General features: G+C 43.5%; 2 protein-coding genes and 1 non-coding gene across 6 annotated transcripts; 2 read left to right on the top strand and 1 right to left on the bottom strand.

Moving 5' to 3' along the window:
* Window positions 1-26,332: 26,332 nt before the first annotated feature.
* Window positions 26,333-84,455, bottom strand: LOC117350936 (programmed cell death 1 ligand 1-like). Of its 3 annotated transcripts, none has more exons than XM_033925694.1 (10): window positions 84,329-84,455; window positions 61,011-61,079; window positions 52,886-53,248; window positions 46,241-46,513; window positions 42,935-43,054; window positions 33,862-34,011; window positions 33,685-33,732; window positions 31,363-31,425; window positions 29,262-29,315; window positions 26,333-26,746 (listed from the first exon to the last, which is right to left on the bottom strand). In XM_033925694.1, the coding sequence occupies exons 1-10, from the start codon at window positions 84,444-84,446 to the stop codon at window positions 26,724-26,726; spliced, it is 1,281 nt and encodes a 426-aa protein (XP_033781585.1). In that variant the 5' UTR covers window positions 84,447-84,455; the 3' UTR covers window positions 26,333-26,723. The 3 variants fall into 3 exon arrangements, with proteins under 3 accessions (XP_033781585.1, XP_033781588.1, XP_033781587.1); XM_033925697.1 differs by lacking the exon at window positions 84,329-84,455 and adding an exon at window positions 80,011-80,130; XM_033925696.1 differs by lacking the exon at window positions 42,935-43,054.
* A 39,632-nt stretch (window positions 84,456-124,087) lies between these two features.
* On the top strand, window positions 124,088-124,169 carry TRNAL-CAA. Its single transcript has one exon. It is a non-coding gene; the product is annotated as a tRNA-Leu (tRNA).
* A 17,069-nt stretch (window positions 124,170-141,238) lies between these two features.
* PLGRKT (plasminogen receptor with a C-terminal lysine) lies at window positions 141,239-262,585 on the top strand. Of its 2 annotated transcripts, none has more exons than XM_033925663.1 (5): window positions 141,239-141,464; window positions 158,148-158,234; window positions 248,569-248,699; window positions 260,508-260,617; window positions 262,148-262,571. In XM_033925663.1, exons 2-5 carry the CDS (start codon window positions 158,154-158,156, stop codon window positions 262,267-262,269), a joined length of 444 nt encoding a protein of 147 aa, XP_033781554.1. In that variant the 5' UTR covers window positions 141,239-141,464; window positions 158,148-158,153; the 3' UTR covers window positions 262,270-262,571. The 2 variants fall into 2 exon arrangements, with proteins under 2 accessions (XP_033781554.1, XP_033781547.1); XM_033925656.1 differs by lacking the exon at window positions 141,239-141,464 and adding an exon at window positions 141,484-141,974 and having other exon boundaries at window positions 262,148-262,585.
* Window positions 262,586-288,358: the final 25,773 nt, after the last annotated feature.

Below are 288,358 nucleotides of genomic sequence, written 5' to 3'. Positions count from 1 at the left end.
GAGCTCAGAACGGTTTACATGAATTTATTCAGGTACTCAAGCATTTTTCTCCACCTGTCCCGGTGGGCTCCCAATCATGGGGCATGTACCTGGGGCAATGGGGGGATTAAATGACTTGCCCAGGGTCACAAGGAGCAGCGTGTGTTTGAACCCACAACTCCAGGGTGCTGAGAACATTTCAGCACCCCCTCGTAATTAGATTAGACAACTTCCTGATCAAAATTGTGGGATCACCAGATGAGTGACAGACAAGCGAAGCTGGGTTTAAATCCCAGTGTGGCTTCTTGTGATTTTGGGCAAGTCTCTTAACCCTCCATTCCTTAGTGCAAACTTAGGGCCCTTTTACAAAACTGCGGGTACCGATGCTGCCGCAGTAAATGCACCAAAGCCCATTCAATTCCTATGGGCTTCGGTATATTTACCACAGCTGCATGAAAGAGCCCAAAGGCTGGTCTCGATGGGTGACCTTAACAATGGGCTGGATGGCCCGAGTTGGTCGCCCATGGGGAGGTAGTAAGGTTAGGGATAGCAGGAAGTGCGAGAAGAAACTCAGCTTCCTGCTGTGGAGACTAAAAGGGATTGAACGAAAAGGGGTGCAGGGTATGATGGGAGGGGGTATAAGGACGCATGCCTCCGAGGCACAGGGTTCTCCCCTGTTCCTTGGAGACAACTTTTTAAAGTTTGTACCTGTTGCTTTGGTGTTCCTGCGTTGGTTTCAGTGTCCCTCTGTGGGTTTGTGGGATTAAATGTACCAAAGCCCATTCAGTTCCTATGGGCTTCGGTATATTTACCGCAGCTGCATTACTACCATGGCTTTGTAAAAGGGGCCCTTAGATTGTCAGCCTTCCGGGGACAGAAAAATATTTACTGTATCTGAATCTAACTTATCTGGCACTACAGCCAACTACAAGGCATAAGCTAAATCCAAAATTCCTTTCCCCAAAAGAAAGAAAAGTGAGGCTTTACCTTTATCTGGTTATAAGGTAAGATCTGAGCCACCAAGTTATCTTAATGCCATGGCCTGGTTTGAAACCAGATTCAAAGTTATGCAGAATTAACTTCTTTTTTTTTTAACCCTGCAATTTTGCTGAGCTTTCATTTCCTATGAAATCTGAGCTGAATTCTAAGGAATCAAGACCATGCCCAAAGATTGCAGCTGTACTGAAGAGGCAAGTTCCTTATTAGTACAAAGACAATGTAATTCACCTTATACATCAATTTCTCTTTCTAAGAACATAAGAGTTGCCATACTGGAACAGTGGCCAATCTGGGTCACAAGTACCTGGCAAGAAAGATCCTAAGAGTAAAACAGATTTTATGCTGCTTATTCTAGAAATAAGCAGGAAAGGATTAATTCTTCGAGGACCCTCTAGGCACACAAGTACACTGGGCCCCCTAGCCCTGTCTTTCCCCCTTTATTTTCCTGTTTTCTTATTTATTTCCATTTGTATTTCTTTTTTTTATCTTTTACTAGCTGATGCCCCAGCGTTGCACGGGTATTTAATTATAGCAATAACACTGTAAATGGATTCAAATAAAGATACTTTATAGTGGTGAATGAAATTATTTTTTAAAAGCTTTATAAAAAGTACAATATTCAAATTATAATGTGAAATATTTGACAAAATGAATACAATACAACTAACACAAAACTTGATTATAAACAACATTTTTAGTTTCACCTCCAGGAGCAAGAACATATAAATTCTTGGGTGAACCCACCCTTGAGCAAGCAACATAGAGTTGTCCATGGGAAAAACAGGGGGATCTTAAATCCACTCCACAGTATGTAATAGTCTGTCCCTGTGATTTGTTGATTGTGATAGAGAATGCAAGTCTCACTGGAATTTGCAATCTCTTAAACTGAAAAGGAAGATATGTTGGAATAAGTGGCATCCAAAAGTTTCAGTATTGATTTAAACAACTCAATATGTGGAAACTCAGGTTGAAAAGAAACTCCATGCAGTTTTTTCCCGGTTCAGAATGGAACCTGTGTTCCTAGTTCAGCATATGTGAGTACTCATGTAATGTAATAACATTATGAACTGGGGTGCATGAAGGAAACAGTTACAAACACAGTTAGAACATACAAACTCTATATATATATAGTGTCCGTGGTAAAATAGAAACGATGTCCCTAGTGGTTATAGTGTCATAGAAAGTGTTTTATAGTTGGAATTACTGTGAGAATGGCAGCTTTTAACATCCTTTCCATTGACATGAATGGGTGAAATCTCATTTTCTGTTTGTAGCTCCACCCACGTGTGCAGGTGGGCCGCGAGACCCCCAGAACATATCACCCCAGGTAGTGAGGGATCTGCATACCAAGTTTCGTTCAATTCGGTCAAGCCGTATTTGAAGTACTGTGAGAATGGCAGCTTTTTACAATTTTACCATTGACATGAATGGGTGAAATCTGATGTTCTGTTTGTAGCTCCGCCCAGGTGTGCAGGAGGGCCGCGAGACCCCCAGAACAATATCACCCCAGGTAGTTGGAATTACTGTGAGAATGGCAGCTTTTTACATTTTTTCCATTGACATGAATGGGAGAAATCTGATTTTCTGTTTGTAGCTCCGCCCACGTGTGCAGGTGGGCCACGAGACCCCCAGAACATATCATCCCAGGTAGTGAGGGATCAGCATACCAAGTTTCGTTCAAATCGGTCAAGCCGTTTTTGAATTACTGTGAGAATGGCAGCTTTTTACATTTTTTCCATTGACATGAATGGGTGAAATCAGATTTTCTGTTTGTAGCTCCGCCCACGTGTGCAGGTGGGCCACGAGACCCCCAGAACATATCACCCCAGGTAGTGAGGGATCTGCATACCAAGTTTCGTTCAAATCGGTCAAGCCGTTTTTGAATTACTGTGAGAATGGCAGCTTTTTACATTTTTTCCATTGACATGAATGGGTGAAATCTGATGTTCTGTTTGTAGCTCCGCCCAGGTGTGCAGGAGGGCCGCGAGACCCCCAGAACATATCACCCCAGGTAGTTGGAATTACTGTGAGAATGGCAGCTTTTTACATTTTTTCCATTGACATGAATGGGTGATATCAGATTTTCTGTTTGTAGCTCCGCCCACGTGTGCAGGTGGGCCTAGAGACCCCCAGAACATATCACCCCAGGTAGTGAGGGATCTGCATACCAAGTTTCGTTCAAATCGGTCAAGCCGTTTTTGAATTACAGTGAGAATGGCAGCTTTTTACATTTTTTCCATTGACATGAATGGGTGAAATCTGATTTTCTGTTTATAGCTCCGCCCACGTGTGCAGTTGGGCCGCGAGACCCCCAGAACATATCACCCCAGGTAGTGAGGGATCTGCATACCAAGTTTCGTTCAAATCGGTCAAGCCGTTTTTGCGTGATCGCGGCACATACATACATACACACATACATACCTCCGATTTTATATATATAGATTTTAAAATTTAAAAACCCCCCAAAGATTACCATACCAGTGCCAGTGTACAGTTCTAGTTCTATTTTTTTGGACTAATACATTTTATAATTAGCTTTCAGAGGTCAAAACCTCTTTCCTCAGGTCAGTATAGTATACAGTATCCTGTCCTGACCTGAAGGAGAATTTGGTCTCTGAAAGTTAATTAAAAATGTATTAAAATTAGTCCAATAAAACGATCACCGTATTTCCATTTTCTATTTATAAACATTTATCAACACAGCTACAATACTACTTTATCCTAAAGCAAAAAAAATTTAAAAATATAAATTTTTTCTACCTTTGTCGTCTTGATTTTCATATAGGCTCTCTATCAATTATGTATTTGAATTATGTATATCAATTATGTATTTGAATTATGTATTTGGGTATTCCCATTTGCACTAGCGTTCTCCATAGTTTATTGTAATCCACACAGTCAAAAGCTTTGCTGTAGTCGATGAAGCATGACGCTGACAGCACAAGTTCTCCCCACTTCCATCTGCCCCCTTCTCTCTCTCTCTTCTCCCCACTTCCATCATCTGCTTCCTTCTTCCGACTTCCATCATCTGCCCCCTGCTTTCTCCACCCCAGGCAATTCCATCGCGTTATCCTGCCCCCTTCCTCCCATCCAGCATATGCCCCTCACCTCATCACCGCTGCTGCTGCTGCTTTCCCATATGTGCAAGATGCTGACGGCACACGTTCTCCCCACTTCCATCATCTGCCCCCTTCTCCAGTCCCCACTTCCATTATCTGCCGGGACAGGGCACAGGGCAGGTCTAATGGCAGGCCGGGACAGGGCACAGGACAGGCAGGCAGGCAGGGCCCCCCCATACCTTTTTTTAAATTGTAAACAATTTTTATTGACTAAAAAAAAGGCGGAACCATAAGAAAACAACAAAATATAAAAGACAGCAAACAGTGGCAGGAAATCCTCTAAAACAAGACATAACAATACAAAGTCATGTGTCATTTATATCCACCCACTTACCCCAGGAATCCCAGAAATCCCTACTACTCCCCCCAGTTAACCCCCCCCCCTTTGTTTCCCTTCCAAGCACGGAGGGGGTTGCATGGGTGTCTCTATAGCGCACAGGAGTCCAAGGACCCCCTGAGCACAGAAAGCCCAAGGAAGGACCAGACAAGCCAGTCCTACGAAAAAGGAAAAGAATCATGCTCCCCGCAGGGTCTGGACTCTGATGACCCTAGGGCACACATCAGTTCTGGTCATCCCTGTCAAAAGACAAGCCCCTCCCCCCATCCCCCTAGAGCAGATAGATACGAATATCTAGAACAAACTAAGGTACACTCAGCAATTAAGCAAGGGTGTTGAGGATAAGACTGCCCCTCGTACCTTTTTTTAAACTCCTTCCGTTCCTTTTTTTAAAATTCCGGCAGAGCCCCTCCGTACCTTTTTTAAACTCCTCCCGATCTCTTCCAGCAGTGGCAGAGTGGCGCACAAGGCAGGCGCGCACTTGCCTGGTCCTGAGCCCCTCCCTGAATGGCTTCCATAAGTTCTTGCAGGACTTGCCAGTGTCAGGGAAGGCCTGCCAGAATTTTAAAAAGGTACGGTATCTGTTGTTTGCCCTCCTTCAGCAGGCCCCCCTGACAAGTTCAGGCCCTAGGCATGTACCTACTGGGCCTACCCGTTAATCCGGCCCTGGAAATAAACAGATTATCTCAAGTCTGTTTTAAGAATAATTTATGGGCTTTTCTTTTAGGAAATTATCCAAACTTTTAAAAATCCCTGCTAAGCTAACTGGCTTCCAGCTTTATTTTATTTAAATTCAATCATTCTTAGTGCTGGTGCAATTTACAAAATTTACTTAGCATTCCATCAACCTTTCAGTTTGAAATAGCAATCAAAGCACAAGAGGAATAATCCTTTAAAGAAGGTGCTGACATTTAGATGGCCCAACCAAGAAGAGAATGATGTGGATATGGTTCAATCAATGATCTGAAACAATGTCAAAATAAAGAATTTTGTTTCTGCAAATTGGAACTTAACAAAATAAGATAACACTCTTTTCAGTGGCAAAATAACACTCAGAATTTAGGCAGTTAGTTGGTTGGACTCAGAACTTTTCAGCTCCCTCTCATAGGTGGGCATTTACATGGGTAGCATCTGGGTGAAGCGTGGGAGAGACTCACTTTTATATAAGTAGCCCTGGCATCGTGCACCGCCATGTGGCTGGGTGCTTGCACCAGGCTCCCCAAAAAATACCCCTATGAATGTGTAGCAAACATAAGCCTATGTAGGGAGGAAAGACCTTTAGAGACCTTGTTTGTCAGAAACCAGTGGTTTGAAATAATTGACTTACTCAGGTCGAGTCTCTATCATTGGTCAAAAACTTCCCACAGTGTATATTATTAGTGAAAATTTTTGAAAATGTTTTTAAAGAACTTTTAAAGTACTTATAGAAAATTAAATAAACGAGTTGTAGATGAGAAGCGCCATCTTCAAATTGTAGAACTTAAAGGCACTTATCTGAACTCATAAAAATATGCCACATTAAATTGTCAGCACTGCTCTTCATGCCCTACGGGGCCTATGTTTCACACTATGGCTGAGGCTTCAGCAGGGGCTGAGTGCCAAAAAACCTTGAAACAGAGAACATTAGTGTGACACCCAAGCACAGTACCGGGTAAAGCTTTGGATTCTCGCCCAGAAATAGCTAAAAAGAAAAAAAAAAAAAAAAATTTAAATTGAATCAGGTTGGGCAGACTGGATGGACCATTCGGGTCTTTATCTGCCGTCATCTACTATGTAAAATGCAAGTTTAAAGTAATATGTGGCTTGTTTGCGTATATGTTAAACACATTGGAAAAATTAAACTGATAACAGTTGGCCTAGCTACGACCTCAGAAGAACGGGACTTGGGAGTAATCATCAGTGCAGACATGAAGGCTGCCAAACAAGTAGAGAAGGCCTCATCCGAGGCAAGGCGGATGATGGGATGTATCAATAGAAGCTTCGTCAGCCGTAAACCTGAAGTCATAATGCCACTGTACAGAACCATGGTGAGACCTCATCTGGAGTACTGTGTGCAATTCTGGAGGCCACATTACCGTAAAGATGTACTTCGAGCTGAGTCAGTCCAGCGAATGGCCACTAGGATGGTCTCCGGACTCAAGGGTCTCTCATACGAGGAAAGACTGGGCAAGTTGCAGCTCTACTCTCTAGAGGAGTGCAGGGAGAGGGGTGACATGATTGAGACATTTAAGTACATCACAGGTCGTGTCGAGGTGGAAAACGACATATTCTTTCCTAAGGGACCCTCAGTCACAAGGGGGCACCCGCTCAAACTCAGAGGAGGGAGATTTGGCGGTGACACCAGGAAGTATTTCTTTACAGAAAGGGTGGTGGATCACTGGAACAAACTACCGGTGCAAGTGATCAAGGCCACTAGCGTGCTCGACTTTAAGAATAAATGGGACATCCACGTGGGATCTCTACGTGGGTCAAGCAGCACTCTGACTTAATGGGGTGGGACAGTAGAGTGGGCAGACTTGATGGGCTATAGCCCTTTTCTGCTGTCATCTTTCTATGTTTCTAACAGACTGGAATGTACTGATTAGTTTCCTATTTGAATGTGAAAAGAAGCATTTCTTCACTAAAAGATATAGCATGACACGGCTTAGTAATGAGGGCAAGAAACCAAAACAAAACTGCAGAAAAATGTACAAGGTGCAGGAATTTATTCAATAAAAGTCATAAAAACATAGACAACATAGATAAAAATAATTGTATCCAAAAACTGGTCCTTGTTCTTGTGTGTACTGAATCCGTGGAGGGGCATAATAAAAACAAACAAACGTTTAAGTCCCCTTTTGGCCTAGGCCCTAAACGCTGAAAGTAGAAGCAGGGAAAATGTCCATTCTCAAAAATAACATCCAAAATGAGGTTTTTTTTGAGAATGGCCTACCTCTACATTCAGCTGTTTAAACGCCCAGACCACCACTACGTCTACACTTACAACACATTACAACCAAAAAACAGCCTAAGTCCCAAACGCCCAAAACCAGACCTTTTACTGGATTCTGTAACCGGTATCTATCAAAAAGGATACTGGTTACAGAATGTGCATCCTCCCAGCAACGATCTCGGCAGGAGAGATGGCTCATCTCCCTTGTCTCTATGGCGATCGCCTGAACTGCCGCAAACTGTGGCACCTCAGGGTGAAGATCGCGGCAGGAGAGATGAGGCATCTCCCCTGCCATGATCCTCACCCGAAGTGCCATGGTTCGCAACAGTTCAAGTGATCACTATCGCGGCAGGAGAGATAGCCAATCTCTCCTGCCGAGATGCGAACCCCCTACTAAAATACGGACAGGAGAGAGCCCAACCCCTCCTACTCCAGCGACCTCCCCCCATCGGATACGAGCAAGAGGGAGCCCAACCCCTCCTGTCCCAGTTATGCCCCCACTCCCCCAATCGGATATGGGAAAAAGGGAGCCCAACCCCTCCTGCCTCTGCAATCCCCCCAATTGGATATGGACAGGAGGGAGCCCAACCCCTCCTACCCCTGCAACCCACCACCCCCTGAACCGATACAGGCAGGAGGGAGCCCAACCCCTCCTGACATGATGAAACCCCCACGACTGCCCCCGAACCCTGATCGGCCCCCCTGAATCCCGTGACCCCCCCGAACCTATGACCCCATGACACCCCACACCCCGACACTCCCCCTTACCTAAAATCAGTTGGAAGGATGGATGGGTCCCAAGCCCATCCGCCTGGCAGGCCTGCCATCCACCGAATGGCAGGCATTAGAGCCTGATTGGGCCAGGCACCTACGACCCCACTCACAGGAGGGGCCTTAGGTGCCTGGGCCAACTGAAATTGGCCCAGTTGCCAACCACCGTATCCGATCAGGGGGGTGGGGGGGTGTAGGGGGCAGGAGGGGATGGGCTCCCTCCTGCCCGGATCGATTTGAGGGGGTGGGGGAGAGGTACATCGGGGGCAGGAGGGGTTGAGCTCCCTCCTGCCCGGATTGGATCGGGTTGGGAGGGTGTCGCATCTCAGCAGGAGAGATTGGAGGAACTTTGGGGGGAGATGAGGCATCTCTCCTGCCGCGATCATTTCGGTGGGGGGTGGGCAGGTTGCCAGGGCCGCTGCGCTGATCGTGGCAGCTGCGATCAGCTCAGTGGCTCCTTTTTAGCACTTATACCTATTTTGACTTGGTCTAAGTCAAAACGTATAAGTGCTGACTAGGCAACATGTTTAATCTTTTGGTTATACCTGCTGTACGACTAAGTCTAGGTCGGCCTACCTCCCACCCATCTCCCGCCTTTTCCCCTCCTCTAAAAACGCCTCTTTTTGCTCTAGGCGTTTAGATATGTCTAAAACCAGCTTTGATTATTGGTACTTGGATGATCTGGTTTTTTGATCGTCCAAGTACCAATTTAGGCCACTTTTTAGACCTTTTTTTTTTTTTTATTATGAGCCCTTAGTGTTTCTCAGTGCAGCGCCTCAGAAAGAAGTTCTTCGCGCCTGTTTCATTTGAGAATTTTTTTTGTTTTATCCAATTGGCTTTTTGATACTCCACGTACTATAATATCCGAGACCCCTGAGGAAGAAGTCCGGTACACACGAGAACAAGGACCGGTTTTTGGACACATTTATTTTTATCTCTGTTATCTATGTTTTATGACTTTTATTGTATAAATTCCTGGACCTTGTACATTTTTCTGCAGTTTTCGTTGTTTTTTTTTTTTTTTTTGCTTTGCCTTAGTAATGAGGGCTCCAGTCAATTCTTTCATTCAAGCCTCCAGGATGTAACGATTTTAGATGAAAAATCCAAACTGAGTCCCTTTTTCTTAGAGCTAGATCCCAGTCACCCTCCCGTGGATTCTTCTCGAAGGTAGCTACAATAAAACAGTGCAGGTCATTGAAATTCTGATTCATAGTTGTGCAATGTTGAACAAGCGGTTTTTAAATGTTGTTTCTCTTAGGGCTCCTTTTACTCCTTTTACAGGGTTCGGTGCTGGGGCCAATCCTGTTCAATATGTATGTAAGTGACATTGCTGAAGGGTTAGAAGGAAAAGTGTGCCTTTTTGCAGATGATACCAAGATTTGTAACAGAGTAGACACCGAAGAGGGAGTGGAAAATATGAAAAAGGATCTGCAAAAGTTAGAGGAATGGTCTAATGCCTGGCAACTAAAATTCAATGCAAAGAAATGCAGAGTAATGCATTTGGGGATTAATAATAGGAAGGAACCGTATATGCTGGGAGGAGAGAAGCTGATATGCACGGACGGGGAGAGGGACCTTGGGGTGATAGTGTCCGAAGATCTAAAGGCGAAAAAACAGTGTGACAAGCAGTGGCGTACCTAGGGGGGGGGGGGGGGGGGCGGGCCGCCCCGGGTACCAGCCCTAAGGGGGTGTTCCCGGCCTTGCCGTTCAGTCCCCCGCCACCCCCGAAGGACCGCTCGCCCCCCTGGCCTCCCCGCACCACCTATGAACAGCCGCAGCAGGATCGCGAAGTCAGCGTCAGCATCCCTGCGCTGCTTCCTACGACGCGATCCCGCCCCTCCTCTGACGTCAGAGGAGGGGCGGGACCGTGGCGCAGGAAGCAGCAGGGATCGCTGATGCTGACTTCGCGATCCTGCTGCGGCTGTTCATAGGTGGTGCGGGGAGGCCAGGGGGGCGAGCGGTCCTTCGGGGGTGGCGGGGGACTGAACGGCAAGGCCGGGAACACCCCCTTAGGGCTGGTACCCGACGCTGACTTCGCGATCCTGCTGCGGCTGTTCATAGGTGGTGCGGGGAGGCCAGGGGGGCGAGCGGTCCTTCGGGGGTGGCGGGGGACTGAACGGCAAGGCCGGGAACACCCCCTTAGGGCTGGTACCCGACGCTGACTTCGCGATCCTGCTGCGGCTGTTCATAGGTGGTGCGGGGAGGCCAGGGGGGCGAGCGGTCCTTCGGGGTGGGTCGGGGCATCAGGCCTTCAGGGTGGGGCGGGCGGGCAGGCAAGCAGGCTTTCAAGGGGGAGGGGGGTGACAGGCAGGCAGGCAGGCCTTCAAGGGGGGACAGGCCTTCGGGGGGGGGTGCAGACATTCAAGGGGTGCAGGCCTTCAAGGGGGGCAGGCAGGCCTTCAGGGGGGTGCAGACCTTCGGGGGGGGGTGTAGGCCTTTGGGGGGGTGCAGACCTTCAAGGGGGTGCAGGCCTTCAAGGGGGGAAAGGCAGGCAGGCCTTCAAGGGGGGGGCCAGGCCTACAAGGGGGGGGGGACAGGCCTACAAGGGGGGGGGCAGGCCTACAAGGGGGGGGACAGGCCTTCAAGGGGGGGTGCAGGCCTTCAAGGGGGGGTGCAGGCCTTCAAGGGGGGTGCAGGCCTTCAAGGGGGGGTGCAGGCCTTCAAGGGGGGTGCAGGCCTTCAAGGGGGAGACAGGCCTTCAAGGGGGGGAAAGGCAGGCAGGCAGGCCTTAAAGGGGGGACAGACCTTCGGGGGAGGGGGGTCCTGGTGTAAAAGTACACAGAGGGAGAGAGGGAAGGGGGGGTTCAAAGATACATGCATATGCCAGACTTTGGGGGTTAGAAATAATGGGTCTAAAAACAGAGGAGTGGGAGAGAGATGGTGCATAATGGGATTTAGGGAGGGAAGGAACAGAAAGGGAGAGAACTTGGAAACAGGGGATGGTGTGGAGGGGGGATAGAGATACTGGATAGGAGGATAGTTGGGAACAGAAAGGGAGAGATGGTGGATCCTGGGGTGGTGGGGAGTTGAGAAAAGGTGAATCTGTGGATGGAGACAAAAAAAAGGAAAGATGCCAGATCTCCGGGAGAGGGAAGGGAAACGGAAGGGGAGAACAGAGATGGCAGACGGATGGTTAGCACGGAGAAAGGAGACCCTGGCAAGCAAGACAACAAGAGCCTGGGACCAACAAGATTTGAATATTGATCAGAGAACAAAAGGTAGAAAAAATAATTTTATTTTCTGTTTTGTGATTACAATATGTTAGATTTGAAAAGTGTACATGAGACAGCTTGAAATGGGAACTTTTCTATTTTTGTGAATGGCAAGGCTGAGTTCAGTTAAAATATATGCTTTATAAGAAAATATAATAATGTGTTTTATAAAGTTTATAAGCATTGCTGGCATACTCGGTGAGGTGTTCCTAGTGTTGGTGGTGGTGGTAGCATGTCAGTGTGTTGAGAGGAAGAGGTAGTCTGGGAAATTCTGCTGAGCAAACTCTGGGCCCATTTCCACCCCCAGTTAGTCCACTCCACTCAACTGGTTCACACACTGAGTGGGTCTTTGGGTGTTATTTCTGGGTAGTTGTTTTAGAATCTCTTCCAGTGGTTTGTCAGTATCTCCTTCTGGTCCAAGGAAGGAAACTTTGTCAACCTTAGCATTGACCTTCAGAATATGTTTGTAACAGCGCTGCTTGTGTGGCATTAGGCTATGTAGTGATCGAAAGAAAAAAACAGACCTTTGCACATTTTTGCACTATATGGTGGGTGTATGAGGAGATTCATTTCCTGCACAGTTAAGTCCATTTTTTCTACTGAATAATAGTATAGGTACAATGAAAGTAAATAGCAAAAATGTTTGAGTAGATAATTAAGGAAATCTTTTTCATATTGCTTGCTTATGGACTGGGAAAAAAAGACTGTTCAAGCAAATGTCTCCAGAACTGCTTTAATGGAAAAATGTGATTTTTTTTTTTTTAAGTACTTTGTGAAATTTATTGTTGTTGTGAAATTTATTGTTATACTTTGTTTAAACTTAAAAAGCGGTGTCATTAACAGTGAATCTAATCGAAAAATCGATTCAACAGGGTGAATCGGATCGAATGAAATATTTTTCTCTGAATCGGGCAGCACTATTGGCTACCATGAGAATGGGCTACTGGGCATGATGGACCATTGGTGTGACCCAGTTAGGCTATTCTTATGTTATGTTCTCATCTGTAGGGGCCTTTGTTTTCACTTCTTATTTTAATGTATTTTTTTCCTGGGAACTTATCAGTGTTTTTTTATAATGGGAACAAAAATGGAAGAGAATTAATGTGTGTGGAATGGGGGGGGGGTAACTAATTTCTTCAGCTAAATAATTCAATCCACTTCAAACAGACATAGGAGAACTCACGCACCATTCACACACCCTCCAACCAAAAACGTCAAAAGAAAAAAACTGTTCGACAACCTCCTAGCCATTCGAGCTGCAACACTTGACCCCCAACTCTACAACCTATTGACCTCGACCACAAACTACAAAACCTTAAAAAAAGAAATAAAAACCCTTCTATTAAAAAAACACATAAAACCAAACTAACATAATCAGAACTGTCCCAAGCATCACCTGCAACTACTCCATATGTACTTCTGATGTCATGACAATTCAGACATAATTTATGTTATGTTATGTTTGGAATAATGGTTACATAAATGAGGTTCAATAAAAGAAAATTTTCTGTGGGAGCATTTGTTGGAACTTCTGTTATCCTGATTTCTTCTATCTGTGGGCTTTCTTTAGCTAACCTACTTATCTGGGGCTTTCCACTTCTGCAGCTGCCCTTTTCACGGTCCACTTTGCGCTTGCACTCTCTGGGGAGGGGGGGTTGGGTCTGGGCTTGGTGGGGTAGGTGTGTCTGGTAGTTTTGTCTGGGTGGTGGCTGGGTGTTTCTTGGGTGCTTGTTGTGCGGATTGGTGTGTCTGGTGAGCGGTCTGGGTGTTGTTGCTTGTGGGGGGTTTTTTCATTATAAAATATGGCTGAGGGTCTAGTCCGGCTTATTATTCTTGTGGGTTCTGGGGTGGGATTTGTTTGCTTGCCCCAAGTTTTGGCCTTTTGTTGTGTATTGCTATGCCTCTCATTGGCAATTTTCTCTTGGGAGAGGCTTGTTCATGCTTGTTGTTGCTGTTACTCTCATTCTGTGTTCTTTTTGATAATGTATAAGTTTCTGTACAGACAATGGTTGCTTGTCTGGACCTTTTGCCATTCTCAATAAAAATACTTTGGAAAAAAAAAAAAAAGAAAAAAAGAAAATTTTCACTGCCTGTTTCTATTCTGACCATTTATTCCATTTCATGGTTATTGCAAAAAAAAAAAAAAAAAAAATTTTACATGAGGGGGGGGGGGGGGGGTGTCAAAAAATGATGGGCCCCGGGTGCCACATACCCTAGGTACGCCACTGGTGACAAGGCAGTGGCTGCTGCCAGAAGGATGCTGGGCTGTATAAAGAGAGGCGTAGTCAGTAGAAGAAAGAAGGTGTTGATGCCCCTGTACAGGTCATTGGTAAGGCCTCACTTGGAGTATTGTGTTCAGTTTTGGAGACCGTATCTGGCGAAAGACGTAAGAAGACTTGAGGCGGTCCAGAGGAGGGCGACGAAAATGATAGGAGGCTTGCGCCAGAAGACGTATGAGGAGAGACTGGAAGCCCTGAATATGTATACCCTAGAGGAAAGGAGAGACAGGGGAGATATGATTCAGACATTCAAATACTTAAAGGGTATTAACGTAGAACAAAATCTTTTCCAGAGAAAGGAAAATGGTAAAACCAGAGGACATAATTTGAGGTTGAGGGGTGGTAGATTCAGGGGCAATGTTAGGAAATTCTACTTTACGGAGAGGGTAGTGGATGCCTGGAATGCGCTCCCGAGAGAGGTGGTGGAGAGTAAAACTGTGACTGAGTTCAAAGAAGCGTGGGATGAACACAGAGGATCTAGAATCAGAAAATAATTTTAAATATTGAACTAGGCCAGTTACGGGGCAAACTTGCACGGTCTGTGTCTGTGTATGGCCGTTTGGAGGAGGATGGGCAGGGGAGGGCTTCAATGGCTGGGAGGGTGTAGATGGGCTGGAGTAAGTCTTAACAGAGATTTCGGCAGTTGGAACCCAAGCACAGTACCGGGTAAAGCTTTGGATTCTTGCCCAGAAATAGCTAAGAAGAAAAAATTAAAAATTTAAATTGAATCAGGTTGGGCAGACTGGATGGACCATTCGGGTCTTTATCTGCCGTCATCTACTATGTTACTATGTTACTAAAGTGCACTAGCGTTTCTAGCGCACGGAGGATATTACCGCATGCTATGCGGCTAAAACTAACGCCAGCTCAATGCTGGCATTAGCGTCTAGCGCGCGCAGCAATGTAGCATGCGCTTTTCTGCGCACTAATGCCCTAACGCAGCTTCGTAAAATGTTTGACTTATGTTCTAACGTACGAGTTCTAAATTGTCTGATGGTCATACCTACATATTGTAGATTGCATGGATATCTGGCTGCAATGCCTCCATTGAACTGGCGTTAGTTTTTCCACATAGCGCGGGGAGGGGGGGGGCAGCACGTGCTAAATATGCTACCGCAGCTTAGTAAAAGGAGTCCTATGTGGTCGGTTTTACAGGTGCTCAAATGTTTGAGCACATGTTTTTTTGTCTGTATGTGGAACCTCAATCTCCTTGAATTATAGTGTAATGGCACAAAAAGAATACAAGCCACATCTGAAATGGCCTAAAGTGAGTAGCTGACTTGAGCTTTTAAATTCTTTCCTCTTGAGAATGCAAATCTCAGTTGAACATCTTTTTTCTTTTTTAAATCTTTATTGATTTTCAAACTTTGACAGTGCAATGCAATTAATTGAACATAAAATACTGTATAAAACGCACTATTAACTACACAAGTAATACATAAAACAATCATTTTCTCCCATCCTCTTCCCAATTATTAATACAATAAGACATATGATGTGCTTACAATATTATAATTAAGTAATTTAAATCCTCAAAATATAATTCCCTCTCCCCACCCACCCACCCTGGATGTGTACGGAGGAAATCTAAGAAAAGGAAAGATACATGACCCTTATTGCGAGGTAACAATTTCTTTATTCATTTTAAAAACAAACACAAAGTGCATTATGATATACAAACATTTGGTACAATGAAACAGCACTTATATCTGACAAGTAATCATATAAGTACATTTCACCCCCCTTCTCTCCCTCCCACCCTCCCCAGATGTGTGCGAAACTCTTTTAAAAATTAAAGGCTTATATTAGTGGTCAGTGTTTACAAAATTCCCTAGTGGGTCCCAAGTCTCCTTAAATTTTTCATAATGCCCCAATTGTTCCGAATTCATTTGCTCATATCGATAAAATAGGCACAGGGTTTCCCACCAAAAAATATAATTCAGTCTATCCCAGTTTTAACTAATCAACTGTATAGCAATCCCCGTCATAACAAGAAATAATCTGTTTTTGCTTGCGTTAACTGGACATTTGTGTTGTAATATAGTTCCAAACAAAATAATGTCATATGACAGTGGGATAGAAGTATCTAATATCCTATTGATTGTACCCCATATAGACTTCCAAAGGTTGAGTATCAAGAAGACAATGCCAGCATCTATCAGCATCAGTTGAACATCTTGAAATGCAGGTAAAGTTTGAACTATATGTCCCATCTTTTCCTAATAATGTCAGCTGCATTTGAACTCTGTGTTGAATGCTTTAAAATACAAAGAAAACAGAGAAGGAGACCATAAGATATTGAATATAAGATATTGAAAACTGCTCAGCACGGCAGATATAGAACATAAGAACATAAGAAGTGCCTTCACCGAATCAGACCTTAGGTCCATCTAATCCGGCGACCCGCACACGCGGAGGCTAAGCTAAGTGTTCCCTGATGAAGACCCTGTTTCCCCGTATCCCTCAATGTGATTTGCAAGAAGGTGTGCATCCAACTTGCCCCTGAATCCCAGAATGGTGGTCTCCGTCACAACCTCTTCCGGGAGAGCATTCCAAGCGTCCACCACTCGTTGTGTGAAACAGAACTTCCTGGGTCTGTTGCCCTTCAATTCCAGTCCATGACCTCTTGTCCGAGTCACTTTTGACAACATGAATATACTCTTAACTGGTTGTTTTACTTGCCTTGAGAGGTGATTTGTCTGCTCAACTTAAGCATTTTCAATTATAATGTGAGAAGTGGAAATGAAACATTGTGCTCCATCATTAGCTAACCTTTTTTGTTGACACATTCCTGACCGGCAATGCTTGTATAATGCTAACGTACTGTAAATTACAGCTCAGCGTCCTTCCTACAATAGCTATGCCTGAAAAATGCCTCTCCCTCCAGTCAGCTTTATAGCCTCAGTACATACAATAAATGCTAGTAGGAAGTCACTGGAAAGTACCTGGAAAACCTAGGGCTCCTTTTACGAAGATGCGCTAAGCGTTTTAATGCACACACCGGATTAGCGCGCGCTAGCTGAAAATCTACCGCCTGCTCAAAAGGAGGCGGTAGCGGCTAGCGTGCGCTATTCCTCGCGTTAAGGCCCTAGCATGGCTTTGTAAAAGGAGCCCTTAATGGCCACACTACGGTGGTTCATAGTCAGTGGCGCGCAAGACGTCAGCGCACTGACAATCCAGCGCCGACAATTTGGCGCAAGACAGAAGCGCGCGGGGGAAAAAGTCATTTTTAAAGAGCTCCGACGGGGGATTTGGGATGGCAAACCCCCTCCCCCACTTTATTGGTTAGTGTTCGCGTTGCTGTTGGAGGGGGGTTCGGGGGTTTGGAAACCTCCATTATAGCGAAAACAGAACTTTTTCTGATTTTTTTCAGGAAAAGTTCCGTTTTCTCTATAATGGGGGGGTTTCACCCCCCCACACCCCCTCACAACAGCAGCGTGAACACTAACCAATAAAGTGGGGGGGTTGCCATCCCAAACCCCCAGTCGGAGCTCTTTAAAAATTATTTTTTCCCCCGCGCGCTTCTGTCTTGCGCCAAATTGTCGGCGCGCTGGCGTCTGGTGCGTGATTATCCCGTCACCCACTACGGTAGTTAAATGCTGTATTCTCTTGCCACACATTTTGACTTGTTCCTGGGGTTATTTGGGGCGCTGATTCAGAAAATTGCATTGGATAGACCGCAACAGCTCTAGTTTCTTAGATATGGCTGAATTTATTATTATTTTTTTTTTGACCACTATTTAAAAGATCTCTTCTGCAGATGGCATACCAAGCTTTCTTTTTGGAATGGGAAATTTATGTATTTAAATTACCCACATTTGATTTGTGTATAATGACCGTCTTTTCACAACTATTCATTACTTCGTTTCCTATAATGCACACTGGCATAAAAATGTAAAGCTCAAATGACAAAATCGCCTTTGTTCTGGTGCCGAACATAATGACACTGTTGCGTCATTATGTTCGGCACCAGTTGGCAATAGCTGAAATATACAAGATATGATATTCTTTTTTTGAGTTTGGCAAAATCTATTTGAGTGGCAGCTTTTTTTGAACATCATCATTCGTGATTCTTAAGACTCCTGAGGCAGGCCTGTTGGCCGAAACATGTACATGTCGAGTCATTGAATCATTGAATCGTTAAATGCACTATCGTGACATTGGAGGAATAAAGATCTTCACATTACCAGATGAGTTGGACGACACTTCTTTAGTGCACATCATTCTGATCTGGACAATTCCATTTTGTTTCTGTAGACTATATAAATTTGTATTTCAAAGGTTTCTTAACTAGATCTGTTTAAAACAGTTGCACATAGATTTAAAGGCAAATGGGTTTTCCAACAATCCAAATCCCACCCCTTTGTATAAACAATGTCAATCATATTCTCATAACATCAACAATATTTACCGAAGTCAATTACAACTGCTCCCACCTTAGGCAACTCTACTAGCTCCCATCACCATAGTAACCCCCACCCCCCCGGTGGTGGGGATGGGGAGTACAGACATGACCAAACAGAAGTTCATAGACAACCCCGCGAAAGACAAAGGCGCGCGCCGAAGAAAATTACAGTTTTTAGGGGCTCCGACGGGGGGTTTTGTTGGGGAGCCCCCCAGTTTACAGGGAAAAAGTGAAGTTTTCAGTAAAATGTGGGGGGTTACAACTCCCCAACGCCCCCACAATGTGGCGCGATCTCTAATGGTTCATAGACAACCCCGCCATTTTCTGCGTTAATGTCTCGGCCTGCAGCAGGAGAAGCAAAGCAAATGATGATCTTCTATGAAGAAATTCCCAGCAAAGAGAGAGCACATATTTAGATAAATCTCATGATATTCATAGAAAATAAACACTGAAGAACTACAATAGAACACAGTATGTTCCAAAAATAATGAGGTCAATATTCAAAGCAATTTAAGTGGGCAATAGCTTTCTCCTAGCCTCTTAAATCACGCTCGGTGGGCCAGCCACTGATATTCAGCGACACTTAATTGATCCGTTCAGCTGAATATCAGCAGTAACTGGCCATGTCAAATTCAAGCAGGAGAAAGGCAGTCCAGGGACAGGGTTGAGGAAGAGCCGGCACTGAAACCTGGGCTAGGCATTAGTAAAGGAGGGGGAAAATGTTTGAACAGAAAATCTTGTCCCTAGCCGAGGGTTCCATTGTAAAGATCAACACTGCTGTTTTACATAGAGGAAAGAATGACGCTGGTTGTAAAATGAGGTGAAATTTTAGATTAATACAGTTTTATGGCTTTGCAAGCTTGCCCTTTTCAAAGCATGCAACGAAATCTAAACTGCAAGAAAAACTGTGTTTTATTGCGGTTTATGTGTTAAATAAGGTTATCATTTTGTTTGTATTGCTAACAGACTAGTGAGTCAATGTGAGCCACTTCCTGCTGGGCATTTGCTATGGAATTACAGGAAAGTACTGAGGGGAAACTTAGTGTCCACAATAAGGAGTGTTTTAATAGGAAAATTAGTAATTAATTAGAACCACCCACTTCTGAGGAAATGTTAAATTCTCTGAGTAAGTTTTGTAGTTCCAAGTTTCAAGTTTAATTCGTTTTAATATACCGACAATCGATGTGCACCTGGCCGGTTTACAATGCTAAAAATGAAAGGTTAAAATAAATTTTTGTAGGGGGGGGGGGAAATGTGAACATTAAATAGACAAATTACAGATACGAACATGAACTTGAGGGTAAAGGGGGAGGGGAAGTTAATAATTACATCATTATAAACAAATTAATTAAAGGGAAGAGGGGGGGAGGATAAAACACCAGGAATGGGGATCGCTTCTTAAAAGCGGTTCGTGTTTATTTTGCAGACTGTTGGAAAGGAAATATTTAGACGCTATGGTATGCATCAGTTTTCTCAGACTCAGCATGCTCACTTAAAATAAGTACAGTGGTACCTCGGTTTACGAGTGCACCAGTTTGCGAGTGTTTTGCAAGACGAGCAAAACATTCGCAAAATCGGCACCTCGGAAACCGAGCGTGGCTCGATTTACGAGCGCCCCACCACGATCCGGCACCTTCCCCCCCACAATCCGGCACCCACCCCTGCGATCCGGGACCCCCCCCACTGCAATTGGGCACTCCCCTGCCGCGATTGGGCACCCCCCTCCCCCCCACCGCTTCTTACCGTCTTCTGGGCCTGGGCACCGGCACCGGCATGTCCTGTGGTTTGGTGCCGGTGCCTGAAGATCTGCCTCCTCTTCTTGCTGGGCCTTGAGCATCTGCGCATGCTCAAGGCCTGCGAGTTCACGTTCTCTCTGACATGAACTCGCAGGCCTTGAGCACGTGCAGATGCTCAAGGCCCAGCAAGAAGAGGAGGAGGCAGATCTTCAGACACCGGCACCAACACACAGGACATGCCGGTGCTGGTGCCCAGGCCCAGATAACGGTAAGAAGCGGCGGGGGGTGCCCAATAGCGGCGGGGGTGGGTGGGGGGTGCACGATTGCGGCGGGGGGGGGGTGCTGAATCACGGGGGTGGGGGTTGGATGCCAGATCGCAGGAGTGGCCTTCAGGGGGAGCAATGCCGGATCGTTTTGGGGGGGTTGGGGAACGTATCAAAGCGAGTTTCCATTATTTCCTATGGGGAAACTCGCTTTGATAAACGAGCATTTTGGATTATGAGCATGCTCCTGGAACAGATTATGCTCGTAATCCAAGGTACCACTGTGTTGTTTTGAAAACTCTTTGGTTGGACTTAAATTGTTATCAAATGTGACCTGCTGACGAGTTAAAAGGTACCAGAAGTGGAGTATGAGTAGCATTATCAGATGTTCGGGAAAATCCGGACTTGTCCTCTTTTTAGAGGACGGTCTAGGAGCCCAGAGGGATTTCCAAAATCCGGCAGTTTGTCCGGGTTTTGGAAGTCCCGAGCTCAGGCCCACTTCTGGAGGGCCTCTGCATATGCGCAGACTTAGACACAATGTTATCATGCGAATGTGTGCATGATGCAATCGCAGATGCCCTCCAGATGCAGCCATGAGCTCGGGGAGGTTCATGTGGGGGCGGGGCTGGGGGGGTTGAACAGGGCAGGGCTGGGCCAGGCCTCCTCTTTTTTTAAAGAGGAAATCTGGCAACCTTAAGTAAACAAGTAAAATCTGCTTTGTTTTAAGATTGTAATTTTTTTAAATCTTTTACTCTGTTTTTACCTCATTATATGTATATGCTTCGCTGACTGTTCAGTTCTTGTGATGTAAACCGCCTAGAACTCATGGGTAATGGCAATATAGAAGAATAAATTTATTATTATTATTATTATTTTTACCAAGCTAGAGCAGTGTATCGCAAACTATGTGTCATAGCGAGTTTCCGGGTGTGCCATGAGACGCCGGCGAGGAGGAGAGGCACCAGTGCCGGATGATTGCCGTCAGGACATGCGTCTCACGGCGAGAGGCATGTCCTATAGGCAGTCAGCCGGCCCCTTTTCTCTTTGCTAGTGTCTCTCTCCTTCTCCGTACCTCTCCTGCTCCAGCATCTCCCACTTGCGGCTCAGAGCCCTGTCTGGAGGGCCTTTGCGCATGCGCATGTGATGATGTCATGAGGGGAGGAGCATAAGGATGCTGAGTAAAAAAGTTAGCAGGACACTGAACTAGAGAGGGTTATCAACTGCATAATCCTGCCAGATTTCAGCCTCAGGTATGGATTAATTCTGTCTTTCAAAAATGAGACACGCATACCAATAAAAAAAGTGATGTATTAAGTTAAAATGTGGATACTTTTTGATGCACTTGATGTAAGTTATTAAATTGAATAAAGAATTAAAAATAAAAAAAAAAAGTAATTAACCCCAGAAAACACAAACCCCTCTGTAAGGACCTGTAGAACATGAAAAACATCAAAGTTGTGAAAAAAATTGCATAGTTCCATTCTTCTGACTCTATAATACAGAAAAACTTTTGAAAATGAAAGTTACACCTCCAAACTTTTATAACCTTTATCTCTGTTATTTGTAACCCCACTTTTGATACCTTGTCGGTAAGCAGGTCACAACTGTTCTTCATATTTCAAAATTGTTAACAGCTTGGTGTTGATGGAAGAGATGAAAATATTTAACTGCCACACGAGGGGATGCAATGCAGAAAGATTTTTGCAGTTTCACTTTAAGGTATCGCTCACAGGAAAGTTGTATAATGAGGTGTGTGATTGTATGGAAGATCCTGTAATCTGGACATGCTCGTCAACATCAGGTGTTCAGTGCTCTGACAGATGCCGCAAACATTTTATGATCCCTCAAAACATTTTCTAATTGAAGTAGCTGCATGATGTGCTACCTAGAGAATGACACGGGGGACAAATTTTTCTCCGTCCCAGCGGGAACTCGTTTTCCTGTGCCACCCCCATGAGTTTTTTTCCTGTCCTTCAAGCTCCATCCTCATCTGCACACGCCTCAAACACTTTAAAATCATAAGTGTTCGAGGCTTGAGCGGTTAATGCAGAGCATATGGAAATGGGACAGGGACAGAGACAGGGACAAAACTCACGAGTACGGGACGGGGAATTCGAGTTCTTGCAGGGACAGGGACAAATTTGTCCCCGTGTCATTCTCTATACCTACCTTCTGATTCTCCCTATATTTTAAAATACAGTACTATCTTCAGGAGTTACCTTTGTAAAATATTTTAGGGACCTACATGGAATAGAGGAGTAGCCTAGTGGTTAGAGCTTCCTCAGCACCCCAAGGTTATTATAGGTTTGATCCCAGTGCCATTTCCTGCTTGTGCTCTTTATTTGACCCACCTAGCAGTAGTACTGTGAGACTATCCCTAGGGGGCCAACAGTGCTTGAGCACCTGAATAAATTCATGTAAACGTTCTGAGCTCTCCTGAGAGAACGGTATAGAGCAGGGATCTCAAAGTCCCTCCTCGAGGGCCACAATCCAGTCGGGTTTTCAGGATTACCCCAATGAATATGCATTGAAAACAGTCCATGCACATAGATCTCATGCATATTCATTGGGGAAATCCTGAAAACCCGACTGGATTGTGGCCCTCAAGGAGGGACTTTGAGACCCCTGGTATAGAGAAATGAATAAATAAATAAATTTTGACCCAAGTGCCAGACAGGACAGGAGTGAAAGGAGATTGTTCCTGCTTGGAGTTCCTAGACACTATGGAAACCGCCCTGCTAGGTCCCGGGGCTTCGAGGGTGGTAGGAGAGATGCCTTTGGGGAATGGAGGCTTGACTAGGGGTAGCTGCACACCAGTACACTTAAGAAGGCTTTCAGGAGCAACTGGCTATGTGTTAGGGCCCACTGCTCTGGGGAGGAAATATAATGCTAACTCAAGTTCAACACAAGCTACATGAGTTGATTTGCATAACAATAAAATGTAATGAAGTTGATCATGTCTGTAAAGTCTGAATTTTGAGCCACGAGTCAGAAGAAGATTTCAGGATGATTTTCTAAACAGAAGAACGCGTGGTCTGCTCTTGGAGCATGAGTTTGAAACTCAAATCAGGTACCAGCACAGGGGAATGCCCAGGGAGGAAATAACCAAAGAGCAATGTTTCCCAAACAGCATGCCTTCAGACCTGATGCCACAGAAAAAAAGTCACCACTTCCTGAAGCTCAGGTCCAGAACAGCACATGGATTCTGCTCTCAACACGTTACAGTAGGAAGAAACTCCAGCAGTGACTCTTAAATATATAGGAGCTCCTTTCTGCATGAGCATGTGTGTAATCATCACCTATGTTCCTCTCTTTCAGAACCAATAAGATAGAGAATTCACAACATTCTCTTGGCCAATCACAGCGTTTAAAAGTTACGGTTTATTTTGTGCTGTACAACTCATAACTGGCTTATGGCCATTTATACACTTAACTGAAGGAGTCTTGAAGGTTTGTGGGTCCTGACTCGTTTCGCCAGACCAGCTTCCTCAGAGAACCCACTTCTGTGTGACTGGAATGACTAAAACGGTCCACTGGTTTATCTACAAAATGAAACGCGCAATAAGTCTCCTTAAATCCTGGATTTATCATTGGCAGACGACATCCCCGCATGGCCCTGATCGAGAGGTGGAGTGGTGGGCATTTCTTCGTTGAGTTTTGTGACATCATGTCCCGCTGGGTGAATAAGAATAGGGGTGTGGAAATAGGAAGTAGTATGAAGAACGTGAGGTACTCTCCAAGTGTGCTGTGAGTTGTGAGGGATACAGTTGGGGAAAGCATTATTTAAGGAGACATTGCATGTTTCGCTTTGTAGATAAACCAGTGGACCGTTTTGGTCATTCCAGTCATGCAGAAGTGGGATCTCTGAGGAAGCTGGTCTGGCGAAATGTGTCAGGACCCACAAGCCTTCAAGACTCCTTCAGTTAAGTGTATAAATGGTTATAAGTCAGTTATGAGTTGTACTGCACAGAGTTGAGCATATCAGTAGCACAAAAGACACCGTAACTTTTAAATGATGTAATTGACCAAGAGAGGCACATTTAGGGGCTAGTCCTTGGTTGTGAATTCTCTACCTTATTGGTTCTGAGCATTTATTGGCCCAGTTACATCATAATAGCCATATTTTGATCTACCCGAAGAGACAAATTTATCCCAGTTGACAATTTGGGGGCAAAAGCAGCTTTGGTCATTGTGAACAAGTGTTTTTGCTTTTAGGTCAGCAATGAGTATATGTTTTGATATGAGGACCACATTTGGGGGCTGTGACTGTAAAGGGAGGCCAAGGACTCCTGGCAGAGATCTAAGGAGCTAGAGGGAGGGGACATGCCTCGAGGTTTGAAAAGCAGAGAGGTTAAATTCAGCTCCCTCATCCGTACAGACTCTTATCTATCTTTCAGGCAGATCCAGAACACTCTCCACTTTCTCGCCATCCTAAAGGACAAACCTCACTATTCTCCCCTCAAAACAGGCCTCAGCACTTTCAGCCCCCTCTCCTCCAAAACAGCTGGCCCTAACTTCCTCTCCGACGGCAGAATTGACGTTGGGGAGAGGAAGGCTGATCGGCCCGGTAGATTGCCAAGGCAAAGTGAGTCTATTACAGAGCCCGGGATGGGCTCCGCGATCGACTCACTTTGCCTTGGCGATCTACCGGTCGATCGCGATCAACCTATTGGGCACCCCTGTTTTAGACAATATTATTATTTTAGAATTCAGTTTAAGTGTTTATGTATTGTTTTTAAGACTTTACATGGTATCTTTGCTCCTCTTGTTCCTCTACTATGGAATGTTTATAGATTTTCATATGCGAGAGGCATTCATCAATTTAAACTTTCTCTTCCTTCTAGGAAAGGAATTCAAGGAGTTAAGAATTTTAGCAGCTCTCTGGCGTTTAAATTTCCCCAATTATGGAATGAACTTCCCCTAATTTTGAGGTGTCCCAGTTCCTTCCAACTCTTCCGTAAACTTCTAAAAACTTTTTTATTCGCTAAACATTTTGAAAACTAACTCTCTTGTATTTCAGTTTACTTTATTTTTTTTACTTTATTGTTAACTGCGTCAAGCTTCCTTTGGTTGAAGACCTGGTATATAAGGTTATGTTTTAGTTTAGTTTAAGACTTAGCCAAAAGGAAAGATTTATAAACTATAATGAGTTTTACCTCATGCAAAACTGTCATTTCTTTAATAAGACATTAACTATTTTTTCTGAGGCCCTCCAAGTACCAACAAATCCAAAATGTGGCCCTGCAAAGGGTTTGAGTTTGAGACCACTGCACTATAATGATTGCTTCTGCTTCCAGTCTGTGAAGAAGCCCACATCCACACCTGCTGCTGCTTCTGTCACCCATGGTAACTGCCATCCCCACATCCAATGCTGATCCTTGTTCTACATAGCTATTGTATTCTGCTCACATGGATTAAACTGTAGTAGCATGACCTTTTCTATGTATATCCCATGGACCGCTTGTAATGATCTCACAGACTACCAGAGGTTCACAGGTAGGGAACCCCTGTGCTCGCATATCAAGAATGGATGACAGAATTGACTTGAAGAGTGGCTGATCTACTACAAGTATTGAAGCTTGTATGGCTGACAACTAAGATATAGGCATAGCTAGAGCACCATAGACAGAAGCAACCAGATGAACTGGTTGGGCCTACTGGTATTATGATGAATAACTGCAGTGCTACAGCTCCTTACAACCAGTTTCCTCCTGCTCTTTCAGGCTACCAGCTCAATCGGAACTAGGGATGTAGCATTCGCTCAAACTTTCCTAGGGATTTTTTCCTCTATATTATATCCTGCCTCAAACTTCTTTTGTTCAGTCATTGCAACAATAGTCCTTGAATGGGAACCAGGCATCAAGGCTTCTTCTGCAATTATGGGTCTGTAATATGGCCATTAGGCGTCACCATCCTATGACGACTGACTGCATCTCTTCAGGCACTGTGAATTCTGCCTGTCCCGCATCCCCAGTCCAGGCCTCCTAGACACAGAAAGACCTAAGCTGGGCATTGACTTACCCAATGCCACCATTTTTATTTAGGAACAAACAAATTATTATAAAAATAAATAAATAAGAATACTTATCACACAACTCTTTAATAGAAAAATAATGTATCTTTTTAATTTAATTAAATATCCACTTTCATATATTTCATTTTCATTTTGATCTTCAGGATACATTTTCAACAGTGGCTTGCCAGCAGGCCACTTAACTTGCCTATTGGAGTATTTTGGTGCATAGAGCAAGATTTCTTATTTAATTACAGATCAGAATAGCAGACGTCAAAAGGCGGGTGCATAAAAATATCAAGGCAGCTTTTTCTTTTTTTTTTCGTGACTTCTTTTCCATTTTTATAGAATTCTCCACTGGATAAGCCGGCTCATGTGTGTGTGCCGGTGTCTCCATAATGAGCATGTTTAAAGATTAGTCTCTGTAACAGACAACAAATGGTTTCTCTCTGGTGAATTGAGTCCAGGAGGTGTGATGGATGACGGCTGATGCAGATACATTTTTACACCTGCTTTCCAGCAGTGACAAGAATCTGTGCAATGTGCCTTGCTGCGATCAGTGGACGTACAGATGCATCGAGCCATTTCTTCAACTTGTAAGTGGGACTGCAGTACAGCTGTTAATCTACAATCCTTAGCTCTTCAGGGGTCATATAGTGCATTCTTACACCACCTCTCTTACATCTCCTTTACAGCCATTTCTGGAAAGATGACAAAAAATGTCAAACACGAGCAAAAATGAAACATACAGAAAACATGAAGATCAATATGTTGTTTTAACATGTTCCACCATTCCTGTATATTTACTATTTCTTTTACCATTTTTGGTCTACTTTCTGAAGGCAAACAAGCAAATGTTATCAGCATTACTTTACTCATCTTGCTTTGCTCCTAAAATTTGGAATTCCTTCCTATTAGAAATTAGGAGTGAAAATAGTTACCCAACCTTTAGAGAAAAGACCAAGGTCTTTTGAACAAATGTATGACTGACCAATAGATTTGGTATTATACATTGTCAGAAAACAGAGATCAGATAACTTACCTGATCTGGGGAGAAGAACTGTTATTAAGGGCTCCTTTTATTTAGATTCACTAGCGTTTTTAGCGCACGCACAAGATTAGCGCACGCTATAGCGTGTGCTAGCCGAAAAATTACTTAAATGCTTAAAAGGAGGTGGTAGCGGCTAGCGTGCGTGGCATTTTAGCACGTGCTATTCTGTGAGTTAAGGCACCTTTGTAAAAGGAGCCCTAAATCATGGTATCAGTTCTATCTCATTGATATGACTTTCAGGCAATTTGTTTTATTTTATTAAAACTTTTATGTTGACTATGATTTGCTATGCCAAAAAATGGCCCCAAAATGGAGGTCTCGTCTTATACTTGGGTCATCGCCCACCCACCCCCTCCCGGACTTGTTGCATGCCTCTGCTGACCTGCTGTATAACCTGGTAGGCCCAGACAAGAGGAATCCCTCCCTTCTCCTGTCCCAACTGACTTTAACAATTCTTTTTTGTACCTCCCTCCTGCCACCCCCTGCAAATCTTTGTCAGATTTTTAAATCCCTAGTGGTTCAGTGGTGTATTGGGCAGGAGCGAGTTTTCCACGCTCCTAACCTGCGCTGAGCCCCTTCCTCCTTGAATGGCTGCCTGAGTTCTTGCGGCCCAGCAGTGTACTGGGCAGAAATTAGCTTTTTGCGCTCCTGCCTGGCCCTGAGCCGCTCCCTGAATGGCTGTTGCCTGCCCTGGCCTACCATTGGACCAAAAGCAATAAACAAAAAATGTCTGACCCAGTGGTCCAAAATTACAGCACTAAAGAACGGTCAATCCCACTTAACAGTTGAAGGGTCATTCAGTACTTATCATATCACATAAGCCACTCTTGTTCATAGGGAAAAAAGCCTCAGAGCTAGAAGCAATATGCACAGTGTATCACTTTAGCGTATTTCAATCACTTTTTCGCTCCTTAATACAGTCATCGGCAAAAACCCTCTCATATTGATTTTTTTTTTTCTTTTACTCTTTTAAACTTTTTTTATAGTTTTTTTCAAGTCTTTGTATATTGTTGCAGCAAGAGAAATTGGGCATCTTTCCTGCAGGTGAACATTGGGGGAGGGTGCAGGGGATCGCGGCAGGAGAGCTTGGGCATCTCTCTTGCAGGTGATCATTGCGGGAGGGTTCGGGGAATTGCAGCAAGAGAGATTGGGCATCTCTCCTGCTGGGAAACATTGGGGAGGGTTCGGAGGATTGCGGCAGGAGAGATTGGGCATCTGTCTTGCCGGGGAATATTTGGGGGGATCGTGGTGGCTTCAGGCAGGAAGGACTGAGCATCCATCCTGCCACGATCGTTGCTGGGGGGGGGGGGGGAGGACGGTTCCACGATTCTTTAACCAGCGCTTATGACAGACGTCGGTTAGAGAATAGTGTTTTAGGCGAGGGACTGGTCCCTCTTACGCCTATAAGGTCTTGTTTTGGGCGTTTGGGACTTGAGGGATTTTTTTTTTTTTTGAGAATAGGGCTTAAAGGTAGACGTAGTGGCAGTCTGGGCGATTAAACTCCTGAATATACAGGTGGGCCATTCTCGACAAAAACCACATTTTGGATGTTTTTTCGAGAATGGACATTTCCCTGCTGCCTACTTTGTGCGCTTAGGGCCTTAAGCCAAAAGGGGATTTAGACATTGTTTTTGATTATGCCCCTCCAGAAGGCAACTTAGTGGGCATGAAGAATTTCCTTTCCTCTCCTGCTCTCCCTCCCCCCCCTATCAAAATTAAAAATTGAGTACCTAGCTGTTAGCCTGTCAGCTGAAGATATCCTCAGGCCAGTTAACCTCTGGACTGTCAGAAAACTACAGCAATCAGTGGGAGCTCTCACAGCCGCTGATGGTAGCATCCTGCACATGCTCAGTTCATATGCATAAACAGTCTGTGTGAGAACTGAGCATGCATGGGGTGCTGACGTCAGTGGCTGAGAGCGCTGCCACTGACTGCTGCAGTATTCTGCCTGCTCAGAAATTCAATGGTTTCTTCAGCTGGTAGGGCATTTTTTTAAATTCATTGTCACCCTGAAATATCTTTGCTTCTGATATGCATAATTTCCATGTGCTGGTGGATGATTTTCAAACCCATTGTGGACCACAGACAATCAGGTGAGAATAACTCTCCTACCAAGGTTTTACTATGGCTTCAGTACTCACATAATTTACTTGTCTTTTACTCACCCTGTTCACAGTGCACATCAGCCTCAACATCATTCATAGTTGTTATTGGAAGGTCTGCAATATGAGACAAAAAAAGAGAAATGACTCTGACCAACAGAGTACAAAACAAAGAAACCTTCATGCACCTGAGATTATGACTAGCACACTTCAAAACGAGGTAACCAACAGGAAATCAAACCACTCAAAGCTGGATGCGCAAAGCTCTTGGCAATCCGGCAACAAAAGCTAGGTTGGCAGCGATTTCCTTTTGCTGTGCTATGCTCAGCACAATAGTATGTTAATTGTGCAGAGTAGCCTGGTAAAAGAGTGGAGGAACTGTGCCTGGTGCCTGCTCAGACGAGCAAAGCATTAGGCACAGATCTAACCCCTCCCCATCCCTCCTGTCACAACTGCTCCTGCCGCAGCTGCTTTTCCCTGCCTGCTCGTTTGATCGAGACTCCAGTACCTTGATCAGATGAGCAGGCAGGGGAGAGCAGGGAGCTTGCTGCTCAAAGCCTCAGAAAGCTTCTTCTTTGTTTAAATCTCAGCTTGAAATAAAACAAACCCTAGGCTGTACTGAGCAGGGCTGCTGGCTCTGTTTAAGACTTTTTTTAAAGCTGCTGTTATGCATATATTGTGTGAGTATGTGTCCTGCGTCTATGTTAGGCACAGGACATACACTCATATAACACATGCACAATAGCTACCAGTCTATTAATAATGAGCTCCTTGTAATGCTACCACAATCAAAAGAAGCTCCATAGAACTCTTTTGAGCATAGGAAGTCTCTACAATTGAAAGGAGACTCTGGAACGAGGGGACATAGGATGAAGGTGATTCAGAAGTAACCTCAGAAAATACTTTTTCATAGAAAGGATGGTGAATGCTTCGAACAGCCTCCTGGTGGAGGAGATAAAAAGTGTATCTGAATTCAAGAAAGCTTGGGACAAGTATGTTGGATCTCTAAGGGAGAGGAGGGGATAGTAGATGGCAAGGATGGGCAGACTGCATCAGCCACATGGTCTTTATCTGCCTTCATTTTTCTATTTGGGTTTCTACTAGGTACTTGTGACCTGGATTGGCCACTGTGGAAACAGGATACTGGGCTAGATGGACCATTGGTCTGACCCAGTATGGCTATTCTTATGTCCTAGTGTAATTTTTTGGTTCAGGGGATCCTGGTTGAATTTAACGAGGGCAGTTGGATGCTTTGGAACTAGACTCCTGACTTTCATAACTATTGACTGAATCCACTCATGCTGTATGATAGCTCCTAATGTTTTTGTATCTATATTGTTTTTTGTTTCTGCGTTGGAGAGGAGGCAGAAGAGGATTTACATGACATACCCTTTGCATCTGTTTTCACTTGCTCCTGTATTTCAGAAATTTAATGTGGAGCCATACACCTCTTTCCCAGAACTATGCTGTGTAGACTGCTAGTGAGTTTACTATCGCAAAATATTATGCAAAATATCTGTCCCATAAAAAAAAAGAAAAAAAATCCCCCACTACCACTGACGGCCCTCCCCAATGACACTCATGTGCCCCCTCCCCCGACAATTATGGCAACCCACTCAAACCTCAAAAAAGATGGCCACGAAGGCCCTCTCCCCTCCACCCCAAAGAAAAAGGCAGGAGGGATGCTCACTCCCTCGTGCCTGCAAATACCCTCCCTTCCCCCAAAAAAAAAAACCAGCAGGAGGGATGCCTACTCACTCCTGCCCGCAAATACCTCTCTCCCTCCCCCCAAAGAAAAAGGCACTGGAGGCCCCCACCCACTCGCCCTGACCCGACCCCGCATTGCTGAAGTTGGGAGCAGGAGGTACTGAAAACACCTCCTACTCCGGCTCCTCACCGGTGACACTGGGCCTTAGGCCGCACCCCAGTGCATCATGTGATGCACGGGGAAGGGCCTAAGGCCCTGATTGGCTCAGGCACCTCGGGCTCCTCCCTGAGGCACCTCGGGCTCCTCCCTTAGGAAGGAGCCTAAGGAAGTCCCTGATTGTCCAAAACAATGGCCAATCAGGGACTTCCATAGGCTCCTGCCTAAGGAAGTCCCTGATTGTCTCAGGCTCTCTCACACTTGGAAAAATGATATTTGCTTGTCACACTGTGTACTCACATGCTCTGTTTTCTTCAGAAGGAATGTGTATTATCTCAGTGGTTTCTGTAACATCCATTGATACTGAAAGAATAAAAGTGGTGTTTTTACTCTTAGACTAAAAGAAAAACCTTCTTCCTCCCTCCCACCCCAACTTTTCTTTGAAATTGCTATAAAAATCCTGCTCTTTTCACATCTATGCCAGACACAAGAGTTGTGAGGAAAAGATGTCAACCATATAGCAGTGGCAAATCAAAAGCAAACTATTTTGTCAGCAGCATAGACTCGACACTGACAGTGTTTTGGCAATTCTGCCTTTGTCAAATCCCCTGGCAGCAGTGCATTCAACATTATCGTGTGCACTGCTGCTAGGGGATTTTCTTCCTTCAAAACCGCCGAATGTGAATTGCAAACTAAGGAACGACACATATTTATTTTGGCGAGAGACTCTTGACAAATTGCCGAAACACTGTCAGTGTCGAGTCTATGCTGCTGACAAAATTTAATTTGCTTTGGATTTCCCACTACTGTACGGCCGATATCTTTTCCTCTAGCGTCTGGATTGTTCTCTCTGTCGTAGAGGCCTCTCTGGCTTTTCTCTCCAGTCTTTTCACATCTACACCAGGTAGTCAGAAAACGTATTGATTGTTTAATGTCGGCACAGTGAGGGGTGTTGTCAACACATCACAAAAATAAAAATTAAGACATGCGGGAAGGTAGAGAGGAGGGGGTGGGGGGGCAGAATGCCACCTCCCTGGGAGCTTCCTACCCTTGCTACGCCACTGCACATAAGTGCTAATTTTCTCTACATTTGCATGCACAAGGGACACAAAACCATGGGCTCCTAGTTGTAGAATTACCCTTTGAAAGGGTACAAGGTAGCAGTCGCGGAGCAGACGTATGGTCTCATTTGTACACAGTAATTTATCAGGGCAGATTGAATCCTTTGTATGCTGTGGTAACTTTGGGCTAGATGCACTAAAGTCAGCGATTGTCACTAAACCTGTTTTCACAGCTTTAACAACATTTGCTTTTACTGACCTGATACACAAAACGGCCCACCATGTGTTTTTCCTCTCGAGAGCCCATTTTCTGATCCAGCCATGCAAATTAACTAAAACCCCATGCAAAGTAGATAAGCGATTGATGCTCTAACATCGTTTGGCTATTCCCAAAAAAAGGGTTATAGCAATCAGAAAAACCGACTGGTCTGCCTGTTTTATTTTTCTCATTTTTTCCAATGGCACAGATATTTTGCATGTTATATATGCAAAATGGATGCCAACTCTCTCCTGCCACCCAGATATTCCCCAAACCCCCACCCCTACTACCTGAACCCCCCCATACTTTTGCGGTTCCTAGTCCTGCCCATCGAAAATGAGAGACCTATCCCTCTCCGGTGCACTGTGAGATGCACCGGGAGGAGTCTAAGGCCCTGAATGGCTCAGATATCTAAGGCCCCTCCCAAGGGCCATAGGCATCTGAGCCAATTAGGGCCTTAGGCTCCTCCTTCTGTATCCCATATGATGCATAGGGCAGAAATCTGATTTGCTCAAATGGCAGACCTTAGGCCAATCAGGGCCTTAGGCTCCTTCCCATGCATCACATGGTACAATGGAGAGGGGAAGGCATGTCATTTTTGATGGGCATGACTCAGAGCGGAAGGAACCATGCTTCCCTCCAGTTCCCAATGTTTAAGGGAGCAGCAGGTGGCAGGAGAGAATGGGCATCCCTCCTGCCTTTTTTGGGGCGAGGAAGGGGGGAGGGTAAGGGATGGTTGGAGAGGGTCAGTGGCATGGGGGGTCCAGGACCAGGTGGGGGCATGGTGCGGGGTATTCAGCTAGGCAGGAGGGAGTAGGCATCCCTCCTACCATTTTCGCTGCCATGGGGAGAGGGGGCGTCATGGTGCAGTTGGTGGGAGGTCAGGGAGGGCCATCAGCATGGGGGGCTTTTTTCTTTTTTTTTAATGGGGCAGATTGTGCATGTGTAACACAAGCACAACATCTGTGCTATTAAGAAAAAAAGAAGCCCTAACACTGAGCGATTGATCTGTCAGATTTGCACCTCCGTGGAAATCATTTGCATGCAGACTTGGTAGTGCATCGCTCGCTCGTCCAGAATTGGCCAACAGCAATCTAGTCGGTATCTATAGTGCATCTAGGCCTTTTATTGAACTAACATATAAGCCATCCATAGGAAATAATGCACATGACCACAGGACCCTTCTTCAGAACGACTCTTCAATGTCAGCCTAGCAGAAGTAATCCCATGGCAGGTTTAAAGCCCAGTCATCTGAAGCCGTTTCCCCAAAAGCATACACAGCTCAGCATGTGCAGTACTTACATGGCATTTTCAGTTCTCTCTTTAAAGGTATCTTAATGCGATATTCACCTGCAAAAGGGAATATAAAGGTTGTGAGTAGTGTCTTCTTCAAAATGTTTCCACAAATAAGAGCACATGCACCCCACTCAACTCTGCATTCTCTTTCTGACTCTGTTACCAGTGTATGACGGTACATACTTGTAATCCTCTTGTCTGTGCTGTGGGAGAAGTGTAGGCAGAAGTTCTGTATAGATTTCCAGATGTGGCTTGAAGTATTTCTCCTGCACACAAAGCAGCCCAGGCTATTTTTTCCGTCTTTACAAAATGTGGCATGTTTTCTACAGTGCCCTATTTAAAAGCAAACACAAAAACAATGTCACTGTTTCCAAAGAGACAAATGACAGGAATGCATCTTTTCAGATCTTAACAAAATCTTGTATATCTGTGAACTGCCCTGATACTGTTCAAGGAAGAAAAAAACCAAAAGGAATTGACCCCAAAATATCCACAAAGAAGAAAATCCAGAGAAAACCAAAAAAACTCTGTGGAATGACGATGTTCCTAAATGGACTTTATTTGAAAGAGTCAAAGTTCCAAAGGTACACTGAAATCATCCACATAAAAGCCTTATAAGGACCTAGTCCGCTAGGGATACAGGACCCAACACGGCCCGCATTTCGACAAAAAGTCTTCTTCAAGGAAGGACACTATATTGAATAAAATAAACCATACTGACTTTTCGTGATCTCTAGAAGCTTCAGAGGATTAAAAAAGAACAAATACGTATTAGAACTTCAACTATTAACTGTTGGATTACATTTACAACGTTGGTTGCCTAACACCACTTTCCTTTCATTCTCTTTATAGCTTTCTATGTTGCTTAAGGTGAATTACATAATTTTTCATTGATACAATGGGAAGACAATGGTTAATTGGAGGAGTTCTGCCTCTAAAGCCGTGTCCCACAAACTTTGTTGAGCTGTGGCACACTAAACGTAGCGGCTGTGATTTGAGGCATCCGGAAGTGCGTGGACGTCGCTATGATGACATCATGCACATGTGTGACATCATCACGCTAATGTCCACGCATGCGCGAAGGCCCTCCAGACGGGCCCTGAGCTGCCAGTGGGGGGGGGGGGGGGGGAGAGGGTGCCAGCAGGGAAGAGGGCCAGAGAGAAGGAGAGGTGCTGGCGCAGACTGATTGCCTTCAGGACATGCCTCTCACCGCAATTCTCTTGTGATTTAACAACTATGAGCAAAGAAACCAAACCAAACCAAATGAAAAAATGTTTCTGGACATACCACTAGAAAGTACAAAGATGAGCACACAGGATCCTTGATTGTGAAGATGTAACAGAAAAACAAGAAAAAAATGGCTCAGGTAAAACCAGACTGGTTGATATTCAGCCAGCAGAAGTCAGCATTATGTCTGAAGTCAGCTGTATTCCCAAATATTCAATGCCCATGTTTGGGCACTAGCATTGAATATCCTGAAAACGCTTAAAGCAGTTACATGCAATATTCAGCCATTAACTGCATAAGATGAACTGTATAAAGATAGGACTGCTTTTTATGTGGTCCAGGTTATGTAGTTATCTTCTGCAATTATGGGCTGAATATCGGCACTTAACTACATAAATGCCAACTCTGCCCTTGGAATGCCCACAAGTTAGCCAGTTTTGGCTTAGGCGCTAACTGCAGATATTCAGTGGCAATAACAGGTTAAGTGCCATTCATGGTTGGCCCTGGACAAGTGTTGTAACAGCCAAGAGTCTCTCTGGGCCATATCAATTACTTTGAATATTGAGCGGAATATGCCCTAGCCAGTTTGCCCATCCATACCACCTACTATCACTTCTTTTCCCTTAGTGCTCCCATGTGCTTCTCCTAAGTTTTCCTGAATCCAAATACAGTCTTCATCTCCATTACCTCCACCAGGAGACCATTTCATGAATTTACCACCCTTCCTGTAAAGAGGTATTTCCTTAGATTACTCTTAAATCTGTTCCCTTTTACCTTCAGCTGGTGCCTCCTCATACTAAAGCTTCTTTTCAATTGAAAGAGACTCAGCTCCTATACATTTATGACATGGAGGTAGTTAAACATCTCTATAATGTCTCCCCTCTCTTGCCTTTCTTCCAAAGTCTTTAAGTTTGTCCCCAAATGCTTTATACAGATGTAGATGATATGGGGGAGATACTAGTGCCAGAAATGGTATTCACTAATGATGAGCCAGAGGAACTGAAACAAATCTCTGTAACAGTGGAAGATGTAATGGGTCAATTTGACAAACTGAACAGTAGCAAATCACCTGGACTGGATGGTATAAATCCATGAGTGCTGATAGAAGTGAAAATGAACTTGCAGAGCTATTGTTAGTAATTTTTAGTTTATCTTTAAAATCCATCATGGTATTAAAAGACTGGAAGGTGGCCAATATAACGCCAATTGTTAAAAAGAGTTCCAGAGGTGATATGGGAAATTATAGACTGGTGAGTCTGACATCAGTGCTAGGCACAATGGTAGAGACTATTATAAGGAACAAAATGACAGAACATATACATATGACGATCTCAGTCAGTGCTATGGCATTGATAAACCATTCATAATACCACACACATCTCTCAATGCCTCTCTCACTTCTTAATTACTTTAATCAAACTATCAGGGCTTCAGACATGCTATTTATCTGCACCATCCTGATCCACATAGCAGTTTTTATCCTAAAAACTGCTATGTGGATCGGGATGGTGCAGATAAATTTGTGAAGGGGGGACTTTTTCTTGAAGCAGCCTGTTGGCGAAACATGTCGATATGACAGGTCCCTTGCCCGATGTGATAAGATAAACAAGACAAGAAAAGAATATATTAAGATAAGTTTTAATCAGTTTTTTAAAAATGAATAAGTTATTGACATTAAGCACTTTAAAAAGATAAAATAAAGCACTTTAAAATATATATAAAAAAAACTTAAAAAACTTGGAAACATGGGCTAATGAAGAAGCCATAGTCAGTGAGAAGAATTTGGCAACCAAGTAAACACAAAAACTGTGTGGTGACCAAATGGCATGTCTGAAGCCCTGATAGTTTGATTAAAGTAATTAAGAAGTGAGAGAGGCATTGAGAATATATACATGAGCATGGATTAATGAGAGAAAGCCGACGTGGATTTAGTCAAGGTAAATCTTGCTTCACAATCTACTACATTTCTTTGTAGGGGTGAATAAACATGTGGATAAAAGTGATCCAGTCAATATTGCATATTTTATAGCCCATCCTCCCCAACAAGCTCAGAAAGGGTAGCAAGGTTGACATTCATAAAGAATAGACAAACAAATTATGAATTTACATTTTTACAATAATGTTAGATATACAGAGTTAAGTTTAGCATACAATATGGTTATTTACATCTTGGATTTTCAAAAAGGCATTGACAAAGTACCTCATGAAAGACTTCTGAGGAAATTAGAAAGTCATTGGATAGGAGGTAATGTCCTATTATGGATTAAGAAGTGGTTGAAAGATAGAAAACAGAGAATAGGTTTAATTGGTTAATATTCTCAATGGAGCAGGGTAAATAGTGGGGTTCCCCAGTGGTCTGTGCTGGGACCACTGCTTTTTATCATATTTATCAAAGATCTAGACATGAGAATAACTACTGATAATTAAATTTGCTGATGACACGAAGTTGTTCAAAGATGTTAAGACATGAAAGGATTGTGAAAAATTGCAAGAGAACCTTTTGAGACTGGGAGACTGGGCATCAAAATGGCAGTATAGCATGATATGATTAATTTTATAGGGCATCTGAATCTAAGAATTATAGCTTAATATTGTACAAATTATTTCTCAAGCTGACCTCTGAAAGGCTCTAGCCATCTATCTTCATATAATTGCAAGCGTGAAACAAAGAAGTTAAGTACCCATTTTCAGTGAATACAAAAGCCAGACAGAACTTTACTCTGCAAGATATTAACAATAATAGAAGGTGCAGTAGTGTGAAACCGAACTCTATTCTCCAAACTATTAACAGAAATCAGAAGCTGGGATTTAACAAAAGAGATGACAAACTGCATGAAACTCCCAGACAATGACTCTCTTAATCTTGTCAGTATCTGGTCAGCAGGAAACAAAGAACCAGTTTGAATATAATTCCTGACTTGCAATTGAACCTGACTTTCAGCTCCTGTGGTCCATAAAATGGGGAGATTTACCTAAGCTCCTCCTCTTTGGATCACTGGTGCACACCTGCCCACCTTGCTGGACTTCTCATCTGCACCCAAGACTCCATGTTCCACTTCCAACCATTCTGCAAATAAACTTTTCTTCCACAAAGGACATCATCTCCTCTGCAAACAACAGACATCCTTCATCCTTCTAACCAGAAGCAACAATAAGAAGAAACAATACCGCTTGGGCCTTTACCAGAGTAAGTTACTTCCTCCAAGCATTATTAATAAGTCATAACAATATTTTATCTTGCGACACATTTCCCTTGTTTATAGATCCCTAAATTGTAACTAAAATTACTGCCCTCCTTGCATAATCTCGTAAATAAACTTGTACTACCACAATAAGAATCTAAATATTAATATTAAATCTTAATGTTCTAAATATATTGCCCTGAAATATTACACAGAGCTAAGTAGGCAGTGCCTTCTCCAAATTAACACCTATTTATATTATATATTTTCTTGTTATAGCAGATGATGTTTGATATGAGCAAGTGCAAAGTGATGCATATGAGAAAGAGGAACCTGAACTATAGCTGCATGATGCAGTTTCACATTAGGAGTCACTGCCCAGTAAAAGGGTCTAGGTATCATCATTGAGGATAAGGATACATTAAAACCCTTAGCCCAATGTACAGCAGCAGCTAAGCAAGCAAATAGAATGTTAGGAATGATCAGAAAATGAATTCAAAGATGAAAATGTTATAATACCCTTGTATAGCTCTATGGTATGGCTGCACCTCAAATACTGTGTGCAATTCTGGTTGCTATATCTCAAAAAAAAAAAATAGCAGAATTAGAAAATGTACAGAGAAAGGCGACAAAAATGATAAAAGGAATGGGATGACTTACCTATGAGGAATGGCTAAAGTGGCTAGGGTCCTTCAGTTTGGAAAAGATAAGGCTCAGGGGAGATATGATAGAGATCTTTAAAATATTGAGTATAGTGGAGAAGGTTGATGTGAGCCGTTTGTTTGCTCTTTTCAAAAATACTAGGACTAAGGGGCATGTATTGAAACTACTAAGTAGTAGATTTAAAACAAACCGGAGAAAATATTTCTTCACTCAATGTGTAATTAAACTCTGGAATGCATTGCTGGAGAATATGGTGAAATCAGTTAGCTTAGCAGGGTTTAAAAAAGGTTTGGATAAATTCCTTTTTAAAAAAAATAATCCATAAGCCATTATTGAAATGGCTTGAGGGAAATCTTCTACTTATTCCTAGAATAAGCAGCATAAAATATTTTTTACTTCTTGGGATCTTACTGGGTACTTGTGACCTGGACTGGTCACTGTTGGAAACAGAATACTGGGCTTGATGGACCTTCAGTTTGTACCAGTATGGCAATTCTTATATTCTTTAGCAACTGCCCTCTGGACTGACACCATCCTGTTTATATCTTTCTGAAGGTGTGGTCTCCAAAATTGTATACAATATTCTAAGTGAGGTCTCACCAGAGATTTGTACATGAACATTATCACCTCCTTTCTCCTGCTGACCATTCTTCTTCCCATTCACCCAAGCATCCTGTTGGCTATTAAGAACATAAGAATTGCAATACTGGTACAAGCCCAACATCGTGTTTCCAACAGTGGCCAACCCAGGTACCAAGTACTTAGCTAGATCCCAAGTAGCAAAACAGATTCTATGCTGCTTATCCTAGGAATAATTTAGAAACATAGAAACAAATTATTCCTAGGATTTCCCCATGCCATCTCAATAATGGCCTATGGACTTCCCTTTTAGGAATTTATCCAAACCTTTTTTAAATCACGATAAGCTAACTGCCATCAACTGTTCTTTGTTTGACCACCTTAAGATTATCAGATACAATCTCCACCAAGTCCCACTATTCTTTTGTGCACAATACTTCACCCCTTATATTGTACATCTTCCTTGGATTTAGCTTTAAATTTCAGCTGTTAAATTCTAGACTAGGGGTAGGCAATTCCGGTCCTTGAGAGCCACAAGCAGGTCAGGTTTTCAGGATATCCACAATGAATACGTACGAGATGGATTTGCATGCACTGCCTCCTTGAGATACAAATCTAGCTCATGCATATTTATTGTAGATATCTTGAAAACCTGACATGCCCGTGGCTCTCGAGGACCGGAATTGCCTACCCCTGTTCCAGACCATTTTTCATTTTTTGCTAGATCCCTCTCCATGTCTTTGCTGCTGCAAGGAGATCTAGTCTATGGTTCTACACAGGCAAGCTCAGTTTAAGCAGACTAGACTGGCCTCGCGGTGCTTTATCTTTTCTGTCATATGCTAAGTTTCAATGAGTTCTTGGAATAATGAATCCAAAGTGGTTAAACCTCGTATAAATGTAGAAGTTGTGCTCCATTCTCTTCGTTGTACAACCATAAAGATCAATAAGCCCAGACAGACGCCAGAGGGTGGTGGTAAATGGAAGTCGCTCGAAGGAAGAAAGGTGAGTAGTGGAGTCCCTCAGGGATCAGTGCTAGGGCCAATCCTGTTCAATATGTTTGTGAGTGACATTGCTGAAGGGATAGAAGGAAAAGTGTGCCTTTTTGCAGATGATACCAAGATTTGTAACAGAGTAGACACCGAAGAGGGAGTGGAAAATATGAAAAAGGATCTGCAAAAGTTAGAGGAATGGTCTAATGCCTGGCAACTAAAATTCAATGCAAAGAAATGCAGAGTAATGCATTTGGGGATTAATAATAGGAAGGAACCGTATATGCTGGGAGGAGAGAAGCTGATATGCATGGACGGGGAGAGGGACCTTGGGGTGATAGTGTCCGAAGATCTAAAGGTGAAAAAACAGTGTGACAAGGCAGTGGCTGCTGCCAGAAGGATGCTGGGCTGTATAAAGAGAGGTGTAGTCAGTAGAAGGAAGAAAGTGTTGATGCCCCTGTACAGGTCATTGGTAAGGCCCCACTTGGAGTATTGTGTTCAGTTTTGGAGACCGTATCTGGCGAAGGACGTAAGAAGACTTGAGGCGGTCCAGAGGAGGGCGACGAAAATGATAGGAGGCTTGCGCCAGAAGACGTATGAGGAGAGACTGGAAGCCCTGAATATGTATACCCTAGAGGAAAGGAGAGACAGGGGAGATATGATTCAGACGGTCAAATACTTGAAGGGTATTAACATAGAACAAAATCTTTTTCAGAGAAAGGAAAATGGTAAAACCAGGAGACATAATTTGAGGTTGAGGGGTGGTAGATTCAAAGGCAATGTTAGGAAATTCTACTTTACGGAGAGGGTGGTGGATGCCTGGAATGCGCTCCCGAGAGAGGTGGTGGAGAGTAAAACTGTGACTGAGTTCAAAGAAGCGTGGGATGAACACAAAGGATCTAGAATCAGAAAATAAGATTAAATATTGAACTAAGGCCAGTACTGGGCAGACTTGCACAGTCTGTGTCTGTATATGGCCGTTTGGTGGAGGATGGGCTGGGGAGGGCTTCAATGGCTGGGAGGGTATAGATGGGCTAGAGCAGGGGTGCCCAACACGTCGATCGCGATCGACCAGTAGCTCAGGAAGGCAACGCGAGTCGATCGCGGAGCCCATCCCGGGCTCCGTGATAGACTCGTGTTGCCGTCCTGATCTACCGAGCCGATCAGCCTTCCTCTCCAGTGTTCTCTCTAGGTCATCTTCTGCTGCCGCCGCCGCTGCTGAACATTAAAAAAAAAAACCGGCTTGGAGATTTCAGCCCGTAGCGAACTTATGCTCCGTGGCTCTAACGTGTGCGTGCCGGCTTCCCTTCTCTTCTCTCCGAAACCGGAAGTTATGTCCGGGGGGGGGGAGAAGGGAAGCCGGCACGCACATGTTGAGAGCCCTGAAGCAAGCATTCGCTATGGGCTAAGGCGGGAGACAGGTTAATGAAGCATTTCCTGTTCTTGCTGCCGGGTCCTGCCTACTTTCTGTTTCCGCGAAGGCAGGACCCGGCAGCATTTCCCCCAATAGGTCGATCGCGATCTTGGGCCAATCAGCCTTCCTCTCCCCGACGGCAGAATTGACGTCGGGGAGAGGAATGCTGGTCGGCCGAAGCAGGGAGAGCTTGGGGTGGCGTCGGCTTTCGGGCCTGTTATTGGTGGCGGTTTGGGTCCTGGTCCCCGATGGCAGTGGCTTGGGGGAGGGCAGGGAGAAAGAAAGAAAAAGGGCAGGCAGGGAGACAGAAGGAAAGAAGAGAAACAGAAAAAAAAAGAAAGGGAGGCAGAGAGAAAGAAAGGGCAGGGAGAGAGGAAGGAAAAGTTGGGGGAGGGAACAAGGTCTGGAGGAGAGGAAGCATACAGGCTAAAAGAAGGGAAGAAAGATTGGATGCACAGTCAGAAGAAGAAAGTGCAACCAGAGACTCATGAAATCACCAGACAAGGTAGGAAAAATGATTTTATTTTAAATTTAGTGATCAAAATGTGTCTGAATTTATATCTGCTGTCTATATTTTACACTAAGGTCCCCTTTTACTAAACCGCAATAGAGTTTTTTTGCGCAGGGAGCCTATGAGCGTCGAGAGCAGTGCTGGGCATTCAGCGCAGCTCCCTGCACTCTAAAAACTGCTATCGTGGTTTAGTAAAAAGGGAGGGGGGGTTATTTGTCTATTTTTGTATGGTTGTTACTGAGGTGATAGTGCATAGAGTCATCTGCTTTGAAAAACCCTGGAATAGGAATGATAATTAACATTTTCTATGCGTACAGTGTGCGTTGTGTTTTTTTAAAATTTTATTGTTGGTAGATCATTTTGACTTGGTCATTTTAAAAGTAGTTCGCAAGCCCAAAAAGTGTGGGCACCCCTGGGCTAGAGTAAGTCTTAACAGAGATTTCGGCATTTGGAACCCAAGCACAGTACAGGGTAAAGCTTTGGATTTTTGCCCAGAAATAGCTAAGAAGAAAAAATTAAAAATGTAAATTGAATCAGGTTGGGCAAACTGGATGGACCATTCGGGTCTTTATCTGCCGTCATCTACTATGTTACTATGCATTTTCTAGGGAAACAGAAGTGTGTGTGAATGGTGCTTGTGGCCTGTGAAGGATTTTTATTTATGAACGTAAAAGAAAAGCTCATACTTTACCATTTCTTTGTATCCATATGAGAAGTGCCACGAAAAGTACAATAAGAACACATCCCGCTAGGATTGTTCCATAATAGGCTTTCTGCTCCGAGATTCCAGAAGGTATCAATTTGTCTTTGTCTAAAGATAAAAAAAAAAACCTTGTGTAGAAAGCTTGCTTGTTTCTTCATGCTGTGGTTTTCACACAAGTAGCAGTTGACTAGAGGTGATTGAGATACCAGCTACAGGGCTGAAAACCTCATGTGACAGCTGTTCTAATCAGGGCATGTTAACTTAGTCTTCTGAACAGCCGCAGCAGAACTCACATTAACAGAGCAGAGGGAATTTTTAGATTGGAGGTGGGGACATGGTTGGGTTGGGAGAACATTAGTTTTAAAATAACCTGGCAGTGCCACTCTGGTTTCCCCTTTATTTAGACAGACTAGCAATTAACACTCCATAGGGGCTGGCAAATTTCATTGGAAGGGTCAGATTTTGTGACCACAGAATTGTGGGAAACCAGGACTCCTGACTGTGTCTTTCATTGACCAGAGTTTTTCTGTACTGTTTCACTCCATTTTTATGATGAAAGCTGAAAGGATTTTGTCATATTTGAAAAACTAAAAGGGCGATTCTGTAACTGGAGGCAGGATGCACAGAGCTCCAGCAACCCAGTTGAACAGTGGTGGACCTGGGATATGTGACACCCGGGGCAGATCATTTTTTAACACCACCACCCCCTATAAAAATTTATTTATTTATTTATTTTTCTATCCTGTCCTTCCCAGAGAGCTCAGAATGGATTACAGTTTAACGCTCACTATGTTACAACCTCTCCAACTCCACGCTGCTTTTCCTCTCTCTGTTAGATCATAGTTCAGACTCACTGTCTAACACCAGCTCTGGCAGGATACACATTTCAAATCTGACATATTGTAATCACAAAATAGAAAATAAAATTATTTTTCTACTTTTTATTGTCTGGTCATCTTATTATTCAAATCATGTTAGTCTCAGACTTTGGTTTCTGTTTGTTTTCTGTTAACTCGCTCACCAGGGTCTCCTGCCCATTTATTCTTTCTCTGTGCTCACCATACATCTTCCATCTCTGTACCTTCCCTTTTATTGCCATGTCCAACATTTCTGTTTCTTTCTTTCCCACTGTCTACCATCTCACTTTCTCTCTCCCTGCCTTGTGCCCTGGGTCAAACTTCTTTATTCCCATCCATGCAGCATCTCTCCCTTCCTCCCTCCATTATCATGTACAATATTTCTTTCTCTCTCCCCAAGCATCATCTCTCCCTGCCCTCCACCCTATGTCCAATATCTCCCCCTCTCTCTTCTCTATGCATGTCTCCCTCCCTTCCACCATAAGCAGGATTTCTCCCTCTCACCCCTTTCTACCTCAGTGTTGCACTCCCTTTCTCTCCTCCAGCCCATATCCAACAATTTTTCTCTCCCTCCTGTGCAGCAGCTTTCTATCCCTCCCTCCTATCCCCCTGTGTAGTAGTTTTCCTTCCATCCCTCCCTCCCATCCCCCTTTGCAGCACCTCTGGACCCCACCACCCCCCTCACCCCATCCCATTGTTAGATTTTTTTTGCAGCCTGCTCCACCAGGGCTTCTTTCTGCTGCATCATCAGTGATATCATCAGTGATGTGGCAGAGGGAAGGTCTCAATGGGCTGTAAGAAGCCTGTTCAGAGTGTTCTCTCATTGTCGGCAGCCTTAACTCACTGCTCTGCTGGCATCGTGCCTTCTCCTGCTGCGCTGAAGTTCCCGGACCATGACACCAACACCAAAGCCAAGAAGAGGAGGGGGTGGAGAGGAGGAGGGGTGCTGTGCCCTTAGCAAAATTATATCCATGGCAGACTGCCCCTCGCCCCTCCCCCCTTACTACACCACAGATAAAGGTGATATTGAAAACCATGGGACGAGATCAGAGCACCAAGAGAATAAATATACCGGTAAATGGTGAAAAGAAGAAGGCCCAAGACACAGCGCTGAGGTACACCGACTGATAGTGGGCTAGCAGTGTAGGAGGAGCCACCAGAGAATACATGATGAGAGAGATAAGAAGAAAAAAAAGAAGACGAGAGAGATAAGATGAGACGAGATAAGAAGATAACAAAGAAGAAAGAGAGTCCTGAAATCCCAAGTGAGGATAGCATATCAAGGAGCAGGTGATGATCAACAGTGCCAAAGGCAGCAGAGAGATTGAGAAGGATGAGGATAGAATAGAGGCCTTTGGATCCAGCCAGAAGCAGGTCATTGGAGACTTTAGCAAGGGCAGTTTCCATAGAATACAGTGGGTGAACGCTTGATTAAGTGGGTCAAGAACAGCTTGAGATGAAAGAAAGTCACGACAACAGCACGTTCAAGTATCTTGCATAGGAAAGGGAGGAGGGAAATGGCACGATAGTTGGATGGAAAGATAGGGTCCAATGGAGGTTTTTTGAGGAGTGATGTAACTACGGCATGTTTGAAGGCATCAGGAACAGTTGCAGTGGAAGGTGAAAAATTGAGGATATGAAAGAAGGGATGACAGTAGGAAAGATAGTACTGAATAGATGGGTGGGAATCAGATCAGAGGAACAAGTAGTGAGTTTGAAGGAGGAAAGAAAATGTGCAGCTTCGTCTTCAGTAATTTCAGAAAAGGAAGAAAAAGTGTCAGGGGTTGAATGAAGGATGACAGAATGAACAGGAGGAAAGTGAGGTTAGAGGTGACCTGGTTGTGAACCTTGTTGTGGACGTACTCAGCAATAGTATGGGGAGAAAATGAAAGGGTGAGGAGAAGGCACTTTGAATAGAGTTTTAAGTGTGGCAAAGAGATGGCAAGGGTTGGAGCCAAGGCCCACAGGCCTCCCCCAGGCCTACCTTTTAGAATACCTGATGGTCTAGAATTTCTAGAGCAGGAGTAACCTCTAATTGATCCTGCTTCTGCTGGCACTAGTTTCAAAATAGGGGCTCTTGGGGGGTATTTCTGAGTTGGTGTATTTAAAGGGAAAGCATTCTTAATTTTTGAAAGACTCTGGCTTCTTTAAGATAATGGACAGAAATGCCAACAGTGTAGGCTGCCTGCCTCAAGGTGTTTTGTTTTGGGTTTTTTTAAACATGTGTCCCGATTTTGCTGGTTAGATAGCGGTAGGACGCCTACCACCCCCTACAATCGGAACACCGTTTACAGAATTTGCCCCTAAGTGTATAGCCCTCGATGAAGGCTACCCCAACTTTGTTGGTTGGGCTGAGAACTTTTCAGCGGCCCCTCGTATCACTTTGTCGGATCAACTTCCTCTTGTATAACCTTTCTTGCAGGTTAAAAAGATGTACCTGAGAAGCTGAAACTCTCCGATGTATTTTCTTGGAGTTCTTTGTTCCAAAATATACAACGATAGGTGGTGTTTACTGTTGTGTTGACTCTCAGCACAGTTATCACGTCGTACAGTTGCTCCGCATTAATCCTGTAGCTGGTGCTGGCCTTGTCACTAAGGTCCTGCCTTTCATTTTGCCACAAGATCTCAGGTTTAGGGTAGCCCTTTGACTGGCATATTAACTCTCTTTCTTCCTGCCCCGAGACTGATGTGTTTATTTTTCTAAATGGGACTGGAACAAAAGAACAAAGAAACCTAACTTTTGTATTTATCAATTGCTACAAAATCCAATTATAATGTGACATTAAGTTGGACCTGCAATCAGTGGCATAGCAACATAGTAACATAGTAGCATAGTAGATGACGGCAGATAAAGACCCGAATGGTCCATCCAGTCTGCCCAACCTGATTCAATTAAAATTTTTTTTTTTTTTCTTCTTAGCTATTTCTGGGCAAGAATCCAAAGCTTTACCCTGTACTGTGCTTGGGTTCCAACTGCCGAAATCTCTGTTAAGACTTACTCCAGCCCATATACACCCTCCCAGCCATTGAAGCCCTCCCCAGCCCATCCTCTACAAAACGGCCATACACAGACACAGACCGTGCAAGTCTGCCCAGTACTGGCCTAGTTCAATATTTAATATTAGTTTCTGATTCTAAATCTTCTGTGTTCATCCCACGCTTCTTTGAACTCAAGGGTGAGAGGCGTCCGGGGAGGTCGCACCCCTTCCCCGCCCCCTCCTGCCGCACAGTCACACCCCTTCCCCCATATCTTTATAACATTCCCGGCGCGAGCAGCAACCCCCAACCTGCTGCTTGCGCTCTTCCTCCGACTTCACTTCCTAGGCATGGGTCCAGGAAGTGAAGTCAGAGGAAGAGCTGACGCTGGCACAAGCAGCAGGTTAGGGTTGCTGCTAGTGCTGGGAACATTAAAGAGGTATGGGGGGAAGGGAAGGGGCACAGTAGTGGGAGGGGGGAAGGAGCGGGGGGGGGCAAGAGAGGAGGATGGGTGCCAGCGCCCCCACCAAGACAGCACTCGGGGTGAACCGCCACCCCCCCTTACTATGCCACTCTGCAATTTTCTCTCTTATTTTGACCCGATAGCATCGTGCAGCTACTAACACAATTGGAATCTAATAATAATAAGCTTTATTCTTGTATACCGCCCAACCATGAGTTCCAGGTGGTTAACAATTAAGAAGGACTGTACAATCAGTGAAGCATACATGTAAACAGGTCAAGAGAATAATCATAAAACAAATTTATCAAACGAATAGGTTTTCAGTAACTTGCTAAAGGCATGATATGATTGCGTTTGAGAAATCATATGACTTAAACAGGAATTCATTTTTCCTAACTGGAAAGCGAAAGTCCTATCTAAGAATCTTCTATAGTGACAAGCTTTTGTAGCTGGGAACATTGTGAGTATTTTTATTCGACTTATATACTTTAAATTGGGAGGATATGTATCCTGGAGCCAGACCAAAAAGAGCTTTAAAGCAAGTGCAGCTAAATTAAACTGCATCAAAAGGTCTTCATTTAGAGCTAACTGTGAATTCCAGCCTGCCAACCTCCTATCACCACAATTTTTAGTATAGTACACTCCGCTTATGTGCATGTCAGATATGGGCATACTCTGTCTATCTGCATTACAGTCTCAATTTTCTATCATTGATTTTGTCTGTGTATTCAGTTTTCTATTCTATGTCAAACGAAGAAAACTATATGAGAACCTACTGGCCACTAGAGCAGCAAAACTGGACAGACAACTCACCAATCTGCTGTCTTCGACCACAGACTACAAAACCTTCAAAAGAAACAAAAACTCTACTCTTCAAAAAATACATAAAACCTATATAAAACACAACCAGGTCCGTCCCAAGCTTCACCTACAATTACTATCTACTCCTTAGCAAATCAAAAATGTTTAAACTACTCCTAATATATTTCCTAATATCATGACAATTCTTAGGTAATCCGCCTTATGTTTTTCTTAATATAATGACAGAACCTAGATAGTGAGCCCACTAGGGACAGAAAAAAGTACCTGCGTATAGAGTACTGTATGTAAACCACTTTGACTGTATCCACAGAAAGGTGGTATATCAAGTCCATGGCCCTTGTAAGCTGTCTGTATATTATGGGATATGATATACCATCTTTCTGGTGGTTGTAATTAAAGTGGTTTACACAGGTACTTATTTTGTACCTGGGGCAGTGTAGGGTTAAGTGACTTGCCCAGAATCACATAGAGCTGCAATAGGAATTGGACCCAGTTTCCCAGGGTCTCAGACCACTGCAGAAACCATAAACCTACTCCTCCACTCCAATGTTCAGCCCATACTGGCCCAATGAGCAGAAACTAGGTCGGAAAATCAAATTTTGTTGCAGCATACAGTATAGTCACTAGACCACCGGGTTGACCTAATGGGTTTTTATATTCTGGTAGAAGGACAGACAGAATGTGGTTATTAAAACTGCCTTATCAAAAGATAGTAGGGTAAAATGTACACTTTACATATATAGGGTTACCAGATGTCCGGATTTCTCCGAACATGTCCTCCTTTTGAGGACATGTCCGGGGATCCAGACAGCTTTTCAAAACCTGGCACTTTGTCTGGCAGGGAGGAAGTCCGCACATATGCGGCCATCATGTGCTGATGTCACCATGTAGCGTCCATGCATGCGCGGACTTCCTCCCTGCCCGACAAGAGCAGGCAGCGGGGGAGGGGGGGCGGGCGGAGCTAGGGCATGCTTGGGTCGAGATAAGGGCAGGGATGGGCATAACTAGGCGGGCCTGGGGATGAAGGCGACTTTAGGGATGGGTACACAACTCATTTTAGTGGCCATCTACTGCTAAAATGTGCAAAGTCTTCCAAATCCTTCCTTAATGACATTATCAGTTTAAGGATCCTCTGATCAATAGCTATAAAATTCACTGAGAGAATGAATCAAGAAGGATGAAATGTGTTAAAATAAAACTCCAATGTATTTGATCATCCCTGAGTGCACAAATATATGCAATAATGGGTCTATGAAAATAATGAGGCTGAAAGTCCTTAAAAGCAAAATAATGTTGCGGACAAGGTACCCTTAGCTGGTGCATAAACCACACTCCAATTCTCCCATAACTTCTTTCTTGGTCCACAAAAGGTTAATAGGTAAAGGTAATTAGGTAAAAAGGTAATTAAAAAGGTAATTAGGTAAAAAGGTAATTAGGTGAAGGTAATTAGGTAAAATTCTCATTTATTGGACTCTCTGATAACGTATAAGTATATACAAAAGAAGGGATAAGAAAACAATAATATAAATAGTTCATAAGAAGAAAATGAGTTACCAAAATAATGAAAAAGACTTGATCTCCAATGTGTAGTCCACTTATCTCTACTTCAGACTCACGCATCATTGCAGACTGGCCTCCCATATGGTGCCTTTATCCTTTCCAGTAGCCTCTCTGCTTTTAGTTTTTTGGGGACAATGGTTAAGAACAACATATCAACCTACTTGTCCGACACCTCTACCTGGATGTCTTGCCACCATCTAAAATTACTTAAACCTCCAAAAAGAAGGACTCGTAAGTACTCAAACTTAGCTCAAAGGCATGTAACTCTGAAGAGAGGGAGGTAACCCTCTCTTGGAAAAAGAGTTGTGTATCCAATCATAGCATAGTGGTTTGTAAAAACGAGTCCAACTAATGAGAGTGGATATAAATTGTAAACTGTATCAGCACTTAATTGGAGTAACTCACAAAATTTTCAACCGTGCAATAGTAATGATTGCATTCAGGATATGCTAAAAATTTTTACTTAGCTTGTATGCACAAAGTACAACTTTCCAGGGTCCCGACGCGGCCCCGTTTCGGCGTCTGCTTCAGGAGACCCCGCCAACCGAAAGTGGATGTTATCAAAAAAAATCACACTGAGTGAAGTGCTTTAGCTGTGCTCTGAAATGCAATACAAAAAAGAATGTAACAAACACTAGAAACAGACACTGAAACTCAAAAGTATACTGTAACTGTGCAAGCTAGAAAGATGTTAACAGCTAGCAAAAGGCAGGAGACACAAAATGGCTGCATACCGATCAAAAATTGAAAAGGTTCTATGCAACAGAGAACGCCGGCACCCGCTCTGACTTTAATACTGAGGGGGAGGAGGACGCTCGTGCGTGAACGTGATGACATCATTCATTCATAAAACAGAAACAATGTAAACTGATATCACAGATGGGAAATGAAAAAACCGAAAAAAATCACAGAAATGCTACCCATTCAATATCGTTGTTGAGACCATTAGGATGAAGTGAATGCAAATTAAAAATCCATTTTTGTTCTCCTCCACAACATGCGAGCAATATCACCACCTCTAGGGCTAATTACACAATCAAGCACTGTGAATGTAAGATCTTCCAGGGAGTGGTTGGCTTGTTGCCAATGCTGGACCAGGGGGGCTTCCTGAACCCCTGTCCGGATACGACTTAAATGCTCCCCAATACGTAGTTTCAAAGTACGGGTAGTGCACCCTACATAAACAAGGTGGCATGGGCATGAGATGGCATATACTACATGATGGGAGTTGCAGTTCGTATTGTACTGTGTGTACTTCAAATAAGGTGTAAGTAACATCTGTTGAATGGGCACACTATATTGACATACCTTACAGCAGCCACATGGAGAGTGTTGCCCCTGTGGAATATGTTGAGGACGACAGCTTACAAACTGAGAATGGGTAAGTTTTTGCTTGAGATTCAAGGGTTTAGAAAAAGCAAACCTGGGGACATCAGAGAAAGCTTCATGATATTGCATGATGGGCCAATGCTGTTTGATGATTTTTTTGATTTGGAAATTGTGTGATACCATATTCTATCCATGCTTTCCAAATCAAAAAAATCATCAAACAGCATTGGCCCATCATGCAATATCATGAAGCTTTCTCTGATGTCCCCAGGTTTGCTTTTTCTAAACCCTTGAATCTCAAGCAAAAACTTACCCATTCTCAGTTTGTAAGCTGTCGTCCTCAACATATTCCACAGGGGCAACACTCTCCATGTGGCTGCTGTAAGGTATGTCAATATAGTGTGCCCATTCAACAGATGTTACTTACACCTTATTTGAAGTACACACAGTACAATACGAACTGCAACTCCCATCATGTAGTATATGCCATCTCATGCCCATGCCACCTTGTTTATGTAGGGTGCACTACCCGTACTTTGAAACTACGTATTGGGGAGCATTTAAGTCGTATCCGGACAGGGGTTCAGGAAGCCCCCCTGGTCCAGCATTGGCAACAAGCCAACCACTCCCTGGAAGATCTTACATTCACAGTGCTTGATTGTGTAATTAGCCCTAGAGGTGGTGATATTGCTCGCATGTTGTGGAGGAGAACAAAAATGGATTTTTAATTTGCATTCACTTCATCCTAATGGTCTCAACAACGATATTGAATGGGTAGCATTTCTGTGATTTTTTTCGGTTTTTTCATTTCCCATCTGTGATATCAGTTTACATTGTTTCTGTTTTATGAATGAATGATGTCATCACGTTCACGCACGAGCGTCCTCCTCCCCCTCAGTATTAAAGTCAGAGCGGGTGCCGGCGTTCTCTGTTGCATAGAACCTTTTCAATTTTTGATCGGTATGCAGCCATTTTGTGTCTCCTGCCTTTTGCTAGCTGTTAACATCTTTCTAGCTTGCACAGTTACAGTATACTTTTGAGTTTCAGTGTCTGTTTCTAGTGTTTGTTACATTCTTTTTTGTATTGCATTTCAGAGCACAGCTAAAGCACTTCACTCAGTGTGATTTTTTTGATAACATCCACTTTCGGTTGGCGGGGTCTCCTGAAGCAGACGCCGAAACGGGGCCGCGTCGGGACCCTGGAAAGTTGTACTTTGTGCATACAAGCTAAGTAAAAATTTTTAGCATATCCTGAATGCAATCATTACTATTGCACGGTTGAAAATTTTGTGAGTTACTCCAATTAAGTGCTGATACAGTTTACAATTTATATCCACTCTCATTAGTTGGACTCGTTTTTACAAACCACTATGCTATGATTGGATACACAACTCTTTTTCCAAGAGAGGGTTACCTCCCTCTCTTCAGAGTTACATGCCTCTGAGCTAAGTTTGAGTACTTACGAGTCCTTCTTTTTGGAGGTTTAATTAACTTGAGTCAGTCTCTTCAATTGCAATCCAGCTATTTTTCTGACTCTTATTGTTACATAGTCCCTGGTTATTGGAACCATCTAAAATTAAACATGGCCAAGACTGAGCTTCTTATCCTTCCACCTAAACCCATCTCTCCTCTTTCCCCCACAATTCAAATTTGTGATTAATGAACTTTCCCGCCAAAATTCAGATTCAAGACCAATGGACTTTCTTGCCTCGATCGCCTCAATCTCCAGCCAATCAGGTTGGAGGACCCACTATATATAAAGATAAACTGCAGACCTCACAGCACACCCTGAAGAAAGCCACAGCATAATATGGCGAGACCCGGACAATTGCAACAATCAATCATTCTTGCTCGCCTGGATTTTGACCAAAAAAAAAAAAGAATCACATTTTTACAAAATATGTATTTCATTAATCCCATCCCAATCGCCTACCTTTCACTTGCAGAGTGGTTTGCTTGTGGTCCGCTCCTCCGTAGATAATAAGACAGCGATAGGTTCCTGCGTCTGTGAGCTTCACGTTGCTGATCTGGAGCACAGCTTGTCCCTTGTACAGTTTGTCCGTCAGCAGTGTTGCTCTTCCTCTGTAGCTGACATCTTGCAGGGTGAGGTTCTCCTTCCCACCGTCCAGTGTGTATATTTCTTTCACAATCATTTGTGAGGAAGACATTTGATGCCAATAGACCTTTAAGTCTTTCATCCTTAAGCTGTCAGCCTCTGGAAACGTGCAGGTCATGTTCACCGTGCTGCCATACTCCGCAACATAAACAAGTTTGGCAATCTCTACTGTGAATAATGCTGAAAAATAAATCCAACGTCTAAATTAATGAAATCCTCACATTCAACAAGATCAGTTATAGCTTATTAATGTCATTTTCTCAACATAGCTTCAACTGAGGACTTTTATCAATGGAGACCACTCCCTATCAACATTCGATGTACGACCACAGAGCATGGTCTTGGGCAGAAGAAAGGAAGTCATCAAGAGGAAGAATCCTAATACAGAAGAAAGCATACTTGACTTTGTGAGAGGAATCTACAGCCCTAATGAAGATGTCAACTATTTGCCAAATAAATCATTCAGAGATTTACAGGTTGTTGGCCTGATTGTGATTGCTTGGCGGGAAACACCCATCCACCTACCCTCTTGTCCTCTCTTCCCCGGGACCAGCATCTCCTTTCTTTCTCTCTTGTCCTCCCCTCTACCATTCAGAGTCTACCCTCCTTCTCTTCCCCCTTCCATCCAGCTTCTGCTCTCCTTCTCCGCTTCCATCCAGTCTCTGTTCCCCCCCCAATCCAGCATCTGCCTCCTCTCTGTTCCCTCCTACCACCCTGACATTGCTGCTTTTGCTTCTCTAGATAAGCGGCAGCAGAGGCAAATGAAGCTACACTCACTGCGAGGCCACACTTTCCATTGGTGTTGCCTCAGAACAGGAAGTGACATCCAAGGGGCAGGTCTAGCAACCATGTTTATGGAGATTCTGGCCCAGCGGTGAGTGTAGCTTCTTTTGCTGCCACTGCTGCTCATCTAGAGAGGCAACAGCAGCAGTATTTTGACTGAAATTTAAAAATATATGTTTAATGTTTTCCTTTGATTCTATTGATTATAAGTTTACAAAAGGCCTTAGATAACATATAATACTGCAAAACATGACAGGGTGGGGTCAAAACTTGCAGAGATGGTGTGAAGATGGGGGACAGACTTTGTCCCCGTATCATTCTCTAAATCGTTACAGCGTGCACTGCAAATGGTAAATTTGGATTTCAGCAAAGCTCCGATACCGTAGCACAGGAAGTTCATAAATAAATTGAGCAGTGGAAAAAAAAAAAAAAAAAGATGATTAGTGAAGTGTCTCAGGAGCTGGTTTTGGGTTTCTGCTGCCCTTCCAGTAGCACCACAGACAACATAGGGCCCTGCATGAAACATATAACGCTATAAAAATGAAACTTTCTACACAAAATCCCACTCAATTTAACTGAATAACACTGTACATCCTCTTCGACATCTAGCATAGATGCATCAGATAAGTAAGCACCACACTCACTCAACCACAGACATTTCTTCATAGGTCATATGCAAATGACAGTAGTGCAGAGAATAGGTGCAGCTTACTCTGGATGTGATAAGATACTGAAAAATGTAAACAGAGTGAGAAATGCAAAAGACAAGACAGGACATTCAGTGAGACCCAAAAGAAGTGGTTTTATAATGTTTTTCTATGTGGAAAACCTGTCTTAGCCATGGAAAACAGCTTTTATAAAACTGTGCACTTGTATAAATTTGTGATTCTGAGCCCACTGGAACAGGTAGGTAAAATGCTTGAGTACATGTATGTAAACCGCAGTGAATGTGTACAAAAAGGCAGTATACAAGTACCTACATAGAAATAGACGGCAGATAAGGGCCAAGGCCCATCCAGTCTGCCCACCCTAATGACCCTCCCCTACCTTTACCTTGTGAATAGATCCCACGTGTCGATCCCATTTGGCCTTAAAATCAGGCACGCAGCTGGCCTCAATCACCTGAAGTGGAAGACTATTCCAGCGATCAACTACCCTTTCAGTAAAAAAGAACTTCCTGGTGTCACCTCGCAGTTTCCCGCCTCTGATTTTCCACGGATGCCCTCTTGTTGCCGTGGGACCCTTGAAAAAGAAGATATCTTCCTCTGTCTTGACGCGGCCCATGAGATATTTGAACGTCTCGATCATGTCTCCCCTCTCTCTGCGCTCCTCGAGTGAGTATAGCTGTAATTTTTCTACCGTTCCTCGTACGGGAGATCCTTGAGTCCCGAGACCATCCGAGTGGCCATTCTCTGGACCGACTCCATCCTCAGCACGTCCTTGCGATAATGCGGCCTCCAAAATTGCACACAGTATTCCAGGTAGGGCCTCACCATGGATCTATACAATGGCATAATGACCTCTGGCTTACGGCTGACAAAACCCCTGCGTATGCAACCCATGATTTGTCTTGCCTTAGATGAAGCTTTCTCCGCTTGATTGGCAGCCTTCATGTCCTCACTGACGATCACCCCTAAGTCTCGCTCTGCTACCATTCTTGTTAGGATCTCACCATTAAGGGTGTAAGTCCTGCATGGATTTTGGCTACCCAAGTGCATAACTTTGCATTTTTTGGCATTGAAACTGAGTTGCCAGGTCCTAGACCAGCGCTCCAGTAGGAGTAGATCGTGCATCATGTTGTCGGGCATTGAGTTTTTGTCCATTGTGCTTTTGCCCACTACATTGCTTAGCTTGGCGTCATCGGCGAATAATGTTATTTTACCTCGGAGCCCTTCTGTCAAGTCACTTATGAAGATATTGAACAGGATCGGGCCCAAGACCGAGCCCTGGGGCACTCCACTGATCACCTCCGTCATTTCAGAGGGGGTGCCGTTTACCATTACCCTTTGAAGCCTACCTCCAAGCCAGTTCCCAACCCATTTTGTCAATGTCTCGCCCAATCCTATAGAACTCATTTTACTTAGCAACCTGCGGTGTGGTACACTATCGAATGCTTTGCTAAAGTCCAGGTATACGATGTCCAGGGACTCCCCAACATCTAGCTTCCTCGTCACCCAGTCAAAGAAGCTGATCAGGTTGGATTGGCAGGATCTCCCCTTAGTAAATCCATGTTGATGGGGATCCCGCAGGTTCTCCTCATCAAGGATTGTGTCTAATTGGTGTTTGATTAAGGTTTCCATTAGTTTGCTCAATACTGATGTGAGACTCACCGGTCTATAGTTTGCTGCCTCAATTTTTGAGCCTTTCTTGTGAAGTGGAATGACGTTAGCCGTCCTCCAGTCCAATGGGATGCTGCCTGTACTAAGGAAGAGGTTGAAGAGCACGGACAGCGGTTCCGCCAAGACATCACTCAACTCCCTGAGCACCCTGGGGTGTAGGTTGTCAGGCCCCATAGCCTTGTTAACCTTGAGCCTTGACAGTTCATCGTAGACACTGCTGGGTGTAAACTTGAAATTACTAAATGGGTCAGCTGAGTTAACCCTTGTCTGTAGCTGAGGGCCTTGCCCCAGCGCTTCTCGGGTGAAGACTGAGCAGAAATATTAATTTAATAGTTGTGCCTTTTCTGAGTCTTTTTCCACATATTCTCCGTCTCTCATCCTCTTATAAGAACGTATGCCACGAAAAATACACATACTCTTATGCACCCTGTCCAGTGGGCTTAGTTTCCACAGAACAGGAGTAGACTTGCAGTGTACACAACTCCATCTCCATGCATATGGATGTGCATGGATCTGCATATTATCGAGGTTGATTCTGGATGCTTACTCTACTGTATATAGGCAAAGAGGTGCCAGTGTTGCCTTTATAATCAGAGTTAAACTGAGAGCCCTGTGAGAAGCTAAATAGCTTGAAACATGATCGTGTCAGCAGTGTATAGCATAGTTGATCTAATCAGGCATTTAAGATCAAGAGATAAAGTGAAATTTTGAATTATCTATTTTTTAAGCTTTATAGTTGAATTTGCAAAAAAAACAAACAAACAACTAACTAAAAATAAGGGGACCTACGATTATACTGATTAAACCCTTGGACAGTTAAAGGTTTTTCTACCTGTGTGTGATGGCCTACCTTTTCAAAACTTTTTTCTAGTAAAAAGATTTTTTTTTTGTAGTTGCAATTTGGCTATTGGATGTTTTTTGTTTTTCCCTCCCCCCTCTTTTACAAAACCATGATAGGCTTTTTTATCACTCTCCATGGCGGTATTAGCTCCGACGCTCATCCTTTGGGTGTCAGAGCTAATGTCGCCATGGCCAGCGATAAAAAAAAAAAACCTAACACGGCTTTGTAAAAAAGGGGGGTGTTGAATTTTGCTACACCTATTTTTGGACTATTTTGATTTGCCTTTACAATATAAAATAAATACACTTTTCACATATTTATAGGTGCCCTATTATAATATTATCCACAAAATCTAGTCCACTCATCTCGGTTCCTTGATTATATATACTAGAGAAGCATATAGAGTGTGCATTTGGATTGTTCGCTTGCCTTCAACATCGGTCTTTAAATTAGGATTAGATTAGATCAGGGGTGTCCAATGTCGGTCCTCGAGGGCCGCAGTCCAGTCGGGTTTTCAGGATTTCCCCAATGACTATGCATTGAAAGCAGTGCATGCAAATAGATCTCATGCATAGTCATTGGGGAAATCCTGAAAACCCGACTGGACTGCGGCCCTCGAGGACCGACATTGGACACCCCTGGATTAGATTAAAAATTTCATGCACGCTAAAATGATTTAGGGGGATTCATGAAAGAGCGCTAAGCACATTAGCATGAGTTGAGTCTCTTTCATTTGAAAGGAAACTCTGCAATGAGAGGGCGTAGGATGAAGTTAAGAGGTGAGAGGCTCTGGAGTAGTCTGAGGAAATACTTTTTTACAGAAAGGGTGGTAGACGTGTGGAACAGTCTCCCAGAAGTGGTGGTGGTGGTGGTGCAGCAGAGACTGGGTCTGATTTCAAGAAAGCCTGGGATAGTCACATGGGATCTCTTAGAGAGAGGAAGAGATAATGGTTACTGTGGAGGGTCCATTTGGCCTTTATCTGCCATCATGTTTCTATGGGCTCCTTTTACTAAGCTGCGCTAGTGGTTTTAGCGTGCGCTGCATTGTTGCGCAAGCTAGACGCTAGCGCCACCATTGAACTGGCGTTAGTTTTTACGTGTTGCGCGGGGAGGCGGCGCGCACTAAAAACGCTAGCACACCCATAGAATATATTGGGCATCTTTAACGGTTAGCACACATTAACGTATTTAACACCCTTTCATGAATCCCTCCCTCAAGGGCTCATTTTTAAAAAAAAATAAAAATGTACAAAGAGTGCAATAAAGAGGTAGATGGATGTTTTCTCGCCAAACCCTTCTAATTCGCTATTTTTGAAATCTGTTTTCTAGAAGGATTTCTATGCTGTTCATCTGCAGTTTGTCTCAAGGGGGCATGTTGGAGGCACGGTGTAGGCAGGACTAGGGTGGACTTATTACCTGGACATTGTTCTACCAAAACTGAACATTTTAGAATACGTCCAGGGCACAATTTGGACGTTTTGTGGCTACACCTGTTTATATATGTGGAAAAGGTGTCCAAATTGACCAGATGAGCACTGGAGGGATGAAGGTATGATTCCCCCCCCCTCCAAATATGCGAATGAAACAGTACATACCTCCCTGTATGACAGCTCCAGATGTTATGGGAAGTTCTATTAGAGTAGCAAGCAGGTGGTCAATACAATGGACTACCAAGAAGGGGGCCCAGGCAAGGGTTACCAGATTTTCAGGAACAAAAAGCCGGACCTGTGACCCCTCCCCCAGGCCCGCCCCATTCTGCCTGAGTCATGCCCCATTCCTCCCCAGCCCCTCCCCCCCCGCCCCACCCCCTCAACTTGGTCATTTGTTGGGAAGGCATCTATGATGATATTGCACTTATGCACGTGACATCACCGTGTTGCATCCAAGCATGCACAGATGACGTCCCAACATCGCTGCTCGCTGGAAGCTTTTCAAAACCCGGGCAAAGTGCCCATTTTCAAAACCTGGGCAAAGTGCCCATTTTACCACGTTGTTTTCCACATCACTCTCTACATGTGATATATTGGACATCTCGGGCCATAGAGGAAGGAGTGCTTCTCCGAAACACGGACCATGTAGGGTCCGCATTCCATGTATATGAGAGTTATTTTCAAAAGATTACAAAATTTATATGGTTTTTAATAAAGATTCCTGTCCTTTTACATTTCCATCTGCAGTTTCTTTTTTGCTTTTGGTGTTCGTTTTTCACTGCAGATTTGTTGGATTTTGCTTTGCTTTGCTTTTGGAGTGTGTTAGCCCACCAAAATCCACCCAAAACCTACTGTATCTACATAAAGGTATAAGGCCTATTATTGTGGTGTACAGTTGGGTCCAGTAGGTTTTGGGTGGGTTTTGGAGGGTTCAATACACAATATAAAGGGGTTATGGTTAGCTGGGACCTTTTCCTGGGATCTTTAATGTGAACTTCACTGAAGTGACCCTTATGATGCCCCACTGCTCTGCTGGGATGTCAGTGTGGCCAGTCTACTACAAAGACTGGCACTTCCTACATCCCAATGACTTACATTGTGCATTTTTCATTTGGATGTGTGTGTGGTTTTTTCTAAATGGTTCAAAAAGACAGACATAGCCATTTTCAAAAAAAATAAGATAGTTATTTGGCAATTTTAAAAATGGACATGTTTGGTACTGGATTTCTGTGCGTTTTCCAGAAAACATCCAAATTTGGATTTAGATATCATGTTGAAAATGGCCTTCCACGTGTGTTTTAACCTTTAAATGAACATGCTTCTCAAAAAATGTTTACTAATACATTAGCACAACAATTTCCCCAAAAGAAAAAAATCAGGTACTTAAAAGACACAATAATATAAGCAGGGTATGCCCTAGAGCAGGGGTATCAAAGTCCCTCCTAGAGGGCCGAAATCCAGTCGGGTTTTCAGGATTTCCCCAATGAATATGCATGAGATCTATTTGCATGCACTGCTTTCATTGTATGCTAATCGATCTCATGCATATTCATTGGGGAAATCCTGAAAACCCGACTGGATTGCAGCCCACGAGGACCGACTTTGACACCCCTGCCCTAGAGCATCACAGGCAATATGGTTCCCTAGCCTCCACACTTAAAAGCAGAATGAGTATAAATTTATAGATTAAGGAGCACCCTCAGCAAGAGTTTGAAAGCTCTTAAGAGCAGCTCAACAGAGCCGCTCTGATGCTTAAAAAATCAGAGCTAGCAAACACAGAGCAGACAATGCTACTCCTGCCAGCCGCACACCATCATTTAGGGCAGGGGTAGGGAACTCCGGTCCTTGAGAGCCGTATTCCAGTCGGGTTTTCAGGATTTCCCCAATAAATATGCATTGAAAGCAGTGCATGCAAATAGATCTCATGCATATTCATTGGGGAAATCATGAAAACCCGACTGGAATACGGCTCTCGAGGACCGGAGTTCCCTACCCTTGATTTAGGGGCTCCTGTGTGCTTAATAAGTACAATTTCAGTGCAAACATGTGCCCAATAAATAATTAAATATGTGAGACACCAATAAGATGGCAGAGAATCAATTGTCCTGTAATGCCCCGAATGCCTGAGCCCGCTGACCCAAGAACAGAATATGTAAATCACAATCACTTGTCCCTCCAGGTACTTAGCTGAATATGCAATCGCATAGTACCGAAGGTAGCCCAAGTCCTTTTGAGTTCAAGGCACAAGTTAAAGTACAGTCCTATTTCACCACGGCTCAACCCAGGGCCGAGCAGGAAAAACGCAGCTGTGGATCAGAGTAAATCCAGGCAGGCAAGGCAAAAGGCTTATATTATTGTGTCTTAATAACACATTAACACATGTTTAAAAATATCCAAAAATTGGAAAAGAAGTTTGAAAATGGTCCAAAAATAAACCATCCTTGGCTAGTAGATGCAGATGAAGTTTCAAATTTCAAGTTTATTCATTCCTTGTTATACTGCCCATCAAGTGCCTTCTGAGCTGTGAACAATCACTACTAGGTACTTGCCTTGTATCGAACACCAGTAGGAGAGAAATGCGAGGATAAGAACAGTCTTCTCCATTTTCCCATTGGAACCTAAAACAATGTAAATATATGATTTCCTGGATGTATTCCGATATTATCTCCACACATCACTTTTTTTTTTTTTTTTGTAATCTTTATTCATTTTTAAAACTCACAATACGTGTAACATATAATACAGTCATTTTATACTTTAACATCACTTAATATATCATCAAATTCTAACTCGCATCAAATATCCCCCCTCCCTTATACCTAACAATTATTCCTAAGCAAAGAAATCATAAAATATTCCCACCCCACCCTGGACATATATGAACAAAAGGGACAAAATTAATTCTATGCAGTAATTTCAATCTTTACAGTATCTTGTTAATGGCTCCTAAATAACCTGAAATTTCTTAAAATTTCTCTGCTGCATGGCAATTACCTTTTCCATTTTAAATATGCGACACAAAGAGTTCCACCAAAAACTATAATTCAGCCTATCCCAATTTTTCCAATTATTCATAATCTGTAGTATGGCAACCCCTGTCATAATGAGTAGAAGCTTATTATTATTAGAGGATATTTGGCTTTTAGCCCTCATTGACATGCCAAACAATACGGTGTCATAGGACATCACATTTTTTTGACAATCTAGAGCCCGATAATCATCTGGCGGCGTTGCCACCGGTGGCGTTAAGCATTGAATATCCAGTTTTATTTTTGGCCACAGTAACTTATCTGGTTATGCCAATTTTCAGCGCTAACTGCTTAAGTGCTTAGCAGATAAAGATAGGTCTGATATTTATGCGGCCTATTTTAGCTACTAAACATAGCTGGCTTGGTGCTGGCTATGCTGCATGATATAGCTGGTTAGTGACTAGTCACTAACTGAATATTCAGGGGACAATAGCCGCTTATTTCTTGCTGAATATCCGTGGTTAGGTGCCCATTGTGCTATTTAACAGGCTAGGAGTTATTCCTGGCTGGTTAAATAGTTTTGAATATCAGGGGGCTAGTGTCTAAGGTTACCATATTTCGGGCCGCAAAACAACAGACACATGGCCCCACCCAGTTCCACTTCCAGCCCCGCCCCCCCACAAGCCTCCTCTCTTCTTCCCCACTGAACTCCAGCTTTCATCTGGAAGGCCTGGAGCATGAGCAGATGTCTGTGATGTCATCTGCGCATGCTCAAGTCCATCTAACCAGGGGTGTCAAAGTCCCTCCTCGAGGGCCGGAATCCAGTCGGGTTTTCTGGATTTCCCCAATGAATATGCATTGAAAGCAGTGCATGCAAATAGATCTCATGCAGATTCATTGGGGAAATCCTGAAAACCCGACTGGATTCTGGCCCTCGAGGACCGACTTTGACACCTGTGATCTAAACAGTCCTCTAAAAAGAGGACATGTCTGGATTTTCCCGGATGTCTGGTAACCATATTCAGACTGTGGGAGACAGTGTGATCCTAGAAATTAAATGCTGGGCTGTACCTGGCAACCAGCATTAAATTTCCTTTTTTTGGGGCTACTAAAGACATAGCCGGTTAAGCCAGCTAAGTTGTAGTGGCCAAAGACAGACCTGCTATTTATGTGGTTCTATCTGGTCACTCAACATAGTCTATCAACCAATTAATACTGGCGCTAACTGGCTGTGTTGCACGATATAGCCGGTGACTGGGCTAGCTGTTGAGTGTTAACCCTTTCAGGACCATAAGGATCGTAGGCCAATTTTTGTGGTTTTGACGACATTTTTATGGTAAAAAGGGCTTGCAGATGCCAAAAAAATCGATTTTTTTTTGTGAAATATCATTATTTTTATTTTAAAAAATCACACTTCTGGCTTATGGACAGTGTGGCAAGTGAATCTTCTCGTCAATCTAGCAACGACGCTAATGAATGAATGTCGGAACCAGTTTGTTTACATAAAGGCAGTATCATATGGAATCCGTACATATCAAATTTAGAACTGTAGACTATCCCAATCAAAATTTATAGGATTTTAAAGTTATGGGACAAATATGTCCCTTGGTCCTGAAAGGGTTAATATTCAGTGGCCATCTTGCACTGAATATTAGCACTTAACTGGCTGAATGCTATTTAACTGGCCTAGAGCTGTTCCTGGCAAATAAAATAGGGTTGAATATCAGGTGACAAGTGTACAACTTAAAAAAAAATCTGTAGCTTTTTAAATTGTTAGTTATCTGAATTTATCTAACACTGGTTGGGGGGGGAGAGATTTGCCTCTCGCAGCAAGGTGTTTATTCTCTTACCTCACTTTCCCATGGTGGCAACTGTTTCATCTGCATATAAGGCATCATGTAATATAGTGTTTCTCAACTCAGTCCTGGAGTACCCCTTTGCCAGTCAAGTTTTCAGAATATCCACAATGAATACCCAAGAAAGAAATTTGCATATAATGAAGGCAGTGTATGCAAATCAAGTTTATGCATATTCATTATGGATATCCTGAAAACCTGATTGGCAAGGGGGTACTCCAGGACCGAGTTGAGAAACACCAGCCCGAGACCCTCAGCACCTCTGCATTGCTTAAGGCTGGCCAGGTTCCATCCTCTCCAAACAGGAAGTTCAGAGGAAACAGAAGCTGACGAGCCTTGAGCATGTGCAGGAGATCTCTTTGCAGATTAGAGAGTTGTCACCCTTGGGGAGCAAGGTAAGGGAATAAATTGCTTGTGGTACCAGCAGAGCAGAAGGAAAGGAGAGAGATACTGAAGACTGGGAGGAGGGGAGAAAATGAGAGAGAGATGCTGGATATCATAGAGGGGAGAAAGGGAGGTAGAGAAGGAGAGAAAAGCTGGAGATGATAGGGGAATTGAGATGAAGGGAAGGGCAAAAATGCTGAAGACTATGGGAGTGTGTGGTGCAGTGGTTAGAGCTACAGCCCCAGCACCCTGGGTTCAAATCCCGCACTGCTCCTTGTGACCCTGGGCAAGTCAGTTAATCCCCCAGTGCCCCAGGTACATTAGATAGAGTGTGAGACCGCCGGGACAGATAGGAAAAAATGCTTGAGTACCTCAGTAATTTGTAATCCACATAGAATTGTAGGATATGTGGAATATATATTTATATATACCACATATTCTACAATTCTATGTGGATTACAAATTATTTATATATGTGGAATATATATATTTATATATATTCCACATATCCTACAATTCTATGTGGATTACAAATTATTCAGGTACTCCAGCATTTTTTCCAATCTGTCCCGGCGGGCTCACACTCTATCTAATGTACCTGGGGCACTGGGAGATTAACTGACTTGCCCAGGGTCACAAGGAGCAGTGGGGATTTGAACCCAGGGTGCTGTAGCTCTAACCACTGCACCACACATTCCTGTATATAGGAAGGAGAGAAATACTGGAGATAATGGGGCTTGAGAGGGAGGGAGGCAGAGAACTGCTGGACACTAAGGGGGGGAGGAAGGAGAAAACTTCTGGACACCATAGTTGGGGGCTGAGAGGGAGGGAGGGAGGGATGAACAGAAATTCTGCTTTCCATTGGGGGGGGGGGGGTCTATGAGATGCTAGAGAAGGGTTGGAGTAGAGCTAGGAGCAGGGTTGGGGCAGAGCTTGGGCACCCCCGAGCTTCACTGCCTCTGAAAGTTAGATTATTTTATATTAATGCTACATGGTAACCAGTAATTTGCAAGTCAACAACAGCACATGCAGCCACTCCTAGCTCAGAGGTCTATACTGTGTGCTGGTAGTGATAAATTACTATTTACACACAGGTATAATCTTGTCTTCTGTGTTACCAGATCAAAATTCTTCTGAGAAGAAATAAATCTAAGCAAACAGAAAGAATAGTCTCTGGGTACTGCTGACTGCAAATGATATGAACAGTACAGATGTAGGAGTTCAACAAAGAATGGAAATTTCTCTGTAGGCGTACGCAGTGTGAAAAATTAGTCATACCTGAACTTTTAAGGTGCAAAGAAATACATGTTTATTACATGGGACTGTGCTTTCCATAACTCTCTGGCTATATAAAAAGAGCCTTACCTGTATTTTGCTTGGGTCCTGTCCCCCTCCCCCGCACTCTACCACTTACTTAGAATATTCTGATGAGAATCACTTATCAAACTGAGAACATTCAGGAGATACCACTAAAGAGCGGATGGAAGAGGGAGACTTGAGATCCCGCAATAATTTCATGCCTACTCCTCTAGTGCCCATGCTGAGATCTGAAAGCCGTATGTTGTTAGATAAGGGAATACAGTGGTGCCTCGCATAACGAACGCCTCGCACAACGAACGCTGCACACAACGAACTTCATGTCTTGATTCACACAACGAACTTCGTTTCACACAACGAACTTCACACAACGAACTTCGTTTCACACAACGAACTTCGTTTCACACAACGAACTTCGTTTCACACAACGAAGTCGCCCGAGCTGCCAATGTATTGCATCCTTCCGCGCAGGCACTGCAGGCAGTCGTTAGTCACTGCGCTTAACTGCCCTCTCTCACTGTATACAGTCGTCCTTTTAAGATAAACTCAATATTTTTTATATATCATGGCTTCTAAAAAAAGCAGGAAGGTGATTTCTGTTGAAATGAAACGGGAAATAATTAGAAGGAGTGAATGTGGGGTAAAACAGTGTGACCTCGTCAAAGAGTTTGGCCTCAGCAAGACCACCATTTTCACCATTTTGACAAATTTATCTTTTTTTATGTCATCTTAGCATATTTTATGCTGCAGAACGAATTATTTTTTTTAACATGTATTGTTATGGGAAAACGCGTTTCACATAACGAACTTTTCGCATAACAAACTTGCTCCTGGAACGAATTAAGTTCGTTGTGTGAGGCACCACTGTATGTGAAAAGATACAAAGTCCTCCTATTCCGTGACAGGTTCAGTTACTTCAGCGGTCTCAAACTCAAACCCTTTGCAGGGCCACATTTTGGATTTGTAAGTACGTGGAGGGCCGCAGAAAAAATAGTTAATGTCTTATTAAAGAAATGACAACTTTGCATGAAGTAAAACTCGTTATAGTTTATAAATCTTTCCTTAATTGCTTCTGATAATTTCAGCTATACACAGCTGAAAGCAGTGCAACATGCAGAAAATGAAGTTTAGATAGTTTTTCACTTTCTACATGTTGCACTGCTTTCAGCTGTGCAACATGTAGAAATTATCAGACGCAATGAAATTGCGCTGTGAAATTATCAGACGCAATTAAGGAACGATTTATAAACTATAACGAGTTTTACCTCATGCAAAATTGAGATTTAGATTCTAATCTAAAGTATCAACTGCAAGAGGCAAGATTTTGGTGTAGTCCTCTAGGCTTTTTTGTAGAGGGGAGAATCAATATCTCTGGAAAACCGATGCCTTAAGTGTCTAGTGGTCGCGTCCGCAACTGCCTTCATCTCTCACCTCCTCCAGCACCGGACGCAACCGCCATCTTATATCAAGCAGTCACTGCCAGGAGAGGTGCCGAATTTTGCGAGAGTTCACAAAATTACGTACACACGCACAAGCTGCACTGCCTCCAATGGTTGCCTTACGTTCTGGAACGTTGCTCACCTCATGCAAGTGCTTTCCTGCGTCTATACATGATTGTCCTCTCCACTCCACCTCACAATCACGTACAGATGCAGGAAAGCGCTTGCGTGAGGTTACAACAATGAGGCGGGCAACGTTCCAGAACAATGGTAACATACCGAGGGTCTCAAAATAGTACCTGGCGGGCCGCGAGTTTGTGAACACGTAGTTATGTGGAATGCTATGCCTGGGAATTTACGTTTATGTGACAATGTTTTGAGATTTAGGAAATTGTTAAAAACCTATTTTTTCATCTAGGCATTCTTTTGAACAGAAGATCTATAAACTTGGAGAGTTTTCTGTACTACCGGTATTATTACAGCTTATGGGTGATATAAATGATGTTTTATTAGTTTTAATGTTGCTTGTTTAAAGAGATTATGAATGTTTTATTTTTACGCCACCTAGGTTTTAAGCGGATAATAAATACAGTATTCTAAATAAATAAATGGCTCTGCTCTTTTGTATACTTACTTTACAAATATGCGCTTTGAAAGATTCATGAATATTTACAGAATACGCATATCACTGAAATTCCTTGTCAAATTTTCACTTTTTTTTTCCTGTTTAACAAATTTTGGCCATTTTTTTTTCTTGATTCCTGTTTCTGATGTGAGGTTCCCAGTACCCAGGTGGAAACGTTATTCAAATGGTTTTGCAGGCGTTGTATTTTTCAGTGACAAGACTAAGAAAAAAAGCTCCCACTGCAGCAAAACCATATTAATAAAGATACTCACAACCGGTGCTTGCAGTGTTTGGGACCTGGCCATTAACCCTTTCAATGTAATTTATTTCTTTTATTTGTTTGCTTCTTAGTGCCTCTATCAAACAGAAAACCTGAAATGATGTAGAATAAAAATACAATAATACACATTACATAATAATCTCTAGAACCCCCAACCACCCATTCCCCAATGCCAACACCTCAAGCTCCATTATACATTCTCAAAACTCACACAACTAAACTTGTCTCAAAACCCACAAATTAGAGCTTAAAACCAGGACTGCAAGGCACTTGCCAGTTAGGGATGGGACATTTCATATAAGGGTTCTTCAAAATGTTTCCGCACCTTCGTATGAGTATTTTTGTGGAAAATGGTTAGGGCGGGAAAAGTGGCGAGAGGGTGTGACGCAGAATGATGTGAGAAAATGTATCGCAAACCAGGGTGATTATGTGGAGTTGCACAACAGTCTAGACACAGGTGTCAAAGTCGGTCCTCGAGGGCCGGAATCCAGTCGGGTTTTCAGGATTTCCCCAATGAATATGCATGAGATCTATGTGCATGCACTGCTTTCAATGCATATTCATTGGGGAAATCCTGAAAACCCGACTGGATTACGGCCCTCGAGGAGGGACTTTGACACCCCTAGCACATGAGAATCGCAGTTTCTTAAACACAACCGGCAGGCCTCTCTGTCCTCATGACGGTCCTGTTCTTCAATTCATAAAGCATTCAGTTCAACACAAGACTGTGTTTCGCCACCTGGCGGATTCAGGAGCTGTATCTGCAAGGCTCACCAACATCACAACTTCACCTATAATACAAAATAATTCACATACATTCCCTTTCATTCATACTAAAACCTCACCAAAATCTTTAGGATCATCATGAGGACAGAGAGGCCTGCTGGTGGTGTTTAAGAAACTGTGATTTTCATGTGCTAGACTGTTGTGCAACTCTTAGTTTGAAGCCTCTGACTAGATGATCATGGACTAATGAACTAACTAAAATCTAGTTTTGGATAAAAGTAATCACAATGACTGTAGTATGTGTGTGAAAGTTGGGAAGTGAGTGTGAGTTGATGGGGATTAGGTTCACTGACTAAATTATTCTATTTATTAATAAATTAAGTTTTGGTAAGTTGTAAAAGTACTGTAATGAAATGAACTGTGGGAGATAAGATTAAAATTGAATTGATTAAGATAATACTTATTTGTATTAAATATTTAATAGTTGGTTTTAAGAAGTCGAGTTATCCAATAGTCAGCTATTTAACTAACTAAAAAAAAACCCCCAAGCTTAGGCTTTGGGTTTTTAGATTCGGTATCAAAACGGCTGCGATAGAAGACCGTCGCTTTTTAACGCGGGTTTTTGAAAATCCTAGCCCTAGAGTCTTCTGCCCTCCCTACTGTCCTATTCCGTGTCTTTAACATGCTCCATTGTGAAGTCTTTATCTATTCATACTATCCTATATCCTCAGTCATTCATGCTCATGTACCATCCATTGTTACTTTTTGCTCCTGAAACGATCCCACCAGTCTTTGAGCAACAGCTCATACGGCACAACTGGAACCACAAAATATAGGAGAGTCTTGAAGGGTATGAAGCAACCAAGCTGATCTTGAGCTGCTGAGGATGGCGAGAAATGTGACAGAACTGAAGGATTGCAGAACAGCAGTGCCTTAAGTAGCATGGAGAGGGCAGGATAGTTGTCCTGTGAAAGGCCAGCAGTTGGTGTAGAGCAGTGTTCTCAAACTCAAACCCTTTGCAGGGCCACCTTATGCATTTGTAGGTACTTGGAGGGCCTCAGAAAAAAAAAGTTAATGTCTTATTAAAGAAACAACAATTTTGCATGAGGTAAAACTCTCTATAGTTTATACATCTTTCCTTTTTGGCTAAGTCTTAATAATAATATTGTCATTTATAACTAAAGAGACATATGATCAAGAAACTTTTATTTTACTTGTGATTATGATAAACATACCGAGGGTCTCAAAAGAGTACCTGGCGGGCCGCAAGTTTGAGGCCACTGGTGTAGAGAGTATATGCAGATTCCTGTTATCTTTTTCTTTGTTGCAGATCATGAACAAACTGAATGGCTTTGGAACGGACCCTTAAGTGACTGACTGGGCTCAGAAGCTCCTTGAGTGGGAGGTGACAAAGGGTTTTGGAAGTGGCATTCTTATTCACAACATGAAAAGAAGCTTTACCACTGGTGGGCCATAGAGATTGGTCCCTGGTCCATTTCTTTTTACCATTTTTGTAAGCGATACTGCAGAATGCTTTTGGGAAAGAAATCATTCTAGAACATCCGTGTTCACAATTTTTTTTTTTTTTTTTTTTAAATCTCTTGCACTATGTAGAACAACATGAGGCCATATGGTGGTTTTATTTCATTCACTGGTAATTCCCTTATTCCAAACATGTATCATAGTGCTGGAAGGGCCCCTGACAGAAATTACTAGATGGTATTCTTTAAACTTGCACCCTCTGCATTTACTACTATGTGCTATAACATGCTGGTGAGAAAAACGTGAAGTGAGTTGTTATTTCCCCCACTATAGAGGAAAGTTTGGGGCTGGTAGAATCACTAACATCACTGTCAAACCCTGGAAAGTCTGTACGATTTGAAAGGCTGATATAACAGTAGCTGGGCACAGGGTGTGGGAGGGAGGAATTTCTGTGGGTTGTGATTATAACCACAGAAAATTACAAAAAAAGAAAAAAGGTTCAGCGCTATATGGTTTTTTTTTTTCTGCCCTCTTAATTTTGAAGTCTAACAAGATATGGCTTTTGTAGTATATTGCGTTTCTTTGCTTTTTATGCTTGCTTCATTTTCTTTTCCTTTTTTTCTGTATTGAGCCATTTTGTTTTCCTGAAACAAGATTTCTTGTAAAATTGTCTTATTTCAGTTTTAATTTAAAAAAAAAAGGCATGGGACAAGGTAAACATTCATTTCAGGGGTCTAACCTAGTTGAGGTTGCAAAAGTAAAAGACTAAGGCCCTGTTTTACTAAGGTGCGCTATCCATCGATTTAGTGCGCGCTAAACACTAACGCGTGCATGTTAGTCAATGGATGTGTTAGCATTTAGTGCGTGCTAATTCGATTAGCGCGCGATAATTGGTTAGCACACCTTAGTAAAAGAGGGGGTAAATGATAAGTTTTCATCAGCCCAAGCAAAAGCATAACCAGGTTGAGCAGTTAATAGGACCCAAGCAGTTTTTGGGTGGGGCCTCCCAGACTCATTATTTAAAATTGTACTTCCCTTCTTACAGACCTCCATTCTTTTCTCCTTTTCCCACCAGAACCCTTATTAGACCCCCCTGGTTTAAGAATCCTATCTCTAACCCATCCTTTCCCCTTAGTCTCTCTCTCCCTCATCTTAAGGATCTATCCCAGACATGGGCAACTCCAGTCCTCGAGGGCCGGAATCTAATCAGGTTTTCAGAATTTCCCCAATGAATATGCATGCGATCTATTTGCGTGCATTGCTTTCAATGCATATTCATGGGGGGAAATCCTGAAAACCCGATTGGATTCCGGCCCTCGAGGACCGGAGTTGCCCACCCCTGCTCTAGCCTCTGCTGCTCCAGGATCCAGCTCTTGCTGTTCCACAGCCCAACCTCATGGTCCCTTGGTCCATGATTAATGTGACCGTACGTCCCGTTTTGAATGGGACCATCCCGTTTTTAGGTAGCCTGTCCCGTTGTCCCAAGCACAGCTTTGAGACGCCGAAATGTCTCATTTTCAGGGACCCGCTGAAGTACTGTAGTGAATACAGCCCCCACTGTACCTTTTTTTAAATCCCGACGGCTGCCTCCTGTCCTGATGTCTTCCGGCAGCGGCAGAGCGGCGCGTCTGCCTGGTCCTGCGCCGCTCACTGAATGGCTTCCGTCAGTTCTCGCGAATCCCGTGATAACTGACGGCAGCCGCTGTTGCTGCCGGAAAACATCAGGACAGGAGGCAGCTGCTGGGATTAAAAAAAGGTACCGGGGGGGGGGAGAGGGTCCGGGGTCTTGTCCCGTTTTGAGGAAAAAAAATTAATGGTCAGGTTACCCATGCTACACATTGCTGTAGCCCCAATCTGTCCTCTTAAAGGCTCAAGGGCTGACAACTATTCTTACATTTCTGGAGGAAAAGTCCATAGTCTGCTATTGAAATAGATACAGGGGGAGTCACTGTTTGCCCTGGAATCAGTAGCGTGGAATGTTGTTACTATTTAGGTTTCTGCCAGGTACTTGTGACCTGGATTGGCTACTGTGAAAACAGGATACTGGATTAGATGAGCCATTGATCTAACCCAGTATGGCTATTCTTATGTTTTTATGTTCTGACCTGCAAAGCCCTGTACCTGACAGATTCAAGATCAGAGGGGATGGACAGCCCACCGCAGGATGCCCAAACCCTTCATACAGTAGATGGCATCTGCACCCACTGCATTAAAACAAACTAGGCATGTTCATTATCATTTTGTTTCAGCATACACACTAGGGCTGCCCGATTCGCGATTCAAATCAATTCACTGATTCACTTCGGTGAATCGATTTGTTTTTGTAAAAAAAAATCGAACTCACCGATTCATCAGCCCCCTTGCTAGAGACCCGTTCAGGCTTTCCCTCTGCCACCGGAATCCTTCCATCTAATGTAACTTCCGGTTTTGCGAAACCGGAAGTTACATTCAGAAGCAAGGACTCCGGTGGCAGAGGGAAAGCCGAGTGGACCTCTGCGTGCAGAACAGCGGCAAGAAGGTGATTTTTAATTGGCTGGCTGGCAGCAGAAGCCCGTGCCTCATCTTCCCGCATGCACGCTCATGCTTCTCCCGGAGCCGGGCAAACGCCCCCCCGATCCGCCACTTGCATGCACCACTCTTGCTGCTGCTGCTCAGTGGCGTGCACCTGCTCTCCTGGGTCCTGCCAGTGGCTGGCCTTTCATCGGCCACATGACGGCCAGAGCCCCGTGCCCCTGTGAGCGCCGGGTGATGTGGTGGTGCACGGGGGCTCCCGAGGAGCTGTGCAAGCGCATTGGAAGTGCTGAAGTGCGGAGACGCTTCTCACTCGGCTTTTGCAAGGCCGTGTTTTCTGCAGTTCACTGGAAAAATGTTTGTCCGTTGTGCGAAACGCCCGGAGCTCTTGGTAGGTGCCACAATGCACGAGTGTTGCTCTCTGCCAGCCAAATTCTGGGCTTCTGTGTTGGGAGTCAGAGATGGGGGAAGATGGACTTAGAGTTGGTGGACTGGAGAATGAGAGATGGGGAGAAGATGGAGGGGGAAGATGGATGGTGGAGGGGGGAGATGGACTTGGGGGAGAAGGAAGATGGGGAGGGAGAGGGGAAATGGGGGGAGGGATAGAAGAAATAATAGATCTAAAAACAGGATAGGGAGAGAGATGGTGGACAATAGGATTTAGGGAGGGAAGGAACAGAAAGAGAGAGAAGTTGGACACAAGGGATGGTAAGGGGGGGGGGTAGAGATACTGGATAGGAGGGTAGTTGGGAAGAGAAAGGGAGAGCTGGTGGAACCTGGGGTGGTGGGGAAGGAGGGAGAGATGCTGGACGAAAGGGGAGTTGAGAAAAGGTGGATCTGGGGAAGGACACGAAAAAAAGGAAAGATGCCAGACCTCCGGGGGAGGGAAGGGAAACAGAAGGGGAGGACAGAGAAGATAGATGGTTAGCATGAAGAAAGAAGGAGACCTTGGCAAGAGAGTTATCAGAAGACAACCAGAGTCTGGGACCAACAAGATCTGAATAATGACCAGACAACAAAAGGTAGAAAAAAGTAATTTTATTTTCTATTTTGTGATTACAATATGTCAGATTTGAAATGTGTATCCTGCCAGAGGTGGTGTTAGACCGCGAACGTGAGCTAAGATTTAACAGAGAGAGGAAAAGTCTTTTTTGTTTGTTTATTTTGTTTACACCACAGCGCCAGTGTGGTTAGGAGAGGGCAAAGGGGGTAAAGAAGCTATAAAAGGGGTGAAGAGGCTATAAAATAAACCCACCAAGAAAATCGAATCGAATAATCGATTAAATAGGCTGAATTGAATCGAACCGAAATATTTTTTCCTGAATTGGGCAGCACTAATACACACTACACAGTGTGCACTAACATGAAATAGCACATGCTAAAACGAAAGAAAAAAAAAATGAGGAAAAGGAAACCAAATGAATCAACCTGAAAATTTCCCCCTCGCACCTCAAAAATTTTCCTCTGATTTTCACAGTGCAGGAAAAGAAATTGTGGCATCCCACACTTACCTGAGCCACGACAAGCTTGAGAATCTTTTCAGATGTCTCAAATAATCAACACTAAACGAGTTGTAAAGAACTGCAGAGAACCTCATAAAACTAGGCGAGGAGGCAATAAAGTGGCAGATGAGTTTCACCAAAGAGAATTGCAAATGGAAAAGGTATGCACACGGATGAAAATGATGCAGACCTTTCATCCGCAATAGGAGGCCCAGCTGGGGCTTTGCCACTCGAAAGCGAGATCTGGGGTTCTCTATGGATAATTCTCAAGCCACAACAGTCCGATAAAGAGCAGAGGTCAGAAAGATAAATGAAATAACAATTACTGATAATAAAAATAAAACAGAAACAAAAAAGAAATGGAACTAAAGTGATATATATATGCACACGTGCATGTACACATACACACACACACACACGTTTACCCCCTCCCTCCCGCCTCTTTTTATAATACCGCAAAAGTGGTTTTTAGCACAGCAGACTGAATTCTCTGCATTGCTCCCGATGGTCACAGAGCTCCTATGAGCGTTGGGAGCAGCACAGAGCATTCAGCGGCCAGCCTCTGCTAAAACCGCTTTTGCAGTGTGTAAAAGGGGGGATTATAGTTTAATAGATATACTTGTAGATACAGTAACCCCTCCGAATCTGTGGTTTCAGTACCCACGGATTTGATTATTCGCGATTTTTGTTTTTTAAACAAAACTCTGCATTAGACCTTCCCCAGACCTTACCTGGTGGTCTAGCGGTGACACGGGGCAGGATCAATCGTCCTACGCTCCTGCCCCGTGCAGAGCCGTCATCAAAATGGCTGCTGTGAGTTCCCATTGTAGTCTCGAGACACAGGAGGGAGGCGGGGTGGGTCAGAGCCGGCCCTAAAAATTATCTGCGATTTTTCAATATTTGCGGGCCCACTTTGCCCCTAACCCCCGCAAATATTTAGGGTCTGCTGTATCTATATATATATATATCAGGGATCTCAAAGTCCCTCCTTGAGGGCCGCAATCCAGTCAGGTTTTCAGGATTTCCCCAATGAATATGCATTGAAAGCAGCGCATGCACATAGATCTCATGCATATTCATTAGAGAAATCCTGAAAACCCAACTGGATTGCGACCCTCGAAGAGGGACTTTGAGACCCCTGATATATATATATCATCAATAAATAAAGAGAGAGAGAAAGCATTCCAATGAAGGAATCCAAAAATACTAGGACTAGGGGGCATTCAATGAAACTACTAAGTAGTAGATTTAAAACAAACCGGAGAAAATATTTCTTCATACAACGTATAGTTAAGCTCTGGATTTCATTGCCGGCGAATGTGGTGACATCGGTTAGCTTAGTGGGGTTTAAAAAAGGCTTGGATAATTTCCTAAAAGAGAAGTTCAAAGGCCATTATTGAAATGGTTTGGGGAAGTCTATTGCTTATTCCTAGGACAAGCAGCATAGAATCTGTTTTGCTACTTAGGATCTAGCTAGGGTTGGCCACTTTTGGAAACAGGATACTGGGCTTGATGGACCTTTAGTCTATCTTCTTATGTTCTCAAGGGCTAGATGGAAGAAGAGAGGTGACAAACAACTACCTCCTTCCCCCACCTTCTTTTCCCTCAGTACTTGTCATCTCTTGCTCATACCTGACCTGAAGAAGGTTCTGCCTTGGAATGCTTGTCAAAAATGTTTTAAGTTAAAGATTACCTTATTCTCCTTTCTTTTTTTTCTGTTTTATTTCTGGGGGGGGGGTTCTGTTTTATTTCTGTTATCTTTAAAATGGGCTAACACGGCAATCACATTAGTTTAAGAATTATTGAGGCAGGCTTTGTGAACAAAACAGAAAAGATCATCACTCCCTGTCAGAAATTTATTGTTGTGCCACACCTTAAATATTGGGGAAGATTATGTAAATGGCAACTTACGTGCTGAGATGATGTGCACCAACCGGAAAATTCTATGTAGTCTGTCTAAACGTAGGCACCTAACTTGTTTAATAGACTCAATCGGCACCAATAATTGACAATTAGCACCTTGTAATTGACGTAAATTGCGTTTAATTGGATGTTAGGCGCCTAGCACACTTTGAGGCAGGCGCCTAGTCCAAGGCGCCTATGACAAAGTAGACATGGTTAGGGGCAGACTGTAGGCGTGTTTTGCATGTAGGTGCCTGTTTTGGACACAGGCACTGTTGTGCACCAAACTTAGATGTATGCATTTATGCCAAGAAAACCCTGGCATAAATAGGGTACGCCTAAAATTAGGATGTCTAGCGATGCCTAAGGCCACTTAAGGGGCACTATGTATGATTCTGTAAAGTGCACCTAACTTTTAGGGAATCGCACTTAGTGCCACACTAGTTGGCACCTAAGTTTTAGGCGCATATATAGAGGGATTATCATTACATTACATTGCATTTCTAGACTGCAAAACCGCTCACACTGATGCGGTTAAGACCAAGAAACATAGAGCATATTGGACTCCGGTTAGATTACAGAAATTAGATAGATGGCACTGCCATCTTGAACCTGGGACATTGGATCATTTATATTATTGTCCCTTGATACTTCAATTTTGGAGATCCATTTGGGATCAGGTGAACAAAGTACTGGTAAACCCAGTGGCACTAACATATGACACTGTGCTATTTGGCACTATGATGAGAGCTAAAAGCCAAATATCATCTCACAATAATAAACTTCTCTTTATTATGACAGGGGTTGCCATATAGCTTATTTTAAGGAATTGGAAAAACTGGGATAGATTGAACTATACCTTTTGGTGGGAGTCTCTCTGTCACGTTTTTAAAATGGAACGTATTATGGCTATACAACAGGGACATTACAAAAAGTTTCTGAAGATTTGGGAGCCATTGACAAAGTTTTGCAAAGAGTGATTGCTGATTATGGCCTTTGGTCATACACGTCCAGGGTGGGCTGGAACATATTTTTAATTTCTTAATTTGAGTGTGCTTTTTGAATATAATTATGGGGGAGGGGGTGATATATCTATTTGTCATAGATTACAATTTTAATTGTATTTAAGTGCTTTTATAGTGTAATATGATTGTATTATATGTTGCACTTACTTATGGCTTCAAAATGAATAAAGATATTGAAAAAAAAAGACCAAGAAACTGTACAACAGTGATCTTCAAAATAACCATTGTAATAATTAGTTTCCTAAAAATCTTAGAGTAGATTTTAACAATTTTCTAAAGTGCATATATGAACATGACAAAGAAAACAAATTCCAAATAATACCTATTTTTGATTACTGTAATTCTCTTTACTTGGGTTTGCCTAAGTATAAGATTCAAGCGTTACAGTTGGCGCAAAACGCTGCCGCATGCGTGATTGTGGGCGCTTCAAAGTTCAATTACGTTACACCCATTTTGCAGGATCTTTATTGGTTGCCTATTGCCTCTCGAATTGAGTTCAGAACTGTATGTTTGATTTTTCAAGTTGTTGAACGACATTTGCAGATGTACCGTCTCGAGCACTACGTTCTGAAAATAAGATTTGTTTAGAGCTTCCATCTATAAAACATATAAAGCTAGTTAGCATCTGTCACTCTACGATTACTGTGCAGGGAGTAATATTGTGGAACGCATTGCCTGTGGAAATAAGAATGTTTCTAGTTTACTTCAATTCAGGAAAATGGTTAAAACTATTCCCTCTCCTTTACTAATGCGTAGCGTGGGTTTTAGCGCCCAAAGCGGTGGAAACTGCTCTGACGCTCATAGGATTCCTATGAGCATCGGAGCAGTTACTGCCGCTGCCAGCTAAAAACCCACGCTATGTGTTAATAAAGGAGGGGGTTATGTTATTTAAGAAATGTTTCTCTTGAGTGACTGAGTTTGGATATATGTCATTTATATGATTCAGTTTTGGATATGATGAGTTTGGATGCTAATTGTAAAATTACACAAGGCAACAAAAACAAAAATCATAGGTTGCATACGCAGGAGTTTCGTCAGCCGTAAGCCTGAAGTCATTGTGCCATTGTATAGATCCATGGTGAGGCCCCACCTGGCATACTGTGTGCAATTCTGGAGGCCGCATTACCGCAAGGATGTGCTGAGACTGGAGTCTGTCCAGAGAATGGCCACCCGGATGGTCTCGGGACTCCAGGATCTCCCGTATGAGGAACGGCTGGATAAGTTGCAGCTGTACTCACTCGAGGAACGCAGAGAGAGGGGTGACATGATCGAGACATTCAAGCATCTCACGGGCCGCATCGAGGTGGAAGAAGATATCTTCTTTTTCAAGGGTCCCACGGCAACAAGGGGGCATCCGTGGAAAATCAGGGGCGGGAAACTGCACGGGGACACCAGGAAATTCTTTTTCACTGAAAGGGTGGTTGATCGCTGGAATAGTCTTCCACTTCAGGTGATTGAGGCCAGCAGCATGCCTGATTTTAAGGCCAAATGATCTATTCACAGAGAAAGGTAGGGGAGGGTCATTGGGGTGGGCAGACTAGATGGGCAATGGCCCTTATCTACCGTCTATTTCTATGTTTAATCATCTGACAACACAGCACATTTTTCTAAATCAGTTTTTCATGCTGATTTCAGATCTGTTATTATTTTTTTTCAGTCACGTAAACTTTTAAAGTTATGACTAATGTTAGTTTATAGTGTTTTAGCATATAGGGTTTTAAGAATTACAGCATCAACTTAAAGAAATGTAGTATCTTTGGTCTGAAGTCAAATATGCACACAGCATAGCATAATTATACTGGACTGTGTCACTTAGCAACCAATATTTCTTCAAAAATACTTAGAGTATGATTTCTTTTTGTGAGTTGTGTCTGGATTGTCATCCAACAAGTCAGCCATCATACTCTCGTTCCAGAAACCTTGGTAGTGACGCTCCATTAACTGAATGTCCTGGTGAAAATGTTCTCCTTGCTTGTCTCTCATCATACCAAGATTTTCTGGAAAAAAGTCAAGATGTGAGTGCAAAAAGTGCATTTTTAATGACATGCGACAGTCAAGTTTCTGATATGAGTCAAGGAGATTCTGAACTCCTTCCTTGTATGAAGGAGTTTAAGTTTATTAGGTTTTTATATACCGCCTATCAAGGTTATCTAAGTGGTTTTACAATCAGGTACTCAAGCATTTTCCCTATCTGTCCCGGTGGGCTCACAATCTATGGGGCTATGGAGGACTGAGTGACTTGCCCGGGGTCACAAGGAGCAGTGCGGGGTTTGAACCCACAACCCCAGGGTGCTAAGGCTTTAGCTCCAACCGCAGTGCTACAGATACCAGAAAGTTTTCCACTAAGCACCTGAATGCCTCCCAAGCTTCGAGCTCAGCTACTGAGAGTGATTGCTTAAAATCTTCATCCTGCATAACGGACTTGATCTGTGGGCCTATATCCCTTCCTTCAGTTTTGCAGTGCTGATTTTGGGAAATTTCTCAACAAGATATTGAAAACCTGGCGAGTTTGCTTTACTCATGTCCTTCATCAACCCCAGCTTGGTATGAAGAGGTGGAAGAAATATTTTATGAGGATCCACTAATGGAATAAGTTTCACACTGCTTTTCCCTGGGCTATAGGTATCCCTCAGCTGCCAGACATGCTTGACATAATGTTCAGCTATAGATCTGCTACCCCAGAAGCACAGGAAACAGAAGTAAAGGTTTGAGAGACACTGCGATACAACGTGGAAAATGGGGTCCAAACTTTTATACTGCGTTGTGAGTCCATGTTATATCGGGTCTATAGTACAAGGGGGTTCCCAGTGTGAGCAGCAACCCCAGCCTGCTGCTTGCACCAGCGTCGGCTCTTCCTCTGACATCACTTCCTGGGCGCAGGTCAAGGAAGTGATGTCAGAGGAAGAGCCGACACTGGCACGAGCAGCAGGTTGAGGTTGCTGCTCGCACCATGAATGTTAAAGAGGTCAAGGGAAGGGAAGTGCGCGTGGTAGTGGGGGGGGGGGAGGACAGGTGCCAGCACCCCAACGAAGATGGTATCCGGGGTGGACTACCCCCTCCTTACTATGCCACTGCACCTAGCAACGATACAGAGGAGGCAGAAAAGAAGATTGAGGGATATAGATTACAGATCAACTTCAGAACAGAGACAGAATCAAAAAGTGTGGTCTCTTCAGCTTGGATACGGGAGACAAGGCAGAAGTAAAGGAAATCATGAAAGGAAGATAAATAAATAACCATCATTCAGTGTCTTATAATACATGAACGATGATTACCGAAAGAAATAGTCAGGCAGAAAATAAAAACAAGGAAATGCCCCTTTGCTTAAAAAAATAGCTGACTTACGCAATTTGGTGACACTATGGTAAAAGTAAAATAAAAACAAGGAAATGCCCCTTTGCTTAAAAAAATAGCTGACTTACGCAATTTGGTGACACTATAGTAAAAGTAAACAGTTAAGTTTCGAAAGGAATTTGACATATTTAATAAAGACAGACAGAGGCTATTTGCAATAAAAGTGAGGGATCTTACCCCAGATTCATCACATCCTCACACTTTGATTGCTGGATGAACAATGCTTTTTTTTCTTATAACGTTTCCTCCTAATGCCTGCTGCTTGCCACGGAATACTAAGCTCCGAGGACTGTGTTGAGTTACAGTGAGTTAGCTAATATTCTGGTTCTGCAGTACAGCACTCAGTTAAAAGTCTTAGCAGAGTCCTGTGACAAACCTTGGCACACCCTCTGCATTTTCACATCAAATCGCAAAACAAATGCTGGCAAATTGACATCTTGAGGTTTTAAGGGTCATGTTATAACAGGGTGCCTAAGTCGTGGGCAAAAAGGTACCTATTTTGGTCCTATAAATAAAGACAACTAGGCATCTATGAGGTCCATTTACTAAGATACATTAACCACGTCACCTTCCTCAGGGGACTATAAGGAGCTTGTAATGCATGCTAATATCGCATAGTAGCGCTCCAAAATTTGGATCCTAGTCAGGACCACAATTATAAGGACTTGTGTCTGAATTTTGGATATACCACCAATAAAGCATATGTAACTGAAGGTTGGTTTTGACATCTCCTGTGTCCCTTCTACTCTCCTGAAGCCAGAACTCCTTTTTAATGAACTTGGCAGACAGCAAATCGTCTGTGAGCCACTGATGGCAACACCCCTGTATCCTTAGTTCAGTGGCATACCAAGGGCGGGGCAGACCTCCCCGGATGCACGCCCTAGGGGAGTGCACAGCCGTCCGGGTCCGGAACCTCCTGCGATCTGCACTTCAGCGTGGCTGCCGGTCCATCTCCGTGGCCAAGAAGCTGGCAGGAGTGGCGAACGTGTCCTTTAAGGAACACCCTCCCAATCTGGCTCTATCCCGCTCCCTTCATGACGCCACTAGACAGTGTTCTCAGCCATTGGTTGACCTTGCCTGGGCGCTGCGACCCAGGCAAGGTTGACCAATGGCTAAGAACGCTGTCCGGTGGCATCACAAAGGGAGCGGGATAGAGTCAGATAGGGAGGGTGTTCCTTAAAGGACGCTTTTACCGCTCCTGCCAGCTTCTTAGCCTTTTTCGAACCATAGCAGTAGCATACCAAGGGCGGGGAGGCGGGGTCATAAAAATGATGGGTCCCGGGTGTCACATACCCTAGGTACGCCTCTGGCTTAGTTATCAGTGGCTCTAAGATGCTGCCACCAACTACAGAGCCTGGATTACTGTAATTCTCCTTATAGCGGAGCCTCTAACAAATTGTTTACCAGATTGCAAATATTTCAAAACATCTCAGCTAGACTAATTTCTTTTGGCGAAAAGGTATGAAAAACAACTCTGTTATTGAGACTTCATTGGCTGCCGATAAGATCTCAGATTAAATTTAAGATAGAATGCTTAGTCTTTAAATCACTTTTTTTTAATTTCGATCAATTAACAAAATATTTAAATGTTCCAGCAAAATTTGTCACTGAGAAATTCATATTGTCTGAAGCTGAATTATCCTTCTGTTAACTTCTTCGAGGTTACTTTTAACTCCTAATCCAACTCACTTGTAAAGCACCCATGCCTGCCTGAGAAACCACCTAACCCCCCTATTTGTCTTGTTTGTCCATTGACTAGATTGCAAACTCTACTCAGCAGGTCTGTCTCTTGAATGTTTTTATTTTATTTAAAAGTTTCAAATTAAATACAAAGCATAAACTTTGAAAGAAAAAACAGAATATAATACTCCCAAGTTTTCCCAATGGATATTGAGATTATACAATGGAAAAATGAAAATATAATACACAACACAGTTCTCAAACTGACTGGGGGGGAGGCAAAGATACTAATCCTCCAGGGAAAGGAGACTAAAACAAAGAAATACTATAAACTATTGAAATTGAGCAAATCCTTTTAACATTCTAACTGACTTGATCTTTACACCATTTTCCCCAAGGCTGCAAATGAAATCCCCTTTCGATCTAGGACGAAACGAAGCTGAACTGGATCATAAAATATATATCTAACATCCTGATAGGAAATAAAACATTTACATGGGAATCTCAACTGAAATAAAGCACATAAAGAGAGGACTTTATCCCGCTAACCTAGAAATTCCTTTCTCCTAGCTTGAATCCACTTAGAAACATCCGGGAAAATTTATATTCTTTCACCTAAATAGGAAATTTGCTTCAAGATATAGTACAACTTTAGAACTGTCTCTTTATCTTGGTGAAAGACGAAGGTAACCAAGAATGTTGCATAACCAGTGAACTCAATATTTAGGGCTCCTTTTACTAAGCTGGGTTAGGGCATTAACGCACGGAATGGCGTGTACTGAATTGCTGCGCGCGCTAGACCTTAACACCAGCATTGAGCTGGCGTTAGTTCTAGCCACGTAGCGCGCGGTGTAGCACATGGTAATATCCTGCGTGCGCTAAAAACGCTAGCGCACCTTAGTAAAAGGAGCCCTTAATGGTTCCAGTAAAGCTGTTACATGTTGCTCTTCTCCAACTTCATTCTTATCTTTAAAAGTCCTTTTCAGAAAATATAATTTTTGTACTGGAGGAAACTTGGACTCGGGAACTTTCAATATAGTAATCAGGAAATTCTTAAAAATTCCCCTCGGAGACATAAATTTAGGAAATGGAAAATTCAGAAATCTTGAATTCAAGCTCCTATTTTGATTTTCTAAGTTCTCAGTTTTCCTTAGAGTCTCTTGAATGTTTTAATGTAGAGCACTGCAAAGTCTAGGGGTGTAAAGTACGTGTGGATTTAGCAGTTAGGAGGGTAGTATGAGACAAAGGTCCTGATCATTGTCTTACTAGGGTAAACACTGCTACTCAGGAAGAAAAGTAACAGAAACAAGTCAAAGATTTTAAAGCTACGTCTTCCACTTGTTGCATCCTCAAGGAGTATATAAGAACATAAGAGTCATCTTATTGGGTCAGACCAAGGATCTCAAAGTCCCTCCTTGAGGGCCGCAATCCAGTCGGGTTTTCAGGATTTCCCCAATGAATATGCACTGAAAGCAGTGCATGCGCATAGATCTCATGCATATTCATTGGAGAAATCCTAAAAACCCGACTGGATTGCGGCCCTCAAGGAGGGACTTTGAGACTCATGGGTCAGACCAAGGGCCATTAACTCTTTTACCTCTTTCTCTGATACCAGGCTTAAACTATACTCTGATTGAAAAGGGCAAATGTTTGCAACAACATCTTTTTAACAGGGAGTAACTGTTGATTGCATATCTCACTGAATTGCTGTAGTCAGGGTTCCTGGCTGTTGGCAGTTTATTTCCTGGATCACATAATGGGCAAAATCAATCCCTCAAAAGATCATAAGGACTGAAAGGAAAACAATCTTGTGACCAGCCACTAATCAACTTCCCTTCTGCCTTTAGTCATGAACAATGACATATCTTGCAATTTTCTATTGCTCTCGTTGGATGTATTTCGATATTTTTTTATTTTTCTGAAAAGAGTGGCTGTCATCAGCAAAAGTTAATAAATAAGGTACATTGGAAAAGGGATGGAGTACTGCAGGGCTGCCCAAGTCCGGTCCTCGAGATCTACTGGCAGGCCTGGTTTTCAGGATATCCACAATGAACATGCATGAGAGAGATTTGCAAACCAAGAAGGCAGTGCAGGCAAATCTCTCTCATGCATATTCATTGTGGATATCCTGAAAACCTGGCCTGCCAGTAGATTTCGAGGACCGGACTTGGGCAGCCCTGGAGTACTGTATCTCAACTTAATAGGGATCTAGAGCTGATATGGAAACGACAATATTATAGCACCACCCTAGCCAGCTATCACGGTCATATTATTAAAGATACACATTTGGACGTGTTAATTTCCATCTTTCCCATCCCCAGTACCAAGCTCCTATTAGGGCCTTCAATTCAGTGTTCAGGGTGAATAGTGCTTTCATTGCACTAGACCAGGAGTAGGCAATTCCGGTCCTCGAGAGCCAGAGCCAGGTCAGTTTTCAGGATATCCACAATAAATATGCATGAGATAGATTTACATCTCAAGGAGGCAGTGCATGCAAATCCATCTCATACATATTCATTGTGGATATCCTGAAAACCTGGCTCCGGCTCTCCAGGACCGGAATTGCCTACCCCTGCACTAGACGGCAGAGATCCTGGGGTAGAAACCTCAGTTTGGAGAACAGGAGCGGGTTAGTTACAGGTGCAACTCAAGAAACCTCGGCATCTCTCTCTTTGTTTTTCCCTACATCCTTGTCTCATCCGATCGATCCCGGATTTGTTGGCCGGATCCTCTCCTTTTAGGGAGAAAAAAAAAAAAAAATAACACCCGGATCGCGCGCGCCGTCCCCTTGTTCCAACGTGACCCTGGTACCTACCCACAAGGCGATCGCAGCAGCCGCACGTAGCAGTCTCCGAATCAGCCAGGCTGGGGCGCAGAGCGGCGGAGGCAGAGGACAGGGCGAGAACCCGGCGACGACTTCCTGACGGCCTCATTCCTGCTAAATAAAAAGACCCCGCCTTCCCCCCTCCCCCCTCCCATCACGGAAATGCCACCCCTTCCCCGAAGCCTGGGAACTTCGAATGATGCTGTTCACCTCGGGGGAAACCCTTCCCGCCCCCCCCCCTCCCCATCAGCTGCTGCGATCGGAAGCAAGAAAGCGCTTTCCTGTCAACGTTGGACGCGAAATTGAGCCGACTGATCTTGCACAACCACGTGGGGGAGGGGGAGAACCCTTGCTGACATCTAATCCGTGACCTCCCCCCGACCTCTGCACGTACACGATTAAGTGATTTGGAGAAAGAGAGGGGGAAGAGGCAAGAAGAGGAGTGGTATTGGTCAGGAGAAGAGAGGCAGTTTTCACCTTCCACCCACCAAAGGAGGGCTGTCAGCACTGCAGGAGAGGAAAGCTGTCCCTGAACAATGATCCCTTGCCTTCTTCTAACAAATACCACAGTTTATTGTTTTCACTAAACCCATGGTATATTTTTTTTATTTATTTTAAAAATTTATATACCGTTTAAAACTAAACGGTTTACATAATTTACATACACAGTATTTAAAATGAACACGTGATAAAAAGAAATACATAATAAAATAATCATCAGAGAAATACCATAATCTAATATAATAAAACGGTAAGTCGCGCATGCGCACCTCCTATGCGTGCGTCCGTTTTCCGTGAGCTGTAGCTAGGAAGTGCGCATGCGCGGCTTACGGTCTGGCCTTCCCTGCTCTCCACCTGCGGAGCGGCGGCTGACGGCCGCTAGCACCCCCTGCCCTCTCCGTCGCCTGGCTCCCTTGCTGGGGTTTTTCGCGGTGGCGGCTCCTCTTGTGTCCGGCCCTGTGTTAAAAGGAGCTGCTTTGAAATTGGAGTCCTGCCGCCACCGTAACATGTTCCCTCTGCCGCGGTCCCATATGTCAGAGAAGGGGCGGGACCAAGGCAGAGGGGAAAGTGCTACGGCAGTGGCAGGCCTCCCATTTCGACGCGGATCCTTTTAACATTGGTGGAGCTGCACTGCACCTGATGGAGGGAGGGAAGGAAAGGTGGTTGTGCGCTGTTGAGCCCCTCTTTGCCCTCAGACCCTCTCCTAACTCACTATCTGCACATTGTGGATGCTCGCTCCTGTCTCAGACCACTGGGGAGAGGTGCCTGTCTTCAGCTGCCGGGATGGAGGGAGGGAAGAAGAAAGAAGGAGCCCTGACAAGCGAGTTATCAAAAGCCAACCATAGCCTGGGACCCCTACATGATATGAATAATGACAAGACAACAAAAGGTAAGAAAAATAATTTTATTTTCTGTTTTGTGATTACAATATGTCAGATTTGAAATGTGTCTTGAGGGGGAGGGGCTGCCGCTGCGAAGGGCTTTGGTGGGGGAGCCAGCCAGACCGCGAGTGTGGGGCCGTTGTAAGTGCGGATTGGTCAAGGAGCCGCCCACAAACAGCTTTGCTCTGGGGGGAAGACAGAAGGGGCCATGGAGAGACAGGGAGAGGGTTAGGGGGGAGGAGTGTGCTGGGGGGAGACAGAAGGGGCCATGGAGAGATAGGGAAAGGGGGCTGCTTTGGGGGGAGGGGTGCTGGGGACAGACAGCTTTGCTCTGGGGGGGAAGACAGAAGAGGGCCATGGAGAGACATTGGGGGGAGGTGGGTGCTGGGGCAGACAGCTTTGCTCGGGGGGGAGGGGGAGACAGAAGGATACAGACAGCGGCCAAGGAGAGAGAGAGAAAGAAACACAGACAGACAGACACATCTATTCTAGCACCCGTTAATGTAACGGGCTTAAAGACTAGTGTGGATAATAAAGGTCATGGATAGTTCATCAATGTTACCAAAAATACTACCAAAAAAAAAAAGAGGTATCTACGAATAGTTGCGTCTTTAGTAATTTTCGAGACCTACCCTTTTCACAGCAATTTTGTATCTGATCCACCAAGGAGTTCCATAACTTAACTCCTGCACAGCAGAAAGTCATTTTACCGGTCTCAACAAGACTTGGATTCACAGGCGTCTTCAGTAAAGCTAAATTCTCAGAACGCAAAGATCTTTTTGGTGTATAACTGAGTATGTTAACTTAAAACATGAAAACTGTGTGCTGCTAACATCTTATCTGGGAAACGTTGACACGAAATATGGAGAAGTACAGCACACAGAAAGGGATCAAAATACAGGGAAAAAAAGTCAACAACACCCACAAAAGAGTGTACACGCCAATAGAATGATTCTTTATTTACTAAAAAGACCCAACATTGCTAGTGTTTCGACTCTTGGCCTGCATCAGGGGTCTCTTAAGTTGTCTGTCATACAAATTCTTTACAAGAGTAGTTCCCATTTGGTGGGTGGGGGGAGAGAGGGAGAGAAATTGGTTGGCTATGTATATTTGAAAGTTAAATGTGTTTATATTGACTTATATATGATATATTTATGTATTGCACTATTGAAGATAGGAAAATCAATAAAGATTTTTAAAAAAGAGTAGTCCCAATGTTAAATTAGACAGTTTACCACAATCTACAGTCAACAAACGCTTTTGTGGGTATTACTAAATAAGGAGATACAGTAATGCCACTAATTTGCAGTTGTGTGTATAACTGCACTTATGGGTCCATCACGCTCAGAACTTCAGGAGAATAGGGAGTGGAACAGAGCTGAAACATAGCTTCACAATTTTCAACACTAACAGTATTAGTGATGAGCATTCGGAATTTATTTTATCCCAGGAGAAGCAGGCAGCATATTCTCATATGTGAGTGACATCATGCCATGGAGAGTCTTAAAGTGCATTGTCACTTTAAAAAACTTCAGTCTTAAGACCACCCACACCGAATATGAGCGAGTGCCTTCCCTCCTGATGCCGGCTCCTGGCTCCTTCTGTTTCTAGTTTTCTAGGGAATGGAGAAGTTGTCTCAACAGGTAGTCTATTATGTAAGTGCATTTTTATTTTTTAATGTGTATATTTTAGACATCAATTTTTGTGCCTTCCTGTTACTTTAGATATATATTTCATTTTTCTTTCATTCAGAAATAAAATTTTAAATAAAATTTCTCTTCAGACCATTTTTAGGCTACAGGTGTCATCTGATTTTCGGCATGTCTACCCGACCTCCCAAGACTTTTTTGTCCTTCAATCTCATGTAGGAGGTTTTTCTGTCCATGTGCAAGGCTTTTAGCGACTTGAAGAGGTGTGCTTGATGTAACAGGGCCATTTCAGGCAGGGATCCACAAAAATAGTGTATCCAGTGCCTTGGTCCCAACCTCCATGATATTCTTGCACACTCCGCTCTTATTTACAAAAGAGGTCGCTTAAAGCCAGAAAATTCCAGTTCAAAAAGCTTTTTGGTTTATCTTCAAAAATTATGCCTGGAGAGTCTGGCAATAATGTGCCTCATAAACGTGCATCATCGACCCCTAACATCAACATGTATCATGTAAGTGCAACATCAATGCCTAGCACAGCTTCTTCGACATCAACTTCAGGGGAGACCAATAAGAAGGCTAAGAAGCATAAACATATCTCCCCCTCCAGGTAAACATCACCATCTTCACAAGCGTCATTGCCAATGATGTGCACTAAACGTTAGTGAACCCATGGCCAGATCGCTAACTATAACATTGGTGTCACCTTTGAAGTGCACCTTAGTACCAAAGTCACCAGTGCTTTGACATCCAACGCAACAAGTGCCTAATGTACCGACAATGGTTCCGGCACCATCTCTGCAGGAACAGCTTCGTATGCTGTTGCAGAAAGAGCTAGCTGGGTTAATGCAAGCACATCATAAGAAAATCCCTGCTACTAGGCCCCCAGCCTTAATTCAGTCCAAGCAGTGCCCATGAAGTCCAGCACGGCATAGATCTTAGACTCCTCAAAGACAAGCATCTATGTCCAAGCATGTATCGTCATCGAAAGAGCCTATCGCATTCTCAATGATCTTCCCGATGCTCCGCTCAATGCCCATCCAGGCATTCACAAAAACAGTCTTCTCAGCGCTCACCTAGATGCTCTATATTGTGATAACCTCAACATCCAACTAGATGCCTCGACATCCAGCTAGATGTTTCCCTCGATCAGGGCAGGATTAACCAATAGGCCCAGTAGGCACATGCATAGGGCCCGAAATGGTCAGAGGGGCCCGATGAAAGAGGGCATCAACATTGTTTTTTTCCAAATGGCGATGGGCCCCTCCAGCATCGATCGGCAATGCGGGCCCCCCCCCCCCCCCCCGATTGGCAACGTGCCCTCCCCCCCCCAGTCGACGGAAAGTAAGACAAGCAAGCAACGCGGGTAAGAAAGGCAATGGGAACTGTAATTGTGCAAGCGGTGCTGCATGCCCAAAGCTTCCCTCTGATGCAGCTTCCTGTTTCCGCCTGGGCGCATGGCGGGGTGGGGCGGGGCAGGGGGCCCAGTGTACTTTTGTGCCTAGGGGCCCTCGACGAATTAATCCTGCCCTGCCCTCAATGTCGACGTTCTCAATCTTCAAGGCCTGGAGCGCAAGACTATGACTCAGATTTATCTTTCCATCCTACTGACTATTATTCAGAGCTCTCGGTGGATGAGTCTAATGAAATACCTTCAGATACCTCTCATGAAAATTGAAGGTCACCCCCGGAAAATCTGTCTTTTACAAAGTTCAACAGACAAATAGGGCAAGCATTACCTTCGCTAAATATGAACACTCTATGAACTTACGGAATATTTCTACTTCTGTGTAAACAACTTGGCACTTCCTGGCCTTGCAACACACAAACTGACGTTAACATTATTAATGTTATCAGATGTACACTGCTATATTCTCTAATTCGTTGTACGAGATATACACTGCTATACTCTTTAATTAGCTGTTCGTAAAGTTTCACTTGATTGTATTTACAGTTTCTTTTATTGTAAACCGCCTAGAAGTCGCAAGATTGTTGGCGGTATATAAGAATAAAGTTATTATTATTATTATTAAGATGGAGTCTAACTCAAAATCTGATGCAGAACTCAGAGTGGCACTTGATTACCAACAGTGCCCTGCAAATGCCATAAAGGTTCCTCGCCATAAGCTACTTATTTAAACACTGGGAAGCTCTGCTTAATGTCGTAGTAGCTCCACACAAACTGGGCTTTCTAAACCAAATTCAGTCAAGCTCTGACTTTGACAAACCACAGCTGCAGCATCAATCTGTGGTCATAAAGTCCGCTTTAAAGAAGCAAACACTTCCAGACCTTATGCCAGTACTCCACCTGGGAGAGAAGAAAGAACTCCAGATAAGTTTGAATGCAGAGTGTTCCAAAGCTCTATGCTGGCAAACATAATTTTAAACTACAATTTCCACATGACACTTTATATGAAATCTCATCCAGAAATTGTCAGATTATGACCGATACATAACCATTGGAATACAGTAACTCTCTTCTTACCAGCATTTAATAAATGATCTCCTAGAAACCAGGAAGTACATGATCTGTTCTACATTTGATGCCTTTGATATTACCTCTCAAACATCTGCAGTTTCAATCGCTATGCGTAGCCAAGCATGGCTACAAATTCACCAATTAGAAGCCAACTTCCCCCCAACCCTGTTGATTTTGCCAGGTTCATGGTAGTTGTCAATAACCCTCTTCTCAGAGGCATCATCCTGGCAGCAGAGTCCCACATGTGAGAATAAGCTGCCTGCTTGTCTTGGGATAAAGCAAAGTTACATACCTGTAACAGGTGTTATCCAGGGACAGCAGGCAGATATTCTCACAACCCTCCCACCTCCTCTAGTTGGCTTCCTAGCTTTGTTACTGAAGGAGCTGCAAGCCAGCGTCAGGCGGGAAAGCACTCACGCATGTGCTGTATCAGTGGTCTTAAGACTTTGAGGTTTTTAAAGTGACAGTGCACTTTTAGAGCTCCATGGAGGATGTCTCCAACAGGTGAGAATATCTGCCTGCTGTCCCTTATAACATCCATTTCGGTGACGGGACAATCGCGGGCCAGACACCAGCGCGCTGACAATCGAGCGCAGACAATTCGGCGCAAGACACCAGCACGCCACGGGAAACTTAGTTTTAAAGAGCTCTGACAGAGGGTGTGAGTGGGGAAACCCCCACACACACACTTTACTGCATACTGTTCACGCTGCCACTGGGGGAGGGGCTGTGGGGGAGTGCAACCCCCACATTATAGAGAAAACGGAACTTTTCCTGAAAAAAATCGGAAAAAGTTCCGTTTTCTCTATAATGGAGAGTTCCAAACCCCCAAACAGCAGCTCAAACACTATGCAGTAAAGTATGTGGGGGGGGGGTTCCCCACTCACACCTTGCTTTGGAGCTCTTTAAAACTAAGTTTTCCCGCGGCACGCTGGTGTCTTGCACTGAATTGTCTGCCCTCCATTGTCGGCGCGCTGGTGTCTCGCGCGCGACTGACTTTGAACCTCTGTTTCAGGTAATAATAATTATTATTATTTATTTGTATACACCGCCAAACCTTCAGTTCGAGGTGGTTTAGAATAAGAAAAAGCTGGTCATAAAGCGAATTACAATAATAGTCAAAAGGTTTCTCAGAAAAATACAGTTTACAATTAATTCAAAATCAGATTCAAAATTAATTTATCTCAAAGGAAGTTCAAAATAAGAAGAACTAAGAACATAATAAATAAGGATCATACTCACATATTTCTTACTAAATAAGTACAGTTAAGTCAGAAATATTTCAAACAAATAAGTTTTCGAAATAAATAATAAGATTGAATTTGAAGGATAGGAGCATTCCAATAAGTATTCATTGTACCAGCCTGAAATGCCAAGTTTTCCCCCCAAATCTCTTATTATAGCATGCTTTTGCTGAAGGAAACAAAGCCCAGCAGGATCTTGGTATATTCTTGTTAGAATTATAGAATTCAAAGTGGGAAGAGAGGTAGGTTGGAGAGAATCCAAATAAAACTTTAAAACAGATACAACCAAATTTGAACAGAACTCTAGCCTCAAATGGTAACCAGTGAAGCTTTAGATAATAAGGGCTTACGTGATCATGTTTTTTAAGGCTAAAAATCAGGTGAACTGTTGTATTATTCTGAGGGGTCCTTTTATCAAGCTGTGGTAGGGGTTTAACGCTTGTAATACCGTGCGTTAAACCACCTGCCGCGCTAGCCGCTAACGCCTGCATTGAGCAGGCATTAGTTTTTTAACCGGCCGCGGGGGTTAGCATGTGATGAAATGTCCGACGCGCTAACCCTGCTAGCGCGGCTTGATAAAAGGACCCTTTAGTCTACTAAGGGTCTTTTTGAAAGATGATAACACGTAATTGGAAGAACTATGATCGACTTAACTTTCCTTTCTGGTGGGCAAATATGAAAAAATGAATGCTGAAATTTTGGGGCATAGTAATGTATTTAACTTGATGTGGGGCCCATTTGGCATCTTTTATTGCTTCTATATAGTTGTCATTTCTCTTTTATTTTTGTCTGATTTCCTTACACATCCAGGGTGGGAATGGGGTATTATTTTAAATAAGAATGGGTTATTGGAAGAATAATTGCATTTTTATTATTGATTAAATAAAGGGGTGTGGGGAAATACAGTGGTACCTTGGATTACGAGCATAATCCGTTCCAGGAGTATGCTCGTAATCCAAAATGCTCGTTTATCAAAGTGAGTTTCCCCATAGGAATTAATGGAAACTCGCTTTGTTGCGTCCCCCCCCCCACGAGAACCTGCATTGCTCCCCCCCGAAAGCCCCCCCTGCGATCCAGCACCCCGCACCCCCCATGATTCGGCACCCCCCGCCACGATCCGGCACCCCCCGACGCGATTGGGCATCCCCCGCCACGATCCGGCATCCCCCAACGCGATTGGGCACACACCCCCACGATCCGGCACCCCCTCGCCACGATCCGGCACCCCCCGATGCGATTGGGCACCCCCACGCCGCTTCTTACCCTCATCTGGGCACCGGCACCGACACTGGCTTGTCCTGTGCTTGGTGCCGGTGCCCGAAGATCGGCCTCCTCTTCTGCTGGGCCTTGAGCATCTGCGGCGGGGGGGGGGGGTGCCCAATCGCGGCAGGAGGGTGCCGGATCGCATTGGGGGGGTGCCGGATCGCAGGGGGAGGGTGCCGGATCGCGGGGGGGAGGGTGCCGGATTGCGGGGGGGGGGGCGCTCGTAAATTGAGCCTTGCTCAGTTTCTGATGCATCGATTTTGCAAATGTTTTGCTCGTCTTGCAAAACACTCGCAAACCGGTGCACTCGTAAACCGAGGTACCACTGTACAGTGGTACCTTGGATTACGAGCATAATCCGTTCCAGGAGCATGCTCGTAATCCAAAATGCTCGTATATCAAAACAAGTTTCCCCATAGAAACGTGAACTCTCATGCCTTGAGCATGCGCACATGCTCAAGGCCCAGCACAGGAAGCAGATTTTCGGGCACCGGCACCAACGCACAGGACATGCTGGTGCCGGTGCCGATGCGGGGGCTACACTGGAAGTAAGAAGAGGGTTCGGGTTGGGGGATCTCAGGTTGCGGCGGGGGGGTGCCCGATGGCGGCGGGGGGTGCCGGATCGCGGGGGGGGGGGCGCTCGTACAGCGAGGCAAGCTCGGTTTACGAGGCACTAAGTTTGCGAATGTTTTGCTCGTCTTGCAAAACACTCGCAAACCGGTGCACTTGTAAACCGAGGTACCACTGTATTACTTTCAATTATTTGTAAGTTCAGATTCATATGTAATGCACTGTTACTACTTGAAAATCAATAAAGATTTATTATTAAAAAAAACAAAAAACCTTGTATGTTATGTTATTAAAAAATAAGGGACTTTTTGTAAGAACCCAGGTAAACAATATTACAGTAGCCCAATGTAGACAAAATTGATGACTGAACCAGAATCCTAAAAGACGTTAAGTCAATGTATTTTTTGATGGTACGTAGCGTCCATAAAATTGAAAAACATTTTTTAACCAGGAGGTCAGTATGAACATTAAATGATAACGAACGATCTAGCGTAACACCTAATATTCTTATCGTGGTAGCTTTTCAGTAAGGAGGAGGAATGCGCCTGGCTCATGTGAACAAGAGCTGAGCAGTAAGCAACGCTGTTGTGTGCATGCTAAGCTAGACTGGGGAGAAGGGAGCCGTAAAGAGGACAGGTCACTTCTTTTAAGATGGCTTTGGAAAGCTCCTCTTAGATTAGTGTTTCATGGTACCAAGGGACCCTGGCTTTTGAAAGAAACCTTTCCATTCACTCTTCACTTCCTTTAGTCCATTTCCTTACCTTGTTGCTAAACTCCTCCACAACGCCACCTAGGGCCAGACAGAAGCGTTTAATGCAGTGGTTGCAAATTCGCGGCCCACATGCGGCCCGCCAGGTACTATTTTGAGGCCCTTGGTATGTTTATCATCATCACAAAAGTAAAATAAAAGTTTCTTGATCATATGTCTCTTTAGCTATAATATTATTATTAAGACTTAGCTAAAAGGAAAGATTTATAAACTATAAAAAGTTTTACCTCATGCAAAATTGTCATCTATAATAATAAAACGCTCCGCGCACATGCGCACTCTCGCGGCGTGTTCCCTGACCCCTGATCTTGTGCCGGCAAGAGTGCGCATGCTCGTGTACTACATCATCACAGCCTCCCTGCTCTCGACTTCGCGCCGCTGCAGTAATGGCGACTCGCCTTCGTGCCGGAGCCGGCAAAGAAGAGCTCTCCCCAATCAGAAAAGCTACAGCACAGATCGGGAGGGAGGCTGCGGCAGCCTTCCTACGCCATTACAGGGACCTGGATTTCGTCAACAGTAGGCGCCAGCGCGCTGTTTGCTGGGAACTAAAGAGTCCTCCCCTGCGACGCAGAACTAAAATGTAAATAAAATGACGTGCTGGGTGAACATTTTTTGCTCCAGGCAAAAATAGTTTAAATCTGGCGAACAGGAGATTTCTTTTGGTTGCTGTAAAGTTTTAATCACAGAAGGAAAACCTTGCAACGTGATTTTTGCATATATGTCCCCAAGGGAATGATTTATGTTTCTCATTTTCATGCAGTTCATTTCTGCAATGGCGGTGACTCCTCTCTCGAGCCGCACCTGCGTCGGAGAAGGCTTCCAATGCAGGCGGGGATCGAGAGAGAAGCCGCCACCGTGGCTTTGAACTTAAAAAATAAACTTCACAAAAGAACCAGGGCTGCCGCCATTATAGCAAGATCTGAGCCTCCTTCCTCTGCTGCGGAATCTGACATATTAGAGCCTCCATGGCCTATACAAATTGTACAATTCCCCGCTGTTCCAACCCTTGCACTTACAAATAGAGCAGTGTTTGAGCCTGTCAAAGCTCATTGGAGCAGAGAGCTCATGCTCAACTGTAACCATGGGACTCTACCCTAGGGCAAGCAGCATACTATAATCAAAACTCCAACAAAGTCACACCCAGTCAGGAAGGGGATAGAGATGGGGTTGCAAAAGAAAGTCTGCAGACTGAATCTATCCCCCCCCCCTAATATACTCCAGCAGACCCTGCAAATATTCAAGGCTGCCGGTCTGTACAGCGGGAGCAGAAGAGAGAGAGATGGCCTTGGGGAAGGACGGAGGGGACAGGAAAGGGAAAGATGGCAAAAGAGGTGCAACAGGGACAGAGAGGGTGTGAAAGGGGGAAAGGGAGAGATGGAAATGGTAGGACCACTGCTGCTTTGGGGCACTGAGGGAGGAGAGGTTGGTACGTCAGGACCGCTGCTGCCGCCTCGGGTAAGTAATGGGGGTCCAGGAGGCCAGATGGAGGGCCATGGGTAGGGTCAGGGTATAGGTGAGGCTATTCTAGCACCCGTTACTGTAACAAATGTAACGGGCTAAAACACTAGTTTAATAAGACATTAACTATTTTTTCTGAGGCCCTCCAAGTACCTACAAATCCAAAATGAGACCACTGTTTTATATGTATGTGTTTTGGGGATGGGGGTTATAGTACAAATTCTTGATTATATGAGGTTCTATACAGGATTAGAACACCATGCACACTGAGACCAAAGATTATGAACTGTTCTTTTTCGGTTATCATGGTGCATGAAAGGTACAGTACTGTGATAACTGAAGAATGGTGGTGCCAGCACAAAATTTGGAGATTTTGCACCTTTATGCCTTGTGAAACAAGGTTTGCAAGGTGTTGGGTTTGTGGAAGACGTATTCACGGAGTAGCATGTAGGTGAATTTTTGGCATTTATGTATACATGTATGCACATCCATTACATGCATAATCGGTGCATAGATGCTCACACCCACTATAAAATTACCCATTGCATACAACTCATGTAACTGTGCATTAACCTGCATTAACCAGTTAACACACACTAATTCAACTTAAGCACATGGGAGGGGATTCAATAAATGGCACTGAAAAAATTCAGCACTAAAACCCAGATTCTCTAAACAGCACCATGGTCAGCAGTTGCCTTACAAGCAGCAGACAATCACGTGTCAATCATGCAACAGTGCAGTTTAGAGAATCGAGCCTACGGCAAAGGTAGGTGCCAGAAATGTAGGCCAAGGTTTTCAAAGCCTACATTTCCATAAGAACATGAGAATAGCCTTACTGGGTCAGAACAATGGTCCATCAGGCCCAGTAGCCCATTCTCAAGGTGGCCAATCCAGGTCACTAGTACCTGGCTAAAACACAAGGAGTACCAATATTCCATGCTACTGATCCAGGGCAAGCAGTGGCTTCCCCCATGTCTTTCTCAATAACAGACTATGGACTTTCCTCCAGGAACTTGTCCAACCTTGTCTTAAAACCAGCTATGCTATCCGCTCTTACCACATCCTCTGATAACGCGTTCCAGAGCTTAACTATTCTATGAGTGAAAAAAATTTCCTCCTATTGGTTTTAAAAGTATATCCTTGTAACTTCATCGAGTGTCCCCTAGTCTTTGTAATTCCAGCGCCTACCTTTGATGTGAATCATGTCTCCGAAGATACGATTCCAGCACTGTTTATTTAGGCACCGGTAGGCACCTTGAAACTTTATTTAAGTAACGTTTGAAATGGCATTTCCCTCTTAACTTAGGCATCTAAGTTAAGGCGCCATTTATAGAATTTCTCGCTAAGTGCTATTCTCTATAGTAGGGGTGTCAAAGTCCTTCCTCGAGGGCCGCAATCCAGTTGGGTTTTCAGGATTTCTCCAATGAATATGCATGAGATCTATTTGCATGCACTGCTTTCATTGTATGCTAATAGATCTCATGCATATTCATTGGTGAAATCCTGAAAACCCAACTGGACTGCGGCCCTCGAGGAAGAACTTTGACACCCCTGCTCTTTAGGGTGTGCAGCTTGTATGAAATATTGCTCAGCATGGATTCCTGCTGAAACCTGGTGTAAATGCCAACACCCAAGCAGTGACATAGTAATGGAGGGGGCAGGGGGTACTGACTTGGTGGGGGCACCGGCATCTCTCTGCCCCCCATGCCATGTTCACACCATCCCTTTCCCGCCCCGCCCCATACCTCTTTAAATCTTTGCCAGCGTGAGCAACTACTCTAGCCTGCTGCTCGCACCTGCCTGGCTCCCTCTGAAATCACTTCTGGGTCATAGGGCCAGGAAGTGACATCAGAGGGAAAGCCATTGCTAGAGTGAGCAGCAGGCTGGAAAAGATGTTCACACTGGCAAAGATTCAAAGAGGTACGGGAGTGGAAAGGGAGTGCATGAGTGTGGCATGAGGGTGCAGAAGAAGCAGGGGAGGCAGAGAGGAAGGAGCAGTGGGCAGGGCAGGATTAATGAATAGGCCCAGTAGGCATGTGCCTAGGGCCTGAAATGGTCAGGGGGGGGCCCTCTGAAGGAGAACACTGAAAATTTTTTTTTTTAAACGGCGATGGGCCTCCACCCAGCATCGAACAGCAACACCGGGACCCCCCATCGATTGGCAACACCGGGCTCCCCCCTCAATCGTCAACATCGGACCCCTCCTCGATTGGCAACATCGGACCCCTCCTCGATTGGCAACAGGGCCTGCAACTGCTCTCTCTCTCTCCTGCCGATGCTGAAGCCTGTAAACAATTTTAACACATGCCGCAGGGCTCTAACAGTACCCATGACGCTGCCAGATTCCCTCCTCCTCATCCTCCATAAATGAAATGGGAAATTACATCATGAGGGGGAGGAAGGAGAAGGGAAGCCATCAGCAGCACATGCACTGTTTGAGCTCCGCAGCGTGCTTTAAATTTGTTTACAGGCTTCGGCAGTGGCGGGAGAGCGAGCGAGCACAGAGCAGTAAATGAGTTGAAGTCAGCAGGCCTGGGGAGGGGAAGATGCTAGATGGAACAGCAATCAGGAAGAACAAGAAATGCGGTATGTTGGAGCAGGGGATGAGAGGGAGGGAAAGAAGGGGAAATGTTGGACAAGGGCAGGAGGGGTGCTGGATCATAGAGGTTGGTGTGGAAGGACCGGGGAGCAGAGAGGAGGGTGCGGAGGAGGGGGGTGCCACCATCTACTCTCGCTATGCCACTGAACAGAAGTACTGTATGCAGATTTATCTCATGTATATTAATTGTGTGTATCCTTATGGGTAAAGGAAGAACAAGGATTACCCTGAGCAGTTGCCAGGGCAGAACAGAATTCCCAGTGGAGGGAATTCTACTGGTATTAGACTGGACAGGAGAATCCAGGGCACACATGAAAGACTGGAAGATTTTCCCTAAAGAACTATTTTTGCCACCTTGTATTCATTGAGGAGCCCAGTAGAGTGGGACTGCAGCCAAGCAGGAGGGTAAGAGTTAACTCAGACAAGTTATGGGAAGAGAAGTATCCTCTAATGTCCCCTGAAGAGAGGAGCGAACAGGTGTGCTGTAGTGTACAGTACCATGTAAAGAGAATTCCTAACAGAAAGAAGAATGCTTTTAACTAAACATCTTGAACAAAAATAAATACGGTTGAAATTTACTTTGAGGAAGATACTTATACCAAAGGCTTGCAAGCGGTTGCTCTGAGTTTGTCCAGTAAAATAGAGTTAAATTACACGCAGTGGCGTGCCTAGCATATGTGGCACCCGGGGCTCATCATTTTTTGACACCCCCCACCCCCATCTGTATGAAAAACATGATTTTTAGTAACAATCTACACGTCACACAAGAGTGTACCTAGGAAAAGGCAGCATCTTACATACTGCAGTGAGCAGTACGTCAATAAACCCATTGTAAAACTAAACAAGCCAGACTAGAACAGGTCAATCCTAACAGAAAACCATGTCTTTCGAACACAGAAAACACCTTCATCTAGTATGTAATCACAAACTAACCCCTTCCCCTTTTACAAAAATGTAGTGTGGTTTTTAGCCATGGTGGTAACAGCTCAGATGCCAATGCTAAAAAACGCTCTACAGTTTTGTAAATGGGGAGATAGAATAAAAATACTTAGACAAAGATTTGGACTCTGCATACAATGCAACACCACAGAAACAGCAATGCATCTCCCCTCAAGCAAAAAAAAAAATAATAAATAGAATTTTTTTCTACCTTGTCTTCTCTGGTTTCTGCTTTCCTCATCTTCTTGTCATTCTCTTCCTTTTATCCACTGTCTACCTTCTCTCTGCCCCTTCTATATGGCATCTTTTCTCCTTCTATTCACCTTCCAGAAACTTTATGCCTCCCCCTTCCATCTCTCCCACACCCCCATGGGCTGGCATTTCACTCTCTCCTCTCCCTTCCCCCCCTTCCATCAGCATCTGCCCCCTTTCTCACCCTTCACCACACTTCCATACCACCCTGACCCCCTTTCTTACCCTCCACACCCTTCCATACCACCCTGACCCCCTTTCTCACCCTTCACCATGCTTTCATACCACCCTGACCCCCTTTCTCACCCTCCACACCCTTGCATACCAACCTGACCCCCTTTATCTCCTTCCATCACCCTACTATGCTTCTTTCTCTCTCCATCGAAATCAGCAAGGTCTCGCGATGACGACTACTGCTGCCTCTGCTCCGGAAGAGGTAAGTGACATCGTAGGGGGGCTGGGACGGCAGAGGCAAGGTCCCACGATGACTGCAGCTGCCGGTCCATCCCCCTCCGATGTCATTTATCTCTTCCGAAGCAGCGGCAGCAGTAATTGTCATCACGGGACCTTTGTGCACTTCAGCCTGACTGCCGTATTTATGCTCTGGAATAAATACGGCAGCCGTGCTGAGGTGCCGTTTTCACCAGCGCAGGAGCTTCCGGACCCGGCAGGCTGTGCACCCCCTTGGAGCGTGCACCCGGGGCGGACCGTCCCTCCCTTGATACGCCACTGATTACACGCATTAATGTAACGGGAAGTGTGTACATTGGTTGGATTTATTTACACGAATCTCCTCTCACAGAAATGAACCAACCAGGAAGTGAGCAGTAGTGCTGCCTGACTCTGGAAAAAAATTTAAATTCGATTCAGCCTATTGAATCGATTTTTCGATTCGATTTTCCTGCCCATTTGGGTGTTGTTTTTTCAAACATCCTGGTGGGTTTATTTTATAGCCTCTTCACCCCTTTTATAGCCTTTTCACCCCCTTTGCCTTCTCCTAACCACATTAGCGCTGTGGTGTAAACAAACAGAAAATACTTTTCCTCTATCTGTTAAATCCTAGCTCACATTTGCGGTCTAACACCAGCTCTGGCAGGATACACATTTCAAATCTGACGTATTGTAATCACAAAACAGAAAATAAAATTATTTTTTCTAACTTTTGTTGTCTGGTCATTATTCAAATCTTGTTGGTCCCAAGCTCTGGTTGTCTTCTGATAACTTGCTTGCCAGGGTCTCCTTCTTTCTTCTTTTTCCATGCTAACCATCCATCTGCCATCTCTGTCCTTCCCTTCCATTTCCCTTCCATCCCCCAGAGGGCTGGCATCTTTCCTTTTCTCAACTACCCTTTCATGCAGCATCTCTCCCTCCTTCCCCACCACTCCAGGGTCCACCATCTCTCCCTTTCTTTTCCCAACTTCCCTCCTATCCAGCATCTCTATCCCCCTCCATACCATCCCTTGTGTCCAACTTCTCTCCCTTTCTGTTCCTTCCCTCCCTAAATCCCATTGTCCATCATCTCCCTCCCTCTCCTCTATTTTTAGACCCATCCCTCGACTACAAGACTTTTAGAAAAGAAATAAAGGCCATACTCTTCAAGAAAACTCTGAAAAAAGAAATAATACCGCAAGTCTCAAACTCCACCTCTCACTAAAGCCAACTACCCCAAACAAATAACCTTACCCATTTGTAACTCCTTTTGAAAATGACCAATTTTTTTTTTGTAAGTTCTTATTGTAATACATCTTGGATAATTCTTTTGTAATCCGCCTTGAACTGCAAGGTAATGGTGGAATAGAAATCCCTAATGTAATGTAATGTAATTATTTCTTTCCCTCAAAGTCCGGCATATGCATGTCTCTTTGAACCCCCCTTCCCTCCCTCCTTCCTTGTACTTCTACACCAAGGCCCCCTCCCCTGAAGGTCTGTCCCCCCCTGTAGGTCTGTCCACCCCTGAAGACCTACACCCCACCCCTGAAGGACTGCACCCTTCCCCCCCCCCCCCCCCGGAAGGCCTGCGTGTTCCCCCTGGCCTCCCGGCATCAATTTACCTAATTTCAGCAGCCTGCATTAGATCGCTAGTGAAGCTGCTATAGGTCTTCTGATCTGTCTTCTCTCTGCCGCAGTCCCTAACTAACTGCATGGGTCAATGATTGGCTGAGTGGCAGACTTCAGAGGGTGGTGGTTAATGGTACCCTCTCTAAAACATCGGAGGTGACCAGTGGAGTGCCGCAGGGCTCGGTCCTGGGTCCACTCCTTTTCAACATATTCATAGGGGATCTGACTCAAGGGCTTCAAGGTAAAATAACACTATTCGCCGATGACGCCAAACTATGTAATATAGTAAGTGAATGCAGTTTACAGAATTATATGGCGCAGGACCTGCTTACATTGGAAAGTTGGTCCTCAACCTGGCAGCTAGGCTTCAATGCTAAGAAATGTAAGGTCATGTACCTCGGAAGCGGAAATCCATGCAGGACGTACTTCTTGAACGGAGAAACTTTAACTAGGACTTCAGCAGAACGAGATTTAGGAGTAATCATCAGTGCAGACATGAAAACTGCCAATCAAGTGGAGAAGGCTTCATCTAAGGCAAGGCAGATATTGGGTTGTATCAACAGAAACCTGAAGTCATAATGCCGTTGTACAGGGCCATGGTGAGACCTCATCTGGAGTACTGTGTGCAATTCTGGAGGCCACATTACAGTAAAGATGTGCGCAGAATTGAATCGGTTCAGCGGACGGCCACCAGGATGATCTCGGGGCTCAAGGGTCTCTCGTACGAAGAGAGACTGAACAAATTGCAGCTCTACACTCTTGAGGAACGTAGGGAGAGGGGAGACATGATCGAAACATTTAAGTACCTCACGGGACGTGTCGAAGTGGAAGATGATATTTTCTTTCTCAAGGGACCCTCGGCCACAAGAGGGCACCAGCTCAAACTCAGGGGCGGAAAATTTCATGGCGACACCAGAAAGTATTTCTTCACAGAGAGAGTGGTTGATCATTGGAACAAGCTTCCAGTGCAGGTGATCGAGGCAGACAGCGTGCCAGACTTTAAGAATAAATGGGATACCCATGTGGGATCCCTACGAGGGTCAAGATAAGGAAATTGGGTCATTAGGGCATAGACAGGGGGTGGGTAAGCAGAGTGGGCAGACTTGATGGGCTGTAGCCCTTTTCTGCCGTCATCTTCTATGTTTCTATGTCCCGCCCCTTCTCTGACATCAGAGGAGGGGCGGGACCACGACAGAGAGAAGGCAGCTCAGAAGACCTATGGCAGCTTGCAAAGATTGCTAGCATTAGCGATCTTATGCAGGCTGCTGAAATTAGGTAAATTGATGCTGGGAGGCCAGGGGGGAAGCCGGACAGAAGCACTTCCCGACTGACACTCCCCACTCGCCCTCTAAAGCAGGAGCGGCAGCAGCCGGCCTGCAAGAGGCAGTGCTGCCGATCCTTCTTTTTTGGGGGGAGGGGGGAGGGTCAGTCGCCGAATCTGAAGGCCAATTTTTTTTGTTTTTGAATCGATTCAAACCAATTCAATTTGAATTGTGAATTGGGCAGCACTAGTACAGAGTCTTGGAGATCGGGTTTGTGCCTCACCCCCCACCCCCTCCACCACCACCCCGAGTCCCCTGGACCTTTTGAAAGGCAAAAATTGTTCTGTAGCTCCACGAATCTGCCTTACCAATCAGAGGATTCTCTGGGGACTGGGTACAAATATTATAGAGGGTTTTTGGCTGCGCCATGATGATTTGTAGAGCTAAGCAACATTGCTGGATTGTGCATGGTCGTATCTATCAATGATCTCTGTTGTTGAATGTGTTCCATATATTCATTTTTTTGTGATAACCTATTGCCTTACATATTTTTTTTCCCAAAGAAACTATAAGTAATTAATTGTTCGTGTCACTAGATTTTATTTTTTTTATGAAACGAGAAATCACCATGTTTTCCTTTTGGGAGTAAGCAACACAAAATGAATTTCCCCATTAAGATCTGCTGGTTACTTCTTAATTACTGGAGATGAGGACTGTCAGAGATAGGATGCTGGGCTGGACAGACCCTGGGGCTGATCCAGTACGACAGCTTTCATGTTCTGAGATTGAATTTCATGAATAGCAAAGGGCACTTAGACAAAGTGGAACTGGAGAAACAGTACATTCAGGAGGCCACTGAAGTCTCCATCATCTCTTGAAAATGGGTTTGAGATGTCCCTAAGACAAAAATGGCAAATGATTAGATCAGTGGAGGGTGAGAACCAGGAGTCTAATTCCCACTGCAGCCCCTTGTGACTCTGGGAAAGTTAGTCAAACTTCCATTGCTCCAGTTACAAAATGTTAGATTGTGAGCCCACAAGGGACCTATATACAGCACGTATAGCATGTAAACTGTTTTGGTTGTACCAGAGAAAAGCAGTAAGTCAAATGATCCTTACACTTTATAAGGGTTAACTCTGTTAGTGGTTAGGAAGGCAAATGATGTGGGCACAAAATGAGTTACTGCTCTGAAAGTGTGACATTCTCTCCAGATTTCACTGTCCTTTATATTTTAAAAAAAAAGAAAAAAATTCAATAGCAGTCCCTCCATGCCCAAAATAGAACACGCTCTTGAGCTGCACCCTTCAGAATGGCACGAGCTCATACAGCATACATATACAGAGCACAGTTCAAATACAAGCAGAAATAGTGAATGTGAAACTGAGAGAGCTGAGTATCTGCTTCTGCGATTACAAAGAAACACAATTTGCATTGGTTCTCTTTTCTTGTAACTAATCAGGGTATCATTATCATTGCAAAATAGTGATACACAAGGAAAGCCTTTACAGTATTTTTTAAAAGTTACTGGAAGCAATCCGATCTACTGACATTATAATTCAAATATAGCCCATAATTATGCCCCGGAGCTCCATTTCCTGCATGAGAAATGCAGATGTTAATCCTTAAGTTTTGCAATACCAAATTTTTGTTTACAGTCATGCAAACTCAAGCAGCTTTCCGTCTGATACTACATCGTCTAAAGAATGTATGCCCGCCTTCATCTAGTACTTCCAGATGACCTTAAACCTGCCAATTTGAATCTTGGGGTTCAACCAAAGGGACTGACAAGTGGATTTATGAATTGGAATATCTGTTAAATTAGTAATAAATTTTAATGTCTTCCAAGTGTCCATTAAAATTCTATTGTCCTTATACAGCCTAGGCATCTTGATTCGCAAAACGTGACACAATCTCAATGGAGACATGAGTTACCATTCCAACCATAACCAGTCTGGAAGATTTTCCATAAGCTCGGGGAGGACCTAGTACATACCCTGACGCATTATATGGGCTTGATGATACCTATAAAAATTTGGTAAATTTACTCCACCCTCCACAATTGGCTTTTGTAAGGATACTAAAGCAATTCTTGCTGCTTTCCCCAGCCAAATAAATTTTGTAAGAATACTATTTAATTTTTTGTAAAAGGACCCCTGAAAAAACACTGGTAACATACCCATTTGGTAACAAACCACAGGCAAAATCATCATTTTCACCGTCTGAACTCTCCCCCACCAAGACAGATATAATGGGTTCCATTGCTCACACATCTCCATGACCTTTTGCAATAAAGATTTTTCATTTACTGTCCTCGTTTCTTCCAGCGTTTTGTAAATCCAAATTCCTAGATACTTTGTACCCTCTTCCTTCCAAAGAAAGGGGAATAAATCAAACAATCCTTTTTGACAATGTACATTAAGCGGAAAAATCTCTGGTTTACTCAAATTTATTTTATATCTTGAAAATTTTCCAAATCTTTCAATCAAATCTAGTAAATGTGGAATGGTTGTTTCAGGATTCCGCAAATGCAGCAATATGTCATCTGCATAAGCAGAGACCTTGTATTCTCGACCTACGTAAGGAATACCCTGGATCTCCATTGCCTGTTGAATATCAAACAGCAAAGGAGATAACGGACATCCTTGTCTAACTCCCCTCTCCAGACAGAAACGCTCCGAAAACATATTATTTATGTATAATCTTGCATAAGGGGAACTATACAAGGTTTGAATCATTTGAATACTCAAACTCAAAGTTATAGGTGGTTGCAGTTGAGGCAGGCCATTCAGGAGGGGTTCCCTGACTGGAAAAATCTTAAAAATCAGTATAGTTTGCCATTCCTGTGCTTCCAGGTAGATTTCCTGGGTCACCAGGCTGCTCAGTGGTATAAATTAATATCTGGATTTTTGAATACGAAACCAAAAACTGGTCTTCGTGACATTTGGAGCATTGAGATAAAGCATCAGATTACTGTGTCTCAATGGCCACGAATTTGGACTTGAAGGATGAAATGTACGGTGTCTACATCTATGAGACAAACTTGTTTTTTTTTGTTGTTGTTGTTACATAGAGCAGTTTGGACCCCAGTTCGGTTACAGAAATTAGATATTCCAAGTCTAATAGGTGTTGGCACTGTCATCTCGAATCTGGGACATTAGGTCATTTATTATTTTATTATCCCTTGATACTTCAATTTTGGAGATCCATTTGGGATCAGGTAAACAAAGTAATGGAAAATCCACTACTAACATATGACACTGTGCTATTTGGCACTATGATGAGAGCTAAAAGCCAAATATCATCCCATAATAATAAACTTCTATTTATTATGACAGGGGTTGCCTTACAGATTATTCTAAGGAATTGGAAAAACTGGGATAGACTGAACTATTCCTTTTGGTGGGAGTCTCTCTGTCATGTTTTTAACATGGAACGTAATATGGCCATATATCAGGGATATTATAAGAAGTTTCTGAAGATTTGAGAGCCATTGACAAAATTTTGCAAAGAGTGATTGCTGATTATGCCCTTTGGTCATACACGTCCAGGGTGGGGGGGCGGGTTGGAATTTTTTTTTTCAATTCTCAATTTGAGTGTAGTTCTTAGATATAATTATGGGGGGGGGGGGGGTGATAATCCTTTTTTGTCATAGATTATAATTGTAACTATAATAGAATTCTATGATTGTATTTTATTTTGTATTTACTTATGGCTTTAAAATGAATAAAGAAATAAAAAAAATCCTTAAGTTTTGCCACAGAAACCCTTTTTGTTTTTATTAAAATCAGCAAAGTTGCAGGCAAAACCTTTCACCTGCATCACCAACCTGGTGCTCCACTAATTCACAACAGGACTGTGAACATTTCAGGGGTGGGGATCGACACAACCAGGGGCGGCCCTATAATTAAGCCAACTGAGGCGACGACCTCAGATGGCATTCTTGAGGGAGCAGCAACTTGCTGCTGGCTAGTCTACCTGCTGGTTGGTTTTCTCTGCTGCTCCCCTTCTCGGCATCTAATGCTTTCACCCTTCTCCTCCCAATCGGCATCTTTGCCATTCTCTCCCCCCCCCCCACCCCCTTCTCATCCCTGGAGAGAAGGCGCAGGGAATCGCTGCTGCCTGGCAACTTTTACAGACAACTAAAGGTAGATCCAGGGGTGGGGAAGAATGGGAAAAACGGCTATTAGGGGGAGAAGGGTGAAAGCATTAGATGCTGGGAAGGGAAGCAGCAGAGAGGGCCAGCAGCAAGATGTCACTCCCTCAACAGTGCCAGATTTCAAGTTTATTAAAAATTTGTTATCCCGCCTTTTCAAAATTACAAAGATAGATATTGGACTCAAGAGAGGGAGTGGGAAAAGTGAGCGAAGGACTCAAGTGAGGAAAGGAGAGAAAGATAGACTCAGGGATGGGGTAAGGGAGGGAGGAAGGGAGCGATAGATGTCAGATTCGGGAGATAGATGGAGAGGACAGAGGGGCTAGAAGGGACAGGGAGAGAAGGCAGAGAGGGTAGAAGGGGAATAGAGAGAAATGGACTTTGGGGAGGACAGAAGGGGTAGGAGAGGAAGAAATGACCTTGGGAAAGGACAGAGGGGGAAGGAGAGGGAGAGATGGCAAAAGGGATGAAAGGGGGTCAGGGAGAGATGGTAGACAGTGTGAAAGGGGAAGAGGGAGAAAATGGTGGAGGGGGAAAATGGTGAGAAAGAGATGGACCTGGTGGAGGGGGAAATGGGGGAGGGGCTAGAGATAGACTTGGTGGAGGGGAAAATGGGGGGGAGAGAGAGATGGACTTGGTGGAGGAGGGCAAAATGTGAAGACGGAGAGATGAAATTGATGGAGGGGGAAATGGAAAGGGATAGATGGACCTGGTGGAGGGGGCAAGGTGGGGAGAGATGAACAACTCAGAGATAGCAGAAGGGGAGAAGAGCTAGGAAAAGGTGGAAGGGATATAGACTCGGGGTCAGAAGGTGGAGGGAGGGAGAGATGTCAGACTTAGAAGGAAGAGTTAGAAGAGCAGAAAGGAGAAATGTTGGACTTGTGGGTATGAGAGAGGGAGAGAAAAAGAGAGAACGAAAGGAAAGAAATGCTGGGTTACAAGGGTGGAATAAAGGATTAGGAAGGTGATGCTAAAAATGGTGAATCTGTGTGAGAGAGTTGTGAAGGAGATGAGTGCGAGGAGAATAATGAGGGTAGAAATGTGGTAATGGGGAGCAGATAAAAGGGAATAGGAAGATGGGAATGTGAAAACTAGGGGATAAGAGAAGGGGATAAAAAGTTGATTAGATTAAAATGAAAAGGAATAAAGCAATCAAGGAGTAAAAGGGGCATTCAGGGATGACAAGGCCACAGTAGAGAAACTGAATGAATTATTTGCTTTGGTCTTTACTGAAGAAGAGGTAAGAGATCTACCTGTACCAGAAATGGTTCTCAAGGGTGACGATGTGGAGGAACTGAAAGAAATCTCAATGAACCTGGAAGATGTACTGAGCCAAATCAACAAATTAAGGAATAGTAAATCATCTGGACCAGATGGTATATACCCTGGAATACTGAAAGAACTCAAACATGACATTTTAGATCTGTTCTTGGTGATCTGTAACCTGACATTAAAATAATCTATCGTACCTGAAGACTGAAAATGCAATGCCAGATTTTACAAAGGGTTTCAGGGGTGATCTGGGAAATAACATCAGTGCTTGGCAAAATAGTGAAAACAATTATAAAGAATAAAATTGTACAACACATAGACAATTATGATTGAATGGGACAGAGTCAACATGGATTCACCGAAGAGAAGTCTTGCCTCACCAATTTGCTTCATTTCCTTGAAGGCATAAATAAATATGTGGATAAAGGTGAGCCAGTTGATGTAGAATATCTAGATTTTCAGAAAGCGTTTGACAAAGTCCCTTATGGAAGATTCCTGAGAAGATTAAACAGTCATGGGATAGGAGGCAGTGTTCTGTTGTGGATTAGAAACTGGTTAATGGATAAAAAAAATAGAGGGTAGGAATAAATGGCCATTTCTTTCAGTGGAGGGGAGTGAATGGTGGAGTGCCCCAGGGATCTGTATTGAGACCAGTGCTATTTAACACACAGTATTTATAAATCATATAGAATGACAACAAGAAATGAGGTGATTAAGGAGCTTATTTTCAAAATAGAAAAATGGCATAAAGTGGAAGATGGTCTTATTTTTCACAACTATTTTTGATACTCATTTTAAAGACATTTTTCTCCAGTTTGTCCACAGGGTGTTTAAATCTCGAAGGAGTGTGGTGGGGGGAGTGTTTTGGATAGGACTAGAGTGTGCTTATGATTTGGATGAATTTCTGCAATAACAGAGCAGTGTAAAAATATCTGGGGGCCACAAACAAGATGCTTAAGGCTATACCTGTTTCAATAATGGCCAAAGGCTCCTTCTACTAAGGTATGCTAGCGTTTTTAGCGCACGCTAACCCCGCGCTACGCACCGAGAACTACCGCCAGCTCAATGCTGGTGTTAGCGTCTAGCGTGTGCGGCAATGCAGCATGCGCTAAGCGAACACTAAAATCGCTAGCACGGCTTAGTAAAAGGAGCCCCAAGTGCCCAAAACAAAAGTAAAAGGTGCCCAAACTGACCAGATGATCACGGGAGGGATAAAAGCATGATCCCCCCCCCATATCCCCCAGTGGACACTGACCCCCCTCCTACAACTCTAAAAGGTAAAAGTGAGGGTACAAACTAGGCTCTATGACAGCTGCAGATATAATGGGTATTCCTCTTTGAGCGATAAGCAGGCCTCTGGAGTAGCCTTGTGGTCGATGCAGTGTAGGGTTACCAGACGTCCGGATTTCCCCGGAGTTGTCCTCCTTTTGAGGACATGTCCGGGGGTCTGGATGGCTTTTCAAAACCCGGCATTTTGTCCAGGTTTTGAAAAGAAATCACGTCGGGAGGGGGCATCTGCGCATGCGTGGATGCAACGCAGTGACATCATGCGCACGCACACGAGCGCCTGATGGTGTTGTGTTCATTGGGCGGATGCCTTTCCGCCCAATGAACAGGCAGCAGGGGCGGAGCTGGGGTGTAGCGGGGCTGGGTGGAACTGGGCAGGCCTGTAGCGTGTCTAGGGGTCCAGATTTTACTCATGTAAAATCTGGTAACCCTAGTGCAGTGGACTGTAGAGAACGGGGAGCCAGGCCCATATCCCCACTATTATACTTGTGGTGGATGGTGTGAATACCCCCAAAACCAAAATATTCCTACTGAACCCACATACAGGAGACACTTACAGGCATAAGGACTATCGTAGTGGTGTATAGTATATATTTTGCTATTTCTGGAGGGCTCATCATTCAACTTAAGGGGGGTTATGATGTGATGTGTACCTGGAACCTTTTATGCGTAGTTCACTGCAGTGCCCTCTAGGCTGCTCCACTGCTCTGCTGGGATGTCCGTGTGGCCAATCTCATAAGACCACTGGCCCCCAGACGTCTCAATGTTTTGTTTACATGTGTTTTCCCCTTTGGATGTTGTTTTTTTTTTAATTTGAAAATGGCCTTTAAAGAAAAATGCACTGAGCAGAAAAACATCTAAAATAGGGCAATTTTCGAATCGAAAAGATGGACGTTTTTGTGGTTCAAAAATGGCCCTGTTTGATGCTGGATTTTTGGATGTTTTTCGTAAAACATCCACAATTAGACGTGGACGTCGTATCGAAAATGCCCCTCCACTGTTGCTGATGACACAAAACTATTCAAAGTTCTTAAAATGCATGCAGACTCTGAAAAATTGTAGGAAGACCTTAGGAAATTGGAAGACTGGGCATCCAAAAGGCAGAAGAAATTTAATGTGAGCAAATGCAAAGCAGGTCACATTGGAAAAAAATAATACAAATCATGGTTAATTGATATTAGGCTCTAACTTAGCAGTGAGAGGAGGAGGGGGGACGACTTGGTTGTGAACTTTTTTTCACTGGCATCCCCACCAGCCATTTAACGGGTGTTACAAGTTTGGCGAGTGGCCTGAGCCCAAAGTGGAGAGCCCAGGCCCCCAAGGCCTTCCATGGCTACGCCACTGGCATACACACCGAGGCCACTTGGATTGCTGAGGTAAGCGCGGGTGCTTAAATGTACAGTAGTAGAGGTGGGTAGGGAGGAGAGAGAGCAGGGAGGCCTAGAGGGGTGGATGAGGCATAAAGTTTCGCCCCTCCAAGGGTCACTCTCAAGATGCCGTAGCTCTTAGGCAATTCATTAAGAAGATAAACTCAAGCATCCATTAGTGTTTTGATTTTATTTTCTGTATTGCTGTTCACATTTTAGGATGGAAAGCAGAGGGCTCTGAAGTAGAGAGTGACAAGAGGACAAATTTTTCCCCGTCCCCGCAGGAACCCAATTTTCCTGTCCCGTCTCCCCGCGAGTTTCGTCGCTGTCCCTGTCCCATTCTTGTAAGCTCTGCCTTAACCACACAAGCCTCGAACACTTATGATTTTCAAGTGTTTGAGGCTCAATTGTCTTGCGCTCAGTTATCTTCACACAACTGTCTGCTCGCTTTTGTCATGCGCGCATTTGACTTGCTACTGTTTGAGGCTTGTGTAGGTGAGGACAGAGCTTGCAGGAATGGAGCAGGGACAGGAAAAGAACTCATTGGGACGGGAAAAGGAGTTCCCATGGGGATGGGGAAAAAAAAATTTGTCCCCGTGCCATTCTCTACTCTCAAGGTGTCTGGCAGGGAAACAACAGCAGCATGTTTACTTTGAAAAGTCATGCACACAGGAAGTCAGCATAAAAAAGCTTCACAGTAAATGTTGTTGGAAGCAGTTTAGCGTGGGTTTATAAATTAGCTTTCTGTTTCGCTTCATAGGCAAAATGCTTAAAAAATAAAAAATTAGCTTTGCACAGCAGCTTCACGCATTCTGTTTTCAGCTACAGGTAGAGGGAGGTGCTTTTCTCCACCTGAGCAGGGAATAGATAATAATACAAATGAACGTTTCTTATAAATATTTTAAAGGTTTGTTTGTTCAAAAAGATTTCCAAATAATTAGAAAGTATTTCCAAAAGAATATATAGAGCCTTTTACTGCGGGCCGGCGAGGTAAATGCTCAGCATTTACCTTACTGGCCTGAGGTAAAAGGTTCTACCGTCGCTCGATAAAAGGAGCCCATACTGTATTATTGTAATTTGACATAATTTATTTATCATAACTTTTGCTATAATTTACTTGAGCGATGCCCCGTATTCTGCCAGTTTAAAATAAGTCAAATTTAATGTCAAATTACCAGCGTGTAAATACCCTGCGATCTAAAGTGACCACAGTTAGAAGGTTCATTCTCAAATGCAAATTCAACTTACCCCACTCCATCTTCAAAAATTCTAGTGCAAGGATTTACTAACCATTTTCTTTATATTCAGTTTTGCGCACATGTATTTAACATTTAAAAAACTTAATGGTGCACAAGCTTTTGATACTGGCCTGCACAAGAGGCTCATAAATACAGTATACTAAGCAGCCTTAGAGTGATTTCCAAGATGGTGGACTGAAATAGATATCAACTTAGGGCCCTTAAAAGTGGTAATGATTATCCCACAGCAAATGCACCAAAGCTCCTAGGAATGGAATGGGCTTAGGTGCATTTGCCGCAGGGGAATCGCTACCATGGCTTTGTAAAAGGAGCCCTTAGTGATAGACAAGAGAAGGTGATGGTAAATGGAGGTTACTCTGGGGAACCAAAGGTGATCACTAGAGTGCTTCAGGCAAGGCTGGCTTAACCACAAGGCAGTCCAGATGGTCACTTAGAGCCACAGCCTTGTGGGGAGAGGGGAACTAGCCAATGCATACTTTACACACAAGGAGGGTGATCATTTTTTGAAATAGTCTATTTACCTACGGAAATAGCTTCTGAAAAAAAAAAAAATGTTGTTCTTTACAAATAACCACGTACACAAATGCCAAAAGAGGGGCATTTTCAATATGATGTTCAACTCTGAGTTTTGTAGTGAACAACACTGAATGTGTCACAATGGACTAAGTCCTTTGTACTCCAAAGACAAACGTATAACCAGGACTTATATGAATAATTGTTCCCAAAACCTCTTAATGAATGTACTCTCGAGCTCTCAGAGACCTGCGTTAATCCATAAGAAGCTACTGATATCTGACGGAAGCACCGGCACTGGCAATGAATAACAAGAGAAGTGCTGGGCTTCCAGTTTAAGTTTACATTATAAGATTAGCACTTTATATTAATCTTTTGCACAAAGCATTAGCACTTTAAAACAGTTTTGAATGCCACTTGGAGCTCGATGAAAGATACCATATACCTGCATACACTGTTTCAAAACAATTGTGAATTGAACAGAGCAGGTCTCTGAGAGCTCGAGAGTACATTCATTAAGAGGTTTTGGGAACAATTATTCATATAAGTCCTGGTTATACGTTTGTCCAACTCTGAGTTTTGACATTTTGTGGAAGACACACAAAAATCTAGTAGAGAACAAGACCGTTTTCAAAACGGACACACCTCTTTTTGTTTTGAAAATGGCCATTTCAAAGCTGTATGTCTTGTCTTTTTGAACCATTTTCAAAAAAAAAAAACAACAATCAGGTCCTAAAGAAAAATGCACAAAACAAGCCATTGGGATGTTGGAGGGGCCTAGGAGTTTTAGTGGACTGGCCACACAGACAACGCAGCAGAGCAGTGGAGCACCTTAGGGAGCACTGCAGTGAAGTTCACATAAAAAGACCTAGGTGCACATCTCTCCATAAGCCCCTTATAGTGTATGGCAAGTCCTCCAAATCCCACCAAAAACCTACTGGACTCAACCATTCCTCCCCTCCATGCGCGCCCCCTTTCCCTTTCCCCATACCTCTACTTGAAGTTGTTGTTCGCAGTGGTCAACAACATGCTCTTCATGACCCCGTCAGCTCACCCGCTGACATCACTTTCGAGAACCGCACATAGGAAGTGATGTCAGAGGAAGAGCCGACGGGGTTGCGAGGAGCATGTTGTTCACCGCTGCGAGCATAAACTTCAACTAGGGGGAAGGGGGGAGGTGTGCGTGGCAGGCGGGATCGGGGAAGAAGTGGGGGGAGGGCATGCACAGCAGGTGGGATTGGGGAAGGAGCGGTTGGGGAGGACACGCTCAGGGGGAGGATTCGCACAGCAGGTGGGATTGGGGAAGGAGTGGGGGGAGGACATGCACAGCAGGTGGGATCGGAGAAGGAGTGGGGGGAGGACACGCACAGCAGGTGGGATCGGGGAAGTAGTGGGGGGGAGGACATGCACAGAAGGTGGGATCGGGGAAGGAGTGGGGGGCGAACATGCACAGCAGGTGGAATTGGGGAAGGAGCGGGGGGGTGTCGAAGACAAGGGCAGGGGAGGGGCGCTACCACTCCGTTCGCCTCTCACCTTCGTTTCACCATTGGACCCAATTGTACACCACACTAATAGCCCTTATGTCTGCAGGTGTCACCAATATGTAGGTACAGTGGGATTAGGGTGGATTTTGAAAGACTTACATAATCCACCATAAGTGTAGTAGTTAGAGTGGAATATTGCCTGAGTACACAGAAATTTACACGGGGTCAGAGTGGGAAAATATCATTCACCTTATACACTATAACACAGTGGTCTCAAACTTGTGGCCCGTAAGTACTATCTTGAGGCCCTCAGTATGTTTATCATAATCACAAAAGTAAAATAAAACAGTTTCTTGATCATATGTCTCTTTAGCTATAAATTACAATATTATTATTAACACTTAGCCAAAAGGAAAGATTTAGAAACTATAAAGAGTTTTACCTCATGCAAAATTGTCATTTCTTTAATAAGACATTAACTATTTTTTCTGAGGCCCTCCAAGTACCGACAATTCCAAAATGTGGCCCTGCAAAGGGTTTGAGACCACTGTTATTACACCACTCACTTCCAGAGAGGCACGAGGACTGTCTAGCGTCTAGTCCAGGTGAGGTGCCATTTTGGAGCAGCCGCAAGTTTTGATTCTCTCGTCATTTCCCCTGATGATGCATTGTTTGCGAAACATGGTACACTCCCATGGGGTTTTGCGACTGTTTTGTTGAAGTGTGATTGGAGAGACTCGTGCTAAGAGGATGACAGATGAAGATTTCTCTGCAAGTTAAGTACCGTGTTTAGTCCCTGTTTTGTTTATGTGAGAGAAAAATCTATCTGCAATTTCCCAGAAGTGTGCTGGGGACTGTTTGCATTTACAACGAAGCTGTGTTCTTGGACATGCAGCAAAGCATTTTTCTATATAGCTCCTAATCTTTGGAATCATCTTTCAAGGCATATTTGTTCTGAAGCAAATTTCAAGGCCTTTAAGGCACTACTAAAGATTCTTTTTTTTCAGTTAGCCTTTGGTTTAGACTCTTTTCTGGTAGATCATATTCAGAAATTTTCAGGCACTTCTCAAACACAGATTAATTATGACTATTATTATTGTTATATAGATTGTGTGATTATATCTTCTGTGTGCTTTCCTATAATTCTATGGCGCATAGGCAGCGGAACCTTTTTTGTTTGGGGGGGCAGAAAGCTCCGCCCTAGACCCCGCCCCCATAATAATAGTACTAATTGTAAATGCCATTTCTTCCACTAATTTTTCATATACACACAATATAATCTTATTAATAATACACAATGGTAACCACAAAATTAAACCACACAAAGTGCATTCTTTTTCTCCTCCCCACCACTGCAGTGCATTTCTTCCTATTAAATATTGAACTAAAGCCAGTTCTGGGCAGACTTGCACAGTCTGTATCTGTATATGGCCGTTTGGGGGAGGATGGGCCAGAGAGGGCTTCAATGGCTGGGAGGGTGTAGATGGGCTGGAGTAGATTTTGACAGAGATTTTGGCAGTTGGAACCCAAGCACAGTACCGGGTAGAGCTTTGGATTCTTCCCAGGCACTGGGTCTGGAGTTGGAATAAATAAGTGTATTTTTTTTTAAATCCCTTACTCTCAGAGTCTGAAGGGCTTCTAGACGTGAATAGGAGACAGCTATGATAGGAATAATTAGTAATAGAGAAACAGTACCCCAGAGAAGGAAGGACACTGCACATGAAATTTTGCACATGAAGGGAAGGGGGAGGAAGGCTGCACATGGATGGAGGGGAAGAAAGATGGAATACTTGATAGATTTGAGAAGGAGGCAAAAAAATGGAAGAAAGCTGAACGTGAAAAATCAGTGCTAAACACAGACATTATTGTATGCTAAACTTGTCTCTCTGTATATGTCAACCCAAGATGACCTAAAGTTACTGCATATATGTAAATTAATAATCCAGTTGTATTATGTATGTTAATCCTGTAACCCGTTTTGAGCTCATTTGGGAGGATGGGATATAAATTGAACCAAGTAAATAAATAATGACAAACGGCAGAAAGGAGGGACAGAGGTCAAGTTTGGAGCTTTCAGTTAAGATACAATACAGGAAAAACGGGAACAAGCAGCAGCTTGCTTGGGAGTCCGGGCGACCCTTGGAGACCAGTTTGGTAAACCTTTAACTTTGTTCTTTGTTTGTCTTAAGTAATGCATTTATTGAAAACCTCTTAACATTAATTCAATAATTTTTCTGCCTGAGTATGAAAGAAAGTAGCAAGTGCGTTGAATCAGCTGTTGAGACATGTTGTGACATGCCTCAAGGTTATCTAACTACACTCTCAACCAAGTTCACAGCACAGTAAACATATAAAACATGAAAAACCAACGGAGCTATTGAGAAAATACTTATTTTATTATCTTCACTGGAATTGGAACTAAAGATGGACACCTCTAGATGAGCACCTTAAAAAAGCTTTTACCGTGAAAATTACCACGAGGTAGGAAAAAGCCTTAGATCCCCCCCCCCCTCCACTGAACCAACGGCTAAAGTTGTAAATAAGTGGAGGCTAGTTGGGGTACATTTAAATCAATGGCATAAAAAAACCTCCTCAAGGTTACTCATACACAGTTGCAGCTCAGTGCGAGTCTAACATTCCAAGGGACAAGATGTCAGGAGAGTCCTTATACAAATCAAGTAAGAAACTGCTAGATTTGGAGCACCGTTCATTGATAAAAATTTCTCACAAAAAATGGAAAAAAGCCAAAGGAAATCCATGAATGCAGTTTATGGTGAATCTGTCCCATTATCCTACAAAGTAAAATTTTAGAACAAGCAGTTTAAGTGGGGTAGAGAGTCCATTAAAAATGACCCTCACACTGGATGGTCTGTGGAAGTAACTTCCACAGAAATGTGCAAGAAAGCTGAGGATTTAATTTTGTCAGACAGACGAATTAAGGTTCCCCATATAGCTGAAGAAATGGGCATCTCGGCAGGTACAGTTTGAAAAATAATTCATGAAAAGTTGGGCATGTCCAAGGTTAACGTAAGATGGGTTCCAAGAATGCTGATGCCATGTCAGAAGGCCACGAGGCTCCAGTGCTGTCAGAACTTAGAGATGCTCCTTGAAGATCAAGTGAACTTTTTTCATCATTTGGTGACCGGAGATGAGACTTGGGTCTATCACAGAGATCCTGAGTCCAAAATGGAGTCAATGCAGTGGAAGCACAAGTCATCTCCCACCCTAAAAAAGTTAAAGACAGAAAAATCTGCAGGCAAAATCATGGCAACTGTTTCTTCATAGAAGAGACATTACTCAAGATTCCAATCACTTCACTGAACTGTGAGTAGGGCGAGAAATAAGCTAAGGCTATCTGCACTCCGCACTTTACCTGCTAGTTTGTAAAATGCTTGTGTAATTCAGGTTTTCTGCACTTAGCACTTTACTTGCTAGACTGCTCAGTGCACTCCAATGCAATGACCTGTGAATTGGGTTGTGAAATTAAGCTAAGATTTTAGCACTCTGCACTTTACCTGCTAGATTGTTAGACGCATGTATGACTGTTAGACGCATGTGTTAGATGCATGTGCGATTTAGGCTGAGAGCTAACCCCCCCCCCCCCCAACACAATTCATTACCATCAGGTACTTGCTACACCTAAGAGTTGAACTATCAGATTGTTATCAAATAAGCAACCTAGAAATTGGGAGGAGTAGGTGAAACCAATATAGCTATTGCGACAGGAAGGAGACATATTACCCTGCAAACATGAATTTCCTATGGATCTTAGTGATCTACTTAATCATCAAGGATGTTAATTAACATCAAGGATGTTAATTCACTCTATCCACAGTTACATTCAGTCCATTATCCTGATTTGCCTATCAGGCACATAATTAACCTACAGGAAGATAGGGCAAATCAGATTAATGTTATTTCAAATAAAGGAAGACATCAACGTACCCTTAAAAAAAAGACAAGGGAAGTAAAACCCATCAGAACCACTATATCTACGAAAACTATCACATCCGCTTCTATTCCCTGTGCATATCTTAACACTAGATCTATCAGGAATAAAGCTTTTTTAATTAAAGATTGGATCATCAGCAAGCAAATAGCCTGTCTTTTTCTAATGGAAACATGGATATTGTCTGAAGAAGATCCAATAATAATTGATCTCCTAACAGATAACTTTAAAATTCTTACACTAAACCGTGATGGAAGAAAAGGGGGAGGATTAGCAATTATTCTTCAGGAAGGATTTGAGTTTGAACTATTGGATTCCAAAATGACCAATCAGTTAGAAATATTAGCCTGTAAAATTAACAATAAGGAACTAGAAGAATCCCTCTCTTTCATTTTATTCTACATCCCACCGAAAAGCTGGCCAAAAGCCGAAGAGGGCTTTTGCGAATTTGTGCTACATAATTCAATTACTCCTTCATATAATATCATCGCAGGTGACATAAACTGAAGAGGACAACCCAGATGCGAAATAATTTAAAAACTTTCTATCTTTGCTTAACTACAAACCTCCTTTTCCCACACAAACACACGAAAAAGGCTATCACTTAGATGTGGTAGCTATGTCCACAAAGGAGATTTCAGACCCTTCCATCTCTCTACCTGATGGCACTTGGTGTCACGATAACTGGTCTGACCATTTTACTTATTATTTCAAGTTAATCTAGACTCATTCAAAATCTAAAACACATCCAAGGATAAAAAGAGAACATTTCACAAGGGGTCATATCAATCCAGAGGAATATTGGTCACAATATGAACTACAAGCGGAGATAGGAGAAGTCGACTTTTGGGATCACTGGATGAAAACTAGCACAGCCATTTTAGATGAAATAGCCCCTAAACTAAATAGCAAAAGCTGCGCAAATAAATATAACAAATGGTTTGACTCCAAACTTCTAAAAATGAAACAACTAGTAAGACGATTCGAAAGAATTTGGAAAAAAACAGGAAAATTGTCAGACCAGAACAACTGGAGATCCAATATAAAAATCTACAAACAACTGATAAAAGACAAACGTAAAGCATTTTACTCTTCTAAAATTGACTTATCTAGCTCAAAAGGAATCAATACAAAAGAGCTGTTCAACTTGGTTATGAATTTATTTGACACCACACACCACACTCAACATGTGCACAACATTAAACCACCTTCAGCAATTGAGTTAGCAAAGCATTTCGACTCAAAAATTAAAAAACTAAGAAACAACTTTGACAAATGACATCAATGAACACTAAATAGCTATCACACAAGGAAATGAAATACCAGCGGACATGATCTGGAGTTCCTTTCAAGACTTAGAATGGAATAATTATATTAAATTATACAACAAATACTCTAAATCATACTGTGTTTTGGACTCATGTCCCCCAGAAATTATGAAGGCAGCTCCATTAAACTTTAATCTATCCTTGCTGAATTATCTAATCAATAAACTAAAAAATGGAAAATTCCTCACTAATAATGGTCACATAATAATAACCCCAATTCCAAAAAAATAGTAAAGAATCATTAGCACTAGTAACCAACTATAGACCAGTAGCATCCATCCCATTTATTGTAAAAATCATGGAAGGATTGGTACATACCCAATTGATGAAATATCTTGATCAATTCTTTGATTCAATGATTTTAGACCTTTGTTCAGCACTGAGACAGTAATTACGGCTATCTTAAATAATCTGCATTTCTCGTTCAGTAAGGGCCTTAATGCCCTAATCTTGCAATTCGATATGAGCTCTGCCTTTGACTTGGTGGACCATGGGAAACTACTACAATGCTTAGATGCAATTGGTATCAGGGAAGAGGTCTTAGACTGGTTTCGGGTTTTCCTTATTTCACGCACCTATCAGGTACGTTTCAATTACGATCTCTCTGATACCCGGAGCAATCCATCCGGCGTACCGCAGGGGTCACCACTTTCCCCACTGCTTTTCAATGTTTACATGTCCTCATTGGGAATGCAATTAACCCAGCTGGGGATAAAATTATTCAGTTACGCAGATGACTTCACGATCATCATCTCATTCGCTAACTCTCTCTTGGAAGCGACTCCCAAATCTGATGGAGCAGTGGATGTCTGAATTCAGACTGAGACTCAACTCAGAAAAAACAAAATTTTTCGTAGTCTCCCCACGCCCACTTTTCACCAAAACATCACTCTGCATCAATAAATTGAGTTACCCTATTCAATCTACTATGAAAATATTGGGTGTTACATTGGATCAGAGCCTAACCATGAAAGACCAGGTTGACTCCTTAATCAGAAAGAGATTTTTTCACTCTATGGAAGCTTCGGTCCATTAGAGCATATTTTGACATGTCAGCTTTTAGAATTCTGGTACAATCCCTAGTTTTAAGTCAACTTGATTACTGTAATATCGCCTATTTGGCAATTGCCCAATTGCTCGGGCCGCTGCTTTTTAATATATTCATAAATGATCTAGAAACAGGAACGAAGTGTGAGATAATAAAATTTGCGGACGACACCAAACTATTTAATGGAGCTCGGACGAAGGAGGAATGCGAAGAATTGCAAAGGGACTTGGACAAACTAGGGGATTGGGCTGAGAGATGGCAGATGAAGTTCAATGTTGAGAAGTGTAAAGTATTGCATGTGGGAAACAGAAACCCGAGGCACAATTATACGATGGGAGGGATGTTATTGACTGAGAGTACCCAGGAAAGGGACTTGGGGGTAATGGTGGACATGACAATGAAGCCGACGGCACAGTGTGCAGCGGCTGCTAAGAGAGCGAATAGAATGCTAGGTATAATCAAGAAGGGTATTACAACCAGAACGAAAGAAGTTATCCTGCCGCTGTACCGGGCAATGGTGCGTCCACATCTTGAGTACTGCGTCCAGTATTAGTCGCCGTACCTTAAGAAGGATATGGCGTTACTCGAGAGAGTTCAGAGGAGAGCGACACGACTGATTAAGGGGATGGAAAACCTTTCATACGCTGAGAGATTGGAGAACCTGGGTCTCTTTTCCCTGGAGAAGAGGAGACTTAGAGGGGATATGATAGAGACTTACAAGATCATGAAAGGCATAGAGAGAGTAGAGAGGGACAGATTCTTCAAACTTTCAGAAAATAAAAAAACAAGAGGGCATTCGGAAAAGTTGAAAGGGGACAGATTCAAAACGAATGCTAGGAAGTTCTTCTTTACCCAACGTGTGGTCGACACCTGGAATGCGCTTCCAGAGGACGTTATAGGGCAGAGAACAGTTTCGGGGTTTAAGAAAGGATTGGACAATTTCCTGCTGGAAAAAGGGATAGAAGGGTATAGATAAAGGTTTACTACACAGGTCCTGGTGTTGGGCCGCCGCGTGAGCGGACTGCTGGGCGCGATGGACCTCAGGTCTGACCCAGCAGAGGCATTGCTTATGTTCTTATGAATATGCGACGATTACAACTGGTGCAAAATGCAGCGATTAAACTGATCTTCGGACTGAAGAAGTCTGATCATGTAACACCTTACTACCGACTACTGCATTGGCTGCCGATGGAGGCGCGTGTGAAGTTTAAGTTCGGTTGTTTTTGCTTTAAGGCACTATTCGGTCTAGCCCCTAAATATATAACTTTCTCTTTCTCAGCCAACAGACATAAGAGAAGCTCATACTTGAACTTTGTTTCCCCTCCAGTTAGAGGATTAATCATCAACACCTTCTCTCACATCAGGCAGCACTATGGGGTAAAGATCTAGATCAATTGCTTACGCCTACTACGTATGGGGAATTTAGGAAACGCCTAAAAACATATCTGTTCCTGAAGTATTTAGGCAGCTGACCTGTACAATTCTTACTCCAAAATAACTGTTAATCTATACCTGATAATCACTAGCTCTTAACTCTGTTTATTCCACTCAAGTTGTACAATCTTTTAATTATTGTAAACCGCATAGAACTTCACGGTCCTGCGGTATATAAACTGCTATTATTATATTATTATTTTGCTTCTGGAATTCATGCCATACAAGACAACAATAATCAGGGAGAGTTCCGCCAACACAATGATCGCTTTGTAGAAGTCAATCAAGGAGAAGAGACGAGGAAAACTCACAGCAGGCGTGCTGCTTCTTCACGACAATGTGCCAGTGCACGTCACGACAATCACAGGCTGCCATCCATGAATGTGGGTTTCAGCAGCTGAACCATCCACCCTACAGTCCTGACCTGGCTCTCTCAGATTCTTTCCTGTTTCAAGTTTTGAAGAAATCTCTCTGTGGACAGCGGTTTTCAAGTGATGAAGACGTCAAGGAAGCTATGATGTTCTGGCTTGAAGGTCAAACAGAAGAATTCTTTTTCAAAGGAGTTAAAGTCATTGCAGGAAAAGTTGATGAAGTGTATGGAACTATCAGGAGACTAAATAAAAAAAATAAAACAAAATTATTTTGAAAACTCTTCTTTTTTACTGAGGTAGATAAATGATTGAACTCCCCTCATACTTTTGTGCTTGTTTAGCTTTCTTTAAGAGAACTTGTAATACTATACCTTAGTGCAGGGCAGCCCAAGTCCGGTCCTCAAGAGCTACTGGCAGGCCAGGTTTTCAGGATATCCACAATGAACATGCATGAGAGAGATTTGCCTGCACTGCCTTCTTGGTATGCAAATCTCTCTCTCATTCTTTGTGGATATCCTGAAAACCTGGCCTGCCAGTAGATCTTGAGGACCGGACTTGGGCAGCCCTGCCTTAGTGGAATGTGATAGAAGTACACCTTGAGGGTATGTAACAATATACCTATTGGCCCAGTGACATTTTTATGCTTCTATTTACATAAATTTGTCATTTATTTTTATGTATTCTGAATATTTAATTTATGGGCTCCTTTTACTAAGCTGCGTTAGCATTTTTAGTGCACGCATTTTAGCGCACGCTACGTGGCTAGAACTAACGCCAGCTCAATGCTGGCATTAAGGTCTGGCGTGCGTGGCAATTTAGCACGCGCTATTCCGCGCGTTAAAGCCCTAACGCGGCTTAGTAAAAGGAGCCCTATGTTTAAGTTTGTTTCGGGAGTACTTATATTGCTCTTAAAGTGGAGACTCATGATTTCCCCTTGTGGAAAGCTTTAGAACAGTGTATCGCAAACTAGTGTGCCTCCTGAGATTTCAGGTGTCCCGTGATACACTGGAGAGGAAGAGAGGCACCGGTTGACTGCCTACAGGCCATGCGGCACATCCTGCAGACAATCAGCCGGCGCCAGCGCCTTGCCTTCTCTCTGGCCCTCTTCCCTGCTGGCCCTCCCTTCTGGCATGCGCATGACGTCATCACAGCGATGTCCGTGCACTTTTGGATGCCTCGAGCCGCAGCCACTACGTTTAGTGTGCCGCGGCGTGAGAAAGTTTGTGGGACATAGCTTTAGAAGCACACACTGAAAGCATGTACAGTGGTAACACAAACATTGATCTAGAAATGTTTTTTTGTTTAAATCTACATGCGTGTTTATATGTTTCACACAATAGTTGGTCTTAGATACAAACTTTTATGGTTTTGAATGTTTGTAAATCCATTAGTTAGCTTTGTCCCTTACCAGCAGTTCAGGAAATTATTAAAAACCTACTTATATAAGAATTTTTTTGTAATTTCTAGGTCATTTGTTTTTTGTTTTTTTTGTAAACTGCATAGAACTCCTAAGGTACTGTGATATATAAATAATTTGTTATGTTAGTTAATTTAATATTCATTATTATTAATGATTATTTATAGACAATTTAATGTATGCTTTATTATGTTTATACTAATTTAGGTTTTTATGTGTTGTTATCCCATTGCGGAACCTGGGCTCTCTCCAACTATTCCACAAGCAACTGAAAACTTGGCTCTTCTCTAACATGTAATTCTATTTTCCCCCTTACTCTTCCATTCTATATATAAGCTCATGTAAACCTTTTCCTTTCTCTTCTTATATTTTTAAGTTCTTGTAAACTGTGCCAAGCTCCAGTTCCGTGGAGAGGATGCGGTATATAAACTTAAGGTTTAGTTTAGTTAGTGTTTATACCACTCATGAAGGGCGAAACACGGCTGTGTCGGGCTCCTTTAACATGATCTTCCTCAATAAAGGATTTTAACCAACTCCCAAGGTGTATGCATTTTCATCTTCCATCCTTCTGGGACTAGTGAACCATTTGCCCTTCTGTATTTTAGGACTTTGCTCCTTCCATTACTGTCAGGTCACATTCGAACACTGCATGCAGACGCCGTGGTTTAATATTAAAGAAGTCACGTTTTGACAACAGAATGCTAAGATGTGTCTCATTTCTCATCTAAATGGTCTGGTGGCATTACAGTATCTCACATGACATAGTCTACTGCTGAAAACTTAATGCAGCGTAAAATAGGGTGAATCATGCTGTGGTGGCTGAGTTGGGGTTTTTTTTTTCAGACGTGCTTAATACTTTTTCAGCATTTCTTTCTATTATTTTGTTCTGACATGAGGACACAAATATCAGTTTCAGATACTTTTACATAAGACACCCTAAAGTTGTAGCCATGGCCGAGTGGTTAAGGCAATGGATTCAAATTCCATTGGGGTCTCCCCATGTAGGTTCAAATCCTGCTGACTATAAGATTGCTCATTTCTCTGGAGGAGAGGGTGGTGTAGTGGTTAGAGCTACAGCCTCAGCACCTTGAGATTGTGGGTTCAAATCCTGTGCTGCTTCATGTGACCCTGAACAAGTCACTTAATCTTCCACTGCCCCAGGTACATTAAATAGACTGTGAGTCTGCTGGGACAGATAGGGAAAAAATGCTTCGATACTTGATTTGTAACCCATTCTGAGCTCCTTTGGGAGGATGGGCTAAAAAAATGAAATAAATATTAGTGTTAGACAGAATGGCTGGGAAGCATCATGTGATCAAAGCTGTTGCTCAGGTTACAGCTTTTGTGCACCTGTCTCTATGCAGACAGAAAATGTTTCTATGAGGAACCGACCCTGCCGTTATTAAAATTTCTTGTACAGATTAGAGAATGACATGGGGACTGTTTGCTGCGGTAAACCGTGGTCACCGCAGTAAATCTGCAGTAATGGGGACATTTGCAACTGGTTTACCGCAGTAATGGGGACAAGACCTTTCACCGCCCTGCGGGAATAGGGACAAGACCTTTCACCGCCCTGTGGAAACAGTGAAAAATCTTACTCCTGTGGTAAAATAATTGTGCCCGTGTCAAGACTCGGCACCTCCTCCCCAGCTCCTCTTGGGCCTATTTTACCTTCAGGAGCCAGCCATGCCACGATGAAGACAGAAGGAACCTAAAACCAAAGCCTGAGACCAATGTGATTTGAAGAATAAAATTACCAGATAACCAAAGATAGAAAAAAAATTTATTTTATATTTTGTGATTAGAATATTTCAGATTTGAAATATGTATCCTGCTAGAGCTGGTATTAGACATAACTGGGGACCGCAAAGCCTAGGCTGTGCTTCTTTAGCTTCCAGCTGGCTTAGGGCTCTCTCTCTGACCAGGGGGCAGTTGCCCTAGTTGCACTCCCCTAACACTATTCCTGCCATGTGTGTCTGAAGTAGTCTGTTAGCTTGATTTTTCTATGTAGCATTCTGTAGTAATTTGGTTTGTTCAGTTTTCACAATAGTGGAGGGGATATTTGTGAAAGGGAGGGGAGACGGGTTTTGTTGATCCTTGGTCTGTAGAATTTGTGTTTATACAATGACATTGTACAGAATAGTCTCTTTTTATACTTTAATAAAATAAGTTCAGTATAAAATCATAACTATTCAAGGCTTGTGCGGGTGGGATCTGACAGTTTGCAGGGTGGGGATGGGGACTGAGCTCGCAGGGACAGGGCAGGGACGAGCTCACGGGGACACGGCAGGAACGGTGAGAAATTTTTTCCCCCGTGCCATTCTCTAGTACAGATAAAGATTTTCCAAATATAATCCAATAATGGAGAAGCAGCTTTTAAGAATTCTCAACGATGAATGTGAGATATGTGAAAGCCTCAGCAAGACAAAGGTACCGATGGAGGTTACGTTGAGAAGCCTTCGACAGTTCATATACTCACATTCACAAAGCTTTAAATAAGTGTTGATTTCTTTTGCTCATGAAAGAACTGAGCTTAGTATCAGAAACCTATTAATTTAATGGTTGGGATTTATTAACCACTCAGTGTACAGATATAAACAATTCAGCACTGTGTTAACAGCATAAGAATAGTAAAATGACCAGATGTAAGTATAAAATGCAATCAATGAGCCAAGACTGGAGAAAGGCAAATTGAATCCCAGTAAAAGCAATGACATGACACAGTGTCAGAAATATACATATTTCAAAAACTCAATGGTCTAGGCTAGGGCTACCCAAGTCCGGTCCTCGAGATCTACTGGCAGGCCAGGTTTTCAGGATATCCACAATGAATATGCATGAGAGAGATTTGCCTGCACTGCCTTCTTGGTATGCAAATCTCTCTCATGCATCCGTTTAGAATTTGGCTGCACGATTCATATTCTGGGAGAACCACTTTACTTACGTTACCCCTCTCCTAAAGTCACTTCATTGTCTTCCCATCCATTTCCAAATACAATTACATTACATTCGTGATTTCTATTCCGCCAATATCTTGCGGTTCAAGGCGGATTACATAAAAGTTTTCAGAGATTATATAAAAGTTTACATAAAAGTTTACAGGAATAGCATAAGAGATGTCATGAGTTACATAAGAATTACCAAAGAGTTGTCGAGAACTTAAGGTGGTAAGTGTTGGGTAAATAGAGGCGTTTTAGCATTAGTTGGGTAGTTAGAAGCATATTAGAATATATTAAGGGTGTAGAGTGGGTAGGTGGGGTTTAGGTAGGAACTAGTCATATTAGATAGGTTTTATGTATTTTTTGAAGAGTAGGGTTTTAGTATCTTTCTTGAAGGTTTTGTGGTCTGTGGTCGATGAGAACAGAATGGTGATTTGTCTGTCCAGTTTAGCTGCTTTGGAGGCTATTAGGTTGTCATATAGTTTTTTCGTTTGACATTTTTGGATGGTGAGCTGTATGCTCCGATCACCTCTTCCTGCACTAAAGTCGGGCCTTACCAATCAGGAGCTGCTTTGACATGCAGCTCCTGATTGGTAAGGCCCGACTTTAGTGCAGGAAGAGGCGGTCGGAGCATACAGCGAGTGATTTCCTGCACTCGCCGGCACTCCGGCTGCTCTCTCCTGCCTCTCCTGCTGCCCTCTCCAGTCTCCCCCACGAAAAACCGTATTCGCGGTTTTTCAAGATTTGCAGGGTTTCTGGAACGGAACCCCCACGAATATCGGGTGAGTACTGTAGGTGCGTTTAGGGGTGGTTTGTTTTTTTTAAAAGTTAAGCGCTGCTAAGCATCACTGTAGGTTACATACACCCTGGCCCACATTAGAGACACCTACAATGTAGGTGCAATTCTGCTACAGATGTGTTAACGCGTGATTGACACATCAGTACAAAATAAATGTAAACACCTGAATAGACATGTGTTAGAACTGTGGTTCCCAAGTCGGTCCTAGCGTGCCCCCCTTGTCATTCAGGTTTTCAGAATATCCACAATGAATATACAAGAGACTGATTTGCACACAGACCCAAATTCCATAAATGGTGCCTTAAGCGCCGGTAGCCATCCTACCAGCGCATAAGTTAAATGCAAAACGCCATTTAAAAGACCCATTAAAACACATTTCAAGGTGCCTAACTGTGCCTTAAAAAAACAGTGTCAGAATCGTGCCAATGGCGGCGCTTTACAACATGTAATGCCACTGTAAACATGGCCAATGCTGGAAGTGGCGCTAGGCGTGATTCATGTCAAAGGTAGGCAATGGAAATGTAGGCCTTGAAAACAAACCCTGGCTTACATTTCTGGCGCCTACCTTTCCCGACGGCGCAATGCTTTAAATGGCACTGTTGCATGATTGACATGTGAGACTATGATGGGAACTCACGGCAGCCATTTTGGATGAGTGATCTGGATGGGGCAAAAGCGTAGGAAGATCGCTCCTACCCCGAAAGACAGCTAGACCACCAGGTAAGGTCCAGGGGGTTCATAGACAACCCCGTGAAAGACAAAGGCGCGCACCAACAACTAAGCGCAAGATGGAGGCGCGCGCCGAAGAAAATTACAGTTTTTAGGGGATCCGACAGGGGGTTTTGTTGGGGAGCCCCCCCAGTTTACTTAATAGAGATTGTGCCGGCGCTATGGGGGGTTTGGGGGGTTGTAACCGTCCACATTTTACTGTAAACTGAACTTTTTCCCTAAAAACAGGGAAAAAGTGAAGTTTTCAGTAAAATGTGGGGGGTTACAACCCCCCAAACCCCCACAACGCCCCCACAACGCGGCGCGATCTCTATTAAGTAAAGTGGGGGGGTTCCCCCCCACACACCCCCCTTCGGAGCCCTAAAAACAGTAATTTTGTGCGGCGCGCACTTCCGCGCTGCACTCAATTGTCTGGGCGCGCCTTTGTCCCGGCGCGCTTTTGACCTGACACCGGTCCAGGGAGATCCAGGAGGCAGGAGGGAGGTGGGGTGATTCCAGTTTTAGGAAATCTCAAATAATCGAAATCACGAATCGGGAGCATACAAAACCACGAAGTGTGACTTTCTTCATTCACACTTGGACTTCTTCCCCGCAAATCTTGGTGCCGTCAGCGATGAACATGGCGAAAGGTTTCATCAGGACAACTGAAATCCATCAGTGCTGGCTGACTATTTGATGGACACCGCAACGAGACGCACCGGACACTTGAGTACGAATGAAAATTAGCAGGAAAATACTTTTAGCCACGATGAACTATCACAGTGTCTCAGAAGCTTAAAACATGTTATAGTCAATTAAAGATACCATCGTGTTTCTCAAACTTCCTACGTGATGGAGTCAGTGGGAAATTATATCTGTGTTTATGTTGAAGTGAATCTATCATAATCACCAGTTTGTTTTAAGGAAGCAAAACTTGGAAAAATTTGTTGTCCAGTGTAATGGACCTGAGTTCGTGCCTGTTATCATCGAGTTTGCATCGATGCAGCCAAGAATACACAATATTCCTAGTTTCAATAATGCAAAAGCAAAGATCACCATGGGATTCACTGGCCTGTAGTAAATTTTTCTGCAGTACATACACATATATGCTATGTTATTATGGGCTAGTAAATACACCCCTAAGTTGTACTTGAGGCAACAGAGGGTGAAAAGGTCACAGTGAGTATTACTGAGAATTGAACCCTGATTTTCCCAATTTAATTATTGATTTGTAATAAAACTTGATATCCCACTTTCCATAATTTTCTACTTCAAAGCTCTCTGTGCTGCTCCAATGATTCTTCTCCACACCAAGGTTCTCTGCTCAGAGAATAGGCTCTGCTGAATCAGAAGACAAATTAATCCCACACGGGCTCTGTGAACAGAGTGGGAGGTTTCCTTGTCCGAGTTAGATGTTTATGGGTCAGTAGTTTCACTCAAAGAACAGACTGCAGGCAATTCAGTAACACAGAAACTTTTATGGAAGCTTTAGGAAAGCTGCCAAGTTACCCATTACAGGGAGAAGGCATTTAGGACTTTGAATTGACATCCCGAAGCAGTGCAGTAATTTGTAGTTCCTGAATTTACCCGCAGAAATCAGTGCTGCAGGTTCCAAAATGCATCAGGATTGGGCTGTAAGAAATCCAGGACTGGACTGAAATCTCATTCCTGGAACTGGGTAATTTGCAGCTCTGAGGTGCCTCTGCAAGCTTTTCCCAGCAATTCTATTTTTTACTTCAGCTAAAGACATGCGATTGGGTCATAAATGGACTTTCATAAATGGACTGGGTCATAAATGGACTTTCAATGGCATTGACTGGATGTTGAAAATCACTACTGAAACCCCCCTGTTCTTTCTGAATAGTACCGTGGCAGTACTATCACATGAGGAAAGACTACAAAGGTTAGGGCTCTTCAGCTTGGAAAAGACGGTTGAGGGAAAATATGATTGAAGTCTACAAAATCCTGAGTGGAGTAGAACAAGTGGACTGATTTTTTTACTCCATCAGAAATTACAAAGACTAAGGGACACTCAATGAATTTACAGGGATATACTTTTAAAACCAATAGGATGAAATCATTTTTTCATTCAGAGAATAGTTAAGCTCTGGAATGCAATGCTAGAGGTTGTATATGAGTGGATAGCGTAGCTGGTTGTAAGAAAGGTTTGGACACGTTCCTGGAGGAAAAGTCCATAGTCTGATATTGAGAAAGACATGGGGGATGCCACTGCTTGCCCTGGATCGGTAGCAGGGAATATTGCTACTCCTTTTTTTTTTTAAATTTCTTTATTCATTTTAAAGCATAAGTAAGTGCAAAATAAAATACAATCATATAATTCTATAAAAGCACTTAAATACAATTATAATCTTTGACAAAAAGATTATCACCCCCCTCCCCCCCATAATTATATCTAAGAACTACACTCAAATTGAGAATTGAAAAATACATTCCAACCCGCCCTCCCACCCACCCACCCTGGACCAAAGGGCATAATCGGCAATCACTCTTTGCAAAATTTTGTCAATGGCTTCCAAATCTTCAGAAACTTCTTATAATATCCCTGATGTATGGCCATATTAAGTTCCATCTTAAAAACATGACAGAGAGACTCCCACCAAAAGGAATAGTTCAGTCTACTCCTTGGGTTTTGGCCAGGTACTAGTGACCTGGATTGCCCACCGCGAGAACGGGCTACTGGGCTTGATGGACCCTTACTTGGTCTGACCCAGTAAGGCTATTCTTATGGTCTTATGGCAGTCCATGATGGAGACAAAGAGGCTCTTTTACTAAGATGTGCTACAAAATGGGTTCAACGTGTTTTAACCTAGGACTTTCCTGTGTACTAAGCCGATTTCTAATGCATCTCAAGAAACGTGGGTTTTTTTTTCTTTTTGCAGGTCCTACAGTAGATTTTCCCAAAAGCATGCAAAACCTGCAAATATATTAATGTGAGAGTTCTTACACCTTCTGCTGGAGGTTTTTAAATGCATCTGTGTTATCCAGTTGGGCCAAGATTCCATAAAAGATGCCTCAAATTAGACGCCCAAATTGGTATACCTAGCCAATTTAAATGCCTAAGTTGATTTATTTTTAATTAGCTACATCAGTGCTGATAATTAGCTTAATTGGTGCAATAATTGGCATAAATTAAAATTAATTGCTAGTTAGGCACCTAAATCAGTAGGTGCCTACCGATTTTGGGTAGGTACCTAGTCCGAGGCGCTTACCAGAAAGTGAATACTGTTAAGGGCAGGTCGTGGGCAGATCTTGGGCGTGCTTTCCATGTAGGCACCTAAATTGAACTTAGGTGCCGGTATTTAGGCCAAGAAAACCCTGGATAAAATAAATGGCACCTAATGTTTTGACGCTTACTGGTACCTAAGTCCAATTTAGGCACCGCCAGGTGTGATTCTATAAATGGGGCCTAATTGAGGATTGACAACCGCTATGTGTTGCTTTCCTTCGCCTAATTTTTAGACACCATTTATAGAATCAGGGCCTTAGTGCTAATTTGAATGCCCATTTCCCACCCATGACATACCCCCCTCCTGGAAACGTTTTTAAAATATTAAACAGGCAAATTATCAGAAAAAGCTCGAATGCATTTTGTGGTAAACCTTTTTTCCCATGTTAGGCATGCGTTAGGGGTCCTTTTCCTAAAGTATGTTAAGCGCTAAGTTTTTCCTGATCTTTCTTGAAGGACTCAGAGCCGGATTCTCTAACGTCACCGTGCATTTAATGATGGCGCTAAACCATTGTTAAATGCACACATTTTACTGCCCGATTATTAAAACGGCTCATTGTGATCTTTCCATGCTTTCTAGCAGCCTACGATTGTACTATGCAAATGTAGTAAAATGAGGTCATTAATATTAAAACTGTAGTATAATTAGGTCATTAATATTAAAATGACCAGTCTGGGCAATTCTCAAAAACGCCACCATTGAGCTAGTGTTAGTTTTTATGCGTAGTGCGGGAGTTATCACGCACTAACCAGCAGCGTGCGCTAAAAAAGGAGCCCTATATGGCTTATAATGAGTTAGAAAGTACAGATTGTTCTTAAAATAATCAAATACATTGGATATAACAACAAGGGGATGTAGCTAAAAAGAATCTTATATTCCTAGGTTGTTTTGAACTTCTGTCTGTGTACCTTGATGACCCTGTGGCTGGCCAGCAGAACACTAACATCTTCCTTTCTACTTACTGAGCTTCCAGTGTTGATCTGGTGCCACCTAGTGGCACTATGAACTTTGAATTTCCAAAATTTGTGGCACTAGGGGCCAGATTCTGCAATGGCAGGGTTACCAGACGTCTGGATTTCCCCAGACATGTTCTCCTTTTTGAGGACATGCCCGGGGGTCCGGATGGCTTTTCAAAACCTGGCACTTTGTCCGGGTTTTGAAAAGGTTCCCCTCGAAATCGCATCGGGAAGGGGCATAGGAACGCTGAGTGTTGGGAGCATGGCAGAGCATTCAACGCGCTGGCCTGCGCTAAAAAAAATGCTATCGCGGTTTTGTAAAAGTGGGGGAAACATAGTAACATCAAATATATTTCTAAAATTTCACGTGAAAATTGAAGCAGTTGCTGGAAAAAAAACCTGCAAAACAACTCTGGGGAGATTACGTTTTATGCTTTGCGCTGTATATATAGTACCCAAACTTGCGTGCTCAAATTTGGGTGTGTTGCTGAGACATGCTTGCAAATTAATTGGTTAACAAGCTTTAAACTAGAGGTCTGCACAGGAACGGGGATCGCGGGAATCCCCCCTAACCCATGGGTCTCCCACGGGGACTCCCCTCTGGCCCACGGGACTCCCACGGGGACCCCCCTCTGGCCCACGGGACTCCCATGGGGACCCCCCTCTAGCCAACGGGACTCCCATGGGGATGGAAGGCTTTCAAAGCAGGGTTCGTCCATATAATATAATGGGCACGTCAGCCTTAGTAAAAGAGGGGGTTTATAAGTTAATTACCTGAACAGAAAACAAAAAAAAGGTTCCACCAAAGAGATTCCACAAGGAAAAGAGCAGCGCAAACACAAAAGAAACTGTGGAATTGGTGATCCTGTCAGAAGTAATTTCTGCTTTTTATGGGGACGGGCGGGGATGGAGGTAATTCATTGCGGGGATGGAGAGGATCCTGGCGGGGACAGGCGGGATTTCTGTTCCCGTGCAACTCTGTACTTTAAACCATCAATCGCTGAGGCCTAACACCGATTATTGATGGTAATTGGCATTCATTCAAATTGGTGCTATTCTATAAGGCACCCCGTTCGGCAACGCAGCCCCCCTCCCCCATCGACGGAAAGTAAGACAAGCAAGCAACGTGGGTAAGAAAGGCAACAGGAACTGTAATTGTGCAAGCAGTGCTGCTTGCCCAAAGCTTCCCTCTTACACAGCTTCCTGTTTCCGCATGGGCTTATGGTGGGGTGGGGCAGGGCAAGGGGCCCAGTGTACTTGGGTGCCTAGGGGCCCTTGATGAATTAATCCTGCCCTGGTTACTATTGTGCAAAGACAGAACTCTTTCACTGCTCATGTTATTTCAGTTACCACTCAACGGTATACATTTCTTGCAGGGGAAAAGAATGCCTTCATCAGTTTAGTTAGTGCTTCCAAGAATACTCTTAAAAGAAAATAGAATTTTAGAGAAACATCTACCGTAAATTCAACTGCTCTGGCCAGGATCAGCAATTCATAATTCATAAAGTAATTTCTCCATCTTGGCTATGAAGACTAAGGGGTCCTTTTATCAAGCTGCGGTAGGGGTTTTTAACGTGCGTTAAACCGCCTGCCGCGCTAGCCGCTAACACCTGCATTGAACAGGCGTTAGTTGTTTAGCCGGCCGTGGGGGTTAGCGCGTGTTGAAATGTCCGACGCGCTAACCCCGCTAGTGCGGCTTGATAAAAGGACCCCTAAGAAAGGGAAATATAAAATTAATAAGTAAGACATTTAACACTTTATTTTCCCATCTAACTTCGACTTAGAAATTATTTCTAGATGTGTTTTGTTTTCAGAGAGACTTGTAACTTCCTTATTATTTAACAAAGGGGAATTCAACACACCAAACTGTTCCTCTCGCCCTTCCTGATAATGACCATGTCATCTCTAGTTACATAGAAACAAAGAAACATGATGGCAGATACATGCCAAGTGGCCCATCCAGTTTGCCCATCCACAGCATCCACTATCTCCTCCTCTCCCTAAGACAGGGGTGTCCAATGTCGGTCCTCGAGGGCCGCAATCCAGTCGGGTTTTCAGGATTTCCCCAATGAATATGCATTGAAAGCAGTGCATGCACATAGATCTCATGCATATTCATTGGGGAAATCCTGAAAACCCGACTGGATTGCGGCCCTCGAGGACCGACATTGGACACCCCTGCCCTAAGAGAACCCACGTGCCTGTCCCACACTTTCTTGAATTCAGCCACAGTCTTTGTCTCCACTCTACCTGGAGACTATTCCACACATCTACCACCCTTTCTGTAAAAAGTATTTCCTTGATTATTCCTGAGCCTATCACTTCTTAACTTCATCTTATGCCCTTTTATTCTGGCGCTTCCTTTCAAATGAGAGACTCGCCTCATGCGCATTTATGCCACATAGGTAAATACATAGGTATTTAAACATCTCTTTTATAGATCCCCTCTCCCACCTTTCCTCAAAAGTATACATATTGAGCTCTTTAAGTCTGTCCCCATATGCTTTATGACGAAGATCTCCACCATTTTAATAGCCTTCCTCTGGACCAACTCCATAATGTTTATATCTTTTTGAAGGTGCAGTCTCTAGAATTATACACAATATTCTAAATGAGGCCTCACCGGGGTTTTATACAGGGGAATCAATACCTCCTTTTTCCTACTGGCCATACCTCTCCTTTCAACCTGTATGGCCATACCTCTCCTTTCAACCTGTATGGCCGCCTTAAGATCATTACATTACATTACATTAGTGATTTCTATTCCGCCATTACCTTGCGGTTCAAGGCGGATTACATCCAAACTAAAACAAGAATTACATTCAAAATTTGAAGGAATAGAATAAGGTAATAAAATTTTTAAGGTAATAAAAAAACGTTGGGTAAAGAGTTACCAACGGGAAGTAGAAGTCTTTAGGAGATAAGAATAGGGTGAATTATGGAGTTTTAGATAACGTTTGGTAAATAGAAGAATATTAGAGAGTACTAAGGGTATAGAGAGTGTTGGATAGGTTTTATGTGTTTTTTGAAGAGTATGATTTTAATATCTCTCTTGAAGGTTTTGTAGTTTGTAGTTGAAGATAACAGAGTGGTGATTTGTCTGTCCAGTTTAGCTGCTTTGGAGGCTATTAGGTTGTCATAAAGTTTTTTTGGTTTGACATTTTTGGATGATGGGTGAGAGAATAGTGAGTTTTGCAGCCCAAATGCATAACCTTGTATTTCTTGGCATTAAATCTTAGCTGCCAAATTTCAGACCATTCTTCAAGTTTCGCTAGGTTCTTCTTCATGTTATTCACACCATCAGGGTTCTCTACTCTATTGCAAATTTTACCTGACAGCCCTTCAGCATTATCACTTACAAAAATGTAAAAGAAACAGGCCCAAGAGGCACACCACTGGTAACATCCCTTTCCTCAGAGCGATCTCCTTTGACCACTACCCTCTGTCACCTTCCACTCAACCAGTTCCTGACCCAGTCTGTTACTTTGGGTCCCATTCTGAGGGCACTCAGTTTATTTATTAGAACTTGTGTGGGACACTGTCAAATGCTTTGCTAAAATCTAAATACACCACATCTAGCACACTCCCTCTATCCAATTCTCTGGTCACCTAGTCAAAGAAATTGATCAGACTTGAATCAATGTTGCCTCAGGTCCTATAATCCTCTAACTACAGTGCCAAATTTTGCTGAATTAGACACAGGAGGAGAGGTCACCAGAAGAATCTGGGTACCAGTACAGGGAACTAGAGCCTAAAAGGTTTCTGAAGATCATCCTGAAAGGGGTCTGGGAGCCAAAAGAAAATGTTTTTGATTGGAAATAACTGTACAAGTTATGACTGTTGTTTTTTGTTTTGCCATAATGGATGTTACTAGACATGTGCTTGTTCTATGACATTATTTTATTTATTTTTCATTCTCTTTTCATTTCTAGTCTGCCTAACATTAGGCAGATTACAATACAGCATACATAATAATTATAATTTTAATCACATCAAACAGCTCAGTATATATATATATATATATATTTTTTTTTTTTTAATTTTTATTTTTTTGCAACAACCCCAGTTTTTTTTTGTGTGGTTGTAAAATTTGAAGTGCCTTGGAAGTCCAGTTGCTCTAAGGACCCTGGAAATTTGCCTCTCCTTTCCCCCACTCCCCATGGAGGAACCTGGGAGATCCAGAGAGTGCAAGATGACCTACAGCTTCCAGGTGTGCACTGGCATCTTATCAGACATTGCAACAGGGTTTAAAGACAGGTTATGGTCTCTCTTGTCATCCTGATAATAAGATATAAAAAAGAGAAAAATGAAGACAGCCTCACAACCACTGTTTCCTCTAAGCTGTACGGGAGTCCTCCACCTACAGTCCTGTCAGTAGGGGGTGCTGTTTCACTATCACATTTTCAATAGTAAGGGACAGGCAAGCTATGCAGGACTCCAGGGCACCTGCCTGTCCCTAGCAATTGAAAACACAATATTGAAACACCACCTCCCACAAGCAGCAATATAATTGGAGGATTCCCACTCAGTTTATAGTGAACAGTGCTCCAGAGTGGCTAAGGAGGCTTACCCACTCTACAGAAAATTCAGGGTCTGCTCCCAGCCCATCCCTTGCTCCGCCCCACCTAGTTCCATCCATTGCTTTACCTCTGACAAAAGGAGATGCCTCCCCATGCCCCAGCAACAGGAAAGGCCTTCTTAAAAGGTCATTTCCTGCTGTCCCAGGATTAATGGCAGCAGAAATAACCTTTTATGAAGGTCTTTCATACTGCTGCAGCATTGGAAAGCAACACAGCGGGAGATCGGGGCTTATTGGCAGGAGAAGACTCGCAAAAGCAGGAATCTCCCGCTGAAAGCAGGAGACTTGACAAGTCTGGTGCTCACAACGGACATGAATCAGTGGTAGGGGATGTAGCTAGCAAAATGTAACCAAAGTATTCCAAACTGGAATTGGAATTTCCTAGCTTGAGTTCTATAATTTATATCATAGGATTTCTTACTATAATCAGTTTGGTAATATATTCTGCACCTTCAAATGCATCACTTTATGCTCATTAGTTACTAATTCATGGCTGTTCAACCTCCCAAAGCACCTTCTTTCAATTTTAGGAATAAGGGTCAATATTTAATTTAACCATGGCGTTACCATTGAATGTCAACTCTAATCGTCTTTGCACTGTCCAGTTAGTGCCAGGGAAGAGCCAGTACTTAAACAGTTAGTAACAATATTTAGACTACTAACTGGTTAAATAAACCGATAGAATTAGGACAACAGAAAAACTGTCTTAACTTTATTTGCTAAGCTAATCGTGTATCAGTCTGAACATCAGCCAGTACCCAGTTAACTTGCAGGTAGTGGCCTGAAGAGTTTTTTGATCCTCCCTTGTTGTTCCATACTCTTCCTCAGAGTCATGGGCAAGCCCCCTAATTGAGATCCTCCACCTTTTCTTTCCCAATTCACTTTCCCCTCCCTCCCCTGAAAGAGAAGAAATAGGCTCAATATGACCCTCCCACCCTTGTAGACCTCCTCTCACCAGTCTTATCATTGCTATCTTTGGTGGTCTAGATGTCTTAAGAGAAGAAGTGATTTTCATTCTCTATTGCCCATTGACTTTAAATAGCTACTGCGACTTCTACTGGCAGCTTCATGGTACTCCTAGTATAGTCCTATTTTTAGGACCCTGGAATACCAGGAACCATAAAGGTAAGGGTAAGGGAGCTACAGGAAGTAGGGGTCTATCAATCCTGTTTCTTCTCTATGGGGGAGGAGGTAGGGAGAGAGGATCAGAATTGGGGGACTGGGATGTTTTTATTGGGCCTACTTGCTTAAGGAGATAGGGAGGATGGACTAGATTTGAAGCAGTGGTATGCGGTCAGGGCCTTTAAGGGATTCACTCAACCCCCTGAATACCCTGAGGGCACCCCTCTGAATTTGATTGGCTGAGCAGCCAGAAGCTGCTCAACCAATCAAATTCAGAGCCCTGCTTTTTTTTTTAATTGAATTTTTGCTTGCAGTAGCTTGATTGGTTGAACAGGCTGCCTGCTCAACAAATCAAAATGCATCAAGCAAAAAGTAAACAATAAAAAAGCAGAGTGCAGCAGCAGCAGCAGCAGCAGCAGCAGTGCAGCAGCAGCAGCTTTTCTCTTCCCCTCCTCCCCCCTTGGGTGCAGCAGCAGCAGTTTTTCTATTTCCTCCTTCCCCCTTGGGTGCAGCAGCAGCAGCTTTTCTCTTCCCCTCTCCCCCCTTGGGTGCAGCAGCTTTTCTATTCCCCCCTTGGGTGAAGCAGCAGCAGCAGCAGCTTTTCTATTCCCCCCTTCCCCCCTTGGGTACAGCAGCAGCAGCTTTTCTATTCCCCCCTACCCCCCTTGGATGCAGCAGCAGCAGCAGCTTTTCTCTTCCCCTCTCCCCCCCCTTGGGTGCAGCAGCTTTTCTCTTCCCCCCTCGGGTGCAGCAGCTTTTCTCTTCCCCCTTCCCCCTTGGGTGCAGCAGCAGCTTTTCTACTTCCCCCTTCCCCCCTTGGGTGCAGCAGCAGCAGCTTTTCTCTTCCCCTCTCCCCCCCTTGGGTGCAGCAGCAGCAGCTTTTCTCTTCCCCCCTCGGGTGCAGCAGCTTTTCTCTTCCCCCCCTCCCCCCTTGTGCAGCAGCAACAGCTTTCCTCTTCCCCTCTCCCCCCCTTGGGTGCAGCAGCTTTTCTCTTCCCCCCTTGGGTGCAGCAGCTTTTCTCTTCCCCCTTCTCCCTTGGGTGCAGCAGCAGCTTTTCTACTTCCCCCTTCCCCCCTTGGGTGCAGCAGCAGCAGCTTTCCTCTTCCCTTCTCCCCCCCCTTGGGTGCAGCAGCTTTTCTATTCCCCCCTTGGGTGCAGCAGCAGCAGCAGCTTTTCTATTCCCCCCTTCCCCCCTCGGGTACAGCAGCAGCAGCTTTTCTATTCCCCCCTACCCCCTTTGGATGCAGCAGCAGCATGTTTTCTATTCCCCCTATCCCCCTTGGGTGCAGCATCATCATTTCATTTCCCATCCCTCCCAGCGATGGAGGGAAGCTTATAAATTGCTGCTCTTCCTTGCTTCGGGCCTGCCTTCGCGGAAACAGAAAGTAGGCAGGAGTCAGACCCTCCAGCGAGGAAGGCCCAAAGCAAGTTGTAAGCTTCCCTCTGTGTCTCGCTTAGCTTCCCTCTGTGTCTCGCTTAGCTTCCCTCCGTCACTGCCCGTAGTGAACTCCTGCTCCGAGGCTCTAATGTGTGCATGCCGGCTTCCCTTTTCTTTCCTCCGGGTAACTTCCGGTTTCGGAGGGAAGAGAAGGGAAGCCGGCACTCACACAATAGAGCCCAGAGCGTGGGTTCAGTTTGCATGCTGAAGTTAGCCCGGGAAGGAGCATCGGTGGCATCAGCAGGATTAGCCGGGCGCGGAGAACACTGCAGGGGTTTGGCGCTGGACCGACCGTCCCCTTATCCCCGCGCACAGCTTCGGGACGCTGTCACTGAAAATGGGACATTTCGGCATCCCAAAGCGGTGGCTCGGGACAACGGGATGGTCGGTCCAATAATGGGACTGTCCTGTTGAAAACGGGACGTATGGTCACCTTAGTAATAGCAGAAAGTTCCTGAAATTCCCATACATATAAGAATGAGGAAGTTTTCTGAAGGCTTACAGAGATTACTGAGGCAGTAAATTGCCTTTTAGGGGGAACTGCTGTATAAAAAGTTTCCAAGTTACATTATTGACTCTCCCCAGGGTTAGACAGGATTTATTCCAGTTTTGTCACAATCATCTGGCGTGGCATAGCAACCGAGAGCAAACAAAACAAAACTGCAGATCTGTACAAGACGTAGGCAAAATTTATTGTGACAAAATAATTATATGCAAACCCTTTTACCAATCAAGGGACCCGACACGGTCCATGTTTCGGACAAACCTTTGTCAGGGGTCTTTTTGCGATGGTTCACTGCAATTGGTGAATCCCGACGTGGCTAATACTTTGCTGCTACTCTACAATTTTTTGTGACTTTTTTCTGTTATCCCATTTTTACCATGGACCCCTGACGAAGGTTTGTCCGAAACACGGACCGTGTCGGATCCCTTGATTGGTAAAAGGGTTTGCATATAATTATTTTGTCACAATAAATTTTGCCTACGTCTTGTACAGATCTGCAGTTTTGTTTTTTTTGCTCTCGGTTGGTTTTTTACTGCAGTTTAGGTTGGGACCACCCTTTTCTCCTTGTTTTGTGGCTTCATTGTTTTGTGGCTTCAGAGAGAGCTAAATAGCACAAATGGTGCAGGTTGTAGGTTGTGTTTAAAGCTGAAATGGGAAGTAAAATAGAAGAAATCTTGCAATTCAGCAAGAAGTCGTTTTGCTAGCACAGTTCTGAACCTGAGAATTGTGCATTTAATCGTGCCATATGCCCAAGTTGGACTTAGACGTATATTTTGATTATGTCCTCTATGCGTTTTATCCTACAATTACCAATAGAAGAATATATAGAGTAGCCCGAGAGCTTGGCTTGATGGGCGTATTGTAACACGGGGCTGGGAGGCCCTTGTGTTGCCCGTGAGGCATGCTGGGGGGAGGATAGTTAGTAGGGTAGAGTTAGGGAGGTAATAGGGGAGTGGTTCGCGCCAAAAGGCGAGTGTAGGATTGGGCAAACGGGATGATGGACGGCGCATGGGAGTTGATAAAACCGGGACCTTGGAGGACTCGGTTTGTCTAAGGTCCTCCAGGGCGGTTTTTCTCCCATCCGCCCGCCCGCCCTTGTGTTGGTGGCCCTAGTGGCTCGGGAGGGCGGGTCTCCGGAGCTACTGGGTGCTGGGGCTCATCCGGCGATGAGCGGTGGGCCGGCTGGGAGCCGTGTCTTGGGGGTCAGGTGACCCGGGTTAAAGAGGCATGAGTAGTGTGACCATATGGCTCCAGAAAAAAGGGAACGGATTGATTCATCCGGGTTTTACTTCCATTGAAAGCAATGGAAGTAAGGAGAACAGATTGAGACATCTTGGTTGCTTTCAATGGAAGTAAAACCCGGATGTCTCAATCCGTCCCCTTTTTTCTGGAGCCATATGGTCACACTAGCCGCATGAGGACATGCCACCCCTCAGACTATTGCTGTTTGTGGCGGGGTCGGGGGCAAATGTTGATGTTTACACTGGGTAGCTGGGGAGGAGCTTGCTGATGTTGTTCCATTTAGGTTCAATGTGTTAATGATGTTAATATGTTCCCCAGCACTGTCTGTCTACTGGCGCCCACCAGTATATAACTTTGCCCCGCCCTCTCTTAAAATTTCAGCGTCAACAGCCCCCGATTTTCTATCGCCGCCCCCCTACCAAACGCAAGGCGCAGCGCGCCGGTTGAGACGTCGCCGAGCCCGTTGCATTGTGGTACTTGTAGTGCCGCCGCTTCCACGTGCGCTCAGGGCAGCGGGGCGGGGCTGCGGAAAAGCGGGAAGCCGTCAGCTTGGGCCGAGCCGGGAAGGAGGAGCGGTGACAGTGCCGGGGATTTCCGCTTCCGCACAGCTGCCAAAGTCCGAGCGGCATCCGAGATTCGACCCGTCCCCGTAGGTCACGATCCCGCCCGGGATTTGTACTTTCCCGCGAGGAAGGCTCCACGTTCCAGCCCTTTAAAAGACTGGAAACGAGGCCGCCGTAGGAGGAGTCGCTGTTTTGCAGGAAGTTTTTATGCAGGTCAGAGGGTAGGTATGAGGTTTCTGTTCCAGCAATGCACTGTCACTTGTAGCCATGCTTCTTTCGCTCTGAATTATCAACAGCATGTGGGGAGCAGGGTTGCCAGACCTTGAAAAGGCAGCCCAGTGCATTTCTTCACGTTCTGATGTCCTCTTATGCCAAGTCAAATACCAGGAGTTTGGAGGAGGGGATGCTTCTTTGGGTGTAGCGATTTTTTCCTTCTGCTCTTTCTGATTTCATCCTCAGTTGGAACTGGGGCTGGGATCTAACATGAGCCTCCGTTTGCATCTACCTGGAGATTCCCCTTATATTTTATATATTCTAACTTGGATAAGAAACTGTCCTGATTGCAGCTGGCTGGAGTTGAGCACACTTGGCGGGATTTGCTGAAGGAAGGCAAAGGTGGCGGAACCTTAACACTGACAGTGTAAACGTTGGCAATCCTCCAGCCTCCCCTAAAGACAACAGACAACCCTCTGACTCCCAGATCCTCCCAAGATGAAATGAGCTCCCACTTAGTAAGTGAAAAGCAAATAAAGAATGAACTATCTCGATTGTTGAGAATTTAATAAAAAATTTCATGCAGTCCAAATTACAGCAACAAAAATCAGAAACCAGCTTATTAAAAAAAAATTTATTGATTTTCCAAATTACTATAGTGCAATATATAAATAAATTATGTACATTTAGTCAACAAAAGCACATTCAACTTACAAATATTCATAACTAAACCATTTTCTCCAACCTACCACCCACTCAACCACCCAATGATTATTCAATACAACACAGAAATATATATATATATATATATATATATATTTTTTTTTTATATACTTTCCCCCCCCCAATAACCTTACCCTATTCCAATTAATACTGTCCTCCCATCCTTCCACCCACCCCTAAATGTAAATACTCAAAGGCCAAGATTAGGACAGAAATATCCCTGGATGTGTATGAACATAAACAAAAACTGACTCATAACAAAGACCTACTATATTGAAGTAATATATGTCAATGGGCCCCAAACTATCAGCATTCTTTTTTTTTAATATATATAACAAGAGCACAATTTCCCACCAGAAAGGGAAATTTAGGCGGTCATAGTTTTTCCAATTTCGGGTAACCATCTGCATGGCTATCCCGGTCATGACAAGAAAAAGACGGCATTTATATCGATCCATAGGGGGCTTAACATGTAATAGTGTTCACATACGTCAGTGGAATTGATGATTCCAATATGTTATTAATCTTATCCCATATTGACCTCCAAAAGTTAAGTATCGAAGGACAATAGAACAACAGATGATCCAGTGTTCCTATGACAACTGCAGCTGCTCAAAATTTCCCACAACCAGCTTTCAAAACCAGCCCAATTAGCAAACCTGGCAAAGTCTGTGGGGAGGTCACAGGCCTGGGAATGGCCTACATCGCCTTCTGGCCACCAGCTCACTTAACACAGTTGCACTGTTCTGTGCACCCTTCAGCTCTACTGCAACAAGGAGAAACTGTGCCACTCCTGGGCAGGTCATCTCCTAGCTGCTTGCATTCTGGGATCTGTAGTCATGTATTTGTGTTTTGCTCAATCAAGGAAGGGTCTCATTGATGGCATTATTAACTGTCATTTCTTAAGTACACCGCACAGTAATTCTGTTTCTAGTGATACTGAGATTTAAATGTATTCTTAAAGCTTCCTCATTACCCAGTTCAAAGAGGGAAATTTTTATCACTCGTGGTTCCAAATTGATAGAAATATGATGACAGATAAAGGCCAAATGGTCCATCTAGTCTGCCCATCCACAGCATCCACTATCCCCTCCTCTTCCTAAGAGATCCTACGTGCCTGTCTCGTTTTTTCTTGAATTCAGATAGTCTTTATCTCCACCACCATTATCGGGAGCTTATTCCAAGCATCTACCACCCATTCTATAAAAGTATTTTCTTAGATTACTCTTTTGCCTATTGCTTTTTAAGTTCATTCTATGGCTTCTGATTCTGGCGCTTCCTTTCAAATGAGACTCGCCTCATGCGCATTTATGTCATGCAGGTATTTAAACATTTCTATCTAATCCTCTCCCTGCTTTTCTCCAAAAGTATACATATTGAGATCTTTAAGTCTGTCCCCATACGTCTTAGAATGAAGGCCACTGATCATTTTAGTAGCCTTCCTCTGGACCGACTCCTTCCTGTTTATATCTTTCTGAAAGTGCGGTCTCCAGAATTGCACACAATATTCTAAATGAGATCTCGCCAGATTCTTATACAGAAACATCAGTACCTCTTTTTTCCTACTGGCCATACCTCTCCCTAGGCACCCTAGCATTCTTGTAGCTTTCACCGTCATCTTTTCGACCTGTTTGGCTACAGCTACCGTAACATCATCACATACTATCTCTCCCAAGTCCCACCCCTCTTCATGCAAAAAATTTATTCACCTCCTAAACCACATGTGCCAAACACAATAGGTCTGATTATTGGCACTTGGATGATGTGTCTTGGGTTTTTAGATGCGTTTGTTTTGATTATGAGCCCCATAGCATTTGGTATGATGTAATATATGTACAGTATTTAAATGGAAAATTGTCAGTGTTTCCAATTCAAAAAACAGTATTGTGCAGCTGTTTAAGAAAGCCACTGTGCCATTTTATAAGTGACCAAAAAGTCATACTGTCGGCACTAAACTTGGCTAATGCACATCAAGTAGTGTCCTGTACCAACAATGTTCTTGCAGTCCAGATCCTAAATATAATAACATCCATATAACAAATTCAATTTCATTCAACTTTTTAAACAAGTTTTGGAGGAGTTACAGTAGTCTGCAGGGCCATTCAGGGTCTCTGATGTAGTAATTGAAATGGGAAGCCTGGTTGGACCTGCACATTGAGCTACTTCCAATCTGTTTCAGATCGGATAAGTTTTCAGTGCTTAACCTGTTTAAATGAAGGTGATTTTCTTATGTGCACACTAATAGATTTATGATTTGGGCTGTATGACCATTGTTGGGCAGGGCACCTTCCTGAGTTATATATTGGACTCGATCTTAAACGGCAGACCAATTAGGAAGTACTTGATTGGGCAGACTAGATAGACTATTCGGATCTTTATCTGCAGTCATCTACTATGTTACTTTTCATGGAGAGGGTGGTAGATGTCTGGAATGCCGTCTTGCAGGTGATGGCAGAGTTGAATTCAAAAATGTGTGGGGTAAACACAAAGGAATCTTGTATGGAAGGCATGGAACTAAACAAGCTTAAACGGTGATTAGATGGCAAAAAGCCTGAGCTGAGTGGACATCTATTGGTCTGTGCCCTGAAAGTAGCATGAACAAATCAAAATCAAGTATGCATATGTAGTATCACATTATATGTCATTACAGAAAAGGAATGTAAGAGACTTCAACTACTACAAAACTGCTGCAAGACTAATCCTAAAAAGGTGTGACCTCATCTGGAGCGTTGCATTCAATTCTGGTCTCCTTAACTCAAGAAAGATATAGTGGTGCTAGAAAAGGTTCAAAGAAGAGCGACCAAAATGGTAAAAGGTATGGAACTATTATCCCAGGACAAGCAGGCAGCATATTCCCACACATGGGTGACGTCACCGACGGAGCCCCGCAGCGGACAGCCTCGAAAGCAAACTTGCTTGAAGATCTCGAACTTTCGAGCACTGCACCGCGCCTGCGCGCGTGCCCTCCCGCCCGAACTAGGGGGCGCATCTCCTGAGAGGATCCTCAGTTCGTTTATTTCCGCGGAGACAAGAAGACACGTTCTCTTGCTCTGCAGCAATCGCCTTCTCATCACCGCGGCTGTTTCTTTTTATTTTAAAAGTCGGTCGCTGTGCTTATTTCTTAATCCTTTCTTTTTCTTTTCTTAAAAAAAAAAATATATATTGTTTTTCTTTTTCTGTTCGGCCGTCGAGCTTTGGGCCTAGGCCTAGGCTCCTTCGTTCGACACGGACTTTATTTTTTTCATGTCCCGGCCTCTTACCGGGTTTAAACGTTGTCGACAGTGTAATCGAGTGATTTCTGTCACCGATCCCCACTGCCGTTGTTTACAGTGCCTGGGTTCTTCTCATTCTCCAGAAGATTGTCATCGCTGCTTCACCCTTACTCCTCGAGCCTTTCGACGACGTTGTGCTCAATTTTTTCAACTTTTCGGCATGGAGCAATCTTCGGACCCGGCCTCGACCGTAGCGGCTGCTCCGGTTTCGAAGGCTTCGACTCCGACGACATCGACACCTGTGGTCTCGAAGGCCTCGACCCAGGCTCCGGCTGGAGTTTCGGTCTCGAAGGCCTCGACCTATTCTACCTCGGTTACCTCGAAGACGGCGCCATCCACGAAGTCTTCTACGGGGGGTAAGTCTCCGAGTTCTCTTTCAGGTGCCGTATCCAAGAAGCCACCAGAGTCCTCGGCACGTCCTCCTTCGAAGCGTACCTCCAAGATAATACTCACCTTCGAGGTCGCCCTCTTCGGAGCGTACTGCTGCACCTACGAGGTCAGAATCTTCTGTCTCGGTGCCGATGCTAGAGGACATGTTGAAATCTATACTCACAACTCAGATTTCCTCCTTGGTAGCTCAATTGGTCCCGTCCTCGACCTTGCCTTGGACTGATCAGCCTGTCACTCAACCAGAGCTTCCAGTCTCCCGAGGCCGATCCCGGACACCGAAGAACATTTCTTCATCAGAGTCTTCTCCGGGATCACCTCCTCCGAAGCATCGATCGAAGCATTCAAGACCTGTTCCTTCTAAGCTTCGGAGGGAGTCTTCGAATTTGGATACCGAGGCTTCTTTACCTTGTTCTTCGAAGTCAAAGTCGAAGCATGGATCTCGACGAGCCTCGACTCGAAGCCCTTCTCGATCCAGAACACCGTCGAAGCCAGTCCGTCGAGACAGTCCTACACATACCTCGACAGTAACTCGTACACCTGCTACTTCTCCTTCCAGGAGTTTGAAAAGAAAGCATTCTCTTACTCCAACTCACAGTGCAGCTTCTTCGGTCACTCTGCGTCTGGAATCAGACCTTTCACCATATTCTAGAGAGGCTTCTCCATCCTATTCAGTTCAGCATAAATCACGCAGTGGTTCTCCTGAGGAAACATCTGATCCAAAATCAGTTTCTTTTGCCAAATTTATCTTTGACATGGGCCAAGCTCTCAAGATTGACCTTCATTCAGACTCAAAATATACTCCTGAGTACTTAGCAGATATGGAGCTTCCCCATCCTCCAAAAGAGTCACTCAGATTACCTATGACTCCTGTTCTACAGCAGACCTTCACTCGCAATATGGAAACTCCTTATTCTATAACTGCTATCCCATCCAAATTAGAATCTCGTTATAGAACGGTCCCATGTAAAGGGTATGAAAAGTCTCAACTTTCTCATCAATCTCTAGTTGTAGAATCATCATTGAAGAAAGCACATCCCTCCAAAATCTATGCTTCGGTTCCTCCTGGTAGGGAAGGCCGTACCATGGATAAGTTTGGACGTCGTTTATACCAGAACTCTATGATGGCAAATAGAGTTCTTAATTATAATTACATATTTACGTCCTACTTCAACCATTTTTTAAAGATTTTATCTTCATTTTACCCGGACATCTCTACCAATCGCCTATCAGAATTTAAAAATATCCTTAAGACTCTTTCTCAGTTGAGACTTTTCATGCTACAAGCTTCCTATGATGCCTTTGAACTCTCGTCTAGAGTGTCGGCATTTGCAGTAGCCATGCGTAGATTAGCATGGTTACGGATAGTAGACATGGATCCTAATCTTCAGGATAGATTGGCTAATCTTCCTTGTCAAGGAAATGAATTATTCGATGACTCTATTGAGGCAGCTACAAAGCGTCTTTCAGAACATGAGCGCTCTTTTGCTTCCCTCATTCGTCCAAAACCTAAACCTGTACCAACTAGAGGTTTCAAACAAACTCCACGTCGCTATCCGCAGAAAACAACTCCTGCTTTTTCTAGACCTCCTGCTCGTCGGCCTCCTCCACAACAACGACAACAAAAGTCTCAGACCCCTGCTGCCACCAAGCCTGCTCAGTCTTTTTGACAATCTCGACATGAGCATTCAAATTTCTCTGTTTCCAAATTCTCCCCTCCCCATAGGGGGTCGCCTGTCCACATTTTATCATCAATGGGAGTTCATAACATCAGATCTCTGGGTACTTACCATCATACGGGAGGGATACTCTCTTCGACTCCTTCAGGTGCCTCCAGATCGCCATCCAAGAGAGTGTCTTTCAAATCAGTCGCATCTTCCTCTTCTTCTTCAAGAAGCTCGAGCTCTGCTTCTCCTACGAGCTGTGGAGGAAGTTCCTCTCTCCCAACGGAACTCGGGATTCTACTCCCGTTATTTTCTAGTTCCCAAAAAGACGGGGGATTTGCGACCGATTTTGGATCTCAGAGCTCTCAACAAATATCTAGTCAAAGAGAAATTTCGAATGCTCACTCTGCCAACTCTATATTCCTTGATGGATCAAGGGGATTGGATGTGCTCCCTCGATCTCAAAGAGGCCTATACTCATATCCCTATTCATCCAGCATTTCGCAAGTACCTCAGATTCCAAGTAGGAAATTTTCATCTTCAGTACAGGGTTCTCCCCTTCGGACTGGCTTCTTCTCCCAGAGTTTTCACAAAATGCCTTGTGGTTGTGGCTGCAGCTCTTCGCAACCAGGGTCTCCAAGTATTTCCATACCTAGACGACTGGCTCATCAAGGCTCCCTCTCTTTCAGAGGTTATTGCAGCGACCCAACAGACTATTCTTTTTCTACAAAGTCTGGGATTTCACATCAATTTTCCCAAATCTCAGCTGACTCCTTCTCAGTCTCTCCAGTTCATAGGAGCAACTCTGGAACATAAGAACATAAGAACATAAGAACTGCCTTCTCCGGATCAGACCTTCGGTCCATCAAGTCCGGCGATCCGCACACGCGGAGGCCCTGCCAGGTGTACACCTGGCGTAATTTATAGTCCATCAAATCCTTATATGCCTCTCTTAAGGAGATATGCATCTAGTTTGCTCTTGAAGCCTAGGATGGTCGATTCTGTCATAATCTCCTCTGGGAGGGCATTCCAGGTGTCAACCACTCTCTGAGTAAAGCAGAACTTCCTGACATTAGTCCTGAACCTGTCCCCCCTCAGCTTCATTACATGTCCTCTAGTCCGTGTCAAATTGGACAATGTAAATAATCTTCTCTGCTCTATTTTGTCGATTCCTTTCAGTATTTTGAAGGTCTCGATCATATCCCCACGCAGTCTCCTTTTCTCAAGGGAGAACAATCCTAGTGTTATAAGTCTGTCCTCGTATTCCAGTTTCTCCATACCCTTCACCAGTTTTGTTGCTCGTCTCTGCACCCTCTCCAGGAGCTTTATATCCTTCTTTAGGTAGGGGGACCAATGTTGGACACAGTATTCCAAGTGTGGTCTGACCATTGCCCTATAAAGCGGCATTATAACTTTCTCTGATCTACTCGAGATTCCTTTCTTTATCATGCCCAACATTCTATTTGCCTTCTTTGCCGCTGCCGCGCATTGTGCCGACGGCTTCAGGGTCCTATCTATCAGTACACCCAGGTCCTTTTCTTGTTCACTCTTCCCCAGAGTTGCACCTGACATTGTATACTCGTATTCCTTATTTTTATTGCCTAAATGCATTACCTTGCATTTCTCCACATTGAACTTCATCTGCCATTTCTCCGCCCATGTTTCTAACCGACACAAGTCGCTCTGGAGTTTCTCTCTATCCTCCTGCGATCTGATTGCCCGGCATAGTTTTGTATCGTCTGCAAACTTGATGATCTCACTGGATGTTCCTTCCTCCAGGTCATTGATATAAATATTGAAAAGGATCGGCCCAAGTACCGAGCCCTGGGGTACACCACTAGTCACTTTCTCCCAGTCGGAGAACTTCCCATTTATGCCCACTCTCTGCTTTCGGTTTTCCAGCCATTTGCCTATCCATCTTTGTATATCCCCCTCTATGCCATGACTTTGTAGTTTCCTGAGAAGTCTTTCGTGTGGAACTTTGTCGAACGCTTTCTGGAAGTCCAAGTATATTATGTCCACCGGCTTCCCACTATCAATTTGCTCGTTCACGGTCTCGAAAAATTGGAGTAAATTAGTCAAACATGATTTCCCTTTCCTGAATCCATGTTGACTGGGTTTCATCAAGTCGTATGCGTCCAAGTGCCGGACTATGCTATCCTTGATCAGTGCTTCAACCATCTTGCCAGGGACAGACGTAAGACTAACAGGTCTATAGTTGCCCGGTTCCCCTCTCGATCCTTTTTTGAAAATTGGGGTGACGTTCGCTATCCTCCAGTCGTCCGGTATCTGTCCAGTTCTGATTGTCAGGTTTGCAAGTTTTTGCAATAACTCTCCGATTTCAAACTTCAATTCCTTTAAGACTCTCGGATGAATCCCATCCGGTCCAGGGGATTTGTCACTTTTAAGTTTGTCGATCTGATAGTATATCTGGTCTAAGTCCACCTCAACTGTGGTGAGGCTGTCTTCTATTTCTCCTGCAAACACTTTCTCCGCTTCAGGTATTGTTGAGGTGTCCTCCTTCGTAAAGACGGACGCAAAGAAGGAATTTAGTTTGTCTGCGATTTGTTTATCTTCCTTGATGTACCCTTTTCTTCCCTGGTCGTCCAGGGGTCCCACTGCCTCTTTTGCAGGTTTTTTCCCTTTCACGTATCTAAAGAAGGGCTTGAAGTTTTTGGCCTCCTGGGCTATTTTTTCCTCATATTCCTGTTTTGCATCCCTCACCGCCTTGTGACATTTCTTCTGATCATCTTTATGTTTGTTCCAGGCTTCGGTTGTCTTTATGCATTTCCATTTTTTGAAAGAGTCCTTCTTTTCTTTTATGGCTTCCTTCACCTGTATGGTAAGCCATGCCGGTTCTCTTTTGCTCTTTGTTCTCCGATCTTTGGAAATCCTCGGAATGTAGAGATCTTGTGCTTCTGTGATAGTTTTTTTCAGTAGGGTCCATGCCTGATCAACCGTTTCAAGTTTGTCCACCATCTTCTCGAGTCGTTTTTCTACCATGGCTCTCATGCTATCGTATTTACCCTTTTTAAAGTTCAAGGTGGTGGTTAAGGTTTTGGCATGTTTCCCTTTCCCGATGTCAAGTTTAAAGTTGATTACATTGTGATCACTCGTTCCCAGTGGAACTATGACTTCCACTTCTGTTATCGGTCCCGTGAGGCCATTTAGGACCAAGTCCAAGGTGGCGTTGCCTCTTGTCGGCTCTTTTACCATTTGTTCCAGGAAGCAATCCCCTAGCACCTCCAGGAACTTGGCTTCCTTGCCGCAGTTGGAGGTTGCTAGTTTCCAGTCTATCCCTGGGAAATTGAAGTCTCCCAATATAATTACATTGCCTGTCTTGCATTCTTGTTTGATTTCCTCCATCATTTCTGAGTCAGTTTCCTCCCACCATCAATCTGAGAGCATACCTCCCACAACCACGTCAGGAGGCTCTCCTTCATATTTCCCAACAATTCTTCCAACTTTCCACTGTTCCAGCAAGGAAAATGATGGTTCTACTCGGTCACATGGCTTCTACAGTTCACGTGGTTCCTTTTGCCAGACTTCACCTTCGCATTCCTCAATGGACACTGGCATCTCAATGGCAACAATCAGTGGATCCTCCAACTCGACTAATTTCCATCACTCCTTCATTAAAGAAGTCTCTCCGTTGGTGGATGCTCTCTTTGAATCTTTCAAGAGGTTTACTGTTTTACCCTCTTCCTCATCAGAAGGTCCTCACAACCGACTCGTCAATGTACGCATGGGGAGCCCATGTGGACGGTCTTTGCACTCAAGGGCTCTGGACCCAAGCAGACCGGAAGTGTCCTATAAATCTGTTGGAACTCAGAGCGATATTCTATGCTCTCAAAGCTTTTCAGCATCTACTTCACGACATGGTGATCCTAGTACGTACCGACAATCAGGTAGCCATGTATTATGTGAACAAACAGGGAGGGACGGGATCTCATTCCCTCTGTCAAGAGGCTCTGAAATTGTGGCAGTGGGCGATTCTTCACAACATCTTCCTCAGAGCAGTTTATATTCAGGGTCAACACAACTGTTTGGCGGACAAATTGAGTCGTCTTCTACAACCTCACGAATGGACACTCAATTCTCCTACTCTTCGCCAAATTTTTGCTCGTTGGGGGACTCCGCAGATAGATCTGTTTGCGTCTCCTCTCAACTTCAAACTGCCTCAATTTTGCTCCCGCATCTATACTCCTCAACGTCTCGAAGCGGATGCGTTTCTACTGGACTGGAGGAATCAGTTCCTTTATGCTTTTCCTCCGTTTCCTCTGATTCTCAAGACTCTGGTCAAGTTAAAATCAGATCATGCCACCATGATTCTGATAGCTCCTCGGTGGCCCAGGCAACCTTGGTTCTCCCTTCTACTTCAACTCAGCACCAGGGAGCCTCTACTTCTACCAATATTTCCTTCTCTACTCACGCAGAATCAAGGATCTTTGCTTCATCCCAATCTACAGTCTCTACATTTGACAGCTTGGTACCTTTCTCTATAACAGACTTTTCTCAATTCTCTCCGTCTGTGCAAGATATTTTACTTGCTTCCAGAAAACCATCAACTAGACAATGTTATGGTCAAAAGTGGACAAGATTCTCTGCTTGGTGTTCTACACATAATTTACCACCCAGATCTGCTTCCTTGACATCAATTCTGGACTATTTACTTCATTTATCACAATCTGGACTTCAGACTACATCTATTCGAGTCCACCTTAGTGCTATAGCTGCTTTTCATCAGCCTTTGGATGGAAAATCCCTTTCTGCACACCCTATGATTTCTCGTTTTATGAAAGGACTTCTCAATCTCCATCCTCCTCTTAAACCACCTCCTGTGGTTTGGGATCTCAACGTTGTTTTAGCTCAACTTATGAAATCTCCTTTTGAACCACTTGACAAAGCTCATCTCAAGTATCTCACTTGGAAAGCTGTGTTCCTGATCGCCCTCACTTCTGCTCGTCGTGTCAGTGAGTTACAAGCGTTAGTGGCTGATCCACCTTTCACAGTTTTTCACCATGACAAGGTTGTTCTCCGTACTCATCCTAAATTCTTGCCTAAAGTTGTTTCAGAATTTCATATCAATCAGTCTATTGTTTTGCCTGTATTTTTTCCAAAGCCTCATTCTCACCCAGGAGAGGCGGCTCTTCATACCTTGGACTGTAAACGTGCTTTGGCTTTTTACCTGCAACGCACTCAGCTTCACAGAACGTCTCCTCAACTTTTCATATCTTTTGATCCGAACAGGTTGGGTCGTCCTATATCGAAGCGTACCATCTCCAACTGGATGGCTGCTTGCATTTCTTTTTGCTACGCTCAGGCTGGTCTTCCTCTGCAAGGTCGAGTGACGGGCCACAAAGTTAGAGCTATGGCGGCATCTGTAGCTTTCCTCCGATCAACTCCTATTGAGGAAATCTGCAAGGCTGCCACTTGGTCCTCGGTTCATACTTTCACCTCTCATTATTGTCTGGATACCTTATCCAGGAGGGATGGCCATTTTGGCCAATCTGTTTTGCAAAATCTTTTTTCATAATATGCCAACTTCCCTCCATCCCTTCTATTTAGCTTGGAGGTCACCCATGTGTGGGAATATGCTGCCTGCTTGTCCTGGGATAAAGCACAGTTACTTACCGTAACAGTTGTTATCCAGGGACAGCAGGCAGATATTCCCACAACCCTCCCACCTCCCCTGGTTGGCTTCTTGGCTAGGTATCTGAACTGAGGATCCTCTCAGGAGATGCGCCCCCTAGTTCGGGCGGGAGGGCACGCGCGCAGGCGCGGTGCAGTGCTCGAAAGTTCGAGATCTTCAAGCAAGTTTGCTTTCGAGGCTGTCCGCTGCGGGGCTCCGTCGGTGACGTCACCCATGTGTGGGAATATCTGCCTGCTGTCCCTGGATAACAACTGTTACGGTAAGTAACTGTGCTCTCTCGTATGAGGAAAGACTAAAACGGTTAGGGCTCTTCAGCTTGGAAAAGAGACGGCTGAGGGGAGATATGATTGAAGTCTACAAAATCCCGAGTGGAGTAGAACGGATACAAGTGGATTGATTTTTCGCTCCATCAAAAATTACAAAGTTACAGGGAAATACTTTTAAAACCAATAGGAGCACATTTTTCTTCACTCAGAGAATAGTTAAGCTCTGGAACACATTGGTAAGAGTGGATAGCGTAGCTGGTTTTAAGAAAGGTTTGGACAAGCTCCTGGAGGAAAAGTCCATAGTCTGTTATTGAGAAAACATGGGGAAGGCCACTGCTTGCCCTGTATAGGTAGCATGGAATGTTGCTACTCCATGGGTTTTAGCCAGGTACTAGTGACCTGGATTGGCTACCGTGAGAACGGAATACTGGGCTTGATGGACAATTGGTCTGACCCAGTAAGGCTTTATGAACCGATACGAGAGGGCAAGTCTATTATTAGAACAACTATATTGGCTGTCAATAGGGGGGGAAAAAAGAATCTAGTTCAAGATAGCCTGCGTGGTCTACAAAGAGATCTACGGCGAGAACTCAGAAGGACTAACTGCTGGCATCAAAGTCCCACATTCCTTCTTCAACTCATGTACTACGCAGTGCTACAAACTATCCTTCCCATCTCCTCATCAAGTAGAATGAAAGAAATTATTTGGAACTACCTTCATGTACCAGGGACCTCGCATTTGGAACAAGCTGCCAATACGTCCTAAGACAACCCATCAACTACTTTGAATTCCGGAAGAAACTAAAGACTTAAACCCTTTTCACTTTAACCACCTTATTACCCTCATCCCTCCTTCCTGAGCCAATGCTCTTGCTAACAATGTAACTTACATAGTAGGTGACGGCAGATAAAGACCCGAATGGTCCATCCAGTCTGCCCAACCTGATTCAATCTAAAAATTTATTGGGGGGAGGGGGTTGTTCTACTTCTTAGCTATTTCTGGGCCAGAATCCAAACCTCTGCCCAGTACTGTTCTTAGGTTCCAACTACTGAAGTCTCCATCAAAGCTCACTCCAGTCCATCTACACCAGTGGTCTCAAACCCTTTGCAGGGCCACATTTTGGATTTGTAGGTACTTGGAGGGCCTCAGAAAAAAATAGTTAATGTCTTATTAAAGAAATGACAATTTTGCATGAGGTAAAACTCTTTATAGTTTATAAATCTTTCCTTTTGGCTAAGTCTTAATAATAATATTGTCATTTATGGTTAAAAAGACATATGATTAAGAAACTGTTTTATTTTACTTTTGTGATGATGATAAACATACCGAGGGCCTCAAAATAGTACCTGGCGGGCCGCATGTGGCCCCCGGGCCGCGTGTTTGAGACCACTGATCTACACTATCCCAGCCACTGAAGCCCTCCCCAGCCCATCCTCCACCTACCTATCTAAACCTTATTTTAATTTCTTGTAGAAAATTTCAGTATATAGTGTTGTATCATACTTTTTGCTATGTGTTTTATCTTGTGTAGAGTGGATGGACTGTACAGGTCTTTTATCTGCTGTCATCTACTATTTTGCTATATATTAGCCAAGTTTAGCGCTGATAATGTAACATTTTAGCCACTTGTCTTGACACAGTGGCTTTCTTAGGTGGCTTTATAAGGCTGCTTTTTGAATTGGTGTCGCTAATGGTCTCCCGTTTTAAATTTATTTTGTAGAGGAAAATACATTGTTATAATTCACACCGATTTAGAGCCAGTGTTCTGCCTTTTTGACTACTGAAGAGCCTCTTTGTTGCAAGCATTTTGGATTTCTCCTATTGGGGGAATTGAGAATCTAGAAAATGCGTCATAGCTTTAAATATTAAATCTCTCTCTCTCTCTGTTCATTAAGTATTTATATGCGTGTAAATGGATTATTGAAAAATGCTGACCCTCTACAGGTTATAGCAGTGGTCTCAAACTCAAACCCTTTGCAGGGCCACATTTTGGATTTGCAGGTACTTGGAGGGGCCTCAGAAAAAATTGTTAATGTCTTATTAAAGAAATGAAAATTTTGCATGAGGTAAAACTCTTTATAGTTTATAAATCTTTCCTTTTGGCTAAGTCTTAATAATAATATTGTAATTTATAGGTAAAGAGTCATATGATCAAGAAACTATTTTATTTTACTTTTATGATTATGATAAACATACCGAGGGCCTCAAAATAGTACCTGGCGGGCCGTGAGTTTGACACCATGTTGAGTATATGTTGGTGGCTCTTTGAGTTGGTGTGGCTGGCAGGATCGGTTGTTTCTGCTTTGCCTGTACGGTACTTGCTCTTTTCTGACACTCGGGTGCAGCTGCTGAGGGTGACTGTCTGTTAAATGTCAAATGTTCAGTGCTGCGTATGCCTTTCAGTGATAAGTAGAAGTAGTAGTAGTGATTACCTAGGCTGCCTAATGGTTAACTTTTGAGTGTTTTATAATAATAATAATCAGTTTATATACCGCAAGCATCGCGGCAGGAGAGATGCCTCATCTCCCCTACCGCGATGCATCACCCCTTCCCCCCCCCCCGACAACATTGGGGCAAGAGGGAGCCCAAGCCCTCTTGCCCCGCGGCACCCCCGACGATATCGGGGCAAAAGGGAACCCAAGCCCTCTTGCCCCACTGACTCCCCGACGATATTGGGGCAAGAGGGAGCCCAAGCCCTCTTGCCCCACCGACTCCCCGACAATATCGGGGCAAGAGGGAGCCCCGACGATATCGGGGCAAGAGGGAGCCCAAGCCCTCTTGCCCCGCCGACTCCCCGACGATATCGGGGCAAGAGGGAGCCCAAGCCTTCTTTCCCCGCCGATTAACATCGGGCCAGGGGAGAGCCCAAGCTCGCCTGGCCCCAGCGACCCCCCCCCTCCCCCCCGCGACTGGATTGGGTCAGGAGGGAGCCCAAGCCCTCCTGGCCCCGGCGACCACCCCCCGCGACTGGATTAGGCCGGAGGGAGCCCAAGCCCTCCTGGCCCCAGAGACTCCCTACCCCCCACCCCCACTACATTACGGGCAGGAGGGATCCCAGGCCCTCCTGCCCTCGACGCAACCCCCCTTCCCCCAATGACCGCCCTCCCAGAGCCCCCGATCGCCCCCCTCGCAGACCCGCAACCCCCCCGGCCGGCCCCATTACACCCCCAACCCCCTTCCCTGTACTTTTTAAAGTTGGCCGGACGGAAGGGTGCCAAACCCGCCCGTCCGGTAGGCAGCCGACGCCAGAATGGGCCTGTATTGGCCCAGCCATCCCAATGCCCCGCCCACAGGTGGGGCCTAAGGCGCCTGGGTCAATCGGAATAGGCCCAGGAGCCTTAGGCCCCTCCTGTGGGCGGGGCCTTAGGCACATGGACCCAACCCTGTGGAAATGGATTTTAAAATTTACCCTTGTAGTGATTCCCTGGCTGAGGCAGTGAATAAAGATTCCCCTCATAAAATGACCTTTTCTATCACCTTTTCCTATTTTAAATCTATACATTTTCAAACAAACTTCTAGGCCTTTCAATATGATCTTAAGACCAAGACCTGTCTTTTCTGCTATACTTATGGGGATGCTATCTGGAGGCCTGGTATTAAATCTGGCAGCTGAGAAGTGATGCTGACAGTTGGAAGGCTCTTTATTTGATTTGATCTTCTGCAATTCCTTCCTATATTGTTTTCCAGGGCCTTGTAATTGAATCATTTTGTTTTTATAATGTTTCATGTTGAGTGATAAACATTTGTTGGTGTCATGCTAATGTTATATGTTTCTTGGGTTTGTGGTAAATGTATTAAGCAAAGGGCCATGTTTGTGAAACGCTAGTGTGTGCTGTCGTCACATGCATGGGGCATGGCAGCAGTTAGTGGATGCTAACATTTATTTCATCAGTACATTTCTTACAATAACGTGATATTTTATCAGGTAGATACAAACGAATGGTCCATGTTTTTGTCTTATTTTACACTATCCTTTCCAGAAAAGTAATGATGTTGATAATTTTAGGTTTATACTAATAAATCTGTGTGCTCAGTATACTTTGTCAGATCAAAAAGTTGAGCATCGGGATGGTCAGTTATAATTGAAAAAAAAGGGGGACTCAATCTTGAAAAAGCCTCACGGCGAAACATGTCGATACGACAGGTCCCTGACCCGATCTTACCAAGGAAAACAACGCTTTTAAGATAAGTTATTTCATTAATTATTTGCGAAAGTATAAAGCACTTTATATAAAAATCTAAAAAATTTAAAAAATATAAAACGCTAAAAATAATTCAACAAGTGGGCGAATGAAGAAGCCACAGCCATAGCCTTCAAGTTTGTTGTATCGCCAAAAAATTGAGGCGAACAACTGGCATGTCTGATGCCCCAAAGAATAGAGAGAATCAATGGAGAGAGAATATTCTTTTGATTTAGAAGAACACATTGACTGATTGATATCTGGTATACTACACTGGTCAATGTAGAAGTTATAGACTGATATATACACTTATGCAGTATATTAATGCAACATTCTAAATATTTAAAATATTGCATTAGCATATTGAGCACGCAGATTTATTGGTTTATTCTGTGGACTTTGCGTGTCTTGTACAAGCATCTACATCCCTGTCTAATATATTTTGACTTGGGTGATAATGTTGTGATCCATGCTGTACAGTCACAGTGACCGAAACTAGCAGGATATAAACAGCGATGATAATAATACATTTTGTATTTCCTAGGACAAAATGGGGTTCTTTCTCTCACGACCCATGAATGAGAACGTGAAGAAGCAGCAAGAGTTCATGTTGATGAACTCTAAACTTCAGGTACTTTTCTGTTCTTTGACTAATTTTCTGTCTAATGCAGTGACTGAATGCAAAAATAAACAGGTCACGTCATTACCATAATATACGGTACACCATCAGTAGCGTGCAGGACAATTCCGCTCCGACCAATGCGCGCACCGACAAGTGTGTGCATGAAGGGAGGTGGGATTTTCAGGGTGCACTTGTCAGTGTAGTGGGGGGTGGGTGGTTTCGGCAATGATAAAACTGAGACCATATCAGCATCCCCCAAACAAGAGCACAATTCTAGTGGGGTGGGGGGGGGGTTCCCCCCCACTCACACCCTCAGAGCAGAAGAGTTGGGCTTCGGGAGGAGAGCTGAACTTTAAAGTGTACTGGGGGGATTCCCCCCAGATCCCCCTTAGACCCCCCTCAACGGGAGCGCAAGAACTTCTAAGTGTATTAGGGGGGGTTCCCCCCTCAGAGCGCAAATGGGAAGGCCAGAGAGCGGTGAGTAGTGGTGCGCATTTATCCTGCGGGCAAATTAGAGAGTTGCGCGGGGACAGAAATCCCACCCATCCCCAACCGTCCCCGCCAAAGTCCCACCTGTCCCCTTGAGGACTCCCACCCGTCCCCGCGAGGAATCCCTCCGTCCCCACCCGTCCCCGCGAGGAATCCCCTCCGTCCCCGCCCGTCCCCGTGAGGAATCCCCTACGTCCCCGCGAGGAATCCCCTACATCCCCACCCGTCCCTATAAACTACAGAAATAGTTATTTCATTTAATTATGCTACTGAATTAAAGGCTCTGGTAGAAACCCATTTAAAAATAAGCAAAAAGACTTTATTAATTTGGAAATATTAATTGGGAAGAATACATACTTTGTAAACGGGTTTCTACCAGAGCCTCTAATGTTTATAAATTTTTATCAACACAACTAATATACTACTTTATCCTTAAGCAAAAAAAAAAAAAAAAAAGAATTTTTTTCCTACCTTTGTTGCCTGGTTTCTGCTTTCTTCATGTTCTCATTCAATTCCTTCCATCCACTGCCTCTCTTCTCTCTGTGTCTTCCATTTGTTCTGTTACTGTGCCTCTCCCTTTCTCCCCCCTCCCAAATTGGTCTGGCACCCATCTTTTTCCCTCCGCTCCCCCCCCATAGTCTGGCACCTCTGTCTTCTTCCCTGCCAGCGTCTTCTCCCCATTCCCTCTTCCCCATTTCCTTTCAGTGTCCTTCTCCCCCACCATCTTCCTCATGTCCTATCAGGCAGCATCCTTCTCCCCCCTCTGCCTTCATCATGTCCTTTCAGCATCCTTCTCCCCCCTCTGTCTTCCCCATGTCCTTTCAGTGGCCTTCTCCCCCTCCCCCCTGTTTTCCCCATGTCCTTTCAGCGGCATTTTCCACCCCTGTTTTCCCCATGTCCTTTCAGTGGCATTCTCCACCCCCTCTGTCTTCCCCATGTGCTTTCAGCATCCTTCCCCCCCTCCTCCCGTTTACCCCATGTCCTTTCAGCGTTCTTCTCCACCCCTTTGTCTTCCCCAATACTTTCAGCGGCCTTCTCCCCCCTTAAGCGTCTTTTCTTCTCCACTCCACCTTTCCTCCCTCCCTTTGTGGCGCTTTCGCACCCGACCGACAACAGAACAGGCCCAGTCTGACAAATCTCCCTGTCCTGTAGCCGTAAATCTAAATTACCTTCTTACAGCAGCTGGAGTAGTGAAGCTGCTGTAAGAGGTAATTTAGATTCGTGGCTACAGGGCAGGGAGATTTGTCGGCCGGGCCTGTTGTCGGTCGATCGGGGGACCTGACCGGCTGTGCACATTCTCCGGGGCGGACCGCCCCCTCCCCCCTCTTTCGTACGCCATTGCCTTCTTCCTACCTGCCCTGCCGCACACAGCCGACCGGAAGTCTTCCTGATGTCAGCGCTGATGTCGGAGGAAGGGAGGGCTTTGCTTAAGCCCTCCCTCCGACGTCAGCGCTGACATCGGGAAGACTTCCGTTCGGCTGTGTGCTGCGACAGGGCAGGTAAGGAGGAGGAGACTACCCTCGCGGCTCAAGTGCACTTCGATCCAACCCCGCAGGAACCCCGCAACCGTAGGGGGCGTGCCCACGGGATCCCCGCGACCCTAAGGGGCGTCCCCACGGGATCCCTGTGACCCAAAGGGGGAACCCGCGGGTCCCGCGGGATTCCCGTCATCCCCGTTCCCGTGCAGCTCTCTAGTGCAAATTTCGGGGCGTGATTGTCGGCATGTCAATGTACGGCGCGCTTTTGACGGGTCACCTAATATACATGTCAAGGTTTGTTATGTGTACAAGCCAGACTACATTTTATTCCTAGTGTCCCTCTTCTCCCCCCACCTCCAGGTTGAAAAATGCATTTTCTTTTCTTGGCAGTTAGTTATGTAAAGAACCATATTTGGCTAGGAGTTTGTACTGTCCATTGATTTAATTTTTTATATGTGAAGTAAGCCAGCAAAAAAGTACAATGGGATGAAATACTCTATGATACTCGGCATAAAAAAGGGGTAAAAAGACAAAGGGATGAGAACATTGACGCCCTCAGAAGAAAGAGGATGTATATCTTATGACAAATAATTTCACTTTAAATATTAATTCTATCTTATATTTATCTTCTTTTCTCTCACAGATCTTCACCTTTATATCCACTGTTTTTTTTCAAAGCATTTAACATGAACTGTGTGTAGATTAGTGCTTCCCGATTTCCGATTCGAATCGATTCACCGATTCACTTCGGGCGAATTGATTCAAATCGATTCCCTTTTAAAAAAAAAATCGGCCTTGCCGATTCAGTGCCCACGGATTGGCTGCTGTTGCTTTGGGGTGGGGTTACGGGTGGCACAGATTGTATCTGAGGTGTGTGAGTGGGTGTTGCTATCGCCTTCTCCCTTTCCCTTCAGGGAGAGAGCTGGTAGGTGATTGGTGGGCGGTCGTGCAGGCGGGTTAGTTCACAGCTGGTGAGGGAAACGGTGGGCGAGTGAAGGTTAGGCCCCTTCTACTAAACCGTACTAGCGGTTTGTATCGTCGGGAGCTGCGCTGAATGCTTCGTGTTGCTCCCGACTCTTATAGAGTTCCTATGAGCATCGGGAGCTGTGAGTAGCATTCAGCATGGCTCCCGGCGATAAAAGCCACTAGCGAGGTTTAGTAGAAGGGGGCATAGTCTAGAAATGATTCTGTTTCCCCCTCTCATTGTCTGTCACCGCCATTATGGTGAAGAAGCCCGCGAAGGAGCAGGATGAGGTTTGGGGTCGGCGAGTACAGGAGCTGAGCTAGAGAGTTGCGCGGGGACAGAATTCCCACCCGTCCCCGCCAAAGTCCCATCCGTCCCCACCCGTCCCCGTGAGGACTCCCACCCGTCCCCACCCGTCCCCGCGAGGAATCCCTCCATCCCCACCCGTCCCCGTGAGGAATCCCCTCCGTCCCCGCCCGTCCCCGCGAGGAATCCCCTACGTCCCCGCGAGGAATCCCCTACATCCCCACCCGTCCCTATAAACTACAGAAATAGTTATTTCATTTAATTATGCTACTGAATTAAAGGCTCTGGTAGAAACCCATTTAAAAATAAGCAAAAAGACTATTAATTTGGAAATATTAATTGGGAAGAATACATACTTTGTAAACGGGTTTCTACCAGAGCCTCTAATGTTTATAAATTTTTATCAACACAACTAATATACTACTTTATCCTTAAGCAAAAAAAAAAAAAAAATGAATTTTTTTCCTACCTTTGTTGCCTGGTTTCTGCTTTCTTCATGTTCTCATTCAATTCCTTCCATCCACTGCCTCTCTTCTCTCTGTGTCTTCCATTTGCTCTGTTACTGTGCCTCTCCCTTTCTCCCCCTCCCAAATTGGTCTGGCACCCATCTTTTTCCCTCCGCTCCCCCCATAGTCTGGCACCTCTGTCTTCTTCCCTGCCAGCGTCTTCTCCCCATTCCCTCTTCCCCATTTCCTTTCAGTGTCCTTCTCCCCCACCATCTTCCCCATGTCCTGTCAGGCAGCATCCTTCTCCCCCCTCTGCCTTCCCCATGTCCTTTCAGCATCCTTCTCCCCCCTCTGTCTTCCCCATGTCCTTTCAGCGGCCTTCTCCCCCCCCCCCTGTTTTCCCCATGTCCTTTCAGCGGCCTTCTCCACCCCTGTTTTCCCCATGTCCTTTCAGTGGCATTCTCCACCCCTTTGTCTTCCCCAGTGCTCTCAGGGTCCTTCTCCCCCCCTCTGTCTTCCCCATGTGCTTTCAGCATCCTTCCCCCCCCCCTCCTCCCGTTTACCCCATGTCCTTTCAGTGTTCTTCTCCACTCCTTTGTCTTCCCCAGTACTTTCAGCGGCCTTCTCCCCCCTTAAGCGTCTTTTCTTCTCCACTCCACCTTTCCTCCCTCCCTTTGTGGCGCTTTCGCACCCGACCGACAACAGAACAGGCCCGGTCGGACAAATCTCCCTGTCCTGTAGCCGCGAATCTAAATTACCTTCTTACAGCAGCTGGAGTAGTGAAGCTGCTGTAAGAGGTAATTTAGATTCGCGGCTACAGGGCAGGGAGATTTGTCGGCCGGGCCTGTTGTCGGTCGATCGGGGGACCTGACCGGCTGTGCACATTCTCCGGGGCGGACCGCCCCCTCCCCCCTCTTTCGTACGCCATTGCCTTCTTCCTACCTGCCCTGCCGCACACAGCCGACCGGAAGTCTTCCTGATGTCAGCGCTGACGTCGGAGGAAGGGAGTGCTTTGCTTAAGCCCTCCCTCCGACGTCAGCGCTGACATCGGGAAGACTTCCGTTCGGCTGTGTGCTGCGACAGGGCAGGTAAGGAGGAGGAGACTACCCTCGCGGCTCGAGTGCACTGCGATCCAACCCCGCAGGAACCCCGCGACCCTCGGAGGCGTCCCCACGGGATCCCCGCAACCCTAAGGGGCGTCCCCACGGGATCCCCGTGACCCAAAAGGGGAACCCGCGGGATCCCCGCGGGTCCCGCGGGATTCCCGTCATCCCCGTTCCCATGCAGCTCTCTAAGCTGAGCTCCAGCCTGCCCAACCGCCATTGCTTTGAGTGTGAGCAGCACGGGGTGATGTAAATTGACATCACCGTTGAAAGCTTCGTGTGCACCTCCTGCTCCGGCCTCTTGTGAGTCCCAGGATATTAATAATCATCTTGGCTGGTAATAGGGCTTATGCTGTTCCTATATGTATTCCCTCTTTCCCTATCATAGTAATGCAACTGTCTGTTCTGTGCCCTTTCTGTGAATTCTAACAGTATTGCTAATACCATAAATGTCCGGAAAAAACATTATTGGCCCTGTACTTAGTTATTCCTGCCCACATTTCTTACATGGATTGATTGTTTCCCTACATCAGCTTTAAAAAATGAGCAAAAAGAACAAACTTTTTTGTTTATTTTGTTTACACCACAGCGCCTGTGTGGGTAGGAGAGGGCAAATGGGGTGAAGAGGCTATAAAATAAACCCACTAGGATGTTTGAAAAAACAAACAAACCCCAAAAACCCCCAATTGGGCAGGAAAATCAAATCGAAAAATTGATTCAATAGGCTGAATCGAATCAAAATTTTTTTTCCTGAATCGGGCAGCACTAGTGCAGATAGTTATATAGAGAAAAGACCTCGGTGGCTACACCTGAACACACACATTTCAGTTCAGTTCAGGGATTAACATAACTAGCCGCCTCATCAGCCAGCCCTCCATTTTCCACCATAAATGTTTTTTGTTTTTAATATATCTTTATAAATCAGTTTAAATAAAGCGCATATCTCATGTTCAAAGCTGCTGTATGCCCAAAATGTCATGTTAAATGCTTTGAAAAACTGTATATAAATGTGAAGATCTGTGAGAGAAAAGAAGATCAATATAAGATTAAATATTAATTCTAAGTGAAGTTTGATAAATGGATGAGTGTGATATGGAATTGCTTCACTTATAATAGATGAAGAATATTTGCCAACTGAGTGATTATCTTATGACAAATGTCATAATCATTCTATTCTACAATTAGTTGGATAGTTTGGGGGCTAGGAGGTTGTTTTCCTGCTTTGGCTGCCACAATTTACATTACAAAAAGATAATATACAAAGAAAACCAAATAAGGGAAGTGAAAAAGAACTTCTTTTCCCTTTCTCTGTTTATATTACTATGAACATAGTCCACTATAGTAGGAAAAGTGGATTCATACTCTCTCAAGGGAAGTTGAGATAAGGAAAAAGGAAAACCAGAGATCTGTTGGCTTAATTACTCAAAACCTGGTTAGCGAGTGTCGTGGTTGCATCTGGTGCTTTGAAATAGCCTTACCTGGGAGTGATGGTAGACACAACATTGAAGGCGTCGGCGCAGTGCGCCACAGCCTCAAGGAAAGCGAACAGAATGTTGGGTATCATTAAAAAAGGTATCATGACCAGGACGAAGGAAGTCATCCTGCCACTGTATCGTGCATTGGTGCGCCCACACCTGGAGTACTGTGTCCAGTACTGGTTGCCGTACCTCAAGAAGGACATGGCGGTACTTGAGTGAGTCCAGAGAAGAGCAACTAAGCTAATAAAGGGTATGGGGGACCTCTCATACACTGACAGACTGAAAAAGCTGGGGCTTTAGGGGGCACTGCTATGAACTTTACATAAAGCATGCCAGGTATACATTTCACCATAGTCCCCTTATAACAGAGGTGTCAAAGTCCCTCCTTGAGGGCCACAATCCAGTCAGGTTTTCAGGATTTTCTCAGTGAATATGCATGAGCTCTATTTGCATACAATGAAAGCAGTGCATGCAAATAGATCTCATGCATATTCATTGTGTAAATCCTGAAAACCCAACTGGATTGCAGCCATCTAGGAGGGACTCTGATACCCCTGCCTTATAATGTATGGTAAGCCCTCCAAAACACCCCTAAAACCTACTATAACCCACCTGTCTACCACCCCAATAGCCTTTATGCCTGCAGGTGTCACCTATATGGCAATACAGTAAGTTTTGAGTGAGTTTTGGTGGGCTCATATTTTCCACTATAAATGTAGTGGATAGGGTGGGATACGGGCCTAGATCCTTCTCTCCATGGTTTACTATACTGCCCACCAGGCTACTCCAGACATCTGCTTGCTGCTGTACTAGGATTTTCTATAATATCTGCAGCCGTCAAAGAAGCTGGTAGGTACTGTTTCTTTCACATCTTTGGAGGCTGGGAAGGGGGTGGGGTCAGCGACCACTGGGTGATTGGGGGGAGGGGGTCATGCCTGCATGCATCCAGTGGTCATCAGGTCAGTTTGGGTACTTTTTGGGCCATTATTCACTTTTAAAACAGGTTTAACTCCAAACATCTAAATGACACCCTGGAAGTCTTCAAAAAGGTTTAATTATCCCTCCAAAATGTCCAAGTCCTAAGGCCGCCCTAATTCCACCCAAAAAATAATAGTAAATATTGAACTAAGGCTAGTACTGGGCAGACTTGCACGGTCTGTGTCTGTTTATGGCTATTTGGGGGATGATGGGCTGGGGAGGGCTTCAATGGCTGGGAGGGTGTAGATGGGCTGGAGTAGGTTTTGACAGAGATTTCGGCAGTTGGAACCCAAGCACAGTTCTAGGTAGAGCTTTGGATTCTTGCCCAGAAATAGCTAAAAATAAAAAATTTAAATAGAATCAGGTTGAGCAGACTGGATGGACCATTCGGGTCTTTATCTGCCGTCATCTACTATGTTACTATGTAAAACATGCCTCAAACACGCTCCTTTAAGACTTAGACGTACTTGAGGGAGAATAACCTGTAAGACATCTAAAAAGTCAGTTTCAAATATCGGCATTTGGACATTTTGTTAAGAAAAATGTCCAAGTGCCACTTTATTCCATTTATTTAACGTCTTTCTGTTTTGAAAATGAGCCCCTTTGTGTTATTCAGGATGTGAGGTGACGGATCCTTTGTGTTTACTCTACAGAGCGAACCAACAGTCATTGTATCTTGTAGGCCTTTAGCTTTAAGAGTGTAATGCCATTCAGGAGTGTGTCCAGTATCAAAGGACAATGTCTCAACTTTCTTATCGATTTTTTTATCAATTACTCTGGGGCTTCAGACATGCCATTCGGTCGCCCTGACCCGATCTTACCAAGGAAACAACACCTTTTAAGATAAGTTATTTATTTATGAAAGCACGATGCACTTTATATAAGAAAAATAAGACAAAAATATATATAAATATAAAAAAACGTTAAAAGCTTTTACTGAGTGGGCGAATGAAGAAGCCACAGCCATAGCCACTAAGATTTTTGTGTCGCCGGAAAAAACGGGCGACCGAATGGCATGTCTGAAGCCCCAGAGTAATTGATAAAAAATCGATAAGAAAGTTGAGACATTGTCCTTTGATACTGGATATAAAATATTGGCCAATGTTTTGAGGAGTGACTGGGGTATTTACTTATTAAGGAGTGTGTGGCACAGTGGTTGGATCTACAGCCTTGGCACCCTGGGGTTGTGGGTTCAAACCCTGCGCTTCTCCTTGTGACCCTGGCCAAGTCACTCAGTCCTACATAGCCTCAGGTACATTAGATAGATTGTGAGCCCACCGGGACAGATGGGGAAAATACTTGAGTACCCGATTGTAAAACTGCTTAGATAAACCTTGATAGGCAGTATATAAAACACCAAATAAACTTGCTATAACCAGGGGTGTAAATTATGTCCAGATGGACCCTGCAGAGCTTGGTGAGGATGGAGGTCCCAAGGAAAAGAGGAGTTTACTTGCATCTGCTTCTAGATTTTTGAAGTAAGCTCCCCCTTCAACTCTGGGTAGCCATAATTTGAGTTTCTACGTGCTGAATAGAGCCGTTCAAGGAAAAGCTGCCCCATTCAAGTTTATGCATAGTTTATTTAATTTTTTTTTTTCTCTAAAATAGTGGCTCTCAACCTTTTTCTTCTGTTGTGACACGTCAGTGTTTCACATGTGTGACAGACTGAACACTACAATTTGCAGTACAACCAAGGAGAAAATAACCTCCTATATACTGTACTAGTCTTTAAGCCCGTTACATTAACGGGTGCTAGAGATGTCTGGCTGTCTGTCTGGGTCTCCCCCCCCCCTGTCTGCACCTCTCATAGTCCAGCATCTGCCTCCTCTCTTTCCCCTTTGGTCCAGACCTTTCTGTGTTTCTTCTGCTTACAACCCCCACCCCTTCTTTGCCTCTCTCTCCTTCCTTCCTCCCTTTGTCCCCCTTACTGTCTTTCAGCATTTGTCCCACCCCTCCCCTGAAGCCAGCCTGCCTGCGTCCCTCCTGCGCCGAAGCCTGGCTTACCTGTTGGCGATACTTCCTCCCCCTGGTCCACTGCCACTCGCCGCCCTTGACCGCCTTTCCGCCTCCTCCCAAGCAGACGTTGCCTCCGGCGTCACCCCGCCCTCTGGCGAGAAATCGATGGCTCATTGATCGACCACCGTGAGACTCGAGCCCTCCGCCATTTTAGGCGGGGACGTCAGGGGGCGGCGCTTGGACAAAGTTAACTCTTGATTTATCCGCGCAGAGCCTGGTTACGGCGGCGAAGCCCTTTTATTTATGTTTACTAAGCGGCGGACTTGGCCGCACCACAGCGCTCGCGCCAGCTGAGAGGCCGAGGCGGGAAGATGCAGCCCGTCGTGAGCACCGAATCCCCCTGTAGAGACAAAACTTTTTTTGTCCTTCTCGCCTTGGGAGGACGGTTGAGCCGGGAGGAAGGAGGCGCTGGCACACGCGCCTCCAGCTAGCGCAGGCGCCGTGAGGACTGGCACAGAAGCACACCTCACGGCGCCAGGAATCACGAAGTTTGAACAGTGCATGCGCGCTCTAGGGTTTTATTATTATAGATAATTTCATTGTAAGGGAAATGCTGATACACTGGTGGAGACTGCAGGGGTGGAGGAGAGGAGTGGAACAGAGGCCTGAAACATTTCCAGTGGGGGCTGGTGACAGAAGTAAGGCTCAGTTGTGGAGATTTCAGATACCTGACTTAATGGTTCTCAATTCTCTCCAGCCTGACACATACAAGGTCTGACAATTAAGTTTGCGAACTTGCGTGTGGTAGTGTCTTGCTGAGTGTCCTTCATTATTGTTACGTGTTTTTGTGTGCCGTCGCAAGAATGTCTGAGCTCAAATTAGAGCAACGAACAAAGATTAAATTTTTTGTTAAACTTGACAAGAATGTAAGTGAAATCAGGGACATGTTAGTCCAGGTTTATTGGGATAATGCCATGAAGAAAACGACAGTGTACAAATGGATTAAAATGCTTTTTTTTCTGAGGGGAGAGAAAGCGCCACTGATAAAGAAAGGTCAGGGTGGCCAGTAATGAGCAGAACTGATGAAAACATTGCAAAAATTTGTCAAATTGTGCGTTAAAATCGTCGGCTGACTGTGAGAAACATAGCAGACCAAGTAAACATCAATAGAAAAACAGGAAAATCTTAACTGAATATCTTGGCGTGAGAAAGGTGTGTGCACAAAAGCTCATAAAGGAGCTCACCGATGAAGTTTCAGGTTTTCTTAAAATTTGATATTCCACTTATCAAACTTCTAAGCGGTATACATTTCAAATCTAAAATCAGGAAAACATAAAAGGAGACATACAGACATACTGGTACAAAAGGGGGGAGGCGGAGAACTACATATCAAATAGGACAGAAAAACGTTGAAGGGTAGTACGGTAGGAAGGAACCTGTCTGAAATTTTGGGAATAAAATTTTTTTTTTTAATTAAAGATCGAATGCGACTTTAAATAGGAATGTTTTTAATTTGGTTTTGAAGCAAAGAAGAGTTGAAGTTTGCTAAGATCTTTTGGAGAGGCAAGATGATGTTTTGGGCCTTGTTATCACTGGTGCTGAGAAATGAGGAAGCATTACATATTGAATAGACGCTGTTGGATGGAAAAAGGTGTGCAATATGGATATGCTCTGTGTAGCAATTTGAAATTGGAAGGTGGAACCGGTGCTGGTGTAAATGTTATGCAAAGTATGACGTGAATGCTAAAGTGTGATTGTGGCCACCATCTAAGGCAGCGGTCTCAAACTCAAACCCTTTGCTGGGCCACATTTTGGATTTGTAGGTACTTGGAGGGCCTCAGAAAAAATAGTTAATGTCTTATTAAAGAAATGACTATTTTACATGAGGTAAAACTCTTTATGGTTTATAAATCTTTCCTTTTAGCTAAGTCTTACTAATAATATTGTAATTGATAGCTAAAGAGACATATGATCAAGAAACTGGCGGGCTGAGAGTTTGAGACCACTGATCTAAGGTGTCGGTAATGTAATGCAAATGAGAGGCTGAGACAAATAAAAATAGGAGGAACCAGTGCTGGTGAAAATGTTATATGAAATTTGATGTGGATGGTTGTAGACACCATCTGAGTGACATAAGATTGGTACATATAAAACTTAAAATTGGTGCGAGAGCTGCCACGCTCACATTATACCCCCCCCCCCCTTCAAGTCACTTCATTGGCTAACCATCCGTTTCTGAATACAGTTCAAACTCCTCTTACTAACTTACAAATGCATTCAATCTATAGTCCCTGAATATCTCTCCTCACTCATCTCCCCCTATATCCCCCCTAAACTTCGTTCATCGGGTAAGTCCCTCATATCTGTACCCTTTACCTCCACTGCCAACTCCAGACTCCGTCCCTTCTTTCTTGCCGTATGCCTGGAAAAGGCTGCCAGAGTCAACACATCATGCTCCCTTCTCTAGCAGTATTCAAATCCAAATAAAAGCTCGCTTCTGCATTTGGGAAGAATACAATTTGCATTTTCAATATTAAATCGGAGAAAGTAATTGATTTTAAATGGGCCCCATGACTTTATAATCATTTGTAAATTGGCTCAGAATGGAAAGAGTTTGAGAAGCTGTGGTTAAAATGTCAACAAACTGCACCGTTTTCTTTCATTACTCCGGCAGGTCTCATAAGCTGAAGTTTATTACCCTTAATTACTTGAAGAGTGTCCCCGAGCACCAGCTCTCAACCTAGTCCCAGCTCATCTAGTTTTCAGGGTATCCGCAATGACTATGTAGCATAAGGTAGATTGAATGTACTTGCATCTCATGTATGTTCATAGAGGTTATCCTGAAAACTTGATTGGCTGGGTGTCTCAAGGGTTGAGTTGAGAACCAGAGATCCATAACCATGTAGACCAGTGGTATTCATGCTTTAGTCTAGAATGATTCATCATCGAGGGACTGTTCAGCGCCATCCTTTCATTGTGCGATTGTTCAGTGTGGCCTGGGGCTTCAGCATGTGGCGGGAGGGGCGATGCCCCCCCACGCCCCCAATCCAGCATGTCTTGTGGCACATGTGCTAGCGGGTGATGCCCCCCACCCCTTATCAGCACTCCACCTCGATCCAGCAAAGCCCCCCCCCACACACCCCATCAGCACTTCACTCGATGCAGCATGAAGGGCGGCGCTGAACAGTACCGCGATGAAAGGGCAGCGCTGAACTGGCGGCTCTTAAATGGCCGTGATGAATGGTCCCATTCTGTTCATGGTTACTCCTTGAGGTCTGCATATGGATCTCAAGTTTTCAGGATATCCCAAATAAAGATGCATGAAATAGATTTGCATGCTTACCACCTCCATTATATACCAGTCTATCTCTTGCATTGCCAGAGGTTGTGGTAAGAGCAGATAGCGTAGCTGGTTTTAAGAAAGGTTTGGACAAGTTCCTGGAGGAAAAGTCCATAGTCTATTATTGAGAGACACGGGGGAAACCACTGCTTGCCTTGGATCGGTAGCATAGAATGTTGCTACTCCTTGGGTTTTGGCCAGGTACTAGTGACCTGGATTGGCCACCGTGAGAATGGGCTACTGGGCTGACCCAGTAAGGCTATTCTTATGTTCATATATATTCATTAGAGATATCCTGAAAACCTGACCCATTGGCAGCCCTTAAGGCCTGGGAGTGATGAGGAATAGCTCAGACCTGACGTCTTAACTCAGCCCTCTTGTGGACTGGTGGAGGTCAACTCCAGGCCTTGAAGATTGCAAACCACTCTGGTTTTCCGGATAGCCAAGCTGTGGAAATTTTGCCTGGGCTCTAGACCTATATATATGATAATACATCGATGAATTGGCATTATGGATAGCCTGAAAACCAGACTCATTTATCCTCCATGCTGAGAATGGGAGGCTAGAGATCATTTAAGCAAAGATTACATGCCACCAGTTGAAATTTGTTCTTGCAATTTGCAAGGACTCACAAATGTCACAGTTGCTAGAATAATTGACTCCTTTTTCCAGATGCACACAAGTGCATCTTTTGCCAGCCAGCTCTCACCCATAATACAATACTAGTTGAAAAACCTTGCCTGCAGTCTTTTAAAAGTGCTGTAAATTCTAACTTAATTGACTTTTTCCACATGGCCTGATAGATTTGACTGATTTTCCTTTCCCGCATCAGATTAAGACACATGATGCCTTACTGGACTGAAAGTCCTGCTTGGATTATCAGTTACAAAAGCCTCTTTTTTTTTTTTTTTCCTTTTGGCGAGTATTTTACAAGTCCTACTGATGAATAACATTTCCAGGGGGAGAAAACCAGAGACGTAAATCTTTCAGCCTATAAACGAATATAGTGACGCATATACATCACTATATTCTTAGATGAAGGAAGTTACTGCATCTGATACGTGACGATGTGGAGTGTTTCTGATGTTTTAAAGTATCCCTTATGTATGTGTGAAACAGATAAATATTTTTTGGTCAACTTGATGTCTGTCCTATTCCAGGTTTATTTGTTCAACCCTTTTCATCAGAATAAGTTCATTTTTTTGAGAAGCCTTTTACGAAGCCGCAGTAGCGGTTTAAAGCGCGTAATAGGCGCGCGCTAAACTGCAGGCCGCACTAGCCGCTACCGCCTCCTCTTGAGCAGGCGGTAGTTTTTAGGCTAGCGCGGGGGTTAGCCGGTGATAAAAAGTCACGTGCGTCAAAGCCGCTAATGCGGCTTCGTAAAAGGAGCCCATAGCGTTCCTTTGTTTTTTTGGGTTGCCTATGGAAAAAAAACATTCAATTTTAATTTTTTTGTAGAAATTTATAGCAATGTACAGGTCCTCTTATTGTTTTCCCTTGAGATTTTCCACTGAATGTGGTATTTGAATCGAGGAGGAGTTCTGTCTCTATGAAGAAGAATAAAAGAAACGTTTATTAGCTTTTTTTGTTCTCAAAATACAGTATGAACTGTGCGAAACATTGAGGGCTCCTTTTACCAAGCTGCGTTAGGGCTTTAACGCGTGGAATAGTGTGTGCTACATAACCGCGCGTGCTAGACTTTAACGCCAGCATTGAGCTGGCATTAGTTCTAGAAGCGTAGCGCACTGTAATTTCCTGCGTGCGCTAAAAACGCTAGCGCACCTTAGTAAAAGGAGCTCTTAGACTGATGGCATGCAAAATTGTCACCTAGGTTTTATTCTTTTTTTGTCATAGGGATTTTCATTTTAGTTTACTATCTCTGGATTCTATATAGTACCTAACTAGGGCTCAGTGCAGGAGAGTGTTTTAAATGGATGCAAGGCACCAAAATGGGACAGAAATGGTAGATTCATATGAAAACCCACACACCTGTAGACGGGTTTAAAAAAGATTTGGACAAGTTCCTAGAGGAAAAGTCCATAGTCCTCTATTGAGACAGACATAAGGGAAGCTGCTGCTTGCCCTGGGATCAGTAGCATGGAATGTTGCTACTGTTTGGAGACTCCACGTGGAACGTTGCTATTGTTTGGGGTTCCGAAATCTTGCTTACTCTTGAGATTCTGGAATGTCGCTACTATTTGGGTTTCTGCCGGGTATGTGACCTGGATTGCTCATGTGGAAGCAAGATTCTGGGCTAGATGGACCATTGGTCTGACCCAGTATGGCTGTTCTTAAGTTCTCACGCCCAAAGTTGAGTGCACTCCTGGCTCTCTGCACTATTATATAAAGGTTGCCTATTGCGGAATGCTCTTTATAAAACATCACTAAGGGCTGCATTTTCAGCACACTTTACGGAATCCAACCCTTTGGACCTCTAGCTGAGTTGGAACCAATGCTGATATCCTCACAGGAACATCTGTTTGGGGGGAGGGTGTACATACAAAAGAGTGCAGATTCACCTTCCATGCCTAATAACCATTTTTTAAAAATCACAGTTCCCACTTGACATGGAAGGACTTGGATGTACAATCCTGCAGAGCCTTTGTAAAATACTGTGGGAATTGTCCAGATCGGGATGTGGAAATCTTACTTCCCCTCTCCATGTCCATTGTGAAATTGGGCACCGCATCTACTGACTCGCCATTATCCACGTGTTTACACATTGCTGAATCTATACTGACTCATTCAGCCATGTCCCCCAACCTTTTTCTATTGGGAGCAACATTTTACATTTTGTAACGTTGGAAGGCCAAAACACAGGTGCACGCGCACACTTTTTGAGAATCACACATTCAAGTTTCAAGTTTCTTTATTTTTGATATACCATCTATTAAAACAAATGTCTAGACAGTGTACAATATAAAAAGATTGTAAGGGACAATTAAAATAGGTAAAAGTAATATTTGATCAAATATTAAAAATACTAGATGAATTCGGATTAACGTACATGAGACGGAAGGAAAGGTTGTTTAAAATACATCAAAGTAAAATTAATAAAAAAGGACGGTAAATGGGGAGTGGCAAAAACATTAGGAGGGGAATCATTTCAAAAGAGGTATTAGATGTTTCAAAGCTTCACATGAATCGAGGAATTAAGAGGCTGAAGCTAATACTAAAGAATAAGGGCATCTTTAAAGAGGAAGGTTTGTTTCAGGGGGATCCAAGATGGCGTCAGGCTGGACGTGCTGAGGAGACGCTCTGAGGATTGTCTCTCCAATACAATTTTTCTAATAGATACCAGGCAACTATACTTACCCGATGCCTAAACGGAGGGGACATAGTAACATAGTAGATGACGGCAGATAAAGACCCGAATGGTCCATCCAGTCTGCCCAACCTGATTCAATTTAAATTATTATTTTTTTTTTTTCTTCTTAGCTATTTCTGGGCAAGAATCCAAAGCTTTACCCGGTACTGTGCTTGGGTTCCAACTGTCGAAATCTCTGTTAAGACTTACTCCAGCCCATCTATACCCTCCCAGCCATTGAAGCCCTCCCCTGCCCATCCTCCACCAAACGGCCATACACAGACACAGACCGTGCAAGTCTGCCCAGTAACTGGCCTAGTTCAATATTTAATATTATTTTCTGATTCTAAATCTTCTGTGTTCATCCCACGCTTCTTTGAACTCAGTCACAGTTTTACTCTCCACCACCTCTCTTGGGAGCGCATTCCAGGCATCCACCACCCTCTCCGTAAAGTAGAATTTCCTAACATTGCCCCTGAATCTACCACCCCTCAACCTCAAATTATGTCCTCTGGTTTTACCATTTTCCTTTCTCAGGAAAATATTTTGTTCTACGTTAATACCCTTTAAGTATTTGAACGTCTGAATCATATCTCCCCTGTCTCTCCTTTCCTCTAGGGTATACAAATTCAGGGCTTCCAGTCTCTCCTCATACGTCTTCTGGCGCAAGCCTCCTATCATTTTCGTCGCCCTCCTCTGGACTGCCTCAAGTCTTCTTACGTCTTTTGCCAGATACGGTCTCCAAAACTGAACACAATACTCCAAGTGGGGCCTCACCAATGACCTGTACAGGGGCATCAACACTTTCTTCCTTCTACTGACTACGCCTCTCTTTATACAGCCCAGAATCCTTCTGGCAGCAGCCACTGCCTTGTCACACTGTTTTTTCACCTTTAGATCTTCGGACACTATCACCCCAAGGTCCCTCTCCCCGTCCGTGCATATCAGCTTCTCTCCTCCCAGCATATACGGTTCCTTCCTATTATTAATCCCCAAATGCATTACTCTGCATTTCTTTGCATTGAATTTTAGTTGCCAGGCATTAGACCATTCCTCTAACTTTTGCAGATCCTTTTTCATATTCTCCACTCCCTCTTCGGTGTCTACTCTGTTACAAATCTTGGTATCATCTGCAAAAAGGCACACTTTTCCTTCTAACCCTTCAGCAATGTCACTTACATACATATTGAACAGGATTGGCCCCAGCACCGAACCCTGAGGGACTCCACTAGTCACCTTTCCTTCCTTCGAGCGACTTCCATTAACCACCACCCTCTGGCGTCTGTCCGACAGCCAGTTTCTGACCCAGTTCACCACTTTGGGTCTTAACTTCAGCCCTTCAAGTTTGTTCAACAGCCTCCTATGAGGAACTGTATCAAAGGCTTTGCTGAAATCCAAGTAAATTACATCTAGCATATGTTCTCGATCCAGCTCTCTGGTTACCCAATCAAAAAATTCAATCAGGTTCGTTTGGCACGATTTACCTTTTGTAAAGCCATAGTGCCGCTGCTGCCTCGTGGCCCACTGTCACCCCCGCAGCCGGCGATATTGGGGAGCTCCTCAGACGGATGCAGGGAGCTTTTTTGACGTCAGAGAGGAGCCCGCAGAGGAACAGCGGCGTGAGCGAGGCCGTGGTAGTTCCTCCGGGACTGGAAATATCTTTGAGCCCCGACGTTAGGGCGCCACCCCCATAGCCTCAGCTAACCAGCTCTCCAAGGGGTATGGAAACCCCGGATGTCGGGGCTTTGCCTCCCCCTGAGGCAAGTAGTCCAACGCAGAGCCTGCTGATAGGAACTCATAATGAAATGAGCTCCTTGGAAGAAGCTGAGAGAAAATCAACTAAGGAGAGGCAAGTAAGCCCTCAGGGACAGTAACAAGGAATCCAACTGGATGGTGAGCACTATGGCACTTCTGTTTCTTTAATTTCCTTGGAAAAACCCTCAGAAGTAACTCTGGACTCACTGTGGGATCTTATGGCCGGACTAGTGAAGACCATAAGTCTCAAACTTCAGTTAATAGAGGGGAAACTGTCTCAACATTCTACTGAACTCAAAGTATTGAAAAACAAATTGACTGCCTCTAATTCTTCTGTTCAGAATCTTGAACAGGAAATAAAATCATCTAAACAACTACAGGATATTCTAATGAAAGACAATATAAATCTTAGGAGAAAGATGGAGAATTTGGAAAATAACTCCAAATACAACAATTTAAGATTAATTAATTTTCCTAAGCTACCATTGGTATCACCTAGAGAAATGTTTTTAAGAGATATTTTCTTGAAGTTTTGGGGGCCACAGAAGATTCAATACCTCCTTTATCACGAGTTTATTATTTACCTAATAAGAATAAATCATTAAATAGGTCTTCGGACCAAGGACAATTGGATGTATCGGAGTTATTGAGAAATCTGATAAAGAGGCTATAGAACAAAGTACTTTGATTGTAACAGTAGCCCTCTCTATTGATAAAGTTTGGTTGTTAAAATTATTCTTTAAAAATAGACAGAATTTATGGGCTTTAAAGTACAGATATTTCCTGATTTATCACGAGAGACCCAAAATTTCTAATGTTGAGACCAGGTGTTACATCCCTGGGTGCTACCTTTTATTTATGACATCCTTGTAAGTGTATAGTGCATCACCGAACAGTTAAATGTGTTTTCTTTGAACCTAGGCATTTGACTTCTTTCTTAGCGCTCTCCCGTTTGGAGGCAGAAAAATCATAAGCCCTAGGACTATTGTATAATCCCAGCAATCAGCCCTCTAGCTAACTTTGAGAACAGGGGTAATCCCGGAGGACTGGAAGATAGCGAATGTTACACCGATCTTCAAGAAAGGATCGAGAGGCGACCCGGGAAACTATAGACCGGTGAGCTTAACCTCTGTTCCGGGGAAGATGGCCGAATCACTGATCAGGGAAGGTATCAATGAGCATATAGAAAAAAATAATCTGATGAGATCAAGCCAGCATAGTTTCTGTAAAGGCCGATCATGCCAGACGAATCTACTGCATTTCTTTGAGGGGATAAGTAAACAATTGGACCAAGGTGACCCCATAGACATCGTATATCTAGATTTCCAAAAAGCCTTTGACAAGGTGCCCCATGAACGCCTACTGAAGAAACTGTGGAGTCATGGGGTGGAAGGGGACGTGCACAGATGGATCAAAAATTGGCTGGCGGACAGGAAGCAGAGGGTAGGAGTAAAGGGGCACTACTCTGACTGGATAGGGGTCACAAGCAGTGTTCCCTCTAAGCGGGCGGGTGTTGTGAGCAAACTTTTTTCACTGTGAGCTAAAAATATCGGGCGCCAGCAAGTTATGAGCCAAATAAATATGTTGTCAAAGTTGCTGATACATGAGGACGAGGTATTCAAAGGAATTTTAGGCCTACACGCTAAATTAAATAACGTTAAATAATATTTTTAAGAACACAGAAATTGTAGGGATGAAATGATATCTTAATAAATGTTTTACAACAAATGTAGTTATGTCTGTTACATCCATATGTGTAAACTGTAAATTAAAAACAGTCCAGAAGACAATACGTTTGATGCTTTCAATTTCTAGACCAGTGTTTTTCAACCTTTTTTGGGCAAAGGCACACTTGTTTCATGAAAAAAATCACGAGGCACACCACCATTAGAAAATGTTAAAAAATTTAACTCTCTGCCTATATTGACTATATATAAAGTAATTCTCTTGAATAGGAATCAAATAAACACAAAGAAAGTATTTTATAATTACTTTATTATGAAATAAAAATTATAAAAATTATAAAATACTTTATTCAGTGCGAAACCTGGGCCTGTTTGGCTGAACACAAAGCTGATATTCTGGCTGGAATGGAAGAAAGACACACACGTAGCTCTTCGTCAACAGCTCTCAGTCTCTCTCTGTATTTGGTTTTTATAGCATACAAAAATAGACAAATATACCCTCCATCCTTTTTATTAAACCACAATAGCAGTTTTTAGCGCAGGGAGCTGCGCTGAATGCCCAGCACTGCTCTTGACGCTCATAGGCTCCCTGCGCTAAAAACCACTATTGCGGTTTAGTAAAAGGGGACCATATTGTAAAATATAGACAGCAGATATAAATTCAGAACTGTGCATAGTAAGTGAAGGGAAGTTTTCATCTCTGGGAATTTACCCAGTTAACTATTAAGTTATTTGGGCAAATTCCTTTGAAAACTGTGGTAATACTGCCTCCACTTTGCTAAATTTAAAATAAAATCATTTTTCCTACCTTGTCTGGTGATTTCTGGTTGCACTTTCTTCTTCTGACTGTGCATCCAATCTTTCTTCCCTTCTATCAGCCTGTATGCTTTCTCTCCTCCACACCTCATTCCCTCCCCCAACTTTTTCTTCCTCTCTCCCTGACCTTTCTTTCTTTTTTTCTGTTTCTCTTCTTTCCTTCTGTTTCCCTGCCTGCCCCCTTTCTTTCTTTCTTTCTCCCAGCCTCCTGTCCAGCAGTAACTCTCTTCCCTTCCTCCCCTCCCAGCAGCATCTCTCCGTCTCCCTCTCCAGTAGCAGCTGTCCCTTTTTTTTCCTTGCCCAGCAGCTTCCCAGATTCCTTTCCCTCCTCCCCTCCCAGAAGCATCTCTCCGTCTCCTTCTCCCTCTCCAGTAGCAGCTGTCCCTTTTTTTCCTAGCCCAGCAGCTTCCCAGATTCCTTTCCCTCCTCCCCTCTCAGAAGCATCTCTCCTTCTTCTCCTTATCCAGTAGCAGCTGTCCCTTTTTTTCCTTGCCCAGCAGCTTCCCAGATTCCTTTCCCTCCTCCCCTCCCAGAAGCATCTCTCCTTCTTCTCCCTCTCCAGTAGCAGCTGTCCTTTTTTTTCCTGGCCCAGCAGCTTCCCAGATTCCTTTCCCTCCTCCCCTCCCATAAGCATCTCTCCGTCTCCTTCTCCCTCTCCAGTAGCAGCTGTCCCTTTTTTTCCTAGCCCAGCAGCTTCCCAGATTCCTTTCCCTCTTCCCCTCCCAGAAGCATCTCTCCTTCTTCTCCCTCTCCAGTAGCAGCTGTCCTTTTTTTTCCTGGCCCAGCAGCTTCCCAGATTCCTTTCCCTCCTCCCCTCCCAGATGCATCTCTCCTTCTCCTTCTCCCTCTCCAGTAGCAGCTGTCCCTTTTTTTTCCTGGCCCAGCAGCTTCCCAGATTCCTTTCCCTCCTCCCCTCCCAGAAGCATCTCTCCTTCTCCCTTTCCAGTAGCAGCTGTCCCTTTTTTCCCCTGCCCAGCAGCTTCCCAGACTGATAGTGGTTTTCTCTCCTCCCAGCAGCTCTTCTTACTTCCCAGCGCAGCGATTCACGAAGGCAGCCTCGGGTCCTTTGTTGTGTCGCGCCGCCTCTGAGGAAAGAGAAAGTTGCATCATCAGAGGCAGCCGCGACTCAGCAAAAGCCCCGAGGCTGCCTTCGTGAATCGCTGCGCTGGGAAGTAAAGGAGAGCTGCAGAGAGGGGAGAAAGCCACTGTCGGAGGCTCCCCAAGATCTCTCCGGCCCAGCGCACGCTTCCGATGCTGATCTTGCAGAAGTTCAAATGAGTCAATCTTGCCGGTCCTGCGCTGTGACGAGAAACTTGTGCGCTGCGACCTAATATTTTGTGCGCCAGCGCACGCCAGCGCAGCTTAGCGGGAACACTGGCGTGGTGTTCCGCAGGGGTCAGTGCTGGGACCACTGCTGTTCAATATATTTATTAATGATCTAGAAACGGGGACGAAGTGCGAAGTTATCAAGTTTGCGGATGACACAAAACTCTCCAGAACGGTCAGAACTGTTGAGGAATGCAAAGAACTGCAGAGCGACCTGAACAAACTGAGTGAGTGGGCAAAAAATTGGCAGATGAGCTTCAATGTGGAGAAATGTAAGGTCTTGCACATAGGGAAGGGGAACTCCAGGTACAGCTATACGATGGGAGGGAGGGTACTCGGGGAAGGCAGCCAAGAAAAAGATCTGGGGGTATTGGTGGATAACACAATGAAGCCGGAGGCGCAATGTGCAGCGGCCTCAAAAAAGCGAGCAGAATGCTGGGCATTATCAAAAAGGGTATCACTACCAGAACGAAGGAAGTTATCCTGCCACTGTATCGAGCAATGGTGCGCCCACATCTGGAATACTGCGTCCAATACTGGTCGCCATACCTCAAGAAGGACATGGCAATACTCGAGAGGGTCCAGAGGAGAGCAACGAGGATGATAAAGGGTATGGAGAACCTCCCATATGCCGAACGGTTAGACAGACTGGGGCTCTTTACCCTGGAAAAGCGGAGACTGAGAGGGGACATGATACAGACTTATAAAATCATGAAAGGCATAGAGAAGGTGGAGAGGGACAGATTCTTTAGACTAGCAGGGGCAACTAAAACGAGAGGTCACTCAGAAAAACTGAGAGGAGACAGATTCAAAACGAATGCAAGAAAGTTCTTCTTCACTCAATGGGTGGTAGACACCTGGAACGCGCTTCCCGGAGAGGTGATAAGCCAGAGTACAATTCTGGGGTTCAAAAAGGGACTGGATGACTTCCTGGAAGCGAAGGGAATAACGGGGTACAGATAGAGGTTTACCTCACAGGACACTGAGCAACTAGGGTATGGACATTTTAGGTTCGGTAGGGAACATTTTCAGGTCATGGACCTGGAGGGCCGCCGCGGGAGCGGACTGCCGGGCACGATGGACCCCTGGTCTGACCCGGCAGAGGCAATGCTTATGTTCTTATGAGTGTTCATTTTGTTCAATTCTTTTCTTTGCTCTCGTTAAGGAATCTTGGATCCTATAATTTGAGGACTTGAGCAAATTAGTTATAAATGATCTTAATGTTGTTTAAGTGTTTCTTGCTTTATGTAGAACTACTAATCTTGCTTTCTGTACAAGTTATTCTTGATTATATGATTTGAAAATCAATAAATATATTTAATAATAAAGAGGAAGGTTTTAAGTTTGGCTTTAAATTTTTCAAGCATGTACTCTGAGAAAACTTAATCAATCAATCTCTCTCTCCCTCTCCCGACTATACCCAGTCTGACTCTCTCCCTCTCTCATGTAACCCCCCTCCCCTCAGCATTTAGTACTTTTGCTCAGCTTCTGTTCTACTGGTTTAGTCTCTGACAATAGTAACAAAAAAAAAAAAAACCCAACCCCAAATAAAAAGTAAATGGAGTTGGAAAAACAGGTATTTGAGCTGTTTCATTGAAGAAATGAGCTAAGTCCGGGCTTGTCCAACATTTTTCTCTTTCATGTACCCTCCCCCCCCCAGCATTCACCCAATAATTCTTATGCCCTCTCTAGCCTTCACCAAATCTCTCTCTCATGTACTTCTGCCTGCCCACCCAGCTTTCATGTAGTCATTTTCTCCTCCAGTGGCAAAAGTGCTGTGGAATTCCTGATTCCCCGTGCAGTGGCTGTCTGCAAGCTTACACCACAAAACTGCAAGGCCGACTGGAATTTCTGGCACTCTGCAGATAGCTGTAGATAGCCGCGTCATGGTGGAGGAAGTAGGAATCCTGCTGAGCTGCTGAAGGCCATGTTAAAGGCCAGGTTAAAGCTCTTTGTGGGCTATAGGTTGGTCAATAATGTTGGTTTTTCTAGGGTTTGTCATTGGTTGAGGAGATTCAGCAAGGAAGGCTCAGGAAGTACTGGGAAGTACTTCTTCTTTGGAAGAGTGTCGGATCTCTGAAATAACATAAAAATCACACTTCCCTCTTCAAGATACTAAAGCAAAAGCCACCCGTAATGGAGGCAGCCATAACTAAAACCATCAAAATTTAAACGAGTTTTGGAGAGGTGCAAAGGAATGGTGAGTGAAGAGACGGAGGGTATAGGTAAGAAATTACCAAGAGCTGTAAAGGTCAAAATAAAGGAGATTACCATTTTAATGTAGCACAAGAGTATAGCTGCTGCTTTCAGGACCAGGGGAGAGGCTGTAGGTTCCACCAGCATGGAGCGGCACAGGACAATGGAATTACTCAGCTGTAGTTAAGGAGTGATGGATGTTTAGGGCTACCAGATTTCCTCATTAAAAAAAAAAAAGAGAACGTGACCCAGCCCCATGTTGCCTCCAGTCATACCCTGTTCTGCCCTCGGCCTCGTCTCCACAAACCTCGTGTCTTCTTCCCTGAGCTCAGGTCCTCCAAGCATGTGCAGATGTGACACGACGATATCACACACATGCATGTGACATTACCATGTCACATCTGTGCATGCTCTGAGGCCCTCCAGATGTGGCCCCGCTCTCAAGGCTTTTCAAAACCCAGACAAATTGCTGGGTTTTGGAAATGTGCCTGGGCATCCGCATGTTCCTCTGAAAAGAAGACATGTCCGGGTTTTCCCAGACATCTGGTAACCTTATGGATGTTGCATCTGGCTTCATTATAAATTTTCAGTTGAAATTTAGGCTCATTTTCAAAGCACTTAGACACACAAAGTGCCATAGACAATACGATGAAACCTTCCGCCCAATGTGGGGTGGCAGCCAAAAAAGCAAATAAGATGCTAGGAACTATTAGGTGTTTTATTTTGCTTTACAAACTTATGTATGTAACAGGTGTTAAAATTGGTCTTCGAGGGCCGCAATCCTGTTGGGTTTTCAGGATTTCTCCAATGACGATGCATGAGTTCTGTTAGCTTACAATGAAAGCAGTGCATGCAAATAAATCTTATGCATATTCATTGGGGAAACCCTGAAAACCCGACTGGATTGCGGCCCTCGAGGACCAACTTTGACACCCTTAGACGGTATAGAAATTCATAAAATAAATAAATAAAATATTTTAAAAAGGGATGGTTATTTTAAAAAGAATGTTATAATGCCTCTGTATCACTCACCTAGAGTATTGCTTTCAATTCTGGTCTCCTTATCTCAAGAAAGATATAGCGGAACTAGAAAAGGTTCAAAGATGAGTGACCAAGATGATAAAGGGGATGGAACTCCTCTCATATGAGGAAAGACTAGAGAGGTTAGGGCTCTTCAGCTTGGAAAAGAGACGCTGAGAGGAGATATGATTGAAGTCTACAAAATCCTGAGTGGAAAAGAAAGGGTACAAGTGGATCAATTTTTCACTCTGTGAAAAATACAAAGACTAGGGGACATTCAATGAATTTACAGGGAAATAATTTTAAAATCAATAGGAGGAAATATTTTTTCACTCAGAGAATAGTTAAGCTCTTAGAACGTGTTGCCAGAGGTTGTGGTAAGAGCACATAGCTTAGCTGGTTTTAAGAAAGGTTTGGACAACTTCCTGAAGAAAATGGATCTCAAGTTTTCAGCATATCCCAAATAAATATGCATGAAATAGATTTGCATGCTTACCACCTCCATTATATACCAGTCTGTCTTGTGCATTGCCAGAGGTTGTGGTAAGAGCAGATAGCGTAGCTGGTTTTAAGAAAGGTTTGGCCAATTTCCTGGAGTAAAAGTCCATAGTCTGTTATTGAGAGAGTAATGGGGGAAAGCCACTGCTTGCCCTGGATCGGTAGCATGGATTATCCCAGGACAAACAGACAGCATATTCTCTACATGTGGTTGATGTCACCGACGGAGCCCCCAGCGGACATTTTCACAAGCAGACTTGCTTGAAGACCTTCAAGCTTGCGATTGGCCCGTGCAAATGCGCGTGCCCCTCCCACCCGGTCTAGGGCATGCGTCTCCTCAGCGTGCCCTCAATTCTCTGTTTTCCGCAGAGCCAGAAGTACTGCTCTCTTGCTTCGTGCGATATTGTTGTCCCTCTTGCACCATGGTTTGTTTGGTTAGTTTCGAGTCGCTGTGCTCGCGTCTGTGTTTTTTTCTTTTTTTCTTTGCTTTTCAGTTCGTACCTTTTTGACCAGGGTCCTGGTCTTACTCTTGTCGCCTGGCATCGCGGGATCGCAGCCATCTTTTTTCTTATGTCCCAGCATCATTCCGGGTTTAAAAACTGTACTAAGTGCAACCAGGTTATCTCCATCACCGATCCTCATCATTGGTATGTGGAGTGCCTGGGTGCAGGCCTCGTGCTCGGCCTCGGCGCCCTCGTCGAGCGCTTCGGCCTCGAAGTCCCCGGTCTCGGCCCCTCCTGTTACTCCGGCCTCGGGTAAGTCTCCTCTTTCCTCCTCAAGTGTGCCGGCAAAAAAGCCTAACTCGGAGTCTCATGTCAGTGTCGCCTTGTTAGCATCTTCGAGACATCACTCTAAGCGTGCCTCCTCATGTAGGTAATACTCTTCCTTGAGGTCATCCCCGAAGGAGCGCATGCCTGCACCTAAGTTCCAACCACCTTTGGTCTCGGTGCCTATGTTTGAGGACATGCTTAAGGCTATTCTTACCATGCAGCTTTCCTCGTTGGTGAGCCAACTGGTCCCGACTTCGATTCCTCTGACCTCTGTCTCGACCCAGCCTCGGTCTGACCAGCCTGAGCGTCCCCTCGCAAGACTCGACGGGTTCCCTCAAGCGATTCTTCATCCCCCGAGTCACCTGTAACTTTTCGGGATCCAGACCAGGGGGTCGTTTTTCCCCTGCTACTTTGTCGAGGTTTGCCCCTCCTAAAAAGCCCCGGGCTTCTCTGCCCCTTCGGGGCAGGTCTCTGACCGTGAAATCTTCTAGACACTCGCTTGTCCTCGAGTTAGACTCAGGGTTGTGTTCCCCATCGAGGCAGCTACCAGCCTCTAAGGGGCCTTCTTCGAAACCGGTGGAGGACTTTTCCTTTACCCAGTCTTCCCCGAGGCGTCGCCAGTTACTTCCTTGGACCCCGGGGTCTTCCCTGGCCCACCTAGCAAGGGGTCGTTCCTCAACGCCCCCCAGACACTTTAGTAGAGCCTCTTCAGTCTCCCATTCGCGGGACTCCGAGGCCCCGACTTTTTATTCGGGGGAAATTTCTCCCTCTTTCTCAGCTGCCCCCAGGTCTTGCTCAGGGTCTCCTCAGGAGGATGAGTCTTCTTCTCGAAACTCCTCCTTTACTCATTTCATCTCTGACATGGGTAGGGCCTTGAAACTGGACCTCCAGTCTGAGTCCCGTTATACCCAGGAATTCCTGGCAGAAATGGGTGTTGATCATCAGCCCTGTGAGGAGCTGCGCTTGCCATTGCACCAGGTTCTCCGGCAAACATTTCTCCGGAACCTGGAGACCCCCTATGCAGTCACGGCCATTCCCTCCAAGTTGGAGTCCCATTACCGGACGATTCCAGTTAAGGGGTTTGAGAGCTCCCAGCTGTCTCATCAGTTCTTGGTGGTTGAGTCTTCCTTGAAGAAGTCCAACCCCTCTAAGGTTTACGCTGCCATCCCTCTGGGCCGAGAGGGCCTTATGATGGGACAAGTTTGGTCGCCGTCTTTACCAAAACTAAAATATGGCGAATCGTGTCCTCAACTATAACTTTCTCTTCACGTCCTACCTTCAGTTCTGTGTGGACACCCTCTGCTCGTTCTGGGAGGACGTTCCGGATTCTTGGCATCGGGAGTTTCGCCTCCTTGAGGAGACCCTCTCCCAGCTCCGCCTCTATATGTTCCAGGTGGCCTACGACGCCTTCGAGTTGTCCTCGAGGGTCACAGCCTTTGTGGTCGCCATGTATCGCCTCACTTGGCTCCGCCTTGTGGATATGGATGCGAATCTACAGGATCGTCTTGCCAATCTCCCGTGTGTGGGTCATGAGCTCTTCAATGAGTCTATCAAAGCGGCCACCAAGCGCCTATTGGACCACAAACTGTCCTTTGCCTCTCTGGTGAAACTTAAACCAAAGACCCCCCCCCTGGCTCGGCAATACAAAATTCTTCTCTGGAGGTATCCGCAGAAATCTACTCCTGCGTTCTCACGGCCTGCCCTGAAGTGGCCTCAACAACAGCAGTAACATCAAACTAAGGCCCAGCCGCCGGCTCCGGCGAAGACTGGGCCGTCTTTTTGACAATTCCGGTCCAAGCATTCAGTCTCCCTTCCTCATGGAGCCTTCCCCCCTCCACATCGGGGGGTCATCTCTATCATTTCTATGCCCAGTGGGAAAGTCTTACCACCGACAGTTGGGTGCTTTCTATCATCCGAGAGGGGTACTCCCTTCATTTCAGTCACGTACCCCCAGACCTACCTCCAAGAAAGTTTCCTTCTGCTCAGTCTCAGCTGCCTCTCCTTTTGCAGGAAGCTCAGGCCCTTCACCTTCGGGTGGTCGAGGAGGTTCCCCCGGACCAGTGGAACATTGGATTTTATTCCAGGTACTTTCTGGTACCCAAGAAGACGGGGGATCTGCGTCCAATCCTGGACCTCCGCACTCTGAACAAATTTCTGGTCAGGGAACGGTTCAGAATGCTCACCCTTCCTACTTTGTACCCCCTCTTGGACGAGGGGGACTGGTTGTGCTCACTGGATCTCAAGGAGGTGTACACGCACATTCCGATACACCCGGCCTCTCGCCGGTATCTGAGATTCCGAGTGGGGGATCTCCATCTCCAGTATCGTGTTCTTCTCTTCGGCCTGGCGGCCTATCTGAGGGTCTTCACAAAATTTTTAGTGGTGGTTGCTGCGGCCCTGCGTCTCCGCGGCCTGCAGGTGTTTCCCTACCTTGACGATTGGTTGATCAAAGCGTCTTCTCGCCACGAAGTTCTGCGAGCGACGAATCAAACCATCTTGCTCCTTCAGAGCCTCGGCTTTGAGGTGAACTTCCCCAAGTCTCAGCACTGCCCGTCCCAGTCTCTGGAATTCATCGGAGCGGTCCTGGACATGGCTCGTCTCCGCTCCTTCTTGCCTCAGCCTTGACAAGAGGCCCTTGTTTGCTTATGCCGGAGGGTAGCCCATCTGTCTTCGGCCCCGGCTCAGCTCATGATGGTCCTCCTTGGTCACATGGCCTCCACGGTTCACGTGACTCCTTTTGCCAGACTTCCCCTCCGTATTCCTCAGTGGACCCTAGCGTCCCAATGGAACCAGGATCGGGACCCTGTCTCGACTCATTGTCGTGACTCCTTTGTTGAGGCAGTCTCTCCGTTGGTGGATGCTCTCTTCCAATCTTTCCAGAGGTTTTCTGTTTCATGCTCCTGCTCCGCAGAAGGTCCTGATTACGGACTCGTCGGCCTACGCTTGGGGGGCTCATCTGGATGGTCTTTGCACTCAGGGTCTTTGGTCAAGTGCTGACCGCCTTTGTCGCATCAATCTGCTGGAGCTTCGAGCGATCTTCCTCGCCCTGAAGGCTTTTGTCACCTGCTTCGCGACCAAGTGGTGCTGGTCCGCACGGACAACCAGGTCGCCATGTATTATATTAACAAACGGGGGAATGGGGTCCCGGTCCCTGTGCCAGGAAGCAATGCGGCTCTGGGATTGGGCCATCCACCGCAACATTTTCCTTCGAGTGGTCTACATTCAGGGCCAGCACACTTGTCTGGCGGACAAGTTGAGTCGTCTTCTGCAGCCTCATGAATGGTCCATCCATTCCTTGACCCTGCATCAGGTATTTGCTTGTTGGGGGACTCTGGACATCGATCTGTTCACATCCCCCCACAATCACAAGTTACCCCGCTTCTGCTCCAGGGTCTACGCCCCACTCAGACTCGAGGCGGATGCTTTCCTGCTGGATTGGATGGACCTGTTTCTGTATGCGTTCCCTCCATTCCCTCTGATTCTGAAGACTCTCGTCAGGCTCAAGCCCACAAGTGCCACCATGATCCTGATAGCTCCTTGGTGGCCCCGACAGCTGTGGTTCTCCCTTTTGTTGCAATTCAGTTCCAGGGATCCTCTTCTTCTACCTGTTTTTCCTTCTCTGCTTCTCTACTTCATCCCAACCTTCAGTCTCTGCACTTAACGGCTTGGTTCCTCGAGACTTAATGCCCTCGTTCCAGTTCTCACAGCCTGTGCTGGACATCCTGGAGGTGTCTCGGAAGGAGTCCACTTGCCAATGTTACCATCAGCAGTGGACCCGTTTCTCTTCCTGGTGTGCTATTTGACAGCAGGAGCCGTTGTATGCCTCCTTATCTGCTGTCCTTGACTATCTGTTACACTTGTCTGGCGCTGGACTCAAGTCCTCCTCGGTTCGAGTCCACCTTAGTACCATTGCTGCTTTTCATCAGCCGATTGATGGGAAGCCTATCTCTGTTCATCCTGTGGTTTCCCACTTCATGAAAGGCCTTTTCCATGTTCATCTGCCCCTTAAACCTCTTCCTGTGGTTTGGGATCTTAACATGGTCCTTGCTCGCTTGATGAAACCCCCGTTTGAGCCGCTAGCGCGGGCTCACTTTAAGTATCTTACTTGGAAGGTTGTGTTTCTTATTGCTCTCACTTCTACCATTCGGGTCAGTGAGCTTCAAGCCTTGGTGGCGGACCCTCCTTTCACTGTCTTCCATCATGATAAGGTGGTTCTCCGTGCCCATCCTAAGTTCTTGCCTAAGGTTGTTTCTGAGTTTCACATCAACCAATCCATTGTTTTCCCTGTGTTTTTTCTGAAGCCCCATTCTCACCCTGGTGAAGTGGCTCTGCATTCTCTTGCTTGTAAGCGTGCGCTGGCCTTCTACTTGAAGCGCACCGCTCCTCATCGTACTGCTCCCCAGCTGTTCATCTCTTTCGATCCTAATCGCTTGGGTCGTTCTGTTTCTAAGTGGACCATTTCAACTGGTTGGCTGCTTGTATTTCCTTTTTTTATGCTCAGGCTGGTCTCTCCCTCCCGGGTCGAGTCACGGGCCACAAGGTCAGAGCGATGGCGGAATCTATTGCTTTCCTCCGCTCGACTTCACTTGAGGAAATCTGTAAGGCTGCCACTTGGTCCTCGGTTCATACGTTTACCTCGCACTACTGTCTGGATACTTTCTCCAGGCGTGATGGCCATTTTGGCCAGTCCGTTTTGCAGAATCTGTTCTCCTAAATTGCCAACTCTCTCTCCATCCCTTTTGCTTAGCTTGGAGGTCTCCCATATGTAGAGAATATGCTGCCTGCTTGTCCTGGGATAAAGCACAGTTACTTACCATAACAGGTGTTATCCAGGGACAGCAGGCAGATATTCTCGCAACCCACCCACCTCTCCGTGGTTGACTTCTTTGTTAGCTATCTGAACTGAGGGCACGCTGAGGAGATGCATGCCCTAGACCGGGCGGGAGGGGCACGCTTGCATGCTCGGGCCAATCGCAAGCTTGAAGGTCTTCAAGCAAGTCTGCTTGCGAAAACGTCCGCTAGGGGGCTCTGTCGGTGACGTCACCCACATGTAGAGAATATCTGTCTGCTGTCCCTGGATAACACCTGTTACAGTAAGTAACTGTGCTATGTTGCTACTCTTTGGGTTTTGGCCAGGTTCTAGTGACCTGGATTGGCCACCATGAGGGCGGGCTACTGGGCTAGATGGACCTTTGGTCTGATCCAATAGGCTATTCATATGTTCTTATATTTTGAAAGTGAGTCCCATAACTTTTTAAGCATGTTTTCTTTTTTTAAATAAAAAACGAGTGCCTGTTAATGGCTGGTTTGTCTGTCTTTTATATTTTGCTTTCCAACTAAAAATGGAGAGGAATCCTGACTTTGGTATATTTTAGGATATTGGGGGGGGGGGAGCCTATCAATCCCTGAATGTGTCTGCCTGATAAAACAATGCATATCTTTTTCCAAGTTGTTTTCTCTTTCCCAGGAATAGGGGTGATATTTTGTGTGCCAGGGCAGTTATATAGGTTTGTTTGATGGAAATTTGGTGAGCTATCTGTAGTTCTGTCCTTCCCTATAGAAGCATAGTTTTTGGCTATGCGGCAGGGTCCACTCCCAACCCCATGATAATTAATCTGCAGACCTATCTGATTGCTGAGACCAAAAAAGAGAGGCAAGACACAGCAGTTATCTACAATTTTTTATTAGAATACCATGTAGCCCCAGAGCTGTCCCATCAGTCCTGGATGTGCCTGTTAGCAATATGGGCAATGTCAGATACAGCATGAGGAAATTGTCCCCGCCTTCATATGTGTTTGTATGGTTAATCGTGACAGGTCCATTGGTTATTATTGAGATGGCCTGGGGAAACCCACTGCTTATTCCTAGGATAAGCAGAAAATCTGTTCTACTACTTGGGATCTAGCTAGGTACTTGGAACCTGGATTGGCCTCTGTTGGAAACTGGGCTTGATGGACCTTCAGTCTGTCCCAGTATGGCAGTTCTTATGTTCTTATGTAAGCTGTGCTTTTCTAAAATATCACTTGTGTTTGGAATGGAAGAAAAGCTAGATGTTATCAGTTTTCTACAGTAGCTGGAATCCCAGTCCTAAGGACCTTCAACATATCTAGTTTTGCATGCACTGGTTGTTGCAAGAACCATGTTCATTTGACTGGTTTGGTTGCTCTGGAAATCAGTCTGGCTGGAAGAGGATGGGTCTTGGCTGGTCTTATGGACGAGTTTGGGTGAGAAGGGACTGACAGGGTACTTTTACATTAGGTCTGTCTGCAATTCATCTTTCCTGTAGCAGGGACGAGAGATGAAAAATTACTAGGCATGAACACAGACAAATCTAATCAATTTCAGTTTGCTTTCTTCTTAATTATTAATACTTTCAGGCAGAATGTGCACCAACTGCATGCATTAAATTTTTAGACATGTTTTTTGGTTTGAAATTGCAGAGCTGCCAGGAAAAGGAATAAAGGCAATTCTTTTAGTTGTTTGTTCCAGAACTGGAAGAAATTTTGCTGCCTCCAGGTTACAGCTGTCCATTTTTTTTGAATGCATTCATATTTTATTTTTCACAGCAAGAAAGCAGATGTAGTAGATAATCTAATGCATCAATCTAATTTAATAGTATTTTTTTTAGAAATAGTGCATATTCAGGAAAAGATTTGTAAAGATGTGATAACAGGTAAACCAATTAATAAACACATAAGTAGGTGCTAAGCACCAGTAAAAGTACAGGTTTGCCGTTTTAATATGTTTGATAGAAACAAACTGACTATAATGAACACCAATTCCAAGAGAGTGAAATTACTTTGAAGTACGCTCAGAGAAGTGAAACTCTGAAGAGAGAGACAACCCCCTCTTGGGACAAGAGTTTACCATCCAGTCATTGCATATTTGATAAATCACTCTCTGAGAAATGGTAAACGCTGGTTTATATCTATTTTCAAAATTTTAAGTTCAAAAAACGTTTCTTTTCTTGTTTTGCACCTTTGTTTGAAACATGTGTCACTGGAGCATTGTTACAATCTCACTTATCTTATGAGGAAAAAGTTGGTTGTTGGGAGCCATTGAGAGATTTTTCAAGCGAATCAGTTTCACGGACATCTTAAACAGCATTTCAGTTCTATCTTTTGAGTGAGAAACTTTTCAACTTTACAGCTGGGTCTCCTGAAGCAGATAACGAAACGGGGCCGCGTTGGGACCCTACAGGACTTTTTCCTCATAAGATAAGTGAGAATGGGACCCTACAGGACTTTTCCTCATAAGATAAGTGAGATTGTAACAATGCTCCAGTGACACATGTTTCAAACAAAGGTGCAAAACAAGAAAAGAAACGTTTTTTGAACTTAAAATTTTGAAAAATAGATATAAACCTGAAAAATAGATATAAACCAGCGTTGACCATTTCTCAGAGAGTGATTTATCAAATATGCAATGACTGGATGGTAAACTCTTGTCCCAAGAGGGGGTTGTCTCTCTCTTCAGAGTTTCACTTCAAAGTAATTTCACTCTCTTGGAATTGGTGTTCATTATAGTCAGTTTGTTTCTTTACTGACTTCTATAACTTTACTGACTTTACTGACGTTCTATAAAAGCATATTATCCCTGTTTTTTTGTTAGACACGGAGTGGTTTTAATATGTTTGGCATGTGGTTCAGAGCAATGAAGTTCATGGCACTGGGAGCAAGCATCATTTTCTCTGCCCCCTTCCCCTAAGAAAAACTGAAACAAAACTGCATAAAATACTTTTCCTCAGAATGGACTGTGAAAATAATTTTAGAGGATTACCTATTCCTATCGGTTCTTCAAAGTTCATGCCAACCCAAAATATAACATCAAAACAAACAAGTTAAAATAAAAATGAAATGAATTGAATGTTATAAGTTGAACGAATTATGAACTGGACTGCATTAGTTTGCAGCATTGAAAGTTTTTTCAGCACTATGCGCTTTAATTGAAGAAACGAAGTTTAATTAATGAAATGAAAAGGCTCAATTAATGAAATGAAAAAAAATGAAGTATAAAGGAAATACTGTTTTGAACAATAATGATGAGAATAACTAGATGAATTGAGAATTATAAGTTTCAAGAATGGCACATTGATTTTTCTGTCACATATGTCTTCCACATTTCCTCCACACTATAAGTGAAATCTCACATACCCTATAGTATTGTTTATTGAAGTATTTAAATAGTTTTTCTAAAATAAATTTATAAAGTAATTAATAAATTTAAGAAGTTTTTACAATAAGATGTAGGTAGGTTTGAGAGTAGAAGTTCATTAATTGGTAGGGAGATGGGATATAAGCCGGTGATGTTATAAGGAGGCAGGAGAAGAAGGCATTTCTTGTTCTTTTTTCTCTTGAAAAAGTCCCATTATGGGAATAATGCACTCCGAGGTCTGAGGCTTGTTCCCAAAACATTTAAAATAAATTATTTAAATTGAGTATTTTTTATAAATGATAATTTAATGATTTAATTTAAATTAACAATTGACAATTGTGTGTCCATTTTTGAGTTTTTGCTAATGGTCTCTAATATATTATTTTGCTAATAGATTACCATTGATATTGTGGTTGTTTGTTGTACTGCAGTTTTTTTGTCATTCTGGCTGTGTGTGAAGAATCAAGGGCAGTATGTTTATTTGTGCTCTGTACTTGCTGAAACCACTGCTTGAGGCTTCCAGTCTGGATTTCTCTAAGGAAACCTGAAGTAGCAACAGTGTTACAAATATTGGTCAACTTTGGGACTTCTGTATTACTCGGTTGTATGCCGTACATCTGATTTCCATACGATAGTGAATATCGGATTGGTTCTGGTAACATCGTTGATTTCTAATCCAACCAATTAGACTGTTTCCAGAGTTCAGGCATGGACTACAGAGACAACCACTTTGCCTTTGGGCCATTTGTCCTCTTCCTTAACATTTTGCCTTCCACAGGTTTGCCCAAGTCGCTGAGAGCAGGAATACCTTGTGCTGCCATCCCAAGCAGCACCAAGAAGATTCACCAACTTTACTGTACAAGAACCTTTTATTTATCCCTTTTTTATGCCAGCATAAGAATTGTTTTGTCTAACTTGCTGATGAAGTCTTTCTGAGAAGGCATATATCTACTACAAAAGTTTATATGATAAATGTTTACACTTCCCCTTCCCCATTCACGATTTCCACACTCACAGTTTCATATATTCACTATTTTTTTTTTTTTGGGGGGGGGACCCATATTTTACCACGTTCCTACCTCTCTCCAGCCTTCCTCCCAGCATCCCGGCCTTACCTGGCGGTCTAGCAGACTTTCGGGGCAGGAGCGATCTTCCTACGCTCCTGCCCCGTGTAGATCGCCAATAGGAAATGGCTGCCATGAGCTCCCGTCATAGTCTCGAGAGACAACGGGAACTCAGGGCAGTCATTTCCTATTGGCGATCTGCACGGGGCAGGAGCTTAGGAAGATCGCTTCTGCCCCGTAAGCCTGCTAGACCACCAGGTGATGCCGGGGGGAAGGTGGGAGGGAGGTGGGGGTGGGTCAAATCTGGACGAGAAGATATTTGCGGTTTTTCTCAGTTCGCGGTTCAGCTTTGTCCCTATCCCCCACGAATATATGAGGGAGAAGTGATTTCATTCATGAGCTTAGACAAAAGAAATTATCCTCTATTAAGTGCAGCATGAGTTCTAAAATTTGATGTTCTAGTCTTTTTTTTTTTTTTTGTTCATTAGGGAGTTTATAAGCCCATAAGAAATTTAAGTAGATATGAGTGAAATTGATAAGAGAACTTTATTAGCTTTGCTGCATTTGCTCTCCTCTATTCTACGATATATTGTTATTTACATGGAATGTTTCATGTCAACACCCTCATTGCCCGTTAACAAGGTAAATTTATGACCAGAGACGGATGTAAATAATTCCTTAGGCATTGCAGACTTCTAATTTCTAAATTGGTACTTATAAACCGCTTTCTCCCTCCAAATAGGTTCAGAGTGACTCACCATAAAATATTATATTCATATTTATCACAAGATAAAATTCATCACAAACTTATAATCATCCAATTTCTAGCACATAAATTTCTCAAACAAATGTCTTCAGACCTTTCCAAAAGAGCATCTAAGAAGATTGATTTTTCAACCAATGAGGTAAAGCATTCCAAATTTGTATAGATTGCTAAGAGAAAGAGTTTGCTAGATTTTTTATTTTTATTTTTTTTAAATTTATGTCTAATTCCTTTAAATGAAGGTACAACTACAATAAGATGTTCGAATGAAATTAGATCTAATTGGAAAAGATAGTTGTAAAACTTGTGGTGAGGTCAGTCCATAAAAAAATCTTAAAAATTAAAACAAGTTTCCAATGCTATTCCTGCTTGGATTAATAACCAATGAAGCTCTCTGAACAAAGGTGACATTTGAGTGAACTTATCCTGTCTAAATATCATTTGAGCAGCCGTGTTCTGCAATAATTGTATCCTATTCCTTAGTTTGACAGTAATACCTGAATATAAGACTTGGGAAGTTTTATTTCTGGGGTAATACATCTGTCTAAAGCAGGGGTGCCCACACTTTTTTGGCTCGCGAGCTACTTTTAAAATGACCAAGTCAAAATGATCTACCAACAATAAAATTAAAAAAAAACACAACGCACACTGTACGCATAGAATTGTTAATTATCATTCCTATTCCGGGGTTTTTTCAAAGAGGTCAAAGCAGATGACTCTATGCACTGTCACCTCATTAACAACCATACAAAAATAGACAAATACCCACCCCCTCCCTTTTTACTAAACCACAATAGCAGTTTTTAGCGCAGGGAGCTGCTCTCGACGCTCATAGGCTCCCTGCGCTAAAAACCACTATTGCGGTTTAATAAAAGGGGACCATATTGTAAAATATAGACAGCAGATATAAATTCAGACACATTTTGATCACTAAATTTAAAATAAAATAATTTTTCCTACCTTGTCTGGTGATTTCATGAGTCTCTGGTTGTACTTTCTTCTTCTGACTGTGCATCCAATCTTTCTTTCAGCTTGTATGCTTCCTCTCCTCCACACTCATTCCCTCCCCCAACTTTTTCTTCCTCTCTCCCTGACCTTTCTCTCTTCATGCCCCCTTTCTTTTTTTCTGTTTCTCTTCTTTCCTTCTGTTTCTCTGCCTGCCCCCTTTCTTTCTTTCTCCCTGCCCTTCCCCAAGCCGCTGCCGCTGCCATCGGGGAACAGGATCCAAATGCCACCAATGGATAACAGGCCCCAAAGCCGACGCCGACACCGCCCCATGCTCTCTCTCTGCTTCGGGCCGATCAATCTTCCTCTCCCCGACGTCAATTCTGCCGTCGGAGAGGAAGTTCCGCCCAGCCAGGCAGCGATTGGCTGGCCCGAACTTCCTCTCCGACGGCAGAATTGACGTCGGGGAGAGGAAGATTGATCGGCCCGATAGATCGCCAAGGCAAAGTGAGTCCTGGATGATCGAACCTGGTCTAAAGCATTGCTGTTTAGAAGATCTGAATTTAGTTCTTAGACTTGGCCTTTGCTTCCTGAGCCAGTCAGGGATGGGAATATTGCACAGGCAATGTTCACACTCTACTTCCCTTCCCCAAGAGGGAGAGAAAATCCCCAGTCATCAAGTTCCATTTATTATTTGGTACACTGCTAATCATAATGAAAATGTCTAAACTGCTTATAGAATTTTAGCGAATGGGAAGGAAGAAAGTGACAGTTAAAACGGAAACATTTGGAAAAAAATGAGAAGGCCAAGACACAATAACAGTCACAGTAGGGCTGTAAGGAGGGAAGAACAAAACAGAATAAAGCTGTGTTTTCTAATGGCTCGTAGGGTTAAATGGTCATTTTTCTCAATGGAGGAGAGTAAACAGTGGAGTGCCGCAGGGGTCTGTACTGGAACTGGTGCTATTTAACTTATTTATAAATGATCTGGAAATTGGAACGACGAGTGAGGTGATTAAATTTGCAGATGACACTAAACTGTTCAAAGTTGTTAAAACGCATGCGGATTGTAATAATTGCAGGCGGACCTTAGGAAATTGTAAGACTGGGCGTCCAAATGGCAGATAAAATTTAATGTGGACAAATGCAAAGTGATGCACATTGAGAAGAATAACCTGAATCACAGTTACTGGATGCTAAGGTCCACCTTGGGGATTAGCACCCAAGAAAAGGATCTGGGTGTCATCGTAGACAATACGATGAAACCTTCCGCAGTGGCCAAAAAAACAAATATGATGCTAGGAATTATTTTAAAAGGGATAGTTAACAAGACTAAGAATCTTATAATGCCCCTGTATCGCTCCATGGTGTGACCTCATCTGGAGTATTGCGTTCAATTCTGGTCTCCTTATATCAAGAAAGATATAGTGGTGCTAGAAAAGGTTCAAAGAAGAGCGACCAAGATGGTACAGGGGATAGAACTTCTCTCGTATGAGGAAAGACCAAAATGGTTAGGGCTCTTCCGCTTGGAAAAGAGACGGCTGAGGGGAGATATGATTGAAGTCTACAAAATCCCGAGTGGAGTAGAATGAGTACAAGTGGATCAATTTTTCACTCCGTCAAAAATTACAAAGACTAGGTGACACTCGATGAAGTTACAGGGAAATACTTTTAAAACTGAGATAGAGACTATGGAAGACTTTTACAGGTTGTGAGACCTATTCCTGCATTTTGCTGGAGTTGCTGAAGTCACAGGCTTGAACAAACTGGTTTCAGTTCAGATGCTCAAAATGCTAATGTGTGGCATGTGAGTGTGTAGATTTGTTGCTGTGAAGAGTTTCTCAAGGACATAAAACAGTGCTGTAAAGACAATGAGCTATTTAACAGTGCTGAAAGGAAATGCAAGTGAGCAGGATATTCCATCCTGGAACCTAAGAACTGATAGAGATGCCAGGCTAATGCACTGAGGCACTAATACTGATGTACCCGTGTGAAGAATGGAAACTTCAAGAAGAAGAAAGTTCCAGAAGCTATGCCTGTCCAGAGCCCCCAAGGGAAGAATGGAAGCGTGGACTAGGAGTGGGTTAGATAGGCAGCACATCTGCTCCAATAAGGTGGTACATAATCACAGCCAAGGATTGTCTAAGACAAAAAAAACTTGCTGTATAAAACCCCCATGCTTTGACAGAGTTTCCTTTATAGAAGCTGCGCCAAACTCCGTTTGTATGATTTTTTTTCTTCTCTCCATTGTATATGTCCAAACTGATTTATTTCTGATTTGCCAAATGCTGCTATAATACTTATTACTAGAATAAAAAGTTATTTACCTTGGAATATACAATGTAAGCCTTGTGTTGGGGTTTTTTTTCCTTCACGAAGGTTCCCCAGTGAGGTAAAGTAAGCAGCCTTTATTTCAAAACCAATAGGAGGAAATTTTTTTTTTCACTCGGAGAATAGCTAAGCTCTAGAATGTGTTGCCAGAGGATGTGGTAAAAATGGATAGCGTAGCTGGTTTTAAGGAAGGTATGGACAAGTTCCTGGTGGAAAAGTCCGTAGTCTGCTATTGAGAAAGACATGGGGGAAGCCACTGCTTGCCCTATATCGGTAGCATGGAATATTGCTACTCCTTGGGTTTTGGCCAGATACTAGTGACCTGGATTGGCCACCTTGAGAATGGGCTACTGGGCTTGATGGACTATTGGTCTGACCCAGTAAGGCTATTCTTATGTTCTTATGTATGGTTTATCCTAGTGTGGGAGCCTCGATGTTATAAATCCCCTGTGTTGTTGCAATATGATAAAAAAAGAGGAGTTGACAGAGTGGAGTGGGATCCCTAATCAATCATAGCTCCTGAAGACGCTTTATAGCGAAACACAGCTCTGTGTCGAGCTTGATTGTTTAAAATCTGCTGGATCAGCAACTGTTTATGCAGGGAGTTATTTAACGAAGGAAGACTGTCAGAATGTTTGGAAACGTGGATTATTGGAAATAAGGATTTCACAAACAACCTTTTTGCTCGTATTTTATGAACAATTTTATAATAGAACACAATACTTTTTTCAAAGGTGCTTTGATTGGGAGGGCTTCTTTGTATAATATATGAAATAATGTGTTTCATTGAATGTATATTTATGAATTGATTGGATAAAAGTGGTTATAAGAATAAAAAAAATTTTCATGAGAGAATTAATACTTGATAAATAGCTTCTTGGCAATATGATATGCATATTCATTGGAGGAATACTGGATTTGGCCATCATTCCCCACCCCTAACATAGCCCTTTAAATTAGGAGGTGGTAACTGCACTACAGGCAACATGCAATACACATCATTGAAGCAATCTGCGGCTCTTATTTTTATTTTATTTATTCAATTTTCTATATCGTTCTCCCAAGGGAGCTCAGAATGGTTTACATCAGGGGTGCCCAACGCGTCGATCGCGATCGACCAGTAGCTCAGGAAGGCAACGTGAGTCGATCGCAGAGCCCATCCCGGGCTCTGTGATAGACTCGTGTTGCCGTCCCGATCTACCGGGCCTATCAGCCTTCCTCTCCCCGACGTCAAAGACGCTGACACCGAGCATTAGGCTGTTTTTGTCATTTTGGGGGGGGGCGGGGGCGTGATAGCGGCAGCAGCAACAGCCTGAAAAAGAAATCATCCTGGCCCGGGTCGGTGTCATACTCCGGAACTTCTACCTCTTCCAGCAGCCCTATCCCTTCTACCTGCTTCCGGCCACACCCCCTGCTCTGCGGCTCTCTTCAGCAACTCAGCAGCAGCGATCGACACAAGCTTCTGACATCGGGGCCTACCCTCTGCGAGTCCCGCTTGTTTCAACTTCCTTTTTCCACAAAGGCAGGACTCGTAGATGGAAGGCCTCGATGTCGGCAGCTTGACTTGATCACCGCTGCTGACGAGTTGCTTAAGAGAGCCGCGGAGCAGGGGGGTATTGCCAGGTGCAGGTAGAAGGGAGAGGGCCAGATGCAGGACTCGTGGGTGAGGGAGCAGAAGAGAGAGAGAAAGAGAGAGGGGAGGAAAACAAAAGGAAATATTTCATACTGGGCTGGGCCGGAGTGGAGGGAGGGTGGAAAGATTCTGGCTACAGGGTGCATTAACAAAGGAAAAGGGGGGAAAGCTGAAAATGGAGATAGTGACACAAAGAAGAGAAAGAGTAAGCAGGACCTACTGAATAAGGATAGAGATACAGAGGGGACATGAAGAGGAGGTGAAATAATAATAATAATAATAATAATAATTTTATTCTTATATACCGCCATACCCAGCGAGTTCTAGGCGGTTTACATTAAATTAGATTAGGATCCGCATAGACTTGTAGATTTACAACAAATTTATAGGATTTACAACAACTGTAGCCAAAACTTGGCAGATGAAAAGGGAAATTTACAACAAGTTTAGCCAACTTCGTAGATGAAGAGGGCAGAATTACAGCAAATTAATCGGATTTACAACAGATTTGGTCAGACTTGAAGGAAGTGGGAAGGAGAAGCAGGGGGAGATAGGAGCTATCGTGAAGGAGAAGAGTCGGGTAGGGGGCCTTGAGATTATCTGAAGGGTCAGTTAAGGGTTTTGTTTGCTGAAAAGGTGGGTTTTGAGTGATTTTCTGAAGTCGAGGTAGGTGGGGGCCTCGAGTATCATTTGGGCTAGCCATGGGTTCATCTTGGCTGCTTGGAAGGCGAGGGTTTTATCAAGGAATCTTTTGAGTTGACAAAGCTTTGGCGAAGGGTATGCGAACAGCTGAATTCTGCGGGATTTCTTGTTGGTGCAGTGAAGATTTAAGTGGGGAGTGATGTATCTTGGCGAAAGACCATTTATCGATTTGTAGCATATGCATGCGAATTTGAAAAGAACTCTGGATTCGAATTGCAGCCAGTGAAGTTGGTTGTAGTATGGGGAGATGTGTTCCCATTTCTTCAGGCCATAGATGAGGCGAATGGCGGTGTTTTGGATCGTTTTTAGTCTCCTGGTGGTTTTCTTTGTGGCGCTCAGATAGATAATGTTGCAGTAGTCCAGAATGCTGAGAATGGAGGATTGTACTAGTAGGCGGAAGGAGGTGTCATTGAAGAATTTTTTTATGGTACGAAGTTTCCAAAGTACCATGAAACATTTCCTGACAATGAGGTCTGTGTTGTTTTCTAAGGATAGGTTTTTGTCTAGGATGACTCCCAGTATTTTTAAGGTGGGTTCTAGGGGGAAGGTCATTCCTTTCAGATGAATTGTGGTGTTTTTGATTTTTTCCTTGGGGGTGGCTAGAAAAAATTTTGTTTTGTCCGGGTTTAGTTTCAGCCTGAACGATAACATCCAACGTTCAATCTGGTTGAAAATGTTAGTAATGTAGTCAAGTAGTTCTGGTGTGAAATAGAGACATAGAAGTAATGCTGAAAAAGTGTGTGTGTGTGGGGGGGGGAGATAAAGATATTGAAAGGGCAAATGGTGAACATGGGGTAAAGACAAGGACAGAGACAAATGAAGATTCTGAAAAAGTGGTGAGATAGGGATATAGGTGAGATGGACACAAAGAAGGGTGATGCTGGAAAATAGGTGGAATGGTAATTCTGACAGACACAGAAGGGAAATGCTGGATCAAGGAGAGATGGGGCTCAGGCTGGATGGAATGAGGAGAAATGCCTTGTTGGCCTGGAACTTCCTCTCCTATGTCAGAATTGACGTCAGGGAGCGGAATGCTGGTCAGCGCGACACTTCTGCAGGGAAAGCTTGGGACGGCAGTGGCTTGGGGGCTGTTCCCCGATGGCGGTGGCAGCAAATCGAGTGGCTTGGGGGAGGGCATAAAGAAAGAAAGGGGGCAGACAGGGAGACAGAAAGAAGGGGGAACAGGGAGACAGAAAAAAAAAGTTGGGGGAGAGAATGAGGTCTGGAGGAGAGGAAACATACAGGAGGCTGAAAGAAAGGAAGAAAGATTGGATGCACAGTCAGAAGAAGAAAGTGCAACCAGAGACTCATGAAATCACCAAACAGCAAAGGTAGGAAAAATGATTTTATTTTCAATTTAATGATCAAAATGTGTCGGTTTTGAGAATTTATATCTGCTGTCTATATTTTGCACTATGGCTCCCTTATACTAAACCGCAATAGCGTTTTTTAGTGCAGGGAGTCTATGAGCATTGAGAGCAGCACGAGGCATTCAGCGTAACTCCCTGTGCTAAAACCTACTATTGTGGTTTAGTAAAAAGGGAAGGGGGTGTGTTTGTCTATTTTTGTATTTTGTTACTGAGGTGACATTACATAGAGTCATCTGACCCAGAATATGAATAATTAACATTTTCTCTGCCTTTCAGTGTGCTTTGTGTTTTTTTAAATTTTATTGTTGGTAGATCATTTTGACTTAGTCATTATAAAAGTAGCTTGCAAGCCCTTAAAGTGTGGGCACCCCTGGTTTACATGAATTATTCAGGTACTCATGCATTTTCCCTGTCTGTCCCAGTGGGCTCACAATTTATCTAATGTACCTGGGTCAATGGGGGGATTAAGTGACTTGCCCAACAACCCCAGGGTGCTGAGGCTATAGCTTTAACCAATGTGCCACACTCTCCCCTCTTGTTGAACTAATAATTCTGGGCCCAATATTTAAATGAGTTATGCTTCTAAACTGGCCTCTCTAAAAATTTTACTAAACTCCAAATTTAGGAAAATAGGTGAATTTAGGGCAGGGTAAAAATTTTAAGAGCTTAGCACTGATGTTCAGACAAGGCTTATAAATTAAACCTTAGAACTAGGTAAAATGAAAGGCAAGCCTGAATTCATAAGCATAATTTTTTGTAAGCACCCATATTAAGATGAATTTTTAGATCTTATGTTTGGCTGAAAATGGGGCACAAATTTCAGAGCCTAATGCTGGGTTTTGCTAAAAGGCTCTAGAAGTTTTTAGCATGGGCTGGCAAGTTAAATGCTCCGAGGCTCGTAGGAATTTTAAGAGCGTCAGATCATTTACCTCTCTGGCCCGCGTTAAAAACCTCTAGCGCCATTTAGTAAAAGGAGCTCAGTTTTCAATATCTGATCCTCTATTTAACGCACCCAGTCAGCTAAGAGGTTTTATGATGTTTTACAGGGTGGGGAGGGAAGTAATTGCATTTTAAAGACTTTTTTTTCTAGATTTTATTTTATACCATTCCTTGAGTTCAGAAGCAACGAGAGCTATACAGCTAGTGTGTGAATTAGGAAGTGCTAACTATCATGTCAGTGTGATAATGGTAATTTATCGCATTCATGCACTAACTGCTTAGTACAGACATGGGCAAACTATGGCCCGTGGGTCAAATCCGGCCAGTTTAGTGTTTTAATCCAGCCGGCTGGCTGAAAATTTCCTGCCGGTCTGTGCAGGGCCGGCGAGATCAGTGCGCAGAAATTTCATGCCGGTCTGTGCAGGGCTGGCAAGATCAGGGGGCCCGATGAGCTCCGATGTTTTGCTTCCCAGCCTCCGATAGTGGCTTTCTTCTCTCCCCTCCCAGCAGCTCTCAGTACTTGCCTGTAGTAGTGTCAGCTCAATGATTCACTTAGGCAGCCTTGGGGCTTTTGCTGAGTCGCAGCCTGCCTCTGGTGATGCAACTTCCTTTTTCCTCAGAGGCGGGCGCGACCCATCAAATGACTCCAAGGCTGCCTAAGTGAATCACTCGCTGACACTACTGGCACTGCTGCAGGCAAATACTGAGAGCTGCTGGGAGGGAAGCGAAGGGAAGGGGAGGAAGCCACTATTGGAGGCTAGGAAGCTGCTGAATTAAGGAAAATAAAGGGATCGCTGCTACTGGACCTGGAGGGAGAGAGGGAGAAGGAGAGATGCTGCTGGGAGGGGAGGAGGGAAAGGGAAGGGAAGAGAGTTACTGTTGGATAGGGGGGAGGAGGGAAGGGAGAAGGGGTACTGCTGGACAGGGGAGGAGGAAAAAAGGAAGGAAACAGCTGGCAGGGAGATTAGAGGAGGGGAAGGGGTCAGGGTAGAATGGAGCGATCAGATGAGGGAAAGGGGAGAGACAGGGGAGGTTCTTTTTTTCTTTCTGCCTTAGCCCTTTCTCTTACCATCATCGTTCTGTGGCGGCCGTGAAATGCTGCTCTTACAGAAATGCGGGGCACATCAGACACCCCCCCTATCCTTTTCCCTGTCGCCCAGACCCTCTGGAAAATTTAAGAATCCATTGTGGCCACAAGTCAAAAAGTTTGTACCTGAAGCTGTGCCCAAAGTTTCAGCAGTGGGATTTGGTTCCTGGCCTCTATGGTTCTCAGCCGACTGCTCTTACCCATTTGAGCATTGTTTCTTTGGAAAAGCAAATTCTAACAGCCACAGATGAATTAAACACATCTAGTAAAAAGGTATATTGCTTACGATAATATTCTTGACCTTTCTTGTTTCTAGAGATATCTTAGACTTTAAGCAAAAGTCCACAGCTGGTGTTTTTCTACCAAATAGCTCATTTAGAAATACATTAGGAAAGCACAGCAATAGCAAAAGTGTTTTGCCCTCTGGATGATCTGTAGCAGGAAGCAGTAAATGAATGTTCTTGTCAGGGTTCCATAAGATTCTTAGTAAACTGAGTGAGATGGATGAGGTTGTAGTGGCAAAGAGAAAATTGCAGCTATATATCTCCTTTCAACTAGGCAGCCTGTTTAGGGCAGCATCAAATGTGATCCTAAACACTGTTACAGCATATATACAATAAAACGGATGGGACGACTTCCGTATGAGGAAAGGCTAAAGCAGCTAGGGCTCTTCAGCTTGGAGAAGAGATGGCTCAGGGATGATATGATAGAGGTCTATAAAATGAGTAGAGTGGACTGTACTGGAAAGGGTATATGTGAATTGCTTGTTCACTCTTTCCAAAAATACTAGGACCGGGGGACATGCGATGAAGCTACTAAGTAGCAGATTTAAAACAAACCGGAGAAAATATTCTTCACACAACGTGTAATTAAACTCTGGAATTCATTGTCAGAGAATGTGGTAAAATCAGTTAGCTTAGTGGGGTTTAAAAAAGGTTTAAATAATTTCCTAAAAGAGAAGTCCATAGGCCATTATTGAGATGGCTTGGAGAAATTCACTGCTTATTCCTAGGATAAGCAGCATAAAATATGTTTTGCTACTTACAATCTAGCTAGGTACTTGGAATGAGTTGGCCACTGTTGGAAACAGAATACTGGGCTTGATGAACCTTCCCAGCAATTCTTATGTTCTTAGTACTGTGCTCTTTTGTTTTCAGTGCTTCATGAGGCGATAAACCAAACAATGATTAGGTTTGCAAAGTAAACAGTATGATATGGTGAATGAGAGGGAGGTAAAAACTGTCTCCTTCAGGGGAACATGATGTCCCAATTCTTTGCCCCTGTTTATTGAAGTTAATTTTTTTTTTTTTAGTGCAGTCTGCCCACAATAGTTGTGCCTCTCTGTCACAAATGCTCGTTTATGACAACATAGGGGTCATTTTTATTTTATTCACTTAGTAGGGTACTTAAAATTGTGTGGCTGAACATGTGTAAAAACTAGGCACATGAGTTATACAGACCACCACGCATAGGCATTCTGGAGCTGGGGCAAAATTGGACTATTTGGAATTTAACTCCTGCCTTTTATACTCGTAGTTGTAGTTCAAGGTGAGTTGCATTTAGGAGTGGAGGTAAGGCCTAGTGGTTTGAACTAAAGAGTGACACGGTGACAGAACTCATCACCATTCCCGTTCCTGCAGATAATTGCTTGTTATATTGGGTTAAGTTTAAGTTTTTTCCTGAAAGCTTCTCGCTGACTGAACTTCAGAAGGGAGGTGGGTGCTGCTGTTATCTTTGTTCTGTCTTGTGCCTTGGAGAACAGGGCATGGCAGCAGTACACACAAGACAGAACAAAGATAACAGCAGCACCCACCTCCTTTCTGAAGGTCAGTCAGCGAGAAGCTTTCAGGAAAAACTTAAACTTAACCCAATATAACAAGCACTGATAGAGGCCAATGCCATACAGGTTCAGAATCCTTTCAATGACTAGTGCCGATCTGACATTGAAGTTGTCATACATTCCACCACAGTATAGCAGTCTTTTCCATAGTGTAACAGGTAAAAGAAACAGTGAACATTAAAGTCCCGCCCCACTTTTTACAAACTCTCTTTCTACTGGCCAGCTTATAACCTAGTATGATTTTCATAGAAACACTTTCAATGAAAGTTAAAAATAAAACAAATCTTCCTTGAGAGAACCCATTAAAAAATATAGATATAGATAGATAGATTATAACCTAGTATGATTTTCACAGAAACACTTTCAATGAAAGTTAAAAATAAAACAAAACTTCCTTGAGAGAACCCATTTTAAAAATATATAGATATAGATAGATAGATATAGATATTATCAACATAGATCAATAGATCCTTATTACTCCCTTAAGATATTTGATCCAGGTGTTGGCTAATAAACTCCTCAAGTTTAGTAGGATCCTCATAATGGGTGGTTTTATTATTTAATGTTACTTTCATAATTGCTGTATAGAGCAGCCCATATTTAGCTCCCAGCTGTTTCAATTGAGGTCTGAGCAGTAAAAACAGCTTCCTCTAACTGGCAGTCACTTTGGCAAAGTCAGGTAAAATATGGATTTTAATTTCTTGCCATTTCAGCAATTTAGATTGCTTTGCCATTGTCAAAATGTCCAGAGCCTGCCTAAAACGAAGTACCCTACAAATCATGGGCTGGGACCGTTATGCCAGTTGGAAGCTTGTGATGGAATTCTGTGTGCTCTCTCTATTTCTAAAGGATACTTCAAATTAAGGGAGAGCACTTTTGGTAATAAATCTTCTAAAAAGGAAATAGAGTTTGTGCCCTCTATCCCTTATTATTATCATTTGGGCAGGTAATGTTTGGTTATTAATTAATTGAATGAATGTGGTAATTACTATGACTATGAAATATGATATGCCTGGAAATATTTTATGTTACATTACATTATATCTCCACAATACTGTGTTTAAATTTAAAGAACAGATGCAATTTCCATTTAGTGTAATGTAGCACTATTTCAGTTACTATTGCTATCTATTGATAGGGATTTAAAATATTATTTCTATTATATGATTATTAGGAAATGGAAGTGGCTACCTTTCCTACTGGTTTCTTCCATCTGGTTTTTAACTTATCAATATATATTTGTTTTCATTGGATTAAATAATTAATTGAAGAATACTGTATATTTAATGAATTCATTAAGTATGATAGTGTATAATGGGGTACAGTACTAGCAAGATTAACAGATATATTTGCTGGGAGAGATTTTGAATGGTTTTAGATCTGGGGGTTGTAACTTTTAGAAGGTCTAAATAAATTACTTATTATAGAGTAAAATAGTTTGACAATATACGAGGTATAGTGTTCTGAATGAATACATAGATGTGAAGATAACTTACTTTTAAATTTTATTATATGGTGAAATTTTATGGGGATTGAAATTAAATTATTCATATAAATTAGTACATAGAGGGTTAATTTGGGGATAATTTAGGGTGCTTGGGGGAAGACCGTAGTCACTGGTCTATATGTTTGCATACAAGCTTTCGTGTTATATGATAGGATGGGTCTGGGGAGGGAGTGGGTTTTTTTAGATTTGGGTCCTGTGTGTGAAAATATGTATATATTTGGTTAGAAGGAAATTAGGGGTTTATTTATTAACACGTGTTAACCAAATAAAATGCCTTTAAAATTCTATTCCTTAAACGTTAATGGACTCGATCATCCCATCAAGCGGAGAAAGGTACTATCATCAATCGAGGCGACCAAATTGGAAGGGGGTAGATAAACATTGTTTTTTGCACCAGCAATAGGGAAAAAGGCAGGTGTGGCAATCCTGATTAATAGGAAGATTTCTGCTACATTTGATAACTTTCGGGCTGATCCCATGGGTAGATGGCTCCATGTTAATATGACTTTGGGAAACGATACCCTGATGCTTCTTAATATTTATGCTCCTAACTCAAATCAGGCGACTAATTTAATCGTAGCTGGAGACTTCAATGCTGTCATGGATCCAATAATAGATAAACAACCGAGTAAACAATTCAAACCATTAGGTCTGGATAATCTTATACATACATGTGGATTGAAGGATATATGGCGGAATTTTCATTTTAATGCTCGTGAATTTTCATTTTGTTCCCAAGTTAATAAATCATTATCAAGAATTGATTATTTTTTGTTTTGGATCATTTAATCCAACAGGTTGCAAAGGCCAGCATAGATCCGATTCTTTTGTCGGATCATGCTGGAATTTGGATAGAATATCAGTTCACTGAAGAAGATTCTAATAGACCTGTTTGGAGGTTTAATAATGCACTGCTTGTGGACTCGAAATTTCTTGAGGAAATTCAAATAAAAATGAATGAATATTTTTTTTAATTTTTTTTTATAAATTCTTTATTCATTTTCAAAACTACAACAGTGCAATACAACCGATTCAACTCATAGTAATACAATAAAAGCACATTCATCTTTCTCATGTTCATAATCCTCCATTTCCCACCATCCATCCACCCAAACAATTATCATTCCGTATAACACAAACATATATTATCATAAATATCCTAACTATTCTGAATAATGATATCGTCTCACCCATCCCAATTATAAATATTCAAAAATCAATTTATGACATTAAAATAATCCCCCTGCCCTGGATATGTACCAAAGTAAAGAACAAAGTGATTCACAGTCAACAAACAATTATAATGAGGTAACATAAGATGCCAATGGGCCCCATATTAATTGAAATATATTACCACTAGTCTTTAAGCCCGTTACATTAACGGGTGCTAGAATATATGCCTGTCTGTCTTTCTTTATTTATGTCTCTCTCCCTGCTCCTGTCTCTTTCTTCCTGTCTCTCTCCCTCCTGCTATTTTTCTCTCTCTCTCCCTGGCACCCTTTGTCTGTCTGTCTTTTTTTCTGTCTGTCTCTCTGGTCCCCTGTCTGTCTTTATTTCTGTCTGTCTCTCTCCCTGGCCTCCTTTGTCTGTCTGTATTTCTTTCTGTCTCTCCCCCCCCCACACTTTCCTTTGCAGAAGCAGCAGTGATATTTCCCTTCCCCTCCAGATCCCTGTGAAGTAGTAGCAGCATTTTCCCCCACCCCCATTCCCTTCTCTCCCCCCCACTTTTCTTTGCAGAAGCAGCAGTGATATTTCCCTTCCCCTCCAGGTCCCTGTGAAGTAGTAGCAGCATTTTCCCCCACCCCCTATTCCCTTCTCTCCCCCCCCCCCACTTTCCTTTGCAGAAGCAGCAGTGATATTTCCCTTCCCCTCCAGGTCCCTGTGAAGTAGTAGCAGCATTTTCCCTCACCCCCCATTCCCTTCTCTCCCCCCCCACTTTCCTTTGCAGAAGCAGCAGTGATATTTCCCTTCTCCTCCAGGTCCCTGCTGAAGCAATTCCCTTCTCTTACCTGAGCTATCCTGCTCCGTTCGGCCCCTCCCTGCGATCTGGCGTGCTCTGTTCGGCCCCTCCCCCTTCCCTTCCCGCGGGCTGGCCTGCTGCGGCCGAAGGTTTTTATTTTAAGCTTTAAAAGTGCCGGCGGCGGCTCCTCTCAGCTGCTGATCCTCCTGTGAAGAGCAGCCTGCGATGGTGGCCGGCTTTAGCGAACCTCGCAGGCCGCTCTCCAGCCTCGGTAGCACATTCCCTCTGACGCACGGGATCACGTCAGAGGGAACGTGCTACCGAGTTGGAGAGCGGCCTGCGAGGTTCGCTAAAGCCGGCCACCATCGCAGGCTGCTCTTTACAGGAGAATCAGCAACAGTAGCAGCGGCGGCGGCGAGTGAGGGCCGAGTTGTGTTCCCTGCCGAGGACGCGGGCAGGGAGAGAGCTTGCTTGGCTTCCAGGGTGAGTGAGAGCGGGAGGAGGGGAGTGGCCAGAATGTTCCCTGCCACCGGATTGGCTGCCATGGATCAGAAATCACGGCGGCAGGGATCACGAAATTTCAAGTGCGCATGAGCGCTCTAGGGTTTTATTATATAGGATGTCCTAAATTTTCAGCATTTATTCTTTCAAATCTATAACTAGAGCAAAGGCTTGCCCACTAGAACAAAAAATTTAAACAATCACAGTTCTTCCAATTTCGGGTGATCATCTGGATGGCTATCCCAGTCATTATAAGGAAAAGACGACTTTTATAGTGATCTATAAGGGGTTTAACATGTAATATTGTACCACAAATAACTGCCTCATACATTAGAGGAATTGATGATTCCAAAATGTTATTTATTCTACCCCATATTGACCTCCAGAAGCTAAGTATCAAAGGACAATAGAACAACAGATGATAAGTGTCCCAATGTCAAAATTATAAGTGGTTACAGTTGAAACAGGCCATTCAGAAGGGGTTCGCTGATTGGCAAAATCTAAAAAATTATTATTATAGTTTGCAGATCCTTTCCTTCCAGATAGATTCATTAGGACATCGGGCCGCCAAGTGGTATAAATTAATATCAGAGTTTTTGAATAAAAAACCAAAAAATGGTCTTCGTAACATTTGGAGCATCGAGATAAAGCAGTATATTTCTGCATCTCGATGGCCATGAATTTGGACTTTGAGATTGAAATGTACAGCGTCAGCATCTATGAGACAGATATTGGGTTTTTTTTATTACATAGATCTTTTTGGACCCCTGTTAGGTTTCATCAGTTAGATAATTCTAAATCTAATATATGCTGGCACTGTCATTTAGACATTGGATCATCTGTTGTTCTATTGTCTTTTGATGAATGAATATTTTCAATTCAACATCTCAGAGAAAATCTCTTTGGAAACTATATGGGATGCTTTCAAAGCTACAGTGCAAGGGCAGATTATTTCATACTCGGCGTATGTTAGGAAATTACTTAAATAAAAATTTTCCAATTTGGAACAAACTATTTTGACTTTAGAGTCACAATTGGCTTTGAAATGGGAACAAGATACTTTGAATGCCCTGTTGAAAGCTAAATATAATGAGATTTCCTCACAATTGGCTAGGAAAGATTTGTTTTGTCAGCAAGCTGTGTATTATGGAAACTCGAATAAAGCGGGAAGATTATTGGCTAACTATCTTAAAGCTAAAAAGAGAAGAGTAAAGATTGCGGCCATTAAGGATGAAAAAGGTTAAATTCACACCCACTTTGGGGATGTTTTAAAACAATTTTTGGATTATTATAAAGCTTTATATTCTTCTGAGCTTTATTCAAACAAAGAAAATGAAGGAAAAGAATTCTTAAATTCAATTATTGGGCCAAAAATTCCCGAGCATGTAAAAGAAAAACTTGAGGTGCCTATATCATTTACCAAACTCCAGTCAGCATTGAAGTATTTCAGAGCTGGATCCGCTCCGGGTAGTGATGAATTCACAGTGGAGTTTTTCAAATCCTTTCAAACTGTACTGTTACCACATCTTTTTAAATTATATCAATCACAACTGACGAAAGGTCAGATATCAGGCACTATGGCAGAAGCTCTAACCATTGTTTTGCCGAAGCCAAATAAAGATCCCATGTTCGTTTCAAACTACAGGCCTATTTCTTTAATTAATGTGGATGGTAAAATTCTAGCTAAATTATTGGCTCTGAGGTTAGTTAAGGTTCTTCCTTATATGATTGGAATGCACCAAACGGGTTTTGTTGCTCAACGACATTCTGCAAATAATGCTAGATTGGCACTTCATATGCAAAATTTAGCAAAAACAATAGATTATCCGGCCTTCTATGTTTCTTTGGATGCAGAGAAGGCCTTTGATCGTGAAGAATGGACATTTATGTACCAAGCAATGGATTGGTTTGGAATAGGATCCGGATTTATTCAGATGATTCAAACTTTGTATAGTTCCCCTTCTGCCAGATTATTAATAATACATTCTCGGAGCGTTTTTGTCTGAAGAGGGGAGTTAGACAAGGATCATGTTTCAAGTTTCAAGTTTATTATAAGATTTGATTAATCGCCTATTCAAGGTTCTAGGCCACAGGTGTCAAAGTCGGTCCTCGAGGGCCGGAATCCAGTCGGGTTTTCAGGATTTCCCCAATGAATATGCATGAGATCTATGTGCATGCACTGCTTTCAATGCATATTCATTGGGGAAATCCTGAAAACCCGACTGGATTACGGCCCTCGAGGAGGGACTTTGACACCCCTGTTCTAGGCGATGTACAACATCAATTACAGATTTCGGGTAAAAAAATACATAATTATAACAACTTAAAACAAATCAGAATAGTCTGAAATACTTAACATGACTAAACATTACAATATAACAATAAACATACGTGACAACAGTAGGTAAGGTAATGGAAAGAAATACAATTCAATATAAAAGGAACATTTAAGGATAAAAACAATAGGGAGAGGTACGGAAATTGTAAATGGACTAAAAAAAAAAAAAGATTCAATATAAAATGTAAAAAAAATCAATTAATCGCTAAAAGCATCTTTAAAAAGAAATCCTTTAAGCTTGCTCTTAAATTTATCTAAAATTCTTTCTTCTCTTAAATAAATTGGCAAGGCGTTCCAGGCTAGAGGAGCTGTAACTGAAAAGATAGAATGTCGTCTTGTACCTATAACTTTTAATGATGGAACGACTAATAAATGTTGATCAGTTGATCGTAAAACTCTTGAAGTTTTATAGGGAATTAAAAATTTATAAATAAAAGCCGGAGTCTTAAAAAGTATTGATTTAAAAGTGAGCAAATTCAATTTATACATTATTCGGTATGAAACTGGCAACCAATGAGCTTTCTCGAGCAACGGTGTAACGTGGTCAAATTTCTAAGCGTTTTCTATAAGTTTAATCGAGGTATTTTGGATAATCTGCAGGCGCTTAATTTCCTTTTGTGCTATTCCTTTAAATAAGGCATTACAATAGTCTATCTTTGAAATTACTAAGGAATGTATCAAAATATTCAGGGATTTTGGACAAAGAAATTTTTTCATTGAACGTATTTGGCGGAGACTATAAAAAGTAGATTTCACAACATGACTAATATGTTCATGATAAGTTAATTTTTCGTCAAAAATTACTCCGAGAATCTTGATCTTATGAATAAGTTTCAGAGGAATACCTCTAATAGTAATTGGATTAATGAGAGTAAAAGTATCTTTCCATGGGAATAGTAAGACATTTGTTTTATCAATATTTAGAGCAAGTCTATTTAATTCCAGCCACTGATGAATCTGGTCGAGTTTGGAATTAATATTGGCTATTTCATACGAACTGTTGGGATCCAAGGAATGTAAAAGTTGTATATCGTCCGCATATGCAAATACAGTAAAACCTATGGATTGACAGAGGGTCATGAGGGGGGCAAGAAAAATATTGAATAAAAGAGGAGAGAGAATAGACCCTTGTGGGATTCCATATGGAACTGAGAAACTTTCCGAAGTGGTATTATTAAAGTTGACTGTAGAAAAACGGTTGTCAAAGTAGGAGTGGAACCAAGCAAGTACCTGATCAGATATGCCGATAGATTGAAGTCTATTAAGTAGAAGAGCGTGATCAATGGTGTCGAAAGCCAATGAGAGGTCGATTGAGATCAAAAGGACAGATGAGTGATGATCGAGATGATATATTATGGAAGAGGTCATGCCAATCAAGGAGTGTTCTGTGGAGTGGTATTGTCTGAAGCCTGTTTGATTAGGATGAAGAATATTTGTCATTTCTACAAATTCTGAAATTTGATTATATACTATCTTTTCTGTTAGTTTTGCTATATAAGGAATATTAGCTATGGGCCTATAGTTTGATATTTCTTCAGAGCTAATCTTTGAATTTTTTAAAATCGGACGAATAATAGCTTTTTTCCAATCTAATGGCATGGTACTTTGCTTCAGACTTTCATTAATCAAACTTAATATTAAAGGGCCAAAAATTGCTAAATATCTTTTAATAATAAAAGGAGGGATTTTGTCAGCCTGAGATCCCTTATTGTTAATATTTTTTACGAGGGCTTCTAGCTCTCCTAAAGTTGGAAGATTAAAGTGAGAGCATTTTGCTGACAAAGAAGAATTAGGTTCAATGTCCAAGACTGAAATTGAGTTGTTTGTTTGTAAAAGATTTTCTCTTATATCTTTAATTTTTTTTTTAAAGTAATCTGCAAGTTCTTGCGCCGAGGGAACTGAATTAGTAGAGGGAACTTGTTTTTTATGAGAGGGAGAGATAGATTTAAGGATGGAATACAACATAGAAACATTTTTCGCTTTGAAAATTTGGTTAGAGTAAAATTTCATTTTTGCCTGATTAATTTTGTTTTTGTATATAATTGATTGCTCTTTAAATTTATCCAAATTTAACTGGCTCTTATTTTTCCTCCACTGTCTTTCTAATGATCTAAGTTGTTTTTTAATTAAGCCAAGTTCTGAGGTGAACCAAGGGTTAGCTTTTCTCCTTGCTGAAATAGTTTTAGTTTGTATTGGGACTAAAGAATCTAACAAATTTTTGATGGATAGATCCCATTGAAGTAAAAGCTCTTCTATGGAATGAGTTTTTAAGTCCTGAAAAGTTAAATTCAGATTATCAACAATTAAGTCTGATGATAGGCTGTTATAATCTCTGTATGTAATGGTTTGAAGTAGAGTATCTATTTTTGTCAAAGAGGTAAAGTAAGATATTGATATAAGAAAGTGATCAGACCAGGGAATTGGAAGACAGGATTCTAATTGATAAGAAGTTTCCCACAGAGACCCAAATATAGAAAAAAACGTAAAAAAATGTTTTCGAACGTTCACATGTTGTTATAGGAGGCTTGTGATCCCTAAATCAGTGTTTTTTTTTTTTATTTTGACATTTTAGTAACTTTTGGGGAGGATGTTGTAAAATTGCAACGCTGGGCCTGTAAGGTAGCAGAATTTCAATAGTGTCACTCTCTCTCTGAACACATGTAAGGAATAATTAAAAGTTTATTTGTACTTTACAGCTTATAAAGACCCACCTAAGTTTATGTATATACACAACAACAATAGTATAATAAAGAAAAAAGTAATTTTTATTATCAATTTAATACAAAAAATGAGTATCATATAAAAACGCAAATTTTTCCCTGTGAAGCGCCCATTGACTTCTATCAGCGGTAATCAAGAAATTTCGTGTTTTTGCACAAAAAATTTCATGTTAGCGCAAATACGGGTAAAAACGGCCACGCTATGAAATAGCACTTGTGCTATCTTCATAGCACGGTTTTGTGAATCGAGCCCTATATGTGCATGTTTTATTTGTTCATTTATTCAGTTATGGTAGTTCCAGAAACAGTTATTTTGCTCTGAAAAGCACAGGCGAACATTGCACTTCCTGCAAAGTGTGTTGGTATAGCCTTTTGCACAGTGTCGGCACCGTCCTCTATCGGCTTTGATGGGAAAATGTCCAATCATGTCCTTGCAAACTTCCTTTGGAGGGTGTGCATTTGACTTTTTGGCTGTCATGGCAGCTGAAGAACCTCCATCATCTGTAAACTGCCTCTTTTGGGAAGTCAAGGTGCCCCCTCTTGATGAAACTGGGCTTGCAGATGGTCGCCCTCGCTTTGACACTGACCCAGCCGTTCCGATCAGGATAAGAGAAGATGCCAACTGGGCCTGAAACATTCTCCTGTTTAGCATCTGTTTCTTTGGGATATCCAAAGCTTTGCAGTCCCTTTTGTACAGGAGCCAAGCATTGATCACAGCTAGGTTAATGGTGTGCCAGAAGATGTAAAGGTACCAGCGGTAGGACTTCAGTGGAAACTTGTATTTTGCTGCAAATGAGTCTAACAAATCCACTCCGCCCATGAATTTGTTATAGGCAGCCACGATATAAGGCCTCTCAACTTCAACAAATCTTTTGGCAGTTTTGTCCCAGCGTTGAATCTTCTCCACTGGTTGTGGGCCAGCAAAGGAAGACACAAGTGTAACCTGTCTGTTGTCAAACCATTTCACAGCACAAATGTTGTGATTTGACTCCACTCTGACATCAAAGCTTCCTCTTCCCTTTTTCTTCAAGCTTTTCTCATCCTCAAGATTACAGTTTGGAAGGCGCACTTGTCTGGCTGTTCCTGTGTAATGAATTCCACAATCCAGCAGCCTAACTATCAATGGGATGCTGGTGAAAAAGTTGTCTGCATAGATCTTGTAGTTGTGACTATGTGGAAGTGTGGAAGCAAGTTTCATCACAACATCCCCTGATAGTCCAAGTTCAGATCTTGCCCGTATTCCATTCACACTGCCTTGGTACACATCAAAATCACAAAGTATACCAGAGATTCCAGTCCTTGCCCACAGCTTGAACCCCCATGGGTTTGGCTTGCCATGCATGTACTGTTTGATGCTGCTGAATTTCCCCCTGAAAGGGATCATCATTTCATCAACAGAGTTATGTTCTTCAGGGACCACTTTTAGGCATTTCTCTCTGAAAGCATCAAGCCATGGTCTGAGTTTCCAGAGTTTGTCACTTTTTTGTTCCATCTCAGACACGGTTAGATTGTTCACAAAATGTAATGATGTCAACAGAGACTGGAATCTGTTTCGTGACATTACATCAGCGACAGGACTGTATCTTGTGTCTGCTTCCCAGTACATACGGACTCCAGGCATTTGGACAAGACCCATCTTCAGATACATGCCAATCATTTGCTCTATTTCCTTTGTGTTTGTGTTTATAGATGATCCTTTCTTCTGAAAACTGTACTGATTTGTGTTATCTGCCAGAGCGTTGATCATATCTTCTGTCACAAACTTCTGAAAGTACTCCAGTGGTGTGCAGAGGGAATGGACATCATTACTCCAAAGCAGGCAACAGGGTTGTATGACTTCATGGCCAGATAAACAGACCTATTTACACATTCAACCATCCAATGGTGTTGCAGAACTGAACAATAGGTTCTATTAGTAATGTACATGAAGTTTTAAAAAGAAAAAAAATGGGGGAGGGTTTATTTTGTAGCCTTAAATGTGATGTTGTAATATTACAACACTGGGTCTCAGGGGAGTGCAGACAAAACCTTGCTATCACTTTGACCCACTGTTGTAAAATTACAACATAGAAATAACCAGCTCTAAATCTCTTAAAATCAGTATATTCAATGATGTCATAAAATCTGCATGATCTACACATATTAATGATCACATAAAAAAATATTTCAAGCTTTTTACTTACTTTAGTCCTGATGTATCCCGTCCAAAACAACAAGATGATATACTCCAAAGCAGGCAACAGGGTTGTATGACTTCATGGCCAGATAAACAGACCTATTTACACATTCAACCATCCAATGGTGTTGCAGAACTGAACAATAGGTTCTATTAGTAATGTACATGAAGTTTTAAAAAGAAAAAAAATGGGGGAGGGTTTATTTTGTAGCCTTAAATGTGATGTTGTAATATTACAACACTGGGTCTCTGGGTGTTAAAAGAAGTTATAATCATATCTATAGTATGATATCCCTTATCTCCTTTGCTTTTTTATATTGTTTTGGAACCCTTGTTGTTAGCTATTCAGCAGGCAAAGGAGATACAGGGACTTCTATATGCAGGTCGAGATTATAAAGTTTCGGCTTATGCAGATGATATTTTGCTTCATTTGAAAAATCCTGAATCAACCATCCCTCAATTACTGGAATTGATTGATCGTTTTAACAAATTTTCTGGATATAAAATAAATTGGAGTAAATCAGAGGTTCTTCCATTGAATGTACACTGTGTAAAAGCTTTATTTGATCCATTCCCATTCCTTTGGTATAAAATATTTGGGTATAATGATTCAAAGAACATTGGAAGACACAATGACAGTAAATGAAAAATCCTTATTATTGAAAGTCAAAGAAACGTGTGAGCATTGGAATCTATTACATCTTTCTTGGTGAGGGAGAGTCCAAACCATCAAAGTGATGATTTTGCCTGTGGTTTGTTACCAAATGAGTATGTTACCAGTTTGTTTGTTTTTCAAAGTTCCTTTTATAAAAAATTAAATGGTATTCTTATAAAATTTCTTTGGCTGGGTAAAACTACTAGAATAAACTTAGGGCTCCTTTTACGAAGCTGCATTAGCGGTTTAATGCGCGTAATAGCGCAGCTAAACTGCCGGCTGCGCTAGCTGCTACCGCCTCCTCTTGAGCAGGCAGTAGTTTTTTGGCTAGAGTGGGGGCTAGTGCTTGATAAAAAGTCGTGTGCGATAAAGCCGCTAACGCGGTTTCGTAAAAGGAGCCCTTAGTATCTTTGCAAAAATCACTATCGGTGAGAGGGGTAAATTTTTCAAACTTTTACAGGTCTCACCAAGCCTTTATTTTGCGTCAGGGTATGCATTGGATCCTTCCTGGACTCATGGAGAATCTGCTGGATTGGCTGATATTGGAAAGTGATCTTATGGCCCCATTACATCTTAATGCTTCTACAAAAAAATAGAGAATTTGCTAATTTGCAATATAATAAAAAATCTATAACATAATTCTTATAAATAATAGTGCTCAGTAAAAGCCAAAGTGACCTATACAATACGTGAGCGCAGGATTCTATTAGTTCATCAAGCTTAAGTCATCATTGCACTCTTCCCTCCCTACCAATAAATAAAGCAGGTAAAAACCAGCAGTAAATAAATAAGAGTAGTGGAGTACTTATCTCCATTAGAATTGTTGTATCCTCCTGGGCTCAGCTGCAAATCCAAAAGTGCACTGTGCTCCCCATCAAATCAAAACAAAAACAAAAATCAAAATACAAAAATCACAATAAATGTTCAAGCTCATTCATTTCAAAGTTAATTCATCCAGCTATAATTTATCAATTCATTCAATTCATCTGTTAAATCCAGAGCTTCCTCGACACAGTATATGGTCTCCGGTGAGTTGACACAATACGTGTTTCCCTATTCGCTTTATCAAGACGAAGATGTTTGCAGCACTCTAGAAAAAGCAGCCATATATCAATATAAATTTAAACCATAAAAACAAAATTAATTTCAAAAAATCCTTCGTTACTTACAACTTCTCAAACAGCATACGGCCTATTATTGGAATAGAACCCCACACAGGGCTTCATAGCGGCATTACTACTAGCAGACTTTTTCAATGCAATAAATTAAATTAAACTAAATGCCCTTACTACTTCCTTTATAACATTTGCTCACTTCTGATGTATTTCAAACTGATTGGGTATATTATCTTTAGCAGCCCAACGACCAGTCCACAGCTTTATTAACTTGAAAAGAGAATTAGATATATACTTTTATACTCTCATTTATAGTGAGAATGCCCATTACGTCTTAGCCATATTTTGAGTATCAAGCTTCCTAGAATATACTGTACAAGGACAATAGTATTCTTCTTTCCACTTGGAATACATTAAAATTTATTAATACTTTAACTCCTACTCCAATACAACATTCCACGTGTCAATCCCTATGGTTAAACTCCAAGATACAAATTGGTGAGTCTAAAATCCTCTGGAAACATTGGTTGCAGGCAGGCATACGTACTCTAGATCACAGTTCTTCAACCGCCGGTCCGCGGACCGGTGCCGGTCCACAAACAAAATCTTGCCGGTCCGCAAAGGATTCGGTCCCCGCCGCAACGAAAGGCCAGCGTCAGCTGACTTGCAACTTCCTGTTGCAGTCGCTGTGCCGGGACTCCTGCCTTCCACCGCGTTTGCCTCCTGCCTTGTCTTCGCACCTCCAGACCAGCAGCAGCAGCTCTGTATGCTTTTAACTTCGGCACAGAGCTGCCCCTAATCAATAGTTTAGCGCGGTTTCATAAGGCAGCTTCGGGGCCTTTGCTAGGCCGGCCCACATCGCATCATCGAAGCGGGCCGGCCTAGCAAAGGCCCCAAGGCTGCCTCATGAAACCGCGCTAAACTATTGCTTAGGGGCAGCTCTGTGCCGAAGTTAAAAGTACACAGAGCTGCCGCTGTTGGTCTGGACTCTTGGGCCGCTGAAGGAGGGCAAATAGCAGCTGTCCTGGAGGTTTCCCTTCCTCTCGCCTTTTTTTTTTCCTTCAAACAGCAACGGGCCCCAGCATCGACATCAATCAAGTAAGTTCCACTGTCAATCAAGCGGTTCTGCTCGGCCAAAGCTTCCCCTGTGACATGAGCCACCCTCAGGGGAAAGAAAATGACCCACAAAGGTGAGGGGAAGGGGGCAAATGATGGAAGTTGGGGGGGGAGAGAGAGAGAGAGAGAGAGAGAGAGAAGGGGCAGATGATGGAATGGAGGAGATGAGAGAGAGAGAAGGGGACAGATGATGGAAGTAAGAAGAAGGGAGAGAGAGCAAAAGGCAGATGGATGTCAGTTGAGAGGGGAGAGCAGATGCTGAATGGAAGTGGGGAAAGAACACATACTGGATAGAAGGAGGAGATAAATAAAGGGGGAAGAAAATAGTAAGATAATGGAGGAGTGAGGGAAAGGGGTGACAAGCTGTGCGTAGACACAGTGAAAAGAGGGAAACGGGACTAAATAGTAAGAAAGAATTTAATTTAGATGGAGGCAGAAAATAGAGAAGGAAGACCAGAGAAGAAAAGGGAAGAGAGAGCAGAGAATGATATCAGATCTGAGTGAAGGAAATGAGAAGAGAGATATGCTAAAAACCACAGGGGGAGGGAAGGATAGAGATGCCAGACCATGAGGGGAACAGAAGGAAGATGATGGATGCCAGACCAAATTGGGGGGGGGGGGGGCAGGAGGAGAGATGGCAGGGAAAGACAGACAGTGAATGGAAGGGGCAGATGCTGAACTGAAGAGACAGAGAAGGTTATCATGCTGCTGTACCGGGCCATGGTACGCCCTCACCTGGAGTACTGCGTCCAGCACTGGTACATGAAGAAGGACACGGTACTACTCAAAAGGATCCAGAGAAGAGCGACTAAAATGGTTAAGGCGCTGGAGGAGTTGCCGTACAGCGAAAGATTAGAGAAACTGGGCCTCTTCTCCTTTGAGCAGAGGAGATTGAGAGGGGACATGATAGAAACATTCAAGGTACTGAAGGGAATAGACTTAGTAGCTAAGGATAGGTTGTTCACCCTCTGCAAGGCAGGGAGAACGAGAGGGCACTCTCTAAAGTTGAAAGGGGATAGATTCCATACAAATGTAAGGAAGTTCTATGGTAGAAAGCTGGAACGCTCTTCCAGAGGCTGTTATAGGGGAAAACACCCTCCAAGGATTCAAGACAAAGTTAGACAAGTTCCTGCTGAACAAGAACGTGCGCTGGTAGGGCTAGTCTCCGTTAGGGTGCTGGTCTTAGACCAGAGGGCTGCCGCGTGAGCAGACTGCTGGTCATGATGGACCTCTGGTCTGACCCATCAGTGGCAATTCTTATGTTCTTATGTTCTTAGGGCAGATACTGGCTGGAAGAGAGTGAAAAGGCAATGAAAGCAGAAACCAGAGACGACAAAAGGTAGAAAAAAATAATTTTATTTCTATCTTGTGATTCAAATATATCAGATTTGAAATATGTATCTTGCTAGACATAATTGGGGAGTGCAAAGCCCAGGCAGTGCTTCTTTAGCTTCCAGCTGGCTTAGGGCTCTCTCTGACCAGGGGGCAGTTGCCCTAGTTCCACTCCCCTAACACCATTCCTGTCATGTGTGACTGTGGTATTCTGTTACTTGATATTTGTGTAGCATTCTGTAATAATTTGGCTTATTCAGTTTTCTTGATAGTAGAGGGGATATATGTGAAGGGGAGGGGAGAAAGGGGTTTTGTTGATCTTTGCCCTGTATTATTTGTATTTATAAAATGACAATTGTATAGAATATTGTTTCTTTTTATACTTTAATAAAATATGTTCAATATAAAATTATAACTATTTGAGGCTTGTGCGGATGGGATCAGATGGTTTGTGGGACCGAGCTTGCGGGGACGGGGCGGCGATGGTTTTTAAAAAAAAATTTCAGTCTTAGTAGTTTGCCGGTCCATGAAATAATTATTTTATTTCTGCCGGTCCATAGGTGTAAAAAGGTTGAAGAACACTGCTCTAGATAATGTAATTCAAAATGGGAAAATGGTAAATTTATTACAATTGCAACAATAATTTGACATTTCAAAATCTCAGGGTTATAAATGGTTGCAGATGAAACAGGTGATTCAGAAAGGGTTCCCTGACTGGCGTTACTTAAAAAATCAGTATAGTTTGCCCGGCCTATGTTTCCAGACAGATTTGCAAGGGCACCAGGCCGCCAAGTGGTACAAACTAATATCTGAATATTTGATTAAAAAACCTAAAACAAACCTAAAAGACATTTGGAGCATTGAAACAAAGCAGCATATTTCTTTTTCTTTTTTTTTCTGCTACACAATGGCCACGGATTTGGACTTGGAGAATGAGATGTATAGTAGAGAATGACACGGTGACAAAATTCATCACCGTTCCCGTCCCCCACGGATAACCGCGGGAAACCATCTTCATGTCATTCTTTAAGGAGAGAGGAAAGAATCAATAGTATAATTGGGCACTGACCCGCAAGCTTTGCTTTGAAGAATGCTGGTGTAGAAGGAACGAGGTTGAAATAGACACTAGAAAATGACATGGGATTATTTCCCGCGGTTATCTGCGGGGATGGGAATGGTGATGAATTTTGTCACCATGTCATTCTCTAATGTACAGTGTTAGCATCTATGAGAAAAACTTGTTTTTTTTTGTTGTGTAGAATTTTTTGGACCCCAATTCATTTACAAAAGTTGGATAGTTCAAAGTCTAATAGATTCTGGCACTGTCATCTTGATGTAGGGACACTGGATCATTTGTTATTCTACTGTCCGTTGATATTCAACTTTTGGAAATCAATTTGGGGTAAAATTAACAGGATATTGGAGGCTTCTATTCCACTGTCTTATGACATTGTTTTATTTGGGACTTTATTGAAATCTAAGAGTCCAATTGATTAAAAAAAACAAACAAACAGACTTCTTATTGTGACGGGAGTAGCCATGCAGTTAATAACGAGAAATTGGAAAAACTGGGACAGATTGAACTTTACTTTTTGGTGGGAAACTCTTTGTCAATATTATAGACATGAAAGAATGAATGCTGAACATTTGGAAGCAAAACAAGAAGAAACTGCAGACAGACGTACAATGATGCAGGCCTTCATCAGGGGTTCCAGTTTGATAAGGTATCAGTCGGAACCGCAAACAAAAAACATTAGATTAGCATGTGCAGCAAACAATCACCAAAGAGCGGCCTATGCATAAACTCCTGCGTAGCAAATTGGGACCCCTGATGAAGGCGTGGTAACCGAAACACGGACCGTATCGGGTCCCTTGGTTTGTTTTAAGGTGGTAATGTTAATCGCACTCATTGGTTTGATACAATAAACAGCCTGCATAATTGTACGTCTGTCTGCAGTTTCTTCTTGTTTTGCTTTCGTATTTCTTACTGCAGACCCTGTTGGGGTTTTTTCTTTTGTTGTTTGTGCTGAATAATTGGAACGTAATAAAAAGTTTAAAGAAACATAGTGTCCATTAGCTGCATTTGCTAAAACGGATTAATCGAATAAACCTTTATTTCCTAGTTGATCTCTATACACATCCAGGGAGGGGGAGGAGGAAGTGTACTTTGTATTAATATTTGTTTGGCTATAAGTGCTGTTTAATATATTATTTGATTGTATATTGTTTGCACTTTGTATTTGATCAGAAAATCAATAAAGATTTACAAAAAAAAAAAAAAAAAGAATGACATGGGGATGGTTTCCCGTGGTGATAAATTCTGTTGCCCTTTCGTTCTCTAGTTTGAACTCCTGAGGTTGTGAGTTCGACCCCAGAGTGCACCTGTGACTCTGGGCAAGTCACTTAACACTCTCTTGCCCCAAGTACCATAGTCAGATTGTGAGTCTGCTAGGACTGATAGGAAAAAATACTTAAGAGTACCTGATTACCATTCAGTGTACTGTAAATGGCTTTGGATGAACCTCTTTATGAAAAAGGTGGTTAATAAATCCCAATAAATAAAATAAATGTTTCTCTGTCTCTGAAGGGCTTGAAATCTAATTTTGAAGCTGTATTGATGGATGGTTTTGCGACTTGCATAAGCAGTGGGATTTGAACCTTTGCTTTCCTTGTTCTCGGTAAGGCAGTCTGATTCAAGAAAAACTTTACAATTTGATTTGATTTTGCCAAGCGAATTGATTTTTCAATTCAATATGATTTGATTTGCTTTCTGTGACATAGCTTTAAAATGGATTACATAAACAACATCATGTCCTCTTTCCCCAGCTACCCTTCATTGGCTGCATTCTTTTCCCGTCCAGGCAGATTCATTTTGCAGCCTCTTCTTCCACCCTCACCCCCTCCCCTTTGCCCTCTCCAACCCCACGTTGGTGCTGTCAAGTGTAAACAAACAAAAAATACTTTTCCTTTCTCTCTTAGGTTCTAATTCACGCTCGCTATCTAACACAAGCTCTAGCAGGATATACATTTCAACATAGTAACATAACATAGTAGATGATGGCAGATAAAGACCCGAATGATCCATCTAAAACTGACATATTGTAATCACAAAATAGAAAATTTACTTTTTTCTGCCTTTTGTTGTCTGGTTATTTTTTATTATTCAAATCATGTTGGTCCTAGACTCTGGTTTCTGCTTGTCTTTTGTTAACTTGCTTACCAGGGTCTCCTGCCCATTTGACATTTCCTTCTTTCTCTGTGCTCACCATTCATCTTCCATCTCTGTACCTTCCCTTCCCTCTCCTCCAGTGCATCTAAATCTTAAGGGGGGCATATTAGAGGCTTGTTTTTGGGCAGGATTAGGGCAGGAGACCACTGCCCTATGCTGTCAAAATGTTTTATTGTGAATTTTGTTGACATTATAACGTAGCTTACTATGCCATACTTTTGTATTGTTTGAATATTTTTACTACTACTACTTATCACTTATATAGTGTTGAAAGGCATACGCAGCAGTGTACATTTTGACATTTATAGACAGTCCCTGCTCGGAAGAGCTTAAAGTCTAACTTGGACAGACAGACATGACATATAGGGTTGAGGGATGCAGAACTCAAGGTGAGAGGAGTTAGGAGTCGAAAGCGCTCTCAAAGAGGTGGGTTTTTAAACAGGCCTTGAACACTGCCAGAAACGGAGCCCGCCATAGGCATTAGGGCACCTTGTTCCAAGGCGCAGCAAGGTAGAAGGGACAGAGTCTGGAGTTGGCAGGTGAAGAGAAGGGCACAGATTGGAGGGACCTTATCAGCTGAGCAGCATTCACAGGGGGAGGGGGGTCACAGGGGGAGATAAGTGAAGAGAAAAAGTGAGGGGCAGCTGAGTGAGTGCTGTAATTGCCTATTGCTTATGTTTGACTTGTTCTTGCTGTATACTACCTTGAGTGAATTTCTTGAAAAAGGCAGTAAATAAATCCTAATAAACAAAATAAATGTATATTGGTTAAATGTTAGTGATGCTGTAAATCCCACCTATCTGTACCCTTCTCTTCAATTGCCAACTCCAGACTCCGTCCCTTCTGCCTTGCTGCATCATATGCTTGGAACAAGTTGCCTAATCCCTATGGCGGGCATCCGTCTCTGGCAGTGTTCAAGGCCTGTTAAAAAACCCACCTCTTTGAGAGCGCTTTCGACTCCTAACTCCTCTCACCTTAGGTTCTGCATCCTCAACCCTATATGTCATGTCCGTCCATCCAAGATAGATTGTAAGTTCTTCTGAGCAGCGACCGTCTATAAATGTCAAAATATACAGTGCTGCGTACACCTTTCAGCGCTATATAAGTGATAAGTAGTAGTAGTACTACTGCTTATTTCTATAGCACTGATAAGACATACACAGCGCTGTACATTAAACATGTAAGAGACAATCCCTGTTTAATAACTTATTAATCTAATTAAAATCAGGCATATGAGACAAGGGTTAGGGACTTTCTCACAGAGGGAACAATAGAACAAATGGGGTAATAGCTGATAGAAATAGTTTGGTGGGGGAGAGGGGGCAGATTCTGTACAGAAGTGGGAAGACAGATTCTAGATAGAATAAGGGAGAGAGAGGGCAGATGGTAGGGTACAGAGAGGAGGGAGATGATGAAACAGGGGGGAGTGAAAGGGGAGATGCTGGATGGAAGGTGAGGGGGAGGGAAAGGGGGCCGATGTATGGAAGAGGAGAGATACAAAGAGGAGGGAAATATTGATGGGAGGGAGAGGAGATGCTGGATGGAAAAGGGAGGGGAGAATAAGCTGTATAGAAGGAGGGAGACAGAAGCCTGGACGGAAGAGAGGAGAGACGAGAGGGAAATGATGGAAGGGGAGAGGTGGCAGATCATATGGAAGAGGAAAGACAGAGGAGGGAGATACTGTTGGAAAGCTAGAGACAGTATGGAGATGATGCATGGAAAGGGGGAGAGAGGAGGCAGATGCTGGAAGGAAAGAAATGAGCAAATATTTGGTGGAGATATGGAAAGGAGGGAAATTAAGGTTCATAGACAACAGCGCGAAAGACAAAAGCGCGCGCCGACAATTGAGCGCAGCGCGCGCCGCTCTAAATTACAGTTTTTAGGTGCTCCGACGGGGGTTTTTGTTGGGGAACCCCCCCAGTTTACTTAATAGACATCGTGCCGGCGTTATGGGGGGTTTGAGGGGTTGTAACCCTCCACATTTTATTGTAAACTGAACTTTTTCCCTAAAAACAGGGAAAAAGTGAAGTTTTCAGTAAAATGTGGGGGGTTACAACCCCCCACAATGCCCTCACGCCCCCCCTGTCGGAGCACTAAAAACAGTAATTTAGAGTGGTGCGGCGGTGCGCGCTGCGCTCAGTTGTTTGGGCGCGCCTTTGTCCCGGTGCGCTTTTGACCTGACATCGAAATTAATGATGGGAGGGGAAAAAAGGGCAGATATAAGGGGCAAACAATGTATAGAAAGGGGAGAGAAAGAAGATAGAGTTAGTGAAAGACTGGGAAGAAGCAGAAGAAATATAGAAGAGCCAAGGTGAGGGAAAGAGATAGAAAGATGCTGGTAGACCATAAAAAAGATTAGATAGTAAGAATGAGTTAATTCTGGACATAGTCGTAGAAAAATAAATTAATACTGTGTTTTGCTACCTCTATACTTTATAATTGCACATAAAAATATGTGCATACAGTACAACCTGTATGTGTGTAAGTTGTTTGTTTTGTTTTTGGGTTTTTTTAAACCCAAACTGATATGCATTCCCGGAGTTCCAAATCATGTGTTTCACCTCCTTTCTCAAGCATCTGCACCCACCCCTGACTTCCTCTTTAGTCCTCCACATCCATCTCCTTATGTATTCCTTCCTTTCCCTGAATCTACTAATAATTCCCCCTCCCCTAACGGCTCCACTTATCTGAATGCCAAAGCCATCCTGCCATTGAACATCATTTTACACCATCTGTGCTCACATTGTGAGTGTTTTCAGAACTTGTGAGTTGTCTTATTCCATGGACTGGATTCAACCATTGGAAGAAAAACTGTAGAAAAAAATGCTGTGTGGGCTAGTTCAGGCCTGCGTGGTTTAGGGACTTATGTTGTTCCTTTGAGGGCTGGAAGAGAGGCCACCTGCAGCTACTGCTAACCTTTTTTTTAAATTCTTTATTGATTTTCAAATTTTGACAGTGCAATACAAGTATATTAAACATGAGTATTATACATAACGCACTTAAAATACACAAAATTAATATATTACCAATCCTTTTCTCCCTCCTTTCCTCACATAACTATTACACTGCATATGCATATATTATTGCAATATTATAGATAAATACCTTTAGAAAACCCAAATACCTTCCCTTCCCTCCACCCCATTGCAATTCATTGCAATTCAACATATGCAGTCAATGGGCTCCACATCTTATTGAATATCATACTAGACCCCAAACATTCTCTCATATTTATACATGGAATAAATATTTGCCCACTAAAATGTGCAATTCAGTCTGTCATAACTTTTCCAGTTACATGTAATCATCTGGATGGCTATTCTGGTCATAATCAAGAAGAGCCGGCTTTTATATCTATCTAAAGAAAGCTTAATATGCAATATTGTACCACAAATTATGGCTTCGTAGGTTAACGGGATTGATGACTTAAGAATTATATTTATTTGTCCCCAAATTGACTTCCAGAAATTAAGTATCAATGGACAATAATATAACAGAGTCCGAAAATTCTTTGAAAGAACACAATTCCAACTTATAGTACAATCCCTAATACTAGGTATATTGGACTACTGTAACATACTCTTCCTTCCTTGTCCTGCAACTACGATAAAACAACTCCAAACAATCCAAAATACAGCTTTGAGACTCATCTACTCATTGAAAAAACATGACCACATCACTGAAGCCTTCATCAACTCACACTGGCTCCCAATCCAAGAAAGAATCCATTTCAAATTCTACTGCATATTATTTAAAACCCTACACGGAGACAGCCCATCATACCTGAACAATCGCCTCATCCAAGCACCCAGTACCAGACACAGAAAAACGCACTCCCCATTCATACCCCCCCCAATCAAAGAAGTAAAAAGAACAATACTACACGACGGCCTCCTAGCCACTCAAGCCGCAAGACTGGACAACCAGATCTCCAACCTTCTGATGACCACCCCAGACTATAGGACATTCAGAAAAGAAATAAAAACCACACTTTTCAAGAAATTCCTGAAACAGCAATAACAACACGACCCCTAAATGCTCTTAAGATCTACAACTTACCTCTCTAGCTAATCATTGTAATTCTGTCCTTTTTAAATTAACCTTTTGTAATCCGCCTTGAACCGCAAGGTAATGGCGGAATAGAAACCCCTAATGTAATGTAATGTAATGTAATGATCCAAGGTCCCTATATCAATATGACAATGCTGCATCTATTAGTTTGTTTGAATAAGATAGATAGTTCTAAGTATATTAGATGGTAATCTCTTAATATGGGGAGTGCCACAGTGACCACATCCCTCTATTAGGAGCCAGTTGGGGGGTGTTTCGTCCTGTCTTGCAGGATCAGTTTCCCCAGGTTAGACACTAAGGCCCTGATTCTACAAAGTGCGTCCCGATTTTAGGCAGCTGTAGGCGTCCTACAGCTGTCTAATCAACCAATCGGGATGCACGTTTTTTAAACAAATGCTCCCCAGGCAGGCCGCCTATATTGAAGGCGAGGCCCGCAAGACACCTAAGCTCGCCTAAAGGCCTTAGGCGAACCTAGGCGGCCCTACGCGTCTCCCTAGTAGAGGAAGAGACGCTTACAATGTAGGCCAACAAAATGCTGGTCTACATTGTAAGTAGACGCGGCCGCTATACTTATTGCGGCAAGGGATCTCTCTGCTGCTATAAGTATAGCGGGCCGCGGCCGCCTGTCCAATTGCTGGCAGAAGGGTGCCCAAACCCTCCTGCCAGAAGATGCCCCCCCGACACTACCGACCGCCCCCCCCCGACACTACCGATCGCTGGCAGGAGGGTGCCCAATCCCTCCTGCCAGGAGATGCCCCCCCCCGACACTACCGACCGCCCCCCCCCGACATTACCGACCCCCCCCCGACACTACCGATCACTGGCAGGAGGGTGCCCAATTTCTCCTACCAGAAGATGCCCCCCCTGACACTACCGACCGCCCCCCCCCTACACTACCGATTGCTGGCAGGAGGGTGCCCAATCCCTCCTGCCGGAAGACGCACCCCCTCCGCACCCCCCCCGTGCTAACAGCCCTCAAACCTCCCCCCCCAACCAAACTAACCTTTCCTTGTTGGCCAGACGGGACTTGCCCGTCCAGCCGGCAGGCCCGTCTCGTCGAAATGAGGCGGGCCCGCCCCTTCCCGGCCCATCCTTCCGAAGCCTAAGGCTTGATTGGCCCAGGCTCTAGAAGCCTGGACCAATCAGGCCTTAGGCATAGCGGGTCCACCCATCCCCACTTAATCTAAGGTCTGATTGGCCCAGGCTCTAGGCCTCTGTAGCCCTTCTTCATAAGAGAAGTGTTTTGTAAATGTATCCAAACAATTATACAGGGTATGGGAATTTACACAAAAAATATAGAAATATCATTTATCTTAATACAACTTAAATCAGTCGTTGAAAATCAGAAATCCCATCAAGCCCACATCATTGAGGAGAAAGAATTGCATTACATAACAACATAAAATTTTGGTAATCAATAAAGGATAACCATACTCTTAATTTTTATAGAGGCATTTAACTATTTAAACTCCTATTTTCATTGAAATTATCATAACCAAGAAAGGAAAATTCTACCCCAATTTATAAAAAAGAGGTTACTAAGAATGTTCAAGAAAATACTCTAATTGAATAGGATAAAAAAATACGTAATCCTTATCATGAAAAGTTACCAAGCATTTACATGGAAATTTCTGAAAAAATGTGGCGCCAGATTCCACTACCTTAGATTTCAAAGCTAAAAAGGCTTTCCGTCTAAGTTGGGTTACTCTTGCCACATCTGGAAATATTTAGATTCTAGCCCCACAAAACATTGCTTGTTTATTTTTAAAATATAATTTCATTATCAATCCCTTTCACTCTCATTTATACATGAAACTAAAAGGGTAGACCTGGTTTGTATTGTATCTTGTGAGTCTTCGAGAAATTCCGTCAAATTCATATCAATAGAAGCCAATTGGTCTAGTCCTTGTTCCACAGTAATTTTTTGTTTCTTAGGTATATAATAGAGTGTTGAAATAGGTACTGATTCAGAATTAGTTAACTCCAGTACCTCTCTGTGATACTTATGAAAAAGAATCTCAGGAGAGATCAAATGTGTTTCAGGAAAATTAATCAGTCGCAAGTTTCTTGCCCTTGTAGCATTTTCCATTATTTCTAGTTTAACGTCTATAGAATGTGAATCCTTTATTGCTGACATGGAAGATGCTTGTAGGTTAGAAACTTGCTTCTCTATCTTAATTGTGCGTTCATCCAAAACTTTAATATTAGAATCAACATTCACTAGTTTTTCTGCCACCTCCTTTGAAAAATCCTGAGACTGTCATGACTGATTTCAACATTTTCTCCATCCTAATATTAATTTGCCACAAGTCTTTTAAAGTCACTTCCTGTTTATTTTCTTCAGAGCCTTCCAGACCCTCAACCAGTGGTATGATTTGAGACATTACTACCTGGACGGTCTGGGGCTCTGAGGCTTCTTTAGAAGCACTAGTACCAACTTCGGGTGCCAGTTGAACAGGATTTAAAGGAGGGAGAGGAGGAGTTCTTTCAGGAGAGCTAAGTGAGGTTCCTGAAATTTGTTCTGATCTCTTTCTGTTTAGTATTAACCTCAATAGATGTCAAATGCTTATCCATTGGACCTGAAGATACAGGAGTCGAGACTTTAACGTTTCCCCATTAGAAGAAAATTTTTGCAATATCATTATACACACATAAATCAAAGGGGAAGCCACTTACTAACCTCGCTCCAACTGCCTCCAAGTGACTCCAAGGAGCTCCCAAGGAGCCTGGCGTGCCCCATAGGGCATGCCCCTTGTAGCCACACGCATGGCCCTGTGGCCACACGCTAAAGAGGCTGCAGCATTTTTGAATCCGATGGCAGGGGCCTTGCTAATGGTGCAGGTGCCCCTCTCAGTGCCTGCCCGATTTGCAGCACTATTTGGACCTTTAAAACGCTGGGAAGACAGGGAAGCTAGCAGGTAATAGGCAAAAAAAGCCCCTCTCTCCAACACCAGACGCCTCAGAAGTGTGCTCTCTCTCCCCGTGTTCTGTTTCCTTTATTATATGTCACCCTTGACTGTATCTCTTCTGAGATCTGGTGACTAGACCTGCATGCAGTACTTGGTGTGGATATACCAGGGACCCGTGCAGCATCCAAATGATATTGTCAGCTTTGTCCTTCTCCTCCTTATCAGTATTCCCTAACATTCTAGTGGCTGGTTTTATAGCTGCGACACTGAGCTGAAAAGTTTAATTAGATATTCCAAGATATATTTTCTTTGGTATGGAATGAGGACTCTTAACTAGAACTCAGCATTTTGTACCAGTAGCTGGGTTATTCTTCGCTAAGTGCAGCACACTTTGCACTTGCCCACATTAAATTTCATCTGCCATTTTGATGCCCAGACTGAGTCTTGTAAGGCCCTTTTGCAAATCCTGACAATCCTCGGCCATTTTAGAGACTCAGAATAATTTTGTCATCCTTCATTTTGATCACTTTTTTTGTCATTCCCACCTCCCAGGCCATTTGTTTCTTGAATAGCACAGGTCTCAAATGGACACTTGGGCACATTCCACATGACCCATGTCCATGTGGCTAATTTACCAGTCAGTTCTACTTTTTCCTTCCACAGCCCACAAAAGCACATTGCCTCCTATCCCATGACACTCTAATTTCCTAAGAATATGAACGATGGCAGCCTGTTGGTCTCTCATGGCTTAGGATGCTACCAGATCCTCCCTCTCTCTCTCATAAGAACATAAGAATAGCCATACTAGGGCCTTCTATCCCAGTATCCTGCTTTCAACAGTGGCCAATCCAGTACCCAGCAGAATCCCAAATAGTAGCAAGATTCTGATCCTAGGACAAGCAGTGGCTTTCCCCATGAATTGAGCAGCACTCATTCCAACAGGACTTGGCCACTTCTTGTAGGTCATTAAGCGAGTCAAGGCACAAAAAAGTGGATAAAAAGGGAGTAGGCTCCCACACTAGAACATTGAAGCAAGGAAAGCACAACCAGTTAAATAGTTAGACACACAGGTGCAAGTTAGGTGCTGGACAGAGGTGCAGTTGACTCTGGAAACTGTAAATAGGGTAGTTTACAAGTCAAAAAAATTCAGACAAACCTTAGAAAGGAAGATTCACAGGTGGCAGTGGCAGAAAAGATTTGTTTATCTGCCACCCATCAAGAATTAGAGGGATGTATAGCTGGCAACACTGGGTAACATGCTAAACTTGACTCTCCATGTATACCAGTGATCTCAAACTCAAATCCTTTGCAGGGCCACATTTTGGATTTGTAGGTACTTGGAGGGCCTCAGAAAAAAAAAAAAAATCTTATTAAAGAAATGACAATTTTGCATGAGGTAAAACTCTTTATAGTTTATAAATCTTTCATTTTGGCTAAATCTTAATAATAATATTGTAATTTATAGCTAAAGAGCCAAATGATCAAGAAACTGTTTTATTTTACTTTTGTGATTATGATAAATCTAATCTAAACCTTAAGTTTGTATACCGTATCATCTCTACATTCGTAAAGTTCGACACGGTTAACAAGAGTTAGGGTAGAAAGGAACTCCAGTGGAGGGAAGAGGCAAAATGAAGAGAAAATTTAGAGGACTAGAATAACCAGAGAGGGAGGAGGAGTTACATTTTTGAGAATAACCAGGTTTTCAGATGTTTACGGAAGAGTTGGAGGGAGCTCAGATTCCTAAGAGGGGAGGTAAGGTTGTTCCAGAGCTGAGTGATTCTGAAAGGGAGGGAAGAACCTAGTTTTCCTACAAGTGAATCGCCTTTTAGAGAGGGAAAGGAAAGTTTCAGTTTTTGGGTGGATCTGGCAGAATTGGGGTTAGAGGAGTTCCAAGAAAGAGGAATGAAGGTAGGGAGGATACCGTGTAGGATCTTGAAAGTGAGGCAGGCACATTTGAAGTGGACTCTGGAGATAATCGGAAGCCAGTGGAGCTTGGATAAAAGCGTTGAGACGTGGTCGAATTTGCTTTTTGCGAAGATAAGCTTAGCAGCGGTATTCTGAATCCGCTGGAGTCTTTGAAGGTTTTTCTTTGTTAGGCTAAGGTAGATAGAGTTGCAGTAGTCCAGTCTGGAAAGGATGGTGGATTGGACAAGGACGGCAAAGTGTTTTTGATGGAAACAGGATCTCACTTTTCTCAGCATGTGAAGGCTGAAGAAACATACCGAGGGCCTCAAAATAGTACCTGGAGGGCCATATGTGGCCTCCGGGCTGCAAGTTTGAGACCACTGATGTATACCAACCTAAGAAATTCAATCTATACTCTACATATATAAATTATAACTCATTTTGTCTATGCATTATGTATGTCAATGTGTAACCTATTCTGAGCTTGTTGTGGAGGACGGAATATAAACCAACCAACCAACCAACCAACCAAATTGTCTATCTCAATAGCAAGCTATGGAGTTTTCCTCGCAGGAGCTTGTGCAGACTTTTTTTTATAAATCCAGTGCACTAACTGCTGGTTGCACATCCTCTCATAACAAGTTCAGAGCCTCCTATTTCTTTTAAAAGTCTTACCATCGAATAGGACTTATTCCCCTGCATCTAACGCTTTCCGTTACAGAAAAAGAATGCAAACAATTTTTTGTTCTGTCTTAAGGACACTGTTTCCATTCCTTTACCAGCCAAATGAAATTGAACCTGCATTCTCTGCTGGCATAACTACCCTTTATGTCTCTTCTGGTGTTAATATTTACAACACTGTATAATTTATATGTGGCCTTTTTTTATTATTATTTTTACTATTTGGTGAAGGGTTTGTCTCAATGTTGCAGCAGGAGAAGATAAATTGTTCTTTGCAAGTTGTCAGTGTCTATGAGGCAAGTGCAGACTATTCTCCTTGCCGTGGATGTGAATCGGTGAGATGCAGACAGAAACATTGCACTCTGGTAGGTTTTGACATCGTTTTGGCCATCCAGAAACCTGACCCGTGGAGGTGATATGGCCATTTACCGTGTCCTCCATTATTTAAGTTGTTACTCTTGGAGGCACTGACCTTTTTCTGCTTTCTCCCAGTCTTTATCCATTGCTTTTCTTTTTTTTTTTCAAGATTGATTTTTTTTTTCACTTGAATAATTAGCATTTTTCAGGCTTCAAAGCCTTGGTTGCCCCGAGAGTCTCTCATCTGAAAACTGTTTGGAAACTTCTAAAGCGTTGACAACAGAGAGGAGGCCAGAAGTCATGTGGAGCAGACAGTGACATACATAGTTTGATATCCTGTTATGCTAAGGCTGCAGTGTGGTAAATTTTACTGTGCTGCTTTGATAACCCCATCACATCAAAAAAATAAAATATATAATTATACAGTACCATATAAACAAAATATACATGAACTTATAGGAGAAAGGATGGAGACCTGGCTACACATCAGGTCATGAACCAGCATTTGAAAGCTGCTATCTGGGCAAACTGAGAAACCCCCACAGAGCCAATAAAGTTATTTTTTTCAAATTACAGTATTTTAGAAAACCTGAACATTCTGGGTAGTCTTATGGGTCTGAAATCCCTCCATGCCTGGCATTTACCAGTGGAGATGTTAACTAAGCTATATGTACAGTTTAGAATCTTGCTTTAAAATGGACTCCCTTCCTGCCAGTTGTCTAGCCTGGTTGGAATCAGGTTCCTATGTTGGTCAGGCCCTGAAAAGGAGGAGCCCTTTTGCCCGATGTGTGTAAAACTGGGTTTATGTGCAAAGGATTGCCCCCCAATATGCACCCTCTAATCAGAGTGCACCATGTACACAAACCAAAACAATAAAAGCATAGAATAAGTTTTGCTTTCAAAATTACAAAATGTTAATGAACTGTTCCCATGGCATTGTCACAGTTCTGTCGCACAGCAAAGTCACATTCAAGGCTCTTCTCTAACAGGGTCGGAAGTAGTGTGTCCAAGTTCAGGAACGAACGGAAGGAGGTGGCTATCACTAGAGATACACCTGCTCAATAAGAGAGAGAGGTGCCAAGAGGGTACAGGAGAAGCTGCTGTCAGGGCTTCTCCTGGCTTTTTTTCTTTTTCTATTGTAGCTCACCAATGCCACACTTCTAGTGTTTCCTCTAGTGCACGCAAATATTTGGCACACATTAATGATAAACTTTTAAAAGTAACTCTGAAAGAGATTTCTCTCTAGAACGTGTAGAACAGGGATCTCAAAGTCCTTCCTTGAGGGCCGCAATCCAGTCGGGTTTTCGGGATTTCTCCATGAATATGCATGAGATCTATGTGCATGCACTGCTTTCAATGCATAGTCATTGGGGAAATCCTGAAAACCCGACTGGATTGCGGCCCTCAAGGAGAGACATTGAGATCCCTGGTGTAGAAGGACAGATATTGGTGGGCAAATTTGTAATTCACTTGCCTTAAATAGAAAATTAACACTCATCGCACACAAATTACTTTAAAGAATGCTCGCACTGGCTGCACTTAGCGCTCCAAAAATGTAATTTAAAAAAAAAAAAGGAGATGCAGTGTTACACATTTATAACTTTACTTATATTGATAACTCAAATGTGCGACCTAAATATGAAACTAAAAGAACGCCCACTCTCCGTTCCCCTCCCCCTCCCCCTACCTATAAAAAAAAGTTGGTAGCAGGAGGGGTGCTCAGTCCCTCCTGCTCCAGAGGCCTCGATCCTGAACTGTGAGCCTTAGGCTCCGCCCTGGTGCATCATGTGATGCATGGAGAGGAGCCTAAGGCCCTGATTGATAAAACTGGTTTTGCGATCGTTGTTACAGGATCAGTAAGTTTAGTGAATCTAGGCCACTTTGTTGACCAAGAAGAAAATTAACCCATCTTTAAGCCTACACAAATTACCCATTGATGTTCTTGGCAATTTTATCTTTTCCAAGACTAAAGAGATGGCCTTGTACTCCTTCTTTCATCCTGGTGGAGTGACCGATTGGAATAGAACCATAAATTCAACCATCCAATGCAATTTGTTGAATTGGCGCCTCAAATAACCCCAAGGAACAGGTCAAAAAAACCCCAAGGCACCAAGATTTTTTTTGTTGTTGTTGTTGTAGGCCAAGTTCTAAATGTTCTAGTTTGCTATGTATAAGCTTCTTTACCTGTATGTTCACAGCATGCCTTCACAGAATGGAGAGAATTTCTATTGCTGCTGTTGAAATGATATCAAAACAAGGTAAAGATTAGAGTGCCCTGCCAGATTCAGCTGACAGGGTCATAACATTAGCTGAACCAAGGAGCAGAAGGAAAGGGTAGGGGGGGTGAACTGATTAAAATGATAATAGAGGTGCGGGATTGCTGGGAGCAGTTGTTGGGGAAAGGGAAAGAGTGGGATGAAGAATAGGGATTGGTTAATGGGGTAGAGGATAGAATGTTGAGGAAAGTTTTGGCGGTTGAATTCATTCGGGGTTTGGGTGTGGTGATGGTTTTTGGTGATAGGGTAATGAGGAGGGGGGAGGTAAGGTGGTGGGGGTGTGGCGGTCGCAGCTGGGAAAAAGGGAAGGGTGCAAAAACATGGGGGATATTGTTTGATGTGGCTGGAATGGAAATTAAATACATGTGATGGGGGAAATAAAGGAATTACTCATGGTCGTCACCACCATGAGTTGGGGGTGTGTGACCTGACGATACCGTGGGTCATGCTATGGGGTGAAGTGGCAAGGAGTTGCCTGAGGGGATGAGATAGTTTCATCACCGAATGGCTCATGGGGGGAGGGGGGAAATGAGGGGTTTCTGGTACAGCCAAGTTTACTGTGGTGAAATGTTACCAATAGAAGAATTAATTGTTGGAATGTTTAAAGTTGGGGGTTGATAAATATATTTATTCCAATTAAGCAGTGTCTGTGATTTATTATAGTCAATGCATTAGAGATTGACTTAGGAAGACGAAGTGTGAATGCTAATGTTATGATTTTCCAGAAATCTTTGCCTTGTTTCCAGGTTTACTCTTAGAGTTTTTTAAAGGAATCTCTAATAAGAAACATAGAAACGGAGAAAATTAAATCAGATAAAGGCTATATAGCCAATGTGTCAACGTGTCCTCTCTTCTCAGAGATCCTATGTGCTTGTCCCATACTTTCTTGAATTCAGATACGACTCCACCACTCTTCTTTTTGGTAAGGATTTCCTTAGATTACTCCTGAGTTCATATCCTTTCACCATCATCCTATGCCCCCCCTCATTCCCCAGCCAGCTTTTAAATGAAAGTCTCCTGTCTCATATTTATGCACAGAGTAGACTTAGAGCAGTGGTCTCAAACTCGCAGCCCGGGGGCCACATGCGGCCCACCAGGTACTATTTTGAGGCCCTCAGTATGTTGATCATAATCACAAAAGTAAAATAAAATGGTTTCTTGATCATATGTCTCTTTAGCTATAAATTATAATATTATTATTAAGACTTAACTAAAAGGAAAGATTTATAAACCATAAGGAGTTTTACCTCATGCAAAAATTGGCATTTCTTTAATAAGACACTAACTATTTTTTTCTGAGGCCCTCCAAGTACCTACAAATCCAAAATGTGGCCCTGCAAAGGGTTTGAGTTTGAGACCACTGGTTTAGAGAATAATTGTGTGGAAAAGCGATGTAATTTACTTCTGAGAGATTTAAGAAATAGTGTTTAAAACAAAAATAAGTGTGGAAACTTTTTGAAGAACTTTAGCGGAAACAGTCTATTTGGCAGTTATTAGAATTGGAGGTCAAGAAGGCCTCCAGTTCCTGGTGCAAGAGCCTGTGGAGTGTTTATCTGTTTAGAATTGCATCACTACCGAGTCCCTTTTGTCCTAAATGTGGGCTAGATGGATCCTGGCGCTTTCCATTTTGAGTGAAGTTGACGCTAATGTTTCTATAAGATGTGTAGGTGGAGATTAGACACTACTTTGTAAAGCAACTCTAAGTGACACTTGATCAGATGCTATGAGTAGCCTGTTTTCCAGAGAATGAGCTAATTAATTAAAATTAAAGGCAGCTGCAAATCCCTTAGACTTTGAGACTGGTAGGAGAGAAAAGTAATTGATGATTGAGGTGAAATTGCCACTGTTTGCATGTTTGGCAGAGGTTTGCACGCTGGTTAGTTTTGTTTTTTGGGTTTTGTTTTGGTTTTTTTATAAAAGATCCTGTCATAAAATTTTTTTTAATGTATTCTTTGCTCATGGAGCAGTTCCTGTAAAGCATTGTCTCATCTTGTATGTTACATATTTTTCACTGTTTTACCCATGAAACTGGACTATTTAAGAATTACCCCAGGAATTAGGCACATATAAAGTAGGTGCAAAGAATGTTTCACTCCCACTTCTATGTGATTCAAGTATAGGTGTGATCAGGGGGAGGAGGGGATCCCAACAATTCATAGGCTGACAATTCGTAGGGCAATAATTCTTAGGATCTTTCTACCAATTGTCGTTTTCAATTGTTATCTACCAATTGCCTCCGGTGCTGATCCAAACCGATAAGATGCCCTGCTCCCCAAGGCACCAGGGACCCGACCAGATGAGATGTCCCTCCCCTGCCCCCAACACACTCGTTCCCCAACACTTGTATCAAACTGCCTGGTGGTCCAATGGGGGTCTTCTGGCTGGATGATATGACCTCTCGTGATATTGGAGTACAGCTATCTTGCGAGAACTCTCATAGTACATACTTTACTACTGCGAGCACCCAGAAAGGTCTTGGCAGTTACGGCAGGAGGAGGAAGGTGCTGAGAGGTACCACAGACCTGTGGGAGGAAGGAGGAGGAAGGGACTTTTGTGGCTGGATGAAAGAAGGATGGAGAGCATGAACTTGGAATACTGTTGGGAGTGGGGCATGTTGGGACACGAGGGAAGAAAATGATCATAAACTTGGGGCACAGAGGGGAGGGATGGAGTTGGCATTGGGTCGTAGAAGGGAGGGATAGAGGTAAACTTGGGACATAGATGGAGGGAGGGCGTGAAAGAGATGCTGAGGTGGAGGCAAGAACATGGGTTATAGAAGGAATGAAGACATACTTAAAAGGGAGGGAGTTAGGGAGGGGGCATGAACTTAGAATCATCCACCCTGGAGGGAGGGAGCGAAAGAGATGCTGAGGTGGGGGAAATAATGGTGGTTCCACTACCTATGATTGTTAGGATGATAAAAAGAATGGTCTTACGTATAAATTATGTAAATGCTTTATTAAATTCACTTTACCAATTGCCTTCCTATAAATTGTTGTAGACCTGGGGAGGAATTTGGCTGGAGTTGCTATGTACGTATTTTTTTATAAAATACACATACAAACTTACAGCCAGCTCTTCACGATCACTGCAGGCTTTTTGAATGTCTTATAGACATGTTAAGTGCCCACATATCTTTATAAAATAGTTCCCAAATAAGCACTTACTTGAGTTACCTGTTATAACATTAGCCCCTACAGGAGTATTTTGACAAAGCAAAACTGCTAAAACTGGTAGTGTTGAAATGTGTAACCTTGGTGTGTGTTTGGAAGAGCAAAACGACCATATTAAATGTTTTGTTTAGAAGCTGAGAAACTTGTACCAGATGGCATGTCTATGAAGCTCTTGTAGGACCCAGCCTAGACATTGCAAAATTTATTTTTTCTTTTTTTAATTCTTTATTGATTTTCAAATTTTGACAGTGCAATACAAATATATTAAACATGAGCATTATACATAACACACTTAAAATATACAAAATTAATACAAAATTTGGCTCCTTAGCCATAGGGGGTAAACACTGGTGCCCTTGCTGCCAAAGCCAAAACCTGGAAACGTGAATCTTACCAGACGAAGTAAGCAGTGAACCATATTTACTCTGGGCAAGTCACTTATAAGGAGGGCCACTGAAAAGTTCTCAGCCCAACCAACAAAGTTGGGGCAGCCTCCATTGAGGGCTATAAACTTAGTCCAGTGGTTTTTGTTTTTTTTTTGGGGGGGGAGGTTCCTCTCTTTTTGTTCCATCAGAAAAATATGGAATGAAAAAAAGTAAAAAATCACTGGACTAAGGCCCTGATTCTCCAAAAGTGCGTCCCGATTTTAGGCAGCTGTAGGCGTCCTACAGCTGTCTAATCAGCCAATCGGGATGCATGTTTTTTTTTAAAAAATGCTCCCCAGGCAGGCCTGAAGGTGCCTCCGGGAGCCTAGGGAGACCCGCAAGACGCCTAAGCTCGCCTAAGGGCCTTAGGCGGGCCTTAGGCGAACCTAGGTGGCCCTACGCGTCTCCCTAGTAGAGGAAGAAACCTTAAAATGTAGGCCAGCAAAATGCTGGTCTACATTGTAAGTAGACGCAGCCACTATACTTATCGTGGCAAGGGATCTCTCTGCCGCTATAAGTATAGCGGGCCGCAGCCTGTCCGATCGGATGCCTCCCCCTCCGACACTCCCGACCGCCCCCCCCCCCGACACTACCAACCGTCCCCCCTCGACATTACCGATCTCCCTCCCACCCCGACACTACCGATCGCTGGCAGGAGGGTGCCCAAACCCTCCTACCAGAAGATGCCCCCCCGACAATATGGATCGCTAACAACCCCCAAACCTCCAAACTAACCTGTTCTTCAGGCCAGACGGTTCTTGCCCGTCCAGCTGGTAGGCCCACCTCGTCGAAATGAGGCGGGCCCACCCTTTCCCGGCCCATCCCGCCGAAGCCTAAGGCCTGATTGGCCCAGGCTCTAGAAGCCTGGACCAATCAGGCCTTAGGCATAGCGGGTTCGCCCATCCCCACTAAGTCTAAGGTCTGATTGGCCAATCTTAGTGGGGATGGGCGGACCCGCTATGCCTAAGGCCTGATTGGTTCAGGCTTCTAGAGCCTGGGCCAATCAGGCCTTAGGCTTCGGCGGGATGGGCTGGGAAGGGGTGGGCCCGCCTCATTTTGACGAGGCGGGCCTACCAGCTGGACGGGCAAGAACCGTCTGGCCTGAAGAACAGGTTAGTTTGGAGGTTTGGGGGTTGTTAGCGCCGGGGGGGGGGTGCGTCTTCGGGCAGGAGGGATTGGACAACCTCCTGCCAGCGATCGGTAGTGTCGGGATGGGAGGGAGATCGGTAATGTCGGGGGCGGGGCGGTTGGTAGTGTCGGGGGGGGGGCGGTCGGTAGTGTCGGAGGGGGGAGGCATCCGATCGGACAGGCCGTGGCCCGCTATACTTATAGCGGCAGAGAGATCCCTTGCCGCGATAAGTGTAGCGGGCCGTGTCTACATTGTAAGTAGACGCAGCCACTATACTTATCGTGGCAAGGGATCTCTCTGCCGCTATAAGTATAGCGGGCCGCAGCCTGTCCGATCGGATGCCTCCCCCTCCGACACTACCGACCGCCCCCCCCCCTCCGACACTACCAACCGTCTGTAACATGGACGCCGGTTACAGAATCGGGGTTTTAGTGTAGGCCAATTCTGAATAGGACGCCTCTCCCGGGCGTCCTATACAGAATCAGGGCCTAGGTGTCTTGCGGGCCTCGCCTTCAATATAGGCGGCCTGCCTGGGGAGCATTTTTTTAAAAAAACGTGCATCCCGATTGGCAGATTAGACAGCTGTAGGACGCCTACAGCTGCCTAAAATCGGGACGCACTTATGGAGAATCGGGGCCTAAGTGTATAGCTCTCGATGGAGACTGTCTCAACTTTTGTCGGTTGGGCTGAAAACTTTTCAGCGGCCACTCGTAATCCTCCATTGCCCCAGTTACAAAATAAGTACTTGTATATATTATGTAAACCATTTTGATTGCAACCACAGAAAGGTGGTATATCGAAACCCATTCCCTAATAAAGAATGCAGACAGGAACTCAGGAACATGAGAATAGCCTTACTAGGTCAGAACAATGGTCCAGTAGCCCGTTCTCAAAGTGCCCAATCCCGGTCACTAGTACCTGGCCAAAACCCACAGAGTAGCAACATTCCATGTATTATCTCCTACATACAGCTCTTTCGTGGCAGTATGTGTGTGTGTCTGGTGGCAGATGAAATAGACAGATTTTATTTATGAGGACAATTGAAATCCTTCGTTAACATGCTTGTAGCCATTTTAGCATAAATTACAAATCTGACTGAAATTGAAAAATTATACAGTACTGTTTGCTTTGCCACCTCTGCATTTTTTTAAACCCTTATATTAAGGACTACAATGGAGGTAATTAGCCAGTTGCATGAACTGCTTACTGCGTAGGCTGCTAGTGCTGGAAAGTGCCAAATATTCTTTAATTATTTTGATAATTTATTGAGTAATTCTTAGACTCTTAAATAACTGCTTTTCTGAAACTGAGGGGGCCATAGAATTATGGCTGTCTGTAAATTAAAGATGCTGGTAATAATGTTTGGAAGAGCTCAGAGAGACAAATCTCAGGGAACAGTGTTGTAAAGATGGATATAAAGTTATTTTGGTGCTCTCTGTACAATTATATTTAATGAGATCTGTCCTTCTGATGGTGTTTTGAGAATGAATTGTAGATTCTTGATACCTTCACACCTTCAGATGACACCATAAGATCAACATACACATGAATAATTAGTTTCATTAAAATAACTTGTATTAAAAGCTGAGAGAACAGTAGGAAGTAAAACATGGGGTGTTCAGATATTTGCAAGGATTTAAAATCAGTCATACTGGCTCAGTAGTTTGTCTCAATAAGACACTACTACTACTACTACTAATAACAGTTTATATACCGCAGGACCGTGAAGTTCTATGCGGTGTACAATAATTAAAAGATGGTACAACTTGAGTGGAATAAACAGAGTTAAGAGCTAATGATTAGCAGGTATAGATTAACAGTCATTTTGGAGTAAGAATTGTACAGGTCAGCTGCCTAAATACTTCAGGAACAGATATGTTTTTAGGCGTTTCCTAAATTCCCCATACGTAGTAGGCGTAAGCAATTGATCTAGATCTTTACCCCATAGTGCTGCCTGATGTGAGAGAAGGTGTTGATGATGTCTTTTAAGTTTGCATCCTCTAACTGGAGGGGAAACTAAGTTCAAATGTGAGCTTCTCTTATGTCTAGAATGCCTGAAAAAGGGAGGGGTGTGGCGGGGGTCACTTTCAAAACTTCTCATTGTGCTGTAAAATCCATGTGTATTTTTTTTTTTTTCCTAGTCTTTGAAAACTGTTTCATGGACTGGGTTTTTTTTTATTTTTTTTTTTAGAAGTCTGGCAAGAGGACCTCCGAGATGTTAAATAAAGTACAGTAAAGTTTTGCAAAACATGAAAAGCAATTCCTTAACTCGATGTGTTCGCATAAGTGCACAGAAAAGTGCACCATGTACTATTCTATGGAACACGTGACTATTGCATGTGCACTTCTCTTGAATGTTTGCACTAATTGGGACTTGGATGCACATAGACTTTTGATACAAGTTTTTTTTCAGATGGTTAAGGATGAACACTCTGCTTTTCAATATCTTTTCGGATAAGAATTTTAATAGTCTGAATTTCATCTTAACTGCTTTTTAAGCTAAGTGACTATTTATTAGCTATTATGAATGTCTGATAGTAGGTCTGTTATCGCTGTGAAATGTTATGAAATTTCTTTGCTCCTTCCTCTGAATTGTTCTCTTTTACTTTTCATTTTTTGCTGTTGCTTTACATTATGACATTATGAATTTATTAAATTATTGTTTGAATTAAATGGTATGATTATATTTAAATTGTGGATTCTCTTCTGATTGACTATTCTATAAGAGAACATGTATGCGCTATAGCATGTAGAGGATGAGTTAAACCATGATTTTCGGTTTCAAACCAAACCAAACCAAAAAAAACCCAGCACCTTCCTGCCCCCTTGCAATCACTCTGTGCTTCCACCCACCACCACACTCCACCCATTACCTGAAGACTTTCCCTGGCCTAGAGCAGATGGATGGAGTATTTGTGCGAACTAATATAAATCCCCCCCCACCAGTACCTTTTTAAAACACCCACCCACACCCCTCCCGCCTCATAGCCTGGTGGTTCAGCGTGTATTAGCAGGAGCGAACTTTCCACGCTCCTGCCTGGGCCCACGCCGCTCCCTGAATGGCTGCCATCAGTTCTTGTGAGTCCTGCGAGGTGAGTCCCTCTCTGTGGAATGCCCTCCCATTAGACGTTCGATTAGAGAACTCGCTTGAAAAATTTAAGGCCAAACTTAAAACCTTCCTCTTTAAAGATGCCTTTATTCTTTAGTTATATTATTAGCTTCAGCCTCTTAATTCCTTGATTCATGTGAAGCTTTGAAACATCTAATACTTCTTTTGAAATGATTCCCCTCCTAATGTTTTTGCCACTCCCCATTTACCGTCCTTTTTTATTAATTTTACTTCGATGTATTTTAAACAACCTTTCCCTCCCCCTACTTTCCTTCCGTCTCATGTATGTTAATCCAAATTCATCTAGTATTTTTAATATTTGATAAAATATTGCTTTTATTTACCTATTTTAATTGTCCCTTACAATCTTTTTATATTGTACACCATCTAGACATTTGTTTTGATAGACGGTATATAAAAAAATAAAGAAACTTGAAACTTGTTTACCAATTTTAGCTTTACCAATTTTACTGATCAGAAAGCTTTATTAAATCAAAAGTGAAGTTTAACTCTCATTAGTGTCTCATTAGTGTCTCTTTATATTCATATTTTAATCTTAGTGTACCTCATATCAGCCTCTTAGAGAGGGCAATTTTGAGCCAGTGTGGGAGCTTGCAGGCCCACAGATACTTTTGGCGCATTGTCTTCTTTCTTTTTAAAATAACTTTTTTATTTAAATTGAATTAATCACAACAATCATAATAAAATATGTAAGAATGCTGTAGATACCCAGTTGTTTCTTCATGGTATCAACAGTAGCAATTTTGGGAGGGGTCCCAGGGATGGACTGTGGGGGAGGCAATGCATTCCCTCTCCCCCACCCACCTATGTGTGCATATGCACCAACCCTAATTCATAATTCATATATCCCCAGATTTAGAAAAGGATGCAAAAAGAGCCGAACAAAAGACCCGACGTGAATAACTAAAGAAGTGAAGAAAGCAATAGGAGATAAGAAAAATTCATTCCGGAAATGGAAAAAGGACAAAACCGGAGAAAACTGGAAAGAGCATAGGAAGCATCAAAAAGAATGTCACCTCGCGGTTAGAAGAGTATGAAAAGAGGCTAGCCAGGGAAGCACGAAATTTCAAACCGTTCTTCAAATATGTTAAAGGGAAGCAGCTGGCAAGAGAGTAGGTGGGACCGCTGGATGATGGAGATAGGAAAGGAGTGGTGAAAGAGGAAAAAGAAGTGGTGGATAGACTAAACATATTCTTTTCGTCAGTATTTACAAAAGAGGACACATCCAACGTGCCGGAACCTGAAAAAATATTTAAAGGAGATCAAGCAGATAAATTAACATCCTTAAAGACGTATACAAGCAGATAGATGGATTAAAAACTGACAAATCTCCGGGCCCGGACAGAATCCACCCTAGGGTATTGAAAGAACTAAAGGAGGAAATAGCGGAACTACTACAGCAGGTTTGCAATCTATCCCCAAAAACAGGCGTGATCCCGGAGGATTGGAAGATAGTTAATGTTACGCCCATCTTCAAAAAGGGATCGAGAGACGACCTGAGGGACTACAGACTGGTAAGTTTGACTTCGGTTCCGGGAAGTTGGCGGAAGCGTTGATAAAAGACAGTATCGATGAGCATCTAGAAAGGAATAAACTGATGAAAATAAGTCAACATGGCTTCTGCAAGGGAAGATCGTGCCAAACGAACTTATTGCACTTCTTCGAAGGAATTAACAAACGGATGGACAAGGGGGACCCCATAGACATCGTATACTTAGATTTTCAAAAAGCCTTTGACAAGGTACCCCATGAACGCCTACTACAGAAACTGAAGAACCATGGGGTGGAAGGACACGTACATAGATGGATCGGAAACTGGTTGGCAGGTAGGAGGCAAAGGGTGGAAGTGAAGGACCACTACTCTGACTGGAGGAGGGTCACGAGTGGTGTTCCGCAGGGGATCGGTACTCGGACCGCTGCTGTTCAATGTATTTATAAATGATCTAGAAACAGGGACGAAGTGCGAAGTTATAAAATTCGCAGACGACACAAAATTATTTAGTGGAGTTAGGACTAAAGAACACTGTGAAGATTTATAAAGGGACCTGAACAAACTGGGAGAGTGGGTGAAAAGATGGCAGATGAAATTTAATGTAGAGAAATGTAAAATCTTGCATGTAGGAAACAGAAACCCGATGTACAGCTATACGATGGGAGGGCTGGTAATGGGTGAAAGTAGCCTAGAAAAGGACTTAGGGGTACTGGCGGACAAGACAATGAAGCCATCGGCACAGTGCGCAGCGGCTTCTAAGAAGGCGAACAGAATGCTAGGTGTTATCGAGAAAGGTATTACAACCAGAATGAAAGAAGTTATCCTGCCGTTGTATCGGGCGATGGTGTGCCCGCATCTGGAGTACTGCGTCCAATATTGGTCGCCGTACCTTAAGAAGGATGTGGCGATACTCGAGAGGGTTCAGAAAAGAGCGACATGATTTTTTCCCTGGAAAAGCGGAGACTTAGAGGGGACATGATAGAGACTTACAAGATCATGAAAGGCATAGAGAAAGTGGAGAGGGACAGATTCTTCAAACTTTCAAAAACTACAAGAACAAGAGGGCATTCGGAAAAATTAAGAGGGGACAGATTCAGAACCAATGCTAGGAAGTTCTTCTTCACCCAAAGGGTGGTGGACACCTGGAATGCGCTTCCAGAGGGTGTGATAGGACAGAGTACGATTTTGGGGTTCAAGAAGGGATTAGATAATTTCCTGAAGGAAAAGGGGATAGAAGGGTATAGATAGAGGATCACTATACAGGTCCTGGTCCTGATGGGCCGCCGCGTGAGCGGACTGCTGGGCATGATGGACCTCTTATTTTCTTGTATGCTGAGCCCTGCCCCTCCCAAATAAATACAGTGCCTCCATTCCCCACAGCTTCCTTTAGTGAGCATGCCAGGATTTCTTGCACAGAGCAGGAAAGAAGCAGCAGGATACAGCAGTACTATATTTGACTGGATGTGCTTAAGATCTCTGCCAGCAAATGTAGGAGTCCAGGCCTCCAATCCCCCCACCCCAACCCCACCCCCTATCTATGCCCCTGGGCACCAGCAAATACATCATTGACTCCATGCCTTAAATATTCTCAAACCTTTATCCCTTCTCCCCGTATCAGTATCCTACCTATCTTAGCTTCGTCTCTGCTTTCCGCCTCCCCCTCTCAAACTCCCCATCTTCATTCATCACACAGTACAAAGCAAAGCCCTGAGACTAATCTATTCACTAAGAAAACACGACCACATCACCGAGGCATACGTCGACTCACACTGGCTCCCAATTCAAGCAAGAATACTATTTAAATTCTACTGTCTAGTATTTAAATCCATAAATGGTGACAGCCCAGCCTACTTGAACAACCGCCTAATCCAAACTACCACAACCAGACACAGGAGAACCCACCCTCCAATACCTTCCAATCAGAGACATCAAATGGAAAGAACTGTACGATGGCCTTCTAGCCACACAGGCAGCAAAACTAGACCACCAACTCTCCAATCTAATAATCGTGGCCCCAGACTACAAAACTTTCAGAAAAGAAATAAAAACCCTGCTATTCAAGAAATCCATGAAGACTAACTTACACCATATGAAACATTTCAATCCTTTGAAGCAACCTGCTCTATTCTAACACCTCTGGACATGTCCAGAAATCCTCTTCTGTAATCCGCCTTGAACTGCAAGGTAATGGCGGAATAAAAATCACTAATGTAATGTAACTTTTCAATCCCCAACCTTACCTTTCAGTTCCATGAGCCATAAACACAAAAACAGAGAATGTTCCAGATGGGTACAAAGATTGTGAGTTGGAAGCTAAAAATCCATATAAACAATATTTTTAAGAATTATCAACGTTGTGGCGTTGAAAAATTGTTCCATGAAAAATTGTTCCATAATAAATGTCATGTAGGTTTAAAGAAGATGAGGCTTAAATTTGACTTGTGACAATCTAGTGTCCAAAGAATGTTAAAGCCTTCCCTACCTCTTTACAATCTTTCATTATTACTTTTAAAATCACAGAAAACTATGGCAGATAAAGTTATACTTCATATCTGGTCTGCCTATCCATACCAAATATTAATCTCTACAATCCTTCTCTCTCCCGTAGAGATTCTCTGTGCTTGCCCCATGATTTTTTGAATTCCGGTACAGTCTGAATTTCATCTCCACTCCTGCTGGGAGACTATTCTTGCATTAACCACTATTTCCATAAAGAAATATTTTCTTAAATTGCAAGTACTCTTTAATCTATCCTCTTTCACCTTCATCCTATGAATTCTTGTAGTGGATCTTTCAATTATTCAAGTATTTATTCCACAGAGGTATTTAAAAGTCTCTCTCATATCTCCTCAGTAGTGTAGTAAGTGGGGGGCAGGAGGGCAGTCCGACCCGGGCACTGTCTTGGTGGGGGCGCCAACATCCGTCATCCTCTCCACCCCCACCCCATGCCTTCCCCACTACCACAAGCGTAGCCTTTTCCTTTCTCCATACCTCTATAACATTCCTGGCATGACCAGTAACCCCAGCGTTGGAGTGAGCAGCAGGTTGGCTCTTCCTCTGATGTCACTTCCTGGATCCGTACCTAGGAAGTGATGTCGGTGGGAGAGCCGATGCCAGCATGGGCAGCAAATTGGTGATGCTCACCCCAGGGACGCTAAAGAGGTATGGGGGAAGGTTGGGTCATGGGTGGGGGTGGGGCAGAGAAGAGGGTGGGGGAAGGGCACCTCTCATACTTACTACACCACTGCCTCTCTTGCCTTTCTTCCAAATTATGCGCATTGAGATTTTTAAGTATAGACTGATGAAAAGCAACAGATTATTTTAGTAGCTGGAAATCTGTTATACACTGTAAATTCTGTTTTTGTTTTAATTTAATGACTTTTCATTATGTGTTCCTGTTTCAGCTGGAGAGGCAGATATTGATGCAGAATCAGATGAGAGAAAGGCAGATGGCTATGCAGATTGCCTGGTCACGAGAATTCCTCAAGTACTTTGGAACCTTTTATGTTCTTGCTGTTCTTGGCTTAACAGCTGGGTATGAAGTTCCAGAATTTAACAGAAGACTCAAATAAAGCATGTTTCATGATATGTTAGTTTGCAGTATTGCTTCCTTCAAAGAGTTCAAACTCATTATGTTATCACTAGTCTTTAAGCTCGTTACATTAACAGGTGCTAGAATATATGTCTGTCTGTCTCTTTCTTTCTTTCTGTCTCTCTCCCTGCCCCTGTGCAAGCATTTCCCTCCCCCACCCCACTTCCCTTTGCAGCAGCAGCAGCAGCATTCCCTCCCGCTCCACTTCCCTGTGCAGCAACAGCATTATTTCCTTGCCCCACTCCACTTCCCTGTGCACCAGCAACATTCCCTCCCCCTCCACTTCCCTGTGCATCAGCAGCAGCATTATTTCCCTCCCCCCCCTCACTTCCCCATGCAGCAGCCGCAGCAGCATTCCCTCCCCTTCCATTTCCCTGTGCAGCAGCATTTTCCTCCCCCCCAATCTACTTCCCTGTGCTCTGTGTGTGGAGATGTCAGGGGGATGTCGGGGAATATGCCGCTTCTCCCACCTACCTTTTTTTTATCACGCAACTGGCACATAGTAAGTAAACAGCCACTTGCCACTTCAGAAATAGAACGTGTGTGCGTGCCGAACAAGCGCACGCGCCAAATTTTCTCTGCTTTACAATTCTCTGCCGGCCGCCAAATGCACATGCGCCGGTCGCTTTACAATTTCTCTGCCGGCCACTGGCACAGCTAAGCATGCATGCGCACTCCTATTCTCTGCTGGTCACGGAGCTACAGATCACGCAGGTAGGAGTGTGCATGCGTGCTTTGCGTTTTATTATTAGTGATGTGTCTGTGTCCTATGTAAGTGTTCCTCTCTACCACCAGTAACTTTGGAGCTGGTCATTTAATAGCAGAGGGCTCTGTGGCCTTCCTCATTTGTACTTTCTTGCTCCTCCTGATACTCTCAATAATTGATTCTTTATTTTTAAATTATTTCCAGTAGGGAAATAAAACAGTTCAGTTTTTAGCTGAAATCTTTGAGTAAAACATTTTTAAAGATGCATTGCCACTTGTCACTGGCTCACATATTTCTGCACCAAAGAAGAAATAGGGCATCCTGCAAAGGCAGATGCAGTGTGGATCAGTGCCTCGATAGAAAACTGGATCCTGGTTACCTTGGTTACACGTGTTTTCATGTGGCACTTATTTACTACTCTGGGGCCACATCAATCACGGCTCGTTTCTCTGTTCCTAAAGCACCAATGTGCATCAACAACCTTAGTTATCCAATTCAACCCACTATAAAGATATTGGGTGTAACACTGGACCAAAACCTAACCATGAAAGACCAGGTAGACTCCTTGATCAAAAAAATCTTTCACACCCTCACACCCTCTGGAAACTTCGGTCCATCAGAGCTTACTTCGATGCCTCATCATTTTGAATTCTAGTACAATCCCTTATTCTGAGTCAACTCGATTATTGTAACATCGCCTACTTGGCACTCCCCCAGAAATACTTAAGTCGATTGCAACTAGTTCAAAATACAGCGGTTAAACTACTTTATGGACTGAAGAAGTTTGATCATGTGACACCTTCCTATCAACTTTTACACTGGCTACCGATGGAGGCACGTGTGAAATTCAAGTTTGGTTATTTTTGCTTCAAGGTACTCTATGGCTTAGCCCCTAAATACTTAACAGACCTTTTCTCTTTCTCAACCAACAGACACAAGCGAAGCTCACACCTGAACTTCGTTTCTCCACCGGTTAGAGGTTGTAAATTTAAAAGTCATCATCAACATCTTCTCGCACATCAAGTAGCATTATGGGGTAAAGACCTTGAACAATTGCTTGTGCCTACTACCTATGGAGAATTTAGGAAACGCCTGAAAACACATCTATTCCTGAAATACTTAGGAAACCAACCTATTCAATCTTAGTCCTTAACAACCGAGCGCAAGAACCACCTGTCGCTAAATCTGTACTTTGTTTATTCACTCAATCTGTAACATTTCTAATCATTGTAAACCGCATAGAACTTCACAGTCCTGCGGCATATAAACTGTTATTATTATTATTATTATTCCTTATTTTCACTGGGGTAAAATTTATATATTTTGATTTCCCAAGTTTCTAACACGCCGTTAACAAGGGACAGTAGTTTGAAGGTTAAACTATTGACTGGAGTTGCCATTCAACAGATTACATTCAATTGGAAAAATCATAGCAGATTAAATTACACTTTCTGGTGGAATTCTGTGTGTCTTATATATAAAATGGAGTGCACAATAGCAACACAAAAAGGATATTTTGGTAAATTTCTGAAGATTTGGGGACCATTAACAGATTTTTGTAATGAGTAATAACGTTTTCCCAAAGTAAGATATTTGACATGGAGGGGTGTGGTTGGGTAATAAATATTAAATCCTATAATGTATAAGAGTATTTAACTGTTTTTGATGTATTGGGAATGGAACTTTTGTAAGGGGAGGGAAGGGTTGGGAGGGTTTTCTAACTTGATATCAATTGTTTAGATACTAGGAATAGTTCATAATATTCAAAATATTATAGAATATAGGTATTGGCTGAAAAGTTATATTTTTAATGATATATGAAAGTTAATCAAGTGTATATTTATAAGTTCAAATGATTTTTCTTATTCACTTGTAATATGTAAAAATGAATAAAGAATTTTTTTAATAAAAAGAAATATGCTTTCAAGGGTTCAGGTCCCCATTTTAGTAACGCTCTAACCTTACTAAGCTCCTCTCTTTCAGTACATGAGGAGCCTTTAAAAAAAAATAAAAAAAATTTGACCAACATTTTGTTTTTACAAGGATATTAAACAAATCCGTTCATACTTTGCTTACTAAATCTCTGAGGGGATTTTGCGTTTACTGGCATATTGCTTGTGTAATATGCTTCTTTCCTGTTCTCTTCTGATTTTCTCGTTTTAAGGCTTATTACAACCTTTTCTCTGCCTGTCAGAAAGTCTCCTCTCATCGTTGCATAATAGCGCATCGAATGCTATGACTTGGCCACATGACCTCTAAAGTACATGTAACTCCATGCTAAGCTTGTATATATAAAACTGTTTGCCATGCTAAGCTGCCATCCTATGCTAGTCATACAATGCTTATCATGCTGTGTCACACCACTATGTCATTTTATGTTTTATATGTAAACTTGTAACCCGTTCTGGGAGGATGGGATATAAAACCAAATAAATAGAAACATGATGGCAGATAAAGGCCAAATGGCCCATCCAGTCTGCCCATCCACAGTAATCATTATCTCTTTCTCTTTCCGAGAGATCCCACGTGCCTATCCCAGGCCCTCTCGAATTCAGACACGGTCTCTGTCTCCACCACCTCTTCCGGGAGACTGTTCCACGCATCTACCTGGAATGCGCTCCCGAGAGAGATGGTGGAGAGTAAAACTGTGACTGAGTTCAAAGAAGCTTGGGATGAACACAGAAGATTTAGAATCAGAAAATAATATTAAATATGGAACTAGGCCAGTTACTGGGCAGACTTGCACGGTCTGTGTCTGTGTATGGCCGTTTGGTGGAGGATGGGCAGGGGAGGGCTTCAATGGCTGGGAGGGTGTAGATGGGCTAGAGTAAGTCTTAACAGAGATTTCGGCAGGTACCGGGTAAAGCTTTGGATTCTCGCCCAGAAATAGTTAAGAAGAAAAAAAAAAAAAAATTTAAATTGAATCAGATTGGGCAGACTGGATGGACCATTCGGGTCTTTATCTGCCGTCATCTACTGTGTTACTATGTTACCCCCCTTTCTGTAAAAAAAGTATTTCCTTAGATTACTCCGGAGCCTCTCGCCTCTTAACGTCATCCTATGCCCTCTCATTCCAGAGCTTCCTTTCAAATGGCTCGCAATAAAAGGTTTTCAGGCAGTTATCAGTCCACATATTTTCACATCCCACCCCCATACGGGTTCTCCTATTCAGTAGCACCAAGTTCGTCTGTAATTCTATAGAAGTAGGCCCAGATTATATGGAATGGTGCAAGTGCACATTATGATGTACAGTCTGACTGGAGAAGGACTGTACAAGTTTATCTACATTCACATTTTGAAATATAGATAATTAAATCTGCAGTCATTTTAATGTTACCCATTAGCAGTTTGCTTGAAGCGTGGGCATGTTTATTTGGTTTACTAACAGCGGTATAAATACTGTGCCTCGTAAAACCAGCTGCTGCCTAAACATATAAATGCCAGTTGCAAGACTCATGGGGTGATGGCGATGATTAAGACTGAAAGCTCTCCTTTCACACACTAATCGTTTTGCGTAAAGCTGGGTGATAAAACGTTAAAACTACGTATTCACCCTGTATTTATATCCATGCTGCTGTTGTATATTTTAGATGACTGCTGCTTTTATTATGCCATTTAGTATTTTTTTTTAAGCATCTCTGGCATTTCCACTACAAAGAAATCATGGAGCTATTGGTGTGAGGTACATGAGATTCCACGTACAGCGTACTGTGATAATGTCTCGTCAGGAAAGTGTTCCTGCAGCAGCCTCGGTACCAGTAGTGTTATTCAGTGAACTCTCGGGGTACCCTTGTGCATTCTGTACGCTTTTGCTTCTAGGCCTTTCTGTTGCCCTGCTTTAAGCACACTAGTGGATTCTAGGTCCAAATAATAAGTTACAGGGAAATGCTTTTTTAAAACCAATTGGAGGAAATTTTTTTCACTCAGAGAATAGTTAAGCTCTGGAACGCGTTGCCAGAGGATGTGGTAAGAGCAGATAGCGTAACTGGCTTTAAGAAAGGTTTGGACAAGTTCCTGGAGGAAAAGTCCATAGTCTGTTATTGAGAAAGACATGGGGAAAGCCACTGCTTGCCCTGTATCGGTAACATAAAATATTGCTACACCTTGGGTTTTGGCCAGGTACAGATGACCTGGATTGGTCACCGTGGGAACGGGCTATTGGGCTTGATGGACCATTGGGCTGACCCAGTGAGGCTATTCTTATATTCTTATGATGTTATGTTATTAATAAGGAAATAAAGAGATTCTCTTCTCAGTTCATAAGGTTCCCTTTCTCTTCACCATTTTGATTTTAGTTTTCATGTTTTTCCAAACCTTCCCCAAGGACTTGGTATATGGCGTATCTCGTTACTTTTTAGCGGTAGCTCAAGGCAAATTTCCGTAACTCTTTCTCTCATTCTCTCTATCTCTATCTCTCAGATTTCCCATCTACAACTTATTCACGAAGACAAGAAATCTGACAGTGTTACTCCCTTGTTGAAAATTGTACATTTGCTCCCTGTTCACTGTACACCTTTATTAAAGATTCTCATCATGGCACATCCGATTTTATTTTCTGGTTTCCCTTAATTTCTATTTCGGTCCCTTCTTCCCTGTGTTCCTAATAGAACTTTACATTCTGTTAATCAGCGTTTTGCTTGTTATTCCACCACACTTACTAATTGTTCTCATCGACTAGATAAGTTTGATTTTTTTGCCGTTGCCCCTTCTCTTTGGAATGCCATTCCTTTGTGTAGTCACTCTGAACGTTCTTTTCAGAATTTCAAAACTGCCTTGAAAACCCTTTTTTATTTTGTAAAAATGTTTGGTTCTGCTGTATGATTTTTATCCACTCTGGCCCGGATTCTCTAAATGGCGCCAGTATTTTCAGAACATAAGTTTTGCCACTGCTGGGTCAGACTAGTTGTCCATCATGCCCAGCAATCCGCTCACACAGCTGTCCTTAGGTCAAAGACCAGTGCCCTATTTGAGTCTAGCTTTATCTGCATATGTACTGTTCCAGCAGGAATTTATCCAACATTTTCTTGAATCCCTAAAGGGTGCTTTCCCCTATAACAGCCTCTGGAAGAGCGTTCCAGATTTCTACCACTCTCTGGGTGAAGAACTTCCTTACGTTTGTACAGAATCTATTCCCTTTTAACTTTAGCGAGTTAACCTTGGAGAGGGTGAACAATCTCTCTTTCTCTACTAAGACAGTTCCCTTCAATATCTTGAATGTTTCGATCATGTCCCCTCTTAGTCTCCTCTTTTCAAGGGAGAAGAGGCCCAGTTTCTCTAACCCAGGGGTGCCTAAAAGGTCGATCGCGTTCAACCGGTAGATCACGAAGGCAACGCGAGTCGATCGCGTTGCCGTTGCGTTCTACTTGCTTCTCAACTCGGAAGCACCGAACCGACCAACTTCCCCCCACCCGACGTCAATTATGAAGTTAGGAAGGAAGTTTCGGGCCAGCCAATCACTGCCTGGCTGGCCCGGAACTTCCTCTCCGACTTCAGAAATGACAGTGGGAAGAGGAAATCTGGTCAGCCCGACGCTTCTGTGTGGGGAAACGGAGAGATTGGGGTGGCGGTGATTTGGAGGCCTGTTCCCTGATGGCGGCGGCAGTGGCTTGAGAGCAGGCAAGGAGACAGAAAGAAGGGGGAGCAGGGAGACAGAAAGAAATAAGGGTAAAAAAAAAGGGGGGGGACAGGAAGACATAAAGAAAGGGGGATGTTCCTGCTACCATTTCTCAAGTCTCTCTAGGGGGCTTCATCTAGCAAGTGCTTTCTACTCGAGTTCAGTGTATCCCTCGCTCCGGCTCACTCACCCTGGCCGTCCAGGAAGAGTAGGGATCATTGAAGAGCGTCCAGGCGCACTGCTGCCAGGAGCGCGGCGGCTCCTGCTCTGGCCGCAGGGGGGCACCCTGGGGCTGGAAGCTGTGCAGCACCTCCTCAGCGTGCCGGTGTGGCTGGTAGCTGAGCCAGCAGCAGGGCTCCACTTTGGTCTTGTCGAGGCCCCAGAAGGCAAGCTCCTCCTCAAAGAGGAGTCCCTAGAGGTTGACCGGGCAGTGCAGCTTGCCCATGCAGTAGTAGTTGAGCATGAAGGCGTAGAACCCCGGGTGCCGGTCTAAGAAGAGCTCGGTGAGGCAGGGCTGGGGCTCGGCCAGGCGCATGCCTGGCAGGTCGCGCAGGGTGCTGTGGTAGGTCTCGTGCTGGGTGCCCCCCACATTTAGCACCACCCTGTCCACGCCGTTGCCCCGAACCAGCTCCTCCTTCGGGCTGGGCTTGCGGGGGGCTTTGCCCGAGGACTTGCAGCCCTGGCTCGAGGACACACACACAGAGTTGAGCATTGGGGCAACAGGTGCGGCCTCCAATCGATGCACCACTTGCTCCCTCCCTCTGGCTGTCAGTGATGCTCAAATAGTATGGCGCAGGACCTGCTTACGTTGGAAAGCTGGTCCTCGACCTGGCAGCTGGGCTTCAACGCTAAGAAATGTAAGATCATGCACCTCCGATAGCGGAAATCCATGCAGAACTTACACCTTGAATGGAGAAACAGCTAGGATTTCAGTAGAACGAGATTTGGGAGTAATCATCAGTGCAGATATGAAGGCTGCCAAACAAGTGGAGAAGGCCTCATCTAAGGCAAGGCAGATGATGGGCTGTATCAATAGAAGTTTCGTCAGCCGGAAACTTGAAGTCATAATGCCACTGTACAGAACCATGGTGAGACCTCATCTGGAATACTGTGTGCAATTCTGGAGGCCACATTACCGTAAAGATGTGCTCAGAGTCGAGTCGGTTCAGCGGATGACCACTAGGATGATCTCGGGGCTCAAGGGTCTCTCGTACGAAGAAAGACTGAACAAATTGCAGCTCTACACTCTCAAAGAACGTAGGGAGAGGGGGGACATGATTGAGACATTTAAATACATCACAGGACGTGTCGAGGTGGAAGATGACATTTTCTTTCTCAAAGGACCCTCGGCCACAAGAGGGCATCCGCTCAAACTCAGAGGCAGGAAATTTAATTGTGACACCAGGAAGTATTTCTTCACGGATAGAGTGGTAGATCACTGGAACAAGCTTCTAGTGCAGGTGGTCGAGGCCACCAGCGTGCCTGACTTTAAGAATAAATGGGACACCTATGTAGGATCCCTATGAAGGTCAAGTTAAGGAATTGGGTCATTAGAACACAGACTTAATGGGGTGGGTCTGTAGAGTGGGCAGACTGGATGGGCTATAGCCCTTTTCTGCCGTCATCTTTCTATGTTTCTATCCCCTGCGGATGGCAGTGAAGACGCAGCCTCTGCCCTTCTTGTTGTTTTGCAACTTCAGTGCCGTTTGCCTGGCTGCAGCGAGACCCTTCCGAAAGCCACAACTCCCCCCCCCCTAAAAAGCAGCAAAGAGACCGAGGCGTGAATGCATTTCATCCTGCATTGCCTCTTCCTCCCAGTCCAGCAGCTTTACTGTGTCTTTGCCATTTCCACTCTCTTGGAGCAAGCTTCTTTTCCCTGACATCCGATCCCCACTTTCTATAGCCCAACATCACCCCTTCCATGATCCAACAAACGCTTTGTCTTTGCTACCTCCAGTTGGTCTTGGACCTTTCTGCCTACAAAGTAACATGAAGCATGATTGTCCCAAGCTGGAAACGTGGCCAATATGACATGCGCCCCACCCTATCCCCATCCACTACACCCCAGCCAAGCAATGTTTTGAAGCCCCAGCCTTCCTTGTGTCCTGTGTGGCTGCACTACCAGCCCTGACAGGAAGTTATGACAGGCCCCTAGGGCTGGCCTGGAGGAACCCTGCCTCTATGGCAAAAATAGCAAGTTCATAGGGCCACAGATCAGGGAAGGAGGGAAGTAAGTAGGGAAAGCTGCTGTTGGACTCACAATGGGAGGTGAAATGGGACAGAGAGAGGGAGATACAGAGCAAGGAAGGGTGGGTGAAATGCTAGGCCCTGCATCCAACCTTAAAAAAAGAATGGAAAGGGGGCAGGGAGACAGAAAGAAAGAAAGAACGACAGAAAGAAATGGGAGGGGGGCAGGGAGAGAGAGGAAGAAAAAGTTGGTGGAGGGAATGAGGTCTGGAAGCATACAGCAGGCTGAAAGAAGGGAAGGAATACTGGATGCATAGTCAGATGAATAAAGTACAATCAGAGACTCATGAAATCACCAGACAACAAAGGTAGGAAAAATGATTTTATTTTCAATTTAGTGATCAAAATGTGTCCATTTTGAGAATTTATATCTGCTGTCTATATTTTGCACTATGGCCCCCTTTTACTAAACTGCAATAGCAGTTTTTAGCGCAGGAAGCCTATTGAGTATCAAAGGCATTCAGCACAGCTCCCTGCGCTAAAAACCGCTATCGTGGTTTAGTAAAAAGGGAGGAGGTATATTTGTCTATTTTTGTATAGTTGTTCCTAAGGTGACATTGCATAAAGTCATCTGCCTTGACCTCTTTGAAAACCCACGGAATATAAATGATAATTAACATTTTCTCTGCGTACAGTGTGCTTTGTGTTTTTGTTTTTTTATTTTATTGTTGGTAGATCATTTTGACTTGGTCATTTTAAAAGTAGCTCACAAGCCCAAAAAGTGTGGGCACCCCTTCTCTAACCTCTCATTGTACGGCAACTCCTCCAGCCCCTTAACCATTTTTGCCACTCTTCTCTGGACCCTTTCGAGTAGTACAATGTCCTTTTTCATGTACCAGTGTTAGGCGCAGTATTCCAGGTGGGGGCGGACCATGGCCCGGTACAACGGCATGATAACCTTTTCAGATCTGTTTGTGATCCCCTTCTTAATCATTCCTAGCATTCTGTTTGCCTTCTTTGCCGCCACCGCTCATTGCGCGGACGGTTTCATTGACTTGTCTACTGGGGGCTCTCTCAGAGTATAGCACCAGACATCCTGTATTCGTGCATATGATTTTTGTTACCTTGCACTTATCCACGTTAAACCTCATTTGCCATTTCGCGGACCATTCCTTGAGTGTGTTTAGGTCTCATTGTAGGTCTTTGCAATCCATCTGTGTCCTCACTACTCTGAATAACTTTGTATCGTCCGCAAATGTAATCACCTTGCTCGTCGTCCCAATTTCTAGGTCATTAATAAATATGTTGAAGAGCACAGGCCCGAGCACCGAACCCTGCGGCACTCCACTCGTGACGCTTTTCCAGTCAGAGTATTGTCCATTTATTCCCACTCTGCAGTCAGAACAAACAATAGATCCTGTTAGCCACACAAACTAAAAAAACCACCTGCAGGAAGGATGGGCATTTTTCAAACTGTCTATTTACCTGGGTAAATAACATTTGGAAACTGATTTCATTTGTGTGTCTGTGTGAGAGAGATACATATACACAAAAAACCAAAATACAGCACTATAATGTTCCAATTGCTCATGGCCTCCCAACCACTAATATTCAGCAGCACTAAACAGGCAGTGCCACTAAATTTTGGCTCTGACTGGCCATATGGAAAATGGGTAGGTTGGGAGGGGCAGTTACGAGTGCTCCCCCAACCTTCAAATGGATGATTGACAGGAGGGAAGCCCACACCCCCACACACAACCCTGTACCCTTTTGATAAAAATCTGGCTGAAGGGATGCCCACTCCCTCCTGCCAGATTTTCATCAAAAAGGTACGGAGGGGTGTCGGGGTTGGCGTGGTGTCTCGGCAACAGGAGGGAGTGGGTATCCCTCTTGTCAGTCTTCCATTTAAAAGTAGGGAGTTTTCACCAGGATTCATGGGGAGTGAGTGAATGACTGACTGCAGCAGCAGGAGGGAGTGGGTATCCCTCCTGCCCATCTTTAATTTAAAGATGGGGTTTTGAGAATGGAGGATGGGGGGTCCAGGTGGCTGTGAGTAGGATTCCCTGCTGCCAAATTTTTTTTAGGTTTGGGATTGTAGGCCATTTAGTGAGGGGAGCAGGATGTTGCTTCAGGGTTTCTCAGCTGTTCGGGGCTTCCTCTGCCAGTTCTGCACATGTAGCCACTTTCTCCAACGACTGATCAGATGGGATCACGGAGGACCTCTGGGTAACTCATTTGCATGCAAAATTGTTTGAACATTAATCGCCGTGATTTTAATGACAATTTTAGAGCATCTGGGCCTGATTGTGCTGAACATAAAAGCCTGCCCATCCCCTACATAAAGCCTACCCATCTACATAGGGCACCACCTGCTCCAGATTTTTAGCCAAAAATTGGGTCAGTCTTTTCATATAGCTCCTTTTGCAACCGAGTGTCTTTTGGAAAAAAATGTAATTGTGTGTTTAAAGCAGCGAGCTATTTGTCATTCCTTAATGGATTTGTTGGCAGTTGCAGTTCTAACTGGCATAACTCAAAAAGAAACCCATAGATTAAAACTAATCCAAAATACTGCAATCAAACTTATCTATAAGGCCAAAAAATATGATCATGTTACCCCGCTTCTTCGAGAGTTACACTGTCTACCAGTCTCTCAAAGAACAACATATAAAATCCTTCTTCTAACCTTTAAAATTAAGACCTCCCGCCTCCCTTTTTTCCTGGACAAATATCTCATTCCACATACCCCTTAGATCTATGACTCGGAATTTACTGACAGTCCCCTCAATCAAGGACCTATACTATACTAGAAATTCCATTTTTTTTCTGTAGCCGCACCATCACTCTGGAATGCAATGCCACTTCATCTGCGCAGTGAAAATTCCCCAAATAAATTTAAAACAAATCTTAAAACATTTCTTTTTAAAGATGCCTATCAAAAAGGAGGGGGGAAAAAAAGCTCTCAAAAAGCGACATCCCCATCTCCCTCTTGTTACTTCCTATCCCTCTCCCCCTCCATTTTATTTTTATTTACATATTGTAATTAAAACTTACCTATCCCTTAGCACCTTTTGTTTCTAACCAGTCTTAGTCCTAGTCTTACCCCCTTTTATTTTATTTTAACTAAATCTTAAATTTTATTAGATTTTTCTAATTTTTTAATATTGTAAACCATCCAGATACATGTGATGGTCGGTATATCAAGCCATAAATAAACTTGAAACTTGGTATTTCTTTTTGTAACCAGAGCTGTAAAGAAGAAGAAGCCAGGTTTATTTGTCCCTGTTATTCCTTTAAGCTTCATTTTCGCCTATCAGTATGACATGGGATATGGGACACTTCTGCAGAGAATGAAAGGTATGTTGTGTTATATTTGTTACAAGCCTGCTCATGAGATCCTGTATGTGGTGGTGTGTTTTTCAGCGTTTAGAAATCATAGGCCTTATACAGAGGAGATGACTGAGGTGAAAACAGGAAGATCGGCATCTGTGTCCTGTAGCTATACCTCACCGCGCACACACTGACTTTTTAAAGCACTTTTTTCTCCAAAGATTTTTGTATTCTTTTATTCTTCATTGCTAATCGCTCATTTGTTTTGTCTTTCCAGTGAGATATTTCTTACATTTTTAAACTGATTTCAATAACTCGGAGCTCATTGGAAAGCTCTGTACAACTTGAAATAGAGTTTTGTTTTTCTGTGCAAAAATTTTTTTTTTTTGGGGGGGGGAGGAGAGTGAGTTTGATTAATTTTGTGTCAAACAATGATGAATATACAGTTCGTATGGTGGCATTTCTACATTATGCTAGCAGTGGAAGGTATGGGATGGTGCAGGCTGAATGTATGAAGGCTTCTGTTATACTTTTGCACATGGAAGCATAGGTCTTTTACAGTATAATCTCATTATAACGGACTTCAAGGGACTTGGAAAAACAGTCCGCTATATCCAGAGTTGCATTTTTTTAAAACTTTATTTAGGTCAACTTGAAACAACGTACAATCAATGAACAACAGTCACTGTATAAGTTTATCAGCAACATCAGTACCAAAACTCAGCAAAAAAAATTGGTATGGCACGAAATGATTGCAAAAACCTGAACGCTAAAGATGTTCTAAAGCATTATGTCGTACTGTACTGGAAAGAAAAATAATCTTGTCATTTTCTTCTGGGCTGCATTTTGATACTGTATCACTGGCACGCCACGCGCCTTGGAGGCGGAGCCTGCATGTCCGTTGTAGCCGAACAAAACTACAGCTAAAAGCGGCTCTGGTTGTCCGTTATATCTGAAAGTCCGTTATATGCGAGTCCGCTATATGCGATGATTTTCTGCATGTTTATAGAGGCACACGGCCAGGACCAGCAGACCTCGTCCGCTATAGAAGAGGTTTCGTTATAAGCGAGTCCGCTATAATGAGATTATACTGTACTAACTTTATCTGCAGCTTCAGCACCTCCTTACTGCCTTAAACAGTTTTATCAGCGACGTCATCCAGGTATGTTAATGATTCAATCGGATCTCAACTCAAGAAGTAGTAAATGACGGGGCAATCTGTCCCTGGTGTATGCACAGGAATTTACACCAGGGTTCAGTTGGTGGGGGATTTCCAAAATTTTTGCAGTTTGCCTGGGTTTTGGAAGGCTCGGGCTGCGTCTACAGTGCCCCTGAGCATGCACAGACATCGACGCGATGACATCACACACGTGCACGTGACATCACCAATCGACGTCGGCGCATGCTCAGAGACCCTGTAGATGCGGCCCCAAGTTTAATGTGCTGCGGTGGCGGAAAAAGTTTGCGAGACCCTGATTTAGCCAGTTGTTCCTACTCCCTACTCTAGGAAGTATACTTGCTGGGTGCATCATATCATTTTGCCATTCTTTGTTGTAGGTGAAGCGGAGAAAATACTTGAAACGGAAAGCACCTTGCTGGAACTACCTCACGGCGTGCCTACCTTTGAAACCATTGAAAAAGCCAGGCGAGCTCAAAGCAAGTTCTTTATAGAGAAATAAATGAATGGTTTCTGCTGATGCTTTGAAGCACAAATTGTTTTCATAAAATCAGGCTGTACATTATCGACCTTGTGGCTTTTGAGCAAATGTGTAATATACTTTTAAATAAAAAGAAACCAAAAACTAAAACACTAGGCTATATTAATGTGTTTTTCATCTTGATTTATGAATATTGCTATTTACTGTAGATACCTGTGATGCTTCGTAAAGTGTTACAGTAATTAGTTTCTCATTAGGATAATGTACCCGGGAGTCCTAACTCTGTCTTGGTATGTCTGCAAATTAAAACTATAATGCGTAAAACAAACATAATAATTGCGGACTTCATTAAATAATGCACTGTTTGTGGCAGTGTTCCCTGCTTTTGTTTATGTTCAGTATGGAGATCATTCTATAAACGGAGCTAAGACTTTGGTGCTTGAAAAAAAAAAAAATCTGTGGATTTTGACATCATATAGAAACTGCCCCTCTAAGTCTATTGGCACAATTCTGTACTGTGGGACTGTCTGAATCTGTATTATGAAGAGTGAAATACACTTCCCCCTCTGTCTTCGCGAATTCCGTATCTATGGATTTGCTTATTCGCGGTTTCAAATAAAAAAAATAATACATTTTCATTTTTCAGGGTATTTTAAGCCCTGTAAGCCTCCCCTTAAGTCCGGGGCAGGAGCGATCTTCCCACGCTCCTGCCCCTTGCAGATCGCTCACAGGAAATGGCTCGAGAGACTATGGGAGCTCAAGGCAGCCATTTCCTGTGAGCAATCTGCACAGGGCAGGAGCGTAGGAAGATTGCTCCTGCCCCGGGCTTAAGGGGGGCTTACAGGGCTTAAAATAGTGGGGGTTAGGGGCAGAACTGGCCCGAATATTATTTGTGGTTTTTTAATATTCGCGGGCCAGCTCTGCCCCAAACCCCCCCCCCCTCGAATATGGAGGGGGAAGTGTATAATCTTCCATATACAATAATTTGATGCTTGTGAGCTTAACTACAACCTCAAGTAATTTGATAAGAAATGGTGTGATAGCTATTGGCCTAAAATTGCTTGTTTTACTTAAGCCAACGTGGATTTAGTCAGGGAAAATCTTGCCTCACCAGTCTAGTACATTTCTATGAAAGGATGAATAAACATGTGGATGGTTGATATTGTGTATTTGGATTTTCGAAAGGCATTTGACAAAGTATCTCAAGACTTCTGAGGAAATTAGAAAGTCATGGGATAGAAGGTAATGTTGAACACTGCATAACATAATTATAGTTTGGGTTCCTCTTTCCAAAATGCATCATTTTGCACTTGCTCAAATGAAATGTCATCTGCCATTTTGATGTTCAGTCTCTCAAATTCCTCTTGCAATTTTTCACAATCCACTTGCTATTTAACAACTTTGTGTTATCAGCGAATTTAATTATCTCACTAGTTATTCTCATCTCTAGATCATTGATAAATATGTTAAAAAGCAGTGGTCCCAGCACAGAGCCCTGGGGAACCCCACTATTTACCTTTCTCAACTGAGAATATTGACCATTTAAATCTACTCTTTGTTTTCTGTCTTTCAACCAGTTCTTAATCCATAATAAGACATTAGGAGGATACGTTGAAATCCTCAGCTCAGTGTGCAGCAGTGGCAGCTAAAAATGCAAATAGGGTGTTAGGAATTATCAGGAAAGGAATAGAAAACAAAAATGACAATGTTAAATTACTTTTGTATCACTGTATGATGCAGCCGCATCTCAAACGCTCTGTGCAGTTCTGGTTGCACTTCTCAAGAAAAATATCACGGAATTGGAAAAGGTATAGAGAAGGGTAATTTCCCTGTGAGGAAAAGCTAAAGTGTCTAGGGCTCTTCAGTGGGAGAGATTGTAAAGGTCTATGAGTGGAATGGTGTAGGTAGATGTGAGTCACTTGTTTACTCTCTCCAAAAATACTAGGACTAATGGACATGTATTGAAGCTACTAAGTAGTAGATTTAAAACACACTGGAGAAAATATTTCTTCACTCAATGTGTAATTAAGCTATGGAATTCATTGCCAGAGAATGTAGTGAAAGCAGTTAGCTTAGCAGGGTTTAAAAAAAATAAATAAAAACAAATAAAAAAAAAGTTGGTTCCATAAGCATTAAGATGGATGTGGGGAAATCCACTGCTTATTCCTAAGATAAGCAGTTTAAAATATGTTTTACTCTTTGGGATCTTGCCAGATACTTGTGACCTGGGTTGGCTATTGTTGGAAACAGGATACTGGGCTTGATGGACCTGCAGTCTGTCCCAGTATGGCAGCTCTTATGTTTTATCTAGGGTCAGCTAATGGAAAAATAGGCAATGATCAAGAGAAATTGAGTTATGGTATTTCAGCAAAGCAATATCAAATCTCAAATAAACTAATTAGTGAGTTGAGAAGAGTTTTTCTCTTGCATATTTCTCCTTATTTTCCTTCTCTATATCTGTCTCTGATAATTAACTTTCCCTTTCCCTTTTTTTTTTTTTGCTTCATTTCTCTTTTATGCTTCTGTATTCGCTGAAGCTGGATTTTATTCCACTTCCCCCTCCCCTTTTCTCGCTCTTCTGTCCAAACATGCTTTTCCACTTCTCTTCTACCTACCAGTTTTCCATCTTCCACTCTCAACCCCCATTGCCCTCTCTTTTTTTATTCTTTTCCCCTAGGTGGTGGAACAGAGAGGACACCGGGGTCATGGCCCTATCAAATTTGTGCCCCAAACAGCATTAGTGGACAGGGGAAAAACTTGGTTTATTTATCCCTCCCAAGAAAAAAAATATCATCTCTGCCACTGCCCCTTCCTTTTCCAGATCCACTGTTCATCTTTTCATCATTCTCTATTATTTCTACCCTCAGTATTCACTAGGGATGGGCTTTTATTTGCAATGGCATGGGCAATGTCAAAAAGGTGTCCCATATTCTTGTATGCTTTTTAACATACAAAAACAGCCCCTCCCCTCTTTTTCTGTGATTCCTGGGAGCTCCCTACTAGAGAATGACACTACTGCGAGTTCTGTCCCTGTCCCTGCTCCATCCCTGCAAGGTCTGTCCTCATCAGTTTAAATCTTCCAGGCTTGTGCAGATGAGGACAGAGTTTGCAGGGATGGGACAGGGACAGAACTCTTAGGGATGGAGATAGATCCCACAGGGATGAGGGACAAATGTGTTCCCATGTCATTCTCTGCTCCTTATTACCTTACTCAAATATGGAATGTGATATATTGGTTTGGAGCTGGGTAAATAAAAACTTTTTGGCAGTAAGCTTGCTTAAGTCCTGGCGGAGCCTGCAATGTACATGAAGAGTGTACTTAAAAGCTGTCATCAATTAAAACCTAATGTACATATTATCAAATACCACTACATAACTTAAGAATAGGTTTCTGTTTATGAAAATCATCTGGAATGAAACAATAATAGATCATGACACATTTTACTGAGATACGTGTAAAGACACACTTTTGTTGTTGATTAGTTCGGTCTTTATATTAGAGCACCCCTCACAGAGAATTGTCTTTTGCAGTGTTTATGCATGCATGTGCTTCTACAGAAATCACTACAATTCATCAAATTATAGAGCCAGCATTATTAATAAAGTCTGCCACAGTAAAAGCGTAAGAGACTACTGAGATTAAAGTGTAATGAATGTACACTGCTTTGCTAGCTTTCGGGCTTGCAGGCACTCTATTAGAAAATAAAATTAAATATTGCATATGCTACCAGCATTTCACATTTATAGGTATATCTATAAACCAGCATATGCACAACAGCAACAGTTTTCATATTGTGACTACTGCCACCTGGTGGCAGTTGCAGAGAATTATTTTAGATGTTCCTTTAGTAGGGAGTTGCTGCGTAGCACTGTACTATAGATCAGAAGTCCTCCAAGCTTTCCCACAGCCAGATGGGTTTTCACAATATTTAAAATAAATATCCATTAGATGACTGTGCATATGTTGAAGACCTAACATGCATGCCTTTATCTCAGGTATAATCTCATAAAAATCCAATAGACCAGTGTATCGCAAACTATGTGAGATTTCAGGTGTGCTGCGCCACACTGGGGAGGAGGAGAGGCGCCGGCTGACTGCCTACAGGATGGGCCTCTGGCAGTGAGAAGCATATCCTCTAGGCAATCAGCCGGCCCCAGCGCTTCTCTTTCTTTCCGGCCCTCTTCCCTGCTGGTACCCCCCACAGGCGTCTCAGGGCCCATTTTGAGGGCTTTTGCGCATGTTTGGACATCAAAGTGTTGATGTCACGCATACGTGTGACATCATCACGGCAACTTCTGCGCACTTCCGGATGCCTCGAGCCACGGCCACTATGTTTAGTGTGCTGCAGCTCGAGAAAGTTTGCAGGACACTGCAGTAGACTGTAGGGGTATCTAAGACAGGTTGGGGAAGGCCCACTCTACACTGACCTGCTGGTTCTATATATGGCACTGGGTGCAGATCAACATGAGCCAATTAATTGTAATAAATTGATGCTACCGATCAATTATTGCAGTTAGCTGGCATTATTAAATATATGCAGGGCACATCTTCCAGGTCACTATTCTATAACCCAACGTGCCTAAAACCCTTAGGGGCTGATTCTATAAATAGTGCTATTCCCAGCGGCCGCCTTAAAAGCGGCCACCGATTGTGTGTCAAATCACATGATGGCGCAGTGTAGAGAATCGCGCCTCTGGCAAAGATAGCCATCAGAAATGTAGGCCAGGGTTTTCAAGGCCTACATTTCAGGTACCTACCTTTGATGTGAATTGGAGAATGACACGGGGGCAAATTTTTTCCCCATCCACGTGGGAACTCATTTTCCCATCCTGTCCCTGTGAGTTTTTTTTCCTGTCTCTGCCCCTTCCTGCAAGCTCCGTCCCCATCTGCACACGCCTCAAACACTTCAAAATCATAAGTGTTCGAGGCTTGTGTGGTTAAGGCAGAGCTGACAGGAATGAGACAGGGACAGCGACAAAACTTGTGGGGAAGGGACAGGGAAATTGAGTTCCTTCGGGGACAGGGAAAAATATGTTCGCGTATCATTCTCTAATGTGAATCATGCCTTTGGAGGTGCTTTCTGGCATAGATTGTGAGCCTTCGGGACAGTAAGGGAATTTTTCAAGAACCTTTCTTATTTCTAATCTTAATGTATATTTTCTGTAAACCGCTTAGAACCTAACGGATGTAGCGGTATATAAGAAATAAATTACATTACATTAGCCAAGCCTATGGTGGCATTAGGTGTGATTCCAGCACTGTTTGTTTAAGTGCCGGTAGGTGTTTTGAATTTTTTAGTACAATTTAAAATGGTGTTTCCTTCTTATCTTAGGCAATGGTAAGTTGCCTACCAGCGCCTAAGTTAAGATGCCATTTAGAGAATTTTCCCCTTAGAATAGATTGAGAGTAATTTTATAAATTTATCATGTGTAAATTTTCTTTTATATGAATAAATGCCACAACCAAATTTCCTACTGAGTTATGCATGTAAAAGTACGTGTGGTTTCGTTTTTCTTCTGAAATGATTCCCCCTATCAATAGGGCATTTTATTTGAAGTTGCCTAAGAAGAATTCCTAGAATGAAAACGTATTGCAATCTCCTCAGTCCTCAGGACAACAGAAATTGGATTTGGAACATTTGTCTGCTGTATTAGAGCAATCATTAAACAAAACCACCCATAGAGCTACTTTGGTCGTTTCCTTTAATTTTTAACAAAATTTGAATAATGTTATGCAAAAAAGTATTTCTGCAATTCTAAGATTTTGTTCCATGGACAAAAAGTTTGGATTTTTTCCAGATGTGACCAAGGTTGCACAAGAATGAAGAAAGGTTTGTATTGCTCTTAGACAGAAAACTTTGAATCTTGGAGTTTCATTTAGGTTGCTTTATCCTTGCATATGTATGTATGTGAACACGTGCACACATGCATATCAATACTCAGGGGGTTTCACATGGGTGTGAACACAGTTAAGTGCACAGATTCTAAAATACTTGCAAATGTTTAATATGGTTGGGTGGTTTGAGACATATTTTCTTTATTCCTGAAGAATTGAACTTAAGGATAGTTTGAAGATCAGTGTTTTTGATCAGGTTAAAGAAGTTTGCTGCTGGAGAAGTATTATTACCTTTTGTTATATATGTTAATTTTATTTTGAAGTTCTCCTTGTGGATAAGAAATCTCTTTATTTTTTTTCTCAAGATACAGAGAGGCATTAGAGACTTTGCAATCCTTACAGTGGCGTTATACCAGGAAAGCACTGGGATCACAATCCAAAGATCAGGGTGAGGAATAAGAGGTTGTGCTCACTGGGACACTGCCCTTCCAACTGATGCAAAAGCTGGATGGAAGGAAACTCGATGTGGTGGTAAAGGAGAAAAACACGAACACAGCACTATTAACAGAAGTGTCAGGCCAAGTGATTATTGTATGCGTTATGTGGAGAGAAAGTACGAGTATATCCTCCAGTAGCAAGAAATGCAGCCAGAGATCAGGAAAATGTTTCAAAATATATATATATATTTCTGATCATGCTGGGCAAAAACAGGCTTGATTAGAAGGAATTTTCACGCATATTGCATTTTATGGGCTTCAAAAGATGCCCTTCTCATGGAAGCACTGTTCCCTCTAAGCTGAGTTGGGGGGCAGTACTTCAATAATATGTTTTCAATTGCTAGAGCCAGGCAGGTTCCCTGGAGTCCTGCAGAACTTGATCGCCTCTCACTATTGAAAATGTGATAATGAAACAGCACCTCTCACTGGTGACATATAGGTGGAGGACTCTTAGTTTAGAGAGAACAGTGTATAGGAGTCCAACTTTGTGTAGGCTCTGACACAGTCCAACTCTCACATTGCGCTGTGGTAATGGAATCGGCCCTTAAATGAATCAGGTTGAGGAAGGAGTGACGTAGTGGTGAGAGCAACAGCCTCAGCACCGCGAGGTTGTGGGTTCAAATCCTATGCTGCTCCTTGTGATCCTGGGTAAGTCGCTCAATCCTCCAGTGCCCCAGGATTTATGTTATAATCAGGTTTTTTTATTCTGCCTTTACCTATTCAAGGTCAGATTGCATTACAAGAGGCTGGGTCAGCTACCCAGGAAGTTACACCAACTGAACCCTCATATAAATCCCAGCACCTAAATTATTTTTACCGCCTATATGCATAGTTACAAATTCAAACATAAAATTAACAGACTTTCATTCACTCCTAACTAAAGTTACAGACTTCACTCACTCTCAACAGACAACCAATTCACAGCATAGAAAATCCTAAGAACCATCTATTCATAACCCTAGATCAGGGGTGTCAAAGTCGGTCCTCGAGGGCCAGAATCCAGTTGGGTTTTCAGGATTTCCCCAATGAATCTGCATGAGATCTATTTGCATGCACTGCTTTCAATGCATATTCATTGGGGAAATCCTGAAAACCCGACTGGATTCCGGCCCTCGAGGAGGGACTTTGACACCCCTGCCCTAGATGATCAAAAACTGCCTGCTTGTGGACTCCAGGCACCAATACAGAAACTACTTATTCCATGAAGAGCAAACTAGGCAGGGATCCCCCAGATTCTATAATGCATACATATTAAGTGAACGCCCCTGACCTGCCCATGCAACTCCCACGACCAAGCCCCCTTTTCATTTGCGCGCTAAAGGATTCTTTTAGAATAGCATTTAACAAGATGCATGCGTAAATTCAAATTGTTGCCAATATATCGCCAGTAAAGGATTGTTAATACCCAATTATGGGCACTAATGGGCTCGTTACTTTATTAAATTGCACATGCCCAACTTTAAGCACCATTTGTAGAATTCCTCTGCATGTGCATGTAAAAACCATTATGTCAACATTTTGCTCATTATTTTCAAGGGAAAACATGCTGGAGAGAAGCCCGAGACTCTACAACAAATGCAGCAGAACAAACATAGGAGTCATGAGAGAAAGATGTCACCAGCTGAAGAGTGTCGCCACTGAGAGTGTTTCATCAGGAACTGCCTTTATCAAGAGTCTAACAAAATCATAAATAAACATGCACAATTTAAAACCATGTCTATGTACGTACAAAAGGTAAAAACAAAACCCAACCCAGATTAAAATACAATTCCACAGAATAAAACATCAAAACATTTTCTCCTATTTGACCCATGCTTCAATTGAAGGGAAAACACACCCATAAGGCAGTTTTCAAAGCTTGTACCTTCCCTTTGAAAGCTGGTGCAAAAGCTGCAAGGAAGAATATGCACAGACTTTGCAATGTGTAGGCTCTTTTGAAGATGGTCCCCATAAACCTAATTCTCACTGCTCTTGACCATAAAAGTCTCTCCTCTGTACTTGTTATGCATCTTGTCCGATTGTCATATGGTTATGAGCAGGGCAGGATTAACCAATAGGCCAAGTAGGCACTTGCCTAGGGCCCGAAATGGTCAGGGGGGCCCGATGAAGGAGGGCATCAACATTGTTTTTTCCAAATGGTGATGGGCCCCTCCAGCATCGATCGGCAAATTTGCATGCACTGCTTCCAATGCATATTCATTGGGGAAATCCTGAAAACCCGACTGGAATACGGCTCTCGAGGACCGGAGTTCCCTACCCCCTGGTTTAAAACAGTATTGAAAAATATTTTCTTTGCTGCATCACACAGTCAACTGAGTCAGTCTCTGAGCATATATATTTTATGATGAGAAGATAAATACATAACTACTACATAATTACTACATAACTACTACATAATTAAGCAAACTACTGAATGTTTCACAGGGGAGTGACTTTTTTCTATTGTGGTACCTTGTTATTTAGTTCAATGGTCCCCAACCCTGTCCTGGAGGCCCACTAGGCCAATCGGGTTTTCAGGCTAGCCCTAATGAATATGCATGAGAAAGATTTGCCTATAATAGAAGTGGCAGGCATGCAAATCCACTTCATGCATATTCATTAGGGCTAGCCTGAAAACCCGACTGGCCAGGGATCTTCTCAAACTGCGCTAGCAATCCCACACTCAAATGGCATTGATTGTAGAGAATGGTATAGCCTGTGCCATAAGTGGGCCCTGGTGAGCCGGGAATCTTCAAAGCAAAACAAGGAGAGTTTGCTAAATGGTTCTACAGTAAGAGGGAGAGAATCAAAAGCAAAGCAGAACTGTGGAAATGAGGATCTCAAAAAAAAAAGTTTATTTAAACAGTTAAAAGTCTTCACAAGTAAATGCGAAATGAATACTTGACCAATCTAAGCAATACACAGTATAAGGTCTGTGGTACGGACCCGACACGGGCCAGGAATCTTCTTCTCGGGCTCTTCAGCTCGGCACAGTGCAGGCACACTCTTTGCTGAGCTCAGCTGTACTACCGTGTTTCCCTGAAAATAAGCCATAGCATGATTTTCGAGGTGGGTCTTAATATAAGCCCTACCCCCGAAAATAAGCCCTAGTTGTAGGCAGCCGTGCTTCCCCCGCCCCACCCCCCACCGCGCAGCCGAACTGCTGAACCGCCGAACCCCCACTGAGCCTCCATCTTTGCCAACCACAACCATAAATACCTTGCTGCAGAGGAGCATCGGACCAGCAGCACACAGAAGGCCCCAGCGAGAAGGCTGCAAAGCAGCCTGTGAGTGCTGCTGGCCCGACACTCCTCTGCAGCAAGGTATTTATGGTCGCGGTCAGCAGGGAGCGGTGCAGCGGGTGCTCAAGGATTCTGCTGCACGAGGGATGGGAGGGATAAAAAGATGCTGCAGAGGGAAGGTGAGAGGGGAGGAAAGATGTTGCACATGTGGGGGAAAGCAAAGAGGAAGAATTGGGGTGAAGGAGAGGAAGGGAGAGATGATCATGTACATGAAAAAAATAAGCCCTACCCGAAAATAAGATCTAGTGCCTTTTTTGGGCCCCAAATGAATATAAGACACTGTCTTATTTTGGGGGGAACATGTTAGGTAGCAGGGATTCCAAGCGCTGCCAGCTGAGGTTGAGACTGAAAGTGCCGTTTTTCACTGTCTGAGATCGCCAACCACATATGTTCAGTTTTCAACACATGTGCAAAAGCCAAGTAAATACAGGTGTTGGAGTTTTTGCACATGCTCTAAAAACTGCTGAGCTGAAGAATAGCATTTCCAGTATCATCTTCGGCTGGCAGGGCTCGAGATTCCTGCCAGCTGCTGCTAAGAGTGAGCCAGCACAGGTAGGAGGGATGGAAAGCACAGTCTACGAGAGCCGTTCAGAAAGTATCAGACCTTAATTTTTCTTGCGTAGACAAATAAAGCTAGGGAGGTGTGGTATGCAGGTGACCCTAATGCGCATGCTGGAATTTTTTCATGCCTACAGAAGCTGTCAGTTGCCGGCAGACCACCAATGAGTGAGGAAGTGTAAGTGAGCACCGTCGGATTTTCGTTTTTGACAAAATAACAGAAAAAGTTGAACAACGCTACTGCATTAAATTTTGTGTACAGCTTGACGATTCCCAAGTAGAAACATTATCCCAGGACAAGCAGGCAGCTATTCTTGACTGATGGGTGACGGCACCGACGGAGCCCCGGTACGGACAATTTTAGAGTGATTGCACTCTAAGAACTTTTTAGAAAGTTCTAGCTCGGCCGCACCGCGCACGCGCGAGTGCCTTCCCGCCCGACAGAGGCGCGCGGGTCCCTCAGTTTCTTAGTTTCCGCGGAGCTAAGAAGACGCGTTTTCAACGGCTGTTGAAATTTTTTCATAACTTGCCTTCCCGCTCGCGTAAACGTTTGGCTTAATTTGCCTTTTTTCTTTCTTTTATTTTGTTAAAAAAAAAAAAAAAAAAAATCTTTTATTTTTTTTTTCTTCAAATTTCGGTTTTCCCCGGCGGGGCCTTCTGCCACCATCGAAGCCTCGGCCTTCGATTTGGCGGAAGCCGTTTTTCCTTTCATGCCCCCTCAACCGGGTTTTAAAAAGTGCCAGCGGTGTGCTAGGCCTATATCTCTCACGGACCCACACAACTGGTGTTTACAGTGTTTGGGTCCTGAGCATCAGGCCTCTTCTTGCACCCGCTGTGCTACTTTGAAAAAACGAACTTTAAAAAATCGCTTAATTCAACAGCGATTGTTGTTCGGTGCCGAGATGTCCGACCCCGTTCCTTCGACTCCGGCTTCGGCACCGATTCAGTCGGCACCCTCGTCTTCGACGCCGCGTGATTCCACACCGGCATCCCAACAGTCAGGTAAGCCGGCTAAGAAGCCTTCCCCGCTGGAACGTCTTCCGGCCTCGAGTGCAGTGAGCCCAATCCTGCCGCCGGTTCGACGCCAGCGGAAGCGCTCCGCCCCTATAGAGGTGAGTCCCTCGACATCGGGCTCCTCATCTCCGGGGCGTCGAGCGGCACCGCAGGTACCGCAGAAGAAAAAAGCGGTACCGGTGCCATCCCTCGATGACCGCATTACGGCCATTCTTCAGGTGCAGCTGAAGGAGCAATTAGAACGACTCCTTCCTGCTATCATGACACCGAACCTTCCGGTGCCAGTTCGCACCGAGCCATCGGTACCGGTTGTTGTACAACCTGTATCGGTACCGATTGTGGAACCCGTATTAACCGCTTCCACTGTTTCGGTACCGCTTCACCTAACCTCATCGGTATCGATGCCAGTCCTTGCACCGGAGCCGAGAGCTCACCATCAATCGGTGCAGACTTCGGCACCGATGCGTCCGATAACTTCTCCGGACACGGTATCGATGAGGTCGGGCAAGTCGATGCGCAAAACCCGACACATGCAAACGTCGACACCTGAGTCTCGGGACCATTCTTCCCATGTAAGGGACCCTGATCTGTGGGGAGACTCAGAGGAACCCTTTCTTTCTGAAGGAGAATGTTCCTCAGAGGAGGAGGATTCGGCTGTCCCTGACCCATCCTCCAAACAGGCCACTTCCTCTTTCTCTAGTTTTTTGAAAGAGATGTGTGAGTCCTTGTCCATTCCTTTGGAGGCTGAATCCAAAAAGTCTAAAGCTTTTTTGGATGCCCTTGATTTTGATCAGCCTCCAAAGGAATTTTTGAAACTTCCCCTTCATGACATCTTGAGGGAAACTTTCTATAAGAATTTAGAGACTCCTTTAACTGTCCCAGGGGCCCCACGTAAACTGGATTCTCTGTATAAGGTAATTCCCATTCCTGGGTTCGACAAACCTCAACTACCACATGAATCCTTATTTGTCGAATCCACCCTTAAAAAGACTTCAGGAGCCAGTGTATATGCATCTGTCCCTCCTGGCAGAGAAGGAAGGGCCATGGATAAATTTGGTAAGAGGCTCTACCAAAATGCTATGTTAGCTAATAGGGCTAGTAATTATGCTTTTCATTTTTCTTTTTATTTAAAGCATCTCCTTACCACCATGGCTTCTTTCGAGAAATATCTTCCTTCACGTAAGCATTCCGCTTTTCACACATGCTTGTCGTCTCTTCTCCAATTGCGTAAGTTTATGGTGAGATCCATATATGACACCTTTGAACTTACATCCAGAGCGACAGCAATGTCAGTAGCTATGCGTCGTTTGGCCTGGCTTCGGGTATCCGAGCTTGATGTTAACCATCAAGATCGGTTAGCCAATGCCCCATGTCTAGGGGATGAGCTCTTTGGGGATTCCATGGACTCAACCACACAAAAGCTCTCTGCTCATGAGACGCGCTGGGATACCCTGCTCAAGAATAAAAAGAAGCCTCCTCCGCCAAGACCATACAGGCAGCAATCGGCCTATCAACGCCGTTTCACAGCCCGTCCATTGCCTACCACTGCTCAACAACCTAGGCGTCAGAGGCAACAGCAACGTCAGCCTCCCAGACAACAGCAACAGCAACAAGCTGTAAAACAACCCCCTCAGCAAAAGTCACAGCCCTTTTGACTTCATTCTCCGCAGTATAGCCAGTATTCCTATTCCTGCTCTCCTGCCTCAACCAATAGGAGGTCGACTTTCTCTGTTCCTCAGCCGGTGGGAAGTAATCACTTCGGACCAATGGGTCCTCAACATCATCCACCACGGCTACTCTCTCAACTTTCAGACTCTCCCACCTCAAAGCCTGCCAAAAGAGTCTGCTTTGAACAGTCCTCAATCAGCCCTCCTTATTCAGGAGGTCCAATCCCTCCTCCTTCTGAACGCTATAGAGGAAGTTCCTCTAGATCAAAAGGGGCAGGGATTCTACTCCCGCTACTTTCTAGTTCCCAAAAAGACAGGAGATCTCAGACCCATCCTGGATCTTCGCGATCTCAACATTCATCTAGTAAAAGAAAAATTCAAGATGCTTTCTTTAGCCATCCTTTATCCCCTTCTAAATCAAAACGACTGGCTATGCTCCCTCGATCTCAAAGAGGCTTACACTCACATACCGATCAATGTAACCTCAAGACCATATCTCCGATTCATGATCAATCATTGTCATTACCAGTACAAGGTGCTGCCCTTCGGTCTTGCCTCATCTCCAAGGGTATTCACCAAATGTCTCATTGTGGTGGCGGCTTTTCTACGCTCTCACCACCTGCATGTATTTCCTTACCTGGACGATTGGTTGATCAAAGACACTTCTGCCCAAGCGGTCCTTCTGGCCACCAACCAAACCATCCAGTTTCTACAACTTCTGGGATTCGAGATCAATCTACCCAAATCCCATATCATTCCCACTCAGAGACTTCAATTCATTGGAGCGATCCTAGACACACTCCTCATGAGAGCTTTCCTGCCATCCAATCGTCTTCAGACCCTTCAGTCTCTATGTCACCAGGTACTTCCTCTGCCGTCCATCTCAGCAAGGCAAATGATGGTGCTCTTGGGACACATGGCATCCACAGTTCATGTCACACCTCATGCCCGTCTTCACCTGCGCACTCCTCAATGGACCCTTGCGACCCAGTGGTCCCAAGCGTCGGACCCTTGCTCACGACACATATCTGTGACATCATCTCTTCGTCAGTCTCTGCAATGGTGGTTGGTATCCTCAAATCTATCCAGAGGTCTTCTGTTCCATCAGCCTCCTCATCAACTAGTCATCACCACCGACGCCTCTCTGTATGCATGGGGAGCTCACTTGAACGAGTTCCAGACTCAAGGTCTTTGGTCAGCCCAGGAGAGGAAACATCAAATCAATTTCCTGGAACTCAGAGCGATGTTTTACGCCCTCAAGGCCTTCCAACACCTTCTCTTTCCTCAGGTCCTTCTGTTGTGCACAGACAATCAGGTTGCGATGTACTACATCAACAAACAGGGTGGGACAGGCTCTCGCCTTTTATGCCAGGAAGCCCAGAAGATCTGGACTTGGGCCATAGATCATCATCTCTTCCTGAAAGCTATATACATTCAAGGGAAACAGAATTCCAAAGCAGACAAACTCAGCAGAATTCTCCAACCTCACGAGTGGACACTCGATCCCGTAACTCTGCACTCGATCTTCAATCAATGGGGCACTCCTCAGATAGACCTCTTTGCAGCTCCTCACAATCATCAGCTGCCCCTATTCTGTTCCAGACTTTACTCTCCACACCGTCTGACAGCAGATGCTTTTCTCCTCGACTGGTCGAATCTGTTCCTGTACGCCTTCCCTCCTCTGCCTCTCATGTTGAGAACCTTGTTCAAGCTCAAGAGGGAACGAGCCACCATGATTCTGATTGCTCCGAGGTGGCCCAGGCAACATTGGTTCTCCCTTCTACTTCAACTCAGTTCCAGGGAACCTTTTCTTCTTCCTCTGTTTCCTTCTCTGCTTACGCAACAGCAGGGAACCCTTCTGCATCCCAACCTCCAGTCTCTACACCTGATGGCTTGGTATCTCTCGGGCTGAACTCGACTGATACTCTTTTATCTCAGCCCGTTCGTTCCATTCTGGATGCCTCCAGGAAACCAGCCACTCTACAATGTTACCATCAAAAGTGGACGAGGTTTGCTTCCTGGTGTCTTCTTCATCATCTTGATCCCACTTCCCTAGCAGTGGAGACGTTGTTGGATTATCTTCTTTCTTTGTCTGATTCTGGCCTGAAGTCCTCTTCCATCAGGGTCCACCTCAGTGCCATTGCAGCTTTTCATGAGCCAGTCCATGGAAAACTTCTTTCAGCTCATCCCCTGGTATCCAGGTTCATGCGTGGGCTTTTCAATGTGAAACCACCTCTTAAAGCCCCTCCGGTTATCTGGGATCTCAATGTGGTTCTTTCGGCTTTAATGAAGCCTCCATTTGAACCTTTAGCTACTTCTCCTTTCAAATTTCTCACTTGGAAGGTACTTTTCCTTATTGCTCTTACCTCTGCCAGGAGAGTCAGTGAGCTTCATGCACTGGTTGCAGATCCACCTTTTACGGTCTTTCATCATGACAAGGTGGTTCTGCGTACACATCCAAAGTTTCTCCCCAAGGTTGTCTCGGAATTTCATCTCAACCAATCCATTGTTCTACCGGTTTTCTTTCCAAAACCTCATTCTCATTCTGGGGAACAAGCTCTGCATACTTTGGATTGTAAAAGGGCTCTTGCTTACTATCTGCAGCGTACGAAACCCCACAGATCAGTTCCCCAACTTTTTCTGTCCTTTGATCCGAACAAATTGGGACGTCCTGTTTCTAAACGCACGTTGTCTAATTGGCTAGCAGCGTGCATTTCTTTCTGTTATGCTCAGACCGGACTGACACTGGAAGGTTCTGTCACGGCCCATCGAGTCAGAGCAATGGCAGCATCTGTAGCTTTCCTCCGTTCCACTCCTATTGAGGAAATCTGCAAAGCTGCTACTTGGTCCTCAGTTCACACTTTTACATCTCATTATTGTCTGGATGCATTCTCCAGAAGGGATGGTCACTTCGGCCAGTCTGTTTTACAAAATTTATTTTCCTAATGGCCAACCTTCCCTCCATCCCTCTTTTTGTTAGCTTGGAGGTCACCCATCAGTCAAGAATAGCTGCCTGCTTGTCCTGGGATAAAGCACAGTTACTTACCGTAACAGGTGTTATCCAGGGACAGCAGGCAGATATTCTTGCGTCCCACCCACCTCCCCGGGTTGGCTTCTTAGCTGGCTTATACTAACTGAGGGACCGCGCGCCTCTGTCGGGCGGGAAGGCACTCGCGCGTGCGCGGTGCGGCCGAGCTAGAACTTTCTAAAAAGTTCTTAGAGTGCAATCACTCTAAAATTGTCCGTACCGGGGCTCCGTCGGTGCCGTCACCCATCAGTCAAGAATATCTGCCTGCTGTCCCTGGATAACACCTGTTACGGTAAGTAACTGTGCTATCTGCAAGATTCAACAGGCCTTCGGGGATGAAGCAATGGGCACCACACAGATAAAGGAGTGGTACAACCGCTTCAGAGATGGCCGCACATCAGTGGAGAATGAAGCACGTTCTGGTAGGCCCTCAACATCCAGAAATGAGATCGTCATTGACCAAGTGAGGCCTCTGGTGATGCAGGATCGTCAAATCACGATCAGAGAACTTGTAGACCAGGCGAGCATCAGCGTTGGATCCGTTCATTCCATTTTGACTGAGGATTTGGGCTTCAGGAGAATTTCTGCGAAGTTTGTGCCAAAGTTGCTAACGATCGAGCAGAAGTAACTCCATTTGGAGATTGCACAGGACTTGTTGGAGACTGTGAACAGTGATCCCATGTTTTGGGGGTGGTTAAGGACTGGTATTGATGGAGAGCTAGTTTTGGCACCGAATAGCTTCCCAGGGGTATGAAATGTTTCTGAAAATGTTTGCTGGGATTTGATTAAATTGTTCAGTGTTTGAAATGTTTTGGGGACTGGAAATAAAGCTGTGGCCAAACTGATTGTTCTACAAATATTTGGTTATATATTTATTTGTATGATTGTGGTAATGAAAGGTGATAAAGTGCAAATGCCAATCTTATGAAGATGAATACGTTTAGGAGGTGTTGAATACAAAGGGAAGGAAATAGTAGCCTGGAGAGTAGGTGAAAGAGAAAAAGGGGGAGATGGAAAGCTTGTAATGATGTAAGAGGTGAAAAGGAGATATAGAGAACTGGAGATGGGAAGGAGTAAAATCTAATTATGGGTACATAGAAAGGCAGATAAGAAAAATGAAGAAAATAGAAGAAACAACGTTCGTTGTCAGAAACAGGTGTAGTGAAGGAAGAGAAGAAACAGGAAATAAGACGCTGGAGATGGACTCAGGAAAAGAACCAGTGCCAGCTTGATTAGAAAAATAAAATAGACCACAAAGGTACAAAATGGTTTTTACTATAGTTTTTAGAAAGTAGACTATGTCAATTTTGTGTATCTCATATGTTATTGTGTTTTATTTAATACTGAAGGAAATGCATCTTCATTTCTTTCTTTAGTGTGAACCAAACAAAACAAAAAATGTGGAAACCAACATTGTAAAAAAAAAAAACCTTTTTATTTCTTCAGAAAAGACTTCAAAACACTATCCACAATTTGTGTTCCAAGGACCCAACACGGGCTGTGTTTCGGTGAAACACCTTCTTCAGGGGTCCAATGGTGAAGTGTATGATGGAAAAGCCTTGCTAACCAAATGTGGAGATAGGTGATCAAAAGCCTTGCTGGAACACAAATTGTGGATGGTGTTTTGAAGTCTTTTTTGAAGAAATAGAAAGAAAGGGTTTTTTTTTTTAAACATTGTTGGTTTCCACATTTTTTTGTTTGGTTTGGTTCACCGTTTCTACTGTGGAAACTTGGGTCACCTTTTGTTTTTGTCTTTCTTTAGTGTTCCACTGCTCTTGAGTCTGTTTTTTTTAGGCTTTCCATTTTGTTATTGCCTGCCTATTGGTCTTTCTCATTTGTACCCTCTTATCATCTTAACTATGCGAGATTCTTATCTCTGTTTGGCATGTGTGATTGAGATGAACTGATTCTGACAATGTGTACATTCTGTATATGGTAGATGTTTATAGCAGTCTGGCTTGTTCTCTTTTTCCAATAGGATGTGTTATCGGTGCTCTAGTCTAAGCAGCTTTTTCAAGCGTAGGATTGATCGAATTCTCTGGGTTGGTGCTGCCGTGGTAGAGTATGATTCTATCTTTTTTTTTTGCAAGGTTTTGGTTTCAGAAAATATCTGACAGCAGATGGATCTTCTGTGAGTTCTCCTGGAGTATTTGAATATAATTTATTTTTTATATGTTGTAAAGTGAAACGTCCCTAGCCTATTGGAAGGGGCAGGGAAGGAAAGAGATGAGTCTAGATTAGAAACTACCGAGGGCCGACTTCTCAACACTTACCATGCCTTTAAATGGTCGCTAAACCTGCTTCAGCCAGGCCTTAGGATGCCTGTGATTTGGGGTATCAATGCGGGTACCTTGTCTGCCAAGAGCTAGTGATGTGGCCTGATTTTTTAACCACCCAGAAAACAGGTGAATACATCCCTGAGTAATTTGTACGAGCGACAGTTTTGTAAAAGTGCTTTCATTTCTCAAAAATTAAGTGCAAAGACTTCACCTCTAAGGGGAAAAGTTTGAAACCTGCCCCTTTTATAGACTTAAGGCAGGTGCTTTCTCTATATTTATGTTTTTAGTGGTGAAAATGATTTCTTCTGGCTATACTCTACAAAATAGTTTATGTCCTTATCTTTGTAGGGCTGAACACTTTTTTAAAAAATTAAAAAATGGCTTTAAACAAAATGAAAAAGGTACAGTAAGCCAAAAGGCATAGAATGAAATACCGTAATATAATTCTCACATATTCTTTTGATTTTGTATGTCAGAAGGCAGAGGGGACTTTGTGACTAACATGATAAATTTTTCAAAAGAGCCTCGGATACCAGTAAGAAAAAAAAAAAATCGATCTGATTTCTTTAAAATATCATCTAAAGACGACATTAAAAACTAATTAATCCCTATGCAAACAAATCAAACACATGCTTTTATAACCTGTGAGGTCATATATGGACTTAAAAAAAAAAAAGTTGCTTGAGGAGGAGAAATAAATGAGCAGAGCTAACTGGCAGTCGTGAGTCAGAAGATTGGCGAGCACTGGGGGGATATAAAAGGGGAGGGAGAGCCGAGAAAAGCAGAGAGGGGATCAGACAAGTGCAAGAGCAAAAAAAACAAACAAACCAGCAGTCAGGTGAAGAGAGAGAGAGAGAGAGGAGAGGTCCCCTTCGAGAGAAAAAAGTAAACCCAAATCTAGAAAGTGCAGGATTTCAGGTGCAGGGTGACAAGGAGGGGGAAGCAAAAGGCAAGACACGCGGTGGAGGCCTCTCCGCCCACCACAGCCTAGGGTGCGTGGCCAGCGGGGGAACTGAGTTAGGGAGAGGTCACAAAAGCCAGCAAAGCATACACCGGTAGAGGGAAGCGGGGTCAGGATGCTGAGGCTCGCCTTCTGCCACTTGCTCTGCATCGGTCTCCTGCTGGCGGAGTGCCCGGGGCTGCTGGCCTCCCATGGGGGGGGAGGGGAGTTCGGGGTGAAGCTGTGCGGGAGGGAGTTTATCCGCGCAGTGATCTACACGTGCGGCGGCTCCCGTTGGAAGAGGCTCTGGACGGAGACGGCGCCTGGCAGGGGCAGGAGGAGCGACGGTGAGTGCTGAAAGCTGTGGAAATAAAGGGGGGGAGGGGCGACCCTAGGGCAGGGAGCGTCGAACTTTCCCCGGGCCGTCCCCCATGCTAAGGAAATATCTTGAGCACCCCAATTTTTCCAACGTCCTCAACCAGCTTTTTTACTTCTTGTGTAAATTCTTTTTTAAGGGGCTCAGATTTGCCATTAGGTGCCAGACATTTCCATGGTCACCTATCAAACTTTTCGCCATGGCATCCTCACCAGTCCCATCATACTTTTTTTCATGTCTTTTTTATATATATATATATATATATATATATATAAAGTGCTTCGTGCTGTATTTATAACTTAATCCGTTATTTCTTAATAAGTTTAACACTTGCAATAGTTTAATTAACTTATCTTAATCTTTTCTGTTAATAACATCCGGAAGGTACAGAAAAGATTGAGATAAGTTAATTAAACTATTGCAAGTGTTAAACTTATTAAGAAATAACGGATTAAGTTATAAATACAGCACGAAGCACTTTATATATATATATATAAAAAAAAGACATGAAAAAAAGTATGATGGGGTTGGTGAGGATGCCATGGCCAAAAGTTTGATAGGTGACCATGGAAATGTCTGGCACCTAATGGCAAGTCTGAGGCCCTTAAAAAAGAATTTATACAAGAAGTTAAAAAGCTGGTTGAGGACGTTGAAAAATTGGGGTGGTTATATGCGTCAATGTCTTACTTTTTGACTGCAAGAGATACTATGGAAATATCTTGAGCACAAAACTTGAAAGTGTCAAGATCGGGGGAGGGGATCGACAAGAAAAGGATGGGTTGGGGTTGTTCCCCCCCACCCCCCCATAACGCATTGATCAGATAAGTTCATGATTCAGGGATTTTTAAAACACGTTGTAACATTTAGGGATCTGGTTTACTTTTGCTTTGGGTTTTGGTTTTTTTTTGCCCATCCATTTGTTAATTTTCAACTAAATGTGTTCTATAAAAAGGGAGGTCAGGGTTGTTAGTTTTCTTGAGAGCAAGGCCTCAATTTTATTCATTGTCTTTGAACAGAGTATATGAAAAAAAAGAAAGATGTATTTCTTCTAGGCCTGTACTGTTATAACTTACATTATAATTATTGAAGTAGATGGACAGGCCAATAGGTTGTATACAAGTCTCATAAATTAGTCATTTAAAAGATATCTACAATGTGTTTGTGTGGCCCTTGTGTGGCGCAGATGTTGGAGCTACAGCCTCAGCACCCTGGGGTTGTGGGTTCAAACCCCGCGTTGCTCCTTGTGACCCTGGGCTTAGTCCTCCGTAGCCCCAGGTACGTTAGATAGATTGTGAGCCCACCGGGACAGATAGGGAAAATGCTTGAGTACCTGATTGTAAAAACCGCTTAGATAATCTTGATAGGCGGTATATAAAAACCTAATAAACTTGAAACTTCAAATGGACAAACTCGCACTTTCATGTGGCAGGGGATAAGCTCAGCAGGTTGTCCAACCATCCCAAGGGATTTCTGGCCAGTTAGAAAAAGACAAATAACTGATCATTTGGCTTTACGCTTTAAATATGAAGTTTTGGGAAAGATGAGACCTCTGTTGTATCCTCTCTAAAAGGGAGGTCTGTGGTACCCATGTGTCGACTTAACTGATTTTCAAGTGCACTTGGGTTTCCTTTTCTTTAAAAAGGAATCATTAACAGCACCCATAGTGAAACTGGAATGAACTGGTATCTTTTTTTTTTTTTTTAATTATTATTTATATTCTTTTACAACTTGTTAAACAATAAATTAAATAGAAATAAACAATTGAAATAGGAAACAAATAAATCAAATTATGAAATAATTCCTCATTAGTAGCTAAAACCATAGTCCACAATATGAGGAGAGAGAATCCATCACCTCCAAGGGAAGTTGGTTTTCAGGAAATAATTCAAAATCAAATCACATTACATAGTGCAGTGGAGTCAATTAATTAATGGCCTAGTTGGGAGATTCCATGGGAGCCTCTGAAGTTCTTTTAGCTGCTTTACCCTCAAGGAAAAAATTCAACTGATTAGGTTCATAAAAAATATATCTATTATTCTGATAAGTAATGCAACATTTACAAGGAAAACGTAACTGAAAAGTTGCTCCTATACTCAAAACAGACTGACGATAAGCCAGAAATTACGTCTGGCTTGCGTCCACTTCGATACATCGGGAAATATTGAAATTTTGAATCCATGAAATTCCACATTATCAGTCCTATAAAACAGATGAAGAATTGCCTCCTTGCCTTGAAGAAAAACAAACTGGTAATCTGACAGTGAGGAATGAACTGGCATTGCTGTCACAGAGCACAAGCTTTCAAATGTATTTTTAAAATAACATTAATGGTTCATATACAAAAGCGCGCGACGACAACCTAGCGCAGACAACTGAGCGCAAGGCGGAAGCGCGCCGAAGAAAAACAGTATTTTAAGGGGCCCCGACGGGGGTGTTGGTGGGGAACCCCCCCCACTTTACTTAATAGAGATCGCGCCGGCGTTGGGGGGGTGGGGGGTTGTAACCTCCCTCATTTACTGGAAACTTAACTTTTTCCCTCTTTTTTAGGGAAAAAGTGAAGTTTTCAGTATAATGTGGGGGGTTACAACCCCCAAACCCCCCACAACGCCGGCGCAATCTCTGTTAAGTAAAGCCACACCCCCTGTCGGAGCCCTTTAAAATACTGTTTTTCTTCAGTGCGCTTCCGCCTTGCGCTCAGTTGTCTGTACTGGGTTGTCGGCGCGCCTTTGTCGTTGCACGCTTTTGACCTGTCACCAACATTAATAAACAGAGCCTAGCTGAGCCTTGAAGTAAGAGTATCTGTAGAATATGTACTTGTTCAAATCCATCCTTGATGTTCACCTTACTGCAGCGTGTTAAAAAAAAAAGAAAAAAAATCTTCCCCCCTTCTGCCTGATCACCTTTCAACTTTCTGCTTAAAATGTCCTTTGTGATTAATCCTAGGACTAGCCTGCAAGATTCTCAGAACCCACTTAGGGCTCCTTTTACTAAGCCGTGCTAGCGGTTTTAATGCGCGCACCGGATTAGTGCACGCTATAGCACGCGCTAGCCAGAAATCTACCGTCTGCTCCAAAGGAGGCGGTAGTGGCTTGAGCATGTGGCAATTTAGCGCCCGCTATTCCGCGCGTTAAGGCCCTAGCGCGGCTTTGTAAAAGGAGCCCTTAGTGGGTCCAGCTCCACGGGAATATCTATTGGAAGAACTTTTAAGGCAGAGAATTGCAAAGCTGTGCTCGGGGACCTCGCAGCTTATCCACAATAAGTATGCATGGGATCAGTCTGCATGCAAAGTGATCTTATGCATATCAGTGGTGGGTATCCCACAAACTGGGCTGGCTGTGGCGGTCCTCAGGACAGGCTTGGAAAGTCTTGCTTATTTTTTAATTGATGATTCAATCATATTTTCCAAAGGCACATTCTCTTTGTTATTAATTGAAGGGAGTTTATACAATCTGGAGGGAAAAGAACTTTAAGATTTTTTTCATAGTTTTTATTTTATTTTCTATAATTTATTCAAAATGACTAAATTTTCATCCACTTTTGGTTGTCACTGTTGGACAGAACGAAATAATATATACTATATACAGTTGTAATTTGAAATCATTTCCGTGTTTGGTTTTTATTTCAAATATAAAATAATAGTGAACGATGATTTGATCAGTGCTAACGTATATTGGAAATGTGAATGATAAAGATTAATATTTTGTCCTATTCTGTTTTTCTCCACCCCTTTAATAAATGTTTTTACTATATATATATATATATATATATATATATATATATATACAGTAAAACCTTGGTATATACAGTTTTTACTATATATCTATATACAGTAAAACCTTGGATTGCAAGTAACTTGGTTTGCAAGTGTTTTGCAAGACAAGCAAAACATTTTATAAAATTTTAACTTGATATATAAGCAAGGTCTTGCAAAACAAGTACATACAGTATACACACATCACATCATCACAACTGAGCCGATGGTTCTCTGACGCTGCAAGAGTGTAGTGACTGATCTAAATGAGTAAGGTCTTGCAATACAAGTACATACAGTATTTTGTATTAAAGTTTCTGGGTTGTGGAACGAATCGTCTTGAGTTTATATTATTTCCTATGGGGAAATTCACTTTTATATATGAGTGCTTTGGATTACAAGCATGCTTCTGGAACAAACTGTGCTCGCAAACCAAGGTTTTACTGTGTATATATATATATCCTATATAATAAAAAGCTAACTCACGCATGCGCATTCCTATCTGTGTGCTTCCATGATCAGTAGTCCCGTGGCCGCAGGAATGCGCATGCGCGGACCCCAGCCTGGACATCCTGCTCTCCTGTTACCAGCGTTACAACGGCCGCCCAAAGTTTTTCGCGGTGGCGGCTCCTCAATCTCGGCAGTCGGCCGTTAATGTAACGGACTTAAAGCAGGTGTTTTGAGAGTTTCATTGGTTTGAACATTTATTTTAATATATCAAGATTCTGAATGGTTTCATTGCTTCACGGGGGTGGGGAGCTTGTACAAGAGATTTGGGACTGAGAGCTACAGTGTGTTTTGTTTCTCTGAATTTTTGCTTCAGACGTCTTTGCTCATCCAATGCAAAATGCATGGATGAAGAATATATATTTTTTTTAGGGGGGGAGGGGTTACTAAGTAAGAAAATAAGTCGTTGAGACTTGAGATACTGTATGTTTGGCTCCTTGACAATTAACTAAACATTTGCAAGGAAAATATAGAAAGCTGTGGCTCACTGGTTGAGCTACTGCCTCTGGTTGTGAGATCAAATCCCAGTGCTGCTCCTTGTGGCTCTGAGCAAATCACTTAGGGCTCCTTTTAAAAAGGTGTGCTAGCGTTTTTAGCACACGCACCGGATTAGCGCGTGTTACCCAAAGAACTACCGCCCCTAACACACCTTTGTAAAAGGAGCCCTTAATCCTGTAGAACGTTCTTTTGTTAAAGATATAAATCTTGATTTTCTTAGCTGTACAGGCAAATGGCTCTGCTTCGGAATGACTAAGAATGTTATTATCCCATCCCTATTGTATTTTCCCTTTTATGTTACACCTTTTCTATAATAATTGTAGTTCTTCCCCACTACCCTATTGTTTGAGTATGTCCGTACATTTTATCAGTATTTTTATTAAAATTTGTTGTTATTTAGTATCCCAAAGTTTTATGTGTTTTTATGTAATTTTTAATTGTAAACCGCTTAGAAATCTGAATAAGCGATTAAAAAAATATTTTAATAAACTTGAAACTTGAATGTTTTCGACTAGGAACTAGGCACTAGAGCAGTGGTTCTCAACCATGTCCTGGGGACCCTCAGCTAGTCGGGTTTTCAAGATAACACTAATGAATATGCATGAGACTGATTTGTATACCTGTCACTTCCATTATATGCAAATCTCTCTCATGCAGATTCATTATTTCATACATACAAAAAGAGCTATTTTTCATAAATACACAATTACTTTATTAAATCACAATTGATATAATAATTATACTTAAAATGCAAATAAACATAATTCATACATCCTGATAGTACATGGAGAAGAACTGAGAATTGAATGAAGGAAAAATATATTAAATGAACATCGGTACTATGATGTAGAACAGGGGTGCCCACACTTTTTGGGCTTGCGAGCTACTTTTAAAATGACCAAGTCAAAATGATCTACCAACAATAAAATTTAAAAAAAACACAAAGCACACTGTACACATAGAAAATGTTAATTATCATTCCTATTCCAGGGTTTTTCAAAGAGGTCAAGCAGATGACTCTATGCACTATCACCTCAGTAACAACCATACAAAAATAGACAAATACCCCCTCCCTTTTTACTAAACCACGATAGCAGTTTTAGCGCAGAGAGCTGCGCTGAATGCCCAGCGCTGCTCTCGACGCCCAAAGGCTCCCTGTGCTAAAAACCTCTATTGTGGTTTAGTAAAAGGGGACCTTAGTGTAAAATATAGACAGCAGATATAAATTCAGACACATTTTGATCACTAAATTTAAAATAAAATAATTTTTCCTACCTTGTCTGGTGATTTCATGAGTCTCTGGTTGCACTTTCTTCTTCTGACTGTGCATCCAATCTTTCTTCCCTTCTTTTAGCCTGTATGCTTCCTCTCCTCCAGACCTCATACCCTCCCCCAACTTTTCCTTCTTCTCTCCCTTCCCTTTCTTTCTCTCTGCCTCCCTTTCTTTTTTTCTGTTTCTCTTCTTTCCTTCTGTCTCCCTGCCTGCCCTTTTTCTTTCTTTCTCCCTGCCCTCCCCCAAGCCACTGCCACTGCCAACGGGGACCAAACTGCCATCGGGACCAGGACCCAAACTGCCACCAATAACAGGCCCGAAAGCCGATGCCGCCCCAAGCTGTCCCTACTTCGGCCGACCAGCATCGCAATCGACCTATTGGGGGAAATGCTGCCGGGTCCTGCCTTCGCGGAAACAGAAAGTAGGCAGGACCCGGCAGCAAGAAGAGGAAATGCTTCACTAACCTGTCTCCCGCCTTAGCCCGTAGCGAACACTTGCTTCAGGGCTCTCAACATGTGCGTGCCGGCCTCCCCCCCCCCCCCCCGGACATAACTTCCGGTTTCGGAGGGAAGAGAAGAGAAGCCGGCACGCACACGTTAGAGCCC

The sequence above is a fragment of the Geotrypetes seraphini genome, chromosome 1 (assembly GCF_902459505.1).
Source record: "Geotrypetes seraphini chromosome 1, aGeoSer1.1, whole genome shotgun sequence".
In the NCBI taxonomy this organism is placed as follows: Eukaryota; Metazoa; Chordata; class Amphibia; order Gymnophiona; family Dermophiidae; genus Geotrypetes; species Geotrypetes seraphini.
Note: the sequence above shows the minus strand (reverse complement) of the source record. Positions and strands in the feature narration are given on the sequence as shown.

Coding starts and splice junctions, on each gene's coding strand:
- LOC117350936 (XM_033925694.1), bottom strand. CDS start 84,446: ATGAGGCCGTCAGGAAGTCGTCGCCGGGTTCTCGCCCTGTCCTCTGCC. Junction 53,249..61,010: donor CTACTGGTGTTCGATACAAG/GCAAGTACCTAG, acceptor TTTATTTTTCAG/CATTATTCACAGTAGAGATT. Junction 29,316..31,362: donor TTCTGAAGAAAACAGAGCAT/GTGAGTACACAG, acceptor CTCATATTGCAG/ACCTTCCAATAACAACTATG.
- PLGRKT (XM_033925656.1), top strand. Junction 158,235..248,568: donor TGATGAACTCTAAACTTCAG/GTACTTTTCTGT, acceptor TTCCTGTTTCAG/CTGGAGAGGCAGATATTGAT. Junction 248,700..260,507: donor GTTCTTGGCTTAACAGCTGG/GTATGAAGTTCC, acceptor TTTTGTAACCAG/AGCTGTAAAGAAGAAGAAGC.